General features: G+C 43.4%; 2 protein-coding genes and 2 long non-coding RNA genes across 5 annotated transcripts; 2 read left to right on the forward strand and 2 right to left on the reverse strand.

The window, feature by feature from the left end:
- Positions 1 to 17,041: 17,041 nt before the first annotated feature.
- On the forward strand, positions 17,042 to 73,309 carry MTPN (myotrophin). Its single transcript, XM_045864209.2, has 4 exons — positions 17,042 to 17,394; positions 50,892 to 51,005; positions 51,959 to 52,042; positions 70,136 to 73,309. Exons 1-4 carry the CDS (start codon positions 17,323 to 17,325, stop codon positions 70,220 to 70,222), a joined length of 357 nt encoding a protein of 118 aa, XP_045720165.1. The 5' UTR covers positions 17,042 to 17,322; the 3' UTR covers positions 70,223 to 73,309.
- On the reverse strand, positions 54,250 to 216,238 carry LOC135362057 (uncharacterized). The gene is made up of 5 exons (XR_010406352.1): positions 216,112 to 216,238; positions 192,515 to 192,676; positions 121,010 to 121,263; positions 62,544 to 62,664; positions 54,250 to 54,386 (listed from the first exon to the last, which is right to left on the reverse strand). It is a non-coding gene; the product is annotated as an uncharacterized LOC135362057 (long non-coding RNA).
- Positions 216,239 to 217,703: 1,465 nt separating this feature from the next.
- FAM180A (family with sequence similarity 180 member A) lies at positions 217,704 to 237,317 on the forward strand. Of its 2 annotated transcripts, none has more exons than XM_045864211.3 (3): positions 217,704 to 218,031; positions 231,724 to 231,824; positions 233,508 to 237,317. In XM_045864211.3, the coding sequence occupies exons 1-3, from the start codon at positions 218,004 to 218,006 to the stop codon at positions 233,850 to 233,852; spliced, it is 474 nt and encodes a 157-aa protein (XP_045720167.1). In that variant the 5' UTR covers positions 217,704 to 218,003; the 3' UTR covers positions 233,853 to 237,317. The 2 variants fall into 2 exon arrangements, with proteins under 2 accessions (XP_045720167.1, XP_045720166.1); XM_045864210.3 differs by having other exon boundaries at positions 217,708 to 218,042.
- Positions 219,543 to 227,395, reverse strand: LOC135362056 (uncharacterized). Its single transcript, XR_010406350.1, has 3 exons — positions 227,196 to 227,395; positions 220,749 to 220,830; positions 219,543 to 219,693 (listed from the first exon to the last, which is right to left on the reverse strand). It is a non-coding gene; the product is annotated as an uncharacterized LOC135362056 (long non-coding RNA).
- Positions 237,318 to 239,102: the final 1,785 nt, after the last annotated feature.

Below are 239,102 nucleotides of genomic sequence, written 5' to 3' on the forward strand. Positions count from 1 at the left end.
GGCTCTTTCCCAGAAGAAATATGAAAAGGTAAAAGAGCAACGAAAAAGGAAGCTCCTTAGCAAATTGGGCAGATCTTTACTTGATAACTATTAAAAGCATGGGCCCTAGATCATACCTCTCAGATTCAAACCCCAACACAGCATTTTCCCAGTTGTAGGGGTAACTTCCCTGTGCCTCAGTTTGCATCTCGAAGTGATGTCAGGATTTAATAGATGTGGCAATCTTAGAACAGTGCTTGGCAGGGAATAAACACTCAAGAAATGTTAACTATTATTGTTATTATTACTGCTTCTACTACCAAATTTTGTGTTGAAAACACATTTTCTTCTTTTATTGCTCTTAATGTGGTTCTTATAAGTTAATGATTGGATCACTCACGGTTCTTAGTTGCAGGCAACCAAAACCAACTCCAGCTGACATATGCAGAAAATGGCATTATTAAAAACATAAGGAGTGGCTCCCAGAATCACTGGACGAACTAAAGAACTGGCATGGGGCTGCAGCCAATAACACCACCCAGGATCATGAGGCAGAGCCTGTCTGGTGAGACCCCTGCCCCTGCAGTCCTCACTACTGCATTGTCACCTCTGAACCTCGTAAGTGATGGCCGCATCACCAACACCCCCAGTCCCAGATGCTGCAGAAGACCATCTGCCCTAAGGAACTGAGTCTCCTTCGGCTTTCACCACCACAGAGCTGGAGTCTCAGAGCCCCCACATCACTGGCTCTGGGCTTTCGGTGGGCATCATGTGACTGATGGAGGCTAGGTCTCAGACAGAGGCCAGACAAGCAAGGATTTGGCATTTTCTTCCTCTATGATTATAAATAGGCCTGCCTCTTTCCAAGATTCATTAGAAGGGGAATTCCCAAAACAGAAGATGAGAGTTCCAAAGCTGGACAGCCAAAATAACTTTTAAAGGCAAATGTCCACTAAAGTGTTCATTAACGATTTCTCTGTGATGAGCATGATTTTTTAATCCATGCATTAAAAATTCAGTAATTTCCCACAGGGAAGTTCTCTCAAGGATTTACATCTCTCATTAAATTCCTTTCTAAGTTGAAATTATAGTCTTGGAGCTAAAGTGAAAGATTGGTCAAAATATTAATTGTTTGACTGATTTATTTGTGCTTTATTTTTTCACCAATAGATTTCCCTTTTTCAGAAAATCATTAATTGCATATTATATTCTCCACCAAGACTTGTACCCTTTCAGCACTCAGATGCCGTGATATTACAGCCTCTTGCCCTATAAAAAGTAAGATGTCTCTATTCATGACCTCCTTGGAAGAAGTTCAAAATCTTATTGCTTGTGGTATTTTAATTTTACTTTTCTAGGAGACAGTCATGAGAGTTTCTTTCATCAGAAACTTCAGAATAGATGGCTTTGAGCCCTTGTGATTCACTCCTCCACACATCAGAGAAGGAGCCTCTGACACCAAGTTCAATGCCAGATGGTCCTCCAAAAAGATTGTACCATTTTACATGCCTACCAACAGCTTAAAGGAAATTTCTGCTTTGGGTAATATTCTACTTCCATCATCTCAAGAATCTAGAATTTTTCTCTAGCCTTTAACCTTAAGGCCACAATTTCCCCTTTTATTTTTCTCTGATACTACACATCTGTAGAAGGTTGCCCAGTAAGCATACAAATTGGCAATTTGATCATATTGCTTTAAAAATACTTTATAACAGTGTGAGGGGGGAAGAAAACAAACACTGAGATGCACTAAATGTGCAGGTTGGTAAACTTGAAGTTTAAATCTTGGCTACCTAATTCGGTTTGATTGATTTTAGATGATGGTTCTCAACCAGGGGCGGCTTGGCCCCTTAGGGGACATTGGCAATGTCTGGAGATATTTTGGTAGTCATAGGTGGGGATAGGAAGAAGTGATGTCACTAACATCTGTTGGGTAGAGGCCAGGGACCATTCTCTACAACAAAAAATTATGCCACCCAAGATGTCATTTGCCAAGGTTGAGAAACCCCAATGTGAACACAATGACTTTGATAGGCATTTTCAGTTTTCTTCCCTCAATCCATAGTTCTGTCCCTTCCTGGCATAGAGACACCTCTTCCGACTCTCAGGTCTTTAAAAAAGCAAGATTCTTGCTGAGAGGTCATTCCAGATCTCATCCTCAAGCCTGAACTGTGGAGGACGAAGCTATGCCCTGATCTCCCATTCTGAAAATTCTGTGAGCAAATCTACCTTGGTAAATACTCCTTGGTTTTGAGCCTTTTCTGAAACACTTCTACTCAATTATGTGTATTTGAATCTGGAACTTTAACAAAATCAACTCCTGTTCTTATCACACTGCGCATGTTCACCCTTAGTTTTTCTAAAAATTGTAGTCCTAAAGCCCTGATGGGCATCCACGTTCTCCACCTATAGTCTATGCAGCCTTGTCATGTAAGCTCTTGCCACTTTATGTCCACATCTGCAAAATGATTTAATAAAACTAACTTCACAGGGTAGTTTGATCAAATGAAATGATATAAAAGCGTTTCATGATCTATAAGACAATAGAAAGTTTGCTTTTACTGTTAGTATTTTTTTTCTCCCCACCTCCTTTCTCTACCCTCCTCCCCTATGGTTAATATGTGTAGGGCTCTCTGGTAAGGATGTCACATAATGTACCAGTCAAGCATTTAGTTTCAGCAACAAAACCAGTATACCTATAACATGCATTTGTATTACATTTGCCCCTACCCATAAAGACAGTGAATTACATAGTCACGTTTTAAAGAATAGAGAGAGCATCACACTGCAATTAGACCCTCCCCCCAATGTAGCAGAAAAAAATTACAGATGGGTCATGATTTTTACCATATGGTGCCTGGGAATAGAAAACAAATGAGGGCGCCTGGGTGGCTCAGTTGGTTAAGCGACTGCCTTCGGCTCAGGTCATGATCCTGGAGTCCCGGGATCGAATCCCTCATCGGGCTCCCTGCTCAGCAGGGAGCCTGCTTCTCCCTCTGACCCTCCCCCCTCTCATGTGCTCACTCTCTCTCTCTCTCAAATAAATAAATAAAATCTTTAAAAAAAAAAAAGAAAAGAAACATCATAAAATAGCTTATTTCTTCATAAGAACGATCTTATGATTTGTGGTTGAAAACATGGCGTCAAATAAAGCAAAGGAAGAACAAACAACAAATAAACTTCTATAATCTTTGAAAAAGAAATATACTCTAAGCCATAGAAAACAAATATAAATGCACATTTTGTTACATAATATTTTTGTTAGCCTTAACATTTATAAGACTTTTTATTGATGACTTGGATAGTTTGTTTTATGAAAATACAGCGCATGGAAGTTTGAATCGTTGTCTTCTTTCTGTCTTAGTAAATCTCCCTAAACTTAGCGGAAATAATCAGCCTCTTTCCATCTACCTTGGAGAGTCCTGCCACACTGAGATCATTATTCAGAGAAACTGCAAGATCTAAGCATTTGAATCTTTCCCGAAGAACTTTAGTTCACTTGCTTCTATCTTCCAGCATTGGATGGGAAAACAAACCACACAAGGAAAGCTATAAAGAAATAAGTGACAAAAAGGACAGCCATAGTCCATTGGCTGTGAGCATTGCAAGATATTAATGAGTTCCCTATTGAAGCACAGAGCTTTTTGAGGGTCAGGCCATGGAGACACACTCATCTCTCTTCCTCATACTGCTCCCCTGGGTTACTGCCCAGAGTCGGCAGCATGAAATACTACTTCAGAGACTATGGAATGAGTGAGTCTATTCACAACAAAGTGAATTGTGGGTGTTAGTTATCCAGTGACACACACTAGTATCTATTTGTCTATCTTCCCTAGTAACCTTTCAGTTTTATAAAATATGATTTTTTTTAAGATTTTATTTATTTATCTGAGAGAGAGAATGGGAGACAGCATGAGAGGGGAAGGGTCAGAGGGAGAAGCAGACCCCCTGCTGAGCAGGGAGCCCAATGTGGGACTCGATCCTGGGACTCCAGAATCATGACCTGAGCCGAAGGCAGTTGCTTAACCAACTGAGCCACCCAGGCGCCCCTATAAAATATGATTCTTTCACCCCATATGTATTCTTTAGTAAGTATATACAAAGATAAACATTTCAGAATTATGATAGTCAGGCATGTTATAAATGCAGACATTCTGATGTGTGTGTCTTGAATCAAAAATCCATTTCCCTCCAGCTACAAGCATGTTTTTGGAAGTTACTTCTGATGCATGTGATGAGACTTTGTACAGTCTCCATGACGTTATCATAATCAGCACTGGCAATTTACTGGTGCCTGCTCTTGTAGGCAGATGGTCGTTTTTATAGTCCAATGAGATTTTAACTCTTCCTTCAAGAAGTCTTGAGTTGTGTCACGACCTCAACTCAGTGTGGCAGACTTTGCAAGCTAAATCTCTGTCTCTTAATCCATCCGGTCTAGGAAAGTTCCCTAAGGGTCTGTTTTAGCAATTGCTGTCCCTGGTGCCAATATGACAATTTGCCTTTCCTATTATAGGCTCAGGATTGCAAAGTTAACACTTCAGAGACTATTTGTTTCAACCCAGGGATGTGCCAAAAATTCAGGTACTGCCAAAGATGAGTAGTGGTGTCTGGCACAGGAATCCATAGGTAGGGATTAATAAAATGAAAAACAGCATACTTTTGTACTGATTGTGTTTTGTCCAAACAATACAATTTTTCCATAACCAAGGCAATAACAGTAAGTTATCCTGTAAGAATTAAATATAAAAACTGACACATAATTCAGAACAAAGAAGAAATTCAGACATCTTAGAAGAGTTAAGTTCTTACAAATGAGAGTCTACAGTAAGTCCAGATCTCCCCTTATCTGAACTAAATGTCTCTCTTTGGTCAACTTAACCACCATCTTCCCAAAATGGCTCCTCTCCTCTCAGCTAAGCCAGCCAAAGTCTGAGTCTGCTGTTGCCACCATGACCCAGTCCTTGGAAGGAACTTTCTGAGGAATCAGAGCTGTATATTTCCTGGCCCCTGATGTTCTTTACCTTCCATATTGAAGCTGTTTAAGCTTAATTTACTCCCATTCTGAAAGTGAGTCTAGATGCTTTGAAGCAGAAACACGTAGGCAGCTCTCTAGCACCACACTCAATCACTCTGGTTGTGTGCGCTGATCCCAGATCCATGGCCACACACACAACATGGCCTGTATGCTGGCCCTCTGGCCCAACTCTGGTCTTGGACCATGTCTCACTGATTCACCAGCACCTGCTGCTTGGCATCAGTGCTGATACCATGCATTTATTTTAGAAGGCTTAATCAGGTCATGATGAAGTACAGGGTTCCTTGAATCTTCATCTTGACATTGTTGAACTGTAAGTGTCTTAACTGTGCATGACACTGAGTCTGCATGAGGCACATGACCTAAATGAGAGCTTGAGAGAAGCAAGAGACATGGGAAACTGAATTTTATGCTCAAGTAGATGTTCTATGTGATGTTAATGCCATTTTAGTACTGCATGTTCTTCAGCACTGCATTTTCACGTTTGAAAAGTTTGTCAGAAATATTCTATAGGCCATACTTTCTTCCCTCTGCCCCCTCCCCCCCCCAAGAAAATCCCTACAACACATTCAGCAAATCCACATTATTGTCAGGACTAGCTCTGACTTTTCACTTAACACATTCCTGCTATCTGAGCCCCACCCAATCCCTGATTCTATCAAGCTAATACCTGCTTTGGCCTTTGCAATTGCTGCTCCTTCCACTTGGAATGCTCTCCCTGCAGAAGGTTGAGTGGCTCACTCCTCATCCCAATCCCAGCTCAAATACTCCGCTCTCAAGGAGGCTTCTAGCTAACATGGCCTCCCTCCAACAATGCTCACTATTATAACACCCTCCTTTAGTTTCTTCATAGCACTAAATACTACCTAAATCATCTCATTAATTTATTTGTTTATTATCTTTCTCCCCCACTAGAATATTTATCTTCATGAAAATAGGGATCTTATCTGTCTTAGTCACCACTTCCTTCTGGGTTCCTAAAATAGTGTCCAGCACTGAATAAATATTTATTGAATTGATTATTTATTGTAAATTCACATTTTGTTTGAATAACTGATAGAATTATGGCCACTTCATTACATATCTTGTCACCTCACTTTTATAAACTTTTTACTGCAATAACTCAAACTCCTTCAATTTAATTGGACATAAGTTCTGCTCTACATAGATACACAACTTAAAATAATTTCATCTTTCTGATTCTTGAATTTATATTTGTTGATAGAAAACTTAGAAAATAATAAAAAGTATAGGGAAGAAAGCAAGAAATCAACCATACTCATACAACTCAGACTGGCATGATTAATATTCGATTCCTTTTAGTGTATTTTTGTAGAAATTTTTAGATACCAGCTGGGTGTCCTACAACTCAGCTCAATTCTGATACTATCTACCCAGGGATGGCATCAGATTCCACCAGTTAAGGGTTCAGCCCTACAAGACTGTCCCCTTAACACACACACACACAACTTCAGACTCCAATGTAAGCCCAGGTTGTCCACCTGTGCTTCTGACTGGCTCTAGCCTAGAGGTTCCCATGACCCTCTCCTTTGGTCCAATTAATTTGCTAGAGTGGCTTACAGAACTCAGAGAAACATTTTATTTACTAGATTACTAGTTCATTATAAAATAATAAAGCTCCAGAACAGCCAGATGGAAGAGATGTAGGGAACAGGATGGGGAAAGGACGTAGAGCTTCCATGCCTTCTCCAGGTGCATAACCCTCCCAGCAACTCCGTATGTTCACCAACCAACCCAGAAGCTCTACGAACTCCATTCTTTTAGGTTTTTTTTTTTTTTAAAGATTTTTATTAATTTATTCATGAGAGACAGAGAGAGAGAGGCAGAGGGAGAAGCAGGCTCCCAAGGAGCAGAGAGCCCGATGTGGGACTCGATCCCAGGACCCTGGGATCATGACCTGAGCCGAAGGCAGACGCTTAACCATCTGAGCCACCCAGGCGCCCCATTCTTTTAGGTTTTTATGGAGACTTCATTACACAAGCATGACTGATTAAGTCATTGGCCATTGGTGATTGATTCAACCTTCAGCCCATCTTCTCTCCCCAGAGGTCAGAAGGTGGTTGGTTGTCTTGGCAACAAGCCCCATCCCTAGGTGGGGCCCAAAAGTCACCTTGTTAATGTAACAAAAGACACCTTTATAGCTCATCACTTAGGAAATTCCAAGGGTTTTAGGAACTCTGTGCCAGAAACACAGGACAAAAACAAAATATGTATTTCTTATAAGTCACAATATCAGAATAATATTCTCACAGATCCAATTTTACTATCTCAAATTAAAAGGGCATATTACAGTTCACCAGTTCTGCTGAACACTGTCAGTGCTAACCTATGGGAAAGCAACGGTGTGATGGAAGGGAAAGATCAGGGACTGCAATAAAGGGTATTTTCACATTTTACTCTACATACAATGATATTTTCTTAAAATTTTAAAAATAAGCATGCATTCATGTATTACTTTTGTAATATGAAAATAAAATGACATGGTCTCAGTCAAAATAGTCATGGCCCTATTTAAGATTATGATTTTGTGTGTGTATTTTGAAACAGGTCTCAAAATTCTTTTTAAAAACTATTTAGACCCTGTTTGCATGCATTGTTTTGGCTCACCACCATGTAAAGATGAGATGACTGTCTATTCAGACATGAATCTTGGTTAATTAAGGTTCTTAATTATACTAAGAGATTAACCCATTCAATAATTCAATAAATATTTTTGAGCACCTGCTATGAGCCAGCGTAGTGTTAAATATTCAGTATATAACTTACAGCAAGATAGACAAGATTCTTGTCCTCATTAGTCCTACCTTCTAATGCAAGAGGCAGACAATAAATTGATATTTTATTTAGAATAGATTAGATTATTCTGCAATGATATACAATACCTCCAAATCTTAGTAGCTTAAAACAAAAGGTTTCTTTCTCACTGATGCCACATGCCTATCACAGGTTGGCAGGGGAATTGGCTTCTAATAGATACTTTGGAACCCAGGTTGAGGGTTGCCTATTGGAAAAAGTACATTGGAGGAGGTCAAAATAGCATTTAAATGTTTAAAGGTTCTGACCTAGAAGTGATTTAATATCATTTATGTTCATAAATCATTTGCCAGAACTACTCACATGGACCCACCTAACTGCTAGGGGGCCAGAAAGTGCTCTGAAGTGGGAAGCATGAGCAGATGAGACTAGTGACAACAATCTGCCTTTCTGATCATTAGATATTAGGTTTATCTTTCTTCCCATGTACAAAATATATGCATACCCTCTCCAGGGAAATAACCCCAAAAGTTCTATCACAGTGTCAAGCTCAAAGTCCAAGATCTCACAATACTTAGGCCTAGATGTACCTTCTCTTGATCTGGAGACCTATGAACTAAATAAACAAAATATCTACACTATCCTCCCTACCTCTCTACCCCACTCCCGATATATAATGGTAGAATAGGAACAGGATAACTATCATAAATACTCCCATTTAAAAGGGAGAAGAATAGTAGCCATTGTTGGTCTGTGGCAACTGTGGAATCCTGCCAGGCAGACATTGAGGGTCTTAGACACTAGGGTGGGGAATGTTCCTTGGTTAAGCAACAATTGTGATCCTTGGTTGGCTCTCCTCTCCCATCACATTGTTTTCTGTGATCCTTAGCTCTAACTTCTACCTTCTAGAAGAGTTCTTTTCCATTATCCTCCATGTCCTTGGATTAAGTGAGCATTGGAGAATATGTCCTTCTCAGTTTTTGAACAGCTTTCTCAGACTACTTCCTGCTCATCCTGCTCAAAGAAAGTTGAGGCCCAATGGTCATTTTAAGTCTCATTTACAGTTTCCTTTAGCACTCACTGCTAGATATTTTGGCACTATCCTAAAAAAAGAAGTCAACTTTTTCTACATTTGAGTCAAGTCTGTTCCATGTGCCATAGTCACAGCCACTGTGCTTTCTGAGACACACATTTTTCTTTTATTTCTCTTGTGGGTAGCTTGAGCCCATCAAGCTTTGTCAGTGGGAAGCCCTGTACTATTTTATTCAACTGAAAGGATTTACTGGGCACCACTTCAATCTACTCAGAGATTTTAGTCATGAGTGTGACTGTCATATCCTTGATTTGATCCTTGACACAAGGCTGAGTTCTAATCAGACTTTTTGCTCAGTTATGGCTGAGAATCATTTGTATCTTCCAACAATACAAGTCTCCAAATCTCTGGACTCTATGATCTCTTTCAGGTCTAATTGCAAGCTGGACAATTATTTATTTCATCTCTCCCTGTAGTATCTTATGTAATCAGTAGTTACCAACACCCAAATGGACATAACAGACACATACAGAACATCCGATCTGACAGCAGCAGAATATGCATTCTTATCAAGTGTACACGAAACATTTTTTAGGATAGATCATATGTCTCAACAAATTTAGGAAGACATAAATTATATGAAGTATCTTTTCCAACCATAATTGTATGAAACTAGAAACAAAAGGAAAGCTGGAAAATCCACAAATATGTGCAAATTAAACAATGCACTCTTGAACAACCAATTGATCAAAGGATAAATCAAAAGGGAAATTAAAAAAAAAATCTTGAGACAGATGAAAATGGAGACACAACACACCAAAACTTATGAGATGCAGCAAAAGCAGTTCTAACAGGAAAATTTATTGCTATAAATGCATACATTAAGAAAAAAGAAAGATCTCAAATAAACCTAACATTACACCTCAAGGAAATAGAAAAGAAGAATAAACTAAGCCCAACGTTAGAAGGAAGGAACTAATAAAAACTAGAGCATAAATACAGAACAAGAAAACAATAGAAAAGATTAACAAAATAAGAGTTGGCTCTTTGAAAAGATAAAAAATCTTGACAAACCTTAGCCCAATAATCCAAGAAAAAAAAAAAAAGAGGACTCAAATAAATAAAATAGAAATGGAGAGGAAATGTTACAATAAGTACCACACAAATACAAAGGGTCATAAGAGACTACTATGAACAATTATATGTTTAGGTTGTTCTAGGATAACATAGAAGAATGGATGAATTCCTAGAAACATACAACCTACCAAGACTGAATCATGAAGAAATAGAAAATCTAAACAGACCAATAATGAGTAAGAAAGTGAGAGATTGAATCAGTAATCAAAAACCTCCCAACAAAGTCCAGGAATTTGGTTTCTACTGAAACACTCAAAAGATTAATAACAATCCTCAAACTTTTTTAAAACATTGAAGAGGAGAGAATATTCCCAAACTCATCTTACAAGGCCAGACTTATCTGGATGCCAAAGCCAAATAAGGACACTGTTAGAAAAGAAAACTAATAGTTTTCTGTACTGATAAGTCTAGATGCAAAAATTCTTAACAAAGTATTAGCAAATTGATTCAACAGAATGTTAAAAGGTTCATACATCATGATCAAATGTGTTTATCCCTGGGATACAAGGATGGCTCAATATACACAAATCAATAAATGGGAAACATCACATTAAGAGAATGAAAGACAAAGATCATGATCATATCAATAGATGCAGGTGAAGGTGAAGCATTTGACAAAATTCAACATCCTTTCATGACAAAACTCTCAACAATTGGGTATTGAAAGATGTACCTCAACATAATAAAAGCTGTATATGGCAAGCCCACAGCTAATATCATAGTCAAGGATGAAAGATTGAAAATTTTTCCTTTAAGATCAGGAACAAAACAAGGATGTCCACTCTCACCACTCATTCAACATAGTACTGGGAGTCCTAGCCAGAACAATCAGACAAGAAAAAAAAAAAAAGACATCCAAATTTGAAAGGAAGAAGTAAAATTGTCTGTTTGCAGATGACATGATCTTACATATAGAAAACCCTAAAGACTCTAACAAAAAACTGTTAAAACTAATCAATGAATTCAGTAAAGTTGCAGGATACAAAATCAACATATAAAAATCAGATGCATTTCTATACACTTAACAATGAACTATCTGAAAAAGAAAACAATCCCATTCACAATAACATCAAAAATAATATAATACTTCAGAATAAATTTAACCAAGAAGGTGAAAGATCTGTACACTGAAAACTGTATGCTATTGGTGAAAGAAATTGAAAAGGATACAAACAAATGCAATGACATCCCATGTTCATGGATTGGAATAATTAATATTGTCAAAATGTCTACACTACCCAAAGCAATCTATAGATTTCATGCAACCCCTATAAAAATTCCAGCAGCATTTTTTACAGAAATAGAAAAAATCCTAAAATTAGTATGAAACCAAAAAAGACCTCAAATAGTCAAAGCAATCCTGAGAAAGAACAATGCCAGAGGCAGCACACTTCAGGATTTCAAAACATATTACAAAGCCATAGTAATCAAAACAAATCATACTGGCATAAAATAGATACATAGACCAATGGAACACAATAGAGAGCCCAGAAACCAACCCACGCATGTACAATCAACTAACATTTGAAGAGGGAGCCAAGTAGATTCCGTGGGGAAAAATAGTCTTTTCAATAAACGATCCTGGGAAAACTGGACAGCCACATGCAAAAGAATGAAATTAGACCAATATCTTAGATCACATAAGAGTTAACTTGGAATGGATTGAAGACTTAAATGTAAGACTTGAAACCATAAAACTCCTAGAAGAAAACAGAGAGAAAATGCTTCTTGACATTTGTCCTGGTGATGAGTTTTTGGATATGATGCCCAAAACCTAGGGAATAAAAGTAAAAATAAACAAGTGGGAATATATGAAACTAAAAAGCTTCTGCACACAAAAAAGAAATAATCAACAAAATGAAAAGATAATCTACAGAATTGGAGAAAATATTTGCAAATTATATATCTAGTAAGGGGTTAATATCCAAAATATATATGGAATTCATACAGCTCCATAGCAAAATAACAAAGTATCCAATTTAAAAATGGGCAAAAGACTTGAATAAGCATTTTTCCAAAGAAAATATGCAAATGGCCAACAGTTATATGAATTACATCAGTAATCATCTGGGAAATGCTAGTCAAAACCACAGTGAGATATCTCCTCACACTGTCAGAATGGCTATTATGAAAAAGACAAGAGATAGTAAGTGTTGGTGAGGATGTGGAGAAAAGGGAGCCCTTGTACACTGTTGGTAGGAATGTGAATTGGTGCAGCCACTTGGAAAACAGTATGGAGGTTCCTCAAAAAATTAAAAATAGAACAACCCCATGATCCAGCAGTTCCAATTCTGGGTATATATGCAAAGGAAACAAAATCACTATCCCAAACTGAACATCTGCACTCCCATGTTCGCTGCAGCATTATTTACAATAGCCAAGAGATGGAAAACAGCTAAGTGTCTACTGACATGAATGGCTAAAGAAAATGTGGTATATACACATAATGGACTATTATTCAGGCATAAATAGGAAGGAAATCCAGCCACTTGAGACAACATGGATGAATTTTGAAGATATTATGCTAACTGAAAGAAGTCAGACAGAGGAAGACAAATACTCTATGATCTTGATCTTACTTATATGTGGAATCTAAAACACCAAACAGAAAAAGAGAGTATATTGGTGGTGGCCAGAGGCTACAGGGTGGGAGAAATGGGTGAAAGTGGCCAAAGGGCACAAAATTCCAGTTATGAGGTGAGTAAGTTCTGAAGATCTAGTGTTTAGCACAGTGACTATAGTTAATATTGTATACCTGAAAGGTGCTAAGAGAGTAGATCTTAAAAGTTCTCACCACACACACACACACACACACACACACACACACACACACACACACAGAGTAACTATCAGGTGATGGATGTGTTTACCATCCTTACTGAGGTAATCATTTTGCAATATATGCATATATCATATCATCACACTGGATACCTTAAACTTACACAATGTAATATGCCAATTATATCTCAGTAAAGCAGGGAAAAATAAGTAAAAATATGCCCCCCCCCAAAAAAAATAGTTACCAACACATGCCATCAGCATCCAGCCTCTTCCACTGGAGCTACACATGTACAGGATACATTATCTGCCTTCCAGGCTTCACTGTGCTACCAGGGGAGATTGTTTTGCCAAATGTTTCACTCCTGTGACTATGAATCATCATCCTTACGGCTTCTAATATCACTTCCTTTGTTGTGTACCATTTAGCCTGTAAGCCAATGCCGTCTATTTAAGGTTTTTGTTCTAGTAACAGATCCCTTCTGACAATAATTTCTGTATCAGTCAAGATTGGCTTGGTGTTGCTGCAGTAATAAAAACCAAAATCTCAGTGTCTGAAAAGTTTACTACATATCCATTGTGGGATGGTAGGGGAGCTCTGCTCAATAGAGTCACTCAGGAACGCAGGCTGATGCTGGCCACTGTCTTGAATGTTGCTGGTGACTGTGGCAGAGGGAATCAAGAGCTCTGAAGGGTCTTGCATTGGCAAGCCTGGAAATGACTCATATGACGTCTGTTCATAACTAATAGGCCAAAATTAGTTACATGACATTACTCAACCACAAGGAAGCCAGGAAGAGCAACTCTCTCTTGTGCTCAGGGTGGTAGACGAAAGGAAATATTTGTTGAGCACCATGAATAGGTAAACAAAGTAGCAAAGTAGGTAAACAAACAACAAAAATAATGAAAAATCTGTGATAAGTGAGGTCAAAGGGGAAAAAACTGGGCTATATGGTAGAACTCATTGAGGGACCTATTTAAAGTGGGTGGTCTGGGAGGTCTTTCTGATGATGTAACATTTGCATTGAGACCTTAAAGTTCAGAAGGAGTGAGCAAGGATGAAAAGAGCATTCCAGACAGGAAACATCAGCCCTTGGGTGGAATGAGCTTGTTTTTTCCTAAAACTGACAGAAGACAAGATTTTGGAGGAAACCCAAGAAGCAATGGGGGTAGGAGGGGAGTGTCATAAGATGGGAGAGACATCAGAGTCAGATCAAAGAAGACCCTGAAGGCCATAGCAAATAATTAGGATTTTATCCTAAATGCAATGGGCAGCCATTGAAAGGTCTTAGGGTGAAAAGTTCCTGTTGGATTTATGTCTGAAAAAGGTAACTCTGGCTATGTGAGGAATTACTAGGAAAAGAGAATGAAAATGGGAAACAAGCTGGGAGGGTACTGTAGCAGTGCAGACAGAGATGGTGGGGCTGGGAAGGGTTGCAGAAGGTGATCAGTAGTGAAGATGGTAAGTGGTGAACAATTTAAGATATATTTTGAAAGCCTTACTGATGTATAAAGTAAGAGGGAAAGATCGGGAATGATAGGAGTTATGTATGACTTCCATTGTCAAAGATAAACAAAGCCGGATACTAGTTAAAGTGGTCAGGGCAGATTTTTATCGGTAATAACTTATTACAATCAAAAACAGGGACCAGCCTTGAAAAATCCCTGAGTAGACAATACCAGTTTAATCATACAAACAAAGATTAATTTAACTTATTTTGCAAGACTAACTTGACCTGGGTAATTTCTTATTATGCCTCTGAAAATCACAAGCAAAACTTAAACTGTTTCCCAAGGTTGATATGAGCTGTGCCCTATCATTTAAGAGAATTCTAATATTATAACCAGTCACTGTGAAGAATAAATAGTCTGCTTTCCCACTACATAAGCTGCTTTATAGCAATATACCCCTGAGCCTCATTACATATTTTGGTTTGAGTGCTTCTGGTTTGCAAACTGTCTTTTTGGTATGTGCACAGTAAACTTTGACTAATTACTACTTCTGGTGATTCATTCATTTTACTTCTGTTATGTCTAAATTTTTGACAAACTATTGCTATAGGGAAACGAATCCAATCTGAAATGAACTCAACTTTGATATGTACGGAGATGAATGGGTGTTTTAAAGGGAGAAAGAGGGAATAAAGGGGAGGCAAGTGGAGCTCAAGAGAGTAAATGCAAGTAGGCCAGCTGTGTATACTAGCTGGCAATCACTGAAGTTAGGATTCCACCTTCCAACAGAGACTGGGAGACAGAGGCCTAACCTCAGGTGTTAGCTGAAACGAAAAGAAAAAAAAAAAACAAAAACAGCCTTGAGTTTTCTCAGGCAGGCACTTTAAGAGGTCTGGGTTCATCTTAGGATGTGGCCTTGATCTGTTAGGAACTACAGTAGTGTTTGTTCAAGTTTTTATATGTCAAGGTTGAGGCCTAGTCGAGAACAGGGCTCAGAGGAGCCTAGCTACAGTTTGGTCAAGGAGAGAATCTTTGTTACATGTTTCTGATTCTAGTGACATGTGGTTGGTGATGTCATTCATAGAGAAGGGGAAGTGACAACTAGGTTTAAAATCTAGAGGAGACCAAATCCCACGTTAAGTATGAAACATTTGAATGGCTAAGAAGTTAAATATAAGAATGAATCATAGCAGAAGTCTGAGCTAGAGATATAAATATAAATCAAGAGCCATCATCATGATGTAACTCAAAGATCACACAGGTGTGAGTGGGAGATCAAGAAGACATAGGGACTCTAGGATTTGCCTTACAAATTATTCCTTGAGATTTGTTTCCAGAAATGTATCATCATTAGGTAGATGGGTCTTTTTTGTCAGAAAGTCGAATTAACAGAACATCAGTCAAGGTAGCTGTTAAATATTTGATTTTTCTTTTGATTCGAAACCTATCTCCATTTACAATTTCTAAATCGTAGCAAAAAAAAATTACATTTAGTGGACATGATTGTTCACATTTAACATATGTGGCAAACTGAACAGAGAAGGGTTAAATAACTTTTGCCTTACAAAATTAGTAAGGGTTAGATCCTGTATTCAAAACTAAGCAATCTGTTTCCAAAGGCTATGATCTGAACCCCTATACTATGTGGCAAGCATATTTAGTAGCGTGGCTTATTTATTTAGTGGGTCATAAATAATAGACTTTTATATACATATAATAGTTCCAGTAAAGGCGCCTGGGTGGCTCAGTTGGTTAAGCGACTGCCTTCGGCTCAGGTCATGATCCTGGAGTCCCGGGATCGAGTCCCGCATCGGGCTCCCTGCTCTGCGGGGAGTCTGCTTCTCTCTCTGACCCTCCCCCCTCTCATGTGCTCTCTCTCATTCTCTCTCTCAAATAAATAAATAAAATCTTTTAAAAAAAAATAGTTCCAGTAAGTTTTTATTGGATCTATGTTCATGTGTGCGTGTCTGGGTCATTAGGGTTGGGGCACAATTCAGCTGGAGGCTGTGCCCCGAGGTATATTACACCCAAACTCTAGGCAGAGTAGAACTGGTTTCACAAGAATGGCTCCGAAGCTTCAACCCATTGGAAACAAACGAACAAACAGAAAATTAAAAAACAAAACAAAAAACAAACAAACAAAAAACACGCAAATTGTACGGGACAGTTGGGTTTGCTCTACCCTATGGCATCAAGCTGAATTTCTAGTCCTGGACATAATTTGCTAGTCTGGGAGATGAGTAAAAATTTTCCCCCACCACACACTGAAATTTTTCCCTCCAAACAACACTATACGTAGTTATTACACTGAATTCACATGGTTATCTGAAGGATCGAAGAGGTCTTTGACGGCAGGCATTATTTTATTCCATCTTTTTAACTATATCCTCAGTGGCCAGCAGAGTCTAGCATGGAGTAGGAGCCCAAGGGAAGAAGAAAGAGAAGGAGCAAAAAAGGGAGGAAAGAGGGAGGGAGGGATGGAAAAGGTAAAAGAAAGAGGAAAGGAGGGAACGAAAAGAGAAAGGAATTCAAATCGACCATTCCTACTGGACACTTAGAAGGTGAGCAAGATGACCTCCAAGGTTGTGTTTTTAAGTTTTTCCCACGTGTGTGCCGTGCAAAGACATCCTGGTTCTATCCGAAAGAGCCTAACTGGGCCCCCACCACCCGCGCTTGCGGCCCGCGGACCCGCTTCACCGGCCTCTCAGTCCCGCCCACTCCCCGTGGACCCCGTTCTCCAGCCTGCCCAGCCACTGCGCCTGCGCACGTGGAGCGCTCCGCCGCGGGCCGCCAGGGCGGGGTCCTGAGCAGGGCGTTCCGCCCAGGGGAAGAGGAAGAGGAAGTTGGGGGAGGATCCTAGCGGGGAGTGAACCGGAAGTGCAAACGCTCCTGCTTCTCGTCGGCCAGGCGGAACCTGCTCTGCTGGGCCCGGTGGCCGCAAAAGAACTTTCTTTCTCCCGCCCCAACGGTCGTCGCGGCCAACTGCCTCGCCCGCCTGGCAGCCTTCCACCGCCTTCTCTTCCCCTCTCCAGCTCCGCGCGGCCCTGTCTCCCTCTCGCCCCGCGGTATCCGCTTGCTGCTACCACCGCCTCCTCGTCTTCTGCCCGGCCGAGCGGCCCGCCCCGCTGCAGTGATGTGCGACAAGGAGTTCATGTGGGCCCTGAAAAACGGAGACTTGGATGAGGTGAAAGACTATGTGGCCAAGGTAAGCGGCGACGAGTGGAGTGCGCGAGAGCGCGGAGGTGGGTTGCAGATGAGGCTGAGGAAGCTGCTGGGAGCTGGGCTGGCGGGGGTGGGGGGTGGGGAGGAGAGACAGCCTGGATGGAGGTGGCCCCAAGGAGAGAAGGGGGTCCAGGAGCGTCTGAACTGAAGGAGGGGTCCGGATAACACGGCCGCGTTCTGTCGGGTAACTGGTTGGTGCGATACAGTGGGGCTCTTCTTGTCTGCCTGCTCCCTGGGGGAGGGGAGGAGTGGTAAGCGTCTTTTAGAGTCACTTCTGAGCACTGGTCATTTGAGTTTGGCCCTCTTCTGTGCCGGAGTAACTTAAATCTTTCTTTGAATGGGGTAATTCTCCATCTGAGACCTGCCGGTTGCTGAATGAAGTAACCTAAGTGATTAGAATCAGAGGAACGTTTTCTTGAACTTTGAGCCTCTTGAGAATTTAAAGTATTCATTGACCGTGAAAAAGAGTACCGAAAATAGCAATGGTTAGAATTGTGAAACTCGGTATCCCTTCACTGTGAGGTCTTAACTTTGGGTGTGGCCTTTTTCCTCTCCCACACTACAACAAATACGTGTTTGCTTCAAGTGGTAAGGTGGTCAGTCAGCACCTGGCAGTGTTTAAGATATCATTAGTTTTCAAGCAAGCATGGTGACTTTAGTTACTCCATGTTTATCCTTGATCCCATCCGAAATACTCAAACGAGTCATAAATAGTATGCAGTGTAGTCACAATATGTTTAGGGGTAAAATTGTGATGAAGAAAGCTAATCTCAAACCTAAACTCAAAATACGAAGTTGAATCTTCATTGTGGTGGAATGGTAAGCTTAAAATCCCAAGCTGACCTGCCTCCCGACCCTAAAACTGTGCCTTTTGTAATTATGAGAGAACTGACCTGCGATTATAATATGATGGTAATGTAAAAACAAATTTTCCAAAACAAAAGTATAACCTTATGACATAACCATGGAGGGCATGTTGCTTCTAAAAAATATAACTTTATGACATAACCATGGAGGGCATCTTGCTCACCTTCTAAAAGTGTGAGAACTGGATCTAAATTTTAGTTCTTCAGAGGATATGACCGCTGGTATGCTGTTTTTGCTTCAGCGATCTATGTTAGGAAGCAACTAAGCAGAAGCAGAGTTTCTTAAAACTTGCAGGATTGTGTAATCCCATTACAATTTAGACTTTTTGCATGCAGAATATGTGTTTTGTTGTTATTTGCAATGGATTCGTAGGACACCATTCGCTGCCTTCTCAGCTAGTGGCAGTCTGAAACCTGACTTACTGGATGTTTCGATCTAAGATTGAAAGGAAGAAATTACTGGGACACTTCAGTCCATGGTACACTTCCCAGTGGTGGGACACTGCAGTACTCTGGAAGTGAGTGGGCTTTTGTGTTTCTGTTATGGCAGACCTAGGTTATTTGATATACCTGAAATATGAAAAGTTGATAAGTACTAATGGAGCTTACAGCTACAAAAACAACACCATTTATGTGGTGTCTTCCTGGTACATTATTTTATATCATCCTTGTGAGTTTTGTGAAGTCCTTTTATTCGTCCCATTTTACAGATAGGAATACTGAGATGGAGGGTACTTAAAACAAAAATCCAGAGTTACAGAGAGAACAAATAATGAAGCTGGAACTGAACTGCTGACTCCAAAACTCAGGCTCTTTCACTGCTCCATTCAGTCTTTCCCAATATAAACTGTAATTGTGAAAGCATATGATACCAAGATTCTAGTAGGACATTCCCCAATTTTTTTTTTTTAAGTTTTAAAATCGGGTTGTTATGTTCAGTTTGATTTTGTTCTTTCCCTATTACTACCCTACTGCCTATTCTCATCAAAAGAGACATGCATGAGAGGGAGGCTAGACATTCAAAGAAAAGCAGAAGGAAGTATTAAGAACTGGTTTATCTGAAAAGTTTGACTGTAATGTAATCCTATGAACAATGAGCTTTTTCCTTAGTTTTATTGAGTAACTTGAATCTTTTAAAATATCTTTTGTTAGTGAGAAATACGCAAAAAACCCAAAACCACCAAAAACCAGCGCTCCAGGGTTTACTAAGTTCCCTTGTAGTGCTATTCACACTCTCAAGTGCTTATAACATAGTTTCTTCTGCTCAGCAGCCATCTTCCCTGCTTACTCATTGACTCATCTTTTTCATCCACCAATTTATGAACACTCATTATGATACTGAGTTTATGTAATGTGCATTTATCTAAGTAAAAGTATGTAAACAAAGTACATAAAGGAACGTTTGGACTCATCTAATTTTCCTTCTAAGCAGTGAGTCTTTAAAATACTCTCCTCAGTACTCCTATGAAGATCTCGCACATTGTTAATATATAAGAATGGACCTGTAGGTGAAGTATTTTAGTGTTTTCCCTTTTTAAAACTAACATTTTAAAAAATAAATAATCTGGGGCACCTGGGTGGCTCAGTCAGTTAAGCATCTGCCTTTGGCTCAGGTCATGATATCAGGGTCCTGAGATCAAGCCCTGCATCAGGCTCCCGGAGCCTGCTTCTGCCTCTCCCACTCCCCCTGCTTGTGCTTTCTCTCTGTCAAATAAAATCTTAAAAAAAAAAAAAAAAATCAATAATCTTACTTTTCTACCTGCTTTTGACTTCTATACAGAAATCTGAAATAAGGATAGGCATAAATTACTGGTTTTAGGTGAGTTCTTAACTCTGAAAAATAAGTTCAGAGTCCCCAAGTCATTGAAAAGTGTATGTTTCTAAATGGAAAAAACAGCATATAAAGAAAATTTTAGGTTAATCCATATTAAATGTTCATCTGTAACATTAAAACAATATCTGAAACAGTTTGGCTTCTTGACTGACCTAAAGACCACACTTGGTTAGTTCATTCATTTTTATTGGGCACCTTTCAGGTCCCAAGCACTCTGCTAGGCCTAGCCCGATAATGAAGAAGTTGGACACAGTGCTCAGGAAACTTAAGCATCTGCATTCAGTAGACTTGTATGGGAAAATTTTCATGCTTTTAAAGAAGTATGAAAACTGTAACATCTCACTTACATAAAATTCAGCTTGTCCAATTGGAAAACAAGTGAAAGGCAGAGAGCGAGATCTTCATGAGCAGCAATAATAGATACTCGTAACCCCATCTTCAATCTGTGTACTTCTGGGTGACATTACCTTTGCCTCGTATTCCATTTCTACCTTTATGTTCATTTCTTCCATTGGAGTTAATTCTGCTTTCACCTGGGCTCCAGGCTTCCTAATAGACGGCTTTGTTCACATAAAATCCAGATTGAGCCCAGACTGTCTTCTCAGAAACTTTTTCATTTTTGTTGTCTCCATTTTGACTAATGACCTCTTGACCCACCTATTTGCCCAAATGGGAAATTGGGGGATTTTCCCCAACTTCTGAGTATTGTCAAGACTACCCTCTTCTCTCTCAGCCATTCTTTACTCTCCATTCTTATCACTACTGCTTTCAATTAATTGCTGCGTCTTTCCCACCTGAACTGTATTTTCCTTGACTATGGTACTCCTCTCTTTCCTAGTCAACTTGCATATCTCTCTGTATTGTGAATTCTGAGCATGTTATCTTTTTCAGCCAACCTCCTACACTGCCCTTAAAATATTTTGTGATTCCCCATTATTAATTTTTCCCCATTATTAATTTTTAAAAGGGCCAACTACTCCTTGGTTTGGAAGACTAGGCCACTATGATCTGGCCCATGCCTGCCTTTCTAAACTCTCCTCTCTAAACTCTCCTCTCTTACAAACGCTCTGCTCCAGGCTGTGCCAGGCTGTTTCTTACTTGTATATCTTTACATGTGCTCTTTTTATCCTCCTGGACCAAGTCTGGCTCACCTCAATCACTAACCCCCAACCTGGTGAGCTCCTATTTATCCTCTGAGCTTAAATACCACTCCTTCCAGAAAAAAAACACTTGACTTCAGATGGTGCACTCCTTCTTTTACTGTTTCACTTATCAAATTGCTGTGACTTTGTTTACATGTCTGTCTTTAATTAGGCTCTGAGCCTCTGGAGCTTAGATACTATATTCTTTTTCATCTTTGTATCCAGTACAGTGCCAAGGAATTTCACACATTAAAAGCACATGTTCCAAGAAATTCTTTTTATTCTTGACTTAGCTACAGTTTCAGTATACTTCACTGGCTGTGTAATAAAGATTACCATTAACAGAGTGATTTATATTGCCAGGTACTAGAAGACACTCTGCAAGATCTTTACCTAAGTTTTCATTTGCTTTTAACCCCAGCATTTCAATATAGCTAACAGTATTCCCATTTTTAAGGTTGAGGAAATTGAAACTTAGAGAAGTTAAGCAACTTAACAAGGTCACAGAGTAAGTAGCACAGCTGGGATTTAAACATAGAGCTGTCTGAATCTACAGCCCATATTTTTTTCACTGTATCAGTCTGCCTCGAAATGGTTATCTGGTTTCTTAGCTCAGAGTAGTTTAGCATCAGCACCTTAAGAAAAAGAAAGGGGCTTGTGAGGAGGCACAACAAGTTATCTCTGATTATGAATAAAGACTTAGGAAAATGGCTATAATTTTAAAAGTTTTTAACTGTAACAATATAGAAATAGCATAGAGACAACATCTCTTATAAACTTTAAATATCTTCAGAGAGGCTCTCTTTGCTCAAGGTACTCTGTAGAGACTGATTATTTGATAGCTTGTGGAAACTTTTGTATTTATAGTCACACAGTCTTTTTTTTTTTAAGATTTTTTTTTTTTTTTAAAGTAATCTCTACAGCCAAAAATATGGGGCTTGAACCCACAACCCTGATTCAAAGAGTTGCATGCTCGACCGACTGAGCCAGCCAGGTGCCCCTCTAGTCACACAGTCTTATAATTTATATATTTGAAGACTTATGCAGTGCAGAAAAAGTTAAATTGTGTCTGTTTGCCTTAAGAAACAAAAGTAAAGGGTGCCTGGGTGGCTCAGTTGGTTAAGCGACTGCCTTTGGCTCAGGTCATGATCCTGGAGTCCCGGGATCGAGTCCCGCATCGGGCTACCTGCTCAGTGGGAAGCCTGCTTCTCCCTCTGACCCTCCCCCCTCTCATGTGCTCTCTCTCTCTCTCATTCTCTCTGTCTCAAATAAATAAATAAAATCTTTAAAAAAAAAAAAAAAGAAACAAAAGTAAACTAAAGTATTGAGATTTCTATTCAGAGTAGTTTCAATTAAACAAATAGCACTTTTTTTTTTCCCAAAAGTATGTTCTTAGAATTTTATTTGAGCACTGTGATGCCATGTGTAAATATAATTTCATTTACTTATCACATCAATCCATGAGCATAGTTAATGTTGTTAAACCCCCATTTTAGAGATTAAGAGACTGAAGCAAAGATTAAATAGCTTGCCTAAGGTCATAAAACTCTTGAGTAGTAAAGCTGAGATTTGAACTCTGACTTCATAGCTCCTTGCTGTATCCTTCAGCATACCATTGACCTTCATTTCTCATGAATGCTATGTAATTCAGGGGGTACTGTTTTATGCAAGTCTTAAAAATAATCAGGATGGTAATTATCCATTGAGACTACTTAGAGGTGAACTTTTCGGTAGATTTTGAGGATCCAGCTCTCCTAGAGGTGAACGTTTGTGAGTTGTATTGATAAATAGTCCATTATAATCTCCAGCAGGTCTGATATATGTACTCTCTTGTTTACATGTGCTTCTGTTTCACTTGCTGTGAAATACTATACATCAGGTCTCTAACTTCCCTTTCTCTGTGGTTTCCTTTCCCTCTCCAGCCCCCATTCTAATTACATCTGCCTTTGACACTCTGATAGGTTTGAAAAGCACAACTGTGCACGCTTTGAAAGGATAGGATCTCTTGAACCTGAGAAAAGTATCAGTGCTGATCTTTAGAAATTGCAAGACTTATTGGGATCGCTTTTCATTTTCCTAATAAAATAGGCAATTTAAAAGCAGTCCTAATTTAATCTGTCTTGCATTTATTCATTTTAGGCAGTTTCCCTTTTTTCCATTCCTTTTTTAAATTACCAGTTTCTTTCTTATAAAGATTTGTCACTGTATTCTGCCCTTTCTGCGTCAGGGCTGGTGACTCAGTCAGAAACAGATATCTCAGTTTGTATAAATAAATATAGGTGCCCTCAGAAGATATAGAAAGTTTAGTATAGATACACTTTTCTGTCTGTCAGTCTGTTAGTCTTCTTTTTGAATGTAAAAGAAGATCTTTTTTTATATTGGAAGGCTAGTGTTCACTCTGATGTCCATAGGCTATATATAGTGTTTGGTTTGAAATTGTAAACATTATCCTTACACTAGTGCAGATAGTTAAAAGTGTAAGATATTAAAACTGATTTGATTATAAAAATAATGTAAGCTTTTACTATTTAAAAGGTAACACTGCATTGAATAAAATAAATTGAAACTAAGTGTCCCATTGCCCATTCCCCCCTGCCCAGGTGGTTTCTTTAAAATATAGGTTGTATTAACTTATTTTTAAGACAGAAAAGCATTAAAAAAACAAAAATTTCCCCATAATTCTATTATCTAGATAATTCCTGTTAACTTTAAAAAGTGAAATTAATTCAGGAACAGATTAAAAAATGCAGCAGCTATGGCTCCCTTCCCTGGTCTCTGTGAACAAAGTGAACCATTCTTAACAGTTTCACATAATTTCAAAAAAACACTGGAAATTCACTTACTTGTCGATTTTCCCACTTAAAAACAATCCGTACATACTTCGACATTTTGCTTTTTTAACTTCCTTAATAATTTATCTTAGGTTCCACAGTGAAGTTTATTCATTCCTCCCCTCCCTCTTTTCCCAATGGGGCATAGTATTCTATTTTATGAATATACCATAATTTATTTAACTAGTGTTCTATGATAAATATTTTTTCCAGCTTAATTTTGTAATTAAACAGTGCTATCATGATTACCTTTGTATATATACCTTGATAGCTTTTGAGGTTGTATCTGTATTACCCTCCTGATGAAGTTTTGTAAACTTAGGCACACATCAGTAAGCACATTGGACTGATTATTTCCTCACAACATCAGCAGCACTGGGCATCATCACACTTTTTAGTTTTTGCCATTTGAATAATTCAGGTGAAAAATGATACATTGCTTCAGATTCCATTTCTTAATGAGGAAATCAAACATCAGAACTTTATTAGCATTTGTGTTCTTCCCTCCAGATTTCTTATTCATATCTTTTGTTCGTTTTTCTATTTAGGTAGTTGGTCTGTTTTTTACTGATTTGCATGAGCCCTTTATAAATTAAGGAAGTTCGTTTTTTATCATAGTTTCTGTAGATTTTTTTCCGGTTTGTCTCTTGACTTCCATCTATTTTGTTGTTGCTCTATAACAGTCTTTACTTTTTATGTGGTAAATATAGCACTTTTTCCCCTTTTGTGACTTGGATATTGTCTCCTGTTTACAGAGACCTATTTCTTCTCTGTAAGATTATAGATAAATTTGGTCTTCTAAAACTTTTTATTTTTTTGGTATTTTAAGCATTTGATCCTTCTGTTATTTACTCTGAAGTTGTTTGGTTTTTTTTTTAAACAGTTTGTTTCCATACCATTTATTGTGTAATTCTTCTTACTAATCTGAGCTATTATCTTCGTCATAAGCAGAATTTTGTGTTTGGATTTCTTGCTCTGTTTCTATCCATACTAAATTGCTTTAAATACTGTAGCTTCATAATATATTTTAGCATGACATAGAACCATTTTTCTCTTATATTCTCTTTAGAATTTTTGCAGGAGGTTTCCTTTAAGATTTTTCCCTTTTTTCTATTGTCTCAGGGAAAATATGAGCATTTTTTGAACTACCTCACATTTAACCCTAATGTCTCCATAAGCATTATAACACTTTTTTCTAGCATGTTGGCATCATGTAATCTGAAGAACATAATGCTTTAGGTTTTAATTCTTTATGAAGTATCTTAGGATCAGAGAATATAGTGCAGTGTGGGAATATTCTATATCAAAGTATTTGTAACAGTGAAGTTGTGTTTAGGTAATCAAATCACAGCTGAATTGATCATTTTAAAAGAGTTACTCTAGGTACTATAACAAAGGCCACCTTGTAATGAGAAGTAAGACAGGAATTAATTTTTTTGCAGCTGTATCTTTATGGTATTAATAGTTCTGATAGCTTGATTTTTTTTTTTTTTTTTTTTTTTTTGGGTCCACAGAACACTGCTCTAAGGGTGGAGAGGAGGTGTGATTATTGAAAGCAATGAAGAAACAAACATAAGCTTACCTTAGAAAATGAAGGGGCAAAGAGTTACGTTATCTTAAAGCTCTAGAGGCCCATACAATAATTAATATGTATGAAAGTAACCTTGGGCTTCAAGAAAAGTTTAGATTTAGTCTACTTTTCTCTTATTTAAAAAGCCAGAGATGTGTAGGATATATTTTGGAAAGATTTCCATTTGACTATATAAAATAATAAACATTTTGATACTTAGGTCTAAATTCTTGACCTTCTGAAAAACTTAGATATCAAAGAAAGGGGGTTGTAGATAATAAGCACTTTGCCCATAGTATAATAGAAGCCATAACAGTCTCCTTAGGGAATTTGGAATTTCATTGTTGGATTAGCCATAGGGTTAATGGCTTTGGATTTAAACCCTCTTGCTCTGGCTCTCTCAACTAATTGGATTGCGTTGAGCAAATTAGTTCCCCATTCAGAACCTGGGTTTCCTCAATTGGGGGAAAATCAGGCTATTAATAATACCTACTTGATATATCTCAACTCTGTACCATTTTCCCTGGCATGTGGTGAGTGTTAGCCAAGAAATGTTAGCCATTGTTACTCATAATAATAAACATAAATTTGTTTAGAAGCAAAATTACTTAAATTTATCACCCAGTCCACCTGCCTTATTTTGTAGATGAGGAAAAATTAGTTGTTAATGGGCTTGACCCAGATCATACTGCTAATAAGGATTAGGACTTTAATGCAGTTTTCTGGAACCAGAACAGGTGCTCCCCCCCCCCCCCCACCAAACTTTGGTATTTTATAATAAAGTACTTTGTACTTTATACTAGTTACTACCTCTGTTGGAATATTCTTTTTTGCCCTGCCCTATCTGCATAGTAAATTTCTGCTTATTTTTAAAGTTGTTGTTCTGCATAGCATTCCCTGTTTGTGCAGTTAACTCCTCATTTATGCCAATGTGGTATCTAACATAGAACTTTTTCACTATGTTTATGCTGTAGTGCAGTTTCTTTAACTGAAGAGCTATGGGCTCCTGATTTAACCAACAAGTCCCTGGACTTGAATTAGAAAAACAGTGGTTTAAGAAACTCAAATCTTGGGGCGCCTGGCTGGCTCAGTCGTTAAGCGTCTGCCTTCGGCTCAGGTCATGATCCCAGCGTCCTGGGATCGAGCCCCACATCAGGCTCTCTGCTCCGCGGGAAGCCTGCTTCTCCCTCTCCCATTCCCCCTGCTTGTGTTCCCTCTCTCACTGTGTCTCTCTCTGTCAAATAAATAAAATCTTTAAAAAAAAAAAGAAACTCAAATCTTGTTCTATGGAAGTCTTGCTCTTGTCTTTAAGTTTTGAATATTCAAAGAGTTTTGTGTTAACGACTGGTTGAAAAAAAACAAAGGTGCCTGTGTGGGAGTGGATCATTTGTTACCATTTAGATATTTGAATAGTACCTCTCAAACTTGAGAACTCAGAGATTACCTCCCCCCAAATATTTCACATCTTGATTTAAGATACAGTGTTTATAGTGGGGCTTTTATCTCTTGCGGGGTGGGGCTTCCCAGAATTTGAAGGCCCTTCCTGTGTTTGAGGAGTTCCCTCTTACATAGTATGAATCTTGGTGAAATGCAAGCCCTACCACAACAAAAGCCAAAAAGGACAAATAGATTGCTTTTTCCTGTCTGCATTTAGGAAATGGGCCCAAAATTCATAACCCTAATTGGGTGCTTTTTTCTGGAGCTGATAAAAAGACGCAGGCGCTGTAAAGGATATGGCTGCAGCAATAAAATGTGCAGTTTCCAAAAGGAGAAGTAGCGGTATGCCCGTTGTGGCGTCTTCTGTGCCCAGGTGCTTCTTGTGACAGATTTTGGTTTTATTTCTTTATTTTGAAGCCTCCTTCATGCCTGCACATTTGCTGAGCTTGGTTCTTCAAGCTTCCAAGTAATTCTGAGAGATACTTTGAGTATCTGTTTAATTTCTGTTCCTCATTATGAATTGGTTTCTGCTGCTTGTAATTAAGAACCCCATATTAATTTTTACTTGCTTATCCTCCCTTCTTGTACTGTGAGCTCTTTGAAGATAGAAATTATCTTTGTATTTCCAGCATTTATCACATTGTCTCTTATGTGCTTTATAGTTTGGGTTGAATTGGTATTCTAGGAACTAGCCCTTCCTTTGTGGTTTCCAAAGTTGTTTTGCTATATTCCTCTTTGTAACAGATGTTCTTAGTGTAAATGATGTTCCTTCATATTTCCTCCCTTGAAAATAGCTCTTAAGTTTTCAAAGTCTTTCTTTTAAACTCAGTAAACTTTGTCCAGCTTTTTCACACTATTAACAGTAGTTGTGGAATACAATAATGACAACAGTTGTTTAGATATAATACCAGCTTTTACTTGTAAAGGTGGCCATCACTTTAGAAGTTCAGTAGAGAATTTTTAAAACCATATAGTCTCAATAAAAGTAAAGGTAGTTTTTATGCTTGTTTTCTTGTGAAGAATAAGAATGAATCATCATTGCTTTTTCATTGGCATTAATGAACAAATATTAAAATGCATACTTAATACCACATAAAACAATATAAAAGCGCATGGACCATCAAACCAATAAAATTGAAAGATGTCTAGCTGCAAACTAAGTCCTTGGAAAACACCTTTATTATTTGTTATTTTAAAGCCCTCAAGAGTATTTCACTTTGGATTCCAACAGACCAGGGTTTGATCCCAATCCTACTACTTATTAATCTTGACCAAGTTATTTAATTTCATCAGCCTCAGCTTTCTCATCTGTAAAGAGGGATTGTGATAATAACCAATTCAGATAATTTATCTAATTTTTAAAAGAGACAGTGAATGTAAAATTCAACAAAACAGTACCCAACACATTGTAACTGCATAGTGAATGTTTGCTATTTGTGTTGTTGTTATGTGGATCCATTCCTAAGAGGAGTCTTAGAGAGGCCAGGGCTCTCTTAGGCTTTGTGAGCCATACAGTCTCTGTCATAGCTCTTCATCTCTGCAGTTACGCAAAAACAGCCATAGATGATATATAAGCAAATAAGCATGTCTGTGTTCCAATAAAACTTTATTTACAAAAACAGGCAGAAAGCTGGATTTGGCCCATGGGTCAGAGTTTGCTCATCCCTGTATAACACTGAAGTTACAAAAACTGGCTTGTCTGATAAACTAAATTTTCTTTCTTTCTCCTTGAGATTTTGAGATCTAAAATAATGAACATGTATGATCAAATATAAGACTTCTTTTGGGGCTCAACATTTCCAAAAATATGATTCAGAAATTTTTCTGGTTTAAAGATATTGAAGTCTTCAGACCTGGAAAACCTACGTGTAGATAAGGGGATGAGAAAGAAAGAGGTTGAATGAAATTCTTTAAAAGAAAAGCAGAGTCTTGGGGTGCCTGGGTGGCACAGTCATTTTAGCATCTGCCTTTGGCTCAGTGATCCCAGGGTCCTGGGATCAAGCCCTACATCGGCTCCCTGCTCAGCGAGGAGCCTGCTTCTCTCTCTCTGTCAAATAGATAAATAAAATCTTAAAAAAAAAAAAAAAAAGAGTCTCTATAGTAAATTTGCTCCTTAGGCAAGAGGCCTAGAATTATTCTGAAAATTAGGAATCATTACCTGTATACATGAAAACAAGAACTAATTTAGATCATTAAACTGAAAGGGAATTCTAAAAAATCTTTATGGCTGTCAAAGGTCATCCTTCACCAAAAACGCTCCCAGAATTCTCTCTCCAGCTCCAATGCCAGTCCTAAGACCTTGTTTGATTTCCAAACTGTGGAAGTGAAAGAGAAGGCTAGTTATTACAGTTCTCATTGGTTCATTCATAATTCATTCAGCAGATATCATTTGAGCGCCTATAATACCAGCCGCTGTATTCAGTAAGCATAGGAATACAATAATGAATATTTCTGACGATCCATTTTCTTTAGTAGGTTCAGTTAAAAGGGTGTACAGGACAAACAATAAATAAGATAGTTGCATGGGTTCTGGATAAATTATTTTCTTATTTAAAACACGACATGAATAAAACTTAGAAAGCAAACATACAAATATGTTAAGGAGTCATATAATTTCTGTAGAAATAATAGACTGCTATAAGAGCTAAGAAAAAGTTATATTTGGTTACAGTATAGAGAAGAATCAGCGCTATAGAACAACAAATTCAAAATGGAAGATAATGGGAACAGAATGCCTTCTCTTTGAGGGCTTACTCTATGTTAGGTATGGTCCTACAGAATAAGTTAATATGCATGTAGATATGCATATAATTTAATCTCTGTCTACCCAGGTAGGCTTTATCTCCATTTTTTAGGTAGAGATAAAAATTAAGTAACTTGCCTGAAATCCTACAGCTAGTAAGTGGAAGGATAAGATTTGATCTGAACTCATTCCAAAAGAGTATTCTTTTCCAGGGCGCCTGGGTGGCTCAGATGGTTAAGCGTCTGCCTTCGGCTCAGGTCATGATCCCAGGGTCCTGGGATCAAGTCCCGCATCGGGCTCCCTGCTTCCTTGGGAGCCTGCTTCTCCCTCTGCCTCTCTCTCTCTCTCTCTGTCTCTCATGAATAAATAAATAAAATCTTTAAAAAAAAAAAAAAAGTATTCTTTTCCATCATTTGCACTAAAATTTTTCAGAGCTACAAATGAAATACATACATGGAAAAAACTGAAGATTATTATGATATGTAAAGCATTGAGATTAAACCAGCAAAAGATAGGGAAGAACATACAAGTTTGAACTGATAAATAGAAATACAAGTTTTCACAAAATTGGAAATAGAGGGTCCCCACATTTTATTCAAAATCAGGAAACGTAAATGAGGAGCATAACACATCCTGACTAAAATGATTATGAAGATTTTTTTTTTTAGTCTGTATGCTTATAGGCAAAATAATAACATGAATTTTAAGAGGTTAAATCATCTTACCTTTAGATTATTTTCTGTGATAGTACTGGATAATAGTGAAACAAGCAGGTCTGTCAGGAATAAAGCATATAATATATTCAAGTTGTCACTATTTTGTGATGGTGATAGAAAAACAATCTTAATATATACACCCCCTTCCCCACTGAATAGATTTCTGCAGAGATCACATTTAAAATTGTAGGAATTGGGGCACCTGAGTGGCTCAGTCGTTAAGCATCTGCCTTTGGCTCAGGTCATGATCCCAGAGTGTTGGGATCGAGCCCCGCATCGGGCTCCCTGCTCAGTGGGAAGCCTGCTTCTCCCTCTCCCACTCACCCTGCTTGTGTTCCGTCTCTCTCTGTCAAATAAAATCTTTAAAATTGTAGGAATTGAATTACTCTTTCCCTTCTGTCTGTCTTCTCTCTTGCCCTCTCCTTTCCTTCCCTTTTCCCTCTCCCCTCCTGTCATGGGTTTATTTACAGATACAAACTTTAGGAATGTAAACCTTTGGATCCAGACACAAGACATTTCCCAGGCTACATAAGATTTTAGGAATAAATTCCAGCTGTGGAGCCATGAATTAGTTTCTTGAAAATGAAGCTAATTTTTGATCATATGAAGTTTTCCAAATTGAGATACTACCATAATGTTTTGAATGGATTTTTTAAATTTTGATAGTCTTCATATAAATGCATGCATTCTGTTAAATTAAAATTTTAATTTTATACCACCAGTAAAAATTCTAATACTTCACTATTTCCATCTGAAAATTTCTAAGTGTGACTGATTGCTTTAAAACCTTCCAAAGCAGAAAAATAAAGTGAGTTTTTAATAAGTAAATTAGCTATATAAAATTCATTTAAGTGACAGAAGTAGTCATCTGGAAAAAAAAAAACAACTTAGGTTAAAAGTTCTGTGTAGTGTGTAGATGAGGGAATATACCGTAAGATTTGAGCTCTTAACTTTCATGGGCTTTCATTTAAAAACTTTTTTGTTAGTAAAAAAGGTAGATACTTAACACTTTTATTAGTTAAAAATACTTATGAACAGTTAAGCATTATGTTTGCACTTAAAATTTTTTCTAGTTCAGGTTTTGATTTTCATTAGTTCTGTGTGATACTGGTAAGTAGATTAATGAAAATGAACTATAATTTGAATATATACTTCCAGAACCTTGAGTAGTCCTAAGTTTAGAATCCTGGAGACAGAAAAACATAGTTATTTGCATAGCTATGTTAAAAACACAGAACTTTGTTTTATCTTGTAGTTCTCATTTTTAAACAAGGTATATGTTGTTTTACTGTGAACAATTTCTTTTTTCAAAAAAATTTTTTGCCAGATTCTCAGGCATCATTAACCATTGAAATATGTTAAAATTACTACCATTTGTAGTAATTTTTGTCAGTGAAGATAACCCACAGTTGGGAACGTGTCTGGGGTGACTGACCCTGGTAGATTTTAGAAGGTGATTACTTTGGTCAGGATCAGTGTAGGAAGGATTTTAACTAGTAATAAGAAATTATTCTTCAAAACAATTTAAAATGTTTTCTGTGGATGCATCGTTATTGATTAACTAAGTAGGTGCTCATTAAAGGAATGCTTATGGGTATTATTCCTGTTCATTACTTTGAAATGAGTTCATTTTTATAATATTGAAAGTTTGATGCATTTGGTGTGACAGACCTTTCCTGATAACTTTGTAGAAAATATGTAGAATTAAGAGCAAGTTGATGAAATATTTCTCAGACTTTCTACCTTTTTCTTGTGCCATCTACCTGTATTATCATCTTTTTTGTTTTCTTTGCTCCTCAGTGGCAAATTAGACATTTGAATCCACTGCTATGTAATTTATAACTCTGGTACTTTTTATCCACTAATATCACTAGTGCAGTATTATGTAATTCTTGGCAAAATTGTATCCTGAGGCAAGGACTTGTAACCTCAAGGGGCAGGGGAGAGAGGACAGAGGGACAGTTGTAGGAAAGGAGAGGCCATAGCATTTATCCAGTTCTCAAAAGGTTCTGTCATTATCCAAATACTACATTCCATAGTCTTAAGGAAATTCTGAACTCTGAGTGGGGAAAGGTAGGTAATACTTAGCTGTAACTGAATTACTGGGCACATAGACTCAACTATATAGAATTTGTTAAATTTAATAGTTTTACTGCATTCTCCTGTCAGTCAGGTGTCCAGTATTAACTTACATGCTGTGCTACAAAATGGTCACACGTATGCTAATTTAGTCTACTCTTTGTTAAGTAGCTTTTGAGGACACTGGTTTCTTGTGACAGTACAGTAGAACTCAGTTGCAGCAACATGTAGGTATCTTGGAGATCAAAGGAGGCAAATGACTTGTGTGTTTTCACCTGAAAAAAGTCCTAAAAAAGAGTTCTCTGCAAGAGTCAAATGACCATTTCATTTGGAAATATTATAAAGAATGCTATCCCAGTCTGAATGTTTATTATTCAGATGAACCTAATGTGTAGTAGAGACCTGCAGGAAGTACTGGATCTAGTAAATATCCCCCCCAAAACCACGGTTTTGAGATGCATATAAAAGGTTTTGCTTTTGGGGTGCCTAGGTGGCTCAGTCAGTTAAGCATCTGCCTTCAGCTCAGGACATGATCCCGGGGTTCCAGGATCAAGCCCCACTTTTGGGCTCCCTGCTCAGCAGGAAGTCTGCTTCTCCCTCTCACTCCGTCCCTCTACCCCCCTGCCCCCCGCTTGTGCTCGCTCACTCGCTCTCCCAAATAAATAAATAAAATCTTTTTTAAAAAAAAAGATTTTGCCATTAAAAGGACAGGAAATCTGAAACTATTGAAAGTGTATACGTATTTGTAAATATGGCTTTATACCATATTAAAACCATTTAGGAGAGTAGATAAGGCAAATACTGAAAAAAGCTGGGGAAATCTGGTGAAAGGAAGATGTAGAAAAATAGAAATACAAAGTAAACTAGACTAGGTAGACTGACCTACTCTCTATTTGGACTGTGGATGATGGAGATAGAACACTTCATAACACAGAGCCCTTGAAATGATTTGTTTTTGTTCACCATGGTACCTACCGTTTGTCCCTTATCTGCCTTAAACTTCCAGAAGCTCTACTTCACAGGGCAGTAGTACTAGCAGCCCACCAGAAGAACAGTTCCCCTCTGGGACCGTGTAAGTGATTAAAATGACAATATCCTTAGAATACAGGTAAAGCAAACCAAAGACCTAATACTTGTCCTGTGTTACAAATAAACATAATGATATTCTAATAGCCACCATGTAATATTAGGTTATTTGCGGAATGCTTTGTCTACATTTTCTCATTTAATTCTCATAAACATTTGGTGTAAAAAAGACACCATGAAAGATTGTTTTTACAGGTAAGGTTACTGAGAATTGAAGAAATTTAAGTAATGTGCCCAAGTTAACCAAACCAGTAAATGGCAGAGCCAAGATTTGTCTCTAGATGTTTGATACCATAAACCACCCTCATTCCATTACATGAACAGGAGTATTTTTCTGAAAGACTGAGGGGGTAGAGAAATGAGTTTCAATTTTTTTTTTTTTTTATGACTTAACACAGACCTGTTGTCAAAAGAGAAACTTCTAGAACCACAGTGACCATAGTCCAGCTCATGCTACGCGAATTACAGCTGTCACTTGACCTGATGAACTTGTGTCTTTTTGTTCACTTCTGTACATTTCTACCATGTAGAATAATGTCTAGCTCTTAGTGGGAGCTTATAAATATTTGTTCAATAAATGACCAGATAAATGACTAATGAATGAAAAAAATCTCTAAAGCTTGAAGGTCTTATAAAAGATCTAGAGCTGTACATACGATGGTAAGAGTTTATATAGAAAGAGCTTGTAGTTATTCTCTATCCAGAAGATGAAATCAAGATCTGATTAAGGAGTATCAGCTTGAGCTGAAAGTCACTGGCAAGATTTGAGTCTAAATGGCAGGAAAAGAAGAGCATCCAAAATCTGAACAGGAAATAAAATGTTAACAGAGACAGAAACCAGGTGAACCAGTTCCCCTTCATGTTGGCATTAGCAAACTGGCAGAAAAGGGGTCTGAATCAGTGTAAGGGGGAGCTATAATATTGTCTTGGGATTTAACTCTTGTCACCCAGTGCATTAGGGTTCTTCGGTGCTTTTAACGAGTTTCTAAGGTGTAATACAAAAGATAAGGAGATCAAAAAAAAAAAAATAGATGCCAGGCCACTTTGAGTTAGTCATATAAAAAATTATTTATTTAAATCATTATAAGACTTCTTTACCTTTGATAGAGAACATTGCTCATTATTTCTTGTATAATTTGTTATTCAAGAGGCAACAATGATATTATTAAACAATACCACCAAAGCCAGGTATTCGTTTGCTGGTTTTGCTTAAAATGAAAGGTGAATTCAGCACCTACTTTGGCTTCTAGACTTTGACTCAAAATATTAAGACTTATTTTTTAAAATAAGGCTTGGAGATTTTCTGCAGTTAGTCCTAAAAGTGCTATATGCTGTTAATTCTTGTTTTCATTCCGAATACTCATTTTTTTTTTAAGATTTTATTTATTTATTTGAGAGAGAGAGAATGAGAGAGAGAGAAAGAGCACAAGAGGGGTGAGGGTCAGAGGGAGAAGCAGACTCCCTGCCAAGCAGGAAGCCCGATGCGGGACTCGATCCAGGGACTCCAGGATCATGACCTGAGCCGAAGGCAGTCGCTTAACCAACTGAGCCACCCAGGCGCCCATTCCGAATACTCATTTTTATAAGGATATACTTTGAACAGGCTTGTGAATAATAATTCTAAAGGAAATAGTGGACTCTGTGTGTGTATATGTGTGTGTGTTTATGTGTGTATACATATATTATTATAAACACTGGGGTTCTTTTCTCAAACATTGAAAACTCTTAAATGAACTCTTATTATTGATTTTTACAAAACTAGAAAAATAGATCTTTGAATCTGAAGTCAGACATTCTGAGGTTAATTATCTTTGGAAGCAAGATGGATTGGATGATGTTCCTCTACAGTTTTTTTAATGGATTTTTAAATTTGTAAAAATTGTCATTACCTTTTAGCTAATATGGAAAGTTACCAGAATTAGTATACTTAAAATTTTTGTTGTTGCAAGATCTAGGCAAAATAATAAATGTTTTCAAAGTCTAATGTGAAATAAAATAATGGACAGATTTTAAAAAGCCATGTAACTTTATATTAACACTCTCACAAAAGCTGTGGTTTTCCACAGTTTTGGGTCCATCCATAAGTAATATTCTTACCTTTAATATAATAATTTAATATTTTTACCTTTATTTTCAAAATACTAATTTTCCAGTGTTGAGCTCTTCTTTGCTTCATCAGTAATTTAGGACATTCACTATTGGTTTCATTGTGTGTGTGTGTTTGTGTGTGTAAATTTGGGTGTTTTTTGGTGTTATTTTTGTTTCCTCCTTTGGTGGTTTTTTTTTTGTCCTGGTTTGTGTTTATATGAAAGCTTTTGGTATTAATTTTTAGTTTTATTGCAGTGAGGTTAGAGAATAGGTTCTATAAGGTTTTCAACTTCAGGCTGTATTGAGGTTTTCTTTGGTCTGTTACAATCAAGTTTTGTTAATCATGGAAGTTAAAGGTGTAGTTTCCATAAGGTACAAAATTTGATATATATTCAATCTTTTTGATTACTAATCATGCCTGCTGTATTCTTACCTGCCAAAGACTGAGATTATTATGATAGTCTCTCACTACGGTGCTATTTTTGTCAGTTGTTTTCTTGATATTCTTTGGTAGATTCATGACTAACATACACGTTTTTTAAATGTAAAATGAACATCTTTTTCACATATACTTTTCTTTGCCTTGAGTTCAACTTTGTCATATATTAATGTTACTCATTAATTTTTTTTAGATATATGTACCTGATATATTTTTGCCCATTTGTTTATATTTTTTCACATTTTCTCACATTATTTTATTTTTAGGTGTGTCTCTCATTGGATTTTTATTTGCTTTTCTTTTTGCCAGTGTTATTTAACAAAATCCAAGATTCATTCTTTATCTTTAAATTTGATAGTTAAACCTACTCACATTTGTTGACATAACTGATCAATTTAAATTTTCTTCTTAGACTTTGAATTTATTTTGTTTAAACTTACTTTCATTTTTTTTTTTTTTTTTTTTTTAGCCACAGGCATTTATTTTATCGGCTTCCTTTCCTTCCATGACTTGAAAGGTATTCATTTTTTTAGTTCTACCAGAACTTAAATTTCATCAGAAAAAAAGTGTTTGAGTCTAAATTTTGCTAAGCAGTAACCTTTAGTTTGTTTTAGTTTTTCAAAACAAAAATATGTGTGTTGCTTTAATTGATTATAAAAGTAATGGATTTTTAAATTTTTAATGGATTTTTCATTTTTAAAAGATATAATGTTATTTGAAAATCAGAAAGTGAGAGTATTCTCATAGTCCTGGTCTCTAAAGATGACAGCTAATCAATTTATTGTATATATTCCTTGAAATTTTATATGATTATAGATAAATATATAGTCTTGTAAGTTTTGAAGTAAGTGCGATCATTCCTGCTTTATTCACTCAACAGCATGGTCATCTCCCCATGTCAGCAGTACAGAATTAGGGCAAGTCATCTTCATTGTGCCTCAGTTTCCTTGTAAGGGAATAGTAGTACTAATTTAATTTCCTAACACTTTTGTGATAATTAAGTGAATTAATACCTGAAAAGTACTTCTAACAGTGCCTGGCCACATGGTAAGCATTGAGGAACTATGTTATTTTCATCTTAAATGATTCTGCATAGTATTTCATGGAGGATATGCCATCATTTATTTTAAAGTCTCCCGTGTACAGTATTTAGTTGGGATTGTGTCCCTTAATAAGGTCCAAATAAGATAGAACCTAGTCAATTTTTATTTTCTCACCTACTTTCTGTTTTCTGTAAATGTGTGATTGTATGTGCTTGTTAAAAATCTATGTCTTCTCTCTCAAGACTTCTTTTTGACATCTGTATTATCTAGTTTTTAACCATATTTGTTTAAGTAAAGACTTTATGATGCCCAAACTCCCCATTCTTGTGTTGTAATTTTGAGTTCATTTCTTCTATTTCACTAAAGCAATAGCTCTCAAAGTACCGTAGATCTCATAGATGTCTGGGGGCCCCAGGGACCTCTTCAAGATATCCATAGGTCAGAACTATTTTCATGATAATAGTAAGACTTTCTTTGCTCTCTTCACTATGATGATACTTCTACTGATGGCGCATAAGCAGAGTTCAGTAAAGCCAAACTATATGGCTGCTTGTCATTGTGAACCTTACCCCACACACGCACAATTAAATATATGCCAGTTTCCCTTCAGAGGGCCCTTGATGAAACGTTAAACATTCACTTTCATTAAACCTTGATTATGGTGTACATTTCTTTCATATTCTTTGTGAAGAAATGGAAAGTATTCATAAAGCACTTTCACAGTTGGAGCTGCAACCTGAACTAGCTGCCTTTTTGAGGGAGCAAACCCTGCAAATTATAAATTTGGTTATTCAGTCTTGGCTATTTGGCAGATAATTTCTTGAAAATGAAGTTCGTGAGCCTGTCAGTTCAAGGAAAGTAGCTTGAAGAAAAAAGTCAAATTTTGGAACATTTATATCTGCCATTTTGAGCCTGACAGCTTCCCAGAACTTAAGGGCTTTGCTGATGAGGTTGGAAGTGTTATCAATGAATGTGATTGTTTTGATACTGAAAAAGAAGTGAGTCACCATTTGGAAGATCTATGTAACTCAATAAACCAATACTTTCTAAATGACCAATGCATTACAAAATCATGCATATTTATAAAAGAGCCATTCAAAGTGTAAATAGACTGATGGGTTTTAATGTAACAGAGTATGAAGTTCATTGATACAGTGACAGATTCCACATTGTAAGTAATCTTTAACAAACTACCACTTGCTGAGTTTTAGTGTAGTGTCAAAGAAAATCCATAATTAACTGAAAAGGCTGTTAAAAACATGTTAAATTTTGGGTGCCTGGGTGGCTCAGATGATTAACTTCTGCCTTCAGCTCCTTCAGCTCAGTTCACGATCTCAGGGTCCTGGGATTGAGGCCCTCTCTTGGGCTCCTTGCTCAGCGGGGAGCCTGCGTCTCCCTCTCTCGTCCCTCTCCCTGCTCATTTTCTTTCTCTCTCTTCCTCAAATAAATAAAATATTTTTTAAAAAAAGTTAAATTTTTTACTTGTTCAACTACATATCTGTGGGAGGCCAAATTTTCTTCATATATTTTGGCCAAAACGATATGTCAAAACAAATTGAATGTGACAGCAGATATGAGAAGTCAGCTGTCCTCTGTTAAAGCAGACATTAAAAAGAATTGCCAAAAAAAAAAAAAAAAGTAATGCAATGTCACCCTTCACCTTTTGAAGGAGAGGGGAAGAGGACTATAGTTATTTTTTATTTTTAAAAATCTCATTTATGTTAACATGCAATGTGTTTCTTTTTGTTATTTCTAAATGAATTAATAAATATTTAAAAGGTTTTCTGCTTTGATAAATACCCAACCATTATAAACAAAAATCACTTTGGGATGCTGAGACTAAATGTTGGAGAATTTACTGCACTAGAAGTCCTAAGGTACTGCTCACCTCCTCCTCCTTCCCTCATGGGAGCATCATTGGTGTATTTTCTGATTTGCTGGTACCCAAGACTGCCTTTGCCTTTACACGTGAATGTTGATTTGCTTGTGTGGAATGGATGAGTCATAATTTATTCTCTCTCAGCTGGAGATTCTGTAGACCTTCTGCCTACCTCCAGCGTATTTAAAGGACACCTCATACAGCCCCCATTAGTGTCAGTGTCAGTAACTCTCCTCAGAGGCTTATACCTGATTCCCCAAGTCCTCTCCAGATAGCATTACTATAGATGGTCTCTTTCTCTTGTCCTCTGGAATTCAGTGTTGTAGAAAGAGACCAAGCTAATTTAATTCTCTTTAGAGTAACATATTTTTTACTTATTTGTTTTTATTTTTATCCTTGTAAAACAGAAATTGCAAAACTATACTAATGGGTGGCGGTGGGGGGGGGCGGTTCTGTTGAATTTTGTAAATGAGTTTTACGATCTGCAGGTTCATGTCTTTTTTGAACTCAAAAAGTGTACTTTTATAACTTTCAGTTCCCCTTGTTTTGACAATGTATTATTTATAGATTTTAGCTTTACTGTCATTATATCATTTTTATTTATCACTTCAGTATTCTGGGAGAATTTCTTAAGCTTATTGACAATTCTTTATTTAATTAAGGTTTCCTAATTTAGAGTTGGTAGTGTTACCCAACTCAGCTGACTTTGGTGCAGATTTTAATCTTGCAATTGCAGTTTTAATTCTCCTGCCGTATTTCACTTTCTCACCCAGTTTCCTATTCCCATCAGCCTGGATCTCTGTTTGCTTTGCATATTTGCTTGTTTTCCTCTTAAGATACTTTTTTCATAGAAACCATGTCTTTTGGATTCCATCTTGATCACTCTGTGAATGCTTTCTAAAATTAAGTTTCATGAGTTTTCAGTATGATTTTTCTTTTCCTGTTATAGTTTTCTTGTAGTGTTCATACACCCCATATTGTTTTTCTTCTGTGACTTACCCTTTAAAGGGGAAAGCTGTCCAGATTGAGGGTATGCAAACATAACCAGAGTGGAGCCTGACATGGGGCTTGATCTCACAACCCTGAGATCATGACCTGCACCAAAATCAGGAGTCAGATGCTTAACCAACTGAGCCACCCAGGCGCCCCCATTCTGAGCTTTTTTGAGTTGCCTTTTTCTGTTTGTTTTCACAGAAGTTGAGGCAGGCATATCAGGAATGTGTCCCTGAGAATGTATCACTTATACTGGAGGACAGTTTGCTTTCCGTTTTAGTTTGTGGACACAATTTAGATGAAGTGAGAACTTCTGAACATTTAGTATTAGCAATAGGATCTAATGTGTTCCTGCTGGTTTTAATTTATTTAAGATCTTTATTACATTGTTAAAATATGAAATACTCTTTTTAGTTTCTGAACTAGAATTGATGGTATACTCACCCATTTTCCATGAGAATAATATGAGCAGGTCTTACTTTCAGTGAATTTTGCCATTTTATGTTCTCCAACTTTTTTTTTTTTTTCTATTTGTGACCCGATTTCAGAGATGTTAAAATACAGGAAAATGCGTACTTTGGAATCAATGAAATACATGATATGGTTATGTTCTATAAAATAAGAACTTTAGGGGCGCCTGGGTGGCTCAGTTGTTAAGCGTCTGCCTTCTGCCTTCAGCTCAAGTCATGATCCCAGGGTCCTGGGATCAAGCCCTGCATCAGGCTCCCTGCTCCGTGGAGAGCCTGCTTCTCTCTCTCCCACTCCCCCTGCTTGTGTTCCCTCTCTCACTGTGTCTCTCTCTCTCTCAAAATAAAATCTTTAAAAAAAAAAATAAGAACTTTAATGGTACAGAGTATTTGGTATTAATCTACATGTCCAAAATTAGAATATTTGGGTAAATTATGGCACATCTACTTGACAGAATATTACGTAGCTTTCAAGAATGGTACCAAAATAATTTACCTCAATGTTAAATAATTAGTGTGATTTACTTTCATAGAAAAAAATTAAACAGAAGGACAGCAAGGTAGTAATAATGGTTGTGTTTTAGGTGACAGGACTCACTAGAAGAAAGATCTCTTCTTTTCCAAATCTTATTTAATGAATGTGTTACTTTTTAAATGTATTTGTGGTGGCCATGGGGTTGTTTGTAACACTTATGAAGGGATCAATTAGAAATAAATCCTGCTATGCTAATTTCCTTTTTTTTTTTTTTTTTTTTGCAGTTCCTAGACTACTGTTAGATAAAGGAAATCTCAGTGATTTCACTGAAATTTTTATGTTTTAATGGTATGCTTCGGGGAACGATGGTAAAGGATGGTGGGATAAGAATGTAATGAACTAGATTCAAGACCGTTTGAATGGTAGTACCCAAATACTTTACCTATTTCTTTATGTAGTGAGCTAAAGGAAGTTTCCTGGATACTGGTGGAGCTCATTCCTCATCTTTTCTCATTTTCTAAGAAATGTCTTAGGTCACCATAATGAAGATAGGTGAGGTACAACTAGAGGGAGGTTGGGGATCAGAACTAACAAATTCCTTTTAATAAGAATCTGGAAGGAACTTGGCAGCCTAGGAAAATAAAATGACCATTATAAGTTGAAATTTAACAGCAAGTAATGTAATGGCCCTGCGTTTATACTCAGAAAATGAGTAACTGAAGTTCAGGGTAACAGTAAATCATACAAAAAGATTTCATTTTAGTTATAATGTGATGTGGCTGCTAAACATAATTGGTAATCTAACATGAAAATAGGGACTGCTTGTTCCATGTGTCCCCAATGGGTAGAACCAGAACTGTAAAGTAGAATGAGCTGATCAGTAAGATCTTGAGTTGCCTTTCATTAGAGAGGTTCAGTTGTAGGTTGAGCATACACAAGCAAGGATTCAGAGAGTAAGGGGTTGGGTTGGATGACATTCAGAGTCTTTTCTAACACTGAGACTGACTTTCAGACACACTAATGATATTTTTAAATTACCTCTTTGTGGAGTGATAGTTGTTATGGTAAGCAGCAGGTTCCATAGTGTGACAAAGATGCTATAAGTGACTGCACTAATTCATTAAATTGGACTATTGGCACAAGTCACCCATAGACATCATGGGCAGGATTTATAAGTAAGTTACTCTCCTTTTTTTAATGGAGTTTTTATTGAAGTACATAAATAACAAATACCCGATTGAAAAAAGGTGTAAAGTGTAGTAAGAGACGTAAACTAAGAACTGTGAGGATTAAAAGGAGGGAATTATATATCAAGAGTATCAAGGGGGAAAAAAGAGTATCAGGTAAAAATTTTATGAGAGAAAATAGGTCTCAAAGAGTACGTGGAATTTCAGCAGATTAGGACATGAAAGGAAGTGGGGTAACCATGACAAAGAAAGGCAACAACATGAAGTTTCCTGGAAGCAGGAAAGCACTGATGTTTTGGGATCAGTGTAGTATGAGGTAAAGCGGCCAGAATGGCAGGTTGGTGTTGAAGTGAAGAGGACTTGAGTGTCAGGATGAGGATTTTCTGTTCGACCAAAGGGAGCAGTTGAAATTTTTTTGAGTGAAGGAGTAGCATGATCAGTCTTACCTTTTAGGGACATCGATGTACTTGACATTTGTTGAATTGTTGAATTTGGAGAAATTGCGTAGAAAGCTATTTAAATGAGAACCATTGAGGGCTCTGTTAATAAAAGCGGATGGCATTATTGAGGGCTCACTATATGACAGGCACCTTACATTATTTCAGTGAAGCCTCACAACTATGCCGTGTGGTAGGTACTTTCCAAATTAAAACTTCTGGATTTCCAGGAGGAAATTCCTATGAGAAGTCCATACACCATAATAATTAATTTCTCCAGGTATATTCTCTTATGTACGCATGTGCTGCGTTCACCCATACTCTCCAAATCACCTTAGTGAATACTGTTACATCTTAATATAGCATTTTATAACATGCTATCATAATCAGCAATCCCAAAGTATTATTGAGGTTTAAAAGTACCATATTAGGCACTGTGGTAGAAATAAAAGAAGTATAAGATGTAGTCTCTGACTCCTAAGTAGAAATACAAGAAGTATAAGATGTAGTCTCTGACTCCTAAGGTAGACACAGACCCACAATTCTACTTTTTTGTACCGTGAGCATGCCCAGCACAACATGGCTGCTTAATAAATGCTAGTTGATTTATTGATTTTAAATTAGAACTAGACCATTACACCAATAATTTTCTAGTCAGATAAGAATTTATCAATATAGTTGAGGCTCTTGGTTATTCAGAACAGTGGTACTTGAGAAATGAAGCATGATTAGCCTTCACAAATGCTAGTAATGTCATTTAATTTTTAAAAAGTTGGAAAACCTGTCCACTGTCCAGCCCTAAAATGTCATGCTTCAACATTGGAATAAATAATATTGCTTACAATTCATTTGGTTCTCCTCTTAACATAGAACTCACTGACTTAATTGATATAAACTAGTCATGCATTATCATATCTTTTTTTTTTTTCTTTTAATTCTTTGAACAATTTTGATTGGGACCAGGGAAGAATCAGAGAAGGTAGTCTGCAGTTGTTAGACTATGGAAGAATCTTAGAACTCTTCTTGGGTTCCATTCAATTTAGAATATCACATAGACTTTCTCATCCCACCATAATCTAAACCCCCTTATTTGAGAGGCACCAGGAGTCAACCTATCCTAAAGCATTTCATAGTCACTACAGTGGTTCCGGATAGAATGTATTTAAATGTATTTTTTTTAAATGTATTTTAAAAAGTTTAAATGTATTTAAACTGCTCACCAGAAAATATTGTGAAGTTTATTATATCTGCCATATTACATATCTGGAATATGCCCTATTTAGAGAAAATAAAAATAGCTTAAAAACAACTTAGAAGAAATATGGCAAAATATAACTTTAATAGAATAAAAATCTATGTTGTGTATTTAACAACCAACAGGCTTCATGTTGCAATAAAAGAAAGAGTAAAATGAAAGTGGATAGATTATTCTTGTTAAAAGGGAAAGGTAAAGCTAGGGAAGCCTTGATGTGACGACAAATTAGGTTTGTCAGTTTGCATTACTTCAACTGTGTATGGTAAATAAAAGCTGTGTGCAGAGTTATTATTTGTGACCTGCATGGTGTAGTCCTTAAAAACATATGTAAACTTTATCCCTAAGGAAGCATTTGTTATTCAAAAAAAATGTTATAGTCAAAGTATTTTGATATAGATATTATTACAGGACTGTACAAGGATGACTGAACTTATCAGCTGTTTCAATTATATATGATGAAAATCTGAAATCATAACCAAGATCCCCAAAATTTGTTTTAAACACCTGGTAGATGTGGATAAGTCAGGAGAGGTAACAGAGAAGCAGTGGTCAATAATGTGGTGTAGCTGAAGCCAGGAGAAGAGAGTGTGTTTAAAAAGGGAAGAAATGATCGACTTTGTCACTTCTGTGGGGTCAGTTAAGGTGAGGACTGGGATAACCTTTGCATTTTGCAACATGGAAGTCATTGACCTCAGCAAAATGGTTATGGTTTAGTGTTGAGGGTGGAAGTCAGATTAGAACAGAAGGTGAGAAATTGGAGATAGCAATGAGACAGTGTTCTTGGAAAATTTAGCCATGAGAGGAAGGAGGGAGAACAGTAACTGAAAGGTCTAAGGATGGGTCTAAGGAGAGAGGTTATTGTGTTGTATTTTGCTTGTTTAGCGGAAGAGTTGTGCATGGCACAGGCTGATGAAAGGGGCCAGTAGAGCAGTAGAGGTTGAAAACACAGGCAGGAAATTCTCTAAGAAAACAAAGGATGATATCCAAAACACAGGTGAGAGTTGGGCTTCAGACCCGAGGAGAGATTTGTCGTCGTTGTAGGAAGGTGTGGTGGAGGGAAGTTCCTGAGGGAGTGGCTGTCTGAAGGCAGTCTTCTGTGTAAAGAGGGTATGATGAGGTTATCTGCTGAGAATGAAAGGGAACGAGGAGATAGAGAAGTCTTAGGTCTGTAAAAAAGTGGAAGAAACGTACAGTAGTCTCTCTGGAAAGTGGAAAAGCAAGAGAAAAAGGAAAACATGGTAAGATTGTCATGTGATGTTAAGGGACCCCTTGAGATAGTACATCTTTCTTTAACCCCAGAATCTGGGAAACAAAATTAGGGTTAGATTTTTCTTGGTAGCCGGTAATGTTTCATTAAGTTAGAATCAAGATGACAGAACAGGTGTCTAACTTCCTCTCTGGTGATGTCACTAATGCCTAGAGTATTGGCAGAGGGTAGGGAGAAAGGAACTAGATGGAGCACATCTTCCTTCCCTATTTTATCACCACTGCTGCAGGTACACCTATCAAGACCGCTGAAAACCTGGTGAAACTCATTCAGGCCTCCTCCTTCGGTAAACGCCATTGATCTCAAGTTACTGCTGCTGTTACTAGATAACTAACGCATTATCCGTGTTTGCTTGAAATGGAGGGTGTCGTGTATGACCTGCTTCCAAATCTGTCACTTGAGCAACCTCATCATTTCTTCAACCAGAGCTTTATCGTATCATTTACTGTCAGAAACTATACTAGGCATTGGAGATGCAAAAGTAAACAATAGAGCCTGGTACCTGGCCTGTGTCCATAGAGGATACAGATAATAGGCAGTTTGAGTACAATGTGATAAGTGTTGACGAAAAGGAAGTGCAAGGTGCTTTGCGCATACCTGTGAGGTTCACATTACTCAGAGCTGAGGTGGTTAGAGAAGACATTCCACAGGAAGTTGTGTTAAAGCCTGCTTCTAAAGGATTAGTAGGAGTTAACAAAGGGGGGGGGAGTGGGGTGCTGAGGGAGGATTGCTGTGAGAATGGAAGTTGGAAGGGTAGTCACCAGATAGATCACCCCAGATCTTCTAAACTGTGTTGTTTAGACGGTATTCTCTAGAAGCAGTGAATAGCCATCAGAGGACTTTTTGAAAGGGAATGATGTGATCACATTTTCTGTTTAGCAAATTCCCTGTAGTTGCAGAGTAAAGAATGGAGTAGACAAAATATGCTAGAAGTTGGGATATTGATAAGGATGTTTTTTTCCACCAATTCAGACAATTGTTTTGATCTCTGAAGTGCACCCAACTGGTAGGGGTCACATTGATCCTCTCTCATCCCACTGTAAAACTTCTGGTTCCATGTAGTTAGTTGAGGTATAGGATATAGAAAGCAAGAGGTTTTTTCCTTCAGCACTAACAGTGAAGGAACTTGACCTCAACTAGCTTTTGCTCTTTAAGTCTCCCATGAAGATTGTTAGTTACCCCTGCTCTCATCCTGTCTCAAATACTGCTTTGTTAGCAGCCCATTTTGTAAGAATAGAGCCACAGAGATTTGATTTCAGGAAAATCTGTTATTGAGGTATAATTGAAATACAACAAACTACAGATATTTAAAGTGTACAATTTGATAAGTTTTGACATGTATATACCCCGTGAAATCATCACCACAATGAAGATAACACATCCATTACCCTCACAGCTCTTTTGTAATCCCTCCCTCCTCTTGTCCCCTCCCCTCCCTTCAGGCAACCACTGATCTGCTTTCTTTCACTATAGTGATAAAAGTTTGCATATTTTTTAATTTTATGGCAATGCTATACTTTCTTGATTACCTCAGTTTCTAATAATTCTTGAAATCAGGTAGTACTTGCCTTCCAACTTGTTCTTCTTTAAAGTGGTTTTGGTTAGTCTAGATTCTCTACATTTTCAGATCAAATTTAGGATCTGTTTGTCAGTTTCTTTAAAAAAAAAAAAAGCCTGCTGTGGTTTTGACTGGTATTGCATTGAATCTACACATCAATTTGGGGAGAATCGACATCTTTACAGTCCTGAGTCTTCCAACCCACAAATGTGGTATATCTCTCCATTTCTTTAGGTCCTCTCCTAATTTCAGCACTTTTTAGTAGTTTTTGGTGTTAGGTATTTCACATTTTTGTTAATGTATCACTATTTCATATCTTTGGATGTTCTTGTAAATAATACTGATTTTAGTTTTGATTTGCAATTACTCATTGCTAGTATATAAAAATGCAGTTGATTTTATATATTATTTTGTACTGAAACATTGCTAAAGTTACTTACTAGTTCTAGTAGCCTTTTGGTAGATTCCATAAAATTTTCTACATAGATGATCATGTCACCTACAAATACAGACAGTTTTACTTCTTTTTTTTTTTTTCCAAAATGGATGTTGGGGTTTTTTTTTTTTTCCTTGCCTAATTGTACTGGTTAGAACTTCCAGTACTGTGTTGAGTAGAATTGATAAGAACAGAGACGTCTTGTCTTGTTCCTGATTTTTAGGGGCAAAGCATTCAGTATGTCACCAATGAAGTATGATAGTTGTAGTTAATTTTTTTTATGGAAGCCCCTTATTAGGGCAAGGAAGTTTTCTTCTTTTCCTAGTTTGCTGAGCTTTTTTTTTTTTTTTTTAAGATTTCATTTATTTTTTGACAGAGAGAGAGGGAACACAAGTAGGGGGAGTGGGAGAAGCAGGGGGCCAGATGCAGGGCTTGATCCCAGGACTCTGGGATCATGACCTGAGCCCAAGGCAGACGCTTAAGGACTGAGCCACCCAGGTGCCCCTGCTGAGTTTTTATCAGGAAGGGATGTAGGGTTTTGTCAGATACTTCTTCACTTACTGAGATGATCATATGGTTTTTCTTTTCTGGTTTGTTGAAATGGTGAATTATGTTGACAGACTTCAAATATTTAACCAACTTTGTATTCCTGGGATAAACTCCTTTTGGTCATGGTTATATTCTTTTTATGTGTATATAAATTTTTATTTTTAATTTTTATATTTAATTTTTTTGAGTTCAGTTTACTAAAATTTTGTTTAGAATTTGTGTTCATGAGGGATGAACGCCTGTAGCGTTCTTTTGTTTTGTTGTCGTGTTCTTCTGTATCATCATTGTCGTATTTTGAAGAGTAATGCTGACCTCATAAAATGAGTGAAAATGCTTCCTATCTTCTGGAAGAATTGGTATTACTCTTTTTTTTAAAAGTCTGGTCAAATTTACCAGTGTAGCCCTCTAGGGCCTGGGAGTTTCTTTGTGGGAAGGTAATCAGTAAAGTCTCATACTAGCACTTTGTGTATTCACTCTATTTTTCTGATCACTCTGGTTAGATTATTTATCAATTGTATTGATCTCGGAGAATCAGCTTTTGATTTCTATTACTTTTTTGTTTTCTGTTTCATTAGTTCCTGCTCTTTTATTCTTCCTTCTGGCTTACTTTGAATTTAATTTTGTTTTAAAAATTTATTTTTTGGAGCACCTAGGTTCACAGCAAAATTGAGCAGAAGGTATAGGGATTTCCATAAACCTTTTTTCTTCTCCCTAGTTTTAAGTTTTTATTTAAATTCCAGTTAACATACAGTGTAATATTAGTTTCAAGTGTACAGTATATGATTCAACACTTCCATACATCACCCTGTGCTCATCCCAAGTGTGGTCCTTAATCCCCATCACCTATTTCACTCATTCCCCCACCCACCTCCACTCTAGTGACCATCAGTTTGTTCTCTGTAGTTAAGGGTCAGTTTCTTGGTTTGCCCCCCCCCCCTTTTTTTAACCTATGCTTGGTTTTTGGTTTTTTTGCTTGTTTCTTAAATTCCACATATGAGTGAAATCATATGGTATGTGTCTTTCTCCAGCTAATTTATTTCACTTAGCATAATACTCTCTAGGTTGGTTTTGTGTGTGTGTGTGTGTGTGTGTGTGTGTGTGTAATACTCTAGTTTCTTAAGGTGAAAGTACAAAAATCATTATTTTGAGGCCTTTCTACTTTTCCAGTACAGGTCTTTTAGTACTATAAATTTCTCTGTAAATACAGCTTTTGCTAAGGCTCCACAGAAGAGGATCCTTTCTTTCCTGTCAGTCATACAAAGCCTTTCTGACATTGTCATTTTTTTTGTCTGCTAAAATAAGAACTGTAAAGATACGTCTACAGGGATAAAGGATAAAGTTTAAACTCACAACTTCATTTCATATGCATTTTCCATACTTAGACTAAGTGGGGAAGGAAGATGCCACTTATTTTGATTCCAGAATATAGCTTTTTGACAAAGCCGTCTTACTGATTACTTACTACAAGCAATACTTTCTTTTCCGTGAAAAAAGCACCTATCCAGTTAATGCTCTCTGGTTAATATTAATAATGGAAAGGAAATATTAATAATGTAAGGAAAACTAGTTAACGTTTGAGAATCGCTGAAGCAGTATCTCCGTTTGCCTCAAAGCCTCTCACTTGTGCAGTTGTGAATAAAGGCTACAGAGGCACACCGAGTTGCCCTTACTATAAATTCGTTTCTGAATAGCAAGTATATTACATTAAATCATACCTTTGAATTTCAGCCATTATGCTGAAACCTGCCTTAACTCAATTTTGGATAGTCTTTTAGTGCTAGTGTCAGAAACTATGTTAAGTACTTTGCATGGAGTAGCTTAGTGATGCACTAAAACCTGTGAGGTCTAAGCGTTTTTATTCACATTTTACAGATGAGGAAACAGATTTGGAAAATAACCAGTCGAAGGTCCCACAAATTAGTAGTAGAGTTGGAGCTTCAACTTCATCTCCAGTGACTTTAAGCATGTTGTACACCTTTCTTCTATATCCATATAATGGCCATGGAATGATAGGGTTTTGAGCATCTTGATTCAGAATATGGCTTGATGAATTGACCAAACTAAGATAAGTGAATAGTAGTTAAGAAAGTAAGTTCCTTCAGACATGTTGTTACTCTAAAAATCTGAACTTTGCTTAAGAAAGATGGGCAAATACTGAATTGGAGGCAATATGAGTTTAGATCTCACTTGTTACTAAGCCACAGTAAAAAGTTAGTTAACTTCTTTTAGCTTCAGACTTTTCATTTATTAAGTGGAGATTTTCTCCTTTTAGGTTGGCTTAAAGATGAGAGCTTATGTGTCTAGCACAGTACCAAATCCATAGTGGCTGGTTGTATTGGTTATTGTTAGAATCTTCTCAATGAATGAAAACTTTTTTTGAGGCCTTGAGTTCATTCTCTAACATGACCCACTCCCCATCCATCACCAAGATTAAGTCCTATTCTTCTGATAAGTATTTGTACAGCATTGAGTTCCTTTCCTTTATAGCAGTTATATTTTGACATTGTTTAATTATGTGATTATTTGATTAATATCTGCCTCCCCACACAAGGTGGTTAGCTCCCTGCAATCAGAAACCACGTCTGATTTTGTTCACCTTTGTCTGTGTGCACCGTGCCTGCCATATAGCAGGGCTTTAATAAATGTTAAGTGAAGGAAATGATTCTTAGTAGCAATACTACTACCTTGTGATAATGATGTCTCCTTCCTTCGAAGTCATGATGCTTTTCCTTGAATTTCAATACATGTCCTGTGATCAGCATAAACTCTCAGTATGTGAACTTACAGTCTTCTGTGGCCACATCTTGACTTTATGCTGACTGAACTCCTTAGAAATAGAGCACAGTAACGTATTTCATGACAGTTAGCATTTTGTCTTTTGTCTTTAGTTTGACTAGTCATGATTGAATTACCTTCGTACAATGTGTGTGCTACTGTGCAGAATTTAATTTCAACTTCTTGTTTACTTATTTCACTTCGCAGAAAATGTAATTGTTTCATGAAACTCTTACGCCTTAAGAAGGGGAAAATACTGGGTATTTCATGTCCCATCTTCAGTCTACCATCCATCTAAATATCATTTTCATTTGGCTTCTCTTATAAGGGGGAAGATGTCAACCGGACACTAGAAGGTGGAAGGAAGCCTCTTCATTATGCAGCAGACTGTGGGCAGCTTGAAATCCTGGAATTTCTGCTGCTGAAAGGAGCAGATATTAATGTATGTAAAGAACATTCTCATCTTAGAAAAAAATCCTGTTGTATGCCTTGGGTAATTATTTTCTACAGACTTGTAAAATAAGAATATAGTCTGAAATTATACCAAATTTCCTGTAACTTAGAAATATATAACTGGAATTTTTTTTTTAAATAAGCAGCACAGACATTTTTTTTTTTTAAGATTTTATTTAGTTTTTTGACAGAGAGAGACACAGCGAGAGAGGGAACACAAGCAGGGGGAGTGGAGAGGGAGAAGCAGGCTTCCGGTAGAGCAGGGAGCCTGATGCAGGGCTCGATCCCAGGACCCTGGGATCATGACCTGAGCCAAGGGCAGACGCTTAACAACTGAGCCACCCAGGCGCCCCAACAAACAGACTTTTTAAAACTAACTATAGGTAACAAATTGCTGTCTTGCAGCGGAGGATAGGACTCTGCAGTGATAGGATAAATCCAAACTGCAGTTTTGGAGAAAGGTCAATAGGCAGAAGGTCAGACAGGAGCAGTCATCTCCTGCCTCTTGCCTTTTATAGCTTTTCAGAGTTTTGGACAAATGTTTAACCATGACAGCAAGTGCAATCCACTTTACACATTTCAGGGGACACCATGTCACCTGGCCCCATTGTGGCAGTCTTTTACCTCTTCAGCGGCTAATTTGTACCCACCTCTTCCCTTCCTAGACCTCACTGGCATTCCTACAATAGTGAGGAACTTGGGGCTCAAAAAGGTTAAATAGTACAGTAAGTGGCGGAGTCAAGGGCTGAGCTGAGGTCAAAGCCCTGCACCCTCTACTTCACTGCACTGATACCCAAGGAGATACGGCTTATGGGTTTGGGTCTTGGCAGCTCTCTAAATGGCAGGAAACTTGAGTAGGGAAACATTGATAATTCTCTAAATAAATCTAGAAAGAAGGGAGAAATGAAAAATAAAGTGGTTTTTTATCTCATTATTTCATAGGCTCCAGATAAACATCATATTACCCCTCTTCTGTCTGCTGTCTATGAAGGGCATGTTTCCTGTGTGAAATTGCTTCTGTCAAAGGTGAGGTCAACTGCTAATTGTTTAAGTTTTTATTTAAAATTCCACTTAGTTGATACACAGTGTAATATTAGCTTCAAGTGTACAATATAGCGATTCAACACTTGCATACAGTACCCGGTGCTCATCGCAACAAGTGCGCTCCTTCATCCCCATCACCTATTTCCCCCATCCTCCCCACTCTCCTCCCTTCTGGTAACCCATCAGTTTGTTCTCTATAGTTAAGAGTCTGTTTTCTTGGTTTGCCTTTTTTTTTCCCCCTTTGCTCGTTTTAGTTTTGTTTCTTAAATTCCACAAATGAGTGAAATCATATGGTATTTGTCTTTCTCTCATTGCACTTAGCATAATACTCTCTAACACCATCTATATTGTTGCAAATGGCAAGATTTAATTCTTTTTATGGCTAATATTCCTGTGTGGGTGTGTGTCTTCCTTATCCATTCTTCAGTTGATGGCTTGGGCTGTTTCCATAATTCGGCTATTACAGATAATGCCACTGTAAACATCGGGGTGTATCACTTTGAATTAAGTATTTTTGTATTCTTTGGGTAGATACCTAGTAGTGCAATTGCTGAATCATAGGGTAGTTGTATTTTTAACTTTTGAGGAACCTCCATATGGTTTTCTAGAGTGGCTGCACCAGTTTGCATTCCCACTAACAGTGTGCAAGGATTCCCATTTCTCCACATCCTCGCCAACAGCTGTTCCTTGTGTTGTTTTTTTTAGCCATTCTGACAGGTGTGAGGTGATATCTCCTTATAGTTTTGATTTACATTTCCCTGATGAAAAGATGTTTAACATCACCCATCATGTGTCTGTTGGCCATCTGGATGTCGTCTTTGGAAAAATGTCAGCTCATGGTCTTCCCATTTTTAGTCAGATTATTCGTTTTTGGGGTTTTAAGTTTTATAAGTTCTTCATATATTTTGGATACTGACTGATATTTATCAGTTAAGTCATTTGCAGATATCTTCTCCCATTCTGTAGGCTGCCTTTTAGTTTTGTTGATGGTTTCCTTTGCTGTGCAGAAGCTTTTTATTTTAATGTCCCAATAGTTTATTTTTGCTTTTGTTTCCCTTGTGTCAGGAGACATATCTAGAAAGTTGCTATGGCCAATGTCAAAGAAATTACTGCCTGTGTTCTCTTTTAGGATTTTTATGGTTTCAGGTCTCACATTTAGGTCTTTCATCCCTTTTGAATTGATTTTGTGTGTATGGTATAATAAAGTGGTCTGGTTTCTTTTGCATGTTACTGTCCAGTTTTCCCAACACCATTTGTTGAAGACACGGTCTTTTTCCCATTGGATATCCTCTCTTGCTTTGTTGAAGATTAATTGACCATATAGTTGTGGGTTCATTTCTGTGTTTTCTGTTCTGTTCCATCGATCTGTGTGTCTATTTGGGGGCCGGTACCATACTGTTTTGGTTACTACAGCTTTGTAATATAACGTGAAGTCTGGAATTGTGGATGCCTCCAGCTTTGTGTTTCTTTTTCAGTGTTTCTTTGGCTAATTGGGGTCTTTCGTGGTTCCATACAATTTTTAGGATTCTTTGTTATAGCTCTGTGAATAATGCTGTTGGTACTTTGATAGGGATTGCATTGAATGGGTAGATTGCTTTGGGTAGTATAGATATTTCAACAATATCTGTCCTTCCAGTCCATGAGCATGGGATGTTTTGCCATTTCTTTGTGTCATCTTCGGTTTCTTTCATCAGTTTTATAGCTTTCAGAGTACAGGTCTTTCACCTTTTCTGTTAGATTTATTCCTAGGTGTCCTATTATTTTTTTGATACTCAAATTGCTAATTTTTATTGTTTTTTCCATTGTTTATGCTAAGTATTTGGTTGGTCAGTTAAATTGTGTGTGGCATCAGGGACAGAAGACTAGAGGCAATATTTAAAATTGAGGTCTAGAACAAGTGTTATTCCAAATAGCTGGTCCACAAACTGTTACCAGTTCATGATGGGTAAGGAGCTTGGGCTAGAATCTAAATCAGTCAAGTCTCCTTCATCAAGAATATCTTGCTATGAAAAAAAGTTGGCTGAACTAAGCATTGTACTTAGTGACGTAGATAATGTCCTGTACTACTAATGGGCTACTCAAAGTATGGTCTGTGAACCTGGCACCTAGTATGAAATGTGTAAGCTTCATTTTCTGTAGTACATACCGAGTGAGATTATTAGGGGCTGTTTGCTGTAAATAAGGGCCCTCCAAGTCATCTGGTGTCTTGATATGCTTGGGGTCCTGGTAAGTTTGGAATTGCCTAGTGTTAACTCTTAGATGGAGTTCAGATTCCAGTCTCAACAAACCAGTCAGTTGCAATCATTCTAGCTGTATTAGATGGAACCTGCAAATGATGGAAGACAAATCTTTATAAAACAAGGCACCAATATTAATCCCAGGCTTATCATTTCACAGCATACTCTAGAAAGTCACTTGGGATTTTAAAATAAGTCCTGCCAAAGGAAGAAAGATACAGAAATTAAATGAGTAAATGTATATAAAGCATTTTGCCACAGTACCTGACACATAAATGATCAATAAATAGCTCTTATTTTAACTAAGACTGAAGAGGATTTTATGCTTCTCGGATTTAGAAAAAATTAGGAAAGAAGGTTAGCACGTTTGTCTCTTAACTCTTTATTGATAATTTTTTTAAAGATTGAAACTGTTCTGAAAGCAGTTCAGGTTCTCTAAAACTGGGTTTTTTCCCCATAGCTGCATGTTAAACACCATTACTGAATTTCTTTAAGTGTATGGTTGTCACTGGTTTGGGGTTGGGTTTTTATTTTGGGAGAGGGGGTATAAATCAACAGTAATTTTTAGATACTATACATTATACTAATATGAATGATGTGGTTCTCCCAAAGCTAAAACAAATGAAAATATTATTCTTGGCCACTGTAGTGGACCCAGAATCTGTGGTAGGATGTGCTCACAAAGATTTCTAGTCACTCTGTCTTACTCCTCCCCCACACCCATGAAAAGATTTTTTTTAAAGCTGACAGCTTCCGGAAGTCTTCCTTTTATCACTACTCTGTTTCCACTTGCCCCACCTGCCTTTGAGTCTGCCAGAATGCAAGGCTTGGTGGCTGACTCCCTTGCTATGGGAAGCTCAGAATAAAAAAAACCTTTTTTTCTCCTCAAAAAAAAAAAAAAAAAAAAGAAAGTACCTTCGAAAACTACTGGATCATTTCATCCCTGGGAGAATATTTTTGCTTACCATATTAAAAACTGGTTGTCACAGGCTACAAGTATTGATTTACAGTTTGTTAAAGATTTATGTAATTCCAGTATTTTATTAGTTAGAATTCTTTATATTGCATGTAACTAAACCCAGCTCAGATAGGCTTAAACAGTAAAGAGATCTTGTTGACTCACATAAGTACAGTTGCCGCACACCGCCTGACCCTGTGCTTAAGTCATATTACCAGGATCTGATTTCTCTTCGCTACTCAGCTCCGTTCCTCAGCATGGACTTAATTCCCCTGGCCTCAACCTGTCTGCTAAGTATATAGTAAAAGAAACAGTAATAATACCGTCTTATATATTTGAAAATTACTGAGTAAATCTTAAAAGTTCTCATCACAAGAAAAAAACTGGGAGGAGGCGATAGATGTTAACTTTATTGTGGTAATCATTTTGCAATATATGTATGTATCAAATCATAAACTAATACAAATTTTATGTCAATTACAGCCCAAAATACAAATTCATAAGTCAGAATAAAAGATAAAACAAGATTTGTTCCTCCACCTTTGATATGATTCTACCCATCTGTTTTGGTCTCTGAAAATAAAAACCTAATATAAACCTAGTTAAAAAAGCTAAAAAAGAATCCTTTTTAGCTTAGGCTCTGATCATTAAATGAGATGCTCCTAAGCAAAAAGAATCCTTTTTAGCTTAGGCTCTGATCATTAAATGAGATGCTCCTAAGCAGGCTCTTTCTTTTTAGCCCTATCGCAAGGCTCTGTATTTCTTTCTGATAAGCCTCTCTTTCCTCACAGGACAAAGCAATTATTGTTACGCTAGAGAAGTCCCAAATCATCGTTGGTAATCCTTATTTCCAAAGCATGTTGCTCCAGGTCATTGAGACATGACTGTAAGATTCCATTGTTAAAGAATCTTCTGCCTTGATCTGCATGTACATTAGGCCCTAATAGATTTTCTTAGAAGGGTCTCTGTAATTATATACACTGTTGCTACATTATTGATTGAGTTGTTTGACTTTTAACTAGCTTATTTTTTCTTTTATTTGTGTCTGAGCCTTGATTTTGGAAGCTAAGTGACATTCAGAGATGGCTCTGTTAATGGCAGATCAATTGTACCCATGCAGAGCTGTTATTTTAGATGAAAGGGTTTTTTTAACCTTTATGAAAGTGGCATAGTAAAATTTAGTTCTTTTTTTCAAAATTACTTTGATTTTTTATTATTGCATAAGCTTCTTTAATGGATACCCTACAGTTTTGTTAGCCAAATATTTGTTTTGGAAATTGATTGTGCTCTTCCAAAAATCCTTAGTTGCTAAAATAAGGCTGTTCCAGAGCACTTCGTTACAATCAATGTCTGTATTATGAAATCTGGTTCTGCCTTTTATCAAAAGTTTGAATCCTTATGGATTATTATGAATTCATTTTAAAAGTACTTAGTTTGAAAAGTTTACCAAATTGACATTTTTAATATATTATCCAGCTGGTATAGCGTTAGTATAGGAAAAAAGCCAAAGTAAACAAAGTTAAAAACTCAGTATGATTACAACTAATGGGGGTAAAAAGAAAAACCACAAAGACAAAGAGGGTAACTAGAATATTCAAAATCAAACTATGTGATATGCTAGATCACTTACTGGCCAAGTTTTTGTTTTCAATTTCATGCAATGGAAGATGAAGTTTATGACACAAGTGGGAATTAAAAACATTTAATTCATCTGTGGAGAACATAATATGTACTAAGCACTTTGTTTATATTATCTCCTTTAATTTCTGTCAACCCAAATACATAGGTATAATCATCTTCATATTATAGATAAGGAAACCATTTGGCTCAGGGAGGTTAAGTATCTACCAAACGTCAAAGTGAGATTTGTTCCAGAATTATGGCTCCTAAGTCCATGTTCTTTCCCTAGCAGAATTATAGTCAGGGACAGTTATGAGAAATGAAACACGTTTATTTCTGTAGGTAAAAGTTATTTGGCCTGATTTTTTTTTTTTTTTTTGAGCTAGTGATTTTTTTAAAAAGATGAATACATGTGGAACTTCCACTTCAAGATTGAGGTATGAACACATGCCATGGTATCCCCTTTCTGCCCTCCTATGACAGAAAAGTGGTTTTTAAAATGAATGAATCAATACTTGCTTTGAAATATAAGAAGCGGTTCATTAGAGAAGAAATTGTAATGAATCCTGAGACACAGAAAGCAGAGGGGATGGGGTTGAAGAAGAAAACATTCCCCAAGATGAGCAAAAGAGTTTTGTTAGAAAAGGTAGGAGCTGATCCAAGGCTGTTCCAAGCCCAGAAGTGGTCAGCACCCTGAGTAACAAGTGAAGATTGGGATGCACTTCAGGAAGAAACAAATTAAACCCAAAGAGAGAAACTGAGATGCAAGAAGGATTATAACCAAGAAATGAGTATGTGAATAAATCTAAATGAATATTAAAATACAAAACAAACACTAAAGTAAAAAAAAATAACCTACTATAGATTGTTAAATAACAACCTATAAGATGAAAAGAAGTACATGAAAAACATTATGTAAAACTGGGGAGAAGAGACAAGGGAAAGGACACACGTGAAACAGGTTAAAATGCAGGGTCAAGAAGCATCCTGGGAAATGTAGCAGCAGCAGAGGAGGAAGAAGCCCAAGCAAGAGTGTGAAACCGACTTCTGTGATAGAGAAGTGGACAAACTAGAACAAGTACTGAAATCTGTATGGAATCACAGAAAACCTGAATAGCCAAGGCAGTCTTGAGAAAGAAAAAACTGGAGGCATCACAACTCCTGATTTCAAGATATATACTACAAAGCTATAATGAAACAGTATGTCAGAAATACATACATTCTGTTCAATGCAACGGAACAAACCCATGCTTAATATGGTCAGTAAATCTATGACCAAGGAGGCAAGAATATACAATGAGGAAAAGTCTTTAATAAATGATGACAAGAAAACTGCACAATTACAAACAAAAGAGTAAAACTGGACCACTTTTACATCAAGTGCAAAGAATAAACTCAAACTGGAGTAAAGACCTGAAAGTGAGACCTAAAATAAATTTCCCAGAAAAAAAAAATAGTAATCTCTTTGACATTGGCCTTAGCAACATTTTTCTAAGGGAAACAAAAATAAACAGAACTACACCAAAATAAAAAGCCTTTGCACAGTGAAAGACCCTATTAACAAAATGAAAAGGCAGCCTACCAAATGAGAGATTTACAAATAATATGTTCAGTAAGGGGTTAATATCCAAATTATATAAACCTACAACTCAACACCAAAAACACCCAAATAATCAAATAGACATTTTCCCAAAGAACACATATAGATGGCCAAGAGGCACATGAAAGGATGCTCAACATTACTAATCATTAGAGAAAGTAAATCAAAGCCACAATGAGATAAGAATACCTTATACCAGTCAGAATGGCTAGTATCAAAAAGATAAGGAATAACAAGTGTTGTCAAGGACATGGAAAAAAATAACTGTTGTGCACTGTTGGTGGGAATGTAAATCAATACAGCCATTGTAGAAAACAGTATGGAGGTTTCTTAGAAAAATTAAAAACAGAAATACCATACAATCCAATAATTCCACTACTGGGTATTTACCCAGAGAAGAGTAAAACACTAATACGGAAAGGTATGTGCACTTCCATGTTTACTGCAGCATTATTTAGAATAGCCAAGATATGGAAGCAGTCTAGTGTCCATAGATAGATGAAATACACACACACACACACACACACGTGTGCGCGCTATGGAATATTACTCAGCCATAAAAAGGAAAGAAATCTTGCCATTTGCAACAACATGGACAGATCTAGAGGGTATAATGGTAAGTGAAATCAGAGAAAGACAAATACCATATGATTCTACTTATGTGGAATCTAAGAAGCAAAACAAAAAGCATAAACAGACCCATAATTACAGAGAACAAACTGGTGGTTGTCAGAGGGGACGGGGTAGGAGGATGGGCAAAATGGGTGAAGGGGAATCAGAGTACAAGCTTCCAGTTATGGAACGTATACGTCATGGGGATGAAAGGTACAGCAAAGGAATATAGTCAGTGGCATTGTGATAGGGTTGTATGGTGACAGATGGTAGCTACACTTGCAGTGAGCAAACCATGACGTATAGAGTTGTCCGATAACTGTTGTGTACCTGAAACTCATGGAACATTGTGTGTCAACTATAATTTTAAAAAGCTGCCATAGACGTACAGAAATGACAAGCATGGCTGCATTCCAGTAAAACTTCACTTACAGAAACAAACATCTGGGTCATAGTTTGCAGATTCCTCTTCTAGCTCATGAATAGTTTGAAATTTATAGCACACATCGTCTTAAAACTCTAACCCTCAGTGGGAAAATGATCTTTCCTAAGTGATGCAAGTTGAGAATGTATCTTATCATTCTGGATGCTTTTATTCACCTGTGCTAATGCTTGCTTGTTGAAAAGTTTTATTATCAATTAATGCAGCCAAACAAGAGCTTATAGGACAGTGATCTGGAATTTTCATTGTTTATTACTGAACTGATCTTCCTAAAATCTCATCTGCCTGAATAATAGCATCGTTTCATGAACACATTACTTAGAAGAGAGTTAATCACGGTATGATACTCTTGAATTGTATTATTAGCCAGTGGACTCTCATAAGTCCAAAATTCATTTCTTTTTCCCAGCTACATGTATTTTGGTATATGTGTAATTTGTTTTAAATCTAGTTTGTCAGTTGAGATACAGTTCTTTGAAAGTTTGCCTGTAGCATTAATACACTATCATGTTAAACATTTCCTATATTGTTAGGATATGTATTATCTAACTTAAATCAACATTTCTATATGAATACTAAAATTCCTTATAATTTATGTAATGCCTTATAATTTATATAATTGATAATTGGATTTTAAGAAGTATCCTTGTTTCCTAATCCTAAGAAAAACCACTTCTAAATAAACCAGTGTGGGGAAAAGGGAAATATTTAAATGTTTACTTCTACTCCTCTTTTAAAGATGTTACGTTTGCTATAATTTAGAATGTAGACAAGGTAAAACTGTGTCATCCACTCTGGTGTGTGTTCATATTCTGTCCCTATATAAGTACATACTGCTATTAAAAATGACCACTCAACTTCCTGTGAGAATGAGAATTCTTTTAAACAAATAGAAAAAGTTGGTACTCTGGCATGTGAGAATGAAAATCTTGTGAATTGAAAATTTAATCCAAGTTTTAAAACATGCTAATTACTGTTTTCCTAGATTAACAAACCTCCAGCATACTTCAGTTGTTATTATACATGGTCATTTGTTATTAGTGGTGTTTAGCACATTAGGCTGTATCTGAGACGAAGAAATCCAAAGAAACTTGGGCTTTTTTTGTTTTCCATTGTTTCTCTGCTTCACTGTGTCAAAGAAGTTCCCTCCTTAGCAAGTCTACTATAACCGTGTGACAAATAGGGGACCACTGATTGTGCAGCACTAATTATGGTGACTCCTAGCTGTTTCAGACAACTCTACGTTGCCTGCTCCTGTGTGAGTAGGATAATGTGAGATACCTTCCTTTTATAAAAAGGAAGTGAAACTATTAATGTTTAATGTACAATTGCTCTAAAGAGTAAAAAATACTAAACAGTTTAAGAAAATTTAGAGGACCATCTTATAACATCGATGTTTTTGCTAAATATATATATATATAAAAGATTTTATTTATTTATTTGACAGAGAGAGAGACAGCGAGAGAGGGAACACAAGTGGGGGGAGTGGGAGAGCGAGAAGCAGGCTTCCCACTGAGCAGGGAGCCCAATGTGGGGCTCGATCCCAGGACCCTGGGATCATGACCTGAGCTGAAGGCAAACGCTTAACGACTGAGCCACCCAGGCGCCCTCTGCTAAACATATTTGTGTTATATTTAAAAAATCAAGCAGCCAGTTAATGATAAAAACCAAATACCCTTCTCAAATAGCAACATCGTCAAATTCTGAAAGTGTCTGTGGTACAGATTTTGCTGCTTGAATGGAGAATCCAGTGGATAAGATCCAGAGATTGGGAAGTCACCCTTCTCAGCATAAACAAGTACATGCTTGCAGGTAGAACCATTTTTCACTCTAATTACTCCCTACCCCACCCCAATAAAACCTAGACAGCTTTCCATACTCTCAAGCACAGATTTTATGATTGCTCAGAACCCCGAAGTTCTGTTCCATTTAACATAGGCAAGTCTGGTTTTAAAAATGTTTTAGGACAGGTGACTCTCAAAGAACTCAGCAGTGTCTTTCTGAATTGCTTTAAGGAGGAACTGCACTGTCAGAATTAATACAGCCACAAATCTTACCACCTCAGTAATGAAGCCAATTGTTACACTCTTTAAATGTTTCCCAAATCTCAGACACAGATAAGCCCATTGTAAACTCCTTGTTTTTACCCATTTAGATCTTTTAGTCTGCAATCTTATTAAATAGTTTTTGTCATGACATATACGGGGGGCTGTGGTGCCACACCAACCCCCCCCCCCCAACTTTAGTTCTCGGTTCTGCTTCTTAATAGCTCTGTGGTTTTGAGCAAGTTCCTTACCATGTAAGCCTAGGAAGTTTTCTCTTCTGCAGCAACAAGCCAGCACAGTAGTCCCCCCCGCCCCCCCCCCCCCCCATCCAGAGTTGTGCATTTCACGGTGTCAGTTACCCTTGGTCAGCCACAGTCCAGATTCAGATGATCCTCCTCCTGACTATCCTCAGGTCAGTAGTAGCCTAATGCTATGTGGCCATGCCTACATCATTCACCCCACTGCACCTCATCGTGTCAGCGTTTTATCATCTCATACCGCCACATTTCAAATGAGAAACCTGCAACTCACTCTTCATTTCCCTTGAACACTTAAAGGCCACTGTAGGGTTATTAATTGGCCCAATTTCATACTGTGTCTCAGGGAATAGGGAGGCTGGAGGAGAGGGAGAGAGGGAACTGGCCAGTCAGTGGAACAGTCAGAATACGCATGTCATGTATCGATTAAGTTCACCATCTTATATGGGTACAGTTCGTGGTGCCCCAAAACAATTACAGCGGGAACATCAAAGATCACAGATCACCAAAATGTAAAATGAAGAAAGTTTGAAATATTGCAAGAATTACCAAAATGTGACACAGAGACATGAAACGAGCAAATACTATTGGAAAAATGGCACTGATAGGTTTGTTTGATCCCGGGTTCCCACAAACCTTCCATTTGTTAAAATATGTATCTGTGAAGTGCAGTAAAGCGAAGCACATTAAAAGGAGGTATGCCTGTACTTACCACACTGAATTATGTTTGCATTCGTGATCCTTTCCCTTGTCCTCTCTAGGTTGTGAAAATATGCAGAGAACCAGCCTCTTGTTCTCTTTAATTCCCCAGAATAGGAGTTGACAGACAATTTCTGTAAAGGACCAAATAATAAATATTTTAGGCCTTGCAGGTCACATGGTCTCTGTTACAACTGCTCACCTCTGCTGTTGTAGCAGAAAAGCAGCCATAAACAATATGTAAAAAAAAAAAAAAGATGACTGTGTTCTAGTAAAACAATCAAAACTATGTCTAGCACTTAATAGAAACTTTATAAATGTTGAATACTCTTAGGAATTGGTTTCTGTAACAATGTTTTTAGCTTGAAAGTGTTCAACAGATGACACATTGTATACATAATTGTATAAGGTTCTTCATTTTCCTGTAGGAGGCACAAAAATGTTGAGTATACCTAAGTTAATAAATTCTAGAATCTGAGTCTCACCCTAACATTTTTAGGGGAAAAGCCATAGGTCAGTTTTAACTAAAGACAGCATGGAACACAAGATGTACAGTCAGAAAGCTCTAGTTTCTTTAACTTGCTGACTGACTTTGGGCAAATTTCTTAACCTCTCTGAGCTTAAGTTAAATCTCTATTAAAACAGAGAACAGGGGCACCTGGGTGGCTCAGTTGGTTGGGCGTCTGCCTTCAGCTCAGGTCATGATCCCGGGGTCCTGGGATCAAGCCCCTCATCGGGCTCCCTGCTCCATGGGGAGTCTGCTTCTCCCTCTGCCCCTCTCTCCCACGCCTGCTCTTTCTCTCTCTCAAAAATAAAATCTTAAAAAAAAAAAAAGTGCCTACTTTACAGGGCAGCTGTGAGAATAAAACGAGATGATGATATATCTATAGTATTAGGTTAAAAACCAAAAACTATAAAATTTAAGAAACATAACATTCACTGTGTTGACTACTGCATTAGATTCTTTGGGGTACCCAGAAATATTATCTCTTGTATCAATATGTAAATTAAATGTGCTGTTAAATCCTGTACCAGTAAATAACATTACACAACATATGTAAATGTAGGTATTTGAATAATTTTTTTAGTGTTACTGTTTTTAGTAGATTCCAAAACTGAATTGTATAACTTTTATGGTAATGGTAGTATTTTAAATGTATACTCAATTGAAAGTTCCCAGGTTCGGAACACTTTATCATACTACCATGGAACTGTAAACAGATGCCCCAAATCATGAGATAATGGAGTTCTTAATGAGCAGTTTCTCGACTGTTCTAAAATGCATAGGGATTCAAAATAAATATTTTGCAGTTTTCTTTCTAACAGTGATTTGGTATGTGTATACACAAGATGGTAGAAAAGGTAGTTTTTCCTTTTAACGTGGTGGATATGTATGATCACCAAGGGTAAGATTGATGTTAATAATATTCATCTGCACTGTGACCCACGTATAAAATTTTGTTGAGCATCTGCCATATACCAGGTATCATCCTACGTGTTAAAAGTACAGAGATGAATATAACAAGACCCTTGCCCTCGTGGATCCCAGCCTAATTTGGGGGAGACAGGTCTTTTAATGTAATTACAGACTATGGTAACTGCCTTAAGAGAAATAGAGCTCAGCTGTAACAAAAACTCCTCCTACAGTGATTTAAACAAGAAAGTGACTCAGAACAAGATGCCTGAGGTGTGCAGTCCAAGGCTGGGCAGCTGGCTGTGCTGTGTCATCAACATCCCACACTCCCTTCTCTTCCCCAGGCCTTATGGTCACAAGATGACTGCCGAACCTCCCGGCATTGTGTCTGTGTTTTGTGTAGGAACAAAAGGAAAGAGCTAAGGACTCTGCCCTCCCGGGGCTTTATTGAAGAAGGAAAGCCCTTCGTGGGAGAGGCCAAATTTGTGTCAGATGGCCATCTGTAGCTCTACAGGAGTCTGGGGATCCTATTTCTTCTCAACCCCTGAAGCAGAGGAAGTCAAGTCTAGTAGAGGGAGACAGGTACATAAAACCAGTACATTAAAGTGTTATGGCTGCTGTGGCAGGAATTTATATGTGACACAGTAGGGATTTGAAGGAAGAGGTCAAGTGTGGTCCTGGAGGTCAAGGGGATGATGTTATAAATAAGGATGCCATTACAACTTCAGGCAGTGCAATTCATAAAGCAGTTGACACCTGAGCTGAATCTTAGAAACTTGTGTCCAGGAATCCAATAGAGAATTGGGAGACCATTCTAAACAGAAGCAACAATGTTAGAAAAGTCACAGGGACAAAGAGAAGCCATGATGCATTAGGGTAAGATAAAAAAAAGACTCTCCACAGCTACAACATACACTAGAAAGGATTTAGCAAGAACTATGACTAGACAGGTAAATAGTGAGCAGATGATGCATTTGTCATACTATTTATCTTCATTCTCTTCTGTTAGGATGCCATTAAGGTTTTTTGGTAGGTGGGTAGTATGATCAGACTTGGATTTTAACAAACATCACCCAAATAGACGTATGAAATCTGAATTGAAATGGTGTAAGAAGTGAAAAAAGAGGTGTGCCTGGGTGGCTCGGTCAGTTAAACGCTGCCTTTGGCTCAGGTCATGACCCCAGAATCCTGGGATCAAGCCCCATGTTGGGCTCCCCACTCAGCAGGGAGTCCACTTCTCCCTCTGCCCCTCCCCCCACTTGTGCTCTCTCTCACACCCCCATAAATAAAATCTTTTTTGAAAAAGTGAGAAAAGATAGGAAATTATTGAATTAGGATCTCTGTGTAAAAATCCTGAGCTAAGAAAGTAATGGTAGCAAGGACAGCTGAGAAATGTTAAGAATAGTCTGGTCTAAAGACTTGGTGACTGATAATGTGGGAAGTAAACAAAAACTGCGTGGTGTCTGCACATTTCCTGGAAGATGGTGGTGGTGTTTACCATAATAGAAAATACTGAAAAAGGAACAAGTCTGTAGGAAAAGATTATGGTGGAAGCAAATGTAGAAGATAGCCAGCTTGAGCCAGACGATGGGGACAATAAAATGGGAAAAGGACCTAGATCCTTAAATGACCTTATAGGATAAAACCACCCTACCAACCTTAATACTCTTAGCACTACTGTTTGAGAGAATAATTTATATTGTTAAAACATACATAATACCCAAAATAATCAGCTAAGTCAGTGCAGTCCCTATCAAAATTCCAATGGCATTTTCACAGATACAGAAGAAACAATTCCCAGCTTTATATGTGGAACCACAGAAGATTCCAAATAGTCAAAGCAGTCTTGAGAAAGAAAAACAAAGCTGGATGCATCACACTTCATGATTTCAAAACCTATTACAAAGCTTATACTAATTAAAACAGTAATGTGTTAGCATAAAAACAGACACAGATGAGTAGGACAGAACAGAGCACCCAGAAATAAACCCCCATCTATATGGTCAACTCATTTATAACACAGGAACCAAGAATGTACAGTGGGAAAATGACAGCCTCTTCAATAAATGGTGTTGGGAAAACTGGACAGCCACATGTAAAAGAATGAAACTGGACAACTATCTTACACCTTACATAAAAATCAACTAAAAATGGATTAAAGACTTGAACATAAGACCTGAAAACAGTAATATTCCTAGAAGAAAACATAGGGGTTAAGCTCCTTAACATCTGTGTTGGCAGTGTCTTTTTGGATTTGACACCAAAAGCAAAGACAAGAAAAGCAAAAATAAGTAGGTGGGACTACATCAAACAAAAAGCCTCTGTACGACAAAGGAAATTAACAAAATTAAAAGACAACCAATGTAATGAGAGAAGGGTTTGCAAATCTAGTATATAGGGGGTTAATATCCATAATATATAAAGAACTACAACTCAGTAGAGGAAAAAACACAATCTGATTATTAAAATACAGGTAGAGGACCTGAACATTTTCCCAAAGACCACGTACAGATGGCCAACTGGGTAAAGGTGCTTCCCTAATCATCAGGGAAATGCAAATCAAAACCACAATGAGATATCACCTCTCACCTGTTAGAATGGCTGTCATCAAAAAGACAAGACATAACCAATGTTGGTGAGGATATGAAGAAAAGGGAACCCTGTTGGTGAGAATCTAAATTGATGTAACCACCATGGAAAACAGTATGGAGTTCCCTGAAAAAAAATTAAAAATATGACCCAGCAATTCCACTTCTGGGTATTTATCTGAAGGAAATGAGATCACCGTCTTGAGAAGACGTCTGCAGCCCCATGTTCAATGCAGCATTATCAGCAGTAGCCAAGACATGCAAACAACCTGAGTGTCCATCAACAGATGGATAAAGAAAATGTGTATAATACACATGCACGTGTGCACACACACAGGAATATTATTCAGGCATTAAAAAAAGGAAATTCTGCCATTTGCAACAACATAGATGGGTCTTCAGGGCATTATGCTAAGTGAAATGAGAGACAGACCAACACTATAATGTCGCTTATATGTGGAATCTTTAAATACACACACACACACACACACACACTGAACTCATAGATACAGTGAACAGATTGGTGGTTGTCAGAGGTGGGGGGCGTTGGGGGATGGACAAAATGAGTGAAGGTGGTCAAAAGATACACACTTAACAGTTGAAAGATAAAGAGAGTCCTGGGGATGTAATACCGTGGTGACTTTGAGGGATAAAAAAGAATCAAACAGAGACGTTCTTACAGAACAGAATATAAAAGTTGATCTTGACAAAATAGAAAAGCTGGCAAGAAGTACAGGAAGTGATGGGAGGGTAGAGAAAGTATCTTATAGAGGGATGAGGTACTGTCAGAACTGATGGAACAAGAAATAAAGGTTTAAATAACGATCATTTAAATTTATAGAGAAACAAACTGGTATTTTAAATACAAGAAATGGGACAGTCTGGGGAAGAAGGTGGTAATGAGCTAAAGCCTCATCCATATAGCAGGAAGTAAGAAGATAATATCTAAACTTAATAATGCACATAGTAACATGAGTATATTATTTAGAGCTATGAAAATAATCACTAGAATTAAAAACAAATGATTAAAGATGGTTTCCTCAAGGAAGGGGTGAAGCCAAATATACTGATTTATATAAACTTGTTAGTAACTGCATCAAGTACTAAAAAATGATTTTAATATTCTTATCCATATTAATAAAACTGGTTCATCGTTTTCAGAATTGGTTTGACTTTGTTAGATTTCTACATATTTTCTTTTTAATGCTATTATAAATAGAACTGTTTTCTCAGTTTCATTTTTGAAATTCGACCATTGAACTTTTTATCTTATGAAATGCCCCTCTTGTTGGTAATACTGGTTTATCTTTTCTGTTGTCTGATAGTCACCCTAGTTCTCCTAGGGTTACTCATTTATTTTTAAAAGAAATACGTGTATATGCATATTTAGAACAAAAGAGGAGACAAACACTAAAATGTTAATAAAAGTATCTGACCTATATAGAATTATATGAGTTTTGTGGGGCTTTTGTGTATCTTGAGTTCTGTGATACATCTATTAAAATTAGGGGGGAAAAGTGACTTAATGTAAATCAGCTAGATTTTTGTTGTTTTTGCTACAGATGGCAGCAATTGACTCTTAACAGGTAGAAAAAGGAATTTTTCAAGATACTGGGACTAGTCATAGAACCAATAGGACAGCTGGAGGACCAGGCTCAGAAGAGGGAGGAGCTCTGGAAGCTACAGGCCTCAAGGTAGCAGAAACTCCTCAGCCGTCTCGTCTAGTTCATGCCACAGGAATAAATGAACTCTTTTTGTTCTCTATCAAGATTCAAAATCCAGAAGTGAGAGTCCTGCCTGAGTCAAATAAATCTTTGACACTTGATGAGGAAAATACATGGCACTTTCAGTTACATGGTCCCAGGACTCCACACAGTGGGACCAAAGAACCCCCAAAATGAAATTAGGTTGCTATTATCAAAAGAAGGGAAATGAATTCTGACAGCTAAAAAGCAAGCAATGTTCACTAAAATACTCAACTTTTTGTTAGTGCAGAATTATAGTTTATAATGCTAGTCATAAAAGCAGTGATCAAATAAATGGTTTTGAATACAATGATCCCAGTTATTGTCCCACATCCCATAGAGGACTCACCACACTGAAGTTCTCCCTCACAGATTTCTCTCCTACTTGACTATGAGTTGCCTGTGTTCCATGAAGCAGTTAAATTCAATTAGAAAATGAAGAAATAGAGATCTTTATAATCATATAGAAGACTTTGTAATAATGTAGCACTTCCTAGGATGTTATCTTCTTGGTTTACCTAATCATCTTGTGCTTACTCCTCAAGACTCAGCTCAAGCACTGCCTCATTCAGAAGCCTTTCTCCCTTACATCCTCCTATTGCGTCCCATTCTGGCTAAGAGACCTCTCATCCATGCGCATGACACTATTATTCTCATCCACCTCTGTCATATTGGATCATTTGTCTGTCTCCCACACTAGCCAGACTGGCAGACTGTCTTGTTTTTCTTTGATTCTCCAGCTCCTTACACAGTGTCTACACATTCACTAAACACTTGCTGAATGATTGAATGAGTCTGCCGGAGCAAAGGAGTAAGGCGAACGTTCTGTCTAGAACCCAGTGTGTATAAAGACATGGCACATGGGATGTGAGCGTGATGAGAAGTTCCGTAGGATTAGAGCAGAGAGAGGTTAATGGGAGAAGAGACTGGTGAGTTTGACTAGAGTTGGTCTTTAAAGGACTATTTATATCAAGTTTAGAGAATTCTGTAGGCCTGAGAACAGTGGAGATGTGGCCAGGGGAGGAGGGCAGGACACTAGAGGCTGTTGGATGGCTAAACACTGGTTGGGGCTGGAACTAGGCAAAGAGAACCCTCAGGTGGGAGCACATTCAGCTCCCAGACGCTAGGCACTTTCTAGGGACTGGGAATGCAGTAGTAAGTAACACAGAGATGTTCCCCCGGAGCTTCGTTCTAGTAAAGACAGATAAAGACAACAGATAGACACAAAGCTGTATGTACACGTTCGCAAAACTGAAACGCCACATTGCAAGTAAAATCTTCCGGAATCACACTGTCCAGGTAAAGCTTTGGAGTAGGCCGGAGAGGCTCTCTCTTGCGTACAGAAGGGAACCTCCTTTTACAGCCCCCATGGCAAGCATTTACTGCTCAGTTTTTGTATGTACAGTGACCAGTATTACACAGCCTTAACTTGTCTCAAGTAAGCGGTTTGTAAGCTCTGAACTGTAGAAATACGATTGTAGTATTTATGCACTCTCCACAGGTGTTGCAAAGAAATAACGGTCACAGTAATACTTTCTTCTTTAGCAAAAGTGATTTTCCCCATTTCATATTACACATAGGGATAATCTTTTCTAAAGCTTAATTGAATGCATGATAGTATAAATGAAAGGCAGTCCTTGCCTATATTATTGGCAAGTTGCGTTTGTAGCTTACAGTTTCTAGTGCCTGAAAAACAGTCTGGCATTTTTACGACTTCGTCTACAACCTTGCCAGATGTTTGGGGTTTCTTTTCAGTTGAAGGGAGCCCATTAGTCTTGATTCTCGACACACACATTAGACGCCTCTGCACGTGATGGCGGACTCCTTCAGTATTAATGGCTATTTCCTCTCTTTTCAGGGTGCTGATAAGACCGTGAAAGGTCCAGATGGACTAACTGCCTTGGAAGCCACTGACAACCAGGCAATCAAAGCCCTTCTTCAGTGATGGACGGATGGGCTGCCAGCTCTGGAAGAAGGGCTCTCCCGTGGCCTCACACTGCTGCCTGTCTGTCTGTCACTCTCTAGCTGCCAGCTTCTTCAGCTAAATACTTTAACAGGGGTGAGGGGAGAGAGAAATTCATAACCAGTCAGACCACCAGAAAAAAAACCTGTTTGGGAAGAGAGGAAAAAAACTGTGATCAGGCTTTTACTGGGACTCCTGATCAAGTCTGCCTCTTTTCCATTTCCAACAAAATACACAGCTTATGCCCAAGGGAGAGCAAAGACAAACCATAGCAGTACCATTTGACCCTTTCAGCTCCCTAGCTAGTTTATTCATGAGATCATGTCGAGGGCCTGATCCTACCGAGGCCAGCTCTCCGAGGGTGGTAGCCGTAACTGTGAGCAGCGGCGGCTGCTGGGACCTAACTCTGGGTGCTGAGATAAGCAATCAGCTCTAGCCTTCTGCCTTAAGACGCACTCTCCTGGGGGCCTCCTGGCATAGTTAAGAGCGCTGCCCGTGGTCGGCGACCAAATCTTCCCTCAGCGACTTTCAGCTTTACGTGAGAGCTCAGTTAAGGTGAGGGGGCACACTCCTAAATTGCTGGATGACTCAACTTTGGATTTCCTCTCCCCTTTCACATGGATTTCATGTATCTTTAGATAAAACTGACTAGTTTTATTTATAAAACCTTAAATTTTGGAAGCCTACAGGAGAAATCATTCCAGTGTGCGTATTTTTTTCTCCTCTAGATTCAGACGTTTATATAACATTGAAACACTTTCAGACTCCTGCTAGTAGTAAAAGGGGATTTAAACATAGAATCATAGCCATAGCCTGTTAGTATCCTCTAGAGAACAGTTGTCTTAGTACCTATGGATTTTCTTCATTTGCTCTTTGAATGGATTGGCCTCGGTTATGTTTGGAGAATCAAGGAACATTCTTTGGAAATCCTCTCTCAGACCCACCTTGGATGCTGATTACTTACCGCACCAAAGCTATCACTGGGGTGAGATTTACGGTCTGGACAAATTGAGCCCTGTCCCTTCAAAAGTTTGCTCGTTACCAGGTTTCCCCAACTTGTCGATAGGCTTCTGCTGAACATATGCCAACCCATCTGCATAACCTATTTTTGTTTCTTTACTAAACCATGCATCACATTAAGTGTGACCCCTTCGAAATGTATTCTGTCTTAAAATACGGTGCCCTACAAGGGGTGTTCTGACCTGCAGGAAATATTTAGACACATGTTCAGATGTTTATTTCATGAGCAGTACAATGAATTAAAACATACACCCTTAAATTTGCTATTTCACATTTAAAATACTCCTTTGACTTGCCATCCATAAAAGCTTGCTAAAAATATTAGGGTTTTTCCTTAGGCAAATCATGCAATAATTGAATGTACCTCAAATTTTTAAAGGGGGGGTTGGGTTAGGGGCTTGTATTCAGATTGTGGATAACAAAGAATTATGATTTTTTAAGGCAATGTAGCATTCTAAAACAGGGTTAAACTAGTATCAAAAGTAGCCAGCTAATAACAAATCTTACTGATCGGTTTGTTATGGTGTGGGTTTATGCGTGTGTGTGCGTGCGCGAGTGTGTGTGTGTGTATTTTTCCCCATGAATCTTTTTTTTTTTTTTTAATCCTGTGGCTTTTTGCTTACAACTAGCCTAACCCTGTAATTTTCCTGCATCCAAGAAAACAATCACAAACAAAATGGTGGTTTAAATACTTTGATATATTTGGCTAATAATTCTGCTGTCTTAGTGCAGATTAGAGTTGGATTAGAAGTCAGTAAACAGTACTTTATTACATCACTGAATGGAAACAGAGCTATCCTCATTGAAGACGGAGGGCACTTTATCAGTCTGTATGTTGGTAGCAACAAGGTGTTTCTATATTTTCGTTTTCACCTCTTGGCTTGGATTTTTACCTTTCCTTTCAAACTGTTGTGTTGCAGTTGGCTATTGCAGAGAGTGCACTGTCCTATCATTCCTGAACTTGGTCTGCTTTCCACAGTCACCTGGTGGAGAAGCCACGTGATTCTTTGTACAGTTCATCCCGCTGTTCCTTGTATTGCAGTAGAGGCTACTTCGCCTTCCCTCTTTCTCAGCCATTTTGTAAGCCCCAGAATTATGGGGCGATTGCTTGAGAAAATAACGTAAACATAGAATAGACTGGCCGAGATGGTTTACAATTTCTGTTTTTTTTTAACTAGGTTATTTATAATGTATTTCCGAACCACTTGGCAGAGAAATTCACAACACTTAATGTTCATTTTTTGAGTAAAGGAAGCTAAAAACATGTCTGCTTTTTGGTACTACATGCATTAGTGAAGGGTTAAGTAAGTTTTGTTCTCCACTGAATATTTAACATCTCAGAAAAAATCTTGCATGTTCTGTAGTTTTTGTATCAAGTCAGTCATTTTGTATGCACTCTTTCAAGTAAAAACAGGCGGTTTACCTGTTTACGTTAGTATCCTAACAAATGCCGCCCCCTTGCAGCTTCAGACTGGCATCTGTATACTTAGAGTTCAAACACAGCACCCAAGAATACCCAAGTGGTTCTTCTCGGCATAGCTCACCTACACCCAGCGGGGCACAAAGGAGAGGTAGGTGGGTACAGTGTGAGCAAGCTGCAAGTAAGGCCCTTTACTCATTGATTTCTTTCCCCCCCGATAATGGATCTTAAATCTAGATGTACCGACTTTTTTTTCCTAAAACCTCAACGGAGCTGCTCTTTACTTCCATGCAATATTGTGTACTCGATTGTGTATAGAAGAAGCTGGTGAGAGTGCCCTCCTATATAAGCAATTGCAGTGTTTTGCATGCAAAATTTTAAGAATTTAAATCATCCTGATTCTATTTTGTAAATGGAGAAACAATCATATCTTTCTAAGCAGTAATGGAGGAAGACTAGTGCTTTGTGCATTTTGATATATTTGAGTTCATTTTTTCCATCATGTAATACTTTTGACACAATTGGGTTTCTCATATGATCCTAGTTCATGTACATCCGAATGCTAAATAATACCGTGTTTCAGTTTTGTGTTGCAAGAACAAATGGAATAAACTTGAATTGTGCTACAAGGAACGTGTCGGCAGCTTTTCCTCCCTCAGCTCCTGCGGCCTTCCTTTCCAAACCCTTTTCTCACAGCTTGACCTAGCCTCTGGTGGACTCCAGCTTTGGGTTCATCCAAATTTCCCTTCGTAACCCAATTCTAGGAAAAAATAAGTGGAAAGGAAATAAGACAGGAAAGATTTAATTGAAATAAACTGTACTACTCCTCATCTGGAAGTTTTGCTTTTGTATCGGTCTCCTGATACAGACTGGTTCACTTACGAACGTTCAGTAATCCTGGCTTCCTAAAAGCAAGGGCTAGCCAGCGTATCCTGGAGCATCCGGGTCAGAATCATGGGCAGCCGCTCAGATCTTTCCTATGTCAACTGAGGCTGCTGCACATCCCGAGGTTCACGTTTGCCCAACGTACTTGACCATGAGCGCTCTTTTAGAGTGTAGTTTTCAGAACAACAGTTTTCTGATTGAACATTAAATCACTTTGAACCTCAAAATCTGAACCAGATTATATTCAGCTTGATTCTGTTGTAATCTTGTCAACAACCTAAGACAACTGTGTATTTTTCTTTTGAAATGGCCTATGAATAATATGTGCAGATGCGCAGTAAAAGAGAGCAAAAGCTATCTTTCAGGACCTTCATGTTGCCAACCAAGGTTTAAGCATGGGGTAGCATGTAGGGGTGGATGTGAGTCTTCACAGGAGATTTTTTGATCAATGAAACTTCCATTTTAAGAATTGGGGTCTTATCAGGGGTTCCTGGGTGGCTCAGCTGCTTAAGTGTCTGACTCTTGATTTCAGCTCAGGTCATGATCTCAGGGTCCTGGGATGGAGCCCGCATCCAGCTCTGCACTCAGTGGGTAGTCGGCTTGAGATTCTCTCCCTCTGCCCCCTGCCTCTGCTCGCACACACTCTAATATCTTAAAAAAAAGAAGTGGGGTCCATCTAAGTGTTTAAATCTAGTTAAATACATGTTAAAGGGAACAGAGCATCTTCTATGATCATTGAACAAACCAGTTATTAGTCAACGGAAGGCACACATCTGGACAAAAAGCACTTAGAGTTACTGTGAAAATCTTTTGCGATGAGACACCAGCTATCACAGGACCCTGACGCAACACAGTAGATCAGATTGTTACTGCATTTTTTTTTTCCTTCTATGAGACCAGGGATTCTCAAAATGTCCCTGGCCTAGCCACATCACCGCCACCTGGGGACTTGATTGAGGTGCCCAGTCCGGGCCAACCGAATCCAAGCATGGGCTGAGCCCATCAGTCCATGTCGTAACAAACCCCCCGGGGCATTCTGATGCACACCTGAGGGGACCACTGTGAGCGACCATAAAGACAAAGAGTCTAAAAACCTGTAAATGGGAAGTCATCGAGGGTGGCTTCCTAGAGATGAAGTAAATGGAAGCCTTTAACACGGCAGACACAGCAAAAACGGACACCCAAGAAAATCTTACGATGAGCCTCAAAGTTACACTCTGGGCAAAAGAAGTGAAGGTAAGACGTCACAACGGCTCCAAAGATAAAACGCTGATGAGAAGGACCCTTGGTTATTAGGGTTTTTTCCCCTGCGGGATGTCCTGTCAACTGCCGTGGGTAGTATTTCCACAGGAGCCCAGGGTTAGGGTCCCCATGGGCGAACTGCTTGAGCCCTCCCCACGTCCTTTCCTTGAATCCCCCAGAGGGGTGAGGAGGCATGCAAGGAATTTGGGAAGAGAGGTCATGGGTCTTCTTGTCTTGTGCTTGGCACATTGCAGATCTCACTGCGATTGCTCCAGTCACTTAGCCGGGTCCCCGCTGGTTTCTGCCCCGCAATCCTACAGCAGGAGACAGCCACCCTCGGAGGCCAGTTCTGCTTTCTCAACCCCAGTGCCCTGTGCTGTCGTTACTGCTGTGAATATGGATCCTTCTCTGTGGTGCGGGCACCACTAGATCGGAAACAGCCACCTGCCTGTCACCTAACCATGGTCTGTGTAGGGTCAACTACCCTGCCCAAATACTAGCCCCATCATCACTCATCAGCCATAGGACATTTTTCTTCAAGGCTATTTCATTGAAATAATAATTAACTGATTGAGAATAAAATTTATCAGCAGCTTTTATAGCACCTGCCACTTGGTAGACATACACTGTATTCGTTCTGAACTACTCACGTCAAATCATTATACAGTCAAATAGGAGATAAGCTTTGTTTTCAGTAAATTGTGACTAAAGAATCGCTGTTAGGACCGTGGGGCTACACCTAAGTGTCACTGTACCCAAATGTTGGCCCCGTAGCGCTTTAAGTACTAGTGGGACCACAAACCCCAATCAGTGAAGTAAAGACAAACATCACAGTCACAACCACAACGATGCACTGAGGAATGCTGACCATGGGGTCAAGTGCAGGTCACTGAGCCACCGTGGCAGATACCAAAGCACAGCTGTCAATAGCCAGACAAAGGACTGTCTGGCCACCCTAGCAACTTCTATGCATTCAGCAGCTGCCGCAGCAAGGACAGTCTTATTTACAGTTTGGATAGAATGATGGGTCACACGTCTGGCAACATCCACAGTCACGGCATCTTATTACACAAAGGAAAATAACGCATAGACAATTCCTGATCCCTGGGTGCTGGTTTTGAGGATGATACTAGATAACTAGAATCTTTTTTTTTTTAAAGCAGCGATACTTTCCTAAGCTTTTAGTAACAAATCTGACAATGTATTACATTATCTGTAGGTCCCTGCCTGGCCTCTAATACTGTTCCGCGTGTTCGTGCACATCCCCCGTGGCTGGCTACCAAGTCTCTCTGTGGCCACTGCATGGGATTTGCTAGTCAGATCTGAATACTTTCAATAGGCTTGCAAGTACTCAGATCTATGCTACCTTTTTTTTTAAGATTTTATTTATTTATTTGGCAGAGAGAGACACCTAGAGAAGGAACACAAGCAGGGGGAGTGGGAGAGGGAGAAGGCTTCCCGCAGAGCAGGGAGCCCAATGCAGGCCTTGATCCCAGGAGTCCTGGGACCATGACCTGAGCCGAAAGCAGACACTTAACCGACTGAGCCACCCAGGCGCCCCAGATCTGTGCTACTTTTACCACTAAATTTTTTAATTAACATTTACTGCATGCAAGTTAGGAGCTAGGCATTGTGCAGAGGACTTTTTAACCACATGACCTTATCCAATCTTCACAATCATTGTTTTCAAAAAGGGAGACTAAGAAATGTTAAAGAACTTGCTCACAGTCAATAGCTCCCGAACGGTAAAATTTAGTTCTGATCTGAGTGCCCAAGCTCCTTCAAAGTAAGTGAAAATAAAAGGTGTTTTCCCCCCAGATATCCAAAACCAACCACAGAACACTGCCCTGATCCGCGGAGGAGACTGGGTGGCGCTCGTGCGGTCTTTCTCAACAGTAGGTCTCCAGAACGTACTTCACATGACCGAATCATTGTCCCCTCCCCCTGGCCCTGGGCACCTGCCATTCTTCTGCTCTCTACTTATGGCAGTCTATTTTAGATTCCACATATAAGTGGGACCATGCAGTATTTGACCTTTGTCTGGCTTAGTTCACTTAGCATGATGCTCTCAAGGTCTATTGATGTTGCAAATGGCACAATTTCCTTTTCCAAGGCTGAATAGGACCTCGTAGGTCTATAACCACAGGTTCTTTATCCATTTGTGTATCGACATTTAGGATGTTTCCTATCTCGGCTCCTGTGAATAACGCTGCAGGGAACATGGGAATGCAGATCAGATCTCTTTAAGATCTAGACTTCAACTCCTTTGGATATACACCCAGAAATAGGATTGCCGGTGTCTCAAGCACACCATAAAGGCGTACATCAGTGGTGTCTTTCCACAATGTCAGCTTTATTCAATCATAAAGCAAGGTTAACTATAATTGTCAAACAGGTTCAGGATTCCAAACTCAATGACCTATAACTTGGCTTCATACCTGTCACACAAAGTACAATACAAAGTCAACAACAAAGAAGATACAGGGAGGCCTAAGAAGTTAACACAGCAAACTCAAAGTCCGTCCGTGAGCAGGCAGCTGAGATGGGGACTCTGTCCAGTCCAGGTCAACGCTCAGCCCTGACTGCTAATTCTGTCTGAGCAGTGGAGGATCTTTATCATGGTCAAGACCTGTTGGGCAGAGCCTTAACGTGCAGCTGCCTTTTCAGTGCGGTCAGTCGTGGAAGAGTCCACGTCGAGAGTTTGACAATATGTTCTATCTGCTGCAAAAGTCATCCCTTCTTAAAGGAGTTTAATCAGTCTTGGGCCTTCGCAGGCCTCTTCTGGTTCTCATGATTACCAGCTCTCGGTTCTTCTAGGCTCTCTTGGCTTGGATGCTTTTACCAGCTCTGAGTGTCATCAGCCTGTGCAGGTTTTGGTGATAACTAGTCTTGGCTGCTACGCCCTTGGCTGCTTACGTCACTGCTTGACATGAGGGACTCCATCTTGCTCTCTACGGCTTGATTAGATGTTAATTCTAGTTTTAGTATTTTGAGAAACCTCCACATTGTTTTCCATAGTAGCCACACTAATTTACATGCCCACCAACAATTTGGACAACAAAAGCTCCCTTTTTTCCACTTCCTTACCAACACCTGTCCATTGTTTTTTTGATAATAGCCAACCTAACATATAGGAGGCAATAATTCATTGTGGTTCAGATTTGCATTTCCCTGAGGATTAGTGATATGGAACACAGTTTCATATTCCTGTTGGCCATTTGTAGGTCTTCTTGGAAAGCAAGGTCTTTTGGAAAGAAAAGGTCTCATTTTTTAAATTGAGTTACTTGGTTTGATTGCTACTGAGTTATAGGAGTTCGTTATAATAACTCCTTATCAGATAAATGGTCTGCACATATTTTCTCCCATTCCATATGTTGCCTTTTCATTTTGTTGACAACTTCCTTTGCTGTGCAGAAGCTTTTTAGTTTGATGTAATCCCACTTCATTTTTGCTTATGTTGCCTCTGCTGGACATGAAATCATTGTCCAGCCCAATTTCGGAAGCTTTTCCCTGTTTTTGTCTATGAGTTCTATTGTTTCAGGATTTACATTTAAGTCTTTAATCCATTTTGAATTGATTTTTCAATAAGGGTCCAATTTCATTATTTTTCCTGTGGATATCCAATTTTCCCCATACCCTTTAACAAAGAGACTTTTTCTTGAGTATTCTTGGCTCCTTTGTCAAATATTGACTGACTGTGGATGTGAGGGTTTAATACACTGGCTCTCTATTCTGCTCCATTGGTCTATATAATACTATGCCAATACCGTATTGCTGATTGCTATAGCTTTGCAATCTCTCTTAAAATCAGGGAGTGTGATACCTCCCGCTTTTTCTTACTCAAAACTGTTTGGCTGTCCAGGGTCTTTGGTGGCTCCAGGTCAATTTTGGCAGTGTTTTCCTATTTCTACAAAAAGATCATTGGGATTTTGTTAAGGATTGCATTGAGTCTATGTACTGCTTTGGGAAGCATGGTCCCCGTTTTACCAATATCAACTCTTCTAATCCATGAACATGAGAGGTCCTTCCATTTGTGTTAGTTCTTCTGTCAATTTTTTATAATTTTCAGTAGACAACTCTGTCACCTCCTTGGTTAAGTATCACATTCCTTTGGATACTATTGTAAATGGATTTGTTTTAATTTTCTCTTTGGAGAGTTGTTAACAAGTGTATAGAAATACAACTGATTTTTGTATCCAGGGACTTACTGAGTTTTAGGTCTAACAAGTTCTTTTAAGCATACCACAACACTATGAACCTGGAAACTGTCCTATACCTATGCTTATCAAAAAATTACTATTTAAGGGAGTTAGGATTTCAGGATATTTTGATGTTTTACCATTTTAACTGAGCATTTACTATGATCTGGGCATCATTCTAGGTATTTTTGTGGACTGCTATGTTTAATCTTCATAATAACCCTACAAAGTAGGACTATCATCATCCCTATTTTCAGATGAGAAAACTAAAGCTCAGAGAAGTTAAGTAACTTGACTATGGTCACACAGCCAGGGACTGTTAGAACCAGGGCTTCAACTCAGGCAGCCTGACTGACGTTTGCTCTCTATACCTTATTATTTTGCCTCTCCAACTTTCACTGAACCAACTCATGATATTTTAGTCTATTAACACAGCTTTTACCAAGTTCTTAAAAAGACACTTAGAAAACATTTTATGGATTTAGGATTTTAAACAATCAGGTAGAAAATATTATGTAACATGCACTGATCAATGACTTTTCATGGTGAAATCAAATTCTACAAAGACGACATTTAATTTTCAAGTTTGAGAAGCAGCAATATTTGAGTGTAAGATACACTTTTTTGGCAGTCTAAAAGATTAGGATACAGAACAAGAATCAGCAACCTACAGTCCGTAGGCCAAACCTGGCCCACCACCTGTTTTTGTAAATAAAGTTTTATTGGAACACAGCCGTACCTACTCACTTACATATATGGCTGCTTCCACACTCCGTTGGCAGAACAAGCAGTTGTAGAGCGTATACGGCTGACAAAGCCTAAAATATTTACTCTATGGTCCTTCGCTGAAAATGTCTGCCAACTCCTGTTATAGAGGTTTAGACGAGCTAGATTGAGAAACACCCTCCAGGTTTGGCCAGGACCTAGTTATAGCGTGATTAACAGAGTCATGAGAGAATGTAATGCGTTCGTTGAGGCAACTGAAAAGTCAAGCCCATAAGTAATGCACCTCTTTACAGCTGTGGGGAGACTGTTACAGTTAAGCATCCCCAGTGACTCACGCCTCCCAGCATGGGTGCCCTAGTGTAACCCCTCTACACACGGACTCTTGAGCTTGGCCATGTGACTTGCTGGGGCCGAATGGGACAAATGTGAAACAACAGAAGCTTAAACAGGTACCTCCTCATAGAGTTCTCAGCATGAGAAAGATTACTCTTCAGGAGAGGCCACATGGAGAACAGATGTATCCCACCCTACAGCTCCAGCTAACCGCCACACATGTGACTGAGGCCATCTTGGGCTGCCCACTTCCAGGCATATGAGTGACACCAGGTGAGACCAGCAAAACACCACCAGCTAAACCCAGTCCAAACTGCAAAACTATGAACAGTGGTGGTTTTAAGCCACTAGGTTCTGGGTGCTGGTTTTTTTGAGGGGTTTGTGGTTTTTTTTATGCAGAACAGATACCGGCCACGACACCCTAGCTGAAGGGCATCAGGACCAGTGGCCTCACCTGGGGATGAGAAAATAGGTCTGAATATCAAAGGGAAAGTGATCATACACCTACCACATGCAGGAAATACCAAATACCATTAAGGACCCAGGATTGCCTTTTCTTTCAACCTCTTGAAAGGAAGGAGAATAGATTAAAAGGCAAAAATCTTGGCCTTTCTGGTTAGGAAAGGTTAGGTGCTGTAAATAATAAACTCCCCTGTTTCTACAGAACCCTTACCCCCTTTCTGTCTTCCTAGACAGAAAAGGAATCGCTCACAGCCCTGCAGGGGTTTCTTTTTGCCTCCGGGAGGAGTCAAAGGCTAGCGGGGGGATTTATGGTAGGAGCCAGATACTTCTGCCAAATCAGGGGCTGTAAGGCAAAAAAACAAGCTGTGGTTCGAGCCGTGTGCGGGGGCGGGGGGGAGCTGGAAAAACAGGGCAGCTCAGAACAAAGGGGAGCCACAAGGCCTAAGACCCTCACCGGAGATTCCCACGCAAACTGCAGGGTGAGCCAGCGCTGGCTTGCTGCCCCAGCTGAAAGCCAGGAGGGCCCTCATCGCCGGCCAGAGAGGGGGGAGGGGGAGGGCAGAGGGGGGGGCTGACGCCTGCACCCGGGGCAGGAGCCTCTCACACTTCAGACTTTCACTTCTTGCAAGCACGCTCTCAACCCAGACCTGGGGAATCCTGTCAAAGCAGCCCTCTTGAGATCCATGCCAGCCTCCATGCACTGCCTCTGAGAACTCTAGAAGCTAAAAAATGCCTCTGATGCAGACACAAGAAGGGAGGAGAAAGCTGCAGGTCAGGAGCAGGAGGGACAAGGTCACGTGGGACATAACGAACAAAGGAGACAAAAAACGCCCACTACAGAAGTGGGGCCATTTCAGCTCAGAATGCATTTTAGGAAGGGAGGTAGTAAGGATAGTTCTCCAAACTGTGAGCTCATTCATTCCACCAACACGTATTTCCAGCCTAAAGGTGCCCGGCACCATTGTGGGCCCTGCAGACACAGCCGTGAACACTACAGACAGGACTCCTGCCCAGCTACGGCTTACAGCCAGGGGCTGGGGGGGGGGGGGGGGGGGGCTAGAAAAACAAAACAACAGTAACAAGAACACAAGGTCTACCCCTAATAAAATCATGACATGTCCTGATGTGTGCTGGAAGGAAAGAAGCAAACTGGCTGGGCGCCTGGGTGGCTCAGTTGGTTAAGCGACTGCCTTCGGCTCAGGTCATGATCCTGGAGTCCCGGGATCGAGTCCCGCATCGGGCTCCCTGCTCAGCAGGGAGTCTGCTTCTCCCTCTCCCACTCCCCGTTTGTGTTCCCTCGCTCGCTGTGTCTTTCTCTGTCAAATAAATAAAATCTTAAAAAAAAAAAAAAAAAAGAAGCAAACTGGCTGAGAACCCATTGGGGGGGGGGGGGCGCGCGGAGATGGGAGGGGGCCTCCTTGCTCCTGGGGGGCAAGCACCTGTGTCTTGCTCAGGTCTGTGCCCCTCCCGGTGTTGGTGCATTTGAATGAAGTGTTTTAGCTTCAGGTCAGCAAAGCTCCACGTGGTTAGACTTTTTCCACTTTTCACTCTATGGTCTTGTGTGATTCTGAGGCAGGCTAAGACATGGGGGCGGAGGTGGGGACCAGCACCATGGAGATCAGAGTAGGTGCTGAGCAGGCGCTCCAGGGGACTCGCCTGGTCCCCGCTAATGACCATGCAGGGACGGGGGAGCGATGCTCCAATGCCATCTCTGCACTAGAAACATTCACTAAACTAGAGCCAGCAGCAACTCCCCCCCCCCTCCCCAGAGCGCTCTAAATCATCCTAATGGGACCACACAGGAGACAGAAGCCCAGCTTTCTCTGTAGGGAGCTAATAATGCTTCCCCCAAAATAGGAACATGGTCCCTAGGCCTTATCACCCCAAGGAGGATGGGTTTCTAATATTTACTCCTCACACTAAGCAGAGAAGCACTGGAGATTTGCTTTTCATCTTTTTCTTACTCCCTCTTTTTTTCCTGAGTATGCCATTACATAATCCTATAGATCATCTCCATTCAGTAGCTAGGAATTTAAATCTTGTTTCGTGTCGTTATTAGCAATTCTTTTCATAATGATAATAATAAAAACCCCAATTGAAACCTGGACATCAGGCACCCAGTTGCCCCAAGCAAATGAACCGTTCGCTCAGAGGTATCACTGTGGTTTCATGGTGCAGAGGGAAATACAGGAATCCTTCTCTGAGGATAACCAGACCCAACACAAATGTTTTGGTTGTGTGACCTGGTGGATTATCTTTTAAACGTTTAAACTCGCTCATTTCAGAATATGCAAAGGGTAAGTCTTTAAAGGGCATCTTCCTGATTAAATCTAATACCTCTAGCCCAGAACTTTCATTTGAGTAAATCCCACTTCTTGAGATACTCACTCCTGAATGTCAAATACATGATTTAATATGCTTGCTAAATTATGGAGTGTTGAACAAAGGGAAAGGATCTATTTTTTTTTCTCTTGCCACCATTATTTATTTGGGTTAAAGATTGCCTTGTGCTTCCTGACATATGTTAAGAAAGAATTATGTTAGAGTTGTGTCATGTCATGAATCAACTTGACAATCTTTTCTGCCAAAACTTGCATCTCTACTTTTGGCGTCCCTCTCTTTGAAGTTGTCCTCTCTTTGCTAAGAAATAGAGGCTTTCATAAGCCTGTGGGCTAATTATGTCAAAGGGGAAGGTGGGGAAGCAGCCTCCAAATATAGGTTGATGGGCTGCATGAGGTTGAACTCACCCTGACCACTGCAGAGTAGCACTTCCTTCTTTCGCATTGTGTTATGTTCTCACCTGCACTCAATGAAAGACCGCAGTCCTGAGCCTTCAGATAAACTTGTACTCTACATGAACTTGTCCAGGTTTCTTGTGCTCACATTTGGCTGAGCTGAAATTGTTTCCCAGGATCCAGAAACACTTCTAACACCAATCGCCTAGTCCCTTGTATCCATAAGTAAATCCGTCCAACGAAAATTGAATTAAAAGGTCCTCATTGCTCACTCTGCTTCCTCCCCCAATGCTTAATCAGTCTAATAAGAGTCAGCTAAGACCACCGAAGCCTCCCCCAACTAACGCAGCAGCAAGGTGAGCCAGATTTAAACCAATGACCAATGGAGTCAAAAACATCGATGGGTGATCAGGCAAGAAGAAAAGCATGGAGAGCACAGATACAACACCAATTTTGCAATACAAAAGGGTCATGAAATGATTCAACGTGTTTAAAGACAATATTCTGAGAAAGCAGTTGTGCCGGGTTTTAGGAGATCTGAAAACATCCTGTTTCCAGTCCCAACAGTGAGGCTTCCAGGAGTATGGAGGCATGAACAAGAATACCGTGGAAGGAAGAGTTTTAGCCCAACCTGATATAGTCCTTCTGCATCCTGACTCCTAAGCCACATTTATCTCCTATTTGAGGAATCATTCCAAAAAGCCCACCACACCATCAACACAAGGCACCTGGGGTTCATTTGTTACCAAAGGAGTTGCACACAACCAGAAGAGTTTCAAACACAGATGCTCAGCATCAAAACAAGAACAAAAGCCAGGTCAGGGGTACAGGCAGTTAAGTCCAGGGCACCAGGAGCCCCACCACCCAGCCCCAGGGGAATGACTGCCAAATCCACACCTGTCCTGAAACCTCATTCGAACTCTGGGTCCTTCTCTCCAACTACCTTCTGCATCCAAAACTAAACTCACCAGCTTCACTGCCCACCCACATCCACAAAGAAAACATTTCTTTCCTTCCAAATATAAAGTGTATTATAATCAATTAACTGAACATATGCCACATCATTCTTTTAATCATGGAGATTTGAAACCCAAACTGGCTGGATTACACACGGTTTCATCCTCTCCTACTGTCATTTCTTCTATTAAAAAACCCTCCGTGGCCAAGCTGGACCCTCCATTCACACTACTGCCCCGTTACGAGTTGAATCAGGTCCCCAAAAAGAGATCTTGAAGTCCTAACCCCCAGTACCTCGGATTGTGACTTTCTTTGGAAATAGGATTGCAGATGCAATTAGTTCAGATGAGGTCATACTGGAGTAAAAATGGGCCCTTGATGTAATACAGCTGGTGTCCCTAGAGACTGTGAGGACAGAGATCGGAGTGACACAGCAGCAAGCCACAGAGCGCCAAGGACAGATGGCCACCACCTGAGGCTCAGAAGAGGCAAGGAGGGTTCTACCGAGAGTCTCAGAGAGCTCGTGGCCCCACAGATACCTTGATTTCTGACCTCTATCTCCAGACCCCTGAGACAATATATGTCCATTAAGGGATCTAGTGTGTGGTACTCTGTTAGCCCTGGGAAACGAACACAACCCTCCTTCCCTTCTAAAAACCTTCCCTTCATGGCTTCCTGTTCCCTCATTATTTCTAGTTCTGTTCTTTGGCCGGGCTCCTGAGGCCTGCACCTGCCCAGCCCATCCTCCCTTTAAAAATGTACCTCCCACCATTTCTTCCTGACTTCTCTGAACTACAACCTAGGCCGACCACTCCCATCTTCAAAGTCTTGCTACCCCTGTTGTCACTAAAATATCCTTTCCCTCCACCAAGTGTGTTTATTTCTGCCTTCCCTACCAGTCCATAGCCCCTTGAGAAATGGGCGAGGACTTATTTTCTTTTGAATCTCCCCTGAGCACACAAATACTCTAGAAGGACTGGTAGATTAACTGATCTAGTCACCTTGGCACATGCTTTATCCTTGACCTGGGATATTGGGCAGGCCGTAAGCTACAAGCCAGGGACCGCTGTTTTGCTTTTTGTGTCCCCGGTGCCTAGCCCAGTGTCTGACATTTCATAGACTTTCAAGAATTTTTTTTACTTAATCCATTTTAAAGATCAAGCCTCAGGTAGATCTATTCCGGGTCCATCCCAGGTAGAACAGCATCTGCCTTCTTTTAAAGGACTCACTAATGAAATACCTTGAAGTTCTTCAGACAAAAGTGGCTGGAGAGGGAAGGAAATGCCATTCTCTCTCTCTGGTAACCTCACTAATAGGTCATTAAAAGAGCCCCAGCCTGGAGCCCCAGGAAGCCTTATTAGTCCCCATGACCCATCAGGGAGGGCAGCCTTCCTCCCAATTATCAGGCTTACTATTTATTAATACATGACAGGGCTTCTTCTCCCAGCCCATTGTTACCTATGTTTCCAGAGCCCTTTGAAAGCATAAATAAATGATCGCTGGCTGGTCTCCTTTCCCCAGGATGTTGTCAATGCTGAGAATCCCGACAGTTTTCCCAGACGTGATTTGCCACAAATGCCTAGTGCTCCTGTCTTCTATTTACAGAGATACCTGAAAATCCAAGGTGCCAACTCCTTCCAACAGAGACAGACTAATGCTGTCCTAAGTCTGCAGGTCACAGAGCCGTGCTCCAGGCTTTTCAAAGAGCCCAAGGCTTGGCAGTGGAGAAGCCGTCAGCTCAGCAGGTCAGTCATTCAGATCCCCAAAACGCCAGACCCAGAGAGCCTGCAGGGGCCAGAGGGTGACTCTGGCCGGGGCCAAGCCCAGAGGAAGGTTACTGTTGTTCTGACGCCGCCTGTCGTTGCCCCTTTCCACCCCTCACCTCACCTCTTCTACCCACATTTCCCAAAACATTTGAATTAACCTCTGATAGTTATTCCCGTGGCCTAGATGTTGTCCCTCAAAATACAAAGCCCCTGGCCATCCGCTGGATGTTTAAAAGGTCTGGATGGGGAGGAGAGTCATAGTGGTGGGGGGGTGGAAGGGGTAGGGTCCAAACTCGGAAGGTAGTTAGAAGCCAAAGAAAGAAGAGGGCGTTCAGTTTCCAGTTCCACGTGAAAGGAGCTTGGGAGTCCCCACTCTGTCCTGGCAACAAGGAAAAAGCTGAACAGACTAAAAAACCAACAATTCTTCTTGGATTGGTTAGAGACATGAGGACACGGGGCAAACCACTGCCGCCGAGCCTGGAGAAGACAGACGGACACAGAGAGTCATGACTTACCAGAGCAGGAACCTCCGTGGGAACCCGTGTGGGGCAGGAAACCCTGAACGGTAATGGACAAACTGCTGGGGGCTCAGTGTGGACAAATCTGAGAGTTAAAAACTCCAGGCGGAATCCAATCATGGGAAACCCCCCAAATACTGGGAGGTTTACTTCTAGGAGCTCGACCAGATTCCCACAGTAAGTAAGTGAGGAAAAACTCCCTTGAGCTTCCAACAAGGGTAGGGGGGAGGAACCATTTTTCAGTACACCAGAGCATGCTGTTCTCAACAAGGCCTGCCCTCAGCTGAAACCAGTTAACCAGAGGCTAAGCTGGTGGGGAATTTCAGAGCCTAATTGACCTGGGGTAGAGAAATACCCAACTCCAGCTGGCTCTAGCCATCTCGTCCCACCTAAGGGAAGAGAAAAAACTAAGAAACACCTGTGAAGCTCACAGTGGCGAGGCAGACTCACTAAAAGCCTGAAACTATACAACACACCCCTCCCCACACCTCACCAACACATTACCAAAGACCTATTTACAGCAGTCCCTCTTACCTGATACATTATGTCCAGCTATCAAGAGAAAATTACAAGGCACACCAAAAGGTAAAAACACAATTTAAAGAGAGCCAACATCAGAACCAGAACCAGACAGGGATGTTGGAATTATCAGTTGAGAATTTAAACAACTATGACTAATATGCTAAGGGCTCTAGGGGCACCTGGGTGGCTCAGTCGGTTAAGCATCCGACTCTTAATTTCAGCTCAGGTCATGATCTCAGGGTTGTAGGATTGAGCCCCAAGTCAGGCTTCATGCTCAGCAGAGAGTCTACTTCTCTCTCTCTTTCTACCTCTGCGCCCCGCCCCACTCACACACAGGCACGTGCTCTCTAATAAATAAATCTTTTTAAAAATATATGCTAAGGGCTCTAAGGGATAAAGTAGACAGCATGCAGGAATCAATGGGCAATGTAAATAGAGAGATGAATATCCTAAGAACGGAAAAAAAAAATGCTAGCTTAAAAAACACTGTAACAGAAATGAAGAATGGCTTTGATGGGTTCATTAGCAGATTGGATGTGGCTGAGGAAAGACTCTCTGATCTAGAGGATATATCAGTATAATCCTCAAAGACCATAAAAAGGAGAACAAAGATGGGGGGGCCGGGGGGGGGAAGCAGAATACCCAAGTCTACGGAACAACTGCAAAAGGTATTATATATGCATAATATGGATATCAGAAGAAGAAAAAGAGGAAGAGAAGAAATATTTGAAACAATGACTATTTTCCCAAATTAATATTAAATACCAAGCCGCAGATCCAGGAAACTCAGAGATCACATGGGATAAATGCCACCAAAAAAGTACAGCTGGGCATATCATTTTTAAATTACAGGAAATGAACCATAAAGAAAAATTTTGGAAAAAGGCTAGAGGAAAAGAAACACCTTACCTACAAAGGAACAAAGATAAGAATAACATCTGATTTCTTCTCAGAAATGATGCAAGCAAGAAGAGAGTGAAGTGAGATATTTAAAATATTGAGAGAGAGAAAAAAAAAAGACCAAACTAGAATTCTGTACCCTAAGAAATTATCCTTCAAAACTGAAGGAGAAATAGACTCTCTCAAACAAACAAAAATTGAGGGAATTTGTTGGGGCGCCTGGGTGGTTCAGTGGATTAAGCGTCTGCCCTTGGCTCAGGTCATAATCTCTGGGTCTTGGGATCAAGCCCCGTGTCAGGTATCCTGCTCAGCAGGGAGTCTGCTTCTCTCTCCCTCTCCCTCTGCCCCTCCCCACTGCTCATTCTCTCTCTCTCTCTCAAAGAAATAAATAAAATCTTAAAAAAAAAAAATGAGGGAATTTGTTGCCAGTAGATCTGCCTTGCAAGAAATGTTGAAAGAAATTCTTTAGGAAGAAGGAAAATAATATAGGTCAGAAACTTGGATCTACATAAGAAAAAGAGCATTAAAGAAGGAATAAGTGAAGGCAAAATAATAACTTGCACTGTTTTATTCTTAATTGATCCAACAGATAAGTTTGTTCATAATAATAGCAACAATAAATTCAATTAGGTATACTTATGTATGTAAGTTATGTATATCTTATATGCGTATGTCTTTTTATACTTATGTATATATCTTGTATTTATTTGTGTATGCTTATGTATGATAGCAATGATAGGAGGAAACAATTAGGGTTATTTTGTTATTATAAGTTGCTCATACTACCCATGAATTGGCATAGTGCTATTTGAAAGTGGATTTGGATTAGTTGTAAATGTATATTATAAACTCTAGGGCAACCACTAAAAAGTTCAAAAAGAGAAAGTATAACTGATATGCTAAGAAAGGAGAGAAACTGGGGTCATATAAAATGCTCATTTAAAACTACACAAAGCAGAAAAGAGTGGAACACAAAAATAGTAACAAAGAACAGAAAACCGTAATGAATATGTTAGATATTAACCCAGATATATCAGTGATCACTTTGAATGTCAGTAGTCCAAATGCATTGATTAAAGGGCAGAGATTGTCCGAGTAGATCAAAAAACAAGATCCAACTATATGTTGTCTTCATGAAATCCACTTTAACTATAAAGACCCACATAGATTAAAAATAAATGGATGGAGAAAACTATACCATGCTAACACTAAGAACAAAGGAAGTGTAGATTATCAGAAAAGCTTATGATTGATCAAATGCACTTTTGAGTGAAGAAAGGAGACAAGATCAATTAAAGAATCAGAATTATATGAGGAGGGCAAATAAGGGACAGAATTTTGCGAGGGAACACATTTAGAAAGTGGGTATCTAGGCTTATGGTGGCTTGAAATGAGTTATTGAACTTATTCCGTAGGTATTTTTGCCAGTTCTCAGCAACTTTGTGACCCCAAATACTCAAAATACTGTGTACATTCCTAAAACAGAGTGAAGGAGTCCCACTCCCTGTCTAGGAAATGTAAAAATGTGAAATGCAGGATAAATCTGGCCTTGGGGATGTGTTGGAGTGAGCTGTAACAGCTGTAGGTGAACACCCACCGTCTCTTCAATTTCCCTCCCTGTCAGAGGTATCCTGGCTGTCCTCAGCCATGGGCTAGTCCTGGGCCTCCTTCACAAGGAGCCTGCTTTGATGAAGGCTCATGTTACATCATCAAATCATCTTACAATCCAGAAATGTTTGCATTTTAACTGAGCACCGAACAACCTTCCAGACTCAACTGTCTCTCTCTAAGGTAGCTGAAGTGTAGCAGGATGACTTATTTTCAATCATGCAGTTTTCTAGAAGTCTCAAAACTCCAGGCACTATGGCAAATGGGAGCAGAGAAAACTATGGAAGGAAGAATGTCCCTTTATTATTGGCACCCCAGTAGTAACAAGCACACCCACCACCCAGATCTTGGTTTCTAAATACCATTCTCCAACAAAAGGAAACAGGGCTCCTTGAAGAAGTAGTTGATTCCAGGTCTGGGCAAGAAAAACACTAGGTGATCCTGGGGCATCTTGTGATGCCAGAAAGTAAGGAAGTACTCACAAAGGATGAGGGCTTCCTGAAGGAGCATAGAAGCCAACCAATGAGTTCCCAATGACCAAAGCTGGAAGAAGTTGAACAATAAAAAAAAATAATATTTAACTGCAATCCATAGAATAAAGTAAACATGCATGAGTCTATTCTGACATTTAAAAATAATTGAATAAGTACACTTAGCAATAAGGCATAGCTCGTCCTTACAAAAATAAAATTTAATAAGCGTAGAAGGAAAGAAGGAATATAAAATCGCCATTAGAACTCCACAATAACAATTCCTGTGGGAAAAACAATCCACCAATGGCTGCTAAAATTAGTGATCGAGAGTTTGAGGAAAAGTGGAGTATTTATATATTATGATCTAAAAGCACCTTTCCCAAGATACATATTAATTGTAAAAGGAAACACAGTAACTTTACATTTAATCCCTTCAGACATACCTTAACTGAATGACAGAGGAAAAAGCACCAGTAATAAGAACTACTGATATCCTGTACCCCTGATATCAGATCAGGACCCCACACCTAGGACCTCATTTAAACTAAGTACCTCTTTAAAGGCCCTATCTCCAAGTACATTGGGGTTTAGGGTTTCAGCATATGAATTTGGAAGGGAGAACAATTCATAGCACTTGAGAACCTTGAGAACCACAATCTAATCATGAAAATACATTAGACAAACCCAAATCATCCATGAATCCACTTGTAAGTACTCTTCAAAAGTGTCAAAGTCATGAAAGACAGACGAACGAACTGTCATAGGTTGAAGGATATTAAGAGACATGACAATTAAATGCAACATGGGATCTGGGATTGAATCCTGTGACAGAAAAAGGACATGAATGGGGAAATGGATTAAATCTGAATAAAGTCTCCAGTTTAGTTACTATTATTGTATCAACGTTAATTTCTTGGTTTTGATCATTGTGCAATGGTGATATAAAATGTTAACATTACGGCAGCTGGGTGAAGGGTACACTGAAATGCTCTGTGCTGTTTTTACAACTTTACTCTAAAATTACTTCAAAATAAAAAGTTTTTTTTAAATGTCCCTTCAAATCACACCCCTCGCAATGTGGTGGGAGTAGAGAATAGACCCTCGAGCGTCTTCTCTTTTTTGTGGGGGGAAGGGCTGGGGAGACAACGCAGATAACTGCACAATTTCCCCACCACCCTCCCAGAAGTGACAGAGAGCAGGAGACAGGAAGATTCAAAGTGAAAGATTTTTAAAAGCCGGTTTCATGGAGGCAGATGTGGAGCATGGAATCTGCAATAAGAGAGATGGGGGCTGGCCTACTTCCAGCTCAGAGACCGATCATGAACCTTTATTTTAAGACTGTCAGCTGTGTGTGTCCACAAAAGAGAAAGAGAGGACTCTGTTTCCACACAAACAGCCCAGTGGACGACGACCACTGGCTGCTCACCCTCCCAGCTAGTTGATTCTGTGGCTCTGAGAGCCCCGAGGCTGATTATTGTAGGGATTAGCACCTGACAGCCTGCACAACCCAGATAATTCCTTTTATTTAGGACTATCCACAATAAAGTGGATGGCCAACCCCTCACCCCCCTCCCACTCTCCCGGCCATCTTTCAGCTTTGTGGTTCTAAGCATTTTTGTTCTCATTCATTTTGCAAAGGCTTTTTTTTTTTTTTTCTGAGTACCTACCTTGTTTAAGACATCAGTAAGCCCAGAAGATAGAAAATAACTCTTAGATAAGAATGGAGTTGGGGCGCCTGGGTGGCTCAGTTGGTTAAGCGACTGCCTTCGGCTCAGGTCATGATCCTGGAGTCCCGGGATCGAGTCCCGCATCGGGCTCCCTGCTCGGCAGGGAGTCTGCTTCTCCCTCTGACCCTCCCCCCTCTCATGTGCTCTCTCTCATTCTCTCTCTCAAATAAATAAATAAAATCTTAAAAAAAAAAAAAAAAGAATGGAGTGCTAACACATAGTAGGCTCACCAGAAAGAGTTTGCTGAATTGACTTCGATGCCTCCTGTGGATTACATCCAGAAAGCTTTTCTATACTTAGATTGTGATCTTTCTGGCCATAAGCTCTCCTATGCACAGTGGCCAGAAAAAAATATAAATTGCTGGGTCGAGGTGTAGCTACAAAGGTTTCTAAAGATGTACTCTTTAACATAGTTGACTCCTCTCTACAAGATGCACTGTGAACCCTGGATAAAAAATAAAAATAGAAATAATAATAATAATAATAATAGTGATCAGCTGTCATCGGGTGTTTACCATGTGCCATGTATGTAAAGCTCCCAACAACAACCCTAGTAGGTAGGAGCTAGTACAAGTTTGCAGATGGCTATTAAAGAAGAGGCTTAGACACAAGCCAAGCATCCAGACTGGAGTCCATGCTCTAAACCAGCGGGCTCCACTTCCCTTCCCATTCCTTAATTCTTTTTTTTTTTTTAAGATTTTATATATTTATCTGAGAGAGAGAGAGAGAGAGAGCATGAGAGGGGGGAGGGTCAGAGGGAGAAGCAGACTCCCCACTGAGCAGCGAGCCCGATGCGGGACTCGATCCTGGGACTCCAGGATCATGACCCGAGCCGAAGGCAGTCGCTTAACCAACTGAGCCACCCAGGCGCCCCCCATTCCTTAATTCTGCTCTAGCCTTACTGCGGGACTTCAGGCAAGTCTTTACAATCCCCTGGGCCCCTGCTTACCTGCCGATAATATGGGGATAATAATTCCATCTTGCCTACTTCAAAGAGTCAATTACACAAGCAACACAACGAAAGTTGAATATCTAGTAGATCACAATAGACAAAGGGGATCAAGAGTACACTTAATGTGATGAGCACTGAGAAATGTATATAATTGTTCAATCATTATACTGTACATGTGAAAATAATATAATACTGTATGTTAATTATACTTCAGTTAAAAAAAAAAGTTCTCTAAAATATCTAGGGCTCTGGGGCACATGGGTGGCTCAGCCAGTTAAGCATCTGACTCTTGATTTTGGCTCAGGTCATGATCTCAGCGTCGTGAGATCCAGCCCCAGATCCGACTCTGAGTTCAGCGGGGAGCCTGCTTCTCCCTCTGTCTGCTGCTCCCCCACCGCCAACAAATAAATAAATAAAATCTTAAAAAAAAAAAAAGAAGATACTTGAAATTTGTTTTAAATTAATGTGCTCATAAATAAGCCATGGGTTAAAGAAATTAAGTCTCATTAAAACAACAGATTAAAAAAAAAAGATATAAATCCACAAAATCTAATTCCTAAGCTGCAGTGAAGAAAACTGAGAGGCAGCCTATTTTTTCCCTTCAGGACTCCCAAAAGATTTGGCCATTTTAGGAACCAGGAAGCTCTGGAAGCAAGGATGGTGAAAGGTCTGAAAATAGGAAGACTGGCTGGAAATGAGTGTAGGAAGCACTTAGACCTCAGGGTGCCTTCCCTCAGCACAACCCAGTGACAGCCCCTCTGTGCATTTGCTGGAGAGTGAGGCAGGGGTCTCTGGTCCAGCACACACCAGGCATGGCTGAATCTTGTTGTTTTGTTTTGTTTTGTTTTGTTTTGTGTTAAGTAGGCTCCACACCTAGCACAGAGCCCAACACGAGACTCAAATCCACGACCCTGAGGTCAAGACCTGAGCCAAGAGTCCCGCATCGGGCTCCCTGCTCTTCTCCCTCTGACCCTCCCGACCCTCCCCCTTCTCATGCTCTCTCTCTGTCTCTCTCTCTCAAATAAATAAATAAAATCTTTAAGGGGCGCCTGGGTGGCTCAGTTGGTTAAGCGACTGTCTTCGGCTCAGGTCATGATCCCGGAGTCCTGGGATCGAGTCCCACATCGGGCTCCCTGCTCAGCGGGGAGTCTGCTTCTCCCTCTGACCCTATCCCCTCTCATGCTGTTTTTCTCTCTCTCTCTCAAATAAATAAAAAATTAAAAAAAAAAAAAAAAAGACCTGAGCCAAGATCAAGAGTCATAGGCCCAACCCACTGAGCATCCAGGTGCCCCATGGCTGAAGTTTTTAACCATCCTAATAAAAAGAGCAGACTCAGTGGGAACTTATCCTGAATAGCGACAATCTCCCCTCCCAACCTTCTTCCCTGACTTACTGTCAAACTGGCAGCCAGGTTTGTATGCTTCAGGTAAGACCTTCAGAGAGACTTCACTGCGGGATCTCAGGATTCTGAAATCCAGGGTCCCCCAGGATCTGGCCCAGCCAGACTCCTTACAGGGACACTCACAGTCCATAAGCCCTACCAATGGGCTCAAGGCTGCCAATCACTTTTTTCCCTATTGTGGTAAAATACATGTCTCATAAAACATGCCATCTCGACCATTTTTAATTTCACAGTTCAGTGGCATTAAGTACATTCACCATGTTGTGCAAGCACCACCACCATCTAGTTCCACAACTTTTCATCACCCCAAACAGAAACTCTGTACCCATTAAGCAATAACTCCCAGTCCACCTCCCTCCAGCCCCTGGTAACCTCCATTCAACTTTCTGTCTCCATGAATTGGCCCTACTCTAGATATTTCAGGTAAGTGGAATCATGCAATATTAGTTCTTTTGTGTTTGGCTCATGTCACTTAGTATAATACTTTCAAGATTCAATCACATGGTAGCATGTTATCAGAATTTCACTCCTTTTAAAGCTGGATAATATTCCCTTGTATGTTTAGATGTCATTTTGTTTATCCACGCTTCTGCTGACAGACACTGAGGTCGTTTCCACCTTTTGGGCCACTATGAATAATGCTGCTGTGAATACTGACAGCGCAAGTATCTGAGTCCCTCTCCTCAATTCTTTTGGGTATTCTCTATTCTCATCACTTTTTAATTCCTTGTCATCATGAAGTGACAAACCAGGGATCCCCCAACTATTAGAGGACAAGCATTTAGGATGAAAGACAGAACACGAACAGGAAAAAAAAATTCTGTTTTTCAACTTAGAGGAAACAAAGACTATACAGAGAGAAGAAAACAATGCAAAACAAAACAAAACAAAAAAATAATGTGTATCCTAAGATAAAAAGGAGATAACAGCATCTAGAAAATAAGAAGAGTATGCTTTAAAAATAAAACTTTCAGAACCAGAAAAGTTCTTTGTAAATAAATGTCTGAGATCTAGAAATAAAAAGCTCAATAAATACATGCGTTAAGAGTTGAGGAAAAAAAAGAGTTGAGGGAATCAGAAATCACTCAGGAAACAGAAATGAAGACAAAGAGGAGGAATAGAGAGGCACCTGAAGAGAACAGCTAGCGCCTGAACTAATAAAAGCTCTATAGATGAGAGAGAAAACAGAAAATAATAAAACTGTAAAGCAAAAATAATGATAAAATAATAATAACATAAGAGAAAATAACAAAATTATTATTATGCTCAGGAAGAGTTCCCCAAGTCCTTGCACACTATTGGTGGGATTGAAAACTGATCCAGCCACTATGGAGAAAAGCATGGAATCTCCTCTAAAATCAAAACTAGAACTACCATACTGTCCAGCAATCCTGCTGCTGGGTCTATCTCCAAAGGAGATGAAAACAGGGGACCAAGAGACATATGGGCTCCCATGCCCACCACAGCGCTACTCACAGCAGCCAAGATATGGAAACCACCTATGTGTCTGTCAACGGACGATTGGCTAAAGAAGAGGTGGTACATATACACAATGGAACACTACTCAGCCTTGAGAGAAGGAAATGCTGCCATGTGGGACAACATGGATGAGCCTTGAGGACATTATGCTAAGTGAGGTAAGTTAGAGAAAGACAAATACTGCATGGTATCACTTATATGTGGAATCTTTAAAAAACAAAAAACCAAACAAACCAATTGTAAAAGCAGAGTAAAATGGTGGTTCCCAGGGACTGAGGGGTGGGAGAATGGGAGCGATGTTCAAGGGTACAAACCAGCAACTAATAAATAATTAAGTCCTGGAGACCTTACACAGTACAGTGATTATAGACAACACAACTGTATTATAATCATTGATTTTGCTATGAGATTAGATCTTAATTGTTCCCAGTGGAAGAAGTGATCATTATGTGACATCACAGAGATGTTCACTAACATTACAATGGCAATCATACTGAAATATAAATGTATCAAATCAATCTGTTGTACACCTTAAACTTACACAATGTGGTATGTCAAATATATCTCAATTTAAAAAAAAAAAAGAAGGAGATATCCCAGAGCTAATACACATAAGAAAAGGCCCACCATGTGTCCAGCACACAGGATGAAAACTGGCCCATGCCAACATACATCATCATGGAACTTCGGAGCTCTGAGGACTAACAGAAGACCCTAGAAGCTTCCAGAGAGAGAAAAACAAAATCATGTATAAAGGGTCTAAAGTCAAGGTGACTTCTGACTTCTTCTCAGCACTTGGGAAGCCAGAAGACAATGGAGTAATGTCTTCAAAATGCTTAGCAACAAAGATTTCTGACCTAGAAATCTCTATTATTAAGTGCATCTGTAGTCCACACACCCAGACATGAGATTTCACTGTGGCAGCATTTTCCCCAAACTTCAAAAATTCATGTACTATCTTCATGACTTTTGCCTTAACCACAACGACTTCTACTATTTTTTTATTTTTTTTTTTCTTAAATGGTGTCATTTTTTTTTTTACTTAAAAATTTATGGAATTTGTTATGGAAAACCGGCTATCACTTGTGATGAATAAAAAGTAAATATGGAAATAAATTCAATCAAAACAATGATTTCAAGTTCTGACTGGTTCCCATTGGTTTCCGAGGGCTCAGCCTCGTGCCCTTCTCTGCTTGAGAAAGGAAGATTAGCAAGGGTAAGAAGGCTGTTGAAGACCTACACTGCCTGATAGGTCTTTTGATGTAATCAAAAGGATTGAAAGAGATTTGAAAGGTATGAGTCAACCTTCTATAATGCTACCTCGGTGCACCTCCTACACCCCCACGCCCCCAACCATTCCACCAGCATCTCATCTTGGAAATACTGCACTGCAAGGACACACAGAGGCCATGTCCCACTCGCTGGCAAGTCTCAGAGCTGACAAGGTGGCCTGTGTCTCCGTAGAGAAAAGCATGAAGGGCCTTGAGACCCCATCACGATCAACGGCTAAGATCAGACAAGAAGACTAAACCCTGTTTTGGTTTTAAAAACCTGTCTGTCTCTGCTCTTCAAAGCTCAGAAACCAAAGGGGGCCTTCCTGCAAAAGGGCAGGTCTCGTCTGTGAGCTCAAACCAGGTCTTGCTTTAACCAACCCCCCACCTGCATCTCCAAGTTTACTTATATCATCTTAATTTGCCATTTCACAACAGAGTGGCCTCTGCAGGCAGTCTCCTCCCCCCACCCCACCCCCGCAGGGTTGGGCTATGTGTGAATGGCAGCTTCATGGTCTTCTCCAGGCCTCAGGCAACGTTTGTGGTTTTCCTCTGTGTTAACACAACCACTGAGGCTGGTCTCCAGAGACACAAAGACTTGCTGGTCCCCGACTGAGATGGGCAGCTTCATAACTACGTAGGCTAAGTGTGCTTAGCACACTCTCTGGCAAGGCCAAGCCAGGTCTCAGACTCCAAGACTCTGTGTGGCCAGCACTGTCTACTGTCCATGACCCATTCCAGCCATGAGACAAGTAGGAGCAAGGTCGAGTAGTCAGTGACCAAGCAGAAGTTCTAGCAGTTGTAGCTATATTAAGTCAACAAGAAACCAAAACATTACTCCTGGCCTGACTAATAACAATAACCACCTCAGCTCAGGATTATACTTTGCAGGCCCATGAGGAGTGTGACCCCTAGTGCCCCCTTTCATCTGGATTTTTTTCTGTAAATGTTGGAGAAGCCCAGAGTTCCTCCTTAGACAGTCTCTCATTTTTTCCATTTACCCTCTCTCCCTTGTCATATCGTCCAGGCTCATGGTTCAAATAAAATCTATATGCCGATGGCTCCCACATTCATATCTGCATACCAGAACTTCTCACCTGACATCCAGACTTGCATATTCCCATGCTTACTCGATACTTCCATTTAGAATTTTTATAGGCATCTCAAACACAGCATATCCCAAATTGAGTTCCTCGTGTTCCCCCAAAGAACCGTCTCCCCTCCGGTCTTCCCATCTCAATAAATGGCCACCCCTTGGTTCCATTTGCTAACCTTGCAGTTAGCTTTGAGGGTTTTTTTTGCTCTCACACTCTCTCCACCATCTTGTGAGTTCTACCTCCAAAATATGTCCAGAGTGTGACCACTTCTTACCACCCGCACTGCTCTCACTCTGGTCCCTGTGGTTATAGCAGTGGCCTCTGTTCCTGCCCTAACCCCAGTCTATTTCAGTGCAGTGGTCCTAGTTCTCCTGTAAGACAGACCACATCACTCCTGTGGCTTCCATCCCCCTAGAAGGAGAAGACAAATCTTCACCATGACAATCCCATACAATCTGCCCTCTTACCTCTATGACTTCTTCTCCTCCCCCTCTCCTCCTTTTCACTTGGCTCCAGCCACATTGGCTTCCTCACTGTTTGTGAAATAAACCAGGTATGTTTCTACTCAGGGCCTTTGCACCTGCTGTTCCCTTGGCCTGGAAAACTCTTTCCCCAGATAGTCACATGCTGGCTCCTTCACCTCCTTCAAGCCTTTATTCAAAAGTGACACATCAGTAAGGCTTTTCCTTGCCACCTATTATGGGCTGAATTGTGCCCCCACCACCCCACCCTCACCCCAACAAATTCATATGCTGAAGTCCTAACTAACCCCCAGGAGCTCAGAATGTGACTGTATTTGGAGATAGGGTCTTTAAAGAGGTAATTAAGTTTAAATGAGGTCATTCGGGTAGGCTCTACTCCAATAGGACTGGTGTGCCTAGAAGAGGAGGAGATTGGCCCAGAGGGAAGACCATGAGAAGACACAGGGAGAAGTTCCCCATCTACAAGCAAGGAGAGAGACCTCAGAGAAAACCCCTCTGCCAACACCCTGACCTCAGACTTCTAGCCTCCAGAATTGTGAGGAAATAAATTTCTGCTATTTAAGCTTCCCAGTCTGTGGTACTTTATTACAACAGCCTGAGCAAACTAATACATCACCCCATCTACAATGCCCAGTGCCCTCCTCCAACACTGCATATTCATATTCCCCTTCTGTGCTTTCTTCCTTTCTCTCTAGCATTTGCCACTGTTAAATATGCTATAGATCTTTCTTATTTCATTTATTATCTGTTTTCACATTAGAATGTGGTTACCTCCAGGAAGATAGAGATTTTTATCTGTTTTTCTCCCCAGAAGTAGAATGGAGCCCAGCGCATAGTAGGCACTCTGTAATCATTAGCTGAATTCTCCAATTTTCCTGCTCCCTGCACCCTGTGAATGTGAGCTTGTGTTTGCATGCAGAATCATGGGGGGCAAGGGAGGGCTGGGCCACCCTGTGGTTGGCCCCACAGCTATGCATTCTTCAAGGTTTGAGGAGTACCCACTCTCTAGAAGATGGACATTTTAAATTCAACATTGAAGTAGACAGTGGCCATAATTTGGTCAGGAAGATGGGAGTATATCAAGCAATTATTGATACAGACACAAACAGCTTGGTCTCTGGTTCTAATGGGAACCAAAAACCTTGATGGAGAGCTTACTACACTGTGCCACACACTAGGCTGCATGCTTGACTTCCTCTTAATCCCCCCAATCACTTAGGGAAGCAAATCTTATTCTTATTATTCCCTTTTACACAGGAGGCACCAGGCTTATAGAGGAAGGTTGAGTCGCTTGATCAAGGTCACCTATCGACAAAATGGCCACACATTAAGCTGGAGTCCATCTGGTGTCAAAGCCTATGCTCTTAACCACTATTCCCGAAAGATGTAACTGAGTCTTTGGGGTCTTACATCAATCCAGGGTAGCCAACCCTCTGGGCTGCCCTTGGGTATTCTGCTTTGATGGACTCTTTTGACCTTCCCCACCCAACAAGGAGAAGATCCAGCTGAGCTTCAACTCCAGTAACATAGCCTCTCCTACTCAGCAGCCTCCACGCTCTGCCCCACCACCAGGCTGGGTGAGCAGCATTGCTGCTGCCAGTCCTCATTCCCCAGCAGGCAAGGGCCAGTGAGTCTAGAACAGCCATCAGAATCTAGAATAGCCATCTCATCCCAAGGGTGTGCTGGCACTGAGAGCCAACAGCAGGCCCCAGTGGAGACTGACTGAGGTCAGGAGCAGATATATTCACAGGATTTCACAGTGGCTCTGGGGTAGGAGGCCCCCAGTTATCTTTAAATAATCTTTGGTGACATCTGTGGCCAAACCAAAGTGTCACAGTGAGGAGTGCCAGTCAGCAAAACATGTCCAGCTTTTCAGAGCTAGTGAGGTCTGTTGTTTGACACCTTCTGTGTGTTGGTCAACAGTGACATGAGTCATGATTGGGTACAGGAAGCAATGCAGGAGCACCAGATATGTATTTAATCTCTGTTGACTCCTAAAATTTTAAATGAAACTTATGTTTAATGGGGACCTATTAAGTGCCAGGCACCTTATTGGTGCCCTTCATCCCCATAACCTATGAGATAGGTATTGATATCCTCATTTTGCAAATGAGAAAACAAGGCTCAGAGAGCTTGCAAGTCATGAGGTCCAGCTTCAAATAGAGCCTGTCCATATCCTAAGCTAGGTGTGAACTTCCTGCTATACAAATGTGCCTTGTGGAAGAGAAGAGCCCTTTCTCTCTAGAAGGACTTTATATCTCAGGAAAGTAACATCTTTCTAACCAGATATGCCCACAGCACTATCCAAGTTCCAGAACAACAACAACAAAACAACTTACCTAACTGGAAAAAAGGAGTTTCCATTGGAGAGCTCTGAACTTGGAGCAGAAGAATGGCCCGAGGAAGGGTGGGGGGTACATGGCGGCAAGAAAACCTTTCTCCACTCTAGGAAGCTTCCCTAATGGTCCTTCTCCACACCCAGAAGGTGTTCCTTTAGGTTAAGATGTTTATGACTGCAAGAGCCCCTGCAAAGTTCTCCTGCTAGCCTGACCCCTGGGAAGAAATTAATTTAATTGCTTCCTAACTGCTACAGCTGCTGGTAGGACCTAGGGCAGTGACAGGAATGGAGGGAGTGGATCTTGAGGAGATCTGAAGCAGTCATCAAAATTGCTCTTGTCCTACCTCCTAAATTTTCCTGTTCACAGCTCTGCCAACAATTCACTGTGTCACATTTGCAACTCGGTGAGTGCTGTGTCTCAGGTCCACCATCTCTATGTGGAAGAAGCCTGCAGAAGCAATCCAGTTTGTCCCCCAACTCCAGGGGCCACCACCACTCTCCACCTGGTTAAACAGGGAACCATTCTTGAAGGTGATTTCTCAGCTCTGCTCTAAGTACCTCCCAGGGACTGATCATCCCACAAAGAAATTCTTCCTTATATCTGATTTCAATTTCTCCAGGGAAATTCCAGCTCCTTTGGTTCTCTTTGAAGATGGAAAACCCTTTGCACAAAAGATTTAAATATATTCAAACAACATGGGGCACCTGGGTGGCTTGGTTGGTTAAGCATCTGCCTTTAGCTCAGGTCATGATCTTGGGGCCCTGGGATGGAGCCCCACGGCAGGCTCCTTGCTCAGTGAGGAGTCTGCTTCTCCTTCTGCCTCTGCCCCTCCCCCCACTCATTCTCTCTCTCTCTCTCAAATAAATAAATTTTAAAAACATTTAATATATTTAAACATTACAAAGTCAGGAAAATTTGTAAATTATTCAGTTGTAATCCTTCCAGCCTACCTTAATTTTCATTTCTCTGTATCCCTTTCCGAAGTTTATCCTTATAAATATTTCCAATAATTATAATCCTAACATGGGCACCATTTTGTAGATTCCCCTTCTCATTAAAACACTTCTTCACACTCTACCTAATTTTCATCCCCCTCTTTCATGCAAAGGGTCATTAATGTGCTGTCTTTCCTGCACAGATTATTCCTGGGGTCCTCATCCATACTCCAGAAATGATAAAATGATTGTTTCTACTTGAGGAGTGTATATGTCTGCCCATTAATAGGTTGGGACTCACTGAGCCAGTTTACCTAGTCTTGCCATATCTCCCTTGAGCCCAGTAACACTCAGATATGAGATGGATGGTTGAGGGTTATGTGAAGGTTTTCTTACATTTGGGTAAGTGTTCCTGTTTCTTGACTCTTTGATATAGACCTATAATTTACCTGCTTAGTTTCCAGTGACCATGAACTTTAATGGCTGCTCCATGCTGTTCTGCAAAAGGGTCGAAGAACTACAGGCAATGTATTATACCAGACTTTCTGCCCAGTCTTCACCAAAACAGTTAGTGTTTGGCATCTAAAACAGCTCCCTCTTGACATTACAGGTCTGCTAAACTCTGGGTCTATTGGTGCTTCACTGAGGACTGGACCCTACCTGACACCGATGTCCCCTTGAGGAGGCAGAATATGTACAAAACACCCTTTGTACTTCCAAGTTCTTACAGTTAAACAGCACACACTCTATGGCCAGGGGACAAGATTGTTCTGAGTATAACTCACTGGCTGCTACAAAATGGAATACTTGACCTCCATTGTTCTTTCAATTAGAGTTAACTAAGACTAAAATAGGAGTCCCTCTCGGAGCATATCCCAGGAACAAGATTTTTTTTTTTTAACAAAGGCAGAAAAATTAGAGTACTAGCCCTCAGAAATAGCGACAAGAGATGAATGCATACCTGTAGGAAAGAGATGCCAGCCCAGAATTAAAAGCTGATTTCAGTTAATGAGCATAAGAGAAACTGGAGAGACTCCATTGATCATCCTATAGAACCCCACCTCACTCCCGAACTTCCTTCCACCTGGCACATGGGAAAAGACTCCATCTCTCTACTTGGAACAATTCTTATTGGCAATCCAATTTCTGCATGTCATTGTGTGCCCTTCGACAAGCATAAGAGGATGATGACTTTCTGGCAGAAGGCCCTGGGAGAGTTGTCAGACATCCTGATAAACAGGAAGCATTCCTATTCTCGGTGTTTGACCACACATTTCACTGCCAATCTTCTACAATTGTCTCATGTCCACACTGACTTTTCCCAATAGCCAGGCAAGAAGCCAGGAAAATGAGTGAGCATCTCTGCCCCTGACCGTGTAAGTCCTGCTTCTCTCAGAATAATGGACAAGGAGGCTTATTCACAAGGGTGTGGAGCCAGCTCATAGCAGCTCATGAGAGCTGACTGTTACATTGTCAGGAATTTTGTGAGCAGGTGGACATCAGCTCAAAGGCTGGAAATCAGTCCTGATGAGATGATGTATACCACATAAATTAACAAATACTACAAATCAGTGCCAGTAGTTAAACATTGACCAGCACACCATTGCTCATTATTGAATCCCTGGGATTTTATAGACATTCAGAAAGGGTCAGAACTTGAGCTATTTCATTTTTTTTTTTTGATTCTCCCCAGAAAAGACCAGGAAAGATAGAGACAGAGAGTCCTAAAATGTTGGCATGAGAAGGGATGCTAGAGGTCACCTGGTGAAAATACTATGACCAAGTGACAAGAATGTCACGCTGCCAGGTTCCAGACAAAGGACAAGACCCAGATCCCTGTGTCCCCATCACTGTTCTTTGGAAAGTCCCACCCAGATGCTATAATAAGAGCAAACCAAGACTTGCTTTCACCCCATCGTTCTGGGAGCAAATTTTCATACCCTGAAAATGAAGCATATGATTTTCACCATGACCTTCCTCGACCTGAGAAGCAGGTGGGTCAAGCATTTCCCAAGCGTTTTATGGAAAAGAGCCACTTCCCGCTTCACTTGCAATTTCAGGCAAGGGGTGAGAGCGATTCTGAGCAGGTGAAGTATCTGCCCCCAGGGGATGGTCATAGTCAGTAGGGCTGCTGGACTGAGTGACTTATAAACAACAACCATTTCTTTCCTGAAGTTCTGGACGTTGGAAATCTGAGATCAGGGGGCCAGCCCATTTGGGTTCTGGTGAAGACTCTCCCCCAAGTTGCAGACTGCTGACTTCCCATCGTCTCTTCACACGGTGAAAAGGCGGCAAGAGAACTCTCTGGGCACCAATCTCATTCACGAGGGCTGCACCCTCATGGCCTCATCAGCTCCCAAAGGCCCTGCCTCCAAATACCACCACAGTGAGAGTTAGGATTTCAACATATGAATTTGGGGACAACACATTCAGTCTCTTGGAAGGCTAGTTAAGGTTGCTGGGGTCTGAAGAGCTACCACCAAAGAGACACCCGTGAGGTCAAAGCACCACAGAATTCCGTGAGCTCCTAGCGGTGCTGAGGAGACACGGTCCCTGTCCCTAGTACAGCCACCCTCCAGCTCTGCTGAGGACCACCCATGCCTGGGACGCAGAGTGACCAGAGTGTCAGCACCTGGGCAGCATGTCAGAATTCCTGCCTGTGAGAGCCCCGAATCTTCATCAGCCTGAGGACCTGAGAAGCCAGGAAGTTCAACGGGCCATTATTCCCACTTTGTGGTTTGGGGCAGGAGAGCCACAGCCCCTGAACTCGTGGGCGTTCATAAAAAGACAAGGCAAAGCTGGGAATTTTGACCTTATGGGTTTATTTCGGCTGAAAAATAACTGAGAGCATCTCAAAGGAGAACAGTGAAGTGTTAATGAGCTAATTAGCACTTGTGCATTCGTTGCTAGCAGTCCATGTGTGGACACAGAGTACCTGCCTTTGGTACTTAGAAGTTTGTTCTCGACACTTAATTAGAGGATTACCTATTCAAAGGAAAAAAGTTAGGTGTTAGGTTATATGGGTGACTTTACAAAAAATTAGAGTACTCTATAAGAAGAGTGCTTCTGAATCAATTCAGTCTGAAATTGCTGATACCCGAGCTCCTAGGCTGGAAGTAAATGTAACCACTGGTCCTGTGTTACTTGAAGCAGATGTCACCAGCCAGGCAGGGACAGACACGTTCAGTGCATCCATAACATCCAGTAGGGTTTAATCCATCTCCATGAAGCTGACTTTGTGACTTTGGTCTATTTTGACAAAAGGAGATCACTGTTGAGCTCTGAGAAGTCTGGATCGGGTTGCTGATCCTGTTCGACAGTCAATGAGAACCTACTGTCCACAGGACCCAAGCCAGCTTCTCAAAACTGTCAGGTGCATAGGAGTCCCCGGGGGGACCTTGCTGCTAAAATGCAAATTCAAACAAGCTCCCAGGTGATGCTTCTGCTGCTGGTCCAAGGCCCAAATTTCCACTGGCATGGCAACAAGACAATGGAATTAGAATGATCAACAAGACAAAGCCTTTGCATCTTAGGCGCCCACATACACAGGTGATTTCAATACATCATAGCACTGTGATAGAGACACCACATGCCCACATGCTGGGGCGGAACCAAGAGGCATCTAACAGCTAGAGAAGTCTTCTGGTGAGAAAAACAGAAACAAGCCAGGGATGGCCTTGCATCTGTGGCTACAGTTGTTTAGAATTGATCACCAGTGAGGAACCCCGGAGGGTTCTTGAACAGTGGAAGCAATATGGCTTGAGCTGTGTTTAGAAAATCACTCTGGAGCCACTGATGGAGGATGAAGAAGACATCCTGATTCTTTCAAGTCTTAGGGGTTCCACATCCAGATGATATTCCAATTCCATCTGCTTCTTTCCATCTCCACTGCTGCCCCCTTCGGCCAGACATCACCTTTTCTCATCTGGAATAATACAATCACCTCCTAACTACTTCCAGGTGTGCTCCTGCGACCTATTTTCCATGCAGCAACCCGAGCACTCTGCTCTGGAAGTACACCAGACCATGTCACCTGCCAGTGAAAGTCCTCCAATGGCTTCCTGTCAGACTCGAGATTCCCAAACCCGTCCCACGGCCTGTAAGGCTTAACACAATCCTACCTCACCCCGGGCTATTCTTCCCTCAGCTGATATCCTCCAAACATGCACCCACTCAGAGCCCTTCTACATGCTGTTCTCCCCACCCCGGATGCTCTTCTTCATCAGGTCTCCGCTCAAATGTCACCTACTCAAAGAGGCCTACTTTGAATATCCAAATTTAATCCACTCCATCAGTCAGCTTCAATCCTATTATCTTGTCTATGGCACACTTACTGGTATCTGGAATTATTTAATGTAGATTAAAACACACACACACTCACATATTACCATAGTATAAGCTTAGTGACAGCAAAGGACATGACTATTCTCCTTACCACTATTTCCCCCACCCCCCAGATCAGTGCATATGGTAGGTGCTCTCTGAATATTGTGTTGAGTGAATGGGTTTGTGGGAGGTAAGATGGGTGCCAGGGATACCTATTAGGAAGCTTTTGGAGTCATCCAGCAAGAATCAAGGAAGTCTTCACTAAGGTGTTAGTAAAAGAGTTGGAGAGATAATAGCTTGAGGAATATTTAGGAAGTAGAATCAAAAGGACTTGGCGATTGAAGAGAGATGGAACATGTGAATGAAGGAAGAAATAAAGATGATTTGAAGACTTCTATCTTCCACATCTAGTGACTGGCAGTGCAACTCAATGAGATAGAGAAACTCAGAAGTAGAAAATGATGAATTCAGTTATGGATGTGATCAACTGGAGGTTCTTCCGGAACATCCAGATGGAGATGAATATATGAGTCTGGAGCTTGGGACAGATGTCCGCACTGAAGATAGAAACTGAGGATTGACTGGTATCCAGATAGTGCTGCTCAGAGAGAACATATAGAATAAGACAATGAATACACAATAGGTAAAATCTTGGGGTACACCAACAGTCAGATGGTGGGTGAAGAAAGAGGAGCCCACGTGGGACAGAGATGAGGAGAACCAGGGCATTTTTCTGTGTCATGGAAGCCAAGGGGAATTTCCCAGGAAGCAGGAGTGATTAATGGTGTTAGATGTAGCAGACAGGTCAGAGAAGATAATGAATAGAAGAAGGTGCCCATTGGATTTGCAATTAGGTGTTCATAGGCGCCTTCCATTCAATAGAACTGTGTAGGTGGAAGTCAAATTGCAGTATAATGAAGAAGGAACGGGAGGTGGGGAGATGATTAAAAGCAAGTCTTTCAAGAAGTTTGAATGAGAATGGAAGGAGAAAGAGCAGCAGCTAGGAGGTCACAGGAAGGTTCTGTTGAACATTTTTTAATGATGGGAGAGACAATGTCTTTGTGTGCTAAGGGTAAGAAGCAGGAGGTTGAACACAGGAGGAGAGAGAGAAGTGATGGGCAAGCCCCTGGAGATGGGATCCAGGACACAGGCTGTGGCATCAGCCTTCAGCAGGAAGAGGGCTACTTTATTCTCTGAGGCAAGAGAGAAGAAGGGAAAGGTGGAGCAAGGTAAGTACATGAGATTAAGTGAATGGCCTCAACTTTCTCAATAAAATAGGCAATAAGACAGTTTAGATTTTTTTAACACAAGCAGCAGCATAAAAAAAAAAAAGGGAGCCAAGGTCATGAACTGGCAGCCTGTGCATAACATACTGTCACAAGTGGGATGGAGGCAGGGAGGCCTGGGAGGAGGCTGTTTTGCACCAGCATGAACAGATGTGAATAAGAACCAAGACGACTCACGATGTGAGGGAGGCAGAGTGCGGTGCACATCACATCATCCCATGGGGGCCCATATGCTGTCGTATCATGAAGACTTAATATTCATACAAGACCCAAAATCGCCTTTGCCTTTATGTCCTGCCCTATCATGCCTTTTCCCTTGTTTGGATGTCTCAGAGTAGGGGTATGTGTAGAAAAGAGTTAACATAGCAGGTCTGAGATTGCTACCCTTAGAAAAGTCTGCTTGCAGGGGCGCCTGGGTGGCTCAGTTGGTTAAGCAACTGCCTTCGGCTCAGGTCATGATCCTGGAGTCCCTGGATCGAGTCCCGCATCGGGCTCCCTGCTCGGCGGGGAACCTGCTTCTCCCTCTGACCCTCCCCCATCTCGTGCTCTCTCTCTCTCTGTCTCATTCTCTCTCTCAAATAAATAAATAAAATCTTAAAAAAAAAAAAAAAAAGAAAGAAAAAGAAAAGTCTGCTTGCATGGTTGGCATCTGGGAACCAGACACTCAGAAGGTTCCCTGAATGATAAGGGAGGTTTACAGTGCCTGGACTACTTGTACAAACAACATGGTTTATGCTAAACACCTGCTTTCCTTCTGGGAGCCTAAAATTTTGGTACTAGCTATGCAATCAGTGCCTACATGACCAGCCCCCAAGAAAAACCTTGAGCTCTGAGTCTCAAATAGAATTCCCTAGGCAGAAACATCACACATGGAAAGGAGTGAGCATTTTGCAACCCCTCATGGGAGGAATAGAGCATAAGGAAGTCTGCATATAGATTCCTCCAGACTCTGCCTGTGTCTTTTCCCCTTATGATTAGATGTACACCCTTATTGCATTAGTGTAATAAATCTTAGCAATGAGTACAATTACCCGCCAAGTCTGGGAATGCTTCTAACATATTGCTGAACATGGAAGAACTTAGGGACCCCTGACGCATGGGCCATACTTGCCACCCACTTTGTTTTCCCTCCCACTTACTCTGCCACCAAATACAATCCAGTTTCTACCTGTAACACTTCACAGAAACAGGGCTTACTGTGCACATCTCCAGTAAACAACACTACAAGAGTTGTGAGCCTTGGGGTGCCATAGACACGTCATGAGTGTCAGTGTGGTCAGTCCCGGCATGCCCTTCCAACCTTCTGGATCGTGTACTTTCGTGTATGATTCAAAACATGGCTCAAGCAGTTTCTTCAGAAACCCAGATGGCTTTTATTAGCAGTCCCATTATCTAAAGGCTAAAGTGCAGCTTCAACTTCAATGAATGCTGCCTAATAGATTCAACCCTAGAGCAGGAGTCCGCAAGCTATCGCCCGGAAGCCAAATTCAGCCCAATGCTTGTTCCTGTAAATAAAGTTTTATTGGAACACAGCCGTGCCCATGTGTTTCCATGGTGTCCCTGGCTGCTCTGACACTACAACAGCCAGGTGAGTAGTTTAGAAAGGGAACCATTGCCCAGAAAGCCTAAAATATTTACTACCTGGACCTTTACAAAAAAACACTTGCTGGGGGCGCCTGGGTGGCTCAGATGGTTAAGCGTCTGCCTTCGGCTCAGGTCATGATCTCAGGGTCCTGGGATCGAGCCCCGCATCGGGCTCCCTGCTCCTTGGGAGCCTGCTTCTCCCTCTGCCTCTCTCTCTCTCTGTCTCTCATGAATAAATAAATAAAATCTTAAAAAAAAAAAAAGACTTGCTGACTCTCGCATTAGATGAATAAAGTTCTGTGGAAAGAACAGAAAAAAAAAAAAAGAGGAGACGCTAAAGACAAATTTTCCCATTGACAAGTTTGCCTCAGCCTGGATTTTTGAGCCTTATTCCAAAACCTTCTGGAGTATGTGACTCACAAATGTGATCTTAAGCAAGAGAGGAAGTCACAGAGATTGGGAGAAGCCTCTTCATTAGCTTGGGGAAAAGGTCTTGCTCCAACGAGTAGGAACTGCCACATTTTTTAAGAAAAAAATTTTATTTTTTTATTTTATTTATTTTAAAATTAAAAAATTATTTTTAATTTTTCCAACAATTTTGATTCTATTTAAGCTTTAGAAATATACTTTCACATTGTATAACGTAATAAAAAATATAACTAAAATTCTCTGTACCGCCCTTTAAATTACTTCTTGAAGTTTTCATTTTAATTCCAGTTAGTTAACATACAGTGTAATATTAGTTTCATGTGTCCAATATAGTGATTCAACACTTCCTTACCTCACTGGGTGCTCCTCACAGCAAGTGCCCTCCTTAATCCCCATCACCTGTTTCACCCATCCGCCCACCTACCTCCCCTCTGGTAACCATCAGTTTGTTCTCTGTAGTTAAGAGTCTGTTTCTTGGTTTGTCTTCCTATTTTTTTCTGCTTTGCTCATTTGTTTTGCTCCTTAAATTCCACATGAGTGAAATCATATGGTATTTGTCTTTCTCTGACTGACTTATTTCACTTAGCATTAAACTCTCTAGCTCGGTCCACGTCATCACAAATGGCAAGATTTCATTCTTTTTTTAGGGCTGAGTATTCCATTGTGTGTATGTATATCACTTTATCCATTCATCAGTTGATGGACACTTGGGCTGCTTCCATAATTTAGCTATTGTAAATAATGCTGCTTTAAACATAGGGGTGCATATACCCCTTCAAGCCAGTGTTTTCGTATTCTTTGGGTAAATAGCCAGTAGCGCAACTGCTGGAGCCACATTTTAAATTTATCAATTTGATAAATGTCTACAGAGCAGCAAGTTTGTATGTTTTGCAAATACCTCCCTGTATATGACCCAGCCTTTTCACTGTCATAGTGATGGCTTTGAAAACTATTTCTTGAGTATGTCCAATTAATTCGTTTTTTAATTTGTGTCCTATTTTAGAATCCTTGTCAAATTTAAGGTTGCTAGATCTTCTCATACCTCTTCTGCTGGAAACTTCATAGTTTCACTTCTCCTATGTGGGTTTCTGATGCATGTCAAGTTACTTTTTGTAGGTTATGTGAGGCAAGGGTTAAGGTGCTTTTTGATGGTTTGGTTTTGGTTTTTTACATCTGGCCCTCTAGTTTTCCCAGTACTGTTTGTTGCAAAGATTCTCCTTTCCCAGTTGAATTGCCCTGGCACCTTTATTGAAGAGCAATTGATATATACGTGGAGGTCTATTTCTGGACTTCTGATCGTGTTGCTTAGGTCTATTTTTATGCCAATACCATACTGTCTTTATGATTATACTTTTTAATCTTGAAGTCAAGCAGTTTAAGTCCTCCCACTTTGTCCTTCTTTGTAAAAGTTGTTTGGCCTAGTCAATGTTCTTTGAATACCCTTGTAAGTTTTGAATTGGCTTGTCAATTTCTACACCCACACACATACACTGAAAAGTTCTGCTAGGATTTTAATTAGGTTTGCTTTGATCTATAGATCAATTTCAGGAGAACTGATATCTTAACATATCAGTTCTTCTAATTCACGAACATGACCTCTCTCTCCATTTACTTAGGCGTTCTTTAGTTTCTCACAGCTACGTTTTGTAGTTTTCAGTGTACAGGTCTTTCATGTGTTTTGTCAAATTTGCTCCTCAATATTTCATATTTTTGAGGCTATTGGCAGTGGTAATTTTCATTTCAATGTCTAACTGCTAGTGTATAGAAATAGAATTTATACATTGGTCTTGTATCCTGCAAATATAAGATATTAGTTCTAGGAGCTTTATTTTGTAGATGCTCGGGTTTCCTACATAGAAGATCATGTTGTCTGGGTATAAAGACAGTTTTACTTCATCTAATCCGCATGTCTTTTATTTCTTTTACTTGCCTTATTGTACCACCTAGAACCTCCAGTACATTGTTGAATAGGAATGGTGACAGCAGGTATTCTTGCCTGGTTCCTTATCTTAAGGAGAAAGCATTCAGTCTTTCACCAGTAAGTATGATGTTAGCTATAGGTTTTTTGTTGATTGTAGGTTTGTGTTAGGCTTAAGAAGTTTCTTTCTATTCCTGGTTTGCTTAGAGTTTTTATTTTAATGGTTATTGGTTTCATGAATCTATTGTTTTATCCTTATGTATTTGCAATTTCCATTGGTAAACCACCATAAAAATTTTTCATTAGAAAGGAATTTGTTACTCATAAAAGATACTTAATTTTCAATATTGTCAGTATTCTTTGCAGGGTTTAAGGAGTGCAGACAAGTCAAATGGGAATTTTAAATTGTGACTTAGCATCCACATATTTGATTTTATGTGATTGACTGCTCTATTGTCTGAGTCATGAGCATTTTTAAAAGCTTTGTATAGCATTCTGGTAAATAATGGTTTATTAAATACTAATTTTGACCCTTGAAAGAAAGGATTCTGATAAGAGAGGAATAGGAAAAGAACACAATTGGATATGCAGAGCTTATGAGTTATTGCCCATAAAACTGCACTGGTCTTTAAGTTTCTGGACTGTATGAGAGTCTCAAGCACATATCAAGTACTGCTTTCTCTCATTTCTTGCTAGTTCATAGAAAATTTAATTCTCAAAGCTCTACTATACCAAAAAACTCACCGGGGTAAGATTGGGTCAGGCTTGCATAAGATCCAAAGAACCTTGAATACCTTATATAAATCTTTCAGATTAGTTTTCTTTGGAAGAGAGAGATTGTCTGGGGTCAAAAGTAAAATTAATTTGATCCTCAAGATTTTTAAATTTATTCTGTCATCTAAAGAGCATATCTAGATCTGGCAAGATGCCTCCTTATCTTGCTGGGGACTCAGTCTACAGCGATAAAATAAAAATGATTCATACTCATAAGCATTCAGGAGCCTGCAGAGAGTTGCCACGACAGCAAATAAACGAAATGTCCATTTCCCGCAGCTGGGTGGTTATGTGAATGCAAGAAAGAAAAGCCTTGGTCCCGTGGTCCCTTCTTTCCTCTCATCTAGATAACACCAGCCATCTTTAAGGCTCAGCCTTCATTTGCCTAGGGAAGATGATATAAAACCCTGGGAAGGTATCTGTCCCTACTCCAAAAATTTACTCCACCCACAGGCTGCCCTCTGGGATTTCACTCATGGATAGCCTTGATCATTTGGACTGGAATCCCCTTGACAGCCATCCTTCTGACAGCCCACTGCATCTTTGGGCAGTTCTGATTCAAAGAACAGCCATCTTGGGGCGCCTAGCTGTCTCAGTCGGTAGAGCATGTGACTTTTGATCTTGGGGTCATGAGTTCAAGCCCCACACTGGGTGCAGACCTTACTTTATAACAAAACAAAACAAAACCTCCATGTACGTTTCACCCAGTGGTCCTAGTTTCACCCTTGGCAATATGATGTTGAACAAATCTACCCCCTTCCTAGAAGACATCCCTCATGAGAGTAGAGGAAAGCTCTCCAGGCCTTGCTGAACCTCCTCTTTACTCCTTACTAATCCAGATGTATCCCATTATGTCCATGTGTTTCTTCAAGCTAGGAGTCCAAAACTATATGTGAAAACTCCAAGAGAAATCTGATGCCCATGGAGTCACATTGGAATATATACGCATCCTCATGCTTCATTTTGTGTTCACATTAACCCAGCTTTCTTGGGGAAGTCACATCATACCCTTATTTTTTTCTTACAATTTGCATAGGATAGCCCAACTAAATATATCATTCCCCTAAAAAGCAATGCTTCTAAAATGCAAACATCTCGGGAAGAGTTTGCAAAGAACTCTGTAGAGAGAAACATATTATGAATTGATTCCTCAGATCTATTTCCTCTGTGGGAAGTCTGACAATCGGGCACCAAGAGAATACTCAATTTGAGGGAAGAAGAGGTAAATTTATGAGAACTGAGGAAGCCAGGCCTGGGGCGGGGGGGTGTCACAGCGGCTGAATGAAGGGTAGGGGAGAGAGGATGCAAAAAGAGGAGGTGGGACTGGGTCAAGGACCAAGTCCAACTGTTTTATAGTTTTTCCAGGGTTTAAAATTGCCGAAAACAGCAAGCCTGCTCTTCCCCCTTTCCTTCCAGCGAATTCTCTAAGAACAAAAATTCTGTCAGTCAGCCTTCTCACATGGGGAAGGGATCATTCCCATCACTGTGCTCAGCAATTTCAAGTTCTTCACCCTCCTCTGGAAGGTTCTAGTCCACCCCACTTTCCTTTTAAGGCTTTTTATAATGATCTCTAGTTTTCTCCTAATCAATATATTCATAAATGACCGCATGGCTCTTTAGCCAAGAAGTGATTGTGGCAGGGGTGGGGGTCATGGGACAAACCCAACAAACCACCCAAAGAACAGCTGTGATATCACGGTCAGAGTGTTATGGAAATAAAAGAACATCTGAGTCATCAAACAGCTGGATTCCCATTTTACACCAACACCTAGGAACAGAGTGCGGGGTGGGGGGGGATGACTGCAGAGAGCTGGCAACCAATCACTGCAGAGTCAGGGAGGGAGGGAGGGAAGAAAGGAGTATCTCTTGAATACCTTCAGACACAGGGTGGGGGTTTCACCCATATTTAACACACCCACGCCAACCTTGTGGAGTATGCATTACAATGTCCACGTCACAGGTGAACTCACAGAGGTTAAGCTCGCAGACCTTGCCCAAGGCCACATGGCTCGTGGATGGATGACTAAGATCTGGGCCACGCAAAGTCCATCATATTTCCACCTGCCTACACAGCCCCCTGGAACTCAAGAGAAGTGCATCTGAAACCATGTGTTCCACTTGATCCTTGGTTGTCAAACTTGAATGCTACATGCTGGAAACAGACACAACTATGTGATCCTGTAACACTGAGAAAGAACGATGTCCGAGGTCATAGGGGGCCCCAGTTCTGATTTCAGCCCATGAGGCAGAATCGCAAATGGCCGTGGAGGCTGTAACAGTTTGCCTCTGCTAAGAAGCCACCAGTGGGTGAGCAGAGGGAGGAGACCCACAGTTCTGTACGGATCGCGTCCAGGTGCATCTGCTTTATGTGGGCGCATCGGTACTATCATCTCTCACTTCAAAAGCAGGGATGTTACGTCAACAGACATTCACATTCACCAACAATACATCACTGTGGCTTAGTTTCCCAACCTGAGTCTCCTTTAGGCCCATAAAAAAGATGCAACTTTGCCATCTCTGCCTGGGAGGGTCACGCTGGGAGTTGGTGGTAATGTGGAAAGAGAAACACTAGGAGCTGGAGTGAACTGTGGTTGAAGGGATGCCATGATCTGTAGATGGGGGATGAAGAAAGGCAAAGGAGTGGCTGACAGCCTCCCCCAGGATGATCTGCTTAAGTACTGATTCATAGTGGATCGTGGAATAATTAGTAACTATGAAGTAGTAGCCAGTTGATTCCAAATGCTCTGCTCACAAGAAAAAAAAAAAAAAAGCAATTCAGTAAGGCCACTGAATCTCTAATTTCTAGGGCAAAATTAAACAGCACATCTGTCTCCATGTGATTCTTTCTTACTAGAAATCACAAAAGATCTCAAACAGTGTGCACACATTTGATGTACTCCCTAGCTCACCCCACAGTAGGTAAAATATGTTAAAAAAAAAAAAAAAGAAATGCTAAAAGTCATAGTTGGACTCAAAAATAAAATAAACATCCCTGTGGAGCAGCTGCAAAGCAAAGTGATCAGGACTAGAGACAGGATACAGGCTACTGAGCCCCAAAGCAGGCAGGGGCAACAACGGTTTGGTCACCCTGAAGGAAGGTGTGTTAGTCTCCTCGGGCTTCCATAACACAATACCATAGACCAGGTGGCCTGAACAACAGACACTTATTTTCTTACAGTTCTAGATGCTGAAGGTCCCACATCAAGGTCCAATGGCTTCAGTTTCTGGAGAGAGGTCTCTTCTTGACTTATGGATGCTCACCTTCTCAGGATGTCCTCATATAGCCTCTCCTCTATGCACAAGCGTGCACGCACATATGTACACAGAAGGAGGTAAGGAGGGAGGGAGTTCTCCCCTGTCCCTTCATATAAGGGCCCCACCCTCACCACCTCATTTAACCTACTTCCTTAGAGGCCCCATCTCCAAATACAGCCATGGTTGGGGTTAAACTTCAACATAGGAATTTGGAAAGGAGCACCAACTTTCAGTCTATAACAAGGGAATTAGCCTCAGATTGACTATTAGAGGCCGCCGTTGGGAGGCGACAGGGGGAGAGGGAAGATGAGCATTTCTTGCCTCATGGAAACCAGCTGAGAAGTAGGCTGTAGACCTGAGAGGAGCCTCCTGATCAGGAGTTAAGATACTGATCTGTATCTTCCCAGCATTTCCATGGAGCAGGAACGCCAAAATACCATCACGAAACTTGATCCTGGGCTAAAAGCCTGAGAGGCCAAATGGAAGCATCTTCAAAAATCATAAAACTCTAGATATGAAGACAGAGAAAAGAGACATGAATCTCCACTGAAGGTGACCCTACTGGCATCTTTAGTGAATATTTATATTTGATTTGTTGCCACCACTGCTGCTTCTACCTTCTTGAAATGGGTACTTAGCTTATTGATTTTCAGCCTTCTTTTTAAATATGTGCATGTAAATGTGCTGTAAGTTTCCCCTTAAGCAAGACTGAAACTGCATCCACAAGTTTTCATCTGCCATAGTTTCATTATGATTCAGTTCAAAATATCTTAACATTTTTATTGTGACTTTTTTTTGATGCATAAGTGATTTATGAGAGTATTACTAAATTTCCAAATATAAAGGATTTTGAGTCTTTTGTTGGTGGTGATTTTTAGCTTAATTACACTGGATTAGAAAGCACATTCTTCATGATCTCAATATTCTTAAATGTGCTGAGATTTTTTTAAGCCCTGTGATAAAGTTTTAACAAACAACAGCTCATATGTTTGAAACTTAAAATGTACTCTTAAATCATGCTCAGATTAAAGAGATAATCATCAATGAAACTGCAAAATATTTTGACCTGAACCACAATGAAACTGATGCATATTTAAATTTCTGGGTGCAGTTTAGATTATAGTTAGCAATTTAGAGCCTTAAACAATGTCTTCAAAATTAAAAATAAAGAAAAAGATTGAAAAGAAAAAATTCAACTCAAGGAACTAGAAAAAGAATGCCAGGATAAGATTTTAAGAAGTAGAAGAAAATACAACAAACACAAACAGATACATATAGTAAAGTTTGCTGCAGGATTCTCTATAAAAGCCAAAAAAAAAAAAAAAGTAACTTTTAATTACCAGACACCAGATTCAGAATTGACAGCTGAAAACGGTTTCCCTTTAGTTATATAAATTGTGGTATGCCCATTCACTGGAATATTATGCAGCCATTATACATGTATCTATGACTCTATTTATTGACCTGGGAAAATGCCCAAAACACATCATTAAGTAGACAAGGTTGGAAAGCAGCAAATACTGTATTCACTAAGTTTCTTCAGGATGTAAAGAATTGCTTCTGGCTGGACTAGGAGAGACAGAAGGAGAAAAAGAAAGGGAGGGAGGGAGGGCATGGCTTCACATGTTGGAAAATTTCATGGGATTAAAGAATAAAACAACTAAGAATGAGGAAAGGGCTGAAACCAGCATAGTTTCATGGATCTCAGTAGAAAAAAAAAAATTCCAAAGAACATTTTTTGAGTTGGTGTAGATTAGTCTAGGTTGGATCTGATGTCTACACCAAAGCCAAGCAGCTTTGGTTTATCAAATAATGAAACCCTGATTATTAAGATGGCCCCAGAGTAAGAAAAATTATTGTGCGTGTACCCAAGATGTGTCTATCACCAGTAGAATCCCTTTTTTCTAATATAATATGTGTGGGTATGTGTGTATGTGTGTATCAGATGGTAATGGGATAGCAAGTGATGGTCACTCCCTTCTATACTTTTCGATGTACCTCAATGAGTATGTTCACTCCCTTCTATACTTTTCGATGTACCTCAATGAATATGTATTACTTTTATATTTTTTTTAAAAATGCAATTTTCTGTTTGAGAAAGAAAAACTCACTTCAGAATATGCTAGCATATTTGATGAGATTCTGGACAGACCTGACAGCCAGAGGGTACAAAGCTTTCATCAAATAGTCCTAAGAAAGCAAAGTGACCACCAGCTCCATCTTCCTCTCAGCTGTCTGCCCACCTCCGCTTCCCTGTCACTCACCCAAATCTGTTCTCTGATTCGAGAACAAAAAAGAAAAGGTTATTAGCCTGTAGGATATAGGGCAAATGCAAGGACAATAGACCCAAATCATCCCAACAGAAGGAAACAGTTTTCAGCTGTCAATTCTGAGATCATCATCTGGTAATTTCATGCTCTGCAAAATCTGGAGTCTTTGATGGAGCCTGCATCTTTTTCTGCTATTGATTCACAGAGGATGGGCTTTGGTTGCTCTTTCCTCCCTTTTTCCTTTATATGTACACATTGCAGGAGGAAAAAAAAATGCAGGTATTCTTTTAAAATCTTTTCAGCCCCTCTTGTGTCTCCAGCACTGCCTGTCTGGGCATTTTCATGCACATATCACAAATGAATATTCATTTGACAAACACTGACCAACATCTCCTCAAGACAAAACAGCTCAGGCTTTGGCATCAGCATTCCCTGGGTTTGAATTTTGGCTTTTTTTTTCTTTTACTATTTGCATGTCTGAAAGATATCATAGGGCTGCCATAAGCCTTTGTTTCCTAACCTGTGGAAGGATTTTGTGAGGAGTAACTGAGGCAGATGAGCATCCTAGCTTCTAACCCACACTTGTCTATAGCACCCTCTAGACTATCCAGTTAAGGGAAAGAATTACAGCTTCTTCATCTTTGTTTGCCAAGACCCAGGACAGTGCCCACAGAAACAAGGACTACCACTTGTTGAGCTATTATACTAGGCACTACACTAAACATATACCCTTACCAATCCTTTTACTTGTCTGTGCCCCAAACTGTACCCCAACCATGTTTTAGCAATCTCCTATACCTTTTGTGTTCCTAGAATGGCGCCAGGTGCTTTAGCAGGACTCCCATAATTATTTGTAGAATTAATGCATGTAGCCAACCAGCAACACACCCTTATATTTAATCAACATCTCTCCTCATATCAAAGGTCTCTTCCCGACAGACACAAAGGCGGCGAGAAGTCACATGTTAATGTTGATGTTGAACCATTGAACTGAGGCACAAAGATATTAAGTGGCTCATCCACCATCAGTCAATGGTATAATGTCTTTCTACGTTCCCATATCCATTCCCTACTCAGTCTCCAAGTAAGAAAAGAACAGAAAGTCCCTGGGTGTGAGACAAGGAGATAGCTCCCATGCCTGAGGATGAGCATAAGAACAAAGGAGGCCATTCACCAACCTTCACAGAACATAGAGCTTCAAGGTGAGAAAAGAAACCTTCCAAAATGGGGGTGGAAATCACTACTCAGGAACCCCATATTTAACCTAAAAAGTCAAAAAGTGAATTGCCCTGTTGGCGAGAAATCCCAAGAAGTGAATGGTGAGCACCTGTCTGGGGTCTCCCAAATGTATCCGTCTTCAAAGGCACCTTCTGCTCCCAGAGGGTGACCACCATGGGCATCAGTGAACACTTGCGCTTTCCTCTCAGGTACAACAAATAGAACTGATTTGTTTCTCAGATGAGCCTGTTTCTATAATTCCAGAACGTGCTCAGACTGCCCAAGGGTGTTGTGTCAAAATGCAGGTCCTGTTTGATTCCAGAGCAGAGGCTGCTCTTCTTTTTACCAAGTATAAAAACAAAACAAAAAATAAAGATGGCAGAAAGTGATCAAAATCTTGTTGGCTCCTTTGATGGAAGAAAAACTCACTTGAAAAGTAAGAAAACCAAGGGGACGATGTAGAAGTAAGTGCTGCCAATTAAATTTAGGATCAAGAGTGCCAGCAGATACACTTCCTGCTCAGAACCATGAGCATCCCATCAGAACAGAACTGGGTCACAGATTGCACCCCAATCCTGATGGCTCCTTCACTGATCTACACCAGTAACGCAAGGCAACAGGTAAGTTTGTGTTACCTGGACTCACACTGGAAAAACAACCCAACATATCATCTTCCCAAATAAGGGCAAAACATAAATAACGGGCCAGCAAAGCAGACCCTCCATGGTTCTGGCAAAGAGCTCCGTGGCTCCATTTGGTGCCATGTATGAAGCACTGGGCATTAAGAATTGTGTTCCAGGGCTGGGATGAGGTTGCAACAAGTCCTGAAAAGTTCAGGACTTCAGGTAAATAATATTCAAATGCAATATTTTTTTTAAAATTAATGCAAAAGCTGCTGTAGAAAACAGTTGGAAGCTTCCTCAAAAAATTAAATATAGAATTACCACATGATCCAGCAATTCCACTTCTGGGGATGTACCCAAAGAGAACTGAAAGAGAGACTTGAATCCCCACATCCATCACAGCCTTATTCACATTAGCCAGGAAGCAGAAACAACCCAAATATCCATATGTTGTATACCTACAATGGAATATTATTCAGCCTTTAAAAAGAAGGAAATTCTGACACATGCTACAACATAGATGGACCTAGGGGCACCTCGGTGTCTCAGTTGGTTAAGCGTCCAACTCTTAGTTTTGGCTCAGGTCATGATCTCAGTATTGTGAGATCAAGTCCTGAAGTCAGGCTTGCTGAGTGTGGAGCCTGCTTAAGATTCTCTCTCTCCCTCTCCCTCTGCCCCTCTCCTGCCCCCACTCACACACTTTCTCTCTTTCTCCAAAAAACGAAACAAAACAAATAAGCAAAAAAACATGGATGGATCTTAAGGACATTCCGCTAAGTGAAATAGGCCAGTCGCAAAAAGACAAATACTGTCTGATTGATTCCACTTACAGGAGAAGCCGAGAGCAGTCAAATTCATAGAAACACACAGTAGAATGGCAGTTGCCAGGGGCTGGGGGAGGGGTGGATGGAGAGTTAGTGTTTCTTGGGGACAGACTTTCAGTTGGGAAAGAGGAAAGGACTTCTGGAAATGGATGGTGGTGATGGATGTCTAACAGTGTGAACACTCTTAATGCCTCTCAACGGTGCACTTGAAAATAGTTAAAATGATAACTTTTGTGTTATACATACTTTACCACAATAAAAAATGGGAAAAATGGAAAAAGCTTCATGATGAACAAAATGCAAACATTTTAAATAAAGATGGGATCAGTACTACTGATTTTTCCTTTTGCCTGAGGCTCCAATATGGCTCCATGTGGCTCGTATCCAGGTCAGTATCCTGTTCACTACAGATTATTTTTGAATTGTGATTTTTGCAAATATTGCCTTGAAACATTGCTTGCCTTGATTTCTGAGATCTGGGGCTCCCCCATTAAATTCTGTGACCCAGGAAAGTGCCTCCCTCTCCTTCCCTGCTTCTCCCTGGGCCCTGTATCTTTCCATTGCTTTCCCTTGACATCCAAGACCTCTGCATTTCCATTTAGACTCCAGCCTCTCTCCGTTGTGTCTGGAGAAAGAGAAGGGACCCATAAGCTGGTGCCTCTGGATCATCAAAGTCATGTTTTCGTCTGTCAACCTTCCTGATGCTCCCTGGGCTCATCACGGACTATAATTTGCGTTTATTCACACGCCAGTTCCCCCTTGCCCTAATCCCGTCATCACCTGGAACCTGTCAGCCCGTGACCCCGCAATACCTTTAGCAGAAGGCCCTGCGGAGCTCCTGTGCCAGCTGGTTTTCCTCTTCTGGAAGAATCAATTCCTCGTGATCCTCTGAGCTGTAATCTCATCAGGCTGGAATAACTTGACACTCCCATTCGACCGAAACCCAAGTCGTTTGTCTTCCAAACCTCAGAGCTGGAGTTGTTGGGAATTCCACCCACTGGCCTCCTCTTAGGGGACTGTGACCACTTCATCAGCTGCTTCTGCCTTGCCTCTGAGAGAGCAGGGGCTAGGAAAGACGAGAAAATTCCTGAGCAGCATGGCGTGAGGCTGCCAGCAAAGACTTCTGGGTGAGAGCACCTCCCATCCTTAGAGGGAGCCTGGCTCACACAGCCTGGCCTGGCAGCTGGGACAGAGCTCAGACAGGGTTCTACAAACTCCACAGGAGGCACAACTGTCCACAGCGATGCTGGATCTTGGGTGAATTCTTCTTCATAGCAACACATGTCAAGAAGCTGCACAACAGTCCATGGAGCACCAGGTGAAGGGTAAGGGAAGCTAGGGCCAAGGCCAACCCTGCCCCATAGCAGCTGTGTGACCTCAGGCCCTTTGGGCCTCAGTGGCTTGACTCCATGGTGGGGATAAAAATGGCCTGGACTATTTCAGAGGAGGCCCACACAATAAAATGAGTTCCTCATTGTGGAAGTGTTTGAAAACTCTCTAGTGCCAAACAAATATAATAGGTTATTTTGATAGTTATCTAACCAAAAGCAATGACGAAGCACTTTTCCAAATGAAACCCGAAACAAGGGATTGAGCCCTTGTGATACACCAGGCAACATGGGCCAGAGTTTTGAGAGGACTCATGCTGGGGCAGTGGAGACCCCAGGAAGCATGAGTAAGGCTCCAGCTCCTTGTCTTATACCCTTTTGCTTCATGGGACTGCAGACCAACTACGGGCTGAGTATGGAGAGATCTGAGCCATGGGGCAGGAGAAGCATCATGACCCAGAGCACCCTGGAGGAGCCTGGGGTGCTGTCCTGAGGACAGCCAAGAGAGCATGCAACGGAAACAACACGGATCCAGCATCTCTTCCAGACTCATCCCAAAGCCTGCAGAAGAGAAAGGGGTCCAAGAGCATCCCGCTTAGAGTAGAGGAGGTACAATAAATAGTGGTCCCATGGAGCCAAAGCTGACCAGAAAGTTCCCATGTACCTAGGCACGCCCCAGGTGACATGTGAGAGTATAGACATCTGCAGAGCATGCACCCAAGTGCCATGAACATTTTTCTTTTTTGGTTACTCAGCAATGAGTATCCTCCCTTGTTTATAGCATATCCCCCTCGTGCTTCTCTGTAGAAAGCAGAGCCAAATAGTTTTTTTCCTAGGCTCCCTTGCAGCTCAGCAAAGGCAAAAGGCTGGACTTCGAGTCTGGCCTTAGCACAACATGCAAAAGAGGCAGAGCATCCTTCCGGCAGCGTGGCAGTGGCCATGACAGCAGCTTGGCACTTCCAGGGGCAGGAATGTCCAGTGCCCTGGGCCAGCAGCAGAGGTGACATAAGTGGACATGCCCAGTGCTCAGGGATGGCAAAAGCAGGATCTTGGGTGAATGTGTCTCCATAGGAGCTTCTCCCCAGCTGTAGTCTGGAATGTGATTGGGGTTGTGGTCCTCGTTGATGACATGTCTCTTATTCATGCCTGCTTTCCAAACCTAGTTCTAGAACCTTCCCTAAAGGATTTTTGGCCTATCTAATTTCTGGTCAATAAACCTCTTTACTATTATATCAACAGAAATAGTATCTCTTGTTTACCTTGATGAGTTCCGGGTGGTACGCCAAGTAAAACAAGTATCACAGGCCAACACCCGCCAATCCCTGACACATGCTAGGAACACCCCCAGCAACCCACAGCTTCTCAGGGGCCCTGAAACCCAGGGCACTGGTGCAAGGAATGTGCCCCACTGCTCAACTCACATAGGGCAAGATGAAAACCTCCCTCAGATGAGGAACAAAATCACAAATATTTAGTTCATGTCAAAAGTTTAAAGAAATTTCAGATTTTTTGATCTTATGTTTCAGTGGGTTTTATCTTAATAAAAGAATTCTTCTCTGTAGTGACTCTGGCCAGAACCTGGATTAAGAGAACTTTCAGAAGTTAGAATGTATTCCTGGCACCACCTACCTTAGAATGAATAAATGAGGACTTGGCTTGCTAATTCAGGAGGGTTGCCAATTCCTGAGTTTGGAAAATGCCAAAATCTTATGGCCATTGCACAGAAAGAAGGTTCAGCAGAAGAGGCCTGGCTCCAGGCCAGCCACCTCCTCAGCACTAGGCCTAATCCTCAACTTAGTCATCACTGACACACAGAACTCCAGGTACGTACAGACTCCCCAGGCCCCAGCTTTACTCCTCAAGAAAGGAGGCAAATGGCATCTTCATCATCTCTTAGGCTCTCTGTACAGAATGTGGACCAAGGAAAATGGCATGATTTCTTTTGAGATAACAGCATAAAATCTAGTATAATCACAGAATTCTGAAGCTGGAGATGGTATGTACAGGTAAATACTTAACAACCAACTCTCCAAAAGGAAAAAAAAGGACAAATGGGTGAATGCATGTATAAGGATACTATAGATTTTGCTGATATAACATGCATTTACAATACACAATTTCTAGATTGTAATAAAATACCCAACTGAAGATTCCACAGTTAATTTTTGCTGAACCCTTGTATTCGTGGTCAAATTACGGTCATAATTCCACCAGGATTTGACAAATAGAATTGCATATCAGTCTGCTAAGTCTCTTCCCAATAAATGTATTGTTATTAAATAGGATGAGATCCACCGATACACTCACTTTTGTACAAATTATGTTCATTGAACTAATTCCTCTCTCCCCTTCAGCTCTGGTCATGTCAGACTTTTAAGTCTAATGTGCATTATTAATATTTTCTCCTTTACTTTAAGTCTAGAATATAATAAATCAAGCACGGATTTATAGCATTTGACCATTTCCTTGGTGTAAATACTCGCATCACGATCAATATCAAGCAACCAAGCGCTGTCACGAACCACTGAGTTGAGGAGGGATGGCCAGTAGCTCACCGTTATGTAGTATTTCCATGATACAGATACAATTGATGTAAAAAACTCAAAGACATAAATAAAATGTACTGTAATAATTAGACAGTGATGTGTTTTGAATATTTATTACCTTTGTTTTTAGTAAAGATGTGATTTTTAAATTTATATAATTCTCAATAATCGCTATAGTTAACAACCAGCTCCCTAAATTCCTAAGAACCTAATCAGCCTTCAAACACTGGTACAAGTGGACTCCAGCACACCCCTCGCTGGAGGAGACCTGAAGAGATCTACTTCTACATCTGTGTCTCCACATATACAAAATATCTGGAGAAGGGAGGTAGGGAAGGGGAATACTGGGATTAGGAAATCGAACTGCTCACAAGATGTCCTTTGCGTTCATAAGAAGTTCTGGATGTTAAAAGGGTAGAGTCTGAGTTCTGGTATGGTTGCCCTGGCATGACGCCTCCAGCGCCTCAATGCTTTTATGGATCTGACCTATTTTCACACCAAAAAAAAAAAAAAGTGCTGATTATTCTCCAGTTGCCAACTTTGGCTACTGGTTGCACAGACCTTGGTCTATCCCTGCAGACACACCCTTGGTTTTGACAGCATTTCCCGTAACTGGGCAGTTCCAGAAGAATGACACAGCTGGAGATGATTTGGAAGACAATTAAAGCTAACAAGCTGACCCAGCAAAAGCAGCGAAGAAGACAGGAAATGGCTCTGGCTAGAGGAGAGTTTTGCCGAGATCGCTGGGAAGAGACCATTTAGGAAGGAAAAATGGGAGGTCTGCTTTACCAACAAAAATTAGGATTTGCTTAACCACTCCTTGATAAAAATTAGGATTTGCTTAACCACGCCTTGACCTTGGCTGAAATGGAGGGTGTGCTTTTGGCGGTGCTGTGGGGACCCGGGCACTTTTCTGTCCTGTTGATAGAAGCATAAATCCGCACAGCCTGTATGGAAGTGTTTGACAGTGACTCTCAGGGTTTTAAGGGCACATTCTCTATGACCAGATACTCAAGGATTTGCATTGCAACACTGTTTGAATGAATAATGACACTGGATTAGAAACAAACTCAAAGTCTATTGACAGGTGGCTTGCTAAATGTATAAACGACAACAGATCCAGGTATAGGAATACTATACAACCACTAAAAAGAATAGGGCATCTTTTTATTACCTGTTGAATGATCAGAAATATGCCGTTAACTGAAAAAAAGGGGAGGAGCACTGGATGCTACCATTTGGATGCTTTAAATAATGTATTTATACACTTAAATGAGTATAAAACACCTTTGGAAGGATACGCAAAGAAACTGGGCACAGTTTGCCTCTGAAGAAGAGAATGGAGAGAGGCCAAGAGTGGAAAAAGACTTACCCTACAACATGTTTTAATTTTATATCATGGATGATCTCATTTTTTAAAATTATTTTTTAATTTTACTTCCAATGTAATTAACATAGCATTAGCCACAGATGTACAACATAGTGATTCAACAATTCTGTACATCACTCGGTGCTCATCGTGATAAATGTACTCTTAATCCCCACCACCTATTTCACCCATCCCCCCCTCAATTTTCTAATCAAATAAATAATAAAGTGTGTGGCTATTTTTAAAACAGCAATAGCAACTACACTTCGATGGGTCTTAACCACTGTCCTGAGCTCCCTTGAGTTTTTTTTTTTTTCAGTCACATTCTAAAGGGACCCCTCCCCTGCAGTCTGCCTGGACCCTCCTGGTCCGGGCCTAGGAAGTCCGTGTCCGGGGAAACTACAATGGTTGGTCACGCTGTTCCCCTCCCATATCCACGTGGTCCCTAAGGTGAGCTGACCACGGTGTCCACCCCAATGGGCTTCTTCTCCCTGTCTCCCGCCAGTTCTTCCCGATGGCCAAGTCCAGCCAGAAACCAGGGAGCAGGGAGCCATTGGTGGCAGTCCAAGCAGGTCAGCCTCCTGGGCCCTGTGTAGGGGGGAGGCTGGGGAGGAGGCCTGGAGGGGCCTGGCTTCTCCAAGAGTTCTTACTTTGATGACCTGGAACAAGGACAAGTAGGGACTAAAACATGGGTTCTAGTTTTAGTTTAAGATTTATTTAGTTTAAGATTTTATTTGAGAGAGAGAGAGAGAGCAGGGGGAGGGGCAGAGGGAGAGAGAGAAGCAGGTTCCCCACTGAGCAGGGAGCTCATCGCAGCCCAATCCCAAGACCCTGATCATGACCTGAGCAGAAGGCAGACACTTAACTGACTCAGCCACCCAGGTGCCCCTAGCTTCAAATCTTTCATGACCTTTGGTCACCTTCCAGGGTCTCAATGGTCTCATTCGTAAAATGAGGGGGAAAGCAGGCCCCCACAGTGGCCTTGGCTGCACACATCCCTGACCTCTCAGCCCCACATGCAGGCATGATGTGAGCACTCACTCATGGCCCATGCTCTCCCACAGAATAACCCAAACCTCTGGACTCTCCATGCAGACTGCCTTCACAGACAGGAACCGGAAGTTTCTACCCAGAAAAGCTACCCATTGTCCTTCAGGATCCAAAGGAAAGTTGCCTTCTCTCAAAGTAATATTTCTTAGTTCAAAATGTCAATCCACAGGCCCCAACCCCGGAGACTCTGATTCAGCGGGTCTAGGGTAGGAGTGCGAGAGTTCTCCTTGTACCATGCTTTGAAACCCACGGTCTTAACGAACAATACTGCATCATCGAGTAAGAATTGTCAAGTTCATTTCCCTTTCAGTGAAAACAAGCTATTATTCTGTAATGGTTATTTTTTAAAAACAACAATAAGAGCTTTGGGACAACCAATCCACTTAATGTTTTGCAGCATGGAAGTGCACACTAAATAGTAAAACTGCATTTCAAAACATGATCAAACATCAGCCTAATCAGCCAGGTGTTAGCTGCTCAATCACAAGCCTCAAAACACATAATCAAGTATCAGTAAGCAGGTGTTTTAAGTGAAGATTGAGATAAACAGTTGCCTTTGTGGGTATTTAGGAGGTTTTGCAACATTAAAATGGAGTACCTCACACTCAAGCCAGCAGACGTCAGAAGCTTCACGGCTGAATAAATCCAGGCAATAATTAGCACTGGAGATTTTCACTGGATTGCAATCAAAAGCTCTGAGCCTTATTGAGGAAATCTGTGTCCTTCCTTTATTTCCACTACCTGTAAGGAATTGCCCTTGAGGGTGGTGATGCTTTTAAAAAAAATCATGAGGACACATTTCACTTTGTTCAGACTGAAGATTTTGATCCCGTTGAGAGAAAATTGTGTGCAGATCACATACACACATTCAGGGCCACCATGCCAAGGACCCATCCCACCTGTTTCTTCAATGTGACAAGTTTAAGCCAGGGAGGTCGGAAGAAATAGCAAAATTTCTCTTTAGAAATTAATTTTTGTTTTCACACACATTCCAAATGGCTTCCCAGTGGCCCTCTAACTAGTCCAACATAGCCTCACAAAAATCACTGGAGACAATTTCAAGTGACCATCCTCAGTTGAAGTGCCATTTTAAAAACCAGTGTTAACAAGACCAGCTTGTCATGTAAGCATAGTAGTTTGTCCCTGGGTTTGTTTTTTTTGTTTTTTGTTTTTTTTAGGAAATGCCAAGCAGGAGTGCCTGCTTAAAACAGGAACAAACTATTCCTACTCTTTTCTGGTAAAAGTAAACTTTGTCTATGCATGGCCTCAACAGGAACACCATTGTGTCATTTTCTAATGGTCTTCATTTGGCCATATATTTTTTTAAGATTTTATTTATTTATTTGAGAGCAAGAGAGTGAGAGAGAGAGACCACAAGCAGAGGGGAGGAGTAGAGGGAGAAGCAGACTCCCTGTTGAGCAAGTAGCCCGACGTGGGGCTCGATCCCAGGACCCGGAGACCATGACCAGAGCTGAAGGCAGATGCTTAACTGACTGAGTCACTAGGCATCCCTGAGAGGATTTCTTAAGCTTCGTTTTCTATTTCTTTTCTCTCTTCCCCGGCCTTGAGTTGCCACCAAAATAATAATTTCAGTTCTTATAATTTTATCTCCTACAGTTGAAGGAGCGGTGGCTCCACATTTGGTCATACATGACACCAACTTATAGTCCCAATCATCCTTACCATTCAGCAGAGATAAAGGTGTGTAAGTTATCAGAAAGTTTCATTGTCAATCCTGGACATCAACACACTCCTCTGAAACAAAATCAAGAGAGTTTTATCAGGGCTTTTGAGCCTGTGGATTCTGAGTCTGAATAAGCCCAAAGAACTTCATTCTTCCCTCCCACCAGTTCCCAAAACCTGTCAGTAATTGCTGACCACATTAGCACTGGTCTTTCATATCCTCTTCCTCTTTCAAGCTGTAGGAGTCAGGGGGTGCTGGTTAGTGAGTAGTCGGGGCTTCTGTGACTCAGGACATTCAATCCTGAACTTTGAGTCTATTTGCAAAGATAAAAGGTTTCCTCTCTAAACCAGGGAGTCTGGCTATCTTTGGGCTTTTCTGGTGCTCCTTTGTCCTGTGATCCGTACTCTTTGGTATACGTACTCTCTCATCTCTCCTCTCCCAACAGCGCCAGCCAGGGGAGTATTAACCTCCACTTACCCATAGGCAAGAGGAGCTCTTCCGCCCTGTCAGCAGCCTGAGCCAGGGCAGAAGGTGCTGTAAGTTTAAGCTGGACTGGAAATTCCCTCAGAAGTCCTGAGGGAATCATACAAATGATTCAGACCAGTTCAATCATGATTTTTCCTCTTCTCTGTCCTTCAATAAACCTCTGGCCTCCTGTTTCATGGAGAAACTAGAAATCATTGAATGGAAGTTCCATTAATTCCTTGCCCGTCTCCTCTCATCTAAGAACTGCCCTCTCCTGTCCCTCCTGTCTCCTTTCCCCCTAGACCGATTCCCCACCAAGGCTTTGGACCCCAACTCTGTCAGCCGCTCTCCTTGTCTTCAGCTTCTCCCTCTGTTTCAGCGTGGGCTCATCACCATATGTATATAACAAAGTGTTAAATTAGAAGTTGGGACTGAAGCACCGGGATAGAATAAAGATTATTATTCCAAAGGCCGCGTTAGATCATATGTGAAATCTCAAAGCCGGATAACCAAGATCCATGATTTTGACTTTTAAATTCCCTCACTCACATGGAGGATAAAAAGAGTCAGAGGAGGAGGGATTGCAAGGATTTTAGAGCAGAGCCAGTAGAAAGCTATAGTTCTCATCCTCCAAGGACAGAAGGATGAAGGGGATGTTCTGCCTTCTCCTCATGCCCAGTGAGAGAGCTTTAACAGAACCCGTTGGAGAAATTAATGTGTGTCCCCCAGAGTTGGGGGGCTGGAGGGACCGGGACCTAGCTCATGCCTGAGAAAGTCAGACCAGCCTGTGGCAGCAGGCAGAAGCCCGGATCTAAGGCGGAAGTTGGCTCCTGGAGACCAAATGAAGAATCCGGCTCAGGAAAAGGCCACCTATAAAAGAGGACCCTAGAAGTAAGAGGCAGAGCAGGAGCTGGGTGGGCAGGTGGGGTTTGACAGTGAGCCAGGTGGAAGGGCCAGCAAAAGCGTTGCCACTAGAAGGCCCTACCAGGTGAGAGGCTCAAGGAACCCATGGAAATGCCCAGTGAGCCTCTACGATACACCTGCTGACCCAGAGAGGGCAAAGCCTTCTCACCTCTTGTCCTCCCAGCTCTGGCCCTGACTCCCTCATTAGCATTTGGTTACCAGCTCGGAGCAGACATTCTAAATTAACTAACATGATTCAGAACCTTCTTTTATGTAAGAGGAACCAGAGAAATGCCCGATGCCTGACACAGATTTAAAGGGACAGGAGAAGGGGCGCCTGAGTGGTTCAGTTGGTTAAGCTGCCAACTTTTGATCTCAGCTCAGGTCTCAATCTCGGGGTCGTGAGTTCAAGCCCCATACTGGACTCCACAGTGGACATGGAGCCAACTTAAAAAAAAAAAAAAGGACAGTGGAAGACAAAAATAAGACTGCTTTCAGGAAAACTCAGCCTGCGTGCTGATATTTCACACATACAGACAGACACCTTAGAAGAGAAAGCACAAACCTCCCCTTGACTCTACATCAACTTCTAGCTTTGCCAAATCTTTTCCCTCCCCCTCCCCCGAGGTTATTCAAGGAAAGTTGCCCTCCCCCTGCCTCTGCTTCATCACGTCCACAGCCATTCTGCTTCTGCCCTTTTATTTCTGCTCAGAAACATCTCTTGGAAAAGGTCACCATTGATATCTTTTTATTTTTTCTTATTTTCTCAAAATAAATTTTTTTTATTGTAAAAGCAAATATGCATATTACAGAAAAATCAGAAACTTTAAGTACCTAAAATGAGCATTCAAAAATAAAATCTGGGGCACCAGGGTGTCTCAGTCAGTTAAGAATCTGACTTCAGCTCAGGTCATGATCTTGGGGTCCTGGGATCAAGCTCTATGTCAGATCCCACATCAGGTTCCTCAGGGAGCCTGCTTCAACTTCTCCCTCTGCCCCTCCCCCTGCTTGTGCTCACTCCTTAATAAAATCCTAAAAAATAAAAAAAAAATTTAAGTAAATAAAATCCATAAACCCATCCACACCAGGTCAACCACTGTTAGCGGGTTGATGCAGATCCTAGACTACTCTGTGCATGTGTAGATACACACACACACACACACACACACACACATAAACCGTCCGAGTTGTTTCGAGTGTTTCATTATTACAGCCATGCTGATTTAAAGGAGCTTGAATGCATATATAGACATACATCCCACTTAAAATACATATATATGTACATGCACAAGTTTGATATGTATTTTTGTAAGTATTTAGCAGGTTCAAATAGAAGTCTCACAAACAAGCAAAAACAGGATTATGGGAGATGCAAATAATTTACACAGGTACATTCCTTACCCAGAACTATCTTTTTACATAGTGAGCTTATAAAATAGTATCGTCTACAGCTATATTTCCTTCACTCAGTCTTTTGCTGTTTTATCTTTGCATATCTTATGTAAATCAAAACTGTTTTATTCTTTCTGCTGCTTCTGTGTTTTCCAAAGATTTAGAAAGACATTGGCTTTTATTAAAGAAAGAACTCTGTGAAAAGTTGTCACGTCCATTTACATGTCAGAAAACAGTGGGAGGTAAAGGATGTGTTTTTAACACTTTATCCAATAGTAAGACATCATTTCATTTCTTTTTCAATTATATACATTGGGATGATAAGATAGGAAAAGACAATGGTGAACATTCTGGGCAGATTATTTTTTTTAAAGGTGCACTTTTATTTTGTTTTTTTTTTAAGTACACTCTATCCCCCAGTGTGGGGCTCCAACTCATGACCCCAAGATCAAGAGTCGCATGCTCTACTGACTAAGACAGCCAGGTGCTTCACAGGCAGATGATTCTGACATAGGAAATATCTTTTACACTTATACTCATGTGAAGTCTACTTCTGTCAATATGTCAATATATAATTTATATTACCATTTATGTATTTATATACACATACCACTTTGTTGTTTATACACATACCACTGTTAAAAATAAATAATAAAAATTTAAAAACTGCATCTAAAAATCTCACTCCCTGGAAAAGACAACACTGAAGAATATTGTGTCTTTCAGAACCTTTCCTAAACAAATATAGATGTAAACCACCCCCTTTATTTAGAGAAAGAGAGAGAGAGCATGCGCACACATGCGAGTGAGTGGGGGGGGGCAGGCAGAGGAAGAGGGAGAGAGACCATCTCAAGCAGACTCCATGCTGAGTGTGGAGCCTGATGTGGGTCTTGATCTCACAACCCTGAGATCATAACCTGAGCTGAAATCAAGAGTCGGACACTCAACTGACTGAGCCACCCAGGCGCCCCACCATAACCCATTTTATTTAGTTATTTTTACAAAATGAGAGATCATGCAGACTGTCCTACAACTTGCTTCTTTTACTTAACAATGCCATGAATGATTTTTCAAATCAAGACAGACTGACCTCCTGCCTTTTAACAGTTGTATATTTTTCGTTGCATGTTATAGCCCACAATTTATTTAAGCATGTCCTTGTGGAGAAACATTTATTTCAAAGAATTTATTTTCACTGATAGTACAGCTCTGCACATCTTGTACCTTTATCTCCAAACAGTTGTCTAATCATTCATGTAGGCTAAGTAGTCAAAGGTGAACTTGGTTGGTCAGAAAATAAGCACATTCAAATTTCAATGGTACCATATTATACTCTAGAAAGATTGCACCAATTTACTCTCCCTTGCCCTCTTCAAAAATGGGTATTATCGATTTTTCTTTTGCCGATCTGACAGGTATAAATGAACACATTGTTTCCATTAGCATTTTTTTTCATAGTCAGGGAGACTGTACTTCTCATCCTTGATTGGCTGTCTTATTTCTTCCAGGAATTGCTTATTCCTGTCTTTGACCATCTTTCTGCTGGGTTATTTGTCTTTTCTAGCAATCTATAAAATCTCTTCAGCTAATAGAGATATTAACTCTATCATGCTGATTGCAAATAATTTTTCCCAGTTCTTCTCTTTGGTTTGTCTATGGGTTTCCCCCCTACAAGAAGTGTAACTTTTCCTACAGTCAAGTATATCCATCTTTTCCTCCTGGTTTCTGATTTCAACATCATGTTATGCAAGGTCTCTCTACTGTTCTAATAGTCACCCATGTTTTTCTTCTAGTATTTCTAGAATTTCACTTCCATACTTGTTACATCATAGAGTATATGTTTTGGTATAAACGGTGGAATTAGAATCCAACAGTATCATACTCTGCATATTTTGACATCCTTTTTTCACTTAGTGCATTGTGATCATATTTCCATGTTCACAGATTTATTCTGTAATATCATTCTATACTGGTTCCCTAACTTATTTAGTCTTATTTAATTGGATAATTAGGATGTTTGCAATTATTTAAAACAGCTGTGTGATAAACATGATGGATGCTAAGCCCTTACCCATCACCTAATGGTCCCCTTAGTATGCAAGTCAAACTCTTTAGATCTTCTCTAAATAAAGCTTGCCCTGCCTTTGTATCATAGTGAACTGTACTCCCACCCATCCTATTGCTCAAACCAAAATCTTAGTAGTGACTTTTGTTTCCTCACTTTCTCTCAACCTTCAAACCCAATCCATCAGAAAAATTCCACCAACTCTACTTAATTGTCCAACTGTCCCCTGTTCTCCTCCTCACCTGGATGACTGTCTCTGTATGCAGCTACAGTGTCATTTTAGAATGTAAATCATATCAAGTCACTTCCCTGCTTACATCCCTCTAATGGTTTCCCATTGTGTTGGAAAGTAAAACATAAACCCCTTACCAAGCCCTGGAAGGCCTCGGCCAGGTTGCCTCTCGGACTCAGGTCCCACCACCCACCCCCGGACACTGACCTTTCTGCCTTTTATTTTTCTTTTTTCTTTTTTTTGAGTAAGCTCCACACCCAGTTTGAAGCCCAACACAGGGCTTGAACTCATGACCCTGAGATCAAAACCTAAGGTCAAGAGTCAGACGCCTAACTGACTGGGCCACCCAGGCCGCCCGCCCTTCTGCTCTTTAAATGGACCAGACTTGTTCCTGATTTGAGGCAGGGTTTCTTACTCTTGGCACTGGTGACATTTGGAACCAGGTAATTCTTTGTTGCAGGGACTGTCCTGTGCATGGCAGGGTGTTTACCAGCATCCCTGGCCTCTAGCCCCCCAACAGACGTCGGTCGCACTCCCCATCCCTCCTGATTTGTGACAACCAAAAACGTCTCCAGACACTGCCAATTGTCCCCTGGAGGGCACAGTTACCCGCACTTGAGAATCTCTGACTTAGGGCCTTTGTATAAGCTCTTCCGTCTACCTGGAACAGTCTGCCCCCTGGATCTTTATGCAAATGTTTCTTCTCATTCAGGATTCCAATCACAAGTCACCTCCTCAGAAAGGCCTTTCCTGTCCATCCAATCTGCATAAGCTCCCGCCCATCACCAGTTGCCACTGTACCTGTCCCTCTGTTTGGTTTTTTAATAGCTCTTACCACTGAAAAAGCCTCACCCAGTTATTGGTTTATTTGTCTGTTGTTTGTCCCTCTTAATAGACTATAAGCCTCGGGCCAAGAGCAGGGTCTTATGTGATAAGCAACATTCGGGGAATATTTGTTGATTGAAAAAAAAAAAGTAAATTCCCAAAAGTGGACACCAAAGTTCTCTTTGTTGCTAAATCCAGTAGGTACTTTAAGGTTCGTCTATGAATTCTCTCCAACATTGGACATTCCTGATGCCCTGCTCTTTAAGTCATCACTTCCCTTGGTTTCCATGACCCTGTGCTGCCCTAGGTGACCCTCGTCTCTTGGACTCTTCTTTCCGGTTTCCTTCAAGAGCTCCTCTTCCTCAGCCCATCCCCGAGATACTGCTCCTCAGGGAGTTCCATCCTGGGCCACCTTCTCTTCCATTTCCTTATCATCTAGCAAGGAGACTTCAGCACTCAAGTGCATACCTCATCAGTTACTGTCTATTTACTCATGACTCCCAAATTCCTACCTCTACCCTATGTGCATGCGGCCACTGGGACATCCCACAGGCCCCTCAATATTCCCCAAAGTCAGCATTTCTACCAATCCCAAGCCCCCCAACTCAACAATCCCCACCACTGGACACAGCTTAGCCTGCTGCCCCTGAAGCTCTAGTTTCTGCAGTGAAATTATTCTGCTGGATTGCTGCAGTGCCCTCGAATGGTCTCCAGACCACCAGCCCTGGTCCCAGGCAACACATTCTCCTTGCTTTGCTGCTTGAGACGCTCAATGGCTTCCCATTGCCCTAAGCCTAAGATACAATTCCTTCCTATACCTTTTTTTTTTTTTAAGATTTTATTTATTTGAGAGAGAGAGAGTGAGCGAGAGATAGAGAGCATGAGCAAGGGGAGCGGCAGAGGGAGAGGGAGAAGTAGACTGCCTGCTGAGCAGAGAGCCCAACATGGGACTCAATCCCAGGACCCTAGGATCACGACCTGAGCTGAAGGCAGATGCTTAACCAACTGAGCCACCCAGGTGCCCCCTTCCCATTCAAGAGCCTTTGTAAACTGGCTGTTCATTACCCCAACCACCTAAACCATGCTCTCCCTTCACCTCCAGGGCTACAGAGGTGCTTCTTCCTAGGTCAGAAACACTTCTGCCTCCACCTCTCTGTGCCAGGATTCAGACGGTATTTGTAAAATCAACAGGTAATTTCCATTCCCCCGTTCTTGAGTCATTATGTCTTTGGTCTGGGTCTCATGAGACTTTGAACCTCCTTTAAAAATAGACCCGAATACTCTTTCCTCCATTGCCAGTCCCCACATGGCCTTTGCTTCAAATGCAAAGAGGTGTCAGATGCAGCCCAAGACACCTCTTTGAAATCACCTGTAGGGTTTTTATATCCTATCTATCGTACTTCCCAGGCCCTAATCCTAGTTTTTATATCCCTCCCTCTGTTCTGCACCACAAGAGACATCCTAACAACTTCTGTGAGGGTCTGGGTTGATGAGTAACTAGAATTTGCATCTTCCAGCTAAGAATCCAGCCCAAGATTGACATGCTGCTAACACTGTACATTTGGTAACAGCGACCAAGAATTCCGGCAGCTCTCGAATCGTATAGAAGAAAATCAGAGATAACATAATTGATTATCAAGAACTAATCAGAAAGCAACGTGTTATAAATAAAATGCAGATTAAGAAGTCACAGATCAAAACCAGCGTGCAGAAGGAGCAGCAAACTGCTATCTGCTCAGGTGTCACCATTCAGCCTCTGCGATCTGTCACTGTCGGCTCCTGGGCTTCAACTTGACGTTCTGTGTGGATGAACTGTCGGCTGGGCCCCTCTAAAGGAAGACAGACCCACAGCTGTCAGGCTACCCAACTTCGCCATCAGGCCAGCCCGAGACACATCCCCCGGTGACATGGGACTCTCTTGGTGTTAAGAGCCCATTGTGCCCAATTTCCCAAGCTGGGCCACAGAGAGGCATTGAGAGGCCTGTGTGAGTCTGAGAGTGACCGTGGAAGCCAGAGAGAAACAGGTTCCCAAAGCTGGGGAGGGAGCCTCCTAACGATTGCCGACAACGAAATGTATTCATGTTGCAATATATTAAAATAAGCCAACTGGCCCTAGCGCTCAACCCTGCGCTCAGCGCAATGAGGAAATTACAAAAGGGAAATCCCTACCCTAGAGGCCATTGTGGCCTAGTTAAGGAAGAAAGATCTTTGCATGCAAAGTAATACCTTGTGCTGGGGCTCCTGGCCCCCCTGGCCCCAGTCATACTCGATAGGTCAGGGACCCATGGATGTGTTTTAATCTCTTTTAACATCAGAAGGAAAAACATAAGTATAACCCAATCTGGAATGCATTCACCTTTACACCAATGCAATCATAAAATATCAATTTTAATACTTTTTAAGGCAGGAGAAGGCCCATGCCAGACCAAACAGTTTCAGAGGCCCGTGGAAGTCATCACGCAGCCCTGAGCAGAAGGGAAACCAAACAAGCAGCTACACAAAAATGCCCGATTCCTATTCTGCCCTTGCACCTGCCAGCTGAGCAAGAAACATACAAATCCTCTCTGCTTCTCTCTCTAGAGCCCTGGAGCTAGTCCTGAGTAGCCATTCAGCTCACAGGCATCTGAGCCCTGCCCTAAGCCCAGAAACGAAATAGGTATCGGAGTGATGATGGTGATATTAGTGGCGCCCATTGAACGATCGCTTACGTATGCGTCAGATTCAGCGCTACAGGCTTTCCGTGCTTGGTCTCATTTCATCACCCCTGCAGCCTTGGAAGGCAAACAACATCCTGACATTTTATAGATCAAGAAGCCACAACTCAAACAACCTAAGTAACAAGTCCTGGCCACAGGCTCTGCCTTGACCACACCGCGGGGGATGCCATCCACATTATAGTTCCGGTAAATGATGGCCGGCCAAGGTCACCCGTGTGACCTTGAATCTTTACTCCACTGCCTCTAGAATTACAGATTTTTCCCATGCCAAAGATGAGAGACGTGTTGTATCTGTTTGCCGGGGCCACTGTTAAAGCACCAGAAACTGGAGGACACCAACAATCCAAGTTCATGATCTCCCAGTTCTAGACGCTAGGAGTTTGAGAGCAAGGTGTCTGCAGGGCTGGTGTCTTCTGAGCTGTGAGGGAGAATCTGTCCTCTACCTGATGGTTCGCTAGCAATCTTTGGGTTTCCTTGATGTATGGCAGCATCGCCCTGATCCCTGCCTTCATGCTCACATGGCATTCTCCCTGTGTATGTGTCTGGGTCCAAATCTCTCCCCTTTATAAGGACACTAGTCCTGGCACTAGGGCCCACCCTAATGACCTCATTTTAACTTCACTGCTTCTATACAAACCATATCTGCAAATACAGCCACATGGTACTGGGGTTTAGGACTTAACATGTGAATTTGGGGGTAGGGGGTACATATTCAATCCATAAGACACACCAAAGGGGAAAAAAAAATCTCTAAGAGATCAGTTTTTCTTCCTCACACTGTAAACACCAGAAGTCAGCTGGGTGGGATCTCCACTCATGTCTTCTGAGGTTGATGATGGTTGCAATTTACTGGAGGCAGAAGCAGTTAATTGTCGGATGAAAGAGGGCTGGTATTGGATCAAGGGACTTGCATTGAAGTCCCCGCTCTGTTACAAAGCAGCTATGTAACTTTAGTTTCCTCATCTGAAGAACACAGAAGATTGTTATGTCATGATGGTGAGATTATTGTCAAGACACACCCTAACCTGCTGTATTCCTCTGGTGACTTGGTCCCATGGCAGAGGTATACATGTGGTGGGAGAGACTGTGACCCAGGTTCGAAGACTCTAGGGGACAAATAGTCAAGGAAAAGGTGTGCCTGACATGGCTCTGCTGCTCCTCACCCAACATTAGCTCAATCTTCCTTTTTGTTTTCTTCTTGTAATAGAGATAAGCTTTCAAGACTTTAGTATACATTGGAACCACTGAAGGACTTGTTAAAACACAGATTTCCTGAACCCGCCCCCAGAGCTCCTGATCCAGTAGATCTGCAGTGGGACCTGAGATTTTCCATATCCAAAATGTTTCCAGGAAATGCTGGGCTATGGACCATACTCTGAGAACCACTCTGCAGAGTTAGGCACACTCTCACTTTCTCCTCTTCATGACCAATGATAAATGTTTGAGGAGCAATTAGCCAAGGTTCAGGGTACAGTCTGTGATCACAGAATGTAATTGTCCTTGCAACTGTTTGTTGAGGATCCAGTTCAAGATCTCTTGGCCTTATTAGCTTTGTGCTATAACCAATTGAATTAAGTGGACTCAATTTTTAAATTCTTCCAGGATCTAAACCCATGAAGTCATAAGATACTTACCCAATTCTGACAAGGTGAGAATTATTTGATTTTTGTGGGTGGTCATTTAAAACTAGCTCTCAAACTTTGGCACAGAGGCACACTCAGAAGCTCCATAAATGCGATTTAATGAGCAAATGAGCAAGACATTGAGGCAACACCAATATGGAGGAAAGAGCATGTGGTATTGGATCAAGGGACTTGCATTGAAGTCCCTGCTCTGTTACGAGGCAGCTATGTAACTTTAGTTTCCTCATCTGAAGAACAGAGAAGATTGTTAGAATTATAACTCAATTAGCGTATTATATAGTAGATGGATTTCCCCCTTCCATCCGAAGGCCCTTTCCACTCCTATTTACCTCTCAGGATTTTTTAGTATAAAATGGGATAAAATGTGGGGAAATGCTTCCTTTGACCCAAAAGTACAACCTCAAGGTATTATAGAAAAAGTCCCACACGAACACAAAGAATCATGCTCATTGCAATATTGACTTTAAAGAGCCAAAGTTGGAAAAATATAAAGGACCATAAATTATAGTATATCCATACTAAATAATGCTACACAGGGATTTCAAAGAAGGTACAAACATGGGATAGGTATATTAAGAGAAAAGAAGGAAATTGCAAAACAATACCTACCAAATTATCTAGTTCATGTTTTTTAAAACCCACAGAGATATGTACAACTGCATGGAAAGGGTCTGGAATAATGCATAACAAGCTCTTAAGAGCAGTCCTTTCTGGGGAGAGGAGGTAAATGAGACAAGGATTATCTCAGTTGCCCATACGAGCAAGAGTCAGCTTTTGGCTCCTGCCGAGGCAGAAAGTATGGGGCTTGGCTGAGCCCACAGAGGTTATGGGTCCCCAGCAGCTGTTGAAGAATCTGGTGACACAGCCTGGGTATAAGCTTTAACCAACGGCAGACCAGAGAGGATGAGGCTCCCTTGGATGGAACGGTTTCCTTGATGGTGTCCCACATGACCAAAACCATCTGAGTTTCCTCATTTTCTTGGCCAACTTAGTGACACCGGCCTTGTGTTACCTTCCTCCATCCTGGCCTACTGTGCCCGTCTCTCTCAAATCTCGATTCCCTGGGATTCTGGCCCCCACCCCCCAAGTATTAGCACAAGAAGCTCGGCCTCTTGCTCATTTTCCTAGGGAGTCTGGACTAAGACAATAGATTTTTGTATTCTCCGAACTTTATAGAGTGAGAACATATTCAGATACTACTTGCAGAAGAATAAAAGATTAAGAGGAGAAAGGTGCTCCTCTTATTGTAAAGAGCAACACAAAGGTCATGGTAATTCAAGGGGTTTTGCTGGAAAGAGGCCTAGGTGGAAGGATTGCTGGCACCGTCATCTTCCAGGTCTTCCCAGAGGAGCCTGGGAGCCAAATGCTCCTGTTTGACGAGCAGTGTTTTCCTTGCCCTTCACAGAGTCCTAATGTTCTTCCAGTCGGCCGTTGGGTCAGCCAGGTCATACCCTCCAGGTATTATCCCCTTCTCCAAAACCTCAGAACCAGCGCCCTTGCCTCTTCAGCCTTCCTTCCGTGCTTGTGAAAATGACGTGTGTGTGTGTGTGTGTGTGTGTGTGTGTGTGTGACTTCGGTTGTTTCAAATTAATTGAACCAAGGGCTCAAGAAGTGCTATCTATCAGCACACTTTCTTCTATTTGCTCAGCACTCAAGAGAAACTGGGGCTCTTTCAGATTTGAGAAACAGGATGGGAGCAGGAGAAGCAGAAACCCAGACGTGGAGTTTCGCGGGACCTGCCGGCCTCCCCCACCTCCCATCAAAAGCCCCAGAAGCAGAAGACACTAGAGAGGTCAAGATCTCCGGGTCATACAAGAGTGGGAGTTAGGGGAAGTTTTCCCCAAAAATCCATTAACAATCAAGTTCATAGACTTTAGCACCCCAAGAAATTGGGTTTCCAGGAGTCAGACTTTAAGCACAAGAAGGAGCCAATAACAAAATCCTGCTGGTTCCCTGTGCTCCTGCTTCAGAGAACTGGGGCTTGGTGCTGACTTACAAGGCGGGATGGGCTGAAGACTCAGTTCGCCTTGGCCAAGTCGTGCTGGGTACAATTAAAGAAGTTTAACCCGCGGGGCAGGGCCTGGGGGTGCTTTGCAAGCGATACAGAAGAACGGAGCTTTTCTCTGGCATTGTTCCTTTCGTCCCAGAAAAATCACCCTTTATTCTGAGTCAGGAATTGTTTGAAAAGACAAAACAACTAGAGGCTGAGGGTAACCGAGCCCTGCTTTTTAGGGGAGAGAGGATTTGGTCTCTCTGACACCAGGATCCTGAGAGTCCGATACTCTACAACCTGGCAGGCTTGCCATAGGAATTTCACTGGGGGATTAGTCGAAGGGCAAAGTTTAACCAAAAGAAGTGAAAACAAGAAAAAGCCTTGGGTTTTGATATAAAATGATAAAGGTCCAGATGAACTGCTCTGAAACAGGTGCTCCCCTGGCTGGCTCAGTGGGGAGAGCGTGTGACTCTTGATCTCAGGGTCATTAGTTCGAGCTTCACATTGGGTGTAGAGAGGACTAAAAACAAACAAACTTTAAAGCCAGCCCTGATTGCAGGTGAGGAATGAACTAAGAACTGAGAGTTGGCCAGGATCAGAAGACGCAGCCCACTGGGCCTCCCCTTTGTCTGATGGGATGCTGTTCCTGTTGACAACTCTTACCGACTCAAGGTTTGCCTGGGTATCATCAAGCCTGCCCAGAGAGTCTATGCTTACAGACTCCTTTTTCCACTCAAGCACGCCCAAGGAAGAACATTCCATCCTACAACAATATTATTTCGTTCGCCATATTTACAACTCTTCCTGTATTTTCTATGGGTTTGTTCAGGAACTTGACAAGGACTCCACTGCAAAGCTTTTCCTTAAAATCTCTAGTCTTCAATTCCAAGGTCACCTTCATCCTGCTGATATCTGGCTCCCCTCCACCCCCACTGCTTGGTCCTACCTGCTGGTGCCCTTCCCTGGCAGCCTCAGCCTCACCGAGTTGGGAGCCAGTTCTGACCAAGGCAGGAAAGAGATGCTGAGCCGCAGGCCCACAGAAGATGGAACCTGGAGCCTTGTGCCCATCCCAGGGAGGCCTGACCCTCCTCACCAGGTCATATCCTTCTACCAATCCTTGCCACACACCCAGCTTCCCCCATAAGCACTGAGGCCCTGATACCCGGCCTGCTCATAATGCGTCTTCTCTTCAGGGGGAATGGAACGGACCCTGTAACCCCAGTCAGGGCTTGGGAGCTTTTTAACTGGACAGAACATCTAGAGGCCACAAGCACCACCTGCTGCCACAGTGGCCAATAACATGCTCATCCTCCACGTGCACACGGACAGCCACTCCCACTGCACCACGCCAAGCACCCCACAGCTCAGGGGCTCTCCAACTCCAGGGTTGTAAGAATACCTGGGAGACTGTTAAAAGGAGAAGTCCTAGCCCACAGTTGGAGATTCTGATCCAGGCGCCCGCCCCTCCACTCATCGCCTGAACTGGGTGATTCTTTTTTTTTTTTTTTTTTTTTGACAGAGAGATAGACAGAAGAGCACAAGCAGAGGGAGTGGCAGAGGGAGAGGGAGAAGCAGGCTCTGCACTGAGCAGGGAACCCGATGCGGGACTCGATCCCAGGACCCTGAGATCATGACCTGAGCTGAAGGCAGACGCTTAACCATCTGAGCCACCCAGGCGCCCGAACTGGGTGATTCTAATGGAAAAGCTCTGTGAGCCCCATCTTGTATAAGCCTGTTGTGGGTGAACCAAACCCCTAGCCCAAGTCCCACACAGCTCTGGAAGCCTCCCCCGCTGTGGACCACCACTGACCCCACTTCTTCATATCCCCGCCTGCTTTGTGGCCCTGTCCACCTGTCATCTATAACCTTTCCACATGTGTTATATTGCATGGAGAGCATCCTGCCATGATGGGAAAGGTGTTCCCCTCAAGCTAACAAGGCTGCAAATGGCACCCTGACTTCCCAGCCCAATGCCCAGGCTCCTACCTTCCTTGGACATTTCATAAATTCTCCATCGGGCAGTGACAAGAAGCTCACCTAAGGGTTATATGTTATTACAGAGAAATGTGTGTTGATATTTCAAGAACGATGAATCTTTAATGAACTACGGTCCCACAGAGATGGACAGATTAACCTAAAAAGGTTAAATAATTTTCATTTGTTCCATTTTGGTCTATCTTCATCCTTCCTCTGTCACAGCAGAATACATTTTGATCTGACACCAGAAGGAACTTTCCATCGTGGCTTTGTTTCAGAAGGCTGCCTGCAGAACTGTCACCCCATCTTGTGGGCAGAGAGCTATTTGCAGAACCACCCTCTTCCCCCCATAACCACCCTGCGGTAACCACCCTGCCGGTATCCACAGGGAGTCAGCCAACCCTGTGACTGTCCAATCCCAGCTCCCTTCCTCGGTGCCTGGGGCTCCCCAACTCCTTCCCCCAGCCCCTGCTGTGTTCCCTTTCCTGCTTTGTCATCTTGACTCACAAGACACAGTACTGGGGCCCACATTAGCATAGGGGGCGACAGCAAGAAATACAGTATGTGGGAAGAGCCTTCCGCTTTCCTTCTCTGCAATTATCACTCAACTACTTCAGTCAACAACGGAATTGTTCCCCACGTACCTCATTACCGTTTACAAGATTAAAATAGTCGGGAGGTTACAGAAGCAAACACAGGTTACTTTGAGATTTTGAGAGGCATTGCTTTCCCTGGCTAAGCCCCCCAACCCCTTCTTTCCTGAGGAAAATTGAGGCGAAGGGACCTGGGAGAAGATAGCATCTTGCCACTCGCACGGGAAAAGATTTTAGAAAGAGACAAAATGAACAGACAAGAGTGGCCAACACAGGCCTCTGTCTCAGTGGCTCTCAGCTCACAAATGAAGGTCTCCTGGCCCTTCGCGCACCTTCCCGGGCATCACTTCGGTACCTCCCCCTCGAGGAGGAGGCTTCTGTGTTCTACCTGCCATCCCACCACTCAAGTCCCAGGAAGCTGAAGGCCTTCAAATTCAAGTCTAAAACATGTGCTCAAATGAAATACACATGGAGACCAGCTTCAGTGTCCTGGCTTCCAGCTTGCCATCCCTGGACTTTAGGGGAAAAAAGGGAAAAGCAGGAGATCAGAATAAACACAGTTGAAGTATTTTGCCTCCTCCTTTCTAGCAGCCCGCATGCCACCCAGATTATGGAAAATGATCCCCAAAGAACATGCTTTCCAGGGATGTTTTTCTAGGAATCAGGATGGATCCCGCGAGCCAGGCCGTCCCACTCTCTATTCTCATCTCTTCTGAGACCAGGGAACGTTTATAATGTTACAAGGAAATCTGTGTCCACAGGATGGAGGGTTTTCTTCTAACTGAAACTAATTAGAACTGGCCATCATAAAAACTCCACAACCTTGACCTTGTTAGCGTGCCGTTCTAACAAAAGCGCTGGCCAACGCGGTCCTCTGGTGTTGCTGAAGATAGGAATGGCGAGACACATGACAAATGTGGCCCATCTGGCCATCTGTATCTGTGCCAGTCAAAGGCACGAGTGAAAACATCGGCCCGTGGCCCAACACCATCATTACTGTTCCCCATCGGAGACGGGGAGTTAGGGCTCCATCACATCAAACTAGACTGGAAGTGGATGGAGCTCTGAGTTCAGGGAGCACCGGCTGGAATGATTCCTGCAGGTGATCCCAGGAAAGATATCGCTGGTCCCTGGAGACTTGACAGGTTTGTTTGGGGTGGGGGGGGCGGGGGAAGGGTGTAAAAAAAGGGACTGCAGTGCCCAGGGTTGGAGGCTTGGGAAGGAAAAGAGGGGGAGTCAGGCCTTGGGGACTTGGATCAGACAGGAGTCCTAGGTGGCCCGGTCCAGTAAAGATCAATTTGGGGGATGATTATAAGGATTGGAGGTCTAATCAAATAGATTATAGTTAATTGGTTTAATAACTTTTTCTTCCCCAAATGTGTGAATTGAAGATACCAGTTCAGTTCCTTTTCCTTGTATTTTCCACAAATAGGAAATCTCTAAGGATATGGGAACAGGAAAGAAGATGCCCCCTGGTGCAGGCATCTGGAGGACCAGTTAAAGAATCTATCCAGAAACAGCTTGGAAATGGAAGGCCACAATGAGGGAAGGACAAAGGACATCCTTTTGTAAGTAACTGTTCCCATGAGCCTCCCTAGTGCCTTCCACACCACCACCTCTGCTGCCCTGGCTGCCTGGAACTCCACTCGTCCACCGTTGGGGCCGCCGGGCTGCCAGCTCACCAGCCCGCCAGGTGCCCTGGCTCCTGCACTCCTGCCCCGTCCGCACCGTCCCCCTGGCCAAAGCAGGCCCAGGCTCTGGCTCGGATCGTCCGAGGCCGCGGCCGCCTGCCTGACAGCCGGCGTTATGCCAAAGGCGCCCCACCGTGGCCGCCTTAGGAACTGCAGCCTCCACCGTAAAATAGGACTGTCGGAGCTACCCTCGCCGAGACGCGCCTGTCACCCACCCAGGGACGAAAAAGTCCAGGAATCTGTGCATGTGGAGAAATGGTTGAGATGATGACAACCAAGACAAAAAATGCCAGCACGCCTGTAAATCTCCATACAAACTCCACCCTTTATCGACTCTCTGCCTTTCTCAAGCAGCCACTGAATGCAGGATCAGATAGATAGGGTCCCTAGAAGCCCAGACATTTTCTTGACCTGCCTGTTTTCTGGATGTTCACTCGGTCCTGAGCACCTGATAGAAGCTCCATAAACACATTCATACAGGCTGATTTCCTCCCCAAATACTTGGGCTTAACAGAAATAACTTACTGAACCAAAGAGAACACCCAGGCAGAAATTCAGGTCTGCCTGGAAGGTAAGAAGAACACGAGGCATCAGGTATCCGCTTTTCCGAGATCCAAGCAGGCCTGAGAAAAAGCACGTCAGGGCAGCCTAAGGAGTATCCAGATCAGTGAGTCTCTTACCTGGTCTCCTTCCCTCTGGTCTTATTTCCATCCTCTCCAACCTGTTTGCCATGTGCTAGTTGAAGGAGACCAGTCAGGTAATGCTACTCCCCTGCAATGGTTTCCCATTGTTCTCAAAATAAAGTTCCAATTCCATTACAGAGCTTTACGACCTGATCCCTGTTGATTAATTTCTAGCTTTCCTTTCTTTCAAGTAGTCTCCACACCCTGGATGGAGCCCAACACAGGGCTTGAACTCACAACCCTGAGATCAAGACCCGAGCTGAGATCAAAAGTCCGTCGCTTAACCGACTGAGCTACCCAGGTACCACCCCACCCTGTTAATCTCTTAATACCTCCTGCCAAGGGGTCTCCATTCATTCCCACTTCTACTTTCTCAGAAAAACCATGCTCATGTCTACAATAGCCAAACTATGGAAAGAGCCTAGATGTCCATCGAAGATGAATGGATAAAGAAGAAGTGGTATAAGAGCACCTGGGGGGCTCAGTCAGTTAAGCGCCTGCCTTTAGCTCAGGTCATGATCCCAGGGTCCTGGGATGGAGCCCCGCATCTGGCTCCCTGCTCAGCAGGAAACCTGCTTCTCCCTCTGCCTGCCATTCTCCCTGCTTGTGCTCACTTGCTTTCTCTCTGTCAAATAAATAAAATCTTAAAAAAAAAAAAGTGGTATATATATACAATGGAATATTACACAGCCATCAAAAAATGAAATCTTGCCATTTGCAACAACGTAGATGGAACTAGAGGGTATTAAGCTAAGCAAAATAAGGCAATCAGAGAAAGACAATTATCATATGATCTCACTGATACGCAGAATTTAAGAAACAATGCAGAGGATCACAGGGAAAGAGAGGAAAATATGAAACAAGATGAAACCAGAGAGAGAGACAAACCATAAGAGACTCTTAATCTCAGGAAACAAACTGAGGGTTGCTGGAGGGGAGGGGGGTGGGGGGATGGGGTGGCTGGGTGATGGATATTGGGGAGGGTATGTGTTGTGGTGAGCGCTGAGTGTTATGTAAGACTGATAAATCACAGACCTGTACCCCTGAAACAAATAATACATGTTCATAAAAATTTTAAAAAAAAGAAAAACCATGCTCTCCCCTCCCACCATGCCTTTCCTCCTCCCAGAGCATCATCCCAGCCCCAGCTCTCCTTTACCAGACCACATTCATCCCACAGGCTTGGCTTATCATCATTTACTCCCTCATCTCAAAATATTACATGTTATTACAAACTGTGGCCAGAACTATCAGAGCTGTGGTCAGAAAAACCTTCACAGAATCTGAAGGATAAATAGAAGTCAATTAGAGTGACTGGGTTTGGAGAATATTCCAGACCCAGGAAACGCATCATAGAAGGCTCTGAGCTGGTAAGGAGCAAGGCATACTCAGTCAACTAGAGGTAACTAGAACTAAACCCCTCCGAGGTGCTCCCACGGTCCCCTGAACATCTTTCACCATAAACTTAGCTTACAAATATTTGTAGGTTTAGAACTTTTTGAGGGCAGGGTATGTGCATATCAGTTTCAAAGATATAGCTCTAGCTTCTAACACAGTGCCTAGCACATAGCAATGGCTCAAAACTGTATTGAATGAATGAATGAATGAATGAATGAATGAAAGAATCAGTGAGGAACCTGACACTCAGAGAATTGACAAGGTTTACCCAAGGTTGCACAGCTAGTAAGCAGTGTTGAGGCAGTGCCCTGGACCCAGATCTGCTAAGTCCAAGCCAAAGTTTTGTCCATGTTGATCCTGTGCCTTATGTCCTTAAGTAGATTATATATTCCTTGTGGGCAGGAACACTATTTCCATCTCTCCAAAGAACTTATGAGTTGGTGTTGGATAAATGCATCAAATGAATAAAAACAAAGTACTCGGGACGCCTGGGTGGCTCAGTCGGTTAAGCGTCTGCCTTCGGCTCAGGTCATGATCCCAGGGTCCTGGGATCGAGTCCCGCATCGGGCTCCCTGCTCCGCGGAGAGCCTGCTTCTCCCTCTGCTTCTCTCTCTCTCATGAATAAATAAATAAAAATAAAAATCTTTAAAAAAAAAAAACAAAGTACTCATTGGCTGGGGAGCTCATTTTTTATACCCTTTACTAGATTTTTTTCAGTATATATCCTACGTATGTCTAGTATCTGGGTTGTAGGATAAAGCCTCCTAAGATTGGAGAAAGTGGTTGGCACAAAATCCTGTTTTTACTGAGGTAAGAGTCATTGATATTCCTGGCAGGGTGCCCCAAGTCTCCATCAAGGAAAGAAGTAGGACGGTCTTAGACAGTTCTCAAAGTAGAGCCCAGTAGAACATGGGGGAACCTGGCCTCCTTGTACTTCTATAAGAAGTCTATGTTCTGAGTCCCCAAAAGCTTATCCCCATAACCTGGAATTCCCAATCCAATTTGTAGAGGTTTTCCAACCTTGAGTGTATTAATCAGGGTTCTCCAAAGAAATAGAACCAATAGGCGCTCCACACACATGCTCACAATTATGGAGGCTGAGAAGTCCCACGATCTGCCTGCCATTTGCAAGCTGGAAACCCAAGAAAGATGGTGGTATAAACTACTGAGTCCAAAGGCCTGAGAACAAGGGGAGCCAACAGTGTAAATCCCAATCAAGGGCAGGAGAGAAGAGGAGAGGAGATGTCCCAGCCTAAGCGGTAAGGCAGGAAAAAAAAGTGTGCATTCCTCCTTCTTCCGCCTTCTTTTTTCTCACAAATTGGATGATGCCCACCATATTGAGTAGGACTATGTATTTACTGAGTCCATGGACTCAAATACTCGTCTCATCTGGACACACCCTCCCTCATAGGCACACTCAGAAATAATGCTTCAGGAGCGCCTGGGTGGCTTAGTCGTTAAGCATCTGCCTTCGGCTCAGGTCATGATCCCAGCGTCCTGGGATCAAGCCCCACATCGGGCTCCCTGCTTCTCCCTCGCCCACTCCCCCTGCTTGCATTCCTGCTCTCATTATTTCTGTCTCTGTCAAATAAATAAATTTAAAAAAAAATCTTTAAAAAATAAAAGAAAGAATGCTTCATCTGGGCATGCCAAGGCCAGTCAAGTTGATACATAAAATTAACCATCACACTCAGACAGCTTCCCAGAATTTTTCTGGCTTAAAGACAATGAAGAGAGATAACTTCATTTCATTCCAAACTCAAAAAGAATAGTCTGTGGTGACATGAAGCTCACTAATCACATACATTAGGGTAAGTCAGACTTCTTCACTTTACTAACAAAGTTCCACCATCTGTAAGAGGAAGAATTTCTGACTTAAGTCTTGGCCAATTTAAAAATCAGTGATCGATGGTCTGGTCTTTGTGTTTGATGAAGACACGTTAGTTTTTTCTTGTTTGGCAGTACATGGGAACAACAAAAAGTTTCCAGGGGATGTGAGATTGTCCTATTAAATAATAAGTTCTATGCAAGGAGAACCGCAGTAGAGACAAAGTCTCCTGAAAGAGACAGAATGACTCCAACCCTCTAAGACTGGATTAAAGGCATAACAGAGATGAAGCAAGAACATGCCACCAGAAATGGGGTTGGCATCCTCACCTGAGGTGTGTCCAAGAATGAGGTGCTGCCTGTTACAAGCTCATCAAAGCAAGTGACTATCCCACATACGGTTATGATTGATCACACTCTCACAACTCAAGGCTAGTCAACACAAAGCCATCTAACTAGTTCCATTTGTCTGATTCCAGACTCACTAAGCAATCTACCACTGACAGTTGGCCTGAAGACTGTTCTATAGGAAGAGACAGGAATAGGCCATTATTTTATTTTATCTGTGGCATCTGTGTTTTTCAGTATAAATCAAGAAAGTGGCATTTTGTTTTCATCCAAAAGCCTATATATTTGGTTGGAGCAAATCTTTCTCAAGCATTGGATCTGCTTTCGTGGTGCCGACTGAATCAAACCTTGAGCCTGTAGGGCTAGGAGCAGACCCTAGACTTTGGGGAGGCCAACACCATTATCATTTTGTGATGCTTCTTTGGGTCAGCCAGCTCCCCTAGACATGCCTCATTCTAGACCTTCAAATCACATCTCTAACTTTCACTTATGTTGTCCCCCCACTCCAGGAGTGTACAGGGCTACCCTGAGCCTCATCTCCCAGAACCAAGGACATAATTTGCAAGGTAACTGCCTGTGAATGGTTTTTCCCCTCTTTGATCAGTTACCTGTTCTCCCTAGGGATTAAGCCCATAACCCAAGTTCTGGGCACATAGCTCTGGTCAACTGAGTAGAAAAACTCTGTTGGAGGCACCTTGAACACTCCTGATTCCAAGCATCTTACTTGGGGTGGGGTCCCCAGAGAAACAGTAATGGCTTTCCAGGTTAACGGAAGGGTTGTCAGCCTCCCCACCCCACCCCCACCCGCCAACCAGATGCTCTCACAGGCTCACCTTAACGGCAAACTTCCCAAGGATGTCAGCAAGTGCCGTCTTTCTGCCTACCCTCCATGGCAATATCCCAGTGCCTCAGAGAGTGCCAGACCCACAGCAGGGGCTCAGGAACTGTTTTGGAGGGGAGTGAGAGAAGGCAGGCAATTCATTCTCTCCCTTTCCTCAGTCCCCACACCAGTCCCAAGCCCATGTTGCTCTGAGTACCGGCTCTCATTACACAGAGGGATTCTCAGGAGCATGGGAGGGCTAGAAGGGGTCAGCTGCGTGTTAGAGGATCCAAGGCCTGATGTTTGATTGTGCCCCCACACCCCTCCCCAGGAGATTCTAGAATGTCCACGCAGACCTCTTTGGAAAGAAGACGAAAGAAAGCACTTGATTTCCTCCAGCTGGGCATCTGGCCATCGCTGGGCAGAGCCAGGCAGAGCCCCGAGGAGCAGTGGGGAGGACCGAGCAGACCCTCCGAGGCTGCCAGCTCTGTGGCTCCCTCACATCCACCCACACGCCGAGAAACCGACCCACTGCCAGGCCTGGCGTTTGCCTTTCCCTGCATGGAAAATGGTAAGGTAATTTTGTTTTCAGAAAAACAAGTCTCCTGCTCAAACATGCCATCCCCGAGCAGAAGCCAGGGAGAGCCAGAGGGCACCATCCAGGCTTCTGCGTGAAGCTGCATCTCCTTCGGGCCAGAGACGGCGTCTGTCTCTTCCCCTGCTTTAATTAAAGTGGGGGGCCAGCCAACTGCCTCACCTTTACCCTTCCTGCTGTGGCAACACAGGCCAAGCCCCAAGGCCACTGCCACCAGGGTCTTAGGAGCACGTGGGCACACGCGGAGAGCCAGAGACCCACTTTTGTCACCACCAACGATGTGCCTGGGTGGGCTTGACACCAGGGCCTGGGCTTGACTCATCACACAGGCTCGACCAGTAAGCCATCCGCAGAGAGGAGGTGCTCAGTCCTTCCCCCTGAATGAAGCCTCCAGGACGGAGACACGAGAGGCCCACTTTGAAGGGAAATCCACCAGGATGGACGGAGGAGAGGCTTCAGAATGCAGAACTGTGGGCTAGCGAGGGGCCTCCTGAGGACACTGAATCCCTGGAGGAGAAAGTGGTCCGATGGCAAATCAGAACCGCAGGACCCACCAGGACCCACCCGCCTGTGTCCACAGCCTCTGGGACCTCCAGGGCCCCTCAGTTCTTCGGTGGGTACCGAGAGAAGGATGTGGAAGTGGCTGGTGCGGGCGGCTGGAGCTAGCCCATCATGGCCTCGAGTCTCCTTCCTCCCACTCGCCACCAAAGCGACAGCAATGCGGCAAGCTAAGCTTGCCCCAGAGGCATTGTGCGAAGCCGGAGATGAGACAGGAGGGAAGGGCCTGCTGCCCAGATTCCTGCGGTCTCTGAGTTCTGTGGAGGCAAGGGCCCGGTTTTCCCCCAGCAACCAACACCTTAACGCAGTGACTTCAGCTAAAAGCCTCCCTTAGAGTCTCTGTAGCCCAGTGTGGCTGCCCAGGTTCCAGCTAATCATCAAAACCTGCTGCCTGCCTGCATCGGCCTCGGTCCTGTTCAGAGAGGAGAACAGGAAGAGCCCGTTCTCCCAGGCACATCGACAATGCTCGGACGCCCCAGATGGTAAACGCCTGTTTGGACCACAGATCCACGAAAGCAGCAGCCACTGGTTACGGAGTGCTGGCCACATGCCAGGCCAGGTGCTAAACTGTCAAAGGGTCCTGTCCCTTCAAGTAGAGATTCTCTTTAGGCCCTTTTTATAAAGGGGACAGGGAAGGGTTGAGCCCATGCCCTTAACAATGCCCTTCATCCCTCCTTCCAGTAAGGTCAATTTATGAAACCAGGACCTGGAAAGAAGTTTGTTGCTACGAAGACAGTTTCCTCCCAGATGTGAAAATAAAAGCCCCCCACCCCCACCCCCGCCAATGCGATTTTCCACTGCCTCCCTTCCCCCATCTACCAAACCTATCGCCAAGATCCTGTCTGTCTCTCACCTACCTTCGTTTGCATCTCCCTGGGGGCCGCTCTAAAACATTTGGCATCACAACGGTAATGACCAGAAGGTCCCATGCTGCTGGACTCCGGGGTCTCAGCCTGACCTAGGAGAACAGTGACTGTTGGTTCACTGGCTCCCCAAGATGCTCATTTTGTAGGTAGCTAAGAGCCCCCCTCCCAAAGCAAAGCTAAAAAGGCATCTGTCTTCAAGGACGCAGGATCCTCCTCCTTTTTATTTTAATAAGAGGGAAATTAAAAAGCTTTGCAAAGTACGGAGAGGATAGAATTATAAAGCATCAGAAATAGATTATCCATTGTTGTCCCTATCCTCAGCAGCCTGGTCAGCAAGGAGGGACAGAGCCCAGAGGATTCCATGGTCCAGCTCTGGCAAGGAGCAACCCCTCCCCCAGAAAAACCTGGCCCTTTGGAAGTGCAGGTGTCCCCCGCTGTCCGAAAGTAGGGCATTCCTAGGAATCTTTCCCTTAGCCAACATGGCATCAAGCAAAGAAGCAACTCCAGTACCATTAATTTATATGGAAAAAATTTTAAGCATTCCCAGACCCAAAAAAATCACCTCTCTGAGGCTTTTCTGGTACCTTAGGGTACATCTTGCTGACAGATGCACAAAACAAATCGAGATAAACCGCAGATGCTCACAGTTCAAAGCCGGTAGCTTGATGGGGGAGACGTGTGGTTCGCAGGGACAGGGCTCGGTGGCACCATTCTCAGGGATCGGGGTGCCGCTGCTTCTATAAAGCCCAGGGCAAAACCAACGCTGAAGGCTATTGCGCTTTTCGCCTTTTTTTCCCTAAAAACAATCAGATTTCTTTCGGTTGGTGAGACCAGGTACTAATGTAGGTCTTTTGTAAAAGCAAAGTAGGGTAACACGAACTTTCAGGAAGGGGGAGACCTGCATGGAGCTGGACCTCCTTCTCTAAATGCTCTAGAACAGGGGTCCTCAGAGCGAGGTCCCTGGACCAGCCTCAGCACCACCTGGCAGCTTGTGAGAAATGCAAATTCTCAGCCCCCACTCACCCCCTGGCCCTGTGAAATCAGAACGTCAGGGTGGGGAGCCCAGCCTCTGCGGTTCTGATCCTCCCTAGCTCGAGAACCCCTGCTCTGGACACAGAGAAACCTGGCTGTCTTTACCCCGGCTGGCGCTTCGACCCAGTTGCAAAGTCCGTGACCGAAGCCAAGGAGAGTGTATGCAACCGGTGCAGCTCAGGACTGAGTCCCCACGCTGAATCCGGACTTCCTGAGTCCGCTCGGAGAGGGACGTGCTATTTCCCCCATCATCGGGGCTCCAGATGTCTTCAAGCTCAGTTTTCTGGCCAGACTCTGCCTCCTGGTCCCCTTGCCAGGCAGATGGAGGCAGCGCTCCCAAACGGATCAGGGACACCACAGACTAAATGAGGCCAGTCTTCCTAAGTTGCCCTAAACCATGTCTGGCCCTTCATAGGACCTCGGAAACACAGGCCCCCCTTTTCCCCTCTTGCTTCCCCCACCACCCCCCAGCGCACGGCACAGCCTGATTCCATTCTTCAGACATTCCTAGGAAGCACAGACCCTCCAGAAGCACCCGATGCAGCCCTGCTGGGGGCAAACCTCCCTGTGAGGAAACATCCCGAATCATTTTGTCTCATCACCCATCTCCACCGACAGCTCCGAAGCTTCATCAGCGCCTTGTTACTAAAATGTACAGTGTGATACCGCTTTAGCCCGGAGACAAAGCCACACCGTAAAAACAAAGCCAAAACCAAAAAACACAGAGTGGGCCAATCACTTGTCAGCACGGACATCGAAATCCCCAGGAATCCCTGCAATCTAGCAGGAGGAGAATGGTTTCTCCACAGGCGTTTTGCCTGTTTTCTCCGTAAAGGATGAGAAGGAAGGTTCGTTTCATAGGACCCAAATGTAAGCTTCCACCACCAATAGATCAGCGTTCAGCGACCACCCCAGACTGTGCTAACTTGCTCTTTGGCATGGCTGACGTGAAAACGGTGACCCTGAGATGCTTGGGAGCCAGTGGGGAGCCTGCAGCTGCTAATGACCAAGTGCCACGTGGGGCTGGGCTTCCAGGAGGTCGGGGAGATTGGTTGTGTCTCGCGTCGGACGCAGGAGTGCTCATGGGCCAGTGAACCGGGGGGTGGGAACCCCACAGGCAGACTTCTGCGGGCCTCACACCTTCCCCACAACTTGGAGCTGTTTGTTTACTTGTATGAAGAGCCCAGCCGGCTGCTCGTCTGCTTAACTTAGAGCCCCCGGAATTCTCTAGAAGTCACTCAGTCTCCCAGCTCTTCTTCAGAGGGGCAGCCACAGGGGCTGGAAGGATGGTGTCTGGGACCAACCTGCTCTCCAGACACCACAGAAAGTTCCTTTTTCTGTGCCTAGAAGAACCTCCTTTTGTGCCTCCTTTAAGGGCCTGAAAGGCGAACAGCCCCCAGACTCTTCTACCCCATCATCGAAGCTCGTTAATGGAAACCCAGAGGACTAAAAAAGAATCTGAACGCAATACATACTTTCAGAAACACAACAGGTGTTCTCTTTGTCTTAGGGGTTCTCATAGGCACTCACACCCGGGCACAAGCATTAGCAAGCTGAGCCGGCCCCCTGGCGGAAAGGCGGTATTGAACATTTACTCAGTCCGTACTTACAACACGCCTACTCGAAGCAGACACTGTGCTAGGCCTCAGAGTCCCCACGCCGGGCGGGACAGTCCTCCTCCTACTGACCTCAGTGTGGAGAGCACATAAGCAACCCACGAGCAACTAACCAAATGTAAATGTAATTAGAATCCCTGTTAAGTGCTAGGAGAGACTACTGGGGGGGGGAGAGCCTGAGGAGGGGACGTTTAAGCCAAGACGCCAAGACCAGAAATGGGCCAGTTGGGTACAGATTCAGGTAGAAAAGGGACCCAGGAAGAGGGAACCAGAGGTCAGGGGAGCAGATAAGGAAAGTGTCACATGGAGGGACACCTGTATGGCTCAGTCGGTTAAGCGTCTGCCTTCGGCTCAGGTCATGTTCTCAGGGTCCTGGGATCGAGTCCTGAGTCAGGTTCCCTGCTCAGCGGGAAGTCTGTTCCCCCTGCTTGTGCTCTCTCAAATAAATAAATAAAATCCTTAAAAAAAAAAAAGTGTCACATGGGTTTAAGGAATACAAAGAGGCCCCTGGAGTGGCCCAAGCGAGAGGGTGAGGAGATGGTGAGGAAGGAGCCGAACAAGATGAAGTTGGAAAGGTGGGTGGGGCCTTGACCTCAAACAACCCTGGGTTTGGATCCCGGTCCCAGTCCCTCAACAAGCGGCAGCCTGAGGCAAGTCGCTTACCCTCTCTGAGCTTCAAGTCAGCATCCTCCTCTGTAAAATGATGACAACAGTAACTTTCTCACATGGTTACCGTGGACTGAAAATGAAATGATGACTCTAAAGCTAATGAACCATGATAAGCAATCACGAAATAGAAGGTATTATCATAAGCTGCTCATCTCCTGATAATCCTTGCCCACCTTTAGCAACACTAGGAGATTACTGGGTGAGAAAACACGAGGCATGAGAAGAAACGGTGATAAATTTGGGGGGGGGGATGAATCCAGAAAATCAGGGAACTGATTAGTAAGCGCCTTACTAATTTTTATGGGTACTGGTGATCTCAAGGGATTACTGTATATTCTTTGCTTCCGCTATAATTATGTTAGTTAAATACCACAATGAGGTGTGGTGTTTTCTGTTGCTTTCGTAACAAACTACCACAAAGTTTGTGGCTTAAAATAACATAAATTTATTATCTCAGTGTTTCTGGGGGTTACAAGTCCCACGCGGGTCCCACTGGGCTGAAACCAAGCTATCAGCAGGGCTGTGTTCCCTCTGGAGGCTCTAGGGGAGAATCTGATTCCAAACCCATTCAGGTTGTTACATAAGTAAGTTCAATTCCTCGCAGTTCTAGGACTGAGGTCCCTATTTCCTCGCAGGCTGGGAGCTGGAAATACACCTACCTCGCAGAGGCCTTTCTCCGGCCCTTGCTTGTGGGCACCCAGCAACAGTGCACCACATCCTCCTCAGACTTGCCATCTCTCTCGCCTTCCTCCTCCTCCACACCTCTCCCTCTTCAGCCAGAGAAAATTCTGCTTTTAAGAGCTCGTGCGATTAGACTGGGCTCACCTGGGCCCAATCGTCCATGATAATCTCCCCATTTTAAAGTCTGTCATCTTAACTATATCTGCAAATATTTGATTTGCCTGGACTTGATATTTGCCATGTAATCCAATCTATTCATTCAGAGGTTCCAGGGATGAGAGCATGGACATCTTTGGGGGCCATAATTCAGCCCAACACAAATGCTAAAGGTTTTCCGGATCCGTGATAGAACAACCTAGATTGTCAACGGGGCATAATAACCAAGAGTTCTAGACAGAGGGTTTGGATTCACAGAGCCTGAGAAGAACTGACAAGAACAGCTCAGAGTCCCTGAGACAGAACTAGCAGGTGAGTGAGCCAGGCCACAAAACAGAAAACCAGCTCCAAGAATGGGTCCTGGTAGATGGTGGATGCATAGTTCCTGGCGCAAGGTAGAAACCCAATTATTCTAGGGGGTAGAGGATGGGCAAAATGGGCAAAGGGGAGTGGGAGTAAAGCCTTCCAGTTATGGAACGAATAAGTCACAGGAATAAAAGGTACAGCCTAGGGGATATAGCCAACGGTATTTTAATAGTGTTGTGTGGTGACAGAGGGTAGCTACACTTGTGAGCACAGGATAAAGTATAGATTCGCTGAATCACTATGTTGTACACCTGAAACGGATATAACATAATGCAGTTAAAAGAAGGAAGAAAGAAAGCAAAAAATAAAAAATAAAAAAAGAGCCCAGTTATTCTACAATACCAGATCAAAGCAGCCTAGGGCAAGGTTGGCTAGATGTTGGGTCTTTCCGGCTCCTGAATTAGGTGCCCTTAGCATTTTCTGACTGACAACAGAGTGGCCTGAACCTATAAGCTGTCTTCCAGTGTCTCCAGCTGGAAAAACTTTGGTTTGAAGGGAGAGAGCAGGATCAGTCCTCCCTGCAGGAAATACGGCAGGCAGAATTCACAAATGGCCTTGTCTTAGCAAAACTGTCCTTCTATATGCAAATACCAAGAGGTGGAAGAATCCTCTCATTAGTTCATGGAGATGCCCATTTGCTTTCTTTGTCTTTGATTTGTGTGTGTGTGTGTATGTGTGTGTGTGTGTCAAGGACTTTTAAAGTTAGACCAGTCCCTTTCAGTCCCTGGACCTGATGAGAAGTTAATTATACTGCTATACATTATAAAGATGAGAAATGTAAAATCTACAATCCAAGGGAATTATAAGAGGCAGCAGATCCCTCCCTAGAGCATAGCACCTTGGTGTAATTGTTTTGGGTCATATTACCCAAGACACCAACAGGTGGATGAAGGAGGTGATAGAGAACATACCATCCCCCCCATCCCCCAGGCTTTCTAGAAAAAGACTCAGGAGAAATCTCATCTCCTAGCACCCTCTCCTGTGTCAGCCAAGACAGAGGGGAGACAATTGTTTCAGCTTCCAAAAACAATAGTGCTTGTTCTTTTCCATACTCTCCTCTCCCACTCACTTCCTCATCTCTGAGGCTGCTTTTCCTCCTAGCCGACTCCTCCCCCATCAGTTCTACTGATGGTTGGGCCAAGTGTGGACTCTCTCTGCTTCAGTGTTGCTGTGGATGTTTATGCTAACTAGATTTTCCCAGAACAGGATTATTACAGGTCGGGGGTGGGGGGAGGGTATACCCTTCAGCGTGGTAGGCTCTGCCCCCAGTGCCCTTGGGATGGCTCAGAACCCCAGTGCAAGAGATGCACTTAGCACTCATTTCAGGCCCAAGTCCAAAAGCTCGTCCTGTGGATTTCCCCCACTCGACCACTGTGAGAGGTGCAGGTGGAAAGAGGTGAGGCCCCAAGGTAGCAGCGTCCTGTGCCACCCACTGAGCACATTGCTGAGGCTGCCAGAGCGGGTTCTGTGGAAAAGTTCTGTGCTATGCTCCCTCCCAGAGATGAAGTTGTGTGTGCTGTGTTGAGCTTGCCCTGGGTCCTCACCCAGCTCTGCCCGCAGCTCGCTGGGTGGCCTCTGGCAGGTCACATCACCCCCTGGAACTCAATGTCTTCAACCATAAACCAGGGCTTTGGGATTAGATAAGGCACCTTCCAGCTCAGTGAACCTCTGAGCATAGCATGTGACTCCCCTTCTCAGATCCTTGACCAAACAAGTGGTCTATTAAGGGTCTGGGAAGTGAGTGGATTTCACATCTAAACCCTCAGTCACACACTGTGAAGAGGACTGCCTCTCCCCTACTACGTCTTTTTTCCAGCATGGGCTCTATAGTATTATTAACTTGATAGAACATAACGCTCCAGCGTCTAACGCACCCATCCCAACTAGACTGTGAGCCCCCGGAAGGCAGTGGGGTGTCCTCATCCTTTTGTCCCCCTGGTGCTTACCGTGCTGTAGGCTGGGCTTCCCAAACTCATGGCGATGAAAACTACAGATGCCAGGCCCCCATCCCAGGCTGACTGCACGAGAGTCTCAAGGAGTAGGCAACTGTCCCTTTCAACAGTTCCCTGGGGGACGCTAATGAGAAGCCAGCTTAAAGGCCACTGGTGGAGCAGAGCACGCCGTAGGGACTCAATTTGTTGAAAGCACCTCCACGTCCAGCCACCTAGTAGACCCGATCAGAAAAAGAAAGAAATGGAAACTCCTCGTGTGCCAAACATAAGAAACTATCTAGCCGTCCAGGCCCATGGGAGGACAGCTTTAGCTGGCTGTCTTCTTGTCTTCCTGTGATCGGGTTAGTTTTTTCTGGAATAGCTGTATTTGCCATCCAGAATAATAATGATTATTTATGGGGTGACAAGCGCACTAAATGAAAAAGATGATAAGGCCTAATTCCTCCGCCAGCTTTAAGGTACAGGGAAGGGTGTGAGACCAGACAGGATAAGAAGGTAAAGCTACTTGAGCCCTCCGCCAATCAAACTTTTGCCTGTACGCTCTCTAGACTCATGTCGGGTCCAGAATGCAGCAACGTGATGGACAAGGGGACGACGGGAAGGAAGGCAGAGATGGAAAGAAGAGCAGAAAGGCCAGAGAGAATCCTGATTCTACCCTCCCTCTTTGAGACCAGAGCCCATCCTGGAGAATAGAGTCGTTCTTGGCACCCTGCCCTTGGCCTGCTCATATCGATCATCGTTCCCTTGATCTAGACGAGCCTCGCAGCCCCTGACACGGGCAAGAGCTAGGAGACGGCGGCCACTGTAGCCTTCCTCCCGCTCCACAACGGGCACGGGATCAGTGGAAAGGAGGGAGACGCAGCTGCTGTAGCTGTGGTCGTGGGAGGCAGCCGGGAGCCGGGGGAAGGCTCTGGTTGTCATGAAGACTTTTTATATCAGGAGACCGGTGTATGAATGTCAGAGCAGCTCGCGCCTCCGTGGCCTGAAAGTCTGCAGCAGCAACAAGGATGGGTTTGGCGGTGGAGGGAGGTTAGGGGGCCATGGCTCAATTCCCCGGCCGTTCTAAGCTGGGGGGCGGGCGGGGGAGAGCCCCTCACCAGAGGAGATCACGTTGGAACGTCAGCTGGGAAGGCCACCAGCACTGAGTGCCTTAATAAGCCCACAGTTCTCCAACTTTGGTGGGCATCAGGATCTCCTGGGGATCTTGTTAAAATTCAGATGCCTGGGCCCCACCCACAGGGGGTTTTTCCCCTAGCACCAGTCTGGACCCACAGCCCTGGAGTTCCAGTGGGGGGCGAGAAGCCGGCATCTCCCTTTTGCTCAGTTTCTGCACCCTAGAAAATGGGACGGAGCCCACTCGTGGCCTCCGACAGGCGGGTCAGCTAAGACTTGCTTGGCCCCCGACAGTCGTGTACCAGACCTCCAGGAGGACTGAGCTGCCCCAGCCGCCTACAGTTTCAGCTGTAGTTAAGCCCATACTGACCGGAGCTGTGTTCTTGTTCTGAAACGGTCCATGGGGAAATGCAGCCCTGGGTAGGCATCAGGAAGGCAGCCGAAACTTGAGAACTCACTGAAAATGTGGCCAGGATTGGATTACCCGCTTTGAGCTGCTCAGGTCAGATTTCCAGATGCACGGAAAGCCTTCTGGGGACAAGGCTTCGGACGGCCTACCCCATCGTGGTGTTCTATTTTGGACGATCGTATTGCCTTGCAAAGAAACAGAGCGTGTACGTGTATCTGTTTGCACACGTGTGTGTACTTGGAGGTATAGATGTAAGGCATGTCCTAAGGTACACAGACGTACATGTACAGGGCTCTAAAGATCATTGTTCACTTTTTTCTTCCTTTTGCCAAGGATAAGACCTTCTTACTTTAGAAGCATTGACTGAGCACCTCTGCACACCGTGGAGATGCAGAGACCCTTATACTATCAGAACTTAACAGACTAGCTAAAGAATTCTTGCAAGCTAGGAATGCATTTCACTTCACTTCTTTTGAATCCATGCCCAGTTTCACTGCACTCCCAGAGCCCGGACCACTCCCATTTTGCCAGGATTTACTGACCAGCTATTATGTGCCCAGTATTGTCCAGGTGCTGCGGAGTATACCAAAAAAGCATAACAAATCATTGGGGAGCTAAATTTAGCAGACATAAAATTAATCCGAGAAGAACAGAAGACAAATTTGTAGTGCCAATAATATGTACGTAACACAAGTATCTTCCTCCCAAATCACACAGTTTTTCTCAAATTAGAGTAACAAATTGTCCCCCTAAGAGGAAAAAAATTTCAGAGACCTTCCAGGTTGACTTAAAATTTTTATGTTACTTGAATAAGCATAAACATAAAAATTGGTACAAATTTTTTAAATTTATAAATACCGAAGCAAATTTTTAAATCACATACCAAAAAAAAAAAGTTCCTGAGAAGCCAAATAATTTTCAAATTAGCAACACCAATGTAACGATACCGTTTTGCTGAAAGCAAATTAATGGTCTTTAATAATAGAAAGAGCCTCAGTTCTGGTTCTTTATTTAATCACTGGCTTCGTATTTTTGACTTTCAGAAACTAATTCAGAGAGGGCTTACTTACGGAAGAATACTGTTCAAAATGATATTCGTGGCTTTAAGGTTTTGCCTCCTAGTTCAGAATAATCAGACCTTGTACTTAACCAAAACTTGCCACATGCAATTTTCAACTGCCTATTTTAATGATGTATTATCTGATAACACTGTAAAGCTGTCTAATTCAGTGGAAGATGAGATTAACATTGTGACACTCTTGAATCTGCATTGGATTTAATCCTGTTATTGCCTGTATTCAGAGAAGAAAACCTCTTTGTTGTAAATTTACTACTATACTTATATTTAGAAAACTACAAGTTGCAAAGTATGCAACCCAACTGAGCCATAATATATCTGCTTATATGTTGTGATGATTAATTTTACATGTCAGCTTAACTAGGCTAAGGGATACCCTGATAGCTGGTAAAAAACAAACAAACAACACATTTCTGGGTGTGTCTGTGATGATGCTTCCAGAAGAGATTAGCATTTGAATCAGTAGCTAGAGTTTAAAAAAAAAAACAACTGCTCTCACCAATGCAGGTGGGCATCATCCCATCCATTAAGGGCCTGTATAGAATAAAAATGTGGAAGAAGAGTGAATTTGCTCCCTGCTTGAGCGGGGACATCCGGCGTCTCCTGCCCTTGGGCTTCAGCGCTCTTGTTCTCAGGCATCAGATCTCAGCCTGGGACTCACGCCATTTGTCCCCCTGGTTCTCATGCTCTTGGGTTTGGACTGGAACCACACCACCAGTTTCCCTGGGCCTCCAGCTTGCTGATGGCAAGTCATGTGACTTCTCAGGCTCCATAATCATGTGAGCCAACCCCTCATAAGAAACCTCTTTAAAAAACCTCTTTCTGAGGGGAACACTCCTACACTGTTGGTGGGAATGCAAGCTGGTGCAGCCACTCTGGAAAACAGCATGGAGGTTCCTCAAAAAGTTGAAAATAGAGCTACCCTATGACCTAGCAATTGCACTACTTGATATTTACCCCAAAGATACAAATGTAGGGATCCGAAGGGGTAGATGCACCCCGATGTTTATAGCAGCAATGTCCACAACAGCCAAACTATGGAAAGGGCCAAGATGTCCATCAACAGATGAATGGATAAAGAAGATGTAGTATATATATACAATGGAATATTATGCAGCCATCAAAAGGAATAAAATCTTGCCATTTACAATGACGTGGATGGAACTGGAGGGTATTATGGTGAGCAAAATAAGTCCATCAGAGAAAGACATGTATCATATGACCTCACTGATATGAGGAATTCTTAATCTCAGGAAACAAACTGAGGGTTGCTGGAGTGGTGGGGGGTGGGAGGGATGGGGTGCCTGAGTGATAGACAGTGGGGAGGGTATGTGCTATGGTGAGCGCTGTGAATTGTGTAAGACTGTTGAATCACAGACCTGTATCTCTGAAACAAATAATACATTACATGTTAAAAAAAAAAAAAGGAAGAAGAAGAAGATAGCAGGAGGGGAAGAATGAAGCAGGGGAAATCGGACTATGAGAGACTATGGACTCTGAAAAACAAACCGAGGGTTCTAGAGGGAAGGGGGTGGGGGGATGAGTTAGCCTGGTGATGGGTATGAAGGAGGGCATGTTCTGCATGGAGCACTGGGTGTTATGCACAAACAATGAATCATGGAACACTACATCAAAAACTAATGATGTAATGTATGGTGATTAACATAAAATAATAATTTAAAAAAAGACACACTGGCAAAAAAAAAAAAAGAAACCTCTTTCTGGGGTGCCTGGGTGGCTCAGTCGGTTAAGCAGCTGCCTTCAGCTCAGGTATGATCCCAGGATCCTGGGATCAAGCCCCATATCATGCTCCCTGCTCAGCAGAGAGCCTGCTTCTCCCTCTCCCTCTGCCTGCCACTCTGCCTACTTGTGCTCTCTCTCTCTCTGTCAAATAAATAAATAAAATCTTTAAAAAAAAAAAAAAGAAACAGCTTTCTATATGTCTTTATACATCCTATTGGTTCTGATTCTCTGGGGAACCTTGATTAATGCCTATACGAAAGTGCAGTGGGACAGGCGTGGGTTCTCCGGCCTCCAGCAGGCCTGCCCCCACTCCACGCCACAAGAGGACACAGCCCTTCCCCCTCACTTCCTTATTTGAAGCAAGAAAGCTTCATTCATACAGCCACTGTGAATTCATTTGGCTTTCACTTGGTGCAAATGGGACTGGGTACAAAAGTGCAAATGCCAGCACGAAAATATTATAACAGTTTCAAATGGTCACCTAGGAGGTCTTAGATTAACATTTTTATATTTTCACCAAATTAAAATTATAACGTTCAAAAATTGTTGAAAAGAAAGCAGAAGGGTGAGCCTGGGTGGCTCAGCTGGTTAAGCGTCTGACTCTTGGTTTCAGCTCGGGTCACGATCTCCGGGTCCTGGGATCAAACTCCATATCAGGCTTCATGCTCAACCATGAGTCTCCCTCTCCCTCTGCCCCTTCACCACTCATGCTCTATCTGTCTTTCTCTCATATAAATAAATAAAGTCTTTAAAAAAGAAAAGAAAAAGAAATCAGAAACCCTTGAGAATTCTGAGATGCACCCATTACCCTCCACTCCGACCTTCCAACTCCTGTTTCTCCATGCCAGGCTACACTGGGGTATACTCAAAAATTAAGTATATTAAAAATATGAACCCAATGTTGAAGGGGAAGAGATAAAACTGAGCACTAAATAAATAGGACTTTGTCAGACTGCAAAGGGAAAGCATCTAAGATGTTAATCCCTCTGCAAAAAGTGCACCCTTAGTTCCTAACCTGGCCCCCAGGCCTGAAATTCCCATATCTCTCCTCATAACATCTCCTTTTATCCCAAGTTAGAATCTCCAATTACCTTCTGGGAAAACCAGAGCCCTGTGTACCAGCAGTGACCACAATGCCTGCCACAACCTCCTTGCTTCCCGTTAGGACTTTTCTCAAGTCCACATCACTTAGTCTGGAGGAGGGTCCTGAGAATTTTCCTAGATTGCCACTAACACCCCAAATCCCGAGAACAATCCAGGAGATTTGGAATTTCCCCTTTTCTAATGGATCCAGAAGGATCTTCTAGGTCAGATTGCCTTTGTGATCTCTCATCTGAAAGATTATATACTGTTCCTTTAACTGTTGGACCTGTTGAAACAGATCCATTTACACAGAGAGGGAGAGAAAGAGAGAGAGACAGCACCGCACAAACAATTCTCAAAGACTGTAGCTTCTATTGGGAAGGAAATAATCTCCAAGGTACCATCTCCATCCATGAGGTTAGAAAATCCTATTACTATACAGAACAGTGTTTACTTTCTTTCTCTCTTCCTCTTCAGCTTACAGAATGAGAAAAAAGATCACATGTTCCTTAGTAGCTGTTCCCTCAGCACAAGAAAAACTATGAGCTGACCCTTCTAGTGAGAACTCATCTAAATTCTTTGCCAATGGCTGTGCCCTCTGGTGCCTGGCCGTTGAGGAAAGGGAAGGCTGTGAGGCTCTCTTCCAGTTACAAAGATTATAGGTTTTCAAAATAGTGAGCAAACATCAACATTTTCTGAGTTATCTAGGAGGCTTCATGAACAAGGGAAGAGCTGAGTCAACACCTGAAGGGCAAGTAGGCTCAGCATAGATGTAGTGGAGTTGTGGGTTGGGGCAGGTGGAGGGAGAAATAAGAGTGAGGAACAGGCATCAGGAAAGGCAAAGGGCCTGCTGTGAGCCGGGGGGTGTGAGGACACTGGGGCACGAGGAAATAGTGGGACATGGGAGTAAATAACTAAGGTGGGGCAGATTATGAGGTCACTAATCTAGCAGACTGAGTTCAGGCTTAATCCAAAAGGCCTTGGGGAACCACTCTATTACTCTGAGTAGAGCAGAGAGAATTTAGAAGTGAAGTGGTATTGGGGACAGATAAATCCAGCAGTGGTGGACAGGATGCATTGGTCCGGACACAGTTAAGGAGTTATTGCAATAATCCAGGTGATGAAGCCTGGATACTTGACACTTGTTCCAAATGGGCTAGTGCTGGGTCACACTATGATAGACCCAAAGTCCATAAGCGTGCCTCCCATCCAGGAGGAGAAGCTCACTTCTTCAGCTCAAATAGGCTAAAGTCTAGTGAGCAGGAGGTATCAGTAATGAAGCCCAGGTGAGGACTCTACGGAAGTCCCTCACTATGTTCCAATAGATACCATACCTACCTACCATACCTACATGTCTGGCTCAAAGACCCATGATCTTCTGTGTTCCTTTTTATTAAAATATGTCACCAGAATCTCTCAGCACTTTCCCTGTTGACTCCCATTAGTCTAGAGCAATAGAGAGATAAGAGGCAAGCCTAAACATTCCCAGAATCTCAGGGGTAAGAACACTCTGATGGCACTCACATCTTATGCCAGTATCAGCTATCTATTGACCCCATGTTGTTGCATAACAAACAACCAAAAAACCCCAGTGGAATACAAAAATAGATATTCCTGTCTGCTCTTGAGTGGATGGATTGGCTGAACCATCCTACTAATCTGAGCAGGCTCACTCATGTGTCCGGCAGGTCAGCTGGAGACCAGCTGGTTTAAGATGGCCTCAGTTGGGATGACTCAGCTCCATGTGCCTCTCATCCTCCAGAAGCTCGCCCAGTTTTTCTCATATAAAGAAGCAGAAGTTGAAGATGAGGAAGAAAGCAAATGAGTTTTCACAAGTCTACACTTCAATCCAGTTTGCTCCCCACCCATAGGCCACCACAAGTCACATATCCCAGAATCAGAGTGTGTAGGGACTGCAAAGCCACACAGCAAAGGGCAGAGATACAGAGAGGTCATTAATGGGAGGCCATTGATGACATCAATCTGTCACAGCACCGGAAAGGAAAAAGACTGGAAGAGATTTGAATTCCAAAAGCAGATCAAGACCTGGATTGAGGAAGGAAATCTCCATGATGATGTTAGGAAGGAAATGGTAGAACTGGTCACCAGGAGAGTTGAGCCTTTAGTGTTAGAAAGACTGATGAGCCTTGGGACACCTGCGTGGCTCAGTTAGTCAAGCATCCAACTCTTGGTTTCAGCTCAGGTCATGATCTCAGGGTCCTGGGATTGAGCCCCACATCAGGCTCTACACTCAGATAGGGGGTCTGTCTTAGGATTCTCTCTCTCCCTCTCCCCTTGCTTGTGCTCTCTTTCTCCCTCTCAGATGGGTAAATACATCTTAAAAAAAAAAGAAAGAAGAAAAGAAAGACTAATGAGCTTCAAACATACCCCATGGCTCATTCTTACCTCCCCACACCTGTGAGCAGTGCAAGCATGGGCAGAGTGGCTATTGTGGTCTTCACTGCAGGTGATCACAAATACTTTTGCTTTCCCTGCCAACTGGATTTTTCCCTTCTGCATTCACCTATAATCTGTTCACCTTAAATAAACTCTCACTTGACTCCATAGCCTCTCCAACCAGGCATTCTTGAAATATAAGGAAGAGAAGGAGTAGATGGGATGCAGGGAATACTGGTGACCTTCTATGGTTGTTCCCTTCAAACTAGCAGAGTAAGACATAAGTTAGAAGCAGAAGGGCCTGGTCATGACCTGACCTGCCTATGTCATTAGAAAGATCGCAAAGGTTAGAACAGGAAGCCATTGTGTATCTTTGACTCTAGACCATGAGGGGTGGAATAATCCAACTTGTGCAAGATGTGGGCAGGCTCCTCAAACCTTAAGAGAGAAATGAAACATTCATTTCACGAAATTACCAAGACCCCTTCCCAAGTATGATTCCTCCTAAAAGAGAGATCCCAAGAACAGAGCTGTAAAGCTGAAGAAGGCTCCTGGCTTCTGGATGAGACAGAGGAACAACCTGAGGTGATCAGATTCGAAGCAAGGGCTTGGGGAACAGCACACAAAATGCCCAGGAGCTGGGACAACTGGCAGATGAGGAAAGTGGGAGCCAACAGCACGGGAATGGCCTCCGGAGAGGACTTCAAGAGCACGGCTCAGCTCAGAGGAGCAGAGGAACAGACTGAGGAGTCATAATCAGCAGGAAGCTCTGCAGACAAGACTGGAGGTGACAGCTGGGGGAAACAAGAGCCAGGCCAGTAGGGAATGTGGCTGGTGTCCCAGCCTGGCTCAGAGAGCAAGAACTGGCATCTGGGACCACAATGGGCCAAAGCAAAAAGCATGGCCTCAGGCTGGGGTGCTCAAGGGTGATGGACTGCCAAGGAAAATGGGAATTCCAGGGCTGGCCAGTTGGCCAAAGCAAGGACACGGCCAAGTGTAGGAGGTGGTGAGGGGAGCGCACCTCAAGTAGCTGGTCAGTGCCCGCACATCTGTGTGGGGCTGGGACAGTGACAGGGACTGTGCAGGCCATCTGCCTCACCCGAGCAGCATTTCTTCCCTCAGATCCCTGCAACCTGTAGTCGGATCTAGTCGTAAATGTGAAATGCTGACGGGAGCAGGGACTGCGGACACAGGAGGAACCATGCGTTCAGAAGCAGAAGAGATCTCTTATACCTTCTCTGTCTTCTGTTTGGAGATGGACGGACCTGTTGGGTTACTTCTGAGAAGCAGGGGATCAATTATAATGCCCTCTCCTTCATCTGTGAACATCAAACTCCTCTGCAATGAGGCTGGTGGTAGGATGGGTTTTTCCTACTCCCCTTCCGCCAGAAGTAAAAGTAATTAACGTTGAGTCATATGATCACAGATAGCCGTTAGTAAGGCAGCAGGCCAGTGACTTTGTCCTTAATATTGCTCAGGTCAAACCAATTGCCCTAATGCAATAGATGACAGCATGCGGAGGAGTCCATCTCTCCCGCCGCTGCTTCAGCAGTTGGCATGGGGCTGGGGGCCTCCTTCTCCCAAGACGAGAGCGCCATCTTGTGTAGAAGCGCTGAAGACCAGGCTATGCCAGCCCATATTTTCCTTTCAGTTCACCAGGTTTCTACTAGGTCAGTGTCCTCCTAATTGCCAGATGATACTGCGACATTGCATTATAAGAAAAGTAAAGTATCTCTGAGCATATGAAGCTGTTGCCAGGTCCAGGAGGTGACACTAAAGATGCACCTGCACCTGGTCCCTAGAAGGTACCCTTCAGCATAGTTTTTGAAGACCTGCTACTTCCTTGTCTTCTTCAATTTGGGGCCTAATAGAAGTAGCAACTCTGCCTCCCTGAAATGCTCCATTTAAAGCGTGTCTGTGGACACAGGCTTTCTACAGGCTCCTCCATTCAAGTCTGAAAGAGCCTGGTAGGCTTTCTGCACAAACGCGTGGGGCGGCGGCGGGGAGGTCAACAGAAAGGAGAGGAGAGAAGTCAGCAGGGGGGCAGAACAGTGTGAAGCGCTCTCCCGCAAGCACCCGACTCCATGAAACATATTCAACTGGTGTGAATGGGACTTTCTGGCCACTGAAGAAGCAGGTGTGATCACATCTGGGCCGCTGAGGTGCGGGCCTGCAACACATACAAAGACTTGGGGACCAGCCGGCTGCGGTGGCCCCGCCTCCAACAACCTCTCTGCCCCCCTGGAATCTGAAGAAACTGCAGGTTTAAGTTTAGATATACGGTGTGACATTGGGAGGCCCCAGCTTATATCTGGCTTATGTAAATTCAGATGCTGGAGGGAGAAAACGGCAATTCCAGCATGGGAGGGTTCAGAGACTGTCTCAGAGAGCAAGACTTAGCATTGGAGCTCCGTTAGCCAAGAAGGTCCTGCATTGCACATGCTCGGAGGCCCTTCCCATCATTCCACCAATTAGGTAAGTCACCCGGCCCTCCTTCCTATGGGGTTTGGGGGAGGGGGGCAGGGGGGGTTGGGGTTGGAAGAAAGGCAGGTTTCACCTGCTTCTTCTGAAAAAGCTCAGGAAGAAATGTGAGGTGGGGGACAGGAAAAGCTTTTACCAACCCCCCCCAAAAAAACACGAGCTGGATACGTTTGCCTTCAATCAAATAACACCTACATATTGCAGAGGACCAGAGGGCTATATATTTTGCCACTTGCAATTGTTGGGGGGCGGGGGAACCCCTTATTTAAATTTTGAAGACTTGCGGGCCAAGAATTTATTCTTATGCTGAGGGAATAACCTGACTATTTTGCCAATGTCTAAATCTAACTACTTTAAGACACGCCTCTGCCTAAAGCTAATCAATGCGTTTTGGTATAACTAGCATTGGATCCATTGACCTGGAAGCGCAATTCCAACTAGTTGTCTGCTTGCAGGGATAACAGACGGCTGGCACACACCAGATGTCTGTGGAGGAAAGGAGGCAGTCCCCACAGCTGAGAGAGACAGCCATCATAAGCTCTGGAATTGTGAAAGGAAGGTAAAGGGTTTTGAAGGCAGAGGGCACTGTCCTGCCGGACGCCGAGGACGGACCTTGCCCGTAGCTCCTCTAGCTTGCAGTAACTGCAAACGAAGGGCTCGGGTCCAAGCATTCCAGAGGCGACCAACATCTTCCCAGCCTGCACGATGGGTTTCTTTGCTTTGCTTGTTTGCTTTCCTTTGATTCTGCTCTTCAAAGGAAATAGGGTGTGTTGATGTTTTCAATAAAGAATGTGCTTTCTGGATGATCTAAATCATCTTGCAATTGAATGGAAAGGAAACAAAGAGGCAGAAGGAAGCAAGGCTCATGGAATACCTCGATAGAATGAAAACATGGGAGTTTTTATATGATGTTATATGACCATGGATATGCCATTCTGCTATGCTGCATCCTCCATCCTTTACCCCCTAAATCACAGACAAAAACAAACAAACAAAAAAACATAAGCAGTGTGACAAATAAATCTTACCTGGGGTAGAGATGAGGAGTGGGCATATGGGGAACTAACATGCTTGGCACAGAAAAGAACTCACCACCATCACCTCATTCCATCTTCACAACAGGGCAAAGGATAGCTAGTGGATAAGCAAATAAAAACAAAACCAAACTCTTCCCACTGCTTCCCAAAGGCAGTGAGGACTCTGTAAATTACAAAGCAGCATAGCTTGTGTGAAAGTTCCTTGTCTATTGACCTTAAGCCAAATGCACTTACTCCTGGAAATCATCAGCTTAATAGAGGTCTCGGTTTTTTAGAATAGATGTGGTATAGATGAGATATTTTTAGCTAGCCTACTTATATCAATCTATTAGGCTATACTCTTCCTGGTATAGTAGTGGATAGGCTGAGTAATGGGATTTTGCTGTTAAGAAGGTTAAATCACATCTAAGCAGCTGTGGTATGTCGGGATAAGGGAGTTGTTTTGCCTTTTAAGAGGCTAGAGCAGAGAAAGCCGGTTACAAAGTCTATGCAAGTCCACACAGGCCCCTGAGTCCAGAAGCTGGAAAAAGTGGGCAGAGAGGTGAGTATTAGACTCTGCCCCTCGTTTTTATTTCATTTGACTTAGACTGGTCTTTAATTGCAGTCTGTGTTGATGTAAGAAATGCCGGGGCTTTGTCTACACCAGCCTGAAAACAACTTGAAGACTAGTCAGCTCTTCAACTTATCTCTACAAATGCCAATGTTCCCCGTATTTGCTGACTTTTTCATTCTTCATCCAAATGTTTGGGCGTTTGTATGTTTAATGCATACAGATGCCAGGACTCCCTTAGAGCCAAACATTTGGGTGGCAAAACCATGAGAATATACACATAGTTGGCTTCTCGTTCAGATAGATGGCATTGTGTAAAGACAGTTAAGTTTCAATAATAAAGTCTAAGAATGGATAGCGCTGGCTAGTAGTAAGAGGGAATCCTGCTTCATTCTAGGTCACTATGTATTTTAAAAGCCAGTGAACATTTTTTTTAAGTAGGCTCCACACCCAACATGGGGCTTAAACTCATGACCCTGAGATCAAGAGTCACGCGCTCCACCTACTGAGCCAGCTGGGTGTCCCTGCTAGTGAACACTTTTATTGGGCCAAAGTTCTACTTGGTCTGAGGCTCCCCCCTATCACAGAGGGCCAAAGGGGGTCACCATGCAGCTAGGAAGAGATCACAGCTGCTGGGACTGAGCTGAACTCAAATTTGACACCATGCAGCCAAGAACATGAAGAACAAATAACACTGATCTAAGGAGTTTTTTGGGCCAGGTTAGAGAAGCCAAATTTTATTGTCAGATACAAAACCAAAGGGGTCAGGAATCAAGCAATAATCACTGAAAGATCAGAAAAAAGAGGAAGGAGGGGGGCGCCTGGGTGGCTCAGTTGGTTGATCGGCTGCCTTCGGCTCAGGTCATGATCCCGGGGTCCTAGGATCGAGTCCCGCTTCGGGCTCCCTGCTCCGCGGGGAGCCTGCTTCTCCCTCTCCCTCTGCCTGCCTCTCTGCCTACTTGTGCTCTCTATCTCTCTGTCAAATAAATAAATAAAATCTTAAAAAAAAAAAAAGAGGAAGGAGGTCCAGGACCATCTCTGTGAATGGGGCTGACATGACTGAATCTTGTCTTGATCAGATTCATGCTAAGTGCTGGTTTGAAGGTGTAGGTTTGGCAAGGACTGTCTTATAGGACATGGATTTTGGGTGTCTGTTCAGAAACAGCTTTCTCAGGGGACTTTCCTGGTCACTGAGAGTTACAATCCATAGCCCTTCCAGAGCAACATCTCTATAGGCCAATCTCAGCCTGACAAGGACAGATGGTTTCCTCTGGGTTCATGCAGGCCAATACACCAAATCCCTAACCAGGTGGTTGGAGAGGATATGAAAAACAGAAATTGGTGCCCAAGAACATAACCTCCATTAAATTTTAGGTCTTGGAGGAGGTTAAGGAAGGAAATGTAGTCTAGGCTGGAAATCCTATAGCAAATAGTTATAATCATGGACCTCAAATTCATACATACCAGCATCCAATCCTAGCTCTGCAACTTAGTAGGTGTTTGGGAACAGGGGACTAACTTCCCTCAAACCTCAGCTATCCCATCTGTAAAGTAAGCGTAATAATGGTACCCACTCTACTGCAATTCTAAAAGGCTTGAAGGGTGTGGCAGTAGCTGATGTCTCGAGTCCTTACAGTGTGCTGAGCATCTGACGTGTATTATCACGTTTGGCAAATGTAAGAACACAAATGTTTGCTATAATAACCACCTATATTCTAAAATATTCACAAAGGAAATAGAGTATAAAGAGTTTTAACCACGCAACACAAAAGGCAAGTTTTTATTCTTTCTCTTTTTTTTTAAAAGTAGACTCCATGCTCAGTATGGAGCCCAATGCGGGGCTTGAACTCACGACCCTGAAGTCAAGACCTGAGCTGAGATCAAGAGTCAGCCACTTAACTGACTGAGCCACCCAGGCACCCCCAAAAGGCAAGCTTTTAAATTCAAGTCACTACTCATGAACTATTAAAACATTTGTATACAGGGTATGTTTGAGGAACAGTCCTGGGTCCTACAGGGAATGCGAAGATGAACTAGTAATGATCTCTGCTCTTGAGGAGTTTCATATAAGAGAGTAGATGTGTGCTGAAATCAAGATTCAAAGAGGATTAGGAGCAAGAAGGGAAAAGGGTTCCTTGCATCTGGATGAGAGAATGGAGCCTCATAAAGAAGGGAATGGTATGGTGGACACTGATTGGGGGGGCCCTCACCCAATGGCCATTCCCACCTCCCTAGCCTCTTGCTCACTTCCCAATTAAATATTCACTTTCCCAGCCTCCCTTGCAGCTAGAGTAGGGGTGGTCGTGTGACACAAGGCTGGACATGAAACACTAAAGGAAGATTATGGAGGCTTCTGAAAGTGGTTTTACTATTTGATAAAAGGGAGATACATGAACAGTGACACCCTTGCACTTCTTACTCCGAATGTGGACGTGATGCCTGGAGCTAGAACAGACACTTTGCAACCATATTGCAACACGCCAACATGTTGAGATGACCAAAAAGAAGGATCCACAGGAATGGGGCCTTCAATGACATGGCTGAGCCCTGAAAAGCCCACCTCTGGACTTCCTATTATGTGAAAGATTGAATGTTCTTCCTCTCACGGCTGCTGAGGTTTTATGTGACTTGCAGTTGAATGCCTTCCTAACAGATACAGAGGAGGAGAGAGGGAAAACAGAGTACTTGCAAGGAAAGTTGAGTAAACCCTGATTTGTTGGAAGCGGAAGAGGGAACATGGAAAACCAGGCTAGAAAGGCAAGCTGGAGGGCCTCGCGTCAGGTGAAAAGTTTACATTTGTTGGTGGAGAAGAGCTCATGTTGGTTTTGCATAGGGAAATGATATGAAAACAACTGTACCTCTGGAAGATGAAACTATGGGTAGCTTGGTTTGGAAGGCAGAGGTGCTGGAAGCTGGGAGAGCTTCTGGTTAGCACGCTGCAGCAGGTGTTCAGGGGAAAGGTGGGGAGCGCCTGGCCAGGGGGTGGTGGCAGTGGGAAAGGAGACAAAGAAGACACAGACTGAATTCTCTTTTAACTTCTCAAATATGGAGAAGTTCCGTGCTTAAAGCAGAACTTAAAAGGACCGTTTTTATGGACTACCTGTATTTCACACCAAAAAGTACTTTTACGACTCTCTATTTCTCTTAACAGATAAAAATGCTTTGCTTAGGGCTGGCAACTGCATACCAGAGCGCTCAGAGAGACCCAACAGAGCCAGCCCCTCAGGATGCCTTCATCTGCCACATGAGAAGGATCCCTATTTCAAATGAACTTGCTGGGGGAAATAAAACAGAGAAAGCCATAGAGGTGTGAGGGAACAAAAAAGCACAAGTTGTTATTTGCACCTACTTCGTGCCAGACACAGTTCTAAAAGAACATGCACATTTTACCTCACGTTTACCAATTTTTAGGACTGGTATTATTCTCTTCCTTTTACTGCTGAGAAACCAGGGGTTAGCAAGTTTGTCCCTGACCCACATTCTGCACCTGTTACCTGGCAGGGCTGAAACCAGACGTCGAACCCAAAATCCTGTGACAAGCCTCACAGCAGCTGTTATGCACTGAATTGTGTCTCCCCAATATTCCTGTGTGGAAGCCTGGATCCCCAGAACCTCAGAACGTGACTGTTTGGAAACAGGATTGTTAGAGAGGGAATCGAGGCAGAACGAAGTCGTATGTACAGGCGCCGGTCCAATGTGACTGGTGCCCCGAAGCGGGGAGGAGATCAGGACAGAGACAAGCGTGGAGGGAAGACTCAGGAGACTCGGGGAGAAGGCAGCCATCTGCCGATCAGGGAGAGAGGCCTCGGAAGAAAACAGCCCTGCTGACATCTTGATCGCAGACTTCCAGCCTCCAGAACTTCGAGAAAATACATTTCTGTTGTGTAAGTCCCACAGTCTGTGGTACTTGGTTCTGGCAGCCAGCAAACTCACACAGCTTTCTGCTCCCCCCACCCCAGTCACTGTTCCTGCCCCCCCCCCCCCCCCCGAAGACAGGGATGCCAGAGGACTGGTTCTAGGTGAGAAAGGAGGCCTGGCTCAGCATTTTCTGGACTACCAGCATGCAGGCCTGGCTCAGCATTTTCTGGACCACCAGCATGTTCCAGTCTCAAAGGAAGGAGAGATTTACTCCACTTCAAAGCACTAGAAGGTTCCTCAGAGAGCAAAATGTATAATCACCATTTGACCCAGCTATTCTACTCTCCGGTGTGTACATACCCCAAAAAAACTGAAAACAGGTCTTCACACAAATACTTGCCCGTAAATGCTCCCAGGGGCATTATTCATAATGGAAACAGCCCAAGGGCAGCCAACAGACGAACGGACAAACAAAAGGTGGTCTCTCCACACAACAGAATAGTATTCAGCCATAAAAAGGAATGAGCCAGTGATTCATGCTACAACGGCGACGGACCTCAAAAACACACTACGTGACAGAAGCCAGACACAAAAGGCCACACACCGCATGAATCTCCTTCTGTGAGAAGTCCAGAATACAAATCCATAGAGACAGAAAACAGATTAGTGGTTACCAGGGACTGGGAAGCAGAGGGAACGTGGGGTGATTGCTTAATGGGTTCAGCGTTTCCTTTAGGGGAAAGAAAAATGTTCTGGAATGAGACAGGGGTGATGGTTGCACAACATTGTGGACCATACCAAGTGTCCCTGAGCTGTACCCATTAAAACGGTTAATTCGGTACCCCATGAATTTTGCCTCGATTTTTTTTTAAGGGCCAGGAGCAGGGAATAGAGAATGCAGAAGAAAGGGGACCTCCAAAGACATCGGAGGAAGCAGCCTGGTGGTGAGAGGCAGAGACCAAAATGGAGGAGACACCACCTTTGCTGAAAGCAGCCGTGTGACCAGGGGCGAGTCACCCACGCTCGCAGGGCCCAAGTTCTCTCCTCTGTGAGAACAGCCAGGTCCCAGCAAGCACATACAGATGTTAGTTATTGTTTGGGACTTTATTATTATTAATGTTATGGATCTATATGGTCTTCCCTAATGACCTCCTCCTAAGATGCATCCTGGTTTTTTAAATCAGTTCGCTAGTTCAATCACAGCCAACTTCCAAGACAAGACTCCCTGTCAGAGAGACCAGAAGAGCCCGCGGTTCTAATAAACATTCTGTGGCGCATGAACGGAGGTGACAGGCAAAGCAGAGCCAGCAATTACTGAGTTGGAGGTGCAGGCCTGCTTCTGGCCAGTGTTGTTAAAGAAAATACGTTTTTCTTCACCATCTTGCCAAGTCCATAAATCACCCACCGTATAGGATTAAATATGACATTGTATGTAAATGTGATCCGTAAATTCTAAGGCTGTCTAGGGAAGAGCTGATCTGTAACCATGGGAACATCAAAGAGGCAAGAACTGGCCCAGCCCATGGGTGGTGACAAAGCCGGTGCCTCGCCCCTGCTGGGGAGCACCCAAAGTGAGGACCATGATGGTGAGGAGGCTTCAGGGCTGCTTTCTCCAGACCAGAAGGGCGACAGGCTGGGCAGGCCCCGTGGGACACAGAGGCAGACACATCCTGGAGGCTGTGCTCTCTAGGTCATGGTAGAGCATTCCACCCCGTTCCACCTTCCAGAGAACAAAGCCCACATTTTCCCTCCTGGCTGTCCAGGCCACGCTGCGGGGAAGGACTCCAGCTCCCCCAAAAGCAGTGCCAAGCAACACTGGCTCTCGCCACCCTGCGGGGCAAGTCAGGCCACGGCTGGACGGGAGGCTCCCCTGGGGGGATGGACTCTGCTCCAGGTGCCGCCCTGTCGTGCCTGCCAACCCTGGCTAACCCTGGGAGCTCAGGTGCACAAGGAAGAGAAACGTCCAGAGTCATCTAAATGCATTCCCCCAGGCCTTGCACATCCTGATGTTGCCTACATAGGCTTTGCCTTGACTGGAAAACACTCGTACAAGGAAAAAAACCAAAACACTGTCACCCGGGATCTACCCTGCAGTGAGCCTGCCCCATGTGCCAACTTCTACACTAGCAAAAATGGTCTGTCTCTGTCTGTTGCACACTCAAACCCTTGTTAGTACCGACTACGTTACCAGCACTCCAGCTTGGCACAGGGAGAGGTTCGTGATAAACAGAAGGCATTCTTGTGAATTCAGGCCCTTTTGAGCTAGAAGGGTCCCAAGTGACCACTGAGCCCGATGCCCCCTGCCCAGGGACTAGCTCATCAGAATCTCCTGGAGAGCTTCTTAAGCACGCAAGTTCCTCACACCCACCAGCACGGGAGATGACATGGGGAAATTGGAACCCTTGTGCATTGTTGGTGGGAATGTAAAATGGTACGATGGCTGTGGGACGCAGTATGGCCTGCTCCTCAAAAATTTAAAAATGAAAGTCCCGTATGACCCAGCAATTCCACTTCTGGGTGTCCACCTAGAAGAATTGAAAGGGGGATCTCCAAGACATACTTGTATACCTCTGTTCATAGCAGCATTACTAAATTGTGAAAGCAACCCAAGGGACCATGGATGGATTCACAGGCAAGTAGAATATGTAAAAATAGAATATAATTCAGCCTTAAAAAGGAAGAAGATGCTGCCGTATCGTACAACATGGACGAACCTTGAGGACACTATGCTAAGTGAAAGAAGCCAGTCACAAAGAAGACAAATACTTTATGATTCCGGTTATTATGAAATACGTAGAGTGGTCAAATTCATAGAAAAGGAAAGTAAAATGGTGGTTGCCAGGGACTGGGGTTGGGAGAGAGAGAATGGGAAGTTGTTTAATGGGTACAGAGTTTCACTTTAGCAAGATGAAAAAGTTCTGGAGATTGGTTGCTCAACAATGCGAATATATGTAACACTGCTGAAATGTACAGTTAAAAATAGTGAAACTGGTCAAATTTACGTCATGGGTATTTTACCACAATTTTTAAAATACAGGTTCCTGGGCCCTGGTCCCAAAGATTCAGACTCAGTAAGTCTGGAGTGGGATTCAGGAATCTGTATTTCTTTCTTTTTTTTTTTTTCTTTTTAATGTTGGCTAATTGAATTTAAATAAAAATTTTTAAAAAGGAGAAAAAAGGGAATCTATATTTCTAAAGCTCTCCAGGAGCTGCTGATTTGCAGTCAGTTTGGATACCTCCAATTCAACCAAGTTCTAATTTTAGAGATGAGAAACTGGAATTCAAGGAAGTAAAATGATTTGCCAAAGGTCACTCAGCTCCCTAGCGACAGTGCTCGGAGAAGCCTAGATGGGTGGTTTCTAACCCTGGCTGGACATATGAGTCACTCACTGGGCCACAACCCAGACCCACTGAATCAGGATTTCTGGGGGGAGAGGCCTGAGCAATTGAGATTTGTAAATGCTCCAGGAGCTCTTAACATCCTGACCTGTGGCCAGAATCAAAGCTCCTGACAAAGTCTTTTGGTTCTTTTCACACTCACACCCCGGACACCAGATTCTGACTAAGAACTGAGGACCCTGGGTCTGCTACCAGACAATTTTGGTCGTTTCGCAATCGTGGTTGAGACATAAAGTTTTGAAACAATCAGAAGACCTCACTACTGCGTATTTTGGGGGTCTCCTACTTCCATCTGCAGACCAAAGGGCATTCTACCTAGCCTCCCCACACAGCAGCTAGGCACATAAGCTTTCCTGCTTAAAGCAGATCAGATTCCAAGGAACCACCAGTCTAAAGTTAACAAACCATTCCTAGATTCATTGCCACCAAGAGGATGGTGATTCAACCGTGCAAAGCTTTAACACCACTTGTGGATGATGTGTGTGTTTGGGGGCGGTCTCCTCTAGAATAGACCCATGTGGCTGTCATCAAAAAGACAAGAGACAACAGGTATTGCCAAGGTGTAGAGGAAAGGCGGCCCTGTGCACTGTTGGTGGGAATGTGAACTGGTGCAGCCACTATGAAAAACAGTTATAGAGGGTCCTCAAAAAATTAAAAATAGAACAACCACGTGATCCATCCCTCTGACTTCTGGGTATGTATCCAAAGGAAGTGAAAACAGGATCTTGAAGGGATATCCACACCCCCATGTTCATTGCAGCATTACTCACAATAGCCAAGAAATGAAAACAACCTAAGTGTCCATCGATGGAAGAATGATGGATAAAGATGCAGTATATATATATACAGTGAAATGCTGCCATTTGCTACAACTTGAATGAATCTTGAGGACAATATGTTAAGTGAAATAAGTTGGATGGAGAAAGATAAATATTATATCACTTATTTGTGGAATCTAAAAAAGCCAAACTCAGAGAGACAGAGAGGAGAGTGATGGTTACCAAGAGCTGGGGAGGGGAAGCAGGTGGCCAAAGTGTACAAATGTTCCGTTATAAGATGAACAAGTTTAGGGATCTAACAGCATGGTGATTATAGCTAATAATACTGTATTATATATTTGAAAGTTACGAGAAGAGCAAATCTTAAATGTAATTATGTGGGATGGAAATGTTACCTAACACTCCAGTGGTAATGATTTTGCAATAGAGAAGTGTATCAAATCAACACCCCGTACACCTTAAAATCACACAATATGTCGATTATATCTCAATAAACCTCAGAAAATAATTAATTTGTAATAATAGAACAGGTCAATATCACCTACACTGAACCCCTGTTGAGGCAGGGAACCTCCTTCTTCCTGGATGATCTCTGCAAGTATCTTAAGGAATTCTTTAGCAGCTGTGATCTCCAGGCCACCGTATCTGCAGTCACCCCCTCAAAGAGCAGATAATACATGAAACAGAGTAGTTACAGTCTGCCCTTTCTTCCACATGTATCTCTGGTTGTATTTTCAGTTGCAACAAGGAAGCAGAAGCAATGCAGTAGACCCCAAAATATATAATGGTAAGGTCTTCTGCTTTTTCCAAAACTTTCTCAGGAAGAGGCTTTGAACTAATTATACAGCTTGTAATGGTTCCACAGCAACATTTTTGCCATTTTTAGGCTTTAAGGTCCTGAACAAACTCCCACCTGTCACCTGGACCAACAGTAAGACAAGACTTCCAACAATGATGCTCACCTTCTCATCATAACTGAAAATTTGGATTTCATCAGCCACTTTTCCTTGTCTTCTTGTGACTTGACAAACATCTCCTGTGTTGCTTGATCTACTCTTGTCCTTCTAACCATCCCTACTGTCTAGTAATAACTCACCATGCATATGCAAGCACAGAGAACAGTAATAAACAGTATGGCTGCCAGGAGAGGGCCCTGCTACTGCCAACCTGCTGGGGGCGGGCGGAGTTGGTACACTCGGGCTCCCGAGCAGTGCTCTGTGGCTTGGAGTTTGGGAGACGGAGAGGCTTCTGGGCTCTGTTCAGTTGCCCGACAGCCCTGTTCTCCATCCTGTTTCCTTTGCTCCTAAAACATGTTGTCACTTCCATTACCAGGGGCCCAGGAGCCCAGAACATGCCCATTTACCCCAGGAGTGACTAGGGCAACTTAGTGGAGACTCTAATCCACAGAAATAGAGGCAGCAAAAGGTACAGTGCCTTCATCCCTCAGCACTGCCACCAGCCACGTGCATCCCAGGAAAGAGAGTAGGAACTTGAAATTCAAATGTTACAGGCCCAATAACCTACGCTCCCCGTTCATACATTCAGGAAGATACACACACATACACACACAGAGCCATTTTCCCCCCAGAGCTATATTCACAGCTCCAAGATGGTTGGATCTAGAGTAGTTCCTGAATCAGCCAAGCACCACGGCCAAACCTAAATCCTGGGCCAGACCCTCCTGCCCTACGGCAAGCTTACCCTCAGAGCCTCCTCTTGTCCTTTCCTGCCATCTGACCTCTGTTGGGCAACTCAGTGCACAACACACCTTGCAACAACATCGAATATTCTTTTTTTCCCATTGTTACTGAGATAAAATTGACATATAGCATTATAAAAGTTTAAGGTGTACAACATAATGATGTGATATATGTATCTATTGCAAAATGATCTCCACCATAAGTTTAGTTAACATCTATCACTTCACAAAGGTACTATATTTTTTTCCTTACTACTACTTTTTCCTTTTTCCTGCTGAAAACTTTGAAGATCTCCTATCTTAGCGACCTCCAAATATACAATGCAATATTGTTAGTCACAGTCACCATGTTGCACATTACAGCCCCGGGACTTATTTATCTTATAAACAGAAATTTAAACCTTTTGACCACCTTCACCCATTTCCCCATCCCTCAACCTCTGCCTCCGGCAACCACAAATCTTCTCTCTGTTTCTATGGGTTTGTTTTTTTTCAGATTCCACATATAAGTGAGCTGATATAGTATTTGTCTTTCTCTGTCTGACTTCCATCCGGGTTGTCACAAATGGCAGGGTTTCCTTCATTTTCATGGCTGAATAACATTCCTGTGTGTGTGTGTGTGTGTGTGTGTTTATCACATTTTCTTTACCCATTCATCCATCAATGGACCCTGAGGATGTTTCCATAGTGTGGCTACTGTAAATAATGCTGTAATGAAAAATGTTACAATGAGGGTGCATACATCTCTTCGAGAGTAGTAATTTCATCTCCTTAGGATAAATACCCAGAAGTGGAACGACTGGGTCATGCGCAAGTTCTATTTTTAACTTTTTAAAGGAACCTCCATACTGTTTTCCGCAGTGGCTGCCCCAATTTACATCCCTACCTGAATTTTCCTTTTTTTTTAAACATTTTATTTATTTATTTTGATGGCGAGAGAGAGACAGTGAGAGAGGGAACACAAGCAGGGGGAATGGGAGAGGGAGAAACGCTTCCCACGGAGGAGGGAGGCCGATGCAGGGCTCGACCCCAGGACCCTGGGATCATGACCTGAGCCAAAGGCTTAATAACTGAGCCACCCAGGCGCCCCTAAAAACCCATTTCATCAATAATTTCCCTAGAACAAAACAAGAGAAAGCAGTTAGAGAGATGAAAATTGGAAAGGAAGAAGTAAAATATGTCATTATTTATGGATTCTATGATGATACACCAGGTGACCCAAGAAAACTGACAGAAAAACTACCTCAAACAATAAGAATATTTGGTAAGGTAGCAGGCTATAGAATTCGAAAGGAAACAATAACTAGTCAGAAGATAGAATGTGGCGGGGGGAAGCCCCATTTACAATAGAAACCAGAGAGGGAAAAAAAGATAAAATAAACTTAACCAAAAAGGTTTAAGGCCTGCAGGAAAAAAACAGTTCTGAAGGAAACAAAAGATTTGAACAAACAGACATGCCATGTTGTGATATGTCAACATTCTCTAAATGAATTCATAAATTTAACACTATATCAATAGTAAGTACCAGCAGACTTTTTTTTTTCTGGAGCTAGACAAGAGGATTCTAAAGTTCTCAGAGAAAAATAGGGGCGCCTAGATGGCTCAGTAGGTTAAGCGTCCAGCTCTTGGTTTCAGCTCAGGCCATGATCTCAGGGTCATGAGATCGAGTCCCGTTTCGGGCTCCATGCTGGGCATGGCGCCTGCTTAAGATTCTCCCTCTGCCCCTCCTCGCCCCGCTCATGTTTTCTCTCAAAAAAAAAAAAAAAATTAAAACTTCTGCATGTAGAAAAACAGCCAAATGATTTATTATAAACAAAGACAAATGACAAATAGAAAAATACTTGCAATTCACACCCCATATATACAAAAAGTTCTTACACATCAACAAGTATAAAAAGATCAATGGCCCAAGAAAAATGGGCAAAGGAGAGCCCACTAAAAAGGACACAGAAATGCTCTCCCTCATACACAATAGAAGATGCAAATTAAAGCCATCGAGATTTCATTTCCCAACTTAACAAATTGGCAAAAATCTAAATGTTTAATAAGGCGGAAGCTGGTAGAGGAAACAGGTCCTCTCCTTATGGCTAGTGGGAATGCAAAGTGATACAATCTGTTTGGAAGCAACTCAGCAATGTCTGTTAAATCACAAAGGCATGTCCTCTTTGGCAAAAAACTCCACTTCCAGGGATTTATTCCACAGTCATTTTTTTACACATGCAAAATGACCAACATACAGAATTCTTAGTTGAAGCGTTGTATGTGGTAGCAAAAGCTGGAATCAAATTAGATGTACACCAATAAGAAATTACAGTCCAGCCCCACAGTGCAATACCACACAGCTCTAAAAAGGGACGAGAACGCTCGTAAAGAACTGAGAAGATGTTACGTGTTAAGAGGAAAAAATAAGTACAGGATATAAAGAACACTGTTAGTTGTTTTTTAAAAGCTGAGAGGGGGTTGCCTGGGTGGCTCAGTTGGCTAAGTGTCTGCCTTCGGCTCAGGTCATGATCCCAGGGTCCTGGGATCGAGCCCTGCATCGGGCTCCCTACTCGCAGGGAATCTGCTTCTCCCTCTCCTCTCTGCTCGTGCTTTCTCTCTCCCTCTCAAATAAACAAATAAAATCCTAAGAAAAAAAACCTGGGAGAGGAAAGACAACATTCACACCTGTTTATACCTTTCACAATGCCTCTTAAAAGCCACCCGAAGGAACTAAATCATATTGGACACCTGCTGGAGGAACAGAAACTGGGAGGACTAGGGACAGATCTGGGCAAGAGCCAATTTATTTATAGTTTTCATTTTTAAACTATGGAAATATATGAAAAAAATAACCTATGGGAATGTATTACCTATTTTTAAAAGAAAATGGTAATTTTTTAAAGACTATGCCAAACAAGGGCATTAAATGATACTTCCTTTGCTTAACACAGGTTGTTCAAGGCGCTGGGACAAACCATCTCGTCATAAACAGAAGCGGGGCCACTGTCTGCTGATTGCAGAGGGGCCATCATGCTGCCATTCCACTCCTCAACCCGGAGCCTCAGTCCCCAGGACAGGGGACAGTGAACTGTCGGCTCCTAGTCCCTGGTCTGGAGCCCCACCCGCCCCAAGCATTCCTGGGTTGGTAAAAAGATATAAAACAGACGGTCTGGCCCCAGACAGTCTTTCTTTGGGAAACTAAAGCTTATCTCCCAAACTGCATAGTAAAATTTTAATGAGTTTATGCAAACTCAATACTCATTATGAAAATGCAACTAAATAATCTGCAATTATATTGTAAGATAAACATTCCTTTTGGAGCAAGGATACAAAAGAACACAAAGCCGAAATGCGTCTGACATCTCCCACTGGTTGTCCATACTGTGTACTTTTAAACATGGTGGCGGTTCGCAGATCTCTCAGAAGCAACGCTATCCTGGAGAATGCTCTGCCGCTTGCTAGCTGACTATTGGATGCTTTATGCTAGTTCGTATGTCTCAGATAACACAGCCATAGGCAAATCTATCAATTCCTTTCTTTCCATGAGAACAGTGGCCATTGAAGCCATTGGAGCGTCTGCTTAAGTCCTAGTCATTCTTCAAGACAAAGTAAGTATTACCTCCTCCAAGAAGCCTTCCCTGATTCTCCTGCTGTACTGAATGCCCATCATTATTTCTTCCTCAGTGTCCTGTGCCCATCTTTTATCAAAGCACTAATCATATCATGCTCTAATTGTCTTACTATGCGTCTACTTTCTCCTAAACTGTAAGCTCTCCAAAGCCAGGAGATGTGCCTTATCCATCTGAATCCTCAGACGAAAGAGTATCTCCAGGCATACCGTAAGTGCTCAGCAAAGATTTGATAAATGAGTAATAGTTCAGAGAGAGGAAATGTCACCTACCGATGGTTAGGAGACAGCAGGTTCAAGCCCTTCCTTCTATTACCAGTTAGCAAACACTGGAGGATTATTTAGGAAGCCTGGGGAATGCCCAGGGACCTAAGCTGTCCACGAAATTTCATCTCCGGTTGCCAATCTTTAAGTGGGTCATTTTAGCTTCCGTGGATAGCTGGGCATGACTAGTAGGACAACACCTGAGCCAGCATGCTTCTCCATAAAGTCCCTGAGTCAAAGAAACTGAACCCACAGGGGCTGAAGGAGCTCAGAACAGGAGGGAGTAAGGTGTTTCCAATGGGAAGACCTCATGGGAAAGCTGAATCTCAAAGAAAGGACGTTCAAGACCTGAATTGCCAAAGAAAAGGACAGAGGCAAATGGCAGGGTGCCTAGGACGAGCCAACCACAAAAGTGGAAATGAGCCCCTCTCTTTCCTTACCACCTTCCTTCCCCCTGCCCCTCCTCCTCCCCTGAGGATTCAGGGTGGGCAGATGACTGACGATGTTAACAACGAGATTAGTGAGGTTGTAGGAGGAGTACGTCAAGGTGATGGCAGAATCATCTGTACCAGACCCCTACCCCCACCCCGGCCCCGCATGGTTCTGCACTTGGAAGAAGGAACCTGGCCTGTCTTTAGGGTCTATGTGCTCTCTACACTCAGCAACTTTGGTACATGTTTTCATATTTTAACTCAAGGACAACTTTTATGCTGTGTGATGTTTAAATCCACTGCCTGTAAACTCAGAAGAGATTTAAAGATTTACTGTTCTTTGGGGCCCCCTCTTTTTGAACTCAAAGCATCATTGGGTGTAACGGGCTTTGAATTGACAAGCTCTGAGCGAGCCTCACTCGGGCAGCTCTGCTTGCCAATTTGCAGGCGGGCCTGTTTTTACCTTTTGGCTCTTATGTAATTATGGGTTTGTATGTCTCACTTCACACCACTGATAGGAACTTGGCCTCTGATTGAGTTCAGCTTTGAATCAAGTGTTCAAACTTCATAGAAATCCATCTTTTCTCGCTGAACATTTCATTGAAGGTAAATGCCTTACTTGAAAGGAAAAAGCAGCTCAGGAGAGAAATATTATTCTTCCAGCAATACCCTCCCTGTCCCAAATCCAGTCAACAGGGGGAGGGAGTCCCTGGAAGGCGCAGGGCCCCCAGACAGGTGGGGGTAAGGCGGAGGCTATTTTTAGGCCATGAGATCACCTCCCGATAGCCATTAGTGTCAGTGGGCAAAGGAGGGCTGGCCCACGGGACTGTGTTTCTCAGCCCACGTTCCAGGAGCTGTTGGCTGATGAATGGTTCTTTTCTGCAAAGAAAAATGTGCTGTCCTGATGAATGGAGGGTCTGTCTGGGGACTTGCTGGAAAAGGCCTTGGTGTATTTCAAAAGGAATCCTGGCTGAGCCTGCAGAGCTCCATTTCCAGGCCTGCCCCAGTCACCTGCCCTCCCCTCCCTCACTACCTGTCTTCCTTGGCCTTCCCTTGTCCCCTGCCCTCCTCCCCTTTAATATTGCACCAGACTGTTGCCTTGGCAAGGAGGGGAAGGGGGGAGATGCGTGAGCCCCTCAACGGGAGGTGGGGGCAGCTGCAGCCCACAGGTCACAGGATCCCTGCCTGGATGAATACGACGTTGCCAGAAACTGGGTCTTTCCATGGTGACGGACAGACAGGACCAGGTTCAGTGACTTCTACTCCAGTTGCACCCAAATGTCACAGGGTATGTCTCCTACATCATGTCCTATGAGTAACTTTGAAATGAAAAGTAGTATCAGTTGGTAGGGTTGACATACAAGATAAAAGAACCCTAGAACCAGGGTGATCGGCTTGAAGAAGACTAAATTCAGGTCAACACATCTTACTGGGGATTCAGGAGCCCATCTATCTCCCTGCCTACCATCGGGCCTGGCCCTTCCCCAGAGCACAGCGGTGAGGTGAGAATGAGGATGGAGACAGTTAACCTGCCCCCTCTGCTGGGGTGGGAGAGTTCAGAGAGCCAGGCTGGTCTCCGTGGGGTTATTTGGGAGAACTGCCCAGGTAAGTATAGCAAGGAACGTGGGCAGGCCTGAGGAGGCCTACGGTCCCGACTCAGAGTCCCCGCCTCTTTCAGAGAAGCAGGTAAGGGTCCTCTTGCCAAAATGGTGGGCAACCAGGAGCCTAGCCTATAATAGGTGTCTGTTATAAGGGCCTCCTTAAAAATATCTCAGCATAGGGGCGCCTAGGTGGCTCAGTCGTTGGGCTCGGTGGGAAGCCTACTTCTCCCTCTCCCACTCCCCCTGCTTGTGTTCCCTCTCTTTCTGTCAAATAAATAAATAAAATCTTTAAGGAAAAATCTCAGCATATATATGTATCCCTGAATGAAACCTTCTTTGGTTTTTCCATGTTTGCAAACTTGACGTAAATGGAGTCACTGGGGACGTGTTCATCTGTGAATGTCTCCTTTCACTCAACACTGCTGCTGAGATTTTTTTCCCCCCAGGTTAATGTATGAGCTGTCATTCATTTATTTTGCACTTATGTAGTACAATTTATATATTCATTTTCTCCTGGGTGGATATTTGGGTTATTTTCTGGTTTTTGTTATTAGCAACAGCTCTGCTATGAAAATTCTTATACATCTCTCCTGATGCTCATTATGGGAGAATTTCTCCAGGGGATACATATGGAATTTCTGGGCCATTGAGGTATTGTGCATCTTTGTCTTTTCTAGATAATGCCCATTTTCTCCCAGACTACTAATTTACACTCCCACCAGGAGTGATTTGCTCCACATCCATGGTATTGTCGGAATTATTAATTTTTGCCAGTCCGATGGCATAAAATAGTATCTCCTCCTTATTTTAATTTTCATTCCATGATTCATAATGAAGCTGAACCTTTTCCATATGCTCTTATCTGTGTATCCTTTTCTATATTTTTACTGTTCTTATGTCTTCCCTTTTGCATATTATGTGATTTACTGGTTTCTTAATGATCCCTAGGAGTTTTTAATACATTCTGCATAATAATCTTTTTTTCGTTTCCATGTGTTAAAGATGTCTTCCCACTCAGAGCTTCTATCCTTCCTCTTTTTATAGAGTCTTATAATCGTTTTTAATTAAGGTAGTAGGATTATCAGTCTTTTTCTTGATGGCTTGCTCTTCTGTGTAATGCTTAAGAAATCCTTCCCCACCCTGAGGTCTTAAAGATGTTCTGTGTTTTTGCTAAAAGACTTCAAGTTTTACCTTTTACCTTTGATGGGTTTTTTTTTAAGATTTTTTATTTATTTATTTGACAGAGAGAGAGCCAGAGAGCACAAGCAGAGGGAAGGGCCGAGGGAGAGGGAGAAGCAGACTCCCCGCTGAGCAGGGCAGACACTTAACCGACTGAGCCACCCAGGCGCCCCTGCCTTTGAGGTCTTAATCCAGAATTGGGTTTTGTACATGGAAAGACATAGCGCTGCAATTCCATTTATTTTCCATATGGATGATTTTCAAATAGTCTAGCACTTCCCCATTTTTCTGCAGTGCCACTTCTGTCATTTACCAAGCTTCCACATATGCGTAGGTCCATCTCTGGGCTCTCTGTTTTGCTCGTCATCTTTTTGTCCTTGGCTGCACAAATAACTCCCTGTCTTAGTTACTACTGCTTTATGATGAAGCTTGATAGCTAATAGGACAAATTCCTCCATTCTGTCCTTTTTTCTTCTAGACTGTGTTGGCTATTCTTGAACTTTCGCTCTTCCATATAAATATTAGAATCAGCTTGCCAACTTAAATGAAAACCATGTTGCTATTTTTATTGGAAATGCTTTGAATCTCAAGCTCAAATTTGAAAAAATGGACATAATTTCCTTATATTTTTATTGCTATTGTAAATGACAGCTTTATCTAATTAAATTTTCCAAATGGTACTGGTATATAAAAATACAATTGACTTGTTTAAATTGGGTTTATAATTGGCAACCTTGCTAAACTCTCTTATAAATTCTAACAAATTGCCTATGACTCTGCAAACAATTATATCATGTATGAATGACAGTTTTTTTTCTTCCTTTCTAATCCTTAAACCTTATAAATCTTTTTTTGTTTTTTTGGCCTTATTGTATTGGCTAAAAACTGGTGAAAGCAAGAATCCTTGTCTTGTTTTTAATGTCTAAAGGACCTGCTTTTTTCTATTTCATCATTCAGTGTGGACTTTGCTGTAAGTTATTTTTTATAGGTAGTTGTCCCTGATAAGGTTCAGAAAGTTCTCTTCTACTCCCGGTTTGCTAAGACTCTACCATAAGTTGATGTTGGATTTTATCAACCAATTTTTCTGCTTTTATTGAGAGAATGCCACATGAATTTTCTCATTTGTTCCATAAACGGGATAACTATATTAGTGGATTTCAAATGTGGAGCCAGTCTTGCATTTCTGGGATATGCCCCTATTCCAATTTAGCCATGATCTGCTGTCTTGTTATATCTTGTTAATTGTTTGCTAAAATTCTGTTTAGGCTATTTGTATCTGTGTTCATGAGTGAAATCAGCCTATAATCTTCCTTTCTCATATTGCCCTCATCTGGAAGACTTTTTTATGAGCTTCATAAACTGAGCTGGGGAGTATCCCCTCTTTTTCTATTCTCTGTAAGTTTCTGTAATATTTTGAAAATCTGTTTCTTGAAGTCTGTGAAACCTGCTTCTGAAGCTCTCTAGGTCTCACATGTTCCCAATGGGAAGATTCTTTAGTACTAATTCAATTTATTCAATTCAATGATCATGGAAGTATTCCATTTTTCTTTTACTTTTCAGTGTTGATAAGTTGTATTTTCCCATTAATTTGCCCATTTCACCTAAGTTTCTATTTTGTTGGCATATATTTGTTCTTAATAGTTTCTTACTATATTTGTAAGCTCTGCTGTATCTGTTACATATTTCCTTTTTCATTTCCTAATATTGACTATTTCTGTCTTCTCTCTTTATCTCTATCAATCTTGCTAGAAATCTGTTAACTTTGTTCGTAATACCAAAGAATGAACATATTGATCATCATTTTATTCTATATTGTATTCTCTATGTGTTTACCATTTCATCAGTTTCTTCTCAAATCTTGATTGCTTTCTTTATTCTACTTTCTTTGGGCTATTTTATTTTATTTTTTTTTTTTTAAGATTTTATTTATTTTTCAACAGAGAGAGAGAGACAGCGAGAGAGGGAACACAAGCAGGGGGAGTGGGAGGGGGAGAAGCAGGCTTCCGGCTGAGCAGGGAGCCCGATGTGGGACTCAATCCCAGTACCCTGGGATCATGACCTAAGCCGAAGGCAGACGCTTAACGACTGAGCCACCCAGACGCCCTCTTTGGGTTATTTTAATGTTCTTTTTCTAACTTCTTAAATCAAATACTCAGTTCCTAGATTTTTAGCCATTTTTATTTCATAATATAAGTGTTTAAGGCTATAAAATTCCCTATAACTGCATTTCACAAATTTAGATATGTTGCATTTTCATTATTTTCAAATCAGAGCATTTTATTTTTCACAAAACAGCATAGAGCCCCATGATTTATTACAAAATGAACATTCAATTAACCAACAACCAGGTTGAAAAATAGAATATTACTTGTACCCCAAAAAACCCTGAGCATCCCTTTTCAGTAAGTACACTATCCCACCCTCCCCGAAGCGAACCATTACCCTGACTTTTATGGTTATCCTACCCTTTTTTAATAGTTTTTTACTCTTAAGTGTTCACCCCTAATCACAACGGTTTTGTTTCACAACATTTTTGGTTTTTCTGTTTGTTTATATAAATGGGCTGATCCAGAATATATTCTTTTGAATCTGGTTTCTTTTTTTTTTTTTTTTTAAGATTTTTTATTTATTTATTTGACAGAGAGAGACACAGCAAGAGAGGGAACACAAGCAGGGGGAGTGGGAGAGGGAGAAGCAGGCCTCCTGCTGAGCAGGGAGCCCGATGTGGGGCTCAATCCCAGGACCCTGGGATCCTGACCTGAGCCGAAGGCAGACACTTAACGACTGAGCCACCCAGGCGCCCCCTTTTTTTTTTTTTTTAAGATTTTTTATTTATTTGCGAGCGAGAGAATGAGAGAGAGCATGAGAGGGAGGAGGGTCAGAGGGAGGGAGAAGCAGACTCCTTGCTGAGCAGGGAGTCTGATGCGGGACTCGATCCCGGGACTCCAGGATCATGACCTGAGCCGAAGGCAGTCGCTTAACCAACTGAGCCACCCAGGCGCCCTTGAATCTGGTTTCTTTCACTCAACATTATACTTGTGAAATGTATCCACATGATTGTTTATAGCTAGAGTTTGTTCCTCTTCATTGCTATAGTTCTCGTTGTATGAATATATCACAAATTTGTTATCATTCTACTCTTGATGAACACTTGAGCTATTATGAGTCATGTTGCTGTGAACAAGCTTGTAAGTCTCTTAGCACATATGTGCCTGTATTTATGCTAATTAAACACCTATCTGTAGAATCACTAGCTCCACGGGTATGAGAATCTTCAACATTGGTAGTAGTGACGATCCTTCTCTACGAGAGCCATACCAAATTACAGTCCCATCAGCAGGGCGGCTACTGTTACACGATCTCATCAACACTTGAAATTGCCTTTGCTTTCCATTTTAGCCATTCTGATGAGAGCCTAATCATTTCTACTTGCATTTTCCTGATTATAATGCTTCCTAGGCTTATTGGGCAGAAGAGAGTATTAGTCAGTGCTAAAGAAAGAATTGTAAACTGGAAGATAGATTTAGAGGACTCGGCCAGAATACAGCGCAGAGGGAAAGAAAGATGATGAAATTGAGGTTATATGAAATGGAAGATAGAGTAAGAATATTTCATGTCTCATTTCTTGGAATTCTGGAATAAGATAATGTAAATAATGGAAGAAAGTAATATTTGAGGAGATATTAACTGAATGTTTCCAAGAGTTGATGAAAAGCACTGATCCTCAGAATCAGGAAGCCCAGTGAATTCCAAGAAGTACAAATAAGAAAAGAATCTGCATTAAGATTCTGACTGTCAGGGCGCCTGGGTGGCTCAGTCAGTTAAGCGTCTGCCTTTGGCTCAGGTCACGATCCCAGGTCCTGGGATCAAGTCCAGCTGAGCAGGGAGACTGCTTCGCCCTCTGCCCCTCCCCCCTGCTTATGATCTCTCTCTTTCACTCTCTCACTCTCAAATAAATAAATAAAATGTTTTAAAAAAAAAAAAGATTCTGACAGTCAAAGACAAAATACTAAAGAGAAAGAGAAGATCTTAAAAGCAACCAGAGAGAACAGAAAAATTACCTATGATAGAATAACAATTAGATTGGCTTCTGACTTCTCAACAGCAATAAGCCAGAATACAGGGGCATCATATTTTCAAAGGCCTAAGAGAGAATTACCTTAGACTGTCACCTTAGAATGGATATCCAACGAGAGTTACTTTCAGGAGCAAGGATGAAATAAATATCTTTCAGACCAACAAAGACTGAAAAATGTTTACTGACACTAGACTCTCACTAAAGCAAAAGACCAGATCATTGGTAAAATGTTGTGGCAGCCATTAAGGAACAGGAGATTCAGAGGAACCAGAAAAAAATATATAATATTGAGGTGCCGATCCAATCCTCCCCTTTTTTCCGGGAACTACAGAAATACAATTTTCAAAAAGTTAACATGATTCTCATACAAATAAACACATGTCAAGATCGGTGCAACTCATGTATGAGGAAATCAGCAGGATGGTAGGGGCTCGTTTAAAGGAGGAGCAGAGAGTGAAGGATTGCATCGTCATTAAAGAAGAAAATATTGGAATAAGATTGTTAGATTAGGTACAAAACTAGTTAATGTGGTTTGGGCAATAAAATCATAAGCTTCAGTTATATTTTCTACGAGATAGAAATAATTTAAATATCTGCTGGACAAAAATCTATAAATTATCATGTAAACTTCATAGAATCTGGGTCTTTGATCAGTAGCAGAAAGTGAATCAAATAAAGATAGATCTCCCAGATAATTAAAGAACCTTTAGGTGGCTAAACAATGCTTCAACACGACATCAAAAGAACATGCTGTCCTCCTTTTGCCTTATTTCCAAAATTGAGATAATTTTTCTTAACAGAACAAATCTCCACCTAATGAAGTGGACCACAGCAGTAATATCAGCATCACACGACTTTGCCCCACCCACAGACTAGGTCACCACTGACCCAATCTAGGTTACTCAGCTTCTCTACCCGCTATTGGGAATTGGGGCATCCTCAAGGCTCCCCCTTTGAACTAGGGAGCAGTCTGCCATTTTGCGACAGCCATGTTTATCCATGCTCATGCCAAAGAAGTAAAAGCTTGTCTACAGAGAAAAAGAACACAGATCAAACATGGAGAAAGAAGCAAAAGAGTCCAGGTGACCCCAAGTGAGAGAGAAGAGTCAGGATAAAAGAACCAACGAGGTTCTTGATGACTTTCCATTCACTTCCTGTATCCAGGCCTTCATGAAGCTTAGGCTGTGGCTCTTGGCCTTGGGTGCTGTAAGATCCTCGAATATTCCCCAGTAAATTCCCTTTTGTGCTTAAACGGAGTTAAGTGAGTTTAAAAAAAAAAAAAAAAAAAAGTAAACTACAAATTGAAAACTGGAGAATCAAGACAGAGCAACGCGAGACTGTCCAATCATTCAGCTCCACAGATCCAGGTGCAAGACCCCCTTGCTATGTCAGAAGACATCAGTTTTTATGTGTTTCCTGTTAACCCAGGGTAAGGGTATTACGCTGTGCAGTTAAGGGCCACGTGGAAGACAATCAGTTGGGACTTACCATGAGCCAAGAGTTGCACTTGGCTAAGCCCAGGAGCTCATTCCCACAACACATGTGGCAGATCCAGGAAGACAATCACACCTCTCCCCTTTCTAGCTTCTTATCATTCAATCAGATGGCTTATAGCTGGTGTCTCTCAGCTTGCAGTATATCCTCTGTTGCCTATAGTGGTATAAAGAAAACCATAAGAAGATCTCCACAGCTCTTTAGTTCGATTTCTCAGGTCGATTCGAGGGTGCATCATGAAATTAAAATACCCACATGTCGAGTGCGTCCTTTCACTTATATTGAGTATTTTTTCAAATTTTCAAGATTCCAAGCCAATACTAGGCTCTAGGACATCTCTAGGAAGACCCGGGGAGAAAGGAGAGAGCCTCCCCTCCTCCCATGGGGAGCTGGGGCAGGAAGTGCAGTGGTGTGTGGACAGGAAGGAGGCTGGCAAGGGACGGGCTCCCTTGAGAGAGCCAAGCTGGGGCCAAGATGACATAAATTGAATCTGATCATCTATGGCAAACAAGGGAAAGCCAGATCTCACCAACTGTTTACCCTGTATAAACCTTTTTAAAATTACCCTGGTGCGTGTGACAGAAAGTAAGAACCAGGAGAGGGGCTTTTATGAGAAAGCTTCTCAGAATGTGTGAAATAACAAGAGGTCTGGTTTTCCATCTCAGCTCTTTTGTGCAGTCACATCAAATGGAAATTCAGCAGGCCTGCGAGCCACCGCTGCTTCTAATTAAGGCCCCAAGGTGAGGCAATGCTTCAGGGGGTATCATCCCAGCAAAACAGAAATTCCACCTCTGTCTCCAGCAGAAGGCTGATCTGGGCTCAGTGTGCTGTGTTTGTTCTCAGCTTGCACTGAAAATGGCAGGCCGCACCTGCCTTCCAGACACCCTCCAAGCAAGTTTATTCTAACGCTGATTCTCTTGTTCAAACAACTCAGAGCATGGATAACAGATGTTAAATAGAGGAGGAATGGGAAGCAAAGCATTTCCCCCTTTATGTGTATTTTTGTGTGCCTGTGTGTGTGTGTGTGTGTGTGTGGAGGAGGGGTGTTGTACATAAAAGAATGACTATTGCTTCCCTTTGCAAAAATGCTGCCCCATCCCATCACACAGGAGTCAACTCTAAAATTTTGGGTGTGCTGGTAAGGAGCCTTATTTCAGCCACGTGTCTAAAGGAGGGGAGTTCTCAAACTTTACTGATCATCAGAATCCCCTGGAGGGCTTGTTAAACAAATGGCCGATTATCAGCCTCACCCCAAGAGTGTGCGATTCTGAATCAATAGGTCTGGGTTGGAGTCCGAGAATTAGCGTTACTAACAACTTACTCAGAGACAACGCTTTGGGAATCACTGTTCTAGGACAATAAAGAGAAAGAGAAAAGGTGAAGAATTATGGGCTCAGTGACCTCCGACCCAGCCTGTGGATATTTTGAGATACAGCCAGTAGACAAAGGAGAGAGAGCTGCAGAGGATCTGAGCAGGTTTGTGGAAGGGCAAGCTGAGGGCAAGCAGAAGGGTTTTTTAAAGGATTACCAAGTGTGGGATGGTCTGTTAGGAGGAGGGGGTATTAGCCAGAGAGTGGGCTTCACATTTGCTGCAGGAGTGGGAATGGGTCTCCTTCACCGCCGCCCCAGCTTCCAGGTCTCTACTGAAGCCCCAGGCAGGGTCTCGCTCTGCATTTCTTAGAAGCTGTTAATGACCAGACCCCCAGTGGTTGCCCCACTCTTGCTCCCCACTGCCCCATATCTCCCCTGGTTGGAAAACCCAGTTGCTGGACAAAGGAGCTTCCTCAGCTCGGTTTCTAGCGAGGAGGGCTGAGAGTCAGCACATTCTGGGTGATATTGTTTCAGGCCTAAGCTGGAGGGTGCTGTCCGCCTCTAACAGCAACTTGGGCCAAGCATCCCTCCCAAACTGTCCATCCTGCCAGAGGTGGGTCATTCTATCAATCTTGGAGGGGAGGGGGTTGTGGAAGGGCATCTGTCATATAGAGAGTGTTACATTAATTGAACGAGAAGGCCATCAGACTGGGGATGTCTCTACTGTCATAGTGGCCTACCAAACCAAAATCTAAGCTTGTAATGGCACAAGATTACGAAATCAAAACACTAAAGACAACCAACCACAGCCAACTAGGCTTTAAGCGACAGCTATTTAAATAATTTCCTTGTTTTCCTTCCCCACTGTCTCCATATAAGTCTTTCTCCTGACTCTTGGGGGCAGAGCCCTCCTAACCCCTTCTGGTTTGATGCTGCCTGATTCAGATCGATTTTTTGCTCAAATAAACTCTTAAAGTTTTTAAGATGCCTCAGTTTATCTCTTAACAAGGGAAACAAGAATACAGCGTTCATGCTTCCGTGAGGTTTTTCCTTCCTCACGGCCCCCACTTTCTCACTGGTGTTCAGTGAGAGACTCCAGGCAACATTAATAAAACAGCGACAGGTCCTGGTCTTGGCCATACGCAGCATGAGTCATGGCAGGACTGACCACATAATTTTCAGGGCCCAGTGTAAAATGAGAGAGCGGGCCCCTTGTTCAAAACGTATTAAGAATTTCAAGATGGTGACAGCAGTGCATAAAACCAAGCATAGAGCTCCTCTATGTATGCAGCGCTGGGCAACCACACCAGTTGCATGCCCATGGGGCCAGACCTGGGCATGGGATCATCTATAGGAGCACTGAGTTAGGAAGCTCCAAGTTCTCCCTAAACTGGGCTGCCGCCCCCTATTTCCTGTCAAACAAATAGGACCTGACCTCAGAGACTCTCTAGGGCCTGGGGAGGCAGACAGACACCAACCACTGAAGAACAGATTCTTGTGTACAACTGCGCATGGGTGAAATGATATGGCTGACCATTGATGTATCTAACTCTGCTTGCTAGCACTGTTCCAGCAAGGTTATCTAGGAAAGGTAAGCACAGGAGACCATTCGGTGTCAAGGGCAGGAAAGGGACAGCTGAAATAAGGAGGCTCAGGCACCTTCTGTATGACCACGGAATTTTGCGATCAGTTTCTGGAGGGCTCTGACAGTATTCAGAATTCTAATGTGCAAGTCAGAGAGCCAACCTGCATGATTTCTAGGTGTCTCCCAGTCCTATGAACATGTGCCCAGCCTTCTTTACAAAGTCCTGGTGTCTGTTATGTAACAAACTCTCCTAAAACTTGGTGGCTTAAAACGACCACCATTGTAGGGCGCCTGGGTGGCTCCGTCATTAAGCGTCTGCCTTCAGCTCAGGTCATGATCCCAGGGTCCTAGAATCAAGTCCCACATCGGGCTCCCTGCTCAGCGGGGAGCCTGCTTCCCCCTCTCCCACTCCCCCTGCTTGTGTTCCTGCTCTCGCTGTGTCTCTCTCTGTCAAATAAATAAAATATTTTTTAAAAAATAGATAAAACAGCCACCATTTTATAATATCCCACCATTTTGTGGATTTGGAATTCAGACAGGGCTGAGCCATTCAATTTTTCTGCTCCATGTGGATCAATGAGGGAGGCCCCAAGATGGCTTCACTTACATGCTTGCGCCTTCACAGAGATGGCTGGAAGGCTGAGCCCAGCTGGGACGATCCTCTGGAGCTCGCATGTGTGGCCTTTTAAGCCTGGACAACTCAAGGTAGTAAATTCTTACCTGGCAGCTCCCATAAGCCTCATGGAGCTCAGGGCTCCCAGAAAAATGTTGCAAGGAGCCCAGCAGGGAGTTCCGAGTCTAGCCATGGAATGGCTACTTCTGCTGCATTCTGTCAGTCAAGAAAATCACTAAGACAAGCTCAGATTCAAGTAGAAGAAAACTGAACTCCACCTCTCAATGGAAGGAGTAGCAAAGCCATTACTAATCCTTATGAATATGGCCCAGATAAGAAAGACAACAGGGAACGCCAATCAGCATTCCCATGGTCAAAGAAAAAGCCCAGACTCAACATTTTAATATTAGGGAATGAATGTACATTTTACATTTTAAATTAAAATAAAATGCTTAAGATATATAGGTCCTATTTTTATCTTGATTCTACAACCTTTTTTTTTTTTCATTTCGACCTATCATATAAGAATCTACTGTAAACTTTTTTAAAAATTCAAGGACCTAGATCCATGACAATTCCTTACTTGTCCTTCGGGGCTCAAATCACCAAGCACAGAATGTCTTTGCTAATTCAGTGGGGCGAGGGGAGCGGGGGAGGAGATGGGGGTGCCCACTCTTTTTTGCCCCAGAGCTTCCTGCCACAGTGTCTACGGTTTGTAATGTGAAGTTTCAATTCCTACTGCTCTATCACCTTTGTTGTAGGCCATTTTTACCTCTTGTCCCCACTGGCAACTTGGCCAAACCTGCCACTTTCCAGGGGGCACCTCAGCCCCATTCCTCTCAAACATAGAAACTCTCTTTCCCTGCCTGCTTCTCACTTAAGCTAGGGGATGCTTCTCACTCCAGAATTCCAAGGAAAGCCAATGTTTTCCTTACACAGATTTTGAAATGCCCATCATCTACCCCCCTCTCTCCAGAAGCCATGATTGCTTGGGCCCCTGACAGCTTCACTAATGATCCAGCCCCAGGTGCCATCATACCCTGGGCTCCTGTAGACCCTGCCCCTCAGAGTCCACTCATCCTTTGTTGCCATGGTAACCATCTCTGGGCTTCTGCCCCACCCCCCTCATGGCCATGGCACCTTCTCCAATAGTCTCTGCCAAAGAGCACCTACACTTTCCAACTGTCCTTCCCCATCAAGCCTCTTCCAGTTAGCCTCACCCATGGCTGTTCTTGCCTCATTTTAAATCCCAGTGCTCCCCTACCTGCTATCGGTGCCATCTCTTTCCTTGTAGCCTATGCATCACATGAAGACTGCTTCTAGACTGTCACGCGTACATCTTATCATTGCCCATGAAATCGCAAATGCTTTGAGAACAGAGACCATGGTTTGTGCATGTGTTTTTTTTTTCTCCTTTGGGCATAAAGAACAGGACTGGGCTTCCCAATACATGCTCTAAAGACATATTAAAATTAAATATCTAAGAAGTGTACATAAATTGTGCCAAGCAGTAGACTAGGCACTTAGTGTGATTTAATTTAATCCATATATTTAATTCTTATCCCATACCACTATTACCTTCTCTCAGGTCTAATTTTAACAAAATTCCACCAAGAGGAAAGAATTTGGATGTCCCACATAGTTCATTATAATGGGATTTGGCGTCCAGTACAAACGCAGCTCAGAATGCCAACTAGAGAGAGGCATGCGCATCGTCAGGTGGGGTCCATGGCAATGATTTCCTGGCAGGTGAGCTCGAGTTGCATTAGGAGGGATGTGGCTCAGACCCCAGGTAGCAAATGGAACAGACAAGAAGTAGGTTTCCTATTCTAGAGGAAAGGAGCCATGCAGAAGTTGTGAGGAGTTGTGGAAGTGATGGGTGGATCTCACTTCCTCAAAAAAGTCAGACTTTAATTGTCTTATTATATATTCTACAAAAATTGGAACCAGGGAGAAAAAGAACAAGCCACAGAAATTCGTTCTTGGCTCTTATCCGACAATTGAGTCCCAAACCACAGTCCCAAAGTCTGTTTGCTATTGAAAAGGCGATTCGAAGACCAAAAGGCACTGGCACGTCTGGTGGGCTCCCCAGCTCAGTTGCCAAGTTGCAGGGTTGGGAACATTTGCCAACAGCCTGCTCTGGTACACTCTGTCCCTGCCCCAATCTACTGCAGTAATTAGCTTTGCTCGTTAGTTTCAAGTAAATAATCTCCTTGTCACAGCTGGGATCCTTTATCAGAACAGTGGATGTTAGGGTTTGCAGAAGCAAATAATTTTTTCCCCTTGGAATTCCCTGGAACACTAAGTTATGACCTAGAGATCTGAAGGAGGCAAGTAAACTTCCAAAGATGTCTAAAAATTCCAGGGAGTAGTTCTGCCTAAGAGGTGGAAGAGTCAGGCATTAAGAGACAAACACATGCAAAACAAACACACACAAAACCTTTGGAATGGATATGGATCTTTCCTTCAGTTCAGTTTAATGGTTCAGATCAACAAACATGGGTAAGTATCTGCTATGTGCCCAGAAACACAGTCCTGCCCTCACAGAGTGCCCAGTCTGGGGCCGGGGGGGGGGGGGGGGAGATGGACAAGCAAACTGGTAGTAAAGACACTGATGCACTAAGAATGTACTCTAAAGCAGAACGCAAGGACGGAGAGCGCCCTAATCCAGCCTGGATCTTCAAGGAAGACATGGAGATGGAACTCCAGCATCGATTTAAGAAAGATGAGAAGGAGCAGTCCAGAAGCCCCTCTGCAAGGCTTGTGGAGTGAGGAGGCATGGGGTTGACACCGAGCATCTTTAAAACAATTGGCAAAATACATTTTCTCATTCTTTTGTCCCTTGGCATCTCATCATCATGCCCATTTCAAAGAGGGAGAAAGCGGTAAGAGAGACTTCAGCTCTGCTCTGGGTAGCCTACAGGGTTGCAGCTGGGGGGTGGGGGCGGTGTCGGCAAGGTGAGGCAGATCCCCAGCCAGCTTCAGAGAATGCCTCATGGGGGCAGAACACCCTGTCCCTGACCCTTTCAGCTCAGCACCCCGCCCCCCGCCCCCCCGGAAAGGGCTGCCAGGGACATCGCAGCACCCTTAGATTCCTCCCGCCTCGTTGCCAGAGAGGGAGGGGGGATCCTCATTGCCAGAGAGGGAGCAAGCCTGTGTATAGCTTCAAAGCCTGTCTGTGCCAAAGCTCAACACCAAATCCCATTCTCCTTCAGCGTGCCAGATCTTTCCAGGAGTTTAACCCAGAGCTGCCCACCTGAAGAAAGGAGACATGGGGAATTGGAGGGCAAAAGGATTATCTTTTCACTTGGATCGATGGGAAGTTACAAACCGAGGAGAAAAATAAGGCAACGAGTTAAATAATTACATGGCGGTTAAGAGCCTGAGCTTTGGAATCAGACAGTGCTGGGTCTAAGTCCCAGCCCTGCTACATCCCAGCTGTACAGGCCCGTTCCTTGATCTCCCTGAACCTGTTTCCCCATCTGTAAAGGGGGTGTAATAAGAGTACTCACCCCAGTGGGTTGTTGTAAGGATTAGAGGCAATAATATGTGTAAACGCTTCATGCAACATCTAGCACGTACTAGCTACTCAATAAACATCAGCCAATGTTTTTTTCCGTCCATTTGCATCCCCGTGTCCACGCACAGGATGCCTGAATCGACCAAGGTTTTACCAGGACAACTGACTTCCTTTTTTTTTTTTTAAGATTTTACTTATCTATTCATGAGAGAGAGAGAGAGAGGCAGAGGCAGAGGAAGAAGCAGGCTCCCCGAGGAGCAGGGAGCCCAATGCGGGACTTGATCCCAGGACCCTTGGATCATGACCTGAGCCAAAGGCAGATGCTCAACAAACTGAGCCACCCAGGTGCCCAGGACAACTGCCTTTACGGGATCATTTTGGAGCTAGCCAACAATATTTTATACTAGTTTTTTTTTAACCAGAAAATGAAAAGATACTTTCTAGTAGCAAAGAAGAGTTCCCAGGGAAGACCAGAGCTACGGCAAGGCTGTCCGCCAGGAAGTGGGTTCCCATGTCCTTTTGGGCAGAGGGCTTATTTAATGGGACTTTGCCTTATCGGCTCCCAGCCTCCGCTCATGGGCACGTTTAGTAATGTGTGATGTCTCACCATGGGCAATCCCTTTGAGCAGCCTGGCTGGACACCAGTGTATCAAGTCCTAGGATGAGCTGAAGTAGAGACGGCAAAGGCCATTGGTTTATTTAGACTAATTCACACCACTTTTACTTTGATTAGCAGCTATTGTGTTCAAGGCACTGCTTTAGAAATCACTGTCAAAGCCTGGGACAGTAGAAGCAGAGTTGCCGAATGGGCTGCCCCTTGATGATGAAATCCATGCTCTCCATCCACAGCTGGGATCACGATCTGCGAACGATACTTACCTACAGCTGCATAATTGCTCAACATTGGAAATACGCATTCATATCCATGGCCTCCCTGTGACGGAGGCAATTGGGAGTTTGATTTTATCTTCCAGAGGAGGAAATGGTCTCTGAGAGCTTATGTACTAAAGTACAGCACCATTCAACTGTGGCCTCCTGATTCCAAAGCTCTTACTGTCACTAAATCAGATGGATTTTGTCACATGGAGGGGGCACACTGCAAAGTCTTTAGAATGCATTCTAGAAAGCACATTTCTAGGATAGCCGGCTCATGTCTAGGTACGAGCTGTGGCCCTAAGAAGCCCTAATCTTCATTTATGTCATGATCTATCCATCCAAGGAGGGAATTTTGTAACTGGCTTTATCACGCTCCAAATTCTGCTGTTACCTGAATTAGAACTATTCCGTCAGCTGGCCCAACCTGAGTAGAGGGAAATCTCTGGGACTTTATAGGCCTTCTAAGGGGAGGAGGACAGCACAAGTCATTCTTGATGGAAAATTACATCTATTGCTCCAGCTGATCCAAGCTTTCTGACCTTCAAGCCATACACTGTATCTCTTCTCAGGCTTTAGTCTTCAGGAATGAAATGAAACCACACTGACTGCAGGGTAAGCATTCTTTGTGTAGGGTGAGCAAGAGTTCTGACCACTGCTTTCCTGTAAAAGTTTTGGGTGGAGGGCTTAGGAATGATCAGCCTGTGCCCAGAGAATCCACTGGAGAGCCATGCACCACCTGGACCCCTCAGTGTTCTTGGTCCCCTCCCAAATAGAGGGGAAGCCACACAGGGAACCTAAACAGGGTCAAGTATCTAACGGGAAATAAAATATTCAACCACCCATCAAAGTGAACGGCTCTGGAAACCCAAACATCAGAATGGTAGAATTTCCTTCAAATGGCAAAGAGGCCCAGAATGCCAGGGCTACGCTGAATATGTTCTAGCGATTTTCTTTCGCTTTCTTCAGCTTACTTAACAATGATTCTGAGCCCTCACCCCTTGCCCCCTTCTGCTGTAGGACAGTCAATAGAGTCTCTATCCCAGGTGGCATGCTCAAGCACTAAGTCAGCCTGTCCTGACCGACTTGCACTTGCTGTCACATGAGACAAAAAGACCCCCTGAGGTTCAAGCCACTGGATGTTGGTTCTCTCCCTGCTGCAACCAAGCAGAGCCCTTCCCCTCCAGGCTCTTGTGTGTCCTCCTGTCATCTGGGAGGAGAGGGGTAAGAACTGAGCAGAACTGACTTGCTCTGAATGACACAGAAGAGCGGAACAGGAATTCAGTTGCCCTGACCTTGTCAATGCCCAACCCCAATTTGTCCGGAGAGCTGGGGACACTTCCACTCATGGGAGCCCCAAAAGAGATGGTGGTAAAGCAGGTAGCTTCACCCACCCACCCTGTCTCTCTCTCTCCCCCTCCCCCCACCCCTTCCCCCATTCTCCTGAACTGCCCGGATCCTTAAATTTCTGGGCTTTCTTCATATTCTCTCTCTGTGGGTCAACCCCTCTGCCACTCAGTCCCCACAAGAATTACCTGTCCTAGGATCCAATAACCAACCCCAAGACCCTGTTCTCAACCAAATGTGGGGTTAGAAAGACTGTAAAGAATAAAATCATTCTAAAAGGATAATGGTTTAATATGTTGTGTTTCTCAGGTATATGTGCATTTTTAAAGGAGAAGGTCATTTATCTTATTAAGACTTAATGGTAGACCTTGGGGCATTATGACAGGCAGCGCGGAAATAATTTGTAGCAAGGGGTTGTATCACCCCTTGGTAAATTCACACCCACACCCACACCCACCCTCCGTCCACTGTGGCCAGTCCTAGGTCACTGCTTTTCCTCTGAAATCAGAATCTCCTCATCCAGCTGCTGAGAAGAGAGAACAAAGCTGCCAGCTGATTATTATTCAAGAACAAAGCAGACCATTTGTTTTAGCAGGTTCAGAGCCATTATCCCCCCAGGACACATGGTACAGGGTATGCTAGCTTTATCTAGCCACATTTCCTTCTGTCCTCAAATCCTTAAAGAGTGTGTTGTTCCTCTCTCTGGAGCAAGACAAAAGGGAACTGGAGAAAGAAATTTGTTGTAGCAATGACCTACAAAAAGCTTCTCTCTCCTTCCTTTGCTGCCTGGATGTCTCCAAAGCAATAGGATTTCCTGTCTCTTCCCGAAACCCAGGTGAATGAGAGAAGGTATGAGAAAAGAGGTCCCCAGCGGCCATCTTCCTTCTGAAATACCAGCAGAACCATACCCTCAACCTCACCACCATCAGCAAGGATTCAGGCTCCTTTGCTGCCAACAGTCTCAAGAAAGGATTGCCAGATAAAACACAGGAAGCCTAGTTAGATTTGAATTTCAGATGAACAGTGAATAAGTATTTAGTATCTAAGTATATTTCATGCAATATTTGGGACATACCTAAACTAAAAAAGCATTCAATTTTCAGATGTGCTAAACATGGTGACCAACCACATCATCTCTCCCTCCTCACCCCTACCCCCTGTACCCTCTCCCCCAGCTGGCTCTGGTCTCCACACCATCCTAGACTGGACACCGGAAGTGTGACAGAATTCCTTTGCTGCAGGTGAGGATTTATGGGGGTCCACACCGGAAGCATACAGAATGATGTCGATCTGTGTTGAGCATTGAACAGTGTCAGAGATAAATCCCACTGGGAGATGCTTCACCTCTGGCTGCTTCAGACTTGCTTGCCTGAGGTCATGCTGAATACCTAAAAAGACCAATTAAGGGGCGCCTGGGTGGCTCAATCGTTAAGCGTCTGCCTTTGGCTCAGGTCGTGATCCCAGCGTCCTGGGATCGAGCCCCGCATCGGGCTCCCTGCTCCACAGAAAGCCTGCTTCTCCCTCTCCCACTCCCCCTGCTTGTGTTCCCTCTCTTTGCTGTGACTCTCTCTGTCAAATAAAAAAATAAAATCTTTAAAAAGACCAATTAATATGTTCTATGGTCTCAGAAAACACAGGGACTACTTCTCTAGAAGAGACAGTGAAGTTTAGGAGGGAGGCCTCTGGCTTGTCTATGTCAATCTCCCTCCGCCCCATCTGAAAACTGTAAGATGCGAAAAATCCTTTCCTGCTCAAAATTCTGTGAGTCCGTCCGCCCCTGGCTGGCTGAGAAGTCCAGTCTTCCTCCCTCTGGTGCTGCTCAGCCTTGCTCCAGTCCCAGGCCATCTAGGGCTCCGGCTTCTGCCCCAGCAACTTCTCTCACCAGCAGTCCCAGCAGCAGCCTGTCTCCCAACCATGCCTGACTCATCTGACACTTCTCCACCCTCCCATCCTGAACGTGGGTCCTATTCGGAAGTCCTTATCTGAGTTAGCACCCCAAGCCCTCTGGCTCTCTCACTGGTCCTGGTGTATCTATCTCCCACTTCCCCGAGAGCAACCAGTCAATAATAAGCAATGGTCACACTCCCTACCCAAGTGTAGGCAGAGAGCAATCACATGAATCCTAACACAATGAAGGCTCTATGGTGTTGTCCCTGATGCGCAGCGGCAGCCTGGAAAAATTCACTTTTACAGTAATATTAACTCAGTACCACCCATCCTTCCCTCTTGCTGCCATGTCTTCACTCCTTTTTTGGTCCTTTTGTTCTATTTTAACTGTGTTCTCTTTCGCTAATCACACTGAAATCAATTTGTCCATTTGAATTAATTGACCAGTAAAGTCCTTGGGAAGGTCAGTCCATCTTTTTGTTAAATAAATTCCCCTGTGGGACCTATCTAGCCAATAACTTGTATTTTCTCTCAGCCTCTGCTGGGTTTCTTTCTGCCCAAAGCAAACCGTAAAATAAAAAGTTCCAGTGACTTTCAAGATTCATTGGAACTTATATTTTGTAACTTTGCATCTAAGGTCCTCTGAAAGCACTTTTTCCCCCCTACAAAACAAAACAAAAACAAAAACAGAAAAGAACAACTCTACCCTCTCAAGCATGTTATTGTTTGGAAAATAGACACAGAAGAGTTTACCACGTGCCCAAAGCCAACACTGGTGAAAATTTCTGAAATTAAGAGAAAAACCAAAAAGATGGGATTTTGTGGTAGAGATTTTTCCTTTTATATTTTATTTGTGATTTTCCCAATGCCAAAATTTATGACTCTACAACAAATATCCTCCTGAGGTTCTCATGGCTGCTAATGGCAGTATTTGGGGGCTTTTGAGCGAAATAAGTCAAACCGGGGCTTTTTCCTTTTAACATGAGAATCTCGAGGCTTCACATTCCAGAATGCTGGCTTTATCCCCAGTGAGAAAAATCTCTTTGGTATAGTATCTATTTCTATTGTTTTATAAGAATGAAAAGAAGCCACATAATTAAGCCTGGAGCATGAGAAAAGGAGCTCCAGGAAAAGACGCCTTTGTGGGGCTATGACAGCGGATGACAAAGCAGGAGGCCCCCACTTCCCTCAGATAGAAGGTCATGCAGGTCCTTCCTTTGCCTCTCCTCCAGGCTGGTGTTTCATATGATACTAGAAACCCAGCCAGTTTATGTTTCAGGGTCTCCCAGTGAACTGGTTCATTCATTCATTCAAAACCATTTATGGCCTATCTCTCCCATGCCGAGTACTATGCCACGCGCAGAAGACATCAAGGTGAATGGGACCCAGTCTGTGACCTCAGAACTTTCAGACTAATGCATGAGACAGATGTACAAATAATAAATGCATCGCAATGCATCTCTATGTACTGAACTGTAAGAACTGGCTCTCTGCTGCAGGGGTTCTCAACCATGGGTGAGTTTGACCCCCTAGGAACATTGGGCAATGTCTGGGAGCATTCTGGGCTGTAACAACTGGGGTGAGGGGGTACTACCAGCATCTAGTGGGTAGAGGCCAAGGAAATTCCTAAACATCCTACAATGCATAGGCCAGTGCCCCACAACAAGAAACTACCCAGCCCCAAATGGGGATGGTGTGGAGGTTAAGAAGCCCGGTGTAACTGAGCGAATATGATGGGGTCATTCCTATCATGGTGGCCACTTATGCTGTTTCCCTGGCTCTGTCATTGATTGGCTCTTGCCCCTAAGCAAGTTAGTCCCCATCTCGGCTTCAGTTTCCTTGTCTATAAAATAGAGTTGGAGTCTCTAATTTCCAGTCCCTTCCTGTCTAAGAATCTATGGCTTTATTGGGCCAATAGAGCCCTTGCTCTGAGCCCTGCTCCTGGTAGGAGAATGCCTTGGCCAAGGACTGTTGACTTCACCCAGTTCGAGGAGATAAGCTTGCCTCCTGGGTTGATCCTGAGGCTAAACCAGGGAGGGTGAGTGTGACCTCTGCCCAAGGACCTCCAGTTAGGAACCTCCATCTTCAAAGGCTGTTTTCCCATCCACAAATAAGAACCACTTAATTCATCTGCCTCCCTGTGTCAGGAGGAAAAGAATGAGTAAATGAAGCAAGATGGAAAATTACCCAAATGCTGCTCCAGTGACTAAGCCCAAATGCTACAGTCCACTTCTCTCCCTCCTGGGGGCTCTGAGGCAATGAACGGGTATGAGAGACTCCTCTCCGGACCAGCTCTGTGGCCTAGGGAGGTGGGCTTGGCTGGGGAGGGGTTAGTATCTCTTTATAGGTCTTTGGAACTGCCTCAAGGAGGATCTCTGTCATTTGTCTCCCTGAGGGGAAGTTAGACTTGGATTCTTGGCCACATATTTGAGGCACTGGGGCTGGCTATGAGTCCAAGGCCCTCAGACACTCTCTCTCTCATTCTTTCTTGCTCTTCTCTCTCTCTCTCTCCTCTCTCTCTGGCTTCAAACTCCTTTACCAAACAGAAAGACCCTTTCAGGGCCAAGGGGCTGGAGGGCGAGAGCTGCTTTGGAGGACAGAGGAAGCAGGCCCTGGAGGAGGGAGAGAAGCTCCCGCCTGGGCCTAAACATAAGGCCTTTCTAGTGCTCCCGTGGTGCTGTGGACAGAAAGGCTGGAGCAGGGAGCCGGGGCCGGGCTGCCAATGCTACATTTATTTCTGTGTGACTGGGCTCACTGTGCTGGCAGGAGAGCCCCAAGGTCTGTAATTGGACTCTGTGTGTCCTCTCTCCTGCTAGACCATTTGACGTGGCAGCTTCTGTGTGCAAGGAACAAAAGAAGCCTTTTTTTTTTTTAATGGGGAAAAAAACTAAAATTCAGAGACATCAAGTAACAAGCCCAAGTTACTTAAAATGCTAGGCAAGGGGACTTCTTTTCGCATTGCTGACTGTTAGATTTGCTTCGTGAGCATGTCAACAATAAAAGGACCTAAGTCCCTTAACCACATATTTCCCATTCTCTACATGTCCATTGTTTGGTTTTTGGTTTTGAGGGTTTTTTTTTTTTTTTTCTGGTACAATTTACATTCAGTAAAATGTGCAAACCTTAAGTAAAAACTCAGTCTCACACACACACACACACACACACACACACTCACATACACACACCCATAAAGCATTCACATGGATAAAAATATAAAACATGTCCATCATTCCAGAAAGTTCTCTCTTGCCCTGTTCTAGCTGGAACCCCCCCCCCAAGCACACCCCAGGAAGTCACCTTTTTTTTTAATACTTCTATTGCCATAGTCTAGTTTTGCTTATTCTTCAACATCGCATCTACCTCATATTCTTTTGCTCCATACAATGCTTTTCAGGTTCCTCCGTGATGTGTCAGTAATTTGCTCCTTGTTATTGTTGGATAATATCCCACTGTATGAACGTACCACATTTGGTTTTCCACTCTCTTATTGATGGATATTTGATTGGTTTTAGTTTGAGGCTATTATGTTCATTTGATTTTTTTGGTAATCAGTCTTCTGTGCATATTTCAATTCTCTATTCCAATGAATTGTAATGAAAGTCACCCTCCACAGGACACAGCATGATGAGAAAGAAAGACGTACTAGATGATCTAAAGTCCTGTCAGCCATAAGACCCTCTCACTCAACCCTGTCTCTAAGAGCGGCTGCCAAGCACCTCCTTGCACAGGGTTATGACAATGTCCTCTTGGAACAGCAGGGCAGAGAATGGTTGCTTCCTCACACACAGGGATGCGGCTCTGTACTTCTGGGTTCACCAACAAAGACTAGAAGAATTACAAGAAACACACCTGTTTCTCTTCACCAGATGATAGCTATCTCACAGGAAAGATGCTCCCCTGTTCTACCCACCGGAAGCAACTTGAGGGAGGCCAGCAGACACGGTAAGACAAAAATAAATGTATCTACTTCAGCCAACATCTCTGCCCTCCATGGAAAACAACCATTCTCCCTTGAGATATGTGGGAAAGAGTAATCTGGCCTCCAGAGCATTTCCAACAGAGAGAGTTTACAGACCCTTGAATGAGTTCCTACCACTCATTCTTATTCTTTCTGATTCTTATTTTGTCTAACAAATCCATACTATACCTTGAGAGTATAACTGCAGGGCACAAACTCTATCATAAGGTCAGGCATCCATTTAATCACAGCAAAGGACTCTGATATCCTCCTGGACATGCAAAGAAAAGACTGGCAACAATCATCGGGATGATACACATAAAAAAACAAAACATCACTTTGCCTTAAGATTTATTCAACAGATATTTATTGAGCCACAAAGACTGGAAGCCCTAGTAGTCCAAATTAATACTGTTGTGCTCCCCGTGTGCATGAGTTTCAACCAATAACGGCCTCCTTTCTTACATATAACCTCCTCACAGGGAATATACCGATGGGCAGAGCCGGGGGGTGGGGGGGCACGTAACACAGATTCACCCCATTCCCTCCTGGTCTCCTCTCATCCCTCCTAGCTTGGCCCTGATCTCACCTTTCTTCCAAACTTCTCCTCTCCTCTCCCTTTTCCTACGAATTAGTTCCATCTCTCTACTGATCTCTATGGGGTCACAAGAAAAGGGAAGAGGATGTAGCAACAAAATGGCCTCTACTCATGCAGGAGGAGGTCCCTGCGCTCACCTCTCTCATTCATCCGCACAGCGAGCGGGGTTGGTGCTTGTCTGTTACTCAACTCCTTCTTGTTCCTTTCCCAAAGCTGCTCTCACCCTTTTCTTAAAATGACAACCCCATGTATAATCAGCTCCTGACAGCCCCATCCCAGCCCCTGGAGCACTAGCCCTGATGGTGCCATCCAAAAACCAAGGTATTTTTCTCACCCCTCCCCTACCCCCCACCTACCTCTTCTTTAGGGAACAAATTCTTTTCCCCAGCATTTCTGCCCTAAGAGGAAAAGAGAGAGGAGAGTTTCTTCCATTTTGATAGCTGAGAAAAATAACCTAGTTGTCAGTTATTTACCAAAATTTGATTCAGAAATGAATGAGCCCTGGACTGGATTTGGATTTTAAGGACTAACCTGAAAGAGCTTCTGAGGTAACATTTTGAAAATTTACCGAAAGCGGCCAGGAGGTAAATTTGCTCCACTGTGGTTATTGGCAGTAGGGGTTGCAGAGGCAGGAAATTCCCTGCATAACTAGCCTCTCTTCCCGGAGCCTGCTGGGATCAGGAACCTCCAACTCCTCCCTGGCCGTTTCTCCCCATTCCCAGCCCAGCCACCCACTGGCTCTGAGCAGAGCCCACCCGCCATTTACTCTAAGTGACAGCTTTGTAGCATATTTTCACATCCATTCATCAAATCCCTGCTAGGCAAGAATTCAGGGTGCAAGATGGGATTTAACTTGCAGAGACTCCAACACTCCCTCCTTTATGAAGTCTCGGCAATATCTTCGGCTTCTTTGGAATCCTAGCCAAAGAGCAGCCAAGATGCCTTCCCCACAGAGAACTTTCCGTTCTGAGAAATTCCTTCTGGAGTCACCCAACCACCACCTCCGCCTCTCTGACACTTACTCCCACCTTCCCCCAACACACATAGACACACATAGACACACACACACACAGACATTCACACACAAACACACACACAGAGTATATTGGTCAGGGCAGGCCTAACCCCTGTAACAAACATTCCCAACATCCCAGTGGATCAACATACGGAAGGGCTATGTCCCACATTTGATGCCTACAGCTCTTACCAGATAGTGCCTTGATTGTAAGTTTTTTTCTAATTAAATGTCTTGCCTTCTAGGTCATAATTCTTGGAGGGAGTGTGACTTCTACATTTTTATGTAACTGAGAGGCCCCTTTTTATCATTTGCAGTACAAATAGCAACCACCAACCTCGACCACATCCCATAGTTGGTAGTAGCTGGAAATCCAGTTTATGTTCTCCAAGGCCCTAGCTCCTTCGCCTTTACATATCCAAAAATATCCAAGTTCTTATTGGTATGTAGGTAGGGCACTGGAGGAGAAACTGCAAAGGAAATGAGAAGTCTTGCGGAGGGATCAAATGGTCTTTAGTCCTCACTAACTGTGCCAGTAGTAGCATGGGCTGAGGGCTGAAGAAGACTTTCCCTTCCCTGGGTATAGAGTCGCAATAAGCAGAGTGCCTTCTGGAAGCCACAGAGGTGATCTCTCGGGACTGTGCTCAGGCAAGAAAACTATGCCAGTGGGGAGGGGAATGGGAGGAAGCTCATCCAAAGATACAAACTTCCAGTTATCAGATAAATAAGGACTAGGGATGGGACACACGACGTGATGACCACAGCTAACACTGCTGTGTGACGTATCCAAACGTAGATCCTGAGCGTCCTTGTCCTGAGGAGAATTTCTTTCCTTTTGTTATAGCTATGTGAGGAGGTGGATGTTAGCCGAAGCTCTTGTGGTCATCACTTCACAACATACGTAAATCAAACCCTCATGCTGAACGCCTTAATCTTATATGGTGATGTATGTCAATTATTTCTCCATAAAACCCTGGGGGGAAAAAAGCTATTCTGAAGATCTGAGGCCCCCATCCCCACCCCGAGATTCCATCAGCTGCTTCCTCAGGTGAGGCAACCCCGGGAGAACGGGATTGGGACAGGTTCCAGCAAACATTTCATAGACCCAGAACCCCTACCCCCTTCTCTCCCGCATCAGTCAGGTGGATCTATCAATCCACCTGTCTGTCAGCCTGTCTATCTATCTATCTCAATCTCCCTGGTAACTTCATTTGGGAGATCCTGTTTGGCAGTTCCTTTTGCTAAAGAAGAAAAATTCATCACCTCTCAAAGGACAGCGTCACCACTTATGTTTTCCTCACAGTGGCTTGTGGTGGTGGACACAGTGAATGTTCATCATCTGAAGGCAACTGGGACAATCCTAAGAGGATTAGTAGCATCATAATTATCGTTCAAAAACCTAAGGGATGGATGGGAACCTCTAGAATTTGTTCCAGCTAAATCTGTGCATATGCTATGTCCCTGTTTTAGCTACCCCCCCTTCCCGCCCGCCCCCCCCCCCCACACACACACCCTAGAAACAAGGGGCGTAACTGGTTATTTTTAATGTGAGAAATGCAAAGATCCCAGACTGGACAAAGTGCAACAAAAGTACAGTCTCCTCTCCCTGGCCTCCCGAGACAAGGCACCTGCATTTAGAATGGGGAGTACGCGGTCACGTGGTCTACACAACAGCCAGGCGGCCGAGCGGATCGCATTGCAGGCGTTGCGGGGCCGTGTAAACCCAGCTCCAGAGGCTTTGCCCGTGTGGCCCGAGCTTGACGGTATTCCCACCGGAGGAGAGATCTGGCCCGTTTTGTTCAATTGGCCCATCGAGTCACGGACCTCACCTTTACCGCCCTCCCCCAAATTACTGCTCTGGCTCGCAGAGCCGGCAACAACTGGATGCCGAGGGCTTGCGTCAACACAGGAGCTCAGTTACCATAATGCTCCTTTTAGCTCCGTGCACAGCGGACCTCTGCGTGGCACAGGGTGGCCTGGCCAGGGCTGGCCCCAGTGTGCACCTAGTACTGAGTCACTGAAGCTGGCAACTCTTCCGGGCCGGTGACTTTCCCGCTTTAGAGGCTGGCACTTCATAATTACAGCTGTGTTTCTGTTGTCATACCAAATTACCTCACTTACAACCTTAAAATAGAAGCCAGCCTCAAGGTGCTGGCTGCACAAACAAGGAGGGAGGCTTCACAAGACCCAGAACCTGGGTGCGGAGCCAGGAGGCAGGGCTCGAAGTCAGACACAAACGTCCTCCCGGTTAAAACCTATGTCTCCTCTCTTTTCTCCTCCTGGTGGAAACGGAGGAGCGCCATAAACTGTCTGTGTCCGAACGAGAAACGAGAAGGACCTTGGAGTTCCGTCTCTGTCATGGGGCCCCATTCATTTTACTTACTTACTGGATGGGCTCTACTCCCCTTGCCCTCACATCACTCTCCCCCTTGGCCACTCTGCTGTGTGCCTCGGAGCCTTCGGCAGACCCCATCACCCCACTCCCTCGCCCTCCGGCTGCCCGTTGGGTTAGGCTAATGGGAGCAGAAGATGGGAATTAGAAAGTGGGAGAGGAGAGAGGTCAAGGCATCTGTCTATTCCCCTGTTCCCCGCTAGGCTGTAGTTTGCCGTGGCTGCATCCTTCCACCTGGGCCACAGCTCCTGGCTGGCGGCTGCTCTGCTACAGGTCATTGCAAACAGTGGATTTCCTCCCCTTGTCCTGGGAGCCTAGGAGGTGTGTAGGAGTGTCCCAAAGCTGCTGTCCCCAAGTGCCACCAATTGGACCGTTGAAGACAAAAGAAGTGTGTTGTCTCCCAGTTCTGGAGGCTAGATGTCTGAAATCAAGGTGTTGGCAAGGCCACGCTCCCTCAGAAACACGTAGGGAAGAATCCTTCTTTGCCTCTTCTAGCTTCTGATGGTTGCCAACAGTCGTGGGCCTTCCTTGGCTTACAGGGGCATCCCTCCAATCTCCGTCTCCTTCCTCGCATGGCTGTCTTCTCCTTACTGTCTCTGTCTGTGTCTCCTCTTCTAAGGATACCAGTCCTATCGGCTAAAGGCCCACCCTAGTGACCTTATCTTAACTTGATTACATCTGCAAAGATCCTATTTCAAATTAAGATTACATTCACAGAAACTCGGGGCTAGGACTTCAAAATATCTTCTTGAAGGACATATTTCAGTCCACAACACGTGGTAACAGCCTCCACTGTGATGAGTCCCTGGACTAATCCCTTAACCCTTTCACTCCTTTATAAAGAGTCCCTTCATTAGACTCTTCGATTCCTTTTCAGAGAGTGCCACCTGTTTTCTGCCAGGACCTTGACGGAGACCCCTACTGCCTCACTGCCTTGCTGGTAGAGCACCTACAAAGTGCCAGAAGGTTCTAGGGATACAATGGTGAGCAAACACGAGCACAGTCCCTGCATTCATGGGGCTTATAGTCCACAGTTTAAGAGCCTTCATCAAAATATCACAAAGTAAAATTGCAACTGGGCTGAGATACAGAGGATCGGTTCACAGTGCTATGAACGTGCTTAACTGGGGGAATCACTCTAGTCAGGGAGGTCAGGAAGGGCTTCCCAGGGAGAGGGACACCTGCGCCAGAACGCAAAGGATGAATGGAGTCAACCAGATAAAGAAGGGAGATCTAGTCCCCCTTTTGGCTAAGGAAGAAGACGCCAGAAGAGTTATGTCATGGTGTCCATATTTCCTTCCATTGGGGGATCTATTTGCATTCATATCCCAATCCATCCACAAGTTACCCACCTCTCTGAGAAGACTTGACCCTGTCTCCCACCCTCACAGCTGCAGAGCCCAGCAGAGAATCCGGATGTTGAAGGGAGTGCTCGGAGAGTGAGAAGCCACTCCCAGGGCTCACAGGCAGCCCCAGTGAGCAGTACAGATGGTATGGCAGGGAGTGAGCGCCTAGAAACCAAGTAACACGAGGCCCAGCACACGAACTCAATACTTCCACACCGAAATCACAGCGTCCCTGAAACCAGCACCTCCTCCTTCTGTGCCCATAGTCTCAGCTGGGGACACCCCAGAACTTTCTTGTCTGCCCCCCTCTCCGCGCCTCAGCTCTCACTCTGAGGAATCACTGTGTGTTCCCAATTCTGCCTCTTCAGTCTTTCTCGAATCATGCCCTCCTCTCCTTCACCACTAGCTCCTGCCCTGATTCAGGTCCTTACCATCTTTCCCAAGAACTTTGCATCTACTCCCTCCTTGACTGGTCTCTACCCTATCAAACCCACCCTCCACAGCAAAGCCACCATAAACCTAGCCACCTCGCTCCCCTGGTGGCGGCCTCCAGGACTCCTTACTCCTGGCAGGAAACAGTCCAGGTGTGGCACAGAAGGCTCTCTATGACGGGGCCCTTCCTCCATAGCAGCCTGCCTCCCACTGCTGCCTGCTTCACCCTTGATCTTCCAACAAGGCCACCACTTTCAGTTCCATGTACACATCAAGTTGTCTCTCCCCTCTGTGCCATTTTTCAGGTTGTCCCCCCCCACCATCCCTTCCCCCACAACCTAATTAAATCCAACTCATCCCTAAAATATTAACTCCTCCAAGAAGCCTTCCCAGATAACCCTCCCCTCTCGTTTCCTACCATAGGGTCCTCCATCATTAAATCTAACATCGCATATTCTAAATAACTATGGAGGTGTCTATTTCCCCGATTAGAATAAAGAGCCTTGATGCCAGGGACCATGTCTCATTTGGTTTGACATGCCTACTGCCTGGCATGGAGTTGATGCTCAAAGACTAGAGGAATGAAGGACTGCATGACAAACAAGTGGGTGTTGACCGTGGTGCTTCTGCACCAGAGCCCTAAGAATGAATAGAATCCTCCCCCGCCTGTTACTCCCTAGTACATGGGCCCAGCCCAGCAGTCCCCCAGCTGCATCATGCTTCCCCTGTGTAGCTGCTTTACTGATGTCGTGTTTTCATCTCGGGCCCTGCCGGGTAGGATATGGGGGTACTTACCATTTAACAGTTGTGCGACCCTAGCCCTCGATCCTTTCTAAGCTTCAGTTTGCCATCTGTAAAACGGGCTCTATTATAGTATCCACTGAACAGAACTGCTATGAAAACTGAGTGAAATAAAATAAGGTATGTGGTCAGAACTCAGTAAATGCTTGGAGTAACTCAGCTGTAAGGTGACCAGAGCTGACAAGAAGTACAAAGGGAAGTACAGAGGCAAAAATGCCCTTGAAAATAGTTGCCTTAAGGAGCACATCCTCACCACCCCCTAAGTGTCCTTTGTATAATCAGTAACTCAGGGAAGCTCCACTGTTGTGGGTTTATTGTGCTGTCACAAAAGGCTTCCATTTGCTTGCCAGTCTTACCCGGTATACAAGACAAACAAGAAGAGCGGGGGGAAAATCGGTGCACTAGGCCAGGGTTTTCCAAGACTTCAGTGAGGCTCCTGGAGAAACGAGGCATTTCCCTCCTGCTGCCAAGTTGTAGTGGTGGGAGAGAAGGCCTAGTTCATCATCTTATGAAATGAAATTAGTTACAAACACATCCGTTCCCAGCCCAAATCCAAAAGCCAATCTTCAATGCAGCTTAGGAATTAGGAGGTGACAGTTTGGTGATTTGAGCCTACCTATGAAAAACCCCAGCACTGGAAGCCAAGAGTGTGATTTCTGGCCCTAGTTTCCCCATGGCCAGGCAGTCATGTCCATCTTCCCTCCCCAGCACTGCCTCACTCACAGAAGTGTTGGCAAGAGAACGGGGGGGAGCTGGAGCTTTCTCTGCTTCCGTATCAGTCAACAAATATTGGATGGGCAGCTAGAGTGCCCAATCCCATGCTAGGTCCTTTGGGTAATCTGTGCAGATTTAAAAAGGAAGTACACTGAATAGCAAAGGAAACCATCAACAAAATGAAAAGACAACCTACAGAATGGGAGAAAATATTTGCCAATCATATTCTGGTAAGGGAATAATATCCAAGATATATAAAGAACTCATACAAAAAAAAAAAAAAGAACTCATACAACTCAATAGCAAAAAAACAATCTGATTAAAAAAACAGGCAGAGGAACTGAACATTTTTCCAAAGAAGACATACAAATGACCAACAGGTATATGAAAAGGCACTCATCACCAGAGAAATGCAAATCAAAACCACAATGAGATATCACCTCACACCTGTTAGGCTGGCTAGCATCAAAAAAACCAAACAATTACAAGTGCTGGTGAGGATGTGAAAAAAAGGGGACCCTTGAGCACTGTGGGTGAGGACGTAAATTGGTGCAGCCACCATGGAAAACAATATGGAGGGCCCTCAAAAAATTAATAATAGAATTATCATATGATCCAACAATGCCTTCTGGGTATATATCCAAAGGAAATGAAATCCCTATCTCAAACTGACATCCGTACCCCATTTTCATTGCAGCATTATTTACAATAGCCAAGACATGGAAACAACCTAGCGTCCACTGACAGATGAATGGATAAAGAAGATGTTGTGTGTGTATACACAAACACACACACACACAATAGAATATTTTCAGCCATAGGAAAGAAGGAAATCATGCCATTTGGAACAACATGGGTGGAAGTTGAGGGCATTATGCTAAGTGAGATAAACCAGATAGAGAAAGACAAATACTAGATGATCTCACTTATATGTGGAATCTAAAAAAACCAAACTTAAAGGAACAGAGAACAGACTGATGGTAGCCAGAGGTAGAAGAAATGGGTGAAGGTGGGTCAAAGGTGCAAACTTCCAGTTATAAGATAAATATGTCCTGGAGATGTGATGTACATCATGGTTACTCCAACTAATAATACATGATTGTACATGTGACAGTTGCTAAGAAAGTAGATCTTATGTGAGGTGATAAATGTTAACTAAACTTACCGTGTTGCTTGGGCTACAGAACCCACCCTCTTACCTTCCAGCCTTGCTCCACCCAAGCAGTAGCCTCTGGTCACATGTGACTGTTGAATACTTAAAATGTGGCTGGTCTGAACCGAGATGTGCTGTGGGAAGTACACATTGGATTTCAAAGACCTGGTCTGAAAAAGAATCAAAAAAATCCTGTTGATATTTATATTGATTACACAGAGAAATTATATTCCAAATATATTTGGTTAAATGAAATGTATTATTACGATTGCTACAATACTGTTTCTTTTCACTTTTTTTTAACGGGGCCCCCAGAAAATTTGAAATTACGTTTGTGACTCATGTTATACATCTACAGGACAGGAGTGCAGTCTTGTACTATTAACCGCATAGCTTTTGGTGCCAGCATTAAATCAGTCGAGACAAGGAGAGGACCTAGCGCAGTGCCCAAAACAAATTAAGCACCAAGAGCTATTGTTAATATTAGTAAGATCAGTGGTTTTCAAATTTTATACTCAAGTTTGTTTTTCAAGCCAATTCTTGTAACATTTAAAAAAGGAGTTCTGGGGGCGCCTGGGTGGCTCAGTCGGTTAAGCGTCTGCCTTCAGCTCAAAAGAAAAAGCGTTCTGATCAAAGCAGAGAGAGCTTGGCATCTCCCCAGGGACCCATTCACCCTGGGCACCACCTCCACAGGTTGGAAACCCGCATGGTTAAGTCATCCTATAATGTCCTTGAAGCTCTAGCACCTTCAGAGAAGGTGAAGAGGTGATAGGAGACAAAAACCATGGTGTCTGTCTATGGCAGTCTTTAAAAATGATCATGAACCTCAAATGTTCTCACCAGAAAAAAGGAATGATAATCACGTGACATGATAGAGGTGCTAGCCAACACTCCAGTGGTCATATTGCAATACAGAAGTGCAGCAAATCGAATCAACACATTGTACACCTTAAGCCTACACAATGCTATATGTCAATTATATCTCGATAAAAGTTAATTAATGAATTACCCAAAACAAGATCATGGAAGAACACTACCGTTTTGCTTGGGAGAATCAAAGTGGTTTGGTCCCGGGTCTAGCTAGACACAGTCCAGCAACTGGGGTGTCATGAATGTGAATGGGAGGAGAGGGTCACTGTGGGTCCCCGGATCATTAGTGGCATATACAATACCCATGCACCACAGCGCTGTTCTACCTCTGCTCCTCACAACTGCTGACTCCCCATCCATCCACAACCTGGGGAAGGCTCTCGGAGCTGGCCCTAGGCACCAAGATGGCTAGGTCCAGCTCCGGGAAAGGGCAGCAAGTGATACTCAGCCCAGACACTACAATGACTCTGCTGTCCTAAAGGCAACTCCGGGCCGTCAGCCCCAGTTTCTGCCAACCAGGCCTCCCAGCTCTTCCAGCAGCCCTCGCCCCTGGCTCTGCTCTGTGTGTGTGTGTGTGTGTGTGTGTGTGTGTGGACGGGGACGGCAGCCAGCTCTCTAACAAGTTCCACGAGTCTGTTTGTTAAAGAAAAATTCCAGTGGGTCCATCCAACACATGGAACTCAAGTACAGAAATTATATTTATCCACCCCACTGCCAAGGAGATCACATGCCCCGTGAGTCACTCCAGATGTGCTCAAAAACAGAGTCTCTCTGTGGAAGCCCAGTCCCCCAATCCCGGAGAGAGTCGAATTAGCAGAGGTCCCAATTCCTGTCCCCCCCCACTCCCCCCCTCTTAGGAGGTTGCCTCTGCCTTCACCCTTCTGGGGCAGGAGAGGGCATCTGTGCATGTCTGTAAAGGGAACGGGGGTACGGACTACATCTTCGTGCCGGGAGGACCAGTGCGGGCATACCTGTAGCTCCCAAGATCCCACTGGGTTTGAGGACAACTTTTCACCTTTTTAGAGGAAAAGATGTGCTGGAAGACGCTGCTGCTTCTGCTGTTGTGTTATGATGCCCAGGCTGCTGTGTCCCACAGGTGGGGCAGGGGTGAGTTGCTTTCTATTTGTCTGTTGGATGCTCATTGCTCTTCCTTAAATACAACTAGGAATTTGGGGGAGAAAGAATAAGGTGGTGGAAGGAAATTAAAAACCCTGCACCAACCCCCCTCCTTTTATCTCCTCTCTGCCAATTGCTTGAAGCTTCTTGACATGTTAGAAGATGCTAGAAGCTGAGGAGGAATGGGACACTGAAAAATACCAAAGCCACTGAGGGAACTCGGTGGAGGTGAAGAATGCAGAGGGCATGCCTTTCTGACATGCCAGAGCTAAGTCATCTCTGCTTCCAAGAATGTGAGCAGACTCCCTTGAGCACCCCCCACCCCCCAGCTGCTGTAGCCCGGCAGGGCATGTGAAGAGCAGGTACCAGGACTGATGCTAGTATTGTGAGACTGTGGGTGCTGGGGTGCAAAAGGCCTGCTACAAGGGGTCCTGGGCATTGGCTGTCCACGTGGAGATCTCCATGCTGCTTCCAAGCAGGGGTGGACACATCTTTCCAGCTGGGGAGAGCTGGCCCAGTGGCAGGACAAGAAGAGTGATCCTTTAGCATTCACTCAGGTGTGTGTCAGACAGCTACTCCCACCTGCCCCGAGGTCCACCTCAGAAAGGATGGAGCCTGGCAAGGCTGTTCCCTCATGGCCGACTTCCTTTCCCCGGGACCCCATGGCATCTTTTCTCTATGCCCAGGACTGGCTCCAGTTGGCAGACACTGGTAGCATGTCCAGCCAATTAGAGTTGATCACTGCTGGGGACCGAGGGAGCAGCAGTGTGGACCACTCCGTGCAGAGCTCAACTCAACCCTCTCCGCTGCCTAAAATCAACTGAGGTCTCTCTCCCCAGAAGCACTGGAATAAGAAGTCAGGCTCATAGGTGTTTCTAGAGCTCCAAAAGAGGACGCAGACTGGCATGGCGGAAGGGGTGGGTGTGGGGCTGAGCCTCCAGGTTCTCAAGGAGAGTGTTGAGGAAAGAAGGGGCATTGAGTGTGAACCAGAGGTGCACAGAGCAAATGAATCTGATACGGGTGGGGAGCAAAAGCTATTCACGTATTTGAGTTTTATGCCCTCAGTTTTAAGCTTGAGATCAGTGATTTGCCAATTCTCTAAGCTGAGCTGTGAAATGATTGTTACCCAGAGGCAAATAATTAATGGAGCATTTTCCTTTTTTTCTGGGAACATCACACACACACACACACACACACCCTCCCTGCTCGTGATGTGCACAAACTTCGGAGACAACACTTAGGAGAGCAAAGAGACCTTGGCGTTACATTCGGCCACTTACCCTGTGTGCTACTGGGGGCCTTCCCTAATTTGCCTATTAGAAAAAGATGATAGGGCGCCTGGGTGGCTCAGATGGTTAAGCGTCTGCCTTCGGCTCAGGTCATGATCCCAGGGTCCTGGGATCGAGTCCCGCATCGGGCTCCCTGCTCCTTGGGAGCCTGCTTCTCCCTCTGCTTCTCTCTCTCTCTCTCTCTCTCTCTCTCTGTCTCTCATGAATAAATAAATAAAATCTTTAAAAAAAAAAAAAGAAAAAGAAAAAGATGATAATACCCACCCTCGCAATGCACAGGCTGTTAGAGAGCCAAGTGAGATCATTGGATTTGTAACAAGGCTGTAAACACCACAGCCACGTCGTGGGCAATCCTGTAAGAAATGCAAAGATTCAAGCTCTGCCTTTCATTGGCTGTGTGATGTCTGGCAAATCTCTTAACCTCTCTGAGCTTCGGCTCACTAACGAGTCACATATTAACAATAACAGAGCTTATCTCCACCGCGTGTGGTGAGGGTCATATTCAAAATGTAAATAAAATGTTTTGTAAACGGTGAAGAAGCTTATCACTGTGAATTATTACCTACCACCTAAACCAATGAAAAAAATTTCATTGAAGAAAGTTTGAGGTTCTCATTCCACAGAAGGTTCTATAGCAACATCCGGGGAGCTAGTGCTCTGCCCACCCCTCCCTGGAGAAGGTCAGCCCCTAAATAATAATAACAAATCTATCTAGAGACAGGAAGCCAGCACAGCTGGAACAGAGGCCATGATGAGGCAGCTTTGTTAAGTGCTAGATTAGTGGTTCCCGGCAGAGTCAACAAGAGATAGAGTCCCTCTAACTATCATCAAAAAGTCTTCCACGTAGTTGATTTTTTTTTTCATTTTTAACATTTTTTTCTAATTATAAGAGGAATACCCAATTGCCATTTTTTAAAGATGGAATGGGAGTCACACCCAAATAAAAAACAATTTTTCCGAATGTACTTAACTGTTCCCTTCGCCTTCATCCTTACCCCATCCCCCGCCCACCCCAGTGCCAGGCCTAATTTAGAAGAATTCCCTGTCGAAACAGCCAGCCACCTCTCCCTGCAGGGTCTTCCACCTCTACCTGCAAACCCCCCCTCCACGCCCCTCCAACCCCCTCCACCCCGCCTCTCTCCCCCCTCCCCGAAGCCCCAACCCCCAGCACCAGCACCCCGGTCCCCATCCTCCCCCACCCCCTGCCCCCAAGTGGAAATGTAGAAATCAACCCAAAAGGAACACACCCTGCTGTCAAGATGGCCTTTTTCCTACCATTCTCCGGGCCTCTCCCTAGAACCGCTCTCTAGGATTCAGCCTTGGGAGGCAGTTTTCCACGCCAGCCTGACCCAGCCCCACCAACTTCTTGGAGACCTGATGACTCACCTGTGGTTAGCTGGTGACTCACCTGTGGTCAGCCGGACACACCTGGCCCAAGCCCCCAGGTCCTGCCAGAACACCACTTGGGGGGCTAAGGAGAACTAACCGGTCTTTTTAAAAAAGAAAAAGAAAAAAAAAAAAGAAATGTATGCATTACATACTATAACTGTTTTTATTAAATACATGTCAATTGTTCTTTTTAAAAGCAGGTTAATAGGGAAGGATGGCCCTTCAGTTATCTGGCGGAATTTACGTCATTTTCAGGATTCCCTTTTAGTGCTGTGTGTGTTTTCAGGCATGAAGGGAAGGGCCCATGGTCAGTGTTCAGTATGTCCTAACAGGACTCGCGTAACTGAGCACAGCCCCGTAGCCCCAGTGACTCGGCGGGGAAGGTGCTCTTCTGACCACACACAGATAAGGACACTAGAGCATGGGCGAGCAGTCGAGGAGCCCAGATCATTCAGCCAGAAGGCTAGAGCTGGAGGTTGTCACCCACCCCACGTCTGTGGCATCAGAGTCCGGCTGCCCTCCCTCATCCCCTCCCCACCCCCCAGGTGCTCCCTGCTCCCCGTAGCCCTCTGGCCCTCTGGTGCTCCCAGAGGACCCCAACACACGGGGCCAAGATCCTGGCTCCCTCAGAATGTCACTGCGTTTCTGAAGGGCGGGCCCAGGAGCAGAAAAGTAAATGACATCCGTAAGATCTCACAAAAGATCTTTCATAAATGAGAGTTTTTCCTTTCCACACCCAAACCATTTCCATTGAGTTGCTTCAACTGCTTCGTTAAAAATATCGTGTATTTTGGCTTGATGCAGTGTGCAGTTCGAATCCTTTCCAACAAGCTCTTCGGTACAAATGCTGTGTACAGTTATGCGGGAACCAAGCTTAGCCTTACTACCATTCTGTTCTACCAAACATGTTTGGAAGATGGCGGGGTAGAAGATTTTTATCCCAGATTACAAAAGGTCAACGAGAAGGTCAGGCTTCAGAGCACAGACAGGCTCTTCCATTTAAGGAGATTTCTGTCTGTATGTCTGGGCAAGAAAGCTTGGACAAGCTAAGGTGTTGGGGAGACAGGCGCCCGCCTTGACTGAGAACATTAAAAGGGGCTTCTCTCGGGCAAGAATACAGGCTCCTCGGAGATAAAGGGAGGGGTGGTAGAGACAGGAGATCACATCTACATTTTGATAATTAGCCAGCACCTGGAACTAAGAGTAAGTTCTAGAATCCTCCTGTTAGAAAGAAGAATTTAGGGGCACCTGGGTGGTTCACTCAGTTAAGCATCTGACTCTTGATTTCGGTCTAGGTCTTGATCTCAGGGTCGTGAGTTCAAGCCCCACCTTGGGCTCCACACTGGGTGTGAAGCATATTAATAAAAGGGGGGTGGGAGGGGAGAGAAGGATTTAGTAAAGCACTCTGTTTGAAAAGAATGGGGTTTAGTGACAAGGGTAGTTAATGTGTTTCTATGGGATCATCTACTCCTTCGATAGTTGTGGGCAAGATGCTATGCACTGGGAATACAGCACCGAACAAAACAGACAAGATCCCACGCCCTCAGGGAGCTGACATCCTAGTGAGGGAAACAGACACAAACACAAATATAAATAAGACATCTGATTTGTTTGCTAACAATAAATTAGGGACAGAGTATAAAGGATTATACTTTTAAATAGAGAAATCAGGGAGGGTGTCCCTGAGGAGGTGATGAAAGGCCTGAAAGAAACATGGGAGTAAGCCATGCAATCGCTGGAGGAATTATTCCAGGCAAAGGAAAGAGAAGTGCAAAGGCCCTGTGGCAGAAGCATGCCTGGTATGCTCACATAGCAGTGAAGAGGCCTGTGGCTGGGGTGGCAGGAGTCTGCTTGAGATTCTCTCTCCCTTTCCCTCTACCTCTTCCCCTGCTCGCACATATTCTCTCTCTCTCTCTCACTCTCTCTCTCCCTCTCAAATAAATGAATAAATCTTTAAAAAAAAAAAAGGGGGGGGGTGCCTGGGTGGCTCAGTCGTTAAGCGTCTGCCTTCAGCTCAGGTCATGATCCCAGGGTCCTGGGATCGAGCCCCGCATCGGGCTCCTGCGCGGTGGGAAGCCTGCTTCTCCCTCTCCCACTCCCCCTACTTGTGTTCCTGCTCTTGCTATCTCTCTCTCTCTCTCTGTCAAATAAATAAATAAAATCTTAAAAAAAAAAAAAAAAAACAGAACAAGGGTGGGAACCAAGAATGGAAGCTAAGACAACTTTAGGAGAGGTGCTCAAGGCTTGAACCAGGAGTCTAGCAAGAAGTAGACGATTCCAGATATATTTTGAAGGCAGAGCCGGGAAGACTTGCTGATTGGTTGGATGTGCGATGTGAAAGAGAAAAATCGAGGATGACTCCAAGGTTTTTGGCCTGAGCAACTGAGAGAGATGGGGAAGACTATAGACAGCAGGATGGGTGTGTAGTGGGAGCAGTGCTCGTATGTGTGGGGTATGTGTGTTTGTGTGGTATGTACGGTGTGTGTGCATGTGTGTGTGGCATGGGTCTGGTTTGTGTGGGGGTATGGTGCATACATATGTGGAGTGTGTGTGTGTGTGGTATGTGGTATGTGTGTGGTGTGGTAGGAGTGTGTGCGGGGGTGCGTGTGTGTGCGGTGTGGCATGCGTCTGGTGTGTGTGTGTGGTATGTGTGCGTGGTGTGGTGTGGTGTGTGCATGTGTGTGCGTGGTGTGTGCGGTGTGACATGCGTCTGGTGTGTGTGTGTGTGTGTATATGGTGTGTGCCGTGTGCGTGGTGTGGTGTGTGTGTGTGTGTGGATGTGTGTGCGGTGTGGCATGCGTCTGGTGTGTGTGTGTATGTGGTATGTGTGCGTGGTGTGGTGTGTGCGTGTGTGTGTGCATGGTGTGTGCGGTGTGGCATGCGTCTGGGGGGTGTGGGGGAGGTATGTGTGCGTGGTGTGGTGTGTGCATGTGTGTGTGCGTGGTGTGTGCAGCGTGGCATGCGTCTGGGGTGTGTGTGTATGTGGTGTGTGCAGTGTGCGTGGTGTGGTGTGGTGTGTGCATGTGTGTGTGCGTGGTGTGTGCAGCGTGGCATGCGTCTGGGGTGTGTGTGTATGTGGTGTGCGCGGTGTGCGTGGTGTGGTGTGTGCGTGTGTGCATGTGTGTGCGGCGTGGAATGCGTCTGGGGGGTTTGTGTGTGTGTGGTATGTATGCGTGGTGTGGTGTGGTGTGTGCATGTGTGTGTGCACGTGGCATGCATCTGGGGGGTGTGTGTGTGGTATGTGTGCGTGGTGTGGTGTGGCATGCGTCTGGTGTGTGTGTGTATGTGGTGTGTGCAGTGTGCGTGGTGTGGTGTGGTGTGTGCGTGTGTGCATGTGTGTGCGGCGTGGAATGCGTCTGGGGTGTGTGTGTGTGGTATGTGTGCGTGGTGTGGTGTGTGCATGTGTGTGTGCGTGGTGTGTGCGGCGTGGCATGCGTCTGGGGGGGGTGTATGTGGTGTGTGCGGTGTGCGTGGTGTGGCGTGTGCATGTGTGTGCATGTGTGTGCGGCGTGGCATGCGTCTGGGGGGTGTGGGGGGGTATGTGTGCGTGGTGTGGTGTGGTGTGTGCATGTGTGTGTGCGTGGTGTATGCGGTGTGGCGTGCATCTGGTGTGTGTGTATATGTGGTGTGCGCGGTGTGCGTGGTGTGGTGTGTGCGTGTGTGCATGTGTGTGCGGCGTGGAATGCGTCTGGGGGGTTTGTGTGTGTGTGGTATGTATGCGTGGTGTGGTGTGGTGTGTGCATGTGTGTGTGCACGTGGCATGCATCTGGGGGGTGTGTGTGTGTGGTATGTGTGCGTGGTGTGGTGTGGCATGCGTCTGGTGTGTGTGTGTATGTGGTGTGTGCAGTGTGCGTGGTGTGGTGTGGTGTGTGCGTGTGTGCATGTGTGTGCGGCGTGGAATGCGTCTGGGGTGTGTGTGTGTGGTATGTGTGCGTGGTGTGGTGTGTGCATGTGTGTGTGCGTGGTGTGTGCGGCGTGGCATGCGTCTGGGGGGGGTGTATGTGGTGTGTGCGGTGTGCGTGGTGTGGCGTGTGCATGTGTGTGCATGTGTGTGCGGCGTGGCATGCGTCTGGGGGGTGTGGGGGGGTATGTGTGCGTGGTGTGGTGTGGTGTGTGCATGTGTGTGTGCGTGGTGTATGCGGTGTGGCGTGCATCTGGTGTGTGTGTATATGTGGTGTGCGCGGTGTGCGTGGTGTGGTGTGTGCGTGTGTGCATGTGTGTGCGGCGTGGAATGCGTCTGGGGGGTTTGTGTGTGTGTGGTATGTATGCGTGGTGTGGTGTGGTGTGTGCATGTGTGTGTGCACGTGGCATGCATCTGGGGGGTGTGTGTGTGTGGTATGTGTGCGTGGTGTGGTGTGGCATGCGTCTGGTGTGTGTGTGTATGTGGTGTGTGCAGTGTGCGTGGTGTGGTGTGGTGTGTGCGTGTGTGCATGTGTGTGCGGCGTGGAATGCGTCTGGGGTGTGTGTGTGTGGTATGTGTGCGTGGTGTGGTGTGTGCATGTGTGTGTGCGTGGTGTGTGCGGCGTGGCATGCGTCTGGGGGGGGTGTATGTGGTGTGTGCGGTGTGCGTGGTGTGGCGTGTGCATGTGTGTGCATGTGTGTGCGGCGTGGCATGCGTCTGGGGGGTGTGGGGGGGTATGTGTGCGTGGTGTGTGCGTGCGTGCGTGCGCGCGTCCGCGCGCGCGCGCGCGCTGGCGTCGGCCCAGGTGCAGGTCAGGAGAGGCAGCTCTCACAGGCCGGCAAGGCGATGCGCGCCGGCGGCTGGGTGGCCGGCCGTGGGGTCTGGAGGGCGAGGCCGCAAGTCTGCAGGGCCGCGGTGAGGCCCGAAGCGAGGAGAGAGCGGGGATGAGGGGGGCTCGGCCGCGGGAAGAGGCAGGCGGGAAGGAAGAGCCGCCTGTACAGAGGGCTTTATGCTTCTCGGACAGAACAAGTGTTGGTGCTGATGTGGAAGACCCAGGAGCGAGGGGGGGGGAAGACCCAGGAGCGGGGGGGGGGGGATGGAAGACCCAGGAGCGGGGGGGGGATGGAAGACCCAGGAGCGAGGGGGGGGGATGGAAGACCCAGGAGCGAGGGGGGGGGGATGGAAGACCCAGGAGCGAGGGGGGGGGGGATGGAAGACCCAGGAGCGAGGGGGGGGAAGACCCAGGAGCGAGGGGGGGGATGGAAGACCCAGGAGCGAGGGGGGGGGGATGGAAGACCCAGGAGCGAGGGGGGGGGGGATGGAAGACCCAGGAGCGAGGGGGGGGGGGATGGAAGACCCAGGAGCGAGGGGGGGGAAGACCCAGGAGCGAGGGGGGGGGAAGACCCAGGAGCGGGGGGGGGGGATGGAAGACCCAGGAGCGAGGGGGGGGGAAGACCCAGGAGCGAGGGGGGGGGGGATGGAAGACCCAGGAGCGAGGGGGGGGGATGGAAGACCCAGGAGCGGGGGGGGGGGATGGAAGACCCAGGAGCGAGGGGGGGGGATGGAAGACCCAGGAGCGAGGGGGGGGGGATGGAAGACCCAGGAGCGAGGGGGGATGGAAGACGCGGGAGAGAAAAGAGAACGGGTGGAGAGCTGCGTGCCATCTCCACGGACGCGGCGCTCGCACGCGGGGGAGGTCGGCTCCGGACGGGCGCACGGGCACAACAGCGAAGTCCCGAGTGTGCGGACAAGACGCAGGCAGCTTTAAGGAAAGACTAGAAGGTGTGAAACCAAGTGGGAGGAACCAGGAAATCCGGAGCGTGGTCGGGCAGCATGGAAAGGCCCCTGTGAGCCGAACGACCGTGAACTCACGATGAGAGCACGTGACACGGTTGTGTTTTCCTCCGGCCACATCCGGGGGCACAGGTGCAGCAGGGGACACGGGCGGAGATGCGCTGTGACTTTGCCAAGGGATTGCAGAGAACAAAGAGGGAGCAAAGGAGTTGAGGGTCTATGTAGGAGAGTGATCGCAGGGCTGTAGTAATGTGACCTTGCGTATCACAGGATTATAAATCAAAGTTAGAGAATTTTTTAAAATTCTGTGTGTGGTAAGGGGCGCCTGGGTGGCACCGTCGGTTAAGCGGCTGACTGGAGTTCAGCTCAGGTCATGATCTCAGGGTCGTGAGATCGAGCCCTGCATTGGGTTCTGCGCTGGGCGTGCAGCCTGCTTAAAATTCTCTCTCTCCCTCTTCCTCTGTCCCTCCCCCCACTCACGCACACTCTTTCTCTCTAAAAAAAGAAAAAATTATGTGTGATTCATTTCAGAATATGTCTTATACCAAATGCATTCATTCATAATTAACTGCACTATCTTTCCTGAGCCCAGTCTTCGGGGCGATACACCTGCAAAAAGATAGCATTGTTCTCCCTATCGGTGAGATAGGGTCTGGGAGCCTGCGAGGTCTGGATTTTATCTCAGTCCTACGGCAAACAAATTGGGTGGCCTAGGGCAAGTTTCTTAACCTGCACGTTTCTTCATCTGTGAAATGGCATGTTAGTACTCACCTCACAAGGTGCGTACGGAAAGCACAGAGCACGTCGACTAGCCCACAGTGGGCTCATGCACCTTTACGGTATCTGAGCTTCACATTTTAACAACTTTGGTCTGCGGTCCGAACGCGTCTCTCAGCAGAAGATATGGACAGAACATGCCGTAATACAGACTCTCGAATCTCTGGATCCAGTACCCGGACTGGATTAGTGAACATGCATGACCTTTAGCAAGAAAATCCTTTGTTCTATGCTGGTCTGTCCGATATATCATAGACCCTCAATGTCCCCCCCACAAGGCTCATATGGCCAGGGAGTCGCGGATGAGGGGAGAAGCTTACGGTCTCCCTGCCCCGAGACCAGCCTTGCAGCAGACCTTCGTGCTAGGAGACATGGAAGCCTCTGATGTCCCCTGGTCACACTGAGCGGTCCTCATGGGCACATTCACGTCCTGAAGAAATAGCTGGAGGGCAGGCTGGCTGCAGAGTATTGAGAGGAGAAGAAGAAAACAAATTGGCCCAGTTTTACATCAAGCAAGAGGCACATGAAGTCAGTGATTTCGACAAACCTGTCCCAGTAGCCTTCTTGCTTGAGGCTCCATGCTCGGGTGGGGTCTTTCTGCCCGTCTCTGGCCTCCCACACTGTCCCCGCTGTCCCCTCTCTCCGCAAAGGTGCCATCGCTAATAGCCATCCAGTGGGGAGCCCTCAGGTCTCCCTCCCATCAGCCTGGTGGAGGCCGTGCTGCCCCAGATGAGCAGGCAGTCAAGCTTATGATGACCTCCATCAAGGTAGGTGATGAGCTGGCAGGACAGGAAAACCTCAGCAAAGCCTGAAGAGTCTGCACAGCTGTTTTGGTTTGGTGAGGTTTTTAAAAATCCCTGGCTCATCTTTATTTCTATTTAAGATTTTTTTCTTAAGATTTTATTCATTTATTTGACAGAGAGAGAGAGAGCACAAGCAAGGGGAGCAGCGGAGGGAGAGGGAGAAGCAGGCTTCCCGCTGAGCAAAGAGCCCGATGTGGGACTCGATCCCGGGACTCCAGGATCATGACCTGAGCCAAAGGCAGACGCTTAACCCACTGAGCCACCCAGGCGCCCCCAAAATCCCTGGCTCATCTTTAAAATCATCCCCACATATATATTGAGCCTTCCCTTGAAGCCCAGTGTTACGCAGACATTGAGGTCAAGCAGGGGGAGCATGAACTTCCTCCCTCGCTCCCAGGAGCCGGCCACCCTGACGAACGCTTTCAGGGTGACAGACAGCAAGATGGGAAATGTGGAGACAGGACGCAGAGGGCATACGGAGCTGGAGAAAGGACACCGGTGGCCAGCAGGGTTGCAGGAAAGGCTTCCTGGGGGAGCGTGTCTAACCACACGGGAGCAGGTCTAGCTTAAAGCTTCGCTCATACATGCCTCTGGGAGCTGGTCAGCTCTCGTGTGGGCCATTTGCCTTTCTGGCAGGGTCCAGCCTTCCCTGTCGCAGACAAGAACATCGGGAGTGACTGTATATTTAACCTTTTATCCAAATGTTTTGCCGAGGACCAGACATAGCTTATTTCCCGCCCCACCCCGCCCCGCTCCAGCATCTCTGCAAAGGTGAATCTATCCCTCTCCAGGCCTTGCCTTCTTTTCAGAGAGTCAGACCCCGGCCTCTCAGATGTCTGGCCAGGGGCCAGCTGTATTTCCACACCCAGGGTGGTAGAAAAGCACCTGCTGGATACACCATCCAAGCAGCCCCAGCAACGGGTGGGGCTCCGGCAGAAGGTGGTGGAAGCATGCGGAGCAGGAGAACAAGGGGGGAGGTTGTCCATCTTTCAGATTTCTGTGCCCCCCACACATACACTTTCTGGGGCAATGATCAGTCTCCTGGTCCAGAGGCTGAAGCTATTTCTAACCATCTTCCCCAAACTGTGTTACCATTTTTAAAAAGAATCAGAACAAGGGCTCTTGGAAACAACAGTGTTTTCATGATTAAGCTGAGCTTTGAATCCAGAAGTATTTTCTTCCCCATTCTTTGAGAACTCAAGGTCCACTTGGGATGTGTGTGTTAAAGGAGTGTTGGTGTTCACAGGGAGACAGTTCAGCTGTGAAGAACTTTCCGGAAGGCAGCCATCCCAAGTCTGAGAAGACAGGAAGCAGAAAGGGCTCCATGCCCAGGGCATTCATTCCCTCCTATCCCCTTCACCTACTGAGGTGTGAATTTTTTTAAGGGAACAATACCTGTAATTTCACAATAAGAATGGAATCCAGGGACAAGAATTAAAGAAGTAAAGTTGCTCTTGGATCCTATCCTGAGAATGGGATTTCATCCACCCTTTCATAGTAAGAAGAGAAAAAGGGCACACAGAAAGAAGCAGGTCACATCTCGGTCTAAAACCAGGTCTGATCCTGGTGTCATCTCCCACCAAAGAGAAATTGGAGTCAAAGTACGCACCCCCTTTGTGCCTCTACTCGTTTGTCTCCAAGAACATGATGGCCCTGGTCTCTTCAGATGACCCCTCAGATGGGAGTGGGGTTCACCTCATAGCAGGGTGCCCGCTGCTTGGCTGTGGGTCTGGATAACCCAATGCCTGCCCACTGTAATGACCTGGAAGCTGTAAAAAGTCCCATTGCCTACATCCACCCCAGGGAGAGGCCCATGAGTTGGCCTGGGAGCTGGCCTTGGGCATTCGGGATTTTCCAAGCTCCCAGGTGATCCGGATGTCCGGTCAAGGGTGACAACCGCTGGGTTACCCTAAGAGTGGCCATATGGCCGGGGCAGCTCCTTCTCCACAACGTCAGGTCAAGCACCCTCTGATTCTCAACCTCGGCTGCCATTAGAAGCTGCCATAAGAAGCCTAGGAAGCTTTGAAAAAAACTCTTCCTGTCCCATGTGCACCCCACTCAGTTAAATCAGCTGGGACCCATGCATCAGCCCCTTGGGTCAAGGTTGCAAATCAGTGGAGCAGGGGATGCCTCCCTCCACCTGAGACTGTAGGCAGAGGCAATGAGTGAACAGAGGCCAAGGCCTTCTCAAGACCTAAAATCTATGATTCTGTGGGAAGTTGGCACTTTCCTGGCAAAGAAAACAAATTTTGCTAAACTGCTGGGCTAGGAACTATTGCTCAGCAATTTATAGGCTCCTTCCCCCAAAATGCTCTGGGAAAGCAGAGTTGGTCACTCTGCCCGTCAAGGCTTCCTTAAGTGCAGGGATTTGGTCAGCCTGCCAGGCTCTGCTGGGGTAGAGAAACACGAAACCGTATATATCCCAGCCCGGGAGGAACCTGTGGTATAGATAATAAATGAGTTACAGAGTAAACAGTATTATAGCAATACAATATCCAGCCAGCTTTTTCCAGGAAGTAGGAGATGCCCACCAGTGGGCTTTTCAGGAAATGTCCTTTACACTGAAGATGTCTCACTTGTATCACTTCCGATTGAAAACCTTCTACAATGCTTAGGCAGCGCCCTGCCTTCTTTAACCAGAGTACACTGGACATCACTAGACTCTTTGTTGGTGGTTCCAAGGGCACCATTATCAAGAAGGAGAACTGTCGTGTATGGTTGTACAACTTGTGGTTTGCACAACTTCAGGGGGCGCTACTTACCTCCAAGTCTCTTGGATTTTTACAGTTCGTTGCCCAGGCTTCTGGCAGATCACATTCAAGTGTCTTGAAGAAGATGCATCTTTCTTTATCAGCCGGCAGCAGGGGGACCAATCCCTTCTGCACAGTGCCCTGGTACAAGGTGGGGCTGGGCTGAACGGGGCTGTCTGCTCCTACCCAACACGGTCCTGGAGAACGGCAGTTTGTCCCGGTTATTCCCATACTCTAATAGTTGGTCTCCTCCTTCACCTTCCTCTGTCAGTTCCCAATTCTGCTACGCCCTCTACCTCTAGCAGCTCATCCATCTTCCTCCAGCTACAACTTCTAAATGCAGTCCCCAAGGAATAACACTGACAAGTCATTGACTTCATACCAAATGCATCTCTAAGTCAGCCAGCCCTTGGGGGAAGCGCTGACCTTGGCTCACCACACCCCTGGGGCCAAGCGTCAGGGTCTCGTGGCAGCTCCTTTCCCGCACTTTGTCACCGGTATTCAGATTCTTGGCGGCTGTATCTCAGATGGCCGGGGACTAGCCAGAAGTCTGATCCTCTCATTAAAAGGGTTGTCAATAAATATAAACCAGCCCTTCCTATTGATAAAGGGAGCAGTATTATTAGAGAACTCATCTGTTGAATTGGGGCAGGGGGAGGGCTGTCAGTTTGCTCATTTCTGTTTTATTTTGTTCTATGTAAATTCTCTAGGATATACATACCCCTAGACATGCATATTTTTCAAAACTTTCTGGGATGATTCTGATGAGCAGCCAGGTTTGAAGTTGCTGGTCTGAAATAGTAATGTCTGACATGCCTGGGAGCTCTCGGGGACAAACCAGAGTCATCTGTCACCTCTCGCCGCTTCACGTCTACCGCCACCTGGAGTCAGTCACTCTCTGGACTGGCTGGCCGGCCTCCAGGCCATGTGCACAGCGCAGCCCCTCCAGCTAACTCTGGTTTCTTGCAGCCGTGCTGTTTCCTGCTGCTCATCGGCCAAAGAGATCCTCATCAATGCCCTTGAACCCCGTCCTGCAGAACTCCCTGGAGGAAGTCGAACTGCTCTATGAGGTAGGCAGAAGGGAAAGTGGTCAATTCAAGGCCTTCTCTGTGTTTTTTGGAGAAGGGACCTAAGCGCCAGAGGGACTGGTCTAGACTACTTGGCGGATTCATCCCGTCCCGCCCATCCCAGAGCCAGGTCTTCCTCGTATCTCCTCCCCTCTCCCACACGCCATGACACGGAAGGATGGCATCGGGAGTTCAGTCAAGGCAAAATCAGAGATTTCCGTTTGGCCCCAAGGTGCCACGGCCAGCACCCGAGCAGCAGAGTCGGGCAACATTCCCAAGCAGAGGTTTTTTTGTTGTTGTTGATTTTGGTTTTTTTAAAGATTTTATTTATTTACTTGACAGAGAGAGAGTTAGCGAGAGCAAGAACACAAGCAGGGGGAGTGGGAGAGGGAGAAGCAGGCTTCCCGCCGAGCAGGGAGCCCGATGCGGGGCTTGATCCCAGGACCCCGGGATCATGACCTGAGCCGAAGGCAGACGCTTAACGACTGAGCCACCCAGGCGCCCCCCAAGCAGAGGTTTTGAGGCAGGACTGGTCAGGAGTGCTCGGGCAATGCCACGCCAGGTGTCTGAGCTGAGCCGTGTCTCAGGAACTGCATGCTGGGACAGCTCCGTTTCTGATGGGCTGGGGCCACCCCGAAGCTCTCTTCCTCTGCCCCTCTCACCTGGGCCCCTAAGACCCCACTCATCCTCAAACCACAGGTAGATTCCCCAAGGCTGCTTGGACTGGTTCAGTGATAGAATTCCCAGTTCAAGATCTGAGCTGTCGTTCTGGTTCTGCCCCCACCAGCTGGGTGACCTCGGGTCAGCTGCCATTGCTCTCTGGGCCTGAATCTCCTCCACTATTAAATGAGGAACTACGATGATCTCCAAAATTGCCCTCCTGCCTTGATATCCTCTCACATCCTCCACGTCCCAGAACTGTCTGGCTAAGAGACAGCCTTGTGCAGCCAAGCAGTTGAGCTGGGGGAAGGGGAAGGGATTTCAAATCCCGCCATGGGGGCAAACTTTGCCAAGTCTTGAACTTGGGAGTCACATGAACAGATCTGTTCTAGAAAGATAGCAGACAGTAGCATGGAGGATGGATTAGAGCCAGGAGGGAGTCAGAGACAGAGAGGAAAGTTAGAATTCGGAGTCCAAGAAGTATTTATTATGTTGCTGGGATGAGCCTGGCACAGAGCAGGGGATGCACGTGGCAGACTCCACGCTACTCTTAAAGAACAGGTGAGAAATGAGGACAAATCTCTGTATCCCACTTAATTCCTGGCACAATTCTCTGCATCCTTCGAATTCAGCTTCTGATCTTAAATTACCCAAAATAGTCAGTTCGTGCTCTAGAAGATCTTCGGTGGGTGGGTGGGTGGGAGGGAGATCAGGAACTAGTGTGCTGGTCCAGGCCACTAGTAACAGTAAGCAGTCCCTGAAATAGTGGCTTTGTACCAGGCACCGTATTTGTCTTACTTCTCACAATATCCCAGTGAAGTGTTGTTGTCACTAATCATCTCACAGAGGAGGAAAATGAGGCTCAGAGAAGTTAAGTAACTCACCCAGGGTTACACAGCTAGTGAGAAAGTCAGAATTGGAGACGCAGCTGCCTCCCTAGATGAACATATGTGATAATGAACACAGTAATGTCCTCAGCGATGCCCAAATGCTTCATGTCTTTCCACGTCCCATGTCTCTCTCCAGTTCCTGCTAGCTGAACTTGACATCAGCCCTGACCTGCAGATCTCCATCAAGGACGAGGAGCTCGCCTCTTTGAGGAAGGCCTCTGACTTCCACATCATCTGCAATCACGTGATCCCCAAGAGCATCCCGGACATCCGCCGGCTGAGCATCAGCCTCTCCAGCCACCCTGGCGTCCTCAAGAAAGAGGACTTTGAAAGGACAGCGCTGACCCTGGCCTACACGGCCTACCGCACAGCCCTGTCCCAAGGGCATCAGAAGGACATCTGGGCCCAGTCCCTCCGTAGCCTCTTCCAGGCCCTGCGGCATGACTTGATGCGGTCCTCAGGCCCCAGAGCGTCTCCCTGAGAGACTGGCCCGCACCAGGACCACAGAGCAGGGACCGACACACACAGTAATCCAAATACTCTTCATTCTCTACTCCATTTACAGAGCCCAGCAACAAAGCACATGCCACCAACTCAGAGTAGCAGAGGTAACATAAGGACGCCGTCATGTTCTTTGCCCCTTATAGATTCCTGACAAGCACATCTGATTCATGTCACAGTGTGACCTGGGCTGGAAGAAAGGGCTAGAGTGATAATTTTGAGATGCCTCCAAAGGCCCAATGATTTGCCTGGCGACATGTAGAAGTCTCAGCCATGCTCCAACACCAAGTGACTGCCCCCAACACCCAAGGGCGAGCACAGAGCTAGAGCAGACAACACAGAGGTTTGGGCATGGTGGGAAGATGGGGGACAGACCTCAGGCTGTGAGGCTGATTGAACATCTTTCCAAAGGTTCTATAGTAAGAGACTAAAAAAAAAAAAAAAAAAAAAAAAAAAAACCCCAACCTAGAGCTATAGCCAAATAAATACATGGTTATCAAAGATAAACTTCTCACCTTTTCCAAAAGTCACCAAGAAGGATCAGTCAGAAAATCAGTAATTTTATGACCTATAGGTCTTGATTCTTCTTCTCTGAAAGCTGATCTAATACAGAGGAGAAACATGAAGGGGGCCCACAGAAAGGCTGCAACAGTCATGTCTTGTCTTCCAAACAGAGAAAGCAAGCTAATGCAGAGAGGGTCACCCTCATCACCCTAATGAAGAGGTGGCACCAATGGCCATGTCTAGTTAAATGCTTAAAATCATTTAGCATCATCAGCAAATGAGGTGCTCCGAATAAAAATGATTTTTCGGATGACAGGATTTCCCCTTTCAAATGCCAAAACTTCCCTTTGAGCAATATTGACCTGGTATCTTTTTAAAGTCTACATATGAAACACCTTAGGCTCTTATTTAATATCTTTGAAACACCCTGATGAAGGAGTTGGATAAAATAACCTTTAACATTGCTTTAACTGCTTCTCAAATGCCCGTGATCATTGAGCTAAGTGCGAGCTATTACAGAGAGGACAGCAGGACCTAAGGGAACTGCTGGACTGTTTGCCCCAATCCTGGAAGGCCCCAGGCTCTTCTAATTCTGCATGTGCTCTGAGCTCTTCTGCCGCCTTCTTCACCGTGAGGCTTTGAGATGCACTTTTCTTTCTTGCCGACAGAACCCGCCCTTTGCATTGTGTTCTTTTGTAGTTGCTATCGCCTGAAGAACAAGATGGCTAGGCTTGTTATAATTCTTGGTTAAGTATGAGTTAGCAGATGAAGATCTCTGCTAGCAGGAAAGCCCTGGGCTCTAGGACAGACTCCCCACCAGCTCAGAGATCTTTCTGGCTCTCCTGGGTTGACAGCCGGGTTTTGGAGGCTACCATTGCAAGAGGTCTAATCGTTGAATGAGTGAGACCTTATCGGGCTAAATTCAATACTGAAATGGGTATTTAACAGTTGTCATTTGATGAGGCCCGAAGCTGCTCTGGACTTCTTAAAAACTTTGAATAAGTGATTTCCGAGCCGCACAAGCTGCATGATCACCTTGGAGAAATAGTAGGATGGAGGAAGAAGGTATTCATCATCAGAGAAGCATACAGCTTGGCATCCTCATGCAGTTGGGTTCAGAAGATTAGTAACTGTCAGTCTCTCTGGTTCTCATTCCCTGGTTATACTTCTCTCTTACCTCCCTCAAATGCAGTCTCTGATATTTGCTTTTTGTTCAGTTTTTCTCTTTCTAATATTACGTATTCTCTTTGACATGGTTACTAAGCTGGTCTCTTTATTTCAGTTGGTGTCTCTTCTGCTCTAGCTTTGAGCCCAGTTCTGATTATCTTTGTGTCCACTTCTTAGAGGCGTCTCCCAGTCTCTTTGGGCTGACTTTTGCTCACTTGAACTCTGCCTGCCTGCACTCTGATACTCACTGTCTTTCTGCCCCCTTCGGGTATCACTGTCTGACTCAAACAAAGGTCAATGTACAGGGTCCGGGATTTCCCAAAAGGCAGATTAGCCTCATGGTCTGCCTCCGCTATTTGTACTTTCCCTGGATGTGGGGTGGGGAGGAGGTGAGCAGAGGTCTCAACCCTTCGACATTGGGCAATAGCCCGGCCTCAGAGTCTTGCATCCCACCCCAGGGCTCCACCCCCCCTTAGGTTGGATCTGAGTGCTTTCTTCCAGTCACTGGGTGGAAAGACCACCCTGTAGGCCCTCCCTGTCTTCCATGTTATGATATACATGCCTGCTCCCAGGAGTAGGAGATCCATGAATAGGAGGATGGTTCCCAGGACCAGTGATAAAATGGTAGTTCATTCATCCTGCAGCAAAAAATGAAAGGCACCTGTGTAGTCATAAATCAGGGCCCATATTTTTGTGGCAGTCAATGACTAAAAAAAATAGAAACAAGAAGGGCATGACCTTTTTAAAGACAAATGACAATTCCCTTTTTACTAACTAGATGACACTAGTAATGACTATTTTAGGCTGAATACAAATTGACTATTTACCCACAAGAACAGTTTATAATAGTAACTTCATTTACATGCAAAGTCAAATATAACACTCACCACCACTACCCCAAGATCCGACCCTTTGCTCAATGAACAGTAAAGTAGTAGACTGGACAGAAACGGACTGTCCCATTTTGCCTCATTAATACCACACTGTAATACCACGATCACAACCAGGTTACATTTTGTCATATGTACACATAGAATAATCTAGGGCATGGTGTCTGTCGTGGAAATTTGCCTGTAACTTATGGAATTTGCCTGTAACTAATTCTGCCATTTCTATACTGCTGGGGACTTTTAGGATCTAAAAATTCTGGAAGCGTCTTCTAGAGTTGGCACCCTCATGGCTACTTCTGGTGTCACTCAAGAGACATTGAAAAACATCTATGTGCTGAAACTTCCATTGCTCTGTCATCTCACCTTGAATCTAAAAAAGAATCGCCTCAGTGATAAATCAGTCAGAGGTATTTCCACAGGTGAACGCTTGTCAAATGTCTTTACATGGCGCCCCTTAGTCGCCTAACCCATTTTAACATCTTACTTTTTTTTATTGTAAAAAACACAACGTGAAATTTACCATCTGAATGTCTAAGTGCGCAGTACAATAGTGTTAGCTCTATGCATATTGTGGTATGACAGATCTCTAGAACTTTTCATCTTGCAAAATTGATACCTCTGGAACAACTCCCCTCCCCCACCCCCACAGTGCCTGGCACCTGCCTTTCTACTTTCTGTTACTAAGAGTTTGACTACTTTAGATACCTCATCTAAGTGGAACCTGCCTTCTATTTCTCAAGCATAGTATTCTGGAAAATGTTTCCTTCATCTGAAAAAACGGATAGAGTCACAAAGAAGAACTACTGTCTTAATTGTGTCACTCACCTTACCTAACTTTATTTAACAATTATTCACTTATGGTGTAATAAAAATGTCCTGATCGAGTTTACTAGGCTCCATGGAATCTTTGTTATGTCAGATTATGCCACCAAGGAATTTGAAGTGGTCTAGGGGTTGAATGGTGGATATTGAGTTCCGCAGCTGTTTATTATTTTCCAGCCTCTTTAATATTTGCCACCCAAACATCACACCCGTGGTCTTGTTCATTCTGAGTTTCAAAATCAGCACAGGAAGGAGGCCCGAATGTAGCAAACATGGCAGCCAGTCTTTCACATGCATTTAAAGAGATGGGTCATCATAGCCTATCCTACAATGGCAAGATAACCTGGAAGGGAACCTGGACTGTCCATAATTGCCCCTGCCTTGGAAGTCAAGAAGAACTGGTTTTCTGGAGTCACTTCTCCAGTCTCTTTGCGTTTAGCCTGGGGACCATTTCCAACTGCAGACCTTGGAATGCCATTCTTGCATTCTGTGAATTCAAGAAAAACATGGGTAACCTTATCCACATGTCCCTTCTGAGAAAAGAGGCTAACAGCTTCTCCCGATCTCTAAGCAGCAGAAATTGCAGAGTGCAACAGCTGCTAAGGCCCTGACCCTGAACTTGTCAACTTCTTCCCTGCCCTCCCATCTCCTTCCTCCTTGCATACCGGCCAAAGGAAGCTTTCTGCTTCTTTTTTGGTAAAGAGCCTCAGAGAGGAGCATTTGAGCACCTACTCCAGTTGAGAAAGACCACTGACATCTGGGCTCCAAGGGCCTTTGAAATGAGACCGGCATCTAGACTTTTCCAGAGAGGTAGTAGCTACCCTTCCCATTCTCCCTAAAAAAGGTCTGTGGTCTTTCTTATAGGCTAACACCTTCTGCTGACCCAGATGCTTTGTATTCACTCAGATGCTGAAGCAAATGATCTTTGTCATCAGGAAAGTCCGAAGGGCTTAATATTGTACACTCTGGGGGCAAATTTCTCCAGAATTATTATTTCATTTTCTCCCTGCCACCAAACACATCTTCCTAAGGACAAGGTTCATAAGTGCTCTCCCAGGGAAAGCTCTGCGTAAGTGGGATCATGTTTACCATGATGATCATCACTCCAGCCCCTAGGATGTTTGAGAAACAAAAATAAGCTTTGCAAGTTGCCTAGGTTCTGCAGACTCAGCAGGCCCCTGCTGGGACCAATCCAGGGCTGCCTCTGGAAGAGATACTGCCTTGATCTTTCCAACGTACTGATTGGCTTTGAGGCATGGGCGGGACCAGGGCCACTGCTTGGGTCCGGCTCCCCATAGGTGAAGGAAAGTTAAGGTGGGCTTCCAGCAAGACTTTTGTCCGGTGACAGCAAGGAAAGTCTTGGGGATTTTTTTTTTTTTTTTTCCTGCTTTGGAAGCCCAGGTTCAAGGCAAATTATAAGTGGGAAACCAACTTGAAGGAAAGAAATTTGAACCGAGTTCAGGTGCCAGGTCCTGGGAGAGAAGACCAGCCCTGTTTGAAGTCTGCATCCGCCGCTGACCAACTTGGGGGCCTGGGTTAAGGGAAGGGGGTCCAGCAAGCACAGGCGGAAGAGAAACGGGTACCGCCCCAGACAGGCCATCAGAGGGAGCAAAAATGATGGAGGGCACCAGCCCATGCACTTGGTGTTTTTAACTGGGTAAAGCCTTTCTATGATTTCTTCAAGGCGAACCACCAGCAGCAGAGGTGTGCCTTTGATTGGCGGGGGGGGGGGGGCTTTCTGCGGAGCCCTAGAATGAAGTTTCTCTGCTACTAATCAAGCAAAGAGGCAACCCACTATGCCTGGGCTCAGCCTCCTCTCCCGCTCCCTTTGTGCTGGGCGCAAAATG

This window comes from Mirounga angustirostris, unplaced genomic scaffold (genome assembly GCF_029215605.1).
Source record: "Mirounga angustirostris isolate CCGP_5_RB_7025 unplaced genomic scaffold, mMirAng1.0.hap1 SCAF_12, whole genome shotgun sequence".
Lineage (NCBI taxonomy): Eukaryota > Metazoa > Chordata > Mammalia > Carnivora > Phocidae > Mirounga > Mirounga angustirostris.

Excerpts from the sequence above, each read along its gene's own strand:
- MTPN (XM_045864209.2), top strand. The coding sequence starts at position 17,323 with ATGTGCGACAAGGAGTTCATGTGGGCCCTGAAAAACGGAGACTTGGAT. Across the intron at positions 51,006-51,958 it reads TGAAAGGAGCAGATATTAAT|GCTCCAGATAAACATCATAT; the intron begins GTATGTAAAGAA and ends ATTATTTCATAG. Across the intron at positions 52,043-70,135 it reads TGAAATTGCTTCTGTCAAAG|GGTGCTGATAAGACCGTGAA; the intron begins GTGAGGTCAACT and ends CTCTCTTTTCAG.
- FAM180A (XM_045864210.3), top strand. The coding sequence starts at position 217,967 with ATGTGCTGGAAGACGCTGCTGCTTCTGCTGTTGTGTTATGATGCCCAG. Across the intron at positions 218,043-231,723 it reads GTCCCACAGGTGGGGCAGGG|CCGTGCTGTTTCCTGCTGCT; the intron begins GTGAGTTGCTTT and ends GGTTTCTTGCAG. Across the intron at positions 231,825-233,507 it reads AAGTCGAACTGCTCTATGAG|TTCCTGCTAGCTGAACTTGA; the intron begins GTAGGCAGAAGG and ends GTCTCTCTCCAG.